Source organism: Thunnus thynnus, chromosome 17, assembly GCF_963924715.1.
Source record: "Thunnus thynnus chromosome 17, fThuThy2.1, whole genome shotgun sequence".
Classification (NCBI taxonomy): Eukaryota; Metazoa; Chordata; class Actinopteri; order Scombriformes; family Scombridae; genus Thunnus; species Thunnus thynnus.
The window spans coordinates 23,091,959-23,350,399 of record NC_089533.1 but is presented as its reverse complement, the minus strand read 5'-3'; the positions used below and the strand labels follow the sequence as shown (position 1 = coordinate 23,350,399).

Below are 258,441 nucleotides of genomic sequence, written 5' to 3'. Positions count from 1 at the left end.
TCCATGGTAGAAGACTCAGGAAGACCCCACTTCTAAGAGGGAGACACAAAAAAGCCAGACTGGAAAAAACATGTTGACAAGCAACAGTCCTTCTTGGAGAATGTGCTTTGGACAGATGAAACAAAATGAGAGGTTTTTGGTAAATCACATCAGCCCTATGTTTACAGAAGAAAAAATGACGCCTTTAAAGAAAAGAACACCAGGCCTACAATGAAACATGGAGGTTCAGTGATGTTTTGGGGTTTCTTTGCTGCCTCAGGCACTGGGTGCCTTGAATCTGTGCAGGGTACAATGAAATCAAAGGCTATCAAGGCATTTTGGAGTGAAACAGTGTCAGAAAGCTGTGTCTCAGTTGCAGATCATGGGTCTTCCAGCAGGATAATGACCCCAAACATATATCAAAAAACACCCGAGAGTGGATGAGAAGAAAACGTTGGAGCATTCTGAAATGGCCTGCTATGAGTCCTGATCTGAATCCCATTGAACATCCGTAGAAAGAGCTGAAACTTGCAGTTGGGAGACGACACCCATCAAACCTAAGAGAACTGGAGCAGGTTGCTCAAGAAGAATGGGCTGAACTACCTGCAGAGAAGTGTAGAAACCTTATTCAGAGTTACAGAAAGTACTTGACTGCAGTTATTACCTCCAAAGGCTGTGCTACAAAATATTAAGTTATGGGTATTAACAGCTGATTCAATATGTGGATAATTCCTGTTTTATAAATTAGCTGAGCTACTTCACAGTCTCACCATGTACCCCTGGAAACTGCCAGAGTACCTCTGGGGTGCTTTTTTTAAATCTGTGATCTTCTGATCTTAGTTTTCCAACACTCTCCTCAGAAGTTACTGGTTGACCCTGACACACTCACATCCTCCTTTCCCTCACGTGATTTTATTAGCATGTAGGAGCACATACCACGACACCTGAACAAACATGGGGGGGGGGGGGGGTATCATGTATTCGAATCTGCTATGTGGGTGATTCTCATGCCTCAGCTGAGTTTTGGATGAACAGTCCCCCCGGCATGATTCTCCCTGTCGACCCGTTTTCCTGTGTCAGTGTGTGTTTATACAGTTGTGGTTGTGATTATTTCAGGATTAATTGGCAGTTTTCCCTCGAAGTATTCTCCATTTAGATCTATTTGTGCAACTTGCCTAAAAGATTAGACATGAGCCTTGTGGGTTACAGGATATACAGTATTAGGAAGCTGGAATGTTTTTGCTGCTGAGTTTCACATTGAAACTTTACCTTTCAGCTCTCAGTGTGGAATAAATCTGTCTTGTCCTTCACAAAATTATGGAAACTAACAAGGACAAGAGGCTTTCTCACTTGATAAAACTCAACAATTCCCTCCACCGCTGTAGGCTTTTATTGTTCCATCCCCTTTTCAACACAGTGTCAGTCTTATCCTCTTTTCAAGGGCCAATGTGATGACACCAAATGTAACTTATCCCAAGAAGTAGGTTATTCACAGAGCTGCACTGCCTGTCCACAAGCCACAATGACAACCAGGCCATCCAGAAGTGTAGCACTGTGCTGGCAGGTAGCATTTTCAGTGGATGATTGCTAGCCAAACGCACACACGCAAGTTCGTGTCTGAAACATTTAATGTCGAAACCAGAAAATTTTCTTTCTCCTCAGATTGCTCCTGCATACAAGCATGACTCACACAACGGAGCCCCCCGCCTTCCCACCCACCCACCTGTGTTTGAGGAGCAGAAGCCAAAAACGTGCTTAACTGTTTCTGGGAGAACCTGATTTAACCTTCAGCTGTGAGGACACTGTTTGTTTTGAGCAGAAGCAATGAATGTGACTGAGATGTGGCTGAAAGCATACTGGAAGAACTAGAAATTGTTTACAGAGGCTGGGGTGAGGAGGTGGAGATATGTGCATAATGAGAGTAAGAAAGCATATCAGTTGTTGTAGAGGGGTGTGTTCTGCTCTCTGGTTCCTCTGGTGAATAAAAAACAGTGACTCTTCTTTATGCTTGGGGCAGTATTAATGCTTTTTTCTCTCAACTGATACTTCAGGAATGTCTCTCCCTCTGCAGTGTCAATCATAACAGGCTGAAAGAGAGGATAGGGGGGTTGGTGTGTGTCTGAGTGTGTGTGTGTGTGTGTGTGTTTTGGGACAGGAGCCCACACAGTAATCACCAAGCGTCTCATGGGGAAGTATTGAAAACTTCACAGCCGGTCACCCAGAGACCCACTTTTAGCAGAGGCCTAAAAATTCCTTGTCAGTTCTTATTAAATGCACCCCAATGTACAGTGGGGTTAGAGGCGGGTGGGTTCACTCTCTGAAAAAAGCACTGGAGAGAAAATGTGCCTTGTACATTACTCTGGTGTTAAGTAGTTTGATCTTCAGAATATTTTAAACATAGTGTTTGTTTCTTCCTTTCATTCTCCTCCAGGTCTGTTCAGTTTTTCTGTGCCTTTTTTTTCTTGCTGGCAACAGTGTGACAACTTTGGCCTTCATTTCCATCTGCAGCCTCTGTGATGCAGATCTTCAACACTGAGGTGAAGGAGATAACTGCAGTCCTGTAATTATTGACTGGATGACAGACACAGACCCAGTGTTTTGTGTTCGCCGTGAGGATTTCTCACGTGGTCAGTTCCACTACTCCTGTGGCTTTGTTTATGCGTCTCATATGTTTCTTTGAAATAGCAATTGTTTGTGCACATTTATCAGCGTCGGAGTAACACTGAAGGTCAGTCAGTCATGATAAAATGGACTTTGTCAATAAAGGCTATCCGGGGTGAGTGGTGGGGAGCAGGGGGATGCCATGTTATCTGCATGTATAACCTTTTCTGTGATATTGACAGGGTCAATGCATTTACTTACTATGACCAACCTGATATTTCCCTTGAAGAGCTTTAGCTCCTTCTTTCTTTTAAACCAATACCAGTGTTTCATTACCTACCATGTGACACATCTGGACTATTTAACTCTTTTCAGTTACAAAATATCTCTGAGGTATATTCTTGAACTATACGGTCTTTCTGCTTGGTTCAAGGTTGTTGTTTTTACATTTTATCTCTTTAGATGTACTTTATCTCTGCACCTCCTCTGATGTAAATCTCTTTGTAAACTATGCTATAGACCTCTAACAGTTTCAGACTTTGAACCTGGAATCACATGCTGATATATTTTTTATGAGAGGTGGCAACCCTCAGTTCAGGAAATGGAGATAAGAAGATAAAAGCTGGACTGATATGACCTATTTATTAGTTTTTTAACAGAGGGTTTTTATCACTGGTCAATTAGCTAATTGTGTACTCCTTACCAGTTTGATCAAAGAAATCTAAGGAAATGAATGTTACATGTAACAAAGTCAGTAAATCTATTGATGCAGTTATACCAGCACCATATGAAATTACCACTTAATATGTATGTGTGTGTGTTGAACGGGTCATTTTGTCATATTCAAGTATGGACATCTGCCAGTAAAGTAAAGGCTCACTGCCAATCTTACAGATTTATTTCGTGCATAGTCATGGCTGCTGTGTGTGCAGGACACATTTTGGACTTCAAACCATCTGACCAGGGACGGTTTATTTACTTGGATAAAATGTTGACATCCCCAGTTTGATTTTGTAACAATATTCAGCATGAGTTAAGGTTAAGCTAAGAGAATCAGAGCTATCATTAGAAGAGAAAAGGTGGGAATGAGTCTAGGGTCCCACAACCAAATGGGACTCATACCACTAGTATTAAATTTATAATAGCAGGGGTCTCAGGGCAGTGTTCCCCTCAACTCCCAGCCACACCCCTGTTAAACATGTACTGTTGCAAGGTTAGAGTCAGCCTCCAGGCAATGAAACTAATGTATCCAAATACTATATGGGCATGTGCGCCTGTCTCTCCTTCATCTCTCTGAAAGGGTTAAACTCATAGTCAAAACCATCTCCATATAGAGCTCCGCCCCCCGATTGTTGAGGCTGTGTGCCTCAAAAATCACACCACTCCAAATCCCGCCTACCCCTCCTGGGCCCCTGCGGGCCCCACCCACCCATGGACCACATTGAAATGGGTCTGATGTTGTTGCCAAACATTACAGTGTGCGGAGCATCCTTCCGCAGATCTTCCAGCAGCAGCAGCAGCAGCAGCAGCAGCACCAGCATCTCAGCTCAGAGCGCAAGTAAGGAGGCAACACGAGGCTTTACTACAACCTTTGCAGGGAAAGTGCCAAACAGCAGTCACATTCACTGACACTGTTGTAATAAGCCACATCAGAGTCTGCAATTAGATGTATCTTCCAGTGCGGCTGGAAAACATGGGACGGCCGTGTTACGCGTCACTGGTGTTTCTCATCTGCTCCCTTGTTCAGACAAGTAAGTTCAAATTTCCTGCATTACATCCTGAGATATTAATTAATTAGCTCTATTTTTGATTCAAGAAAATATAAAACTGTGTTGTGCTTCAATTTTACGTTGTTTCATAAAGTATATATATACAAAAAACAATATAAATATGATTTTGGCCAACTATTCAGTGTGTATGGGTTTAAATTGCCCACTCCTCTGACAGCACCGGATGCAAGGTGATGGGGGGAGGGCGCAATTATTCGCAGAATGTAGGTCAAATCTCTATCCCACTCTCTCTTTCTCTCACAATGTATATTCGGGACAAAAAAAAAAGGTTTGACGTCGACTCAACATCACACTTTTCCATAATTCAACCGTCATTAGCCTCAATCTATCAGTCATCAAACGGTAGAAGCTTTAGTTGTGCTTTTCATCACTATTATTCTTGCCTGTATGTTTTGCGCTTTTAATTTACTGGCGCTCAGCTCGCAGCAGGTTCTGCAGCCAATGAGGTTTCAGGAGTGTGAATACTGTGTGTGTGTGTGTGTGTGTGTGTGTGTGTGTGTGTGTGTGTGTGTGTGTGTGTGTGTGTGTGTGTAAAGATGTCAAGCAGGGTTTCTGAAAGCCGGTTTTTGAAGCTGTTGCCATTCATAATGTGGGAATGGGCGCCACTTGCATTTTCACTGTGGAGAATCCATCATAGGAGAATTTAGATGAATCAGATTTTTGTAATCAGTATTGCAGGTGCACTTATTCTCACTCACATGCCACAGTATGATTCCTACATGATGCAACACCAAGCCTGTTTGCAAGAAGCTTTTTTCCTTTTACCTTAAACGCCCCCATTCTCTGTTAAATGAATGGTGTCCCTCCAATACAAACAGACATTGTCTTGAGACAGCATTCCTCAGTTTTGGGTCACACACTCAGACGTGAAGTCACTCATTGTCAGACCTGTTCCCCAGTACGTTAGTTCTGGGAAAAGGTGTATGATGAAACATGTTGGAACTGGCCATCACCAGTCAAAGATATGTGTCGTAATGCAACTTTATCTGTCCCCCATGTTGTGAAATGTTGTGAATATCCGTTGTTGTCTCTCACTCATGTTAGGACAAAGAATCTTTATTTTTGTCACGTTGAGGAGACAAGAAAGAAAATGCATTTATGTCCTTTTCCAAGTCAGAGTGACACCTAATAGAGATATGATTCTAAAATTAAAATAGAGTATGAACAGTTTCCTCTTTCTGCTTACCTCATGGTCGATCAATTAAACACACCAGACGTCAGAGAATTGGCAACAAACATAAGCACATTTGTAATTTTCCCAACGCTGGTTTGTACACAATCAATAGCCCAGGCATTCGGTTCAGTTTGTATTTCAAGGTCTGAACTTTAAGCCCATTAAGTAAATAGCCAGCATGAACTTGGGTTTGGGTTACGTGCCATCGGTTTCAGGTAATTAGATGATGTTGGTCTCCACTTTCTCTCTCATACACTTAGGGAAAAGGAAAGTTTGAAATCTATCTTAAAGTTAATATATTCATTTTCTTTTGTATTACCCACAAGGAAATCCCTTTCATAAAACCAGATTTGTCATCATAAAACTTACTATCTTTATGGCAAGACTGCCCCCGCAAAAGGGCAATACCACAAAGCCTTTCACATGGAGTCATAAAGAAATGATTGACTTAGCGTTCAGTTGTAGACTTACTTTACAGCTTTAAAACAGAAGTAACTGTTTGCAATTAGAGTCATATAAATTATTACAACAGTGACAGAAAAACATTTCTGCAACTTGCAGCAGCTTGAGGAAATAAAGCCACTCCTTGTTAAACTACTGTTTAACCATCAACCATGACCAATGGCAACAGATGTTTAACTTCACCCAGAAGCTTTTATGATTTACTGTACTGTAAGACATTCATAACAATAAATAATGTATTTTAACATCCAAATTACTTATACATAAATATTTAATTAGCATTTTTTCTAATTGGTAAAAAGCAAATCTTATTGTAGCAATGAGTATGCCAAATGCATAGCTGCTGGTGGCGTTACTGTGGAACGCCTCCCTCTGGCCCTTGTTGGGAACAGGTGGCCATCCAGGGTTTAGAGCCCCCAGGGCTAGAGGGAGGAATCCCTCATGGCCTCTATCAAGCACCTTTTCATAAAGTGCTGTCTTTCTGATGTACAGTCTAATTGGTTCTTCCAGTTCAGTGGCTTCATCGGGTCCATTAAAGATGGGGGTTGGGAGAGCGACACTGTGCCCTCAGCAAATGAACTCCTTTCAAATGTGGAGTGTTTGGGCCATAAACACTGTAAAGTGTGATCTCTATTGTGATTATGAACTTCCTCCTGCTGATAGTGATAAATACAAGCTGAACTGCTTACATAGGTCTATTTGACTTGGTGTTAACCATTTATCTGCCCTATTTAAACAAGTAGCAACATGCCAGTGTGTGTTTGGTCATGTGTGTGTTGTAGCAGAATATATACCTCAAAGCCACGTGCTCCTCTGGCAGCAAATTTATCACCATCTGTGCTGAACACATACTGTGGCCCCAACAACACAGCTGTAATGGAACCCAACATTTTTAACAAAACACAGACTATCAAGTGAGCTAAGACCAACTTTCTTTGGATTACTGGTGTTTTGTGAAGTGAGGCAATGTTGTATCTGCTCTGAAAAAAATAAAGTCTGTATGTGTGTGGACCAAAAATATTTTTTTTGTATGGCTCTATGGATGGTAGTGTCAATCTGTTGGTCTGTAGGTTGGTCCACCACTTTGTCATCGACTGAAATATCTCAACAAGTATTGAATGGATTCCCAGGAAATTCTGTACAGACATTCACATTCTCCAGAGGATTAATTGACTTTGCTGACCCCTTGACTTTTCCACCACCCACCAGCAGGTTTGCTGGATTGGCACAAAATTTTTGTACAGATGTTCATGGTTCCAAATGATGATGCGTACTGACTTTGGTGATCCCGACTCCCTGTCGTGCCATATTATATTATATTCCCATTAGCCTCAGCTACACTGTATTTAGTGCTAGTTAGCAAATGTTAGCATGCTAACATGCTAAACTAAGACAGTGGTTCTCAAAGTGGGGTTCGGGGACCCCCAGATGTCCTTGAGGGGGTTCCAAGGGATCCCTAGCAAAAAGGGGAATCATTTATTTTCACTATAATTCTATCCATAAGTAACACAATGACAGAATGTATGACTATTTTGGTCATGGGTTTCATACACTTTCTGCAATTGAACATCTAATCAAATGGGGGACTGTGGTCTAATTTATGTCAGTTTAGGGGTCCTTGACATGAAAACGTTTGAGAATCACTTAAGAACTAAAATGATCAGCATGGTAAAGATTATACCTGTTAAACATCAGCATGTTGCCATGTTTACATTAGCATTTAGCCCAAAGAACCACTGTGCCTAAGTATAGCCTTGCAGAGCTGCCGAGCTGTAGACTCTTGTTTAATAGTGGTCTGTAGAATTATTATTCTGTGACTTCTCTTCTTTTCATTTGCTGCCATGTCTGTGTTTATGGGGAGTCTTCTTGTAATGGCCCTTGATAGATGATAACTAAAACAACGGCCCTTTTAGCTGAACTGTGTGTTTATATCTGTCTGTCGTAGATGCATTGACAACATGTGGAACCACGCAGTTCCAGTGTGGGAACGGGAGATGCATCACGGTCAGATGGGTGTGTGATGGCACAGATGACTGCGGAGATGGCACAGATGAACTTCCTGGTACTTGCTGTGAGTATCACATGTTTTAACATGAGGATTGACTTGTTATTGCTTTGCATACATACTTGTAGATCCCACAATACCTCAGTCTGATGATTATAGAGTTTCAGTCATTGTTTTTGTGTATTTCACTTCCAGTGGCTAAAACGTGCAGACCGACAGAGTTCAGTTGTTCGGACCGCCTTAACCATTGTATACCGAGCAGTTGGCGCTGTGATGGAAAAGCTGACTGTGAGAATGGAGCTGATGAAGAGAGCTGTGGTGAGTTGACATGCAGTGTTGGAGTTACCTTCAGGCTGCAAAAAGCCACACATCTGTCATACCTCAATCATATGTTACTCTCAGATTTTAAATGGACTGCATTTATATATACGGACTGCCTTTCAATAGTGCCTTTCTAGTCTTATCAACCACTCAAAGTGCTTCACAACACATGTCAACATTCACCCATTCATACACTGATGGCAGAGGCTGCCATACAAGTTACCAACCTGCTTATCAGGAGTGATACAATGTTTCTACATATTAATTCACCCACTTGCACACCAATGGCACATCAGGATTCGGGGTTCAGTATCTTGCCCAAGAACACTTTGACATGCGGCCTGGAGGAGCCACGGTTCGAACCACAAACCTTCTGATAAGTGGACAACCCGCTCTACCTCCTGAGCCACCACTGCCCCAGTGCTCAGTGCTTCCTTTTCTCATTTGCATCCCCTTCCTTGCTCTAATGTTTTCCTGGTGTTTCATTGCTCTGATCTCCCTGTCACATCTTCTCTCTCTTAGCGCCCAAGCAGTGCACAGACACAGAGTTCCACTGCAGGAATGGCCAATGCGTGTCAAGCTCATTCGTGTGCGATGATGAGGCAGACTGTGATGACGGCAGTGATGAGGCCTCTTGCCCACCTGTTACCTGCAACTCTGCGTCCTTCCAGTGCAACAACACTGTTTGCGTTCCTCGCCTGTGGTCCTGCGACGGTGACGCCGACTGCCCTGACGGCTCGGACGAGTGGCCCCAGAACTGTGGTTCAACGGGACATGCCTCTTCTACCACCCACCGCTGCTCAGCCCTGGAGTTCCGCTGTGGCAGCGGAGAGTGCATCCATAGCAGCTGGAAGTGTGACGGAGGAGCCGACTGCCTCGATCGATCAGACGAAGCTGACTGTGGTGAGTGTGACTGCAAAATTCTTCTTGCCCTGTTGGTTACATGCATGGCATCTTTTTCAAAGCCTGATTTCAAGCTATCAACTCTTGGATTCATTCCAAATTTCTGCTTGTTGCATCCCTCCAGCTCATCCCACCTGCCGCCCTGATGAGTTTGAATGCGGTGATGGCACTTGTATCCATGGAAGCCGCCAGTGCAACCATCAATATGACTGCAGGGACATGAGTGATGAAATTGGATGTGTCAATGGTAGGAAGCTCCTCCCTGCCCTTCCTCAGTAAAACCTCCAGTCTGTATCTATAACTGAACCACTGTTGAGCTTGCTGTTACCTGATCCTCGTCTTTTATTTACATGTCTCACATGCAGCAACCCACTGTGAGGGCCCCACCAGGTTTAAGTGCCGCAGTGGGGAGTGTATTAGCATGGAGAAGGTGTGTGACAAGCGGCGTGATTGCAGGGATTGGTCAGATGAGCCTCTTAGGGAATGTGGTGAGTACAGAGGCCCTCATTCATAACTGTCTGCTTAATTACTACTTTTCTGTATTTAATGAGGGTGTCTGCAGCTTTAGAATACTGGTTATGTCCTCAGAAAAAAATACTGTAGTGAACCTTTTCTTCCTCCTTCTGCAGGCTCCAATGAGTGCCTGTACAACAACGGTGGCTGCTCTCATATCTGCAATGACCTTAAGATTGGCTACGAGTGCTTGTGTCCCACTGGATACAGCCTGGTTAACGAGAAACGCTGTGAAGGTGCAAAATCCCAAATATGCACAACAGAGCAGTTATAGTCAGAAATAGTCAAACATCCATGTGCTTTTTTAGGTTTTGTCACACCATCCAGTTGGTTTCATTTGCCTCAAACTGACATGTTGTTGTGTTCTGCTCTTCTTTGAATCAGATATTGATGAGTGTGCCAACCCAGACACCTGCAGCCAGATCTGCATCAACCAGATAGGCAGTTACAAATGCGAATGTGAGGAGGGTTACCAAGTTGACCCAGCAACTAAAGCCTGCAAGGCCATTGGTAAATATCAGCTGTGTTCCTTCCAGAGTGTTTGCTGAGTGTTTATTGATGTTGAATGTATTTTTTTTGTTATACTTTAGACTTTTGTGAAGATAGCGACTTTAACTCTGTGTCTACTTTGATTTTGTAGGTACAGTAGCCTACCTTTTATTCACCAACTGCCATGAAGTCAGAAAGATGACTTTGGACAAAAGTGAGTACACCAGAGTTATCCCCCGTCTAAAGAACGTTGTGGCCCTGGACATGAACATGGCCACCAAAGAGATATACTGGTCAGACATCTCCAAAAAGAAGATCTACAGGTGAGCAAGGTGTCCAGAGTAACAATCAGAATGAAACTAGTCTTTTTGCTTCATTTACTTGATGCCAGTTTTTCACTTTCAATCCAGAGCTCAGATGGACACGGCAGAAGACTCCACTCAGCACAGCGTAGTGATCGGTAGTGACATCGATGCTCCCGAGGGCATTGCTTTCGACTGGATCCATGGTAACCTGTACTGGACTGACAGTGTCCGCAGCACCATCTCCGTGGTAACTGCTAACGGTAGCCGTCGCAAAACTCTCTTCCAGCAAGGCTTATCTAAACCCCGCGCTATTGTGGTCGACCCCCACAGCAAGTAAGCCTAACAAACTGATGAAAGTACAGTAATGCCCTCATCCTTACTGGACTGTCTGTTGATTTCAGTACTTTTAGTTACAATTATTTTCACAAAACATATCTTTGTCCTCCCAGCTTCATGTACTGGACTGACTGGGGGAATCCTGCTAAGATTGAGAAGGCAGGTCTAAATGGAGCAGACCGCACCGCTCTGATCACTGACAACATTGTGTGGCCTAATGGAATTACACTTGGTAAACTCCAGCATTCATGTTTCAAGTTGCTTTTTTATCCATTCATGTGTGCTAATGGTCACTCTAGACTGACCTGTGGCCCCTCCTCCTCCCTTGCCTCCTCCCCAGACCTGTTGAACCAGCGGCTCTACTGGGTGGACTCTAAGCTGCACACCCTCTCCAGTATCGACGTGCAGGGCGGTGGTCGACGCACCCTTATCATTGACGAACACCATCTGGGTCACCCGCTGGGACTCACCGTGTTTGAGGTGGATATTTACAACCTGATAAACTCTGTTACACATAAACCCAGAGCCTGTCAAACACAACATCCCATAAACTCCTCACTGCACGTGTAAACTGTAAACTTCTGACAAAAGTCTTTTCTTCTCCTTTTATTTTCTCTGTGTACTTCTAGGAAAGACTTTTCTGGACAGATGTCAGTAACAATGCTATCCTGAGTGCAAACAGGGTGACTGGTGAAGACATCACACCTTTGGCAGAGCACCTATCATCACCAGAAGACATTATTCTCTACCATAACCTAAAACAGCCTGCTGGTAAGTGAGGTCTTAGAATTTGGAATTTGCACATTTTACACATTAATTAAATTGCTTAATAATGCTTTTTGTAAATTATTTAATTTCATTTTCAACAACCCTAAAAGTTTCATGAGTCAGTCCCAACCCATAATAGTCCAAGTACTGTTTTAGAAGCGTGACAAGACCGTATTGTTTGTCTGTATTGGTATTGGCTTCCAAAAATGTAAAGAAGTTGAAATCAACTAAAATTCCTTTCCATCACAGGCAGAGATTGGTGCCAAGTGTCCAATGGTGGCTGTGAATTCTTGTGCCTGGCAGCTCCTCAAGTGGGCAGGCATCCCCCCAAATATACATGCGCCTGCCCAGATAACATGATGCTAGCGAGGGATATGAGGAGATGTGTACCTGGTATGTAAATTTTTAATGTGGTATGATGTCAAGGAGTAAATTATAAAATTGTAGTGGAATTATTTTGGTCTTTTAAACTTTTCTTACTCTCACTCCTCCTCATCTGTTATTTGTACTCCACCAGCTGTGCCAACACCTGCAGCACCCATTCATCCTGAAGTTACACCTACCGCCCCACCTACCACCCCACCTACCACACCACCTACCACACCACCTACCAACCCACCATTACCAGCCATGACCACACCCAGACCTCAGGTCCGCACCACCACAGTGCCAATTGTAATCACCAGCACTGTGGCCAAGACAGTGCCACGCACCACCAAGCCTCCAGTCCGGACCACCACACCTGAACCTAGGATCCCTTCACCCCAGCCGGCGAAGCCAAAATTCCCCCAGACCACCACAGAGGCTCCAGTCATGACTCCAGGTAAGCTTTTGCATTTACTGTTATGTTAAAGTCAAATTGCGTAGACAATTTACATTCCTTTGTAGGCTCTTCAAGATATTTATACTGAACTGAAACCAGTGGTTGTTTTGGAATCAGTCTAAAAATGTACAGTATGCTTTGAGAAATTAGCAGTCAGTAATGTAAAGTATGTACTCTGCAAATGACATGCAATAGATATAGTGCAGGTCGGGTTTCATGTATCATTAATTGTGTTTTCTTTTCCTTCAGATATCCAACATGAATTCACAGCAGCTATACCCAAGACTGCCTCCACCACCCCAATAGCTTTGTATATCATCTTACCTCTAGGTGAGTTGCTTTGGTAGCTTATGCCAAGGCGTTGTCTTCACAAAAAGTACTAATTATTTGAGATGACAACAGCTCCAACCATCATGCCTAATCTCTCTCTGGATCTCTCTCTCTTGTGTAGCGATCCTATGTATAGTGGCTGTCGGTGGCGTGCTGCTATGGAGGAACTACAGGCTGAAGAACACTAACACAATCCACTTTGACAACCCTGTCTATCAGAAAACCACTGAAGACCAAGTGCATATTTGGAGGAACCACAGCAGCGATGGTTACACCTACCCAAAAGTGAGTCTAAGAGTCTACTAATCTGATTATATGGAGACAACTGAGATGAACAAATTGCATGACAAAAAAGTTTTCAATTCTTGTCATCTTGTTTTTATAAAATAATACACTCTATTTTAATAATCACACACGGGCTACAGTATATTTTATCCACAAATGTTATATCTGACATGCTTTTTATTTGCTGTCTTATCAGAGACAAGTTGTAAGCTTGGATGAAGAGGCGGACAATCCAGCCTTCACAGAAAACTGAAAAAGGTTGGGCAGAGTGGAGAGAAGAGCCTCAGTGATAAGCTACCTTAGACGTCCTTTTGTATTTTTTTACCTCACATAGCACAAAGATATGGAAGTCAAAGCCAGCATCAGACAAGCTTGAACCACTATATCCTCACAGACGGACAAGTGCTCTACAGTGGAAAAACCAGGGTGAAACATTTTTGTTTTGGTGCACTTTTTTTCCATGGAGTTAACAACTGACAATCCATTCCTCACCAAATCATACCAAATTATCAGATGTTGGATCCCTAAATATAATGTTTTTTTTACTCTTTATCCGAACTGGGATGCTGATGGTACAACTGGAGAACTCTGTCATTGTTAAAGCCACATAATGTCTTCCTTCTCATCCATCAGTTTAACTGAGCTCATTTAATGCAATATATAATTGTGAATTCCCTCTCATTCATGTTAGATAGAATTCAGAAATAAGGTGTAAATATCATTTTTTAATTATTTTTGTCTGCCATTAGAAAGTGACAAGCTGTTGATGGAACATTATCATATCTTGCACTATTTCTAGTTTAAAGGAATAGTTTTGCATTTTTGGAAATACATGTAGGCCTAGAATTAGATGAGAAGTTTGATACCACTCAGCTTTAACTATGAAGCTAGATCAAGAAGGTGATAAGCTTAGCTTAGCATAAAGCCTGGAAGCAGGGGGAGACAGTTAGCCTGGTTCTGTCCAAAAAGTAAAAAATATGCCTACTGGAACCTCTAAAGCTCACTAATTAACATGTTAACTAATTAACTAATAAACACAAACAGAAATTTGGGGAATTTACAGGGAGTTACATGCTAAGGCTATTTCTTGGTGACTAGCGGCCAGACGCAGTGACTTTCTGGAATAGTTACACAACTCCACTCCCCATGAAACCACAACATGTCTTTTCAACGTTTTTGTGTATGGATTAATCATATGAGATATAAAGAATTAATTAGTGAGCTTTAGAGATGATGGATGGATTTTGTTACCTTTTAGAAAGAGCCAGGCTAGCTATTTTCCTGTTTACAATCTTTATGCTAAGCTAAGCTATTGGCCTACAGCTCAGACATGAAAGTGGATTCAATCTTCTCATCTAACTCTTGGCAACAAAGGCAATAGATGTATTTCCCAATATGTCTAACTGCTCATTTGACTCTTTTTTTTTCATTGAACAGAAGAAAATCTGAACCTGAGGTTTTATCCCAAGACAAACACTAACACTAGAGCTGAGAAGGAATGTATGTAATGAATTCAGTGAGTGCCAGTTTAACCAGTGTGACCTCAAACAGTCTTTACATTATGTCAGTGTGTAATTACTTGGAGTTTTACATCAGCCATTGCCATCATAGTAGTGGAGCGAAAATATCATCCAAAGGGACCTAAAGTCACTACTGTAACTAACCTCAAAGAAAACACACAGCACACTGTATTTGTGCCTTGAGTATTATACTCTGTGATAGCCTTCAGATTTCACATATCACCAATATATCTTTTGAGCTTACCAGCTGGTTACAATGTCCTCCAGCAGCCATCTGTTACATGCCTCTTCAGCTCAATCCTTCTGATTTGTGATTGGCCGTCTGTGTTTTTAGAGCCCTCCTTAAATTTTCCTTCCCTATGTTCCTCTCAGGAGGACCTGTGCATTCCTCAAAGACAAAATAGCTTTGATGAAACCACGTGTGACCGATGGGGCCGTGCCTAATGCTCTGTGCCATGACACATATATATTTACATCCTCCCTCAGGACGAGAACTTCACCTTGCCTTATTCCAGCATTCCTGACAGAAGAAAACCATGTGCCCTATCATGGTTTTAAAAACACAGTTGTCCGTGGCTGCTTGAGCTCATGTTCTGTTGTGATTTTTGACAAAAATGTGCCTTTTTAATGACATGTTTTGTTCAAAAGTCCACGTTGGTGCTATTGAACTCAGTGGATTTGTATAAAATATATGTTTGCCTGTTTACAAAGAATTGTTTAAGGGATGTGGCAGTGTTACATGCAGGTGAGGTTACACAACAACAAAGATGTTATTGTGATGTGGGTAAATGACCGTCGTGAGGCTTTTAGGTAGAGAAACAAATTCATAAGTGCTAGTGAAGCTGTACATAAAGAAGAAGTCATTTCACATTCACAGACTAATAGTGCAGTTTAAGTGTGTGTAAATATAATGTTCATAAATGTAAATATTTGTTCTTATCTGTTTTTTGGTAATGATGTGAGTGTTTTAGCCTGTGTTGTAAACTTTAAACATTTGCTGTACATAAATAAATGCTTCTATTTATTATAGAATCACTTCACTCTGGAATCAGTTTTTTAAGACTCATCGTGTGCCTGAATTAACTTTGATGCAATTCTTTGCAGTCATAGCAGACTCTTGACTTTGGTGTTGAACTAATGCTTGCGTTGAACTCTTTCCCCACATTCTGCTTTCCAAGTGATGCAACAGCAGTAACTCAATACAGACAAGACAAATAGAAAATACAGAGATACAGACAAGCAATATGACAGCTGACAGATTGTTAGACTAGAAAATGCTCAGCAGAAATGTGTGCATGAAAGTAACACAGATAAATACAGTAATAGCAGAAGTAGTAGCAGAAATAAGGTGAAATAATTATGTGAAATATGTGTGAGGATATGCCAAATTATGTGAAATATGCTCTTGTGATACCTTAAACCAGTGACTTTTTGTTTGTTCAATACAACTGTCAATGATCAAGCTGGTCAAGCTTACATTTGTACAAGAGTGACAGAGGGCATTACTTTACTTTTACCTTCATTCAACTAGTTATTCATTATCTTTAGCTTAACATTTCACCTCTTTATTCATTACTCTTCGTTAGCTATTTCAATGTTTATCCATGACTTTGGCTATCTATCTATCTATCTATCTATCTATCTATCTATCTATCTATCTATCTATCTATCTATCTATCTATCTATCTAGCTCTTCAAGTGTCCTCAAGTGTTTAAACTGTTTATCCATTACTTTTAGCTGTTTTCAACTTTTTACTTTTAGCTTACTATTTTCACCTGTACTTTTTGCTATCATTATACTTTTAGATAATTATATAAGGTCCAAATCCAATTAATTAATTCATTAACTAATTTATTCATTACTTTAGCCAGGTACTTTTATCTAACTATTTAAATAGTTTCCCCATTTAGCTTTTAGCTCATTTCAAATGCTCAACAATTGCTTCAACCTCTTTACTTTCACCTATTTCATTTACCTACTGTTTGTTGTAAATTCACTTAAAGGACCAATGTGTAGGCATCCAGCGGTAAGGTTGCAGATTGCAAACAACTGAATACCCCTCCCCCTCAAGCGTGTAGGAGAACCTACAGTGGTCATGAAACTCACGAAAAACGTGAAAGGCCCTCTCTTGAGCCAGTGTTTGTTTTGTACGTTCTGGGCTACTGTAGAAACTTGGTGGTGCAACATGGCGGGCTCTGTGGAAGAGGACCTGCACCCTACATAGATATAAAGAGCTCATTCTAAGGTAACAAAAACACAACGATTCTTATTTTCAGGTGATTATACACTATTTAAAACATACTTATGAATATTATATTCCATTTACATTCCATTTCTGGCAATTGATCCCCCTAAATCCTACATACTGGTCCTTTAAGATCAACATCACACCAATTTGTAATCATATTCGGCTCTCTATTCTCTTCTTTAACACAAATCAAATCACAATTTTTCTGCTTTAAACAATGCAACAGTTTACATGTGTTAGAAACTGGGTGTTTATTTCAGCTGAGCTTTTCTATTAATTTTAATTTAGCAAAACTCACTTTAATTTAGCAAAACTCAAAAGTAGGCGACTACATGAGACATATGGTCTTGATTTTATTTGTCAATTTTTGAGAAATGTCTTACCTAAATATTATTGCCACATCTTTCCTTTATTGCAACATAGTACACAGCTGAAAGCTATCTTCTATATTACTTTCATACTTGCTGTGGTTTTATCACGTGGGGCTGAAATGCTGGTTAAGGTATGAGAAAGATGAATGGTTTTGAAAAATGTACAGCAGCATATTCCACAGTTTAACAGCTTTGGTATGCAGACGTGGCTGAAAACGTGAAGTGGGTTTTTTCCCCCTCTTTTTTTCAGAGGGCTGGCTGTGCCTCTATAGCTCTTCTATGAAAAACAATATACTTTCCCTGGAAGTCAATACGTCACAGCGAAAGGCAAAACCCTGTAGTTTCTCAGAAATTCTCCAACACACAACCAATCACAAGTCGGAAAAATAACAACACTGTGTGTGTGAAAGTCTCCAGTGTTTCCCCTGGGATGACTGCTTTGGGGGTTGGCGGCGGGGGGTGCGGAGGCGGGGAGGAAGGAGGTGGGGTGCAGGAATGAGAGCTGGAAAGGTTTTTACAAAGTTTATATGTTGTCAATACAGTGTGAACACATTAATAAGTACCCCTCACAATGTGGTAATATTTAACATTGTAACATAGTAAATTGTCAGGTGATTTTTATAAACCAACAGAGCAGAGACAGAGAGGTTTCCATGACTCCACACACAGCTTGGTAGACTTCATAAGCAGTTTGTAATGTGTTTATTCATGTTGTCCTTCACACAAAAACAATAATTTGCACTTTGAAAGATGTAATAAGTTGTTGTCTTGTAGACAGGGAAAATAATAATGATACACTGTGTTTTTTTCAGTCATCGAAATGCTTCGCAGCTTTAAGAGCAAGCCACAATAACACGTCAGAGAAGAGGAGGGAAACAAGCAGCTCTGTGACCCTGCTGATCTGCGGTCAAACCCACCAGTAGGCATGTCACGTGCAGAGTTCAAGGCTGGGGAAGAATGGAAGAACTAACACAAGCAAGGGAAAAGATGCAGTGATACATCTATAAACATGTGGGTAAACATACAGATGAGAAAACAAGCAGCTCAAGCTGACTTTCTGATTTCCCACTGGTAGAAAATGATGATTAGTAACTATATTCAACATCAGGAATCAGCATCAACCTTTCCTGACCTGTCTCTCATTTCATCATGAACAATACCTCACACTGGCAAAAAACAGTTCTCCAGACTCCCAATCCTGCGATACAGTTTGTTTTTGCTGGCAGAAAATCTCTGTTTTTCAAAGAAAGGTTTCATCCGATCCCTTGACATATTAATCATTAATCTAACCACAAAAGGTCATGTACAGCTGGCTGGATCATTCCAGTAACTTCTACGGATCACTGGAATAAACACCGCTGAAGTCATGGAATGTTTTTCACTCACCACATATGTTTTTGACTTTAAAAGAAAACCTAAATATCCAGTTTAGTAAAGACTGTTCTCTCTGACTGCAGCGCATTTGAACTTATATACTTTTCAGGTGTATGACTCAACTTGATTCAGAGACACATTTATAGTTAAGTATAGGGATCATGTTCAGATTTTGATGCATATAGGTATTTTGTGTTATACAATTATATGTTCATTAATCATACATAACATTACACATACATATATGCAGTATTTACTGTGATGAAATTTCTGATCATCTTCCAATAAATTTCACCTGATGTTTAAGACATGTGATCTCCCACAGGGTAATGATATGTAAACAAAACCCGGCAGCCAGGTGCCCAGTCCATGCATCATTGACCTTTGCTCAGACTATGTTTTGTTGGAGAGAGACCAGGACTGGCCAACAGACAACAGCTTGACCAATTACTCCTATAGTCATTATATTTGATACATAAGGAGATATTATCTCCTCTTAAAGTTTTGTCCCCTCAGAACACCCCCTAGTTTCTATTGATATATTTTTTATAATTGTGTGGGGCATTTTATGCATTTATCAGACAGGAAGTGAGAGGAGTGAGACATAGAATGACATGCAAAAATATAAAATCGATGCACAAGACAAAAATTTAAGTATATACTAAAATTCTCAAAGCTCAGCTTGTGTTTCTTCAGTATCCTGCTGCAATGATATCGAATTGGCTTTTTGTCCAGCATTTTTAAGGTTTGTCCATGGACTCTTGTGATTTAATGGGTGTTTGTTCAGCCTGCCCACATATGTAACACACATGTGTGGAAAGGGCCATAGCATGCATAAATATCTTGGCTGCATCCATAAAGACAGTTTTAAATTTACCTAAAATTTTAATTATTTGTTTCTTAAGATTGAGATTTTGGTCCATAAAATGACAAAGATACTTAACTTCAGTAACTATATCAGACATTTCACCCTTGATGAGAATGTCAAAATGAGGGGGCTGTGTATTGGTTTTGGGGGAAAAAACAGACCTTTTGTTTGCCAACATTCAAACTAAGGCATGTTTGATCAAGCCATTGTGTGATCCTTTCCTTAGCATTTGTTAGCTTTAGAGCAGCTAGTTCTGTTGTTTTTGCATGTGTGTATGCAACACTGGCATTGACATTTGCAATTCTAACCTGTGACACTGTTGTGGGAGATAATTAATATAGGCTAAATAGTAGGGGACCTAGTGCTGATCCTACACCTAATTGCACACTTTTTATTACTGGAAAGTGCATCATTAACTTTAACAAACAGCATTTTGTTAGATAAACATGAGGTCAGCCATGCCAGTACTTTTGATGAAAAATTCAATTTAGAGAGCTTAGAAACAAGAATGCCATGACTGACTTTATCAGCTTTATGCAAATCTAAAAATACAGCACCTACTACTCCTCCTTTATCATGCCTTTACTCTTTTGGGTTTAAAGTAGCTGTTTTGGTGGAATGATGAAGCCAAACTGCATATGATGTAAACAAAAATTGTTGTTGTAAGATAAGATGATTAATAGGAATGAGAACTTTCTCTTGTTGAAAGTAGGCTTCTTGCAGTATGCTTATAGGTCTATAGTTACTGTCTACAGCAATGCTAGTGCCTTTGTGAGGCTGTATTTATGCACAACTGTGCTTTCAGCTAAACGCTGATGCTAGCATGGCTAGCAACATGCTCACAATGAGAGTGCTAAAACGCTGATTTAGCAGGTGTTTAACATGTTTACCATCTTATTTTAGGGTCTTGGCATGCTAACATTTGCTAACTAGCACTAAACAGAAAATAAAGTTAAAGATCTCCTCCAGACATGTTTTAAGATGTATGTAAAATACTCTACTTTGAATAATGATTTGTGTCTGTCTGTGTCCACAAAAAATCCATAAAATTACATCTACTCGTTCTCCCTCATTAAAAATTCCAGAAGATCTGAATATGCAAATATATTTCATTTCGTAATGAAGCTTCAAGTTTCCACATCACAGTTGTGTCAATAGAATATTGGACCAGGATTGGCTTCAAAATATTTGTGATGTCACAAGTCATGCTCATAGGCCCATCTCTTAAAATCAGATTTTCAATGAGCTCAGAGAAACTTTCTACTTTCAGCAGATTAATATGAAAACAGCCCTCTAGTATCAAACTCTGCACATACATCATTCTGCACAGTGAAGCTCAAACATTAAACTGTAGGAACAAGAAGAACAACACATTTTTGAGTGGAGGGGAACTTTAAAGAAGAAAAATCTAATCCAAGTGCAAAGATATTGGAAAGTAAAATAAAAATACTAAATAAACTTTACTAAGAGAATCGAGAGGATTGTCATCCAACTGTAGACCCTTTTCACAGTAGATATTTTGACTTATCAAAGCAGGAAAAGCACAGGTGGAATAATTAATGAAGGCTGCATCCCATTTAGGTGATCCAGTTACAGGTATGCAGGTAGGTAAAGGCTCAGGTATTACTCGTCATGTTCACTCACTAACATGACTTACTGGGACAATTAATGGAATGGAGCAATCGTTAATGTTATTATTTACTTGTGTGCTTTTTCTGCTTTGAAAGGTCAAAATGTCTGCTTTGAAAAGGGTCTTCTATCAATTTCTTATCCGAACTATGGACAAACATACTAATGTGTTCTTAAATGGATTGATATTAAAGTATTTACACATATTTTCTGCAACTTGTGGGATTTTTACATTTTAAAAAAGCCCTTTTATGTTTCCCACAACAGTAACTTAGAGGGAGAGAACAGGGTTTATGGGATGTATCTGTGTGTGTTTAAACTCACAATCATATTTTGCAATTTTCTGTTTCATCCTATGTCATACACTCAGAGCTGTATGGGGATGATCAATATTCAGTGTAAGCCTCACTGAAGTCCCTGAGTGAGGTCAAACCTTTGTGTTTATCTGGTGCGATGTATGAATACTGTGTCAGGGGTCCTTGTCAAATATTGTTGCTGTCATGAATCATATCTGAGGCTTGTCAGTCCATTCAGATTCATTTTGGACACTCTTCCAACACATCTTGATGATTTGTTTTTATTTACAAGGGTCAGTCTGAATGTGAGCCATTGGCCCCAGAAAACCAGGGGAGAGAATTATGGAAAATAACACAACAGAAATATAAAGAAATATTATTTTTCATCGCTGTGGCTGACTGATCTGCAGTGCCTGTATGCATGAATCAGAAATCAGATATAGGATGGCCTTTTGGAGTAGGTAAATACATTTTATAGTACATCAAGTAAATTGACATTTTGATGTGTCCTGTGTTGTGTGTTAATGATTGGATGGGACCTGACGTCATGCTGCTTTGCCTCATACGTCACACAACCTCGCCCCCTCAGGTTTGCCCACATCCTCTCCAATAATCTGCGGGAAGGCAAACATCCTGTGAGATGAGTGATTCTGCAAACAGACTCACTTTACTAATCAGCAACATATTTACCTTTTGTGGAATGTTAGTTACGCATTAAGTGTCAGTGATGATCTCTAAGAGAGAGCTTAACCATCACTCTGTCAGGCTGACGTTTTAAGGTAAATGTACAACGTGTGAAGGCAACTCAGTGTAGGGGAAGTTCACGAGCAACTTAACTGATAGTGAAATATTTTTGAATACACTATAGTTGGTACATTAACTCATTGTAAATGCAAATAATAATATAGAATTATGAAAGCACTGGATGTTTACATAGCAAAAACTAGAGTTCTTCCACATTTCTGGATGAATTTCTGTTAGCCATTATTTTAAAGATATTAAAAGATGTAGGTAAGCTTTCTTCTTTAGACAGCTTGGCTTTTCTCTTTTGTGAGCTGACATTTATATTTATTTGACTATTTCTGTTATAATAAATAACAATAAATACTAGAATATCTAAAAACACACAACTAATAAATGTGATCAAGATTTTAATCTGAAATAGACACAAAATTAAATTATTTATAAAATGTTGGCAAATGAATCGAACAAGTATAGACAGAATTATTATGAACTATTATAATTATTACATTCTTTATTTATTTTACAAAACTACAGTATGTTTACATATCAAATTTCTATGTTTTAAGAAACTATTGCTTTTTTTCACACTGTTTCTAAGAGAAAGACAGTTAAAAAGTGGTAAGTTTGTGAATTAAGAATTTTCCCAGTGAAGTAAAGAAACTGACACATATTTTAGACATGTGTCTCTGACATAGTAAATAACATCTTTGAAACTGGTGTGTTGATGAAACATGAGACTTTAAATCAGATTAAAGTTGGTGTGAGCGCGCCCCCTAGAGGACGTGTATGACACGTGCACCGGAAACCACGTGGTTTAGCTTTTCACATGCGTGTGTAGCAGCTGTGATGACTTCTCTCTGTTAGTGTTTTGTTTTAACAATAACGTAAAGCGATTTAGTACAGCGACAACATGACCGGCAAATCAGAATTGAAGATAAACTCTCAGTTTGCACAGAGATATGATAAATACCGACAGAAAGAAGAGCTGCAGAGGCGTAAGTGTGACTGCTAACTAGCTATTGATGGCTAAACTATCCCGGTAGCAATACAACGTGGGGAAGTGTAGCAAGCTTTGAGTTGTTTTTGTACGCTGTGTTATTTGTGTAATATATTTTGTGTGTGTCCTGTGTTGTTGTGCAGTGAAGGACCGATACGGAGACCGAGCTGATGAGAGTGAATCAGAGTCGTCTGAGTCCAGCTCTGATGACAGTGAAGTGGTTAGCATCGCTGTTTTCTTCTCTTTACACCTGTGGTTCTCTAACTTTTTCACGAGACCCCCTAAAGAACCCAAGAACCCCTAAACTGACACAAACTAGACCACGGATTGCTTTTAATGTTTTAATACATTAAGTGTATGAAACCCATGATCAAAATAGTCATACCATTCTGTCATTGTCTTACTCATGGATGGAATTATAGTGAAAATAAATTATTCCCCTTTTGCTGGGGACCCCCTGGGTCACCGGACCCCACTTTGAGAACGACTGGTTTACTCACTCATCACATCACAAGCAGTCAGCCTATCTTTAATTCTCCCCACAGGAACTGGACCCTGAAGTTGAAAGGGATTTTTACAGAACGTTGTCACTGCTGAAGAAGAAAGACCCGAAGATCTATCAGCCTGATGCAAAGTTCTACTCAGAAGGTGATTGATCAGTTCATTTAAGTCTTGCACAGCCTCAAGGACATCTTTTTTTGTTAACAAATGATCTAAACCTCTCAGTTTCAGATGCATCCACTAGTGACGCGAAGCCTTCAACCTCAAAGTCGGCACTAAAGCCCATGTATCTGAAGGATTATGAACGTAAAGTCATACTGGAAAAGGAAGGGTGAGTGAGCTACTGATTTGCGACCGTTCACAGTATTTAACCGCACCACAATCAGGATTTCTTGGGCTGAATTTCTGTGGTTCAAATTATGAAATCATCCTTAGAGTGAAACAAGTTTTGGTGCTGCCTCTCTTACTAAGGAGGTAAAGCACTTGATCAGCTTTCTTGACTTCACTTGATATCACTCCAATCATTGCAGATATTTAGGAGAACTCCAGATGTATAAACGATGCCTACGCACAAAAAACACGCATACAACCACAAACAGCAACGTTACATTTCAGTCCCCTTGCTGAAAGTAAGGATAGGAAGCTTTATAAATCACTCTGTCCTACTGTGATGTAGGAGGGTTTTTAGTCCTAGGTGAAGTCCTGAAATGCCTGATGAATACTTTTTTATTTCACAGCAAATATGAAGATGATGATGACAGCGATGATGAAGAGGAGGCTGCCAAGAGAAGAGAGGTGAGCCGTGTTACCAAATATCTTGTTAGCTCTGAAATGTGGCAGTTTTTTAATCATGATTGTTTTTGTTTTTTTTAAAAAGAGAGCTGCGTCTCCTAGCTACATTCAGGAGCAGAGGGAGCTGAAAGAAAGGTAAGGCTCCAACAGTCGTAAGGTGTCCAGCAGAATTACGTGAAGAATATTTAAGAAAACTACAACCTCTTTTTTCAGCTTCCGTAAGTTCATCCAGGACAGTGACGACGACGACGACGATAATGAGCGCAGTGAGAAAGCAGGAGTATCCCAGCTGTTGACCAGGAGGATCAAAACACAGGAAGAGAAGGTCAGGTTGGACAAACGTGCAGGAAGCTGCTCCTTATCTTGTACAAAAGCATCACAGATATATGAATTAACTTCTCTGCGACTATATTTGTTTGTAGGATAAAGAAGAGGCAGACTATGTGGAGTGGCTGAGAGGCCAGGCTGATCTTGATGGACCCGAGGAGGTGAAGGACATGGTGAGTACGTGTAATAGATGGGAAAGAAGTGAAATGGATTTGGTGAGAGTGTTATTTTTGGGTTTGAGTTTAACTTGCTTAATAACGAGGCTGGTTTGTGTTGAGACAGAAGTACCTACGAGACTACTGGAACGACCCAGAGTTGGACGACAAGGAGTGTTTCCTGAGAGATTATGTCCTAAACAAGGGTTACCTAGACGACGACGATGAACGGTATGTTGCTATCTGTCTGAGCTGTGAAGTGAAGGAAACACAACACATTCAGGTTCTCGTACAATAATAAATGTTCCTGATGCGTTAAGGATCCCCACCTATGACGAGGTGGTCCAGGATGATGTGGAGGATTCTGAGGAGGAAGGGGAGACTTTCTTGGAGCGGCAGGATGACTTTGAGCGAAGCTACAACTTCCGCTTTGAAGAGCCCGACGCTCAGCAGATCAAGACCTACCCCCGCAACATCGCCACCTCTGTGCGCTCCAAAGATGACCGCAGAAAACGCAAGAGGGAGGAAGTAAAAGAGAGGAAGGAAAAGGTGTGTGCGTAAAAAAGCCAGTGATCCTCTGCTCCTCAGTGACGAATCATAATATGCCTTCTTTCATTAGCTAATATAAACCAACCTTTCTCTCTGCTCTTCCTTTGCTCTCTTTCCCACAACTATTTCAGGAGAAAGAGCAGAAACGAGAGCAGCTGAAGCAGCTGAAGAACCTGAAGCGGAACGAGATTATGGAGAAGCTAAAGAGGCTTCAGGAGCTGACTGGCAACCAGGAGCTCGCCTTTAGTCAGGCCGACCTGGAGGGAGACTTTGATCCAAGTCAACACGACCAGCTCATGCAGGTTGGTTCTCACACTCCTACAAAGACTTGGATACATACGACACACAAACAGCTCTGAAGGATTGTCTCAGTTTGTCTGTTAGTATTAGGGCGCCTGCTTAATTGATGGAGAGAGCGCTGTCAACATTTTCATATACTGCCATGAACAGTGAGTCTTTCTTCACTTTCTGTTTTTTTTAAACTCCAGATTCTTCCTTAATTTAAGCACTGTGTGCACACATATCATGTTCAACAACTCTTGCCACTCACATTGAAAAATATAAGCTATGATATATACTTTTTTGGCTACTGACTGTTCGCTCACTATTGAGTGTCTGTTATATAAGGAGAAGTAATTTAGAGGATTTCAATGAATCATGTTATTGTTGTAAACTGTGCTGTGTGACAATGGAAAACTTGACAGACATAGCAACAGTAACTAGGGGGGGCGGGGCTTGATCAACTGTCAAATATTACCAGAAGGAAGGCTGTCAATTTCCAGCTCACACAGGTGTGTTGTGTTTGGATAATTAGACTTCTCAGGAAAGTGTGTGCCTGAGCAGGTCAGTTTGTCTGGAAGGCATGTTGGGTTAATGTTGTTTCCTCCAACCTTGATCCTCCAACCTCCCTGTTAGTTGACAAAGACCCTCCTGGTGGAAACGTTTACCCGGAGAACTCCTCTGATAACTGAAGTCGGTTGATTAAACGCACTCTTTGCTTTCACTGCAAGACTCCCAGCTCACACAGGTGTACTGTGTTTGGCTAATTAGTGCTTGTGCTCAGCAGATGCTACAGTTCAGCTGTTGGAGCAGCTTCCTCTTAATTGAGAGGTTCAGTTTAAACCCATCTCCAGCCAACATGCATGATATTACTACCACTGTGCTTTACTGAGAGAGCACTCTCAAATGTTCCTTTTCTAGGTACATTGTAACTCATCAGCAACATTTGGCTCTGTTTTTTTTTCTATTTGCAGAAATTCTTTGGAGATGAGTACTACGGAGAGGATGAAGACGAAAAGCCTCAGTTTGAGGATGATGACGAACTGGAGGGTAAGCCTGGGTTTACTTGACATTAGCTGAAGCAGCAGTGTTGAACTTTGCACATTTATTTGAAAGCAGCAGTAATCACATCCCCCTTAAAACATTTAACTCAACACTTTGTTGAAGTTTTTAAGGAATCATGTAGCACCGCAACTAACAATTATTTTCATTATTGATTCATCTGTCTATTATAATCTTGATTAATAGATTAGTTGTTTGGTCAATAAAATGTCAGAAAATGGTGAAAAACATCCATGACCGTTTGCCAAAGCCCAAGGTGACGTCCTCAAATGTCTTGTTTTGTCCACAACAGTCCACAACCCACAAGATATTTAGTTTACTGTCATAGAGGACTAAAGAAACCAGAAAATACTCACGTTTGAGAAGCTGGAACCAGAGAATGTTTTTCTAAAAAAATGACTCAAAATGATTAATTGATTATTAAAATAGTTGGTGATTAATTTAATAGTTGGCAACTAATTAATTGTTGCAGCTCTAGAATCTAGACTAGTGTGTTTGGGAATGTCTACAGAAAAGGCTAATGTATCATACTGTCTGAAGATATAATCTATGGTTTCGTGTGTGTGTGCAACAGAGCACTGGAACTGGGACACATGGACAGGAGAGGAACAAGAGGGGGAAGGTGGTGAAGAGGAAGAAGGGTATGACATAGAGGACCAGCACTGTGAAGACGCAGACTTCATCGTGAGTCTACCTGTTTTTACAGAAAGCATTATTTCATCCTGTCAGCTGGTCACCTGTATGGTGCAGAGATCAGCTGGGCAGCTTCTTTTGTTGCTCTGGTAAAGAGAAACTGACTCACCAGAGGTCATCCTGTTGAAATAGATGGACGCAGACTACGACCCCAACCAGCAAACTGCCTCCAAGAAGAAGAAGAAAAAGGAGAGGAAGATGATGAAGAGAGAAGATATGCCACAAATGGGCAAAAAGAAAAAGAAGTCTCACTTTGCAGAGGTCATCACCAAAGACAAGCCTGTGTTTGATCCTAGTAAGTGACTGTAAACTTCCTGTCATTGAAACATAACTAGACTGGGTCTCCCAACACTCAGTAATTTGTTTGGTAGATATGGCAGAAATATAGTTTAACATTAATTATACATTTATCTAATTAATGGCTATCTGTATTTCAGAGGAGAAAAGCTTTGAGCAGTACTTGGATGAGTACTATAAACTGGACTATGAGGACATCATTGACGACCTTCCATGCAGGTTTCGTTACAGGCAGGTTCTGTCCAACGACTTCGGCCTGTCCACTGAGGAGGTGAGAAAAGCAGCACTTCAACTCCGAGTAACTGACTGTTCGCTAAAACCCCGCCCTCCTTGTTACTGCTACGTCACACTTTCTGTTGTCGCTCGGTACATGCAGTTTGCAGTGACAGCGGGAAGATTTATCACTCAGAATTTGTAGTAACTTTGAGACAAAAGGGTCCTTGATTCCAGAGAGGTAGACAAAATCAGATTTTATCACCTGTAGCTCCATGGATTACCTGAAAAGGCTGCTTCTTGTAATGCTTTCTAGATCAATTTAGTCCTACGATTATAAGTATGATAAGGAAAAATGTAAGTGTAACTGTCTTTTAAAATCTAACATAACCCTGTTTAGCTCCTTCAATTACACTTGTCTGTATTTTCAAATGTGTCTCTTCACTTTTAGCGTTATGAGAGTAAAGGCTCTTAGAATGAGGACTAACCAATTTGTTTGGCAAATGTAATACTATCCTGAGTAAGGTTGCTGGATTAACTTCCCCAAATCCAATCGAGCAGGACAGAGCCCCTAAAATTAGCCTAAACTTTGATAGCATCAAGGATCAGCTTGCATACAGTGGATGTGCTGGTAGTGAGTGACACTTTTTTTTTTTTTTTTAATATAAACTTAACCTGTAATCTCAAAGTAATGTAGTTAGCTAATGATGTGCTCCTTGGTAATACTCGGCTGTTACTGTAGGTTGTATGTTAGCAGGGCATGCTAATGACAACATCTTGCATTAGAGCAGATAAACACACGGTTTAATCCATTTCTGACACTTTTGCTGTTTTGGTTTTTGAAGGCTAGAAAAAGACGCCACCCGCTAAACTCTTTAAATACAGAGAAGTACAGCCTCAAATACACCGTCAACATGTGAAGAAATGCTAAGCTATGATTAGACAATCACTGTTTGGGGGAGGGGTTTAGTGAACAGTCAGTTGTTTAAAACAGAAGAATGAATATTATGTAGGCTGATGGATGACTGTTAGTAATGCTGCAGTGATGAGCCTGGAGGTGAATGATCTGGTATTGCTTCCCTCCGGGGAAAGCTCTGACCAGGGAATGATCTCAACTTAATCTTCTCTCTGAGCAGACCACACAGTGAAAAATGAATGTCCAATATTCAAAGAGGATGATACAAAAACTTGCCAAATGTATAACCTGAAAGACATGATTAATTGATTTGAACTAATGAAATATTCTGGTTGGTTCTTCAGATTTTAAAAGCTGATGACAAGGAGCTGAACCGATGGTGCTCTCTGAAGAAGACATGCATGTTCAGGTACTGACTCTGTCCTCCATGTTTAAGTGTTGTGACTGTTGTGTTTCTTTCAGGTCATTTACCACACTTGCATAACTTATTTGTTCTCAGGTCTGACAAGGAAGAGATGTGTGACTTGAAGAACTATCAGATCAAGGCACAGAATGAAAAGAAAAAGAGAGAGATCCTAAACTCTGTATATTCTGAGTGAGTTTAACACAACACACATACAAGTCGGACATACCTTTGATTAATCCACCTTTTCTGTAGAAAATGTTATGTAACAAATGTTTATCTGAACTTTTAATCTACAGAGAAGATAAAGAGGCGGCAGAGGGTAAAACCAAGATGGGGAAGAAGCGAAGAGATCGTATAAAGAACGCCGAGAAGCAAGGCAGAGGAGCAGAGGAAGGAGACGCTGCCTCCGACATGGACTCTACGGATGAGACTCTCGCTCAAGCTCTTAGAGAGGCAGGAGACGGCGTGGAAGAAGAGGAGGAGGAGGAGGAGATTCTGATCCCCAAGAAAAAGATGAAACGGGAAGAGGAACCCCAGATGGTGGTTCCCGCTGAAGAAGCGGCAGATAAAACTGATGAGGTGAAAATCAGGACTGAAAGGCCAAAATGGTCCAAGAAGAAGCACAAGCATTCAGGTGGACGCCTCACATCAGGGGTGAAAATAGGTGGCCGGGAGTTCAGTAGACAGAGACTGAAGGCCTATGGTCTGAACCCCAAGAGACTGTTCTTCAGACAGCTCGGCAGAGAGAAACGAAAAGCACAGGAGAAGAAAGAGAAGCAGAAAAACAAGGAGTGATAACTGCTAAGAGAACTGTTGACAGCATAATTCTTTCTTTTTTTTCCTTTTTTTTAAAATGGTCTAGGAATTTAAAAACATTGAGAATTTTGTTCTTTTCCACTGTTTTATGAACTCACATTGACCTTTTTTGATCAACTGAGGAAAAAATTTAAAATGGCTACAAATATACTATTGAGTATACAGTTAATCAGATTATAGCCTCTATCGGGAATTGAACCTATTTCTCTTACTGCATTTAGATTGCATACATATGGACTTCACAAACTGTAATAAACATGCTGTTAAAATTTGATCCTTGTTCATGATGACATTTCTGCCAAAGTTTGTTAAAGTAAAAAGATGCTTGATATGTTAAAATGTTGCTCTTTCATAATTCTATCAAGTAGGCCTATTTCCTAGTTTTAACCCTCATCTGCAGGCATCTTGGCTGATGTGCTTTTCCACAGTTGATTCAAAGAAATGTTTGACTCATACATGAATTGGATACTCCCTGGTTTGAACCAGGCGGATGAAAGCAATAGACTGGAGCAGTACATACTAACATGTGGTGGGCTAGATAGAATTTATATCAGTGATCACTGACAGATTAAAGCACTTCACATTTGGAGCTCCTCTCATGACCCTGCTAAAGCCTCCATTAGTTTCTGTGTAACAACACATGAATATGAATGGATAAACACAGCATCCTGAAAGTTAATTCTACCTGCATGTCTGGGCCTCCCTAAACTATTTACTATTTTGGTGTTAGTGTGGTTAGATGCCCAACTACATACTGAAGTCAAATAGATCAAATCAAATAAATTGACAATGTTTTTGGGGACATTTTCCCCCCTCTCCCCCTACCATATAAGTGGATGTTAGAACAAAATAGATATTGAATATGGATGGAAAACAAAAAGAACGGAGACAAATACAAGAAAACCTGTTTGAGCTTTTCTTTTCTTTATTCATTTAGGAAAACTGGGATATACATTATATATATATATATATATATACTGTGTATATATATTATGTGGTATTTGAGTTGAGCGCTACATGAACCGTCGCTCAATGACCACTCACTCCTGTACGCTAGGTGGCGGTAAATACGTGAAATCCGCCAATGACCACAGAAGAAGGTTGCCAACCGCTGTTAAAAACCAAGAAGAAGAAGAACGGAAGAGGCGCGCGCTCTGGGTGGAAATTTGAATTACGAAAAGTGTACGGTATGTTGTTTTATGCTCGACTTTTACCAATAAATAGCTTATTTCTTTTATAAGCATTACTCTTAACTTGTTAGATATAGAGTCGATAATATTCCTGTTAACGTGTGTTGTGTGTCGGTATCATTTTTATCATAGTTTAGCAGACATCAATTTAGAAGAACCAACGTTTACACTGCGTCTATAAGTCGTTGTAAACAAAACCGCGTACTCGTACGTATTTTAGCAATACAATTGTGTTTCTCTTAACTTTAAGAGGAAAATATTACCTTTCACTCTTTGCTCGGCTGCATTTATTTGAAGCTAAAGATACTTTTTTTTTTTTACCAGATGTTATGAAACAAGAATATTACGATGCCTTAGTTCGGTTCAAACTACAGTAGTAGAGTAACGTTAAGTATCCATCAGGAAGTCAACTCACAGAAAGCACTTTTTATATTTAAGTAACGTTACTACAAAGAACAGTTTGTTGCTTGAGTAATTTTGTAGTTTAGCAAAATTGTGAATAAATTGAGGGACCTTTATTTGTTATTGAATACTATTACACTGTGACTGTTTTATATATTATATTGAAGGAATTAATCTGGTTATTTCCTCCACTACTGGACAAGCAGACATTTTGGTTATTTATTGTTGTTGATAATGATAATGTGATACCTACAATATTTTCAGTTAAATTTCTTCTGTGTCTTCTATGTGTTCTCTAGCTGCCAGTGTCACCACAATGGCTCAAGGTCACAAATTTCAAGACTTGAAGGAGATGGGGGAGGCGTTGGTGGACTACATCAACAGCAGCCAACCTGACAAACTGAGACAAGTGATAGATGAACACCAGACCCTTTTTGATCAACACATAGAAACAAAAAAGATTGTGACGCAGATTTTAAAAGGCAAGCTTACACACAACGTGAAAATTAATGGGGTTTGCATTCTCACTTCTCTTCTGTGATCTTCAGATGACTGAATTATGATCTTACCATAATAACTGACCATCATGACACAAGCAGACACCCATTAATACACTCAAAGCTTTTAGTAACTGTCACTGCTACAAGATTAGGCTTTTCTTCTGTAGTGTGTTGTGATTACAGTCAATGTGTATCCATCGTTCTTTTCTAAATTACAATATTTCTAGTCTTATCTTCATCCTCAATGTCCTCCCAATCACTTACCATCTTGTCATCTCTATCATTGGCCTTCAATCCCAGATGTGGCTCAGATTGAAGAGAGTGCAGGCCAGAGGCTGCTGGACATGGAGGAGCAGAAGAAGCAAAGGGAGATGGAGCTCCAGAGTCTGGAGGACCAGTTGAGGCAGTGCACAGCCAAGAGCCAGATCACTGACTCAGAATTACAGTATCTTTTATATGTCTGTGTTTGGATGGTGTGAAGACTATGATTTAGAGCTGCAACGATCAATTGATCAGTCGACAGGCAGAAAATTAATCTGTAACTATTTTCATCATTGAATAATTGTTTGAATTTTTTTTTTAAGCGAGTATGCCAAAATTTGCTTGTTTTAGCTTCTCAGATGTGAAGATTTAATGCTTTTCTTTGTCATTCATTATAGTAAACTTGTTATCTATGGTTGTTCAGACAAAATAAGACATTTAAAGACGTCACCTTTGACTCCGGGTTGTTATAACAGGCATTTTTCACTTTTTTCTGGCATTTTATTGCCAAAACGATCAATCAAATAATCAAGATTATTATGCACTTACAAAAAATCATTCACATGCCAGTAATTGCATTAAATTTTTCCCCATAAATCTCCCCAGTAGTTTTGATCTCAAAAATGACTGAATTTGTACAAAATATTTTCTGTGTGATTTTAGCCATTATAGTCCTAAGGTAAATAAATCAAGACTATTAACATGACCACAAAAAAGTATCTTCACCAAATCTTTTCAGTCTAATTTATGAATGCATTGAACATTTTGTCCGTTAGCATCCTTAACCCTCCTCCAGGTTCCTGCAGAGAGAGTTGGAGAATCTGAGAAACACTGAACACGAGCTCGAGACTCTTCAGAACGAAGTGGATGAAGACACCACTGAGATCATCCCTTCAGCAGTGTGAGTCTCACATATTCAGTAATGAAATGTCTTCATTATTGCTACTTTCAGTCACATAAAATGAAAATGACAGTCCTTTTGATTTTGGTGTCTTACCTTTCCATCTCTGGATCCCATGAAAAAATACAAACGTTTTTTCCCTTCTGTTGACTGTGTTACTTACACTCAGAAAAATATTGTCTTTAAAATTGTCTGTTGGGAGAGGTGTGTAGGGACACTGTACAATAGAGTAATGTAATAGATACTGAATGTTGTAACAATTTCCTCTACCTGTGTTTTTATTTCTAAGTAATTTTTTTGTTTATGTTTATAGATGTCACAAACAAAAAGATGAGTGACATTATTTTTCAGTGAATGGGATTGTTCGCATTTTGTCACCCTGTGACAATAGCTGTGTTGTAAGTAGTTTGATGTATTTTCTGATTTGTATTAATTTTTTAATATATCCTAAACAGATATGTCGCTCAGGTGTACTACCTGATAACCAAGATCAAGTGGGAATATGATACAGAGCCCCGCACTTTGAAAGGAGGTACAGTTTTGTTTTCTGTTGTTATTGTGTGTGTGGAGGGGGTGTTAATATGTCCTCAGTTTGTCAGTGGTTGTTTTCTCCTCTTGCAGTGCATTACGGTGCAGACTTGGCCACTCCCATCAACATCGACACCTCTATGCAGTCTCGGAGTGACGTAAGCGACCAGCTGTGGGGCTTCGTCAGTCCTAAATGGTAGAGGAAGTGTGGTGGTGTCAGAAATGTTGTGTCTATGATTTCTGTCTGTCTGTTTATTGTTTTCCTTTCTTCTATACATTTATATTGTTTAATAAATTAAATTTCTCTGACCTTTTGGTTCAGTGGTCTTTCTCTTAATGTTTTTCAGCAACATGGATCCATCGGAACATCTTGTTGTTAGACAAGGCTGAGTCGGGTGTTGGCCACTAGGTGTCACTGCGAAGTTATTACGTTTTGTAAAAGCTGGCACAGACTCTGATGAGAAATTGCTGAGAGACAGACTCCTTTATGCATTTTTATTTATTTTTTGTTATGACAACCGAGCCATCATTAAGACAACTGAAAAAAACTCCATTCACTGAGGAAGACAGTGAGATGTGGTTGAAAGTTCTAGACGAAGTTTGTAGCTGGACTAGTCAGAAAAATGTATTAAAAATGAGTCAGAGCAAGATCGGCTCACATGCAGATGAGTTTTAGGACATTTTAATCTTTAGTACAATTTGCTGTTGATAATGAATGAATGTTGTTAATAACATTTAGTTTTGTTGTGGCGTTATTCTGTTATTGATGTCTTTAGAAATCAGCTTGTGCCAGTACGTTACTGTCTTAGGCATCTGAAAGTGAAACTACCATGTCAAACAATTAAATTAATTTCTCTAATTTGTCAAAAGAGGCCTTATCAGTGGTTGAGGAAGTATTCTGATCCTTTGTGTAAAATAAAAATAGCAATACAATTTTACAATACTCCATTACAACTTGTATTCAAAATGTTAGTAAGGTGTAAGTGAAAGTAAAGACATATGATCAGCAAAATGTACTTAGTATTAAATGTAAAAGTACACACTGTGCAGCAGAATGGCTCCTCAGTGTTAAATTATATATTATAATATTAGATTATTATCACTGATACATTAATGTAAGCAGCAATTTAATGTTGCATCTGGTTGAGATGCAGCTAATTTTAACTATATTAATATATTATTTAGATATTCATTTAGATTAACTACTCAATGATATAACTATATTATTGAGTAGTTAATCTAAAACAATTTATTACATTTTATAAGCCAAGGATGGAGTTTGCATATAAAATATTTGTGAAGTCAGATAAATGCAGTGGAGTAAAAAGTATATTTCTCCCTGAAATATAGTGAAGTAGAAGTATAAATAACTTAAGTACAAGCAATTGAATAAATATACTTAACACTGCGTAATATTGCATAGTTGTTATTATGCTTCCCTGTCTCTCTCTCCCTTGCTCTTTCTTTCTCTCCTAACCCAAATGGTCAAGGCAGATGGCTGCCCACCTACAGCCCAGTTCTGCTTGAGGTTTCTTCCTGTTAAAGGGGAGTTTTTCCTTGCTGTTGTTTCCTAGTGCTTGCTCATGGGGGAATTGTTGAGTCTCTGTAAAGTAAAGAGTACGGTCTAGACCTGCTCTATGTAAAAAGTGCCCTGAGATAACTTCTGTTATGATTCGGCGCTTTATAAATAAAATTGAATTGAATTAATAATGACGAATGAGCAAAAAAGTGGCAGAATATATCACTACTAAGAACAACATACTTGAAACTTCTATTCAGGCAGAATGCGCATTTTCCACACTGTTTCTGCACTGCTCAACATGCCTGTTATATTATGGCTTACCCCGTTAGGCCCACTTTACCAAGAAATGAAACTTCCTCCTTCTTTGAAAAGGTATCGATGCCACAAATGTATACAACTGCAACATGGTGAGTGGTTTAGAGTGCGTAGGGTGACATACAGCATTAAGAATGCTCATTCTCACTTCTACCATCACTTGCGAGAACCACCACCAATATGTGGTTTCCTTACGGCAAACAGCTTGAACAAGACTTGTTTCTGCAGCTTTATTTCTACTTCCACCACAGGCACATGTCATTAAGTGGTTAACAGGTGGTTTGCATGGAGCTGGGGTCTTGCAAGTTAAAGTTATCTATTCGTCTTTATTTATGCTTAAGTTTCAGTTTGTGCTGATCAGTGTTTATGACACTGTACAGTAACACTCACACTACATTCACTGTTAAAGCTTAACTTGGTATCGACTTCTGTATTGTTAAGACTAACTCAGGATATGGTCATTTATGATATAACTTGAGATAGGCCTTATAGTGTCAGTGTTGCACGTCAACCTGAATTTGTGTATGCATTTGGGGCACAAAAAAAAGATGTCAATTTTATAATATTGAACTAAAGAGTCTGTGTTTGCAGAGCACTTTGTTTCAAGCCAGCAACCAAGTCTTTAAGATAAATTCACAATTTTTTTGTCTCAATATGTGGAATATATAACATATCTTCAAAGTGTTTAATGTAATTTACATCATTTGGATTTTCTTCTTTCTCAGTATGTGCTGTCCTGTAGTTTATCATATTGTGTATTATATGTAATAGTGAGTGCTACATGTAAACATTTAGTCAAGCAGTAAGACACGGGAAGGATGTCGATCAGTGAGAGATCTTAAACTGTCTAGACATTAACCAATCAATAAAATAACCATTCTGACAACTGGATCAGGTGACTCATTCTCAGAGTAAAGAATATACCAACCTAAATGTAAACAATCATTCACATCTGTTTATTCAGTGCACATATAAAACTGACATAACTTAAGTGAGGTTTTTACAATACAAAATGCATTTCTGATAAGTCCAGAAAAGGCTATATATATATTTACAAGGTATAATAAAAATCAGTAAATAGATTTATTTTCTCTTTACATTTATGTACAAGATCAAAATTGTTAAAACGTCAATTTTTGTTCCACTGTTACCACAATGAAATTCCCCTGAACACTGAAGCCCACATACTTTGTTATACAGGCTCTGACAGATTTCTTTCATGTGGGACAAGATTATATCTGCTCTTTCGCTAGAAATCTATCATTTCATGGTTTTAAGATGAACTTTCTCCAACAAAAAAGTTCTTAAGTCTCTTGTTTTTGTCCACATGCTTTAGCATATCACAGGGATATTCCAGTCCCTTAAATCAAACCTCCACTGTCAGCTTTATTGCTTTTAGTCATTCATCAAATGCTGCTACATATGTTGAAAGGACCTCCAAAGCTGCAAACCAACCAGCACAACCCTCCATATGACGTCTTCAGTGCGTCTCCAGGCCGCTGAGCCTCTGATCTTGGTCGAGGGGGACCTCTACCCAACGTTGCTGCTGACCAAAACTCAGATGGCAGAAATTACATGGTTTTGGCAGCAGAACTTGGGTGTGGATGCTCCATGTTTGTAACAACATATCATTATATGCTACACAGGAGGGAGAGGAGATAAGGATAAATCTCATGCTTGGGCTTGAGCCCCAGTCTATAAGATGTACAGCATAATTGGCTGTATTTATATGAAACATATGCACACAGTTGAACTCTTTGATTTCATCTTATGTGCAAAAGCAAACACTGAAATGATTAAATTGCATTTCTCCAAAAGGAATATCCTCTGACAAATACTGGCCTTGGAGAGGCAAAAGCGCCATTTTTCAAACATAATGCTAGTTTTTCACAAGAAACTTCAACTATTAAGGCTTGGACATTTCTGTTTGTCATCATTACATTATTACACAAAATATGAACAGACAATTGAAAAAGATAATAATTCACCAAAAAGGTCTTTCTACCAGTTTGGACACCTATCACATACATTGAGCTTATTGTATTCATGAGGATTAATACCAAAACCGTGGCAGAGTGCAACAGAAAACTTCACTCCTGTCATACATGTTTGCTCGACTGAAGCACATGTGCGACTCAGTTTAGAGAGAATCAGCCTCGACGTATCAGTGGTCCAGTTCTTAGTCTGCTCTCAGTGCAAAGTCAGAGTGGGCCCCTGTATCATGTCTTAGACATCCTGGGGTAGATGACTTTAATAGTAGAGGGCGTAAAGTTCCCGGAGGATACTGTTGTCTCCACTCCCTCCAGTCTGTGAGAGGCTGCATCAGTCTTACTGGTGCTGCACTCCAAGAAGGGCATCCCAATCTTCTTCATGTGTCCATCTTTTGTCAGAAGGCAGTGTCTGCAGAGAAGCCTGAGGATGGCCCTCCTCATGTCCTTGCTGGTCAGGGTGTAGATGATAGGGTTAAGAAGGGAGTTGAACATAGCGATGCCCAAGAAGTAGTCTGCCTTAAAGAGCACTTCGCAGGTTTTGGCTTTACAGAAGAAGTCCAGCAGTAGGAGGATGAAGAGGGGCAGCCAACATGCGATGAAGACCCCAAGAACTATGGTGACTGTCTTCAGCAGGGCCATGTATTTCTGGGACTTGCGGTAAAGGCCTTTTCGGTGTGGATTTGAACCGAGGCGCTGGGTGTTGGACTTGACAATGCGGAAGATGCGGACATACAGCACCACGATGGACATGAGGATGGCACTGAAGATGGTGATGCAGAAGAGGATGTAACTCTTGGCGTAGAGCGGCAGGACTGTGGAGCACTGCTCCAGCCGTCCCATGCAATTCCAGCCTAGGACAGGCAGGACGCCCAGGAACACCGACAACACCCAACTCGCTCCGATCAGAGCAAACATCCGCCCCTGTTTGTCCCCCTGGTACGGCTTCATCCTCACCATGGTAACATGACGCTCAATAGCGATGGCCAGTAAACTGATGACGGAGGCAGCCAGCATGATGAACACACCCCCCTCCCTCAGGAACCACAGCACTGGGGTCATGTTTAATGTGTTGGCTCCGGATGTTATGAGGTTTACCATGTAGGTGAAACCTGCGAGCAGGTCAGAGAGAGTCAAGTTGCCCAATAAATAGTACATTGGCAGATGGAATTTCTTGTTCTTCCAGATAGCCAGAAGCACCACAGCATTTTCTAAAACAATCAGCAAGCAGACCAGCAGAAAAGCTATGGCCTCTGGTTTGAGTCCTTCCTTGTACTTGTTCTCCTTCAGCTTTCCTGTGTAGTTGTAGTGCTCAATGATGACTGCATTGCTCTGGTACTCACGAAACATCTCACGAAGCAGATTTCCTGTTGAGGGGGACGTTGGGATCGCAGATGGAGCTACACCAGTATAGGTAGCATGGAAAGTCTCTGTTGCCATTTTAGGTATTTTCCAGAGGAAGAAAGTGTCTTTTCTTCACCTTTTCTGATACGTTTTGAAATTAGATCCACAGATTAGGTGTCATAAAGTCCTTTGGTTGTGCATTCTTTCTTCTTGGTTTGGAATTGAAGACGTGAGAAGACAGAAGTTGTCAGTTCTTATATGCAGGGGAAAAAGTGTTCCCTTTGATGCTATCAAATAGGATTTCCTGTGGTTTGAGAATTTTCCTTCAAAAATCAAAATTTTTCATTGCCCCAGCTGCACACTAGGAGGCGACGAGAGCCAGCCTGCATGAAAAAAGAAGTAAAGAAAAATTAGTATTGATGACAGAAAATAAACATTATCATTAAAGTCAGGAAATAGACTATTACATACGTTTAGAGACTCTCGCATGTTCAGAATTCATGGATAATTACAGATAATAGCGATCATATCAATAGGACTAATAACAAATAATGAGGGGAAAGCCTCAAATACGGGAAATGACCACTTGCAGCAGAACTTTAAAAAGTTTGTATTCGATGGGAATAAAAATGAGAAAACACTTTAAATGTCTAGATTCAAATTAACCTTTTAGTTGAACGTTTTTTCTTAATTCATTAATATTGGTGGAAGAGTTTTTTCTGCAAGTGATGATTTAAACCCACACTACATTTGCAAACTATGAGACACAACAGCTAGAAACCGACAGATTATATATGTTTGTGTACAATTAATGCGTAAATACACATAGAAGCTGTGCGTAAATACGCGTCTATTTAAGTATACAAACCGGCAACTCTAATTCGTATTAATAATTAGGTTGAGCTTACTGGTTTACTTCTTTAGTCACATAAATAGACAGTTTTAAAAATGTCGGTATATCGTCAAAACTACCCCAAACTATCCATACTATACGGATACTACAAGAGTTAAAAACGACCACTTTTAAAGTCACTCTAAACGCATTACTGAGCAGCACGGGCACACTTTACGCTCCGATAGGTATATTATCGTAGCAACGCGGTAAAAACGTAACTTTTAAAAAACGTTTTCACGCACCTGTAAAAAACGTTGAAATATCCAGTAAAACTTTCGTAGTAGCAGAAGTTATCCCACGGCCGGAGGAGGAGAGGCTCTGTCGATCAGCACGCACCACAGCGACATGTGTGGGAGCGAAGCAGGACAGGACTCAACGTGTAGTGGGTTGGTCTATAATGTTTTTGCCCTTCAACGATTTTCCTCCCTCCCCGCCTGACCTCTTGAGTTTTTTTTTTCCCCCCTCAGGAGGAATTAAAGTTCGATGCCAGATTACGTGTTTCTGTTTGTTGTTGCAACGGAGAGAAAGAAAGTGAGATGTTCGGTTTATCAGTTTGCCCGCAGGTACACTCAGGCTACTGTAGAATGCTTTTCCTGCTAGTCTGTTTGTATTTGATGTGCAGTATATCATTACAGCTCCATGTTGCTCTTCAGGTTTGTCAGATTATGAGGGAAAAAAAACAACCTCTCTCTCTCTCTCTGTCTATCACTCTCCCACGGTTAATAAAAGAGACACATCACTCTGATGTGAACTCAAAACTAAAACATCAAGTTAATCTGTCAGTGGATAAATAGTGACAGTGGTGCAGCTGGACTTGTTTTCCAGTCCTGAAATCCCAGATTTCAGAAAATAACTTCCTCCCATATGAGCTTCATAAAGTTCACACATCAATACTCACTTTTTTTTGCACACATGTCATTTTTAAGTCTTTTTCTTAACTTGCTTTCACTACTTAAGTCTCTGGATTGATATTATTTGTCTTCCTTATAAATTGCTTTGTATTTTGCTGTGCTAAAGAAATTAAGATGATGAATACTGATTGCTGTAAATGAGTTTAGTCACCTTCTATATCTCATTGCAGTCTGTCCCTAAACTCACTATCACAATAGCAAACACAGCTGGAGAGATCCACAGCACAACACAAACAGTTGTATCCTCAAACCCATTATTTCAGCCTCAGATAACTATCAGCTTCAGATCTTTGGGTTTTGGACTGTTGGTGGGACAAAAAAAAAGACATTTGAAGACATTTTCTTGGACTCAGGGAAATTGTGATTGTATTCCTTAACTATTTTTTTGACATTTTGTAGACTAAATTATTTATCTTAAGCTTAAACTTAGTAACAGATTAATCAATAATTAGAATCATTAGTCGCAGTCCTAGCTTCTCCACTTCAATCAGTGTCATCAGTTGTGTTACATTGAATAACGTCACCCGGCCCCATGATTAAAGGCAGGACAAAAAGTAAGTTGTAGTAAAGTCCCACAGGATACATCAATATTCATATTTGAATAAATAAATGACATTAATCTATTATTCGCTGTTATATAGTTGGAACATTTCCAACCTATTCCACCAAACAATTATCAGTTTGGTTGAATATGAGTATAACCTCAGTCCTACTGATGTGTCCTTGATTGGACACTGGTAGAATGATGAGGAAATTACACAAGATGATGGTGAGTGAGTGAAGGCCGGAGTGAACCTTCTCTAAACAGGAAACTGCCTCATTGTGCCTAGAAAGGAGAGGGATATCCTTGAGAAAAACACAGATGAAGTCACTGGTCAGAAGTGACACATAGAGGAGGGGGAGGGGGGTCTGTGACTATAGTGTGACGTACAACACTTCAGAGCAAATAATTGACAACTGACTCATTTCCTCACCACGTATTGATGGAACATTTTACAAAAAATGTTGCCTGGTGGTCCCCTAATTTTAGTCGTTTTCTTTTTTCCCCGCCTTAACAGGATTGTTCTTATTTTAGCTTTGCCTGTTGAGCCTGGCAGCTCCTCTAACCACACCTGCCTGTCTGGGATCTCAGTCTTCATCCCCTTTAGGTGATTTCCAGTTGGTGTCTCCCTGCTTGTAGATACTCCTTAACTCATCTTCCTCTGCTCCCTGAGGCCCACCCAAGTGATAACCAGGTTGAAATGCTCTTCACGAGCCTTGTCAGCAGAGGGGCAGTTAACACCCTGCAGTGACACTGTGACAAGCTCTCAGTGTGCTGCCTCTGATTAGTTAACACACAAAGACATGAGAGCAGGACTCCCTGCTCTGTCTTTTTTTTTTTTTCCCACAGTAGTGATCTACTCTGTCACTGCTTCTTCCCCCTCAGGCCACAAGCAAACTTTTAGCACAGAATGACCAGTCCGAACCCACTGAGTCGTCTCACTGCCTGGGGGGCTCTCTCTATACAGCATGTTCTGTCCAACACTCCTGGCTCAGGGTGATTTTTCCTGTGACGTTAATGCGCTTGCAGAAAGGAAGTCAGTCAGTCCTGCTTTTGTCATGAGAGCCCGCTTTAGATTTACTGTTGTTTGTGCGGAGAACGGTGTTGTCTCCTTTACTTGCTAATTGTCTGGCTGCTGTCTGACAGTGACTAATGAGATGTTTGAGCAAATAATCCTAAAGTGACAGTTTCTTTTTTCCCTTATTGGAAGAAGGTCACAGGTCATGTACTTCTTCACCCGATGTTGTTGCTTCTGAGAGTGTGTTTGGGTTCAATTCACACATACTGAAAACACTTTTTTTTTTAAAACTCAAGCAGCAAATACTAAAAACCCGTTGCAGTTCTCTGCTCTGAGGTGTTACTGGTATCTTATTTGATGCAAAATTACACCTCAAAGTGAGATTCTCACCTCTTGCTAACAGTCGAAAACACACAGCCTCAATGTTTAGTGTTATTTTCCAGTAACAATGGAAAGCATTCACACCTTTGTAATTCAAACAATTAATGCTTTTTGGACTTTTGAATGTAGAGTCAGGGTGTGCTATAAGTTGCATGCTTACATGTGCTGGTTGCTTAGTAGAGTTACCCGTGTTTCATGTGGAACAAACCTTGCTAACTGGCTCCAGGTAACTATGTAGCACGCAAACATGAGAATGGTATCAATCTTCTCATCTAACTCTATGCAAGAAAGCAAATAAGCGTGTTTCTCAAAATGTCAAACTATTCCTTTAACTTTTTAGCTGTGACAGAAGGTCAGTTTTCATTTTGAAAGTGTTGAGTTTGATGTCCTTCTGGACAGTAAAGGTTGAATTGAGTTTTGTTTTTTTATGCTTCTGCTGTGTGTTTGTCAGAGACAGACGTGATCCTGGATGATAAGAAAAAAAGATACAACCAAGTCCAGTGGGAAAAAAAACAAAGAAAAAGGGAAAACACAGGAATTTATATATAAACTCAAATGTAATGTCCAGTGCTGTAGTGGCTGCCAGAGATTTATGGGAATCCTAGAAATAGCCTTTGTCCAGCTTTTCTGCCACTCTGTTTCATGTGCAGCTGTGCCGGCCCGTGACCTCAGCTCCAGCTCCTAATAAGGGGAAATGGGAAGAACATGTTGGATATGTTTTTTTTCCATTGCATGCATGCTGTCCAGACAAGCTACCTGACTCTCCCCTCCAGACTCCAGTCTCCAGCTGCTCTATCAGCATGTCTGCTGTCCCTTCTTTTCTTATCCTTAGTGTCTCACAGTCAAAGCATTCAAATTCAGATCAGATTGCATCTACAACCTTAAACTCAAACGCACACATATCTCAGCACAGCCACAGCACGGTTTACTTGACCATTTCTTCTGCTTCTCATTTAATTGTGTTCTCTCAATCATGCAAACAGATGCAAAATCTTAAAAAAAAAAAAAAAAAAAGGCCTCCGACTGTTGTAAAAAGTGACATTTACATACAGTGTGCTTTATGTAGTGGCTCTGTGGAATGTGTAAATTCTTTCACCAGAGCTGACTGTCTAAAAGTGTTTTGCTCTAATCCAGGCCTCATGTTTTTACAAGAAGAACACAATTGAAGTTTTTCGTCTGTGTTGAAGCCAAATGGTCTTTATAGAGAGTCTGCACAGTAAAATGCATTCATTTATTTCCCTGATTTTAAACAAAGATTTTTTATTAAAAAATTTTTTTTATTTCCAAGTAGATATTTTTCATAGGGAGTCTGGAGGCGGAAAAAGCTTTGTTGGTTGAAGTTGCTAAAGTCAGTGGGGATTTTCTGGTACAAATAAACACAGGAAGAGGCTGCCATTCGGGACCATTTTGATTAGACATAAACCGAGCATATGTGAATGTCAGTTGTGTCTATATGCAAACACAAACATCCTCATTTCCTATGTAAACCTCAGCCGGTTCTGACTCGCAGGCTGGCAAGTTGCTCTGTTTGAGCTCAGGCCCCAGCCGCGCATTTTCCATACTGCAGATAAATTATTGTTTAGTCATTTTCTGCTTATTCATGACTTGACTCAGCACACTTACAGATGTGTTTATTAAAATTTATGAAGGATTTACTGAAATTGAATCCCGCATGCTATGCAGAGCTGTGTTTTAGGTTGACCACCGAGCTTTTTGAGCCTTCACAGAGAGGAAATCAACTTTGTATTTATTATTAAAGGAAGATTGCTCAGTCAGCATTGTTGGCTGCATTGTGTTCTGCCTCATTAGTCAAATAGCTCCTGGCTCTCCTGTTTGTTTGAATTTTCATTTAACGGCTTTAGTCACATTGTCACTGGCATGGCATAACAGTCTTTGTATTTAGTTTGAATGACTAGTTCAACATTTTGGGAAACATGCTTATTCACTTTTGTGCTGAGAGTTAAATCCTCTTGTCAAACTATTCCTTTAAATTCAGCTCGTTTCATGCTTCTCATGTTTTACCATGCATATCATGGAATAAAAAAAACAAACTGTAAATCAATATTCAGCAGATCATAGTGTGTCGGTGACGACAGCTACGGTCTCCCTTTCTTCTACAAACCATGAAGGCTTTGTTTCATTTCATGTTGGGGATCTTCAAACGTCCACATTCCCACATTTTTAACGTTTAACCTTCCACCCTTTACCCTCTCCCTGTCCCACATTCTCTGATAAACCCCTAAAAGGCATAAGGTCACCCTTGATAAAGAGGCATTCTTTCCTAACAGGGTTTCTCTGTGGAAGTAGAAACTTTTAAAGTCCAGTTTAGGTGATTTTCATGTTTTCAAATGAGATATGATCAGATGTTGGTCTCAAAACCAAACTGGGTGTTAAGTCAAAAATGTATGATGGTCAGTCTGAAACATGTCCTTATTCCTAAAAGGTTGACATTTGAGAGTTACAAGTTTTCACAGAGACTGTCATTTACAATTCATTGGCTGCTGTGCAGAGGTCACTGACTGACTTGCTCATGCTTTAATACGTATATTTTTTTCCACAATTAGCTGTTAGGGGTGTGAGATCTGAATGGTTTATGAAAGCACGTTTTGTTCATACAGCAGCGGTTTGGGATGAGTTCATCTTGGAGGACAGAATGGAAGAAAGAGCTTTCCCACATCGGGGAAAGGGAAAGGGGAGAAGTGGGTGGGCAGGGATGTGTGACGGGCTGCATGGTGGGGGTGAGTCATGAGAATTAGTAACTGGCCTGTGTGAGATTTATTCAAACTTCTTCAATTACGGACATGCTAACAGCCCACCAGAGCTCTCAGTCGGGGGGCAGATTCTCGGAAGAGCTCCCTTCCACACAGAGGAGGTGTAGGCATGCTTTATGGGGGCGGCATGATCCAGAATACAGTCATGAACAGCTTCTTTTGTGTGATGACGATGTTGGGGAAATTCAGCATCCCTTTCTGGGACAGATCATTGGTATCTGTTTGGGTTTCAGGTACTTGCTGATACAAGTTAAAAACGACCAAACATGGGATTTATAACGCTGAAGATGTCCTACATGTGGCTGTAGTGACATGTGCTGTTTATTAAAACGCCAAAACCACATTTGATGGGTTTTATTTGCTGCTTTTCCCAATACAAAGTACTTCCACCAGGGTGTTAGTCAGTGAATGAAAGCCTGCATGGCTGCATATAAAGGAAGCCAGGCAGCAAACAGGTAGGAACAGATTAGTAATACAATGGCCAATCTAATAGGCTATGTATTCAGGAAATGTCACGGATATTAGCCAGACGGAAGGATTATAAATGAGTCTCTCACTGACATAGCAAATGATGTAAAAGTGATTTTAGGGTACTTAGCATGGTGGTTAAAAATACCCTCTTACAACACTCCATTGTCTCCGTTCAATAGCTTTACCTTTCAGCATCCACTCCCACCAGCCTATCGCCACACACACATCTCTATTCACCAAACTATTGTATAAATGTTTCACCTCCAATGAAAATAAGGCTATAAATTTCTCAGGCCAGACTCCAGAGGCCTACTTCCTATCAGGAAGGCTTTTCAATGTAAAACGCAGCAAAACACAAGGAAGCTGATAAGGTAACAGGCATGGCCACACTGGTTAGCCAGTCCTCTATAGACTGATTACAACTGATTACACTTAATCGTTCTCTCATTCTTTTTCCCTAACACAGTGGTTCCAAAATTTTTTGGCATGTGACCCCTTAAAATGATGATGGGTCTATTTGCGACCCCTCATCACAAGTTGCATATATACTATGTGTCTACAAGGTTTGACCAGTTCAACCAAAGAGTGATTACTCCCAGATTAGTGCATTTGAATACTTTTTGGAGGCCTGAATTGGTCAAATTATTCATTAAAATTGTGAGAAAAAAGCAAAGATTAGAAGAAAGTCTGAAAAAATGAACATACTTTTGAGTTCAGAGTGCATTCTAGACCTCAGACACAGCAACAATCTCACCTCCATTTAGTGGCTGTTCTTGAAATGTTGAAACTTCCATGACAAATGAGCCAACTTCATCTACTGATAAACATCCTGTGAAATGATCAAAAGCTCCAGAGCAGCTGCTAAATGGACCATGAGGTGAGATGGTTTTGTCAAACTTAATTATCTGTAGCAGAAAAATGTTTTCTTTTTTCTTGTTCTCCTGTCCTGTTAATTATCTAATGAATCCTCAGATTTATCTTGTGATCCCTTGGTGGTCTTGGCTGTAACTGAACTGTCAATACTGGTGATTTCACAGTAAGCTAGCTTTTGTAGCACAACCTAACTTTATATGAGACGTTGTTTTGAAGATTAAATGTATCCAAAGAAAGAATTAATAGTTTGATTAATTTTGGTTAAAGGAATACAATTTTAGGAAATACAAGATTGATGCCACTCTCATGTCTGTACAATAAGCCAATTGTTTTTTTCCTAGTATGTTGAAGTCATGACCCTCCCTGCTCTGCCTCTGATTGGCTATTACTCGTTGCCTTTGTTGGTTAGGTAGGTTAGGTTAGGGATGAGGAGTGAGATTGGTTAGGGTTAGGGTAAGAATATCACGGTAAGCCAATCAGAGGCAGAGTAGGGTGCGTCATGACTTTGCCATCCTGGGAAAAAAAAATATTGCCTAAGGTAAATATGAAGCTACCATTAGCAGCCATTTAGCTTAGTATAACAACTGGAAACAGGAAACAGCTAGCCTGACCAAAAGTTGTCTGGCACCAAACCCCTTGTAAAATGGCAAATTGTCAATATTACTTTAATTTTTACACAGATTAAACAACAAGATATAAAGTGTTAATTAGTAGAGGAGCTGCTAGACAAATGTTACCTTTGGACAGAGCCAGGTTTAGCTAGCTGTTTCTCCCGTTTCCAGTCACTGTGCTAAGCTAAGCTAACTGGCTGCTAGCTCCAGCTAACTGTCTAGCATACAAACATGAGAGTGGTATCAATATTCTCATCTAGGCCTAAATCTAGGCTTTAAATTGTCTTAATCTTACAGTGACAATTTATGCAGAGGCTGTTCCTTGCTTGTCTGCATGAGAGTGTCTATGGGATCTTACATGACAATGTGATGAAATCATTTCCTGTGGCCATTTATAATGTATTTTGAGATTCCTCAGAACTCCACATCATGTAAATAAAAACAGATACTAGACGTTTCAATAGGCCACTTGAATATTTTTAGCTTCTTAGAATTACATTATATCTGTTTACTTGGCGCTGTTTGCCTAATGCTGTGGTGAAAGCAATTCATGGTAATTTATTACCGTATATGTGATAGAATTATTATGAACTTCTTTACACATCTATTCTATTACAGTGCAGGCAGATAAGCATTTTTTATTACTACATGACAATCATTCAGTGTAATAAATCAGATTAGGAAAATTGCTCTTTTAACTTGTTGGACATAAAAAAGACCTCCCAAGAAGACGTTCTGTAATGTAACAAGAACAAAGAAATACTACGAAACGAGTATGACTTCATGTAGACACCATAAAGTCCGACTTCCTCCCATCGTCCGTGCTTATATTTGAGGCACATTTTGTGAAGTAAATATAAGGTGTACATTGTTCCATAGTGGTTCCAAAAAAAGCCAAGCAGAAACCCTTCATTACGAGCGTGCTCGTGTGGTGTGGGCCCATATGGGGGAATCCAGCAGGCTGTTTGGCTCACCCAGACCATCACAGAGGCCAGGCCGGGTATGTTTCACTGATCCTGTACTTAACTGAAACCTACGGTATTGTTATTCCCTCTCTGGTTTCACGAATGCCAGTCATAAAAAGACAAGAAAGAAAGGAAACACTGGCCCATCCGGAGGCACTTTGGATGGATTGAAAATGTTTTCAACGTTTTACTTTAGTGCGTTAAAAGTCAGTCCAGTCACTGTAATAAGGAAGAGATAAGGATGATTTTTTAATTAATGGGTTTTAGTTGGGCCTCTCTCTCTCTCTGGTCGCAGGATCAGCAATCATTTTTAGCTGTGTGCGTGTAGTTGCTTTGCCTCTCCCCTTCCTATGTCATTTCCTGTGCCTGGAGCTAAAAATGTGTGTGAAAGTATTACCGCAATACAATAACCTGGTGCAGACTACCAGCAGAACAGGTCATCTGTCTTTGGCACTCATAGAGTCGATAAACCCATAGCTACAGGAAGTGAATTGCTCAACATTTTGTAGTTTCTTGTGTTTTTATTGGCTGACACATGTCCAACCTCTGGAACCTATTAAAACCAGCTTATCCTGGCATGCACGCACACACACACACACAAACACACGCACACACACACACACAAACACACGCACACACACCCACACATACACATACACACACACATAATTATAAAGTCTGCATGCTCACACGATCACACATACTGTATACACGTACCAAAACACACCATGTGTCACAATGTGAAAGCTGAGTTATTGAACTTGTCTGCGGGCTGCACACATGATTCGTACTCCAGTGTGATTTAGTTGCAGCAGCAGGCGTTCGTCTGTGCTCTTGACGTCACACTGATCTGTAGAACACCCAACACAAATTGCACACACTTGTACATCCTTACATGCACACACTCATGAGGCTGATCTCACTGCTAATTCTGCTGATTCGTACGAAGAGGAAAAGACCCATTGTGCTTATGGTACATATGACTCAGATACAGACTCTGTAAACAATGCAGGTTAGAAAATATTTTTCTATGTGAAACCATGACTCAAAACATGTGAAAGATGACGCTTAACCAAATGATTTACAATAACCTTACTCAAGCCTATAGAGTCTGATGATATTCAGTATTATATCCTTTTATGGAAGGATGAAAACCAACAATGAATTGATCCTACTAACAATTATTGTCTGTGCTGCTAAAGCCTGAAATATCTTATTCCCCTGTGCTATAGAATGTCATTGTTGTCCAAAAACTATTAAAACACATCAATGAGCTACATTGTTTCAGTGGATGACATGATCCTTCGTTACCGTGAAAACAATCCCACATACACCGTCCTGCTGTGGGAATTACTCACTAGAGCACCAAATGTGTATAAATCCGTGACTGACAATAGTGTCCAAAAAATGCACCATTTACTTTTGTTTGAGTACTGTTTCCCAGAACTACAGTATCCCAGCTGTCGTAGGAATTTACTGAGGCTGTTTCTTAAAATTACACATTATATTTGTGACCTGTTCGTAAAGATTTATGTTTTCAGGTGGTACGAATGCATTTGGGCCTGAGAGCCACAGTCACGGTAGAGAGGTTTGGAAGGAAGCGAGAGACATGTTGCCTCATGGGATTTGTTGACTATGAAAAGAGCTATAAAATATCCTTTAAAATGACCAAATCAAAAATAGTTGCTCAAATACAGAGTTGGTTTGTTTAAACTGTAGACTGTAAAAAAAAAAAAAAAAGCAAAATCATTTAAACCTGCTATAACAGATTTTTCTGGCCACTTGGGGACAAGCTGTGAACACAACGTTGACAAAAACCACCTTGTAAAGTTAATATGCTTAACTCGTTAGCAAACTGTTTCCTATTTACACATCCAGCAGACATGGATCGACATTAATTTGGAGTTGTGTTTCTGGCCGCCTGATGAATATTAGTCCAATATTTTACGCTGATGAGAGCAGTGAGAGTGAATCAAAACAGTAAATTAGTGGCCGTAAAACCAAAACAATGAGCTAAAGGACAATATAAAGCTCAGTATAGTTGAGGGGAACTGCGGAGTTGGGTGGGTTCATCACCACGAGTGACCTCTTTCTCATTACACATTTGATCCATTATTATAAATAATACTGATTATAACTGCTTTAAAGTTGAAAATGATATCGTATGTGGTTTTTGAAGAATTTTACTGTCACTGTTTCGAACATACTGTACATACAGTAGGTATGGAGGAAAAAAAAAGAAACAGTTGTGGGACCCCAGTTGCCGTCAATGATCGCATGTTTCTGTGCCTCTCGGCAGTATAACAGTGACGGGGCCCAGCACATGGCGACCAGGGGACCCCAGCACCCTGCTGTCTTGAGTGCCGGCTGTGTTACCGTGGGCTGTGAAGTTATGCGAGGTATTCCACTGTAAAACCAAACCAGGACACAAGGAGTATATTCTTTCCAGCCAAATATCTGCCCCTTGGGGCTGAGTAACTGTAGCCTTGCATGAGAACACTTGCAGCTTCGCACCTCAGCCTCAGCTCTCTGTTCCCAGAGAGCCGAAACTCTCCAAAACCCACCTCATCTGGGCGCTTTGACAGAGAAGAGTCACCGCTCCAAGCAATCATACTGTGTTACATTTTTTGTTGATATTGCTTGGAAATTGGCATCTTTCTGCATAGTCTCATAGTGTTTATTTTGATGAGCTGTCTAAAGGGAAGGGAGAGCTGTGTCATTGCAGGAGAAGGTAATTTATTTGAACACATGGTTGCTGTTACTATTATCATGATCAGCCTTTGAGATTCCTGCTTCTTTGGTCTGATCTTTGGAAGCGGCTCCGGTGTCCGTCTTGTATCAATTCAAACCAATTATCCCCCAATCCCTTTCCCACTGTCCTCTCTCCCTTGCCGCTGTGAGTCACATGTTTATGCATGATTCTCTTACCAGTTTTAGGCAGATGCTGCCCTTAATCACTATAAACAGATCATTGCGGTGTTCAAGTTGAAAGGGATTTAAAGATCAGATGGGAAGGTTTTTGTTTTAAATACGAGGTTTTATTGGAAAGCTTATGAGGGAGATGATTGAGCAGAGGAGGAAGGATGGGAAGCTGGGTTTTAGTTCTGTTTGGATACCAGCGGTTTTAATGAGATGATCCTGCTTCCAGCCAGCTCAGTCAGAGCGCCTGCTGCCATGTGTGTGTTGTTAGGATTTAAGTATTCTGGTCAATAACAGAAAGAGCAGCGTCTGGACGGCACATGTAGCTTCTCCTGGAGAAAATTTGCCCACTCTGTGGAGGCAATATATACTGAGGGGTGATAGTCATGAAGTACACAGGTCATTGGTCATGATTCTCCCAAGACTCACAGTCCCACAAGCAGATTTTGTTCCCCAGTGAGCCCTTCCTCTCTATCCAGCTTTATAAATATATGACCCACTTATTTTGCATCCTCCAGAGACTATATATCCCTGTCACATTATTATAGTATATGTGGTAGGAAATTAGAGGCTTGGTAATTAATCAGTATGACTGAGTGGTTAAAGATACTGTAGGTGAGAGAGTGTTGTTAGGCCAACATCTTTCAAATGCACCCAATATTTTTAGGGAAAAACATAGTTTTCTATTCTGAGCACAGTTTCATAGTACTTTGTGTTTACAGAATAGGTTCAGATCTGAAAACATTACTCTCATGCCAAAAATACATTGAGCGGGTGGATGCTTATGCCTTCCTATCATCCCCTGACTTTTCATCAAGCGCCACCGTCAGGTCAGAATTGTCCAGCACTTTGGTTTATGACCAAATACCTGCAAAACTGCATTATCATCAGCCTCAGTTGTACCACACCTGCTAAACAACAGCAGAATTCTTATTGTGCACATGTTAGCATGTTGATGTTAGCATTTAGGCCATTTTTTTTGCCTCAAAGAGCTGCTAGAGTGGCTGTAGACTTTTGATATTATTTTTACATTTGTAAATGTTGCAAATGTTGTCATTCTTGCATTTTTTAAAATGTTTTCTGGCAAAAAAAACCCCAAACTAGATAGAGACTGAAGTCACGACGTTACATGTTCTGCCTACATATGCAGCTCCTTCTTGCGGAATATCTAGAAGATTACTGATTGGGTGAGGTAGGAAACCACACATTACTGTTTGGTTTTCCTTTTGTGAGCTGGTGTAAATAAATAAAGTGTGTAATTTGAGGTTAAGGTTTCTGATTTCCTGCTGTACGCCAAACATTGATGTAGAAGTGATGCAGTTTGATGCACCTGTTTTTAAATGGCTCTGCTGGAGAAAAACTCTCTCTTCCTCTTTAGCTGTAGAACACCATAAACCCCTCCGGTGAGGGATGAGGAAACAGTGAAGCAGCTACTGCTACAACTACTGGTCTGACACCTGTGAAACATTTTGGGAGGTTTTCATGTCACATCTTGGGAAACTGTGGCAGAGGGAGTCTGAGGGTGGCGCGGTTTTGTTATTTGTGGTTGTAAACTTTGCTTTTTTGTGTATTTCAGTGGAAGGAAATGCAGAAAACACACATGCACACCACAGGTTTGCTAATGGTTTTTTCAGAGAAAAAAGGGTCCTCCTCCTTTTCGTATCACACATTTTTTCACCTTCACACATAAATCCTCTCATGAAACTTCTTGAAACCTTTACCGGGGAAAACCACATGCAATTCAATGTTTTGAATCTCATTTTCATTGTGCATTTCATTCCCTTCTTTTAGACAAATACCAAATTCTCATTCCTTCAATCATGGTGTCCTTCACCATAAGACGCTGCTTCGTAAGTAAGACAGCGGTCTCAAAGAAAAGAGAGGAAAACCAAAGCATCTGATTCATGTTGTGGAGCTTTAATGACCCCACATCACATAGAAACCTGTATACACACACATACACACACACTTTTTGGGCCCAGCCAGACTCCATTAATTGCTACTGAGTCACAAACTGGTGTCGCTGCCGGAGCAGTGAGCACAGACAATAGCACAGTGACAAATATTGGACTGGCACACCTGTGAGATGAAAAGGCTGAGAGCAATGTGAATCAGGCCACTGACAGAAAACAAAGAGAGGATTTGTTTTTTTTTTTGACTTCCAGCTTGTCTTTGTGCCGGTAAAAAAAGGGAGAGTATTTCGATGAAGGGTGAAATATTTGCACCGTGCAGCAGCTGTGGCTGGCCATGCTACACTGTACAAACCAGACCAGGCCTACAGGCAACCCTTCTTGCTCTGGTTTTTCCCCAGACCACAGATTTCTATCAGCTTGCATCCTCCATGTGGTTTACCACCCCTGGCCGTTCAAATAGGTCAGTGTGCCCTTGCAGCGCCAAATAAACCTTTCACTTTCTGACCCCCACGTGCTTGACCACAGAGGAAAACAAAGAACAGAGAGAAAACAAGTAGTCATGAGTATCACCAATGTAGGGGTGCTTACGGATGTAGTTCTTAGCAGATGAGTCAGGACAAGAAAAGATCAAGAAATAATTCAACATCCACAGCAATACATTTGTATGAAATGTTTTATTTCATGCATTATCTCTATAGCTTTACAGATAATAGCATGGCCTGAGACAGAAATTAGGAACTGCAGCAGATGACATTCTTTATCCTTCCATAATACTCTTTAAAATAATGCATGTGCATCCTTTAGAATTGTTTCACTGCAGTGTATGTATTCTATGTAAGAACTGATGTGTGTAAGTGCTGTTTGCAAACTGTTTAGCTCAGTGACTCACTAAAACTAATCTAACTTCCTAGAGCCCTTCTACTGTCTCTGGGTGGAGTAGGTGTTTGCACATTTCAAAACACATTATCACACTTTAGTTTGCACTTGTACTCTCAGTTGCACTCAAATGTGTGAATGCCTTTTGCCTGCAGCCATCTAAGACGTTCGAAAAAGAAACAAAAGATAATTAAGTTTCGAGATAATGAAACTTAATTAATGACGAACTATGATTTTTTCTTAAGAAAGTTAAATGAAATATTTTAATGATTGTAAAATCTACACAGACCCTTTTAGGTTTTGAGGTGCTGGTGGTAATCTTGTAGCTAAACCTTCAGCAACTGTATGAAGTGAGGGTCATCTCAAAGGCACAGACTATTGTTTCGGACCCTCAACATCCTTTTCATGTTGACTTCCAGATGCTTCCATCAGGGCGGAGGTTTAGTGCCTCTAAAGGTAGCACTAATAGATACAGATAGTCCTTTCTTCCATCTGCTTTTGGTCTCTAAAACAAACTATAACACCAGTCATTGTGTCTTTTTTTCCCATGACTCATGGTGACAGTGTAGGAGATATGGATCTTGTGCTGTGCTGTGTATGATGAATTGTATGTATTTGTGTTGGACTACTGTCTGTAACACAAACTGCCCCTCGAGAACATTCAAGTTTTTTGAATCTTGAATATTAAAACCAGCACTTTTTTTTCTGCACTTCCCTTTGCTGCCTCTTTTAGATACTTACTATGTCAATGTGTGCTCTGACAAACCCGTTTGAATGTTTAAAAAAGTAAAAAACACCTTTCCCTTTTGGTTCCTGTATAATTGTGTTAGATATGTAAGCCTGAATATCAGCATGTAATATGACCAGAATGTAGGGTTTCATATCTTTGCTGACCTGTGAATGTTAATGTTTAAGGGTTAACAAACACTCAGCGTTATCCAGTCAAAGTTTCCTGTTATTTCTCCCATTTGATGCATTTCCTTCATGTTTGGGCTCTTTCACATGAAATCCCATTTCCTGCAGACAACAGTAAATGTACTGCATGATCTTAAGTGAACTGTTTTGTCTGCAAAACAGTGACTCTTACGGTATCTGAGAAAAAAGCACAACATGTCAGATGCAATAAAATCACAGATATAAGAACAATTTACCGGAGCTGTTATGTATACAAGTATGAAAGTTAACTGATTTCCTAAGAGAATTCACACCTCTAGACTCGAATGAGGAGCAACCAAAGGTGTTACTATTAATGCTCACATGGTAGAGAGAGAGAGAATTGAGCAGACACAACTCACTTCAGCTCTTAAAGAAAATACAAACCAAGTCAGAGAGAACAGAAAAGAAGAAGACAGGAACAAACAACAACTGTGTTGGGGGGATGGGCAGCCCAGAAGACTACAAAAAACAGGTAATTAAACAAGAAGCTAAAATAACGGACTAGCCAACAAGCTAACTGGCCTGCAAACAACAACAACAACAACAACAAAAGAAAGTTTGATGCAATTTTGGCAAATATTCTTATTCACTGGAGTTAGATGAGAGAACTGATATCACTTTCCTGTCTGTACGGTACTATGAAGCTACAGCCAGCAGCCGCTTAGCTTAGCTTAGCATAACACAAAGCTGAAACAGGGGGAAATGGCTAACATGGCTCTGTCCATTTCAGGCAGAAAAAGGTTAAGAGAACTCCTCCATGTTTTTCAGATTGCCATAAAAACTATTTAAAGGTGCAGTGTGTAGAATTTAGTGGCATCTAGTGAAATGGACTTTGCAGAAATTGAATATAATATTCATAAATATGTTTTAATTACTGTATAATCACCTGAAAATTGGAATCATGTTTTCGTCACCTTACAATGAGCCCTTTATATCTACATAGAGAGCAGGTCCTCTTCCATGGAGCTCACCATGTTGCACCCGCCATTTTTCTACAGTAGCCCCACATGGACAAACCCAACACTGACTGTAGAGAGGACCTTTCACAGTCACCGTAGGTTCTCCTTATTGACTGTATAAAAGATGGACATCATGACAGCTCCCCATGGATGTATAAAGAGAACTGGATACATCGTCGGATGTGGGGCCCCGTTCATTCCTATGAAAGTTGCTCAGTGGCACATGAAGCCAAAAGAGTTTGACTTCCACGTATAAAATTACCTGGATCTTCCGGGACCATTGGGCCCATAGAGCCAGTGCAGTAGTGGCTTTCGCCGGCCGAGCCGGCTACTTCTGGTTTAGCCCTCCGGCTAACTTGAATGGGGATGAAACAATTCAATCGTGCGGCTTTTTTAGGCTCTCGAAATTCGATCGGACTGAATGAATCAAATTCTGATAGTGAGACAAGTCATTTCACAGGGGTTGTGATGCTCAAAATAATTTATCTGCTGATTTAGAGAAGTCATGCAAGTCATGCAAGTCATGAATGTATCAAAAGAGCTGCGTAGGGTTCTGCTGCTCAGCATTGCAGTCAATTTTCCCCATAGACCACCATTGTAAAAGAGAGGTCTGTAAAACTATTGATAGGACACCTCAGACTGCAAACAATGTCAGTTATGACTTTTTCTATTATCAATGTTTGATCCATGGAGGTTTTATATTTTAAAAATCTGTGACATCATCAATGTAAAGTCTGTGGGCTGAGCGGGATATCGGGGCCAGCAGGGGACACACCACTGCGCATATTCAGTGGGCCACACAATGCGGAAGCAAACTCAGAAGCTAGAAACCTTTTTTAATGTATGCGCCCACGCGAGAAATTGTTATTGGACTGAATGGGCGCCATTTTTGGTCCGGTATCCAGCTCTTATAATACATCCATGCTGCAGACTCTGGTTCCATATGACGTCACACAAGCAAGATGGCAGCGAAACAAGATATTTTGGCTTCACTTTTGCATAGTGTTAGGAAGTGGAGACATGTTGTCCATATTCAAATATAGTCAGTGGTTCTCCTACATGCTTGGAGGGGGGGTGGAAGTGGGAGTGGGAGAGGGAGGGGGTATTCACTTTGTTGCAATCTGCAACAAGACAGACAGAAAGAAGAGCACAGTGCTTGAACATCTTTCTTTTCATATCCTCATGAAAAATTAAAATGAAAAAATGAAAAGCTTTGTAAACACCTCTGCTTCTTGTCACATTCTCTTTCATTGTCACTACAGGAGCCTGCATGTCTTTTTTCATTGTGTGGGAGAATTCCAGTGTTGAAGCTACAAGCGAGGTTTTCCTGGCCCTGCATGTTTGCCTCGTGAGGGAATGGAGATGTTAATAGTATACCCCTGCTGTCGCTGCGCTCCACTCTGAGGTGTGTGGGTGGGTGTGTCTGTTTTTTTCCCATGACTTCACTGTTTTCAATGGCTGTTATACTGTTTTGAAGGGCTGTCCACAGCTAGACAACAAGTTGCATCACTGGAGGGCATTTGGCTTTACTTCAAGACTATATATAGCACAGGGGTGATTAATGGATATTTGAATGTTGTTTACTTGTGGAAGATTTACTATGCAGGAATGAAACTAAATAAGAATAGGCTACTAATAACTGTGGAGGCATTTTGTGTGATTTAAGGGTATTTCACTGTTAGCTCAAAGTAGTTTCCATATTTAATGCAAATGTTATGCCTGTATGTACATTCTCTCAGCTGGCATCCATTCTTACACATGAAGATGCCACTTAACCTCACACTAGTTTTCTTTACTGTGAATATCTTTGGATTTCTCTCAGCCACCACAAATTCAAACCTTTTCTTTCCTGCTCTATCAACTGGCCTGTGTTGAAAGCAGTAGCAGCAGCAGCAGACAGTAATGGGTGGTTAACCACAAAAGGGTTCTCACTTTGCAAAAGATTGCAGTAAAGCAGTGGACCTTAGAATTACCCACCCTGCACAACATGGCTCAAAAATAATCATTCTTCTCAGAGAGCCCAGTTTTCTCTCTTCTCTCTTCTCCACCCACGCCTCCTTTTCCTACGTCCTTTAACTTTAACTCTCTGCTGTTCAGGCCGCTCCAAAATGTTCAGCCAATGACCAGAAAACACTACTCAGCTTGGAATTTTGGACATTGTCCACTGGGATTCTAATGAAATACAAAGGAAGTGGTAACACTTCTTGCAAAGCATTTTCACAGGAAGTCATTATTTACTAGTTTCGTGCTGTCTGTGAAGGGCTGGAATGTCGTGGGTGTCGCTTGACCCGCCAGATTTCAGTGCTGATACATTTGATCCCCAAAAATCCCCTCATGAAGGAAACTGACATCCAGCATTGTTTAGAGGTTTCTGTTTCTCTCTTTGTCTGTCTGTATTATGTCTTGCTTGTGCTCCTTTCATAAGAACATGTGAATGTTTTACCCTCTACAAAGACAACTGGTTGAGCAAACACCAGCAATCACAGGTTTAACCTCTGAATCCCCTTAAACAATGTTAAAATTCCCTATCTCAGCTCAGTGTTTGTTGTTTTGCCCAAAGTCACTCGAATAGCAATTAACACTGCATTGTCTCAACAAGTGATATCACCAAAATGCCCTGTGTGTCTAGACAAAGAGATACAGCTATCTAAATTACTACCTGATTTCTTGTAGAGCAGAGAGTGGGATTCCTGAGCCCATTGTTCAGAGCACAGTCCAAGGCCTTGATGTGGGCTCTGGGAGCAGATAAAATGCCTGCAGAAGGATGTGTGTTTGCTCATTATTGAGAATAGTTCAGGAAACACATGGTCAAACTAACCACTGATGAGCCTTCTTCATTTCCTCTGATTGCACAGGAAATAGGGCAGGTACATACCGTAATCTGCTGGCCATGCCCACAGATCTGTGAGGGAATATAACGCGTAAAGCTTTAAAATCATGAAAACTAATCAGAGCTTTGACTCACTTGTGTACATGTAGAAGCCACGTAGCCACTTGGTCAGTGTAAACAGTCTGCAAATCTGCAGCCTGAGGTCAAAAAGGAGCAAGAAGAGCTCTCAATAAGCTCATAAACAGTCAGTGTGCCAGTTTAATTTCAGTTAATGTCGAAACAACAGATGACAGTACTATTGGGAAACTGGCTTCGACTGCTCATTTGTATGGCGCAGTCCGACTCTGACAATTTGTTTATTTAAGTCACCTTTGGAACAGTGGGACATCCCAAAGAGAGAGGACATTATTTTCAAGGCACAAAGAATATGGGCTGAACAAAGAACAAAACAGTTTATTTCTTCACCCTCAGCTATGTGTCCTCTACTATTTTTATCACTGCTTGTTGTCTCGGCCTCAAGGGATCAATGTGACTGATGACTACACAGCCTGAGCTGGTCCTGCGACATGTGTAGTCAGTAACAATTGATGACAGTTTTCGGGAGTCAGCCAGACAACAAGACTCCAATTTACTGAAACAGATCATAAGTAATTTAAAGGAAAACTACTGATTATTCCAACTTGTGTTTTTATTTCTGTAGCCCCAGCTATTGGCCAACAAACACAAGTGGTCAGAAAAAAATCCAAATGAGTCAAATTTATCTGGAAAATAACACGTGGTGAACAGTAAAATTACTGTCCCATGCCTGATTTCCTGCTTTAACTTTTATCAGTGTGTGCACATTTTATCAATGTGTTGTGCACATTCATGGTTTTCCTGTGAAAATGATGGGTTATTACTTTCAGACACACTTTCAGTTTTACCTCCAAAAGTAAAAGTAAAGCAGTAAAAGTTTACTGCAACTAAACCCAAGTTGTAGTAAAGCCTAGTCTTCCTTTAATATTTAAAACAAATTTGGTATTATTCTGAATGGATGTTACTGAGTATTGAGTGAGAGTGAATGGTGACATGGGGGAGGTCGCCAAGATGAAATGACTTGCAGCTTTTTCAGACCAAAAGAGCATAAAATTACATATATTGATGCAAATCTATGGACTGTTTTGAACTGATATCAAAATATACTCAAGCCTGGATACATTGGATGCACTTACCACCTGTGCAAGGCTATGTGTAAGTTATATATTTGTACTATATTGGTTTGTTAACTGGACCACAATGCAAAAGTATCATGCCAGAGAATTATAATAGCAGTATGCAACATTTAGGTGATCGATAATAGGAGTGCAAGGATTTCTATAACATGTTTACAATAGATAATGGAAGCATTGTCACATGGCTGTTGTCTATAGTTTTATTCATTGAGTAGTATGTATGTCTTTTTTAATCTTTCTCGTGGCACATGCTAGATGATGCAGACACATATATTGATCATTATATTGAATAGATATGGCTGCTAGGATTAGCAGAAGAAAGTGATCCCCACACTTTCACCTCCAAAATGAAATAGAAAAAGCAGCAGCCTTCAGAAAAGGGGAGTAAAAAAAAAGACTGGTTGCCCTTGCACTCATTAACATACCCCTCCCCACACAGTCCCTTATCATTACTAGTCATCAAACATTCATATCCTCACATTGTCCCAGAGGAAAGCTGACCTCCCAGCTGTAGATATAAACTCGATCCAACCCTCATGTTCCCCTCCTCCCTCTAAGAAAAAAGGACCATAGGGTGAAAGGGCAGAAACACTGCACCCACAAGAAAACACATTTCTCTCTTATTTCTGTGTTACAAGTTGACTCGAAGATCCTCCCAAGTATCTAAAATAGGAATAAATGTCCTCCTCAGCATCTTCTTCTCTTCCTAACCTCTAGCCTTTGCACACTCTTTTCCTCAGATTTGAGATGCAGCTGTGGCCTTCTGTGACGTCTGGAGGTTAGCGGAAGGGTTGTTGGGTCGGGCGAAGGCACAGACGGGGGGTGTTTGGATAGGCACAGGGCCAGGTCTGGGGAAAATACTGTTCAGCACGAGGGAGACTGAATAAGAGACTGCAACTGTTTTCTTTCACTAACAGTATACTTTTACTTGGTCCGTTTGTCTTCTTTGCTCTCCTGGCAGAAAATTAAAAAACATGTCCTCGTTCACCTCTGGAGTCTGAGCCCTGAGAAATCCCTCATCACTGCTCTTATTGATGGTCGTTATTGTCCACGCATGACCCTGCCAAAAAAGTGTCATCATCATTCACCAAGTGTTTATGACCAAAATCTTTTTCTTTTTTTTCTTTTTTTGAGATATGAGCCTTAGTTTATAAGCTAAAAGCTCTGATTTACCTCAAATTTAGTTACATAATATCAATATATTTTCCCAGCACAGCATGTGTTACTTTACTATGTACTTTTTTATTGCTGTGGTGGAGGTGCTTGCAATCATTCACATTCCTGATGCTTGAGTCTTAATAAAAAGTGTTTGCACGTGTGTGTGGAAGGGTAGTATTGTGTTATTACTTCCTAAATAATGTCTTCAAATGTAAGAGGCCTGGAGGAAAATGCACCATCTCCTTACCTCTCTATCCTTGTGAAGGCATTTCGTCTTCCTTTTTAAAGATATGCAAGAACACAAACATACATTATCCCCAGCTGACCTAACCACAGCAAGCACCAGCAGCAGTGTCACCGACAGTCTCACAGTCATCTGGTATAATCAGGTCATTTCCTCTCAACAGCTGATATATCTGCCACAGATGTGCCTCATGCCCTACTGTTATCATGTGTAAACCCTCACACCTCTTCAGGTTGACAGTTTTATAATATGATGTTTCAAGCTCCTGTACTGATGTAGAATTTATTACCACACATGGTCTGATGATAGAAGATTGGCTCTATCTAGTCCTGAGAAGTTGATGCATTTGAAATACTCACCACAATATGCCAGCAAAATTTTCATCCAAACATTTTTATTTTCATTAGTTTTATGTGTGATATAAGATGATTTTCACAACAAGTTTTTACTTTTTATTTAAAGATGCTTAAAAGGGAACATTTCCTTGTGACATACACATTGTGAATGAATACAAATAAACAAACAGGCTGTTAGAAATGAGGCTCCCAACCTTTTTCAGATGAACTCAAGCACCCTTTAGTCAAAACCACCCAGCATGTTCCAATTTTAAGGTGGGTGTTTTGTAACTATTCATCATATAAATGTGAATGTTGTTACAGTAAAATTTTCATACAGTCGAACTGTCAGTGTTTGGGTTGGTTTGGTCAGGTTTGCATGGACATTTTAACAATTCATCCATTACTTTTAGCTTCTCACCACTGATGTCATCACTATATACATATATATATATATATATATATATATATATATATATATATATATATATATATATATGTATAGCTATCTATTTCAACCATCCATTACTTTCAACTTTCTCACTGTATACTTTTACTCTTAGCTATTTCAGCTATTTATTCATTACTTTTAGCTAACTTCTTTGCTCCCTTGCTAACTAGTTTTCATTCACTTTCAATTGCAGTTACAGTAATGTTGTTTTTTTTTTTTTAATTAGTATAGCTATACTATAAATTAATATAGCTATTCGAGAATCTTTCTATGTATCCCTGTCAACTGTGGAAATGCCCCCAGGGGTCCACACACCCCTGGTTGGGAATCATTGTGTTAAAATAGTAAGATCACTAGAGCTGTCATGAGCATCTAGGCTTTAGGCTTCCCTGATACACTGTAAACCTGTTTTCTGCATTTTTTGCAGGAGATACTAAACAGAGCATGTGATTCCTGATAAGATAAACTAAATGCAAACAAGTCATGTTTCTCCTTGGGCCTCTGGCTCCTCACTATCACTTCTTCTGTCTTATGTCATAGTTAATCACAGGTCTTATAACATGACTAGAGATACTAGCCTCACACTCGTAGTTTGGTAAATATGGGGATTATATTCTTAAATAAACTGTACTTGATTAATGCCGTTGCTCAGTTAAAGCCTCAGAGATTACTGGGGCCTGTCTACAGGGGAAACAAAGAGATATCGGCACACAGAGAACAAGAAACAGAGCACTGGTCTGAATGGCGTCAAAGCATGAAGTCTGTACTCTTAGTGGCTTTTTTTTCTCTAAGTGATGTAACACCTCACTTTGTGTTTGAATTCCCATCATTTCTGTTATGATGTTAACAGGTTTCGTTTCCTCCTCAAAAACTGACCATAAATACCTCCAACTCAACCCAACAAATTGCATTAGCAGCTGATGCCTGCGGGACGTTATTACAACATGCTGTGGGAATTTGTGTGTGCAAGAATCTCTGCAACATGACATTAGAGATTCAACCCCAGTGGCAGTGTTATAACCTCCTGAACAAGCGCATTGAAGCAGAGCAGACTGGCTATTCAGGGGTAACAGGCTGGACGGCAGTGACCTGGAGTCCCTGCGAATTTACTCCTAAAAATAATTTCAGGTAAAATTATTACACACAATAACATCAATAATGGCTTGAAGCTTGCTTGTATTTTGAGCTGATTAAACAGAAACATGAGCATGTATGAGCAACGTGAGTTGAGGTTTGACCCAGATTGCTGTTTCAGCTTCAGTCATACATTGATTTCCAGCCACAATTCTCATAGTCAGAAGACAGACAGCATGCCCTGTGGTTTTTGTCTGAGGGTGGCATGACTGACACATAATCTTGCTTGCTGCCTCTGAAGTTTGTGTTATATTGTTTTTTGTTTCGTTCTCTTTACGTGCACAGGAACCTGTTTTTGTCTGGTTGCTGTGTGTGTGATTGAAAAACAGGCCAAGATAAACAAGCATAGTTTGCTAAGGAATGTGTATCTACATGCTACAGATCTACCTGAAATGCAAAAATGCAGGATATATATTCTAATACATTATGCATCATCATCATTCCATATTATGGCCTCGTTTAGTGTCTTTCCCAGACTGCCAAGTGGGAGGAATGTTTTCTGAAGTGTTTTTTTAAGTGTTTAGTTTAGTTTCTGAAGAGTATTTAGTGTTTCCAATGATGTTTTACAGTTCTGTTGAACAGTGGGAGTCTGGGAACTGCTGTGGCAGGAATGTTTGGACTGACAGTGGGGTGTGTGTTTGAATATATTTCAGATGTAACCAGACCTGACTTGGTTTTCACCATTTTCAGAAGTGGGCAAAGTGGCAAATATTTTTTTTAAAATTTTTTTATTTGTGCATTAAAAGTGGAAAAACATCACAAATCCCCTTCTCTACTAAAATATGCGTTTATATTTTTTAAACAAACCTCAAACCTCAGCAAAGGTTGCTTTTATGCCAACAATAATTTCAAGAATAAGTGTATGTTTCTTTCAAATGTAGCGTAGAAAATTGAAATTATTCTTTAATTGCAGGATACACTACATGCTGCACATGTTATTAATAAAGGAGAAGCTAAAACAACATTGAGATTTCTTGAAAGATTCTTCCTTGCCATCAACTTCTTGGATTCTACTGGTGCCAATATAAAGTCAGTATAATGTTACGTCAGTATCATGATAAACAAAATGATTAATTTGGTCAGTTAGCTAGTTAAAGATTGATAATTCGGTTAGTTTCCTGTGCAGTGGAAAACAAACACAGCATCAGACAAAAGTCCTTTGTCCATCTTTAAAAGATTCAATTATGGTCTTTTTAAAGCTGCAATAATACATTTTTGGTCACTTTGGGGCAGCAAAATAAGCTTAAAACACAACACAAAGTTCTTGTCATGAACATGTTAGCTAACAGTTGCTCATTTACACATCCACTCGTGTTCCTGGCCACCCAAAGAATGTAAGTCCAATATCCACTCTCCTTTAGCTCTGTTTTAGGTCTCCACCAACTCCTGATGGAAATATCTGGCTCTTTAGCTGCTAAATGTTCCATCGTGTTCACCAGCTAGTCGCCAAATTTTTGTCTTCCGTTTGGCGATGAGTAGGTATGTACAGTGGGTTTTTAGAGCTGCTTCAGATGGAAACTAAGTTGATAAGAGCAGTAAGAGTGAACCAAAACGGTAAATCTGTGGGCTGGAAAATCAAAACATGAGTTAAAAGACATTAAAACACTCTGTAAAGCTGAGGGGAATTGCAGAGTTGGGTTATGATTCTCAGTGGCTTCATCACTACGAGCGACCTGTTTCACATGACAGTCACAAATACCATTGTTAATATAGAAATAAAAGTTAAATTTAGTTTAGTTATTCTTTCAGACATTCCTTGTGTGTCCATGGTGATTGCCAGACAAACAAAACAACAAAAGACATTACCGTTTAAAAGACAGACATCAAACAGCACAGTGCTCCATAAAACCATGCAGTATAAGACCTCACCACAACATCACCAACAATCAAAATCAAGTCAGTGCAGCTTTAATGGTCTTTAAATAACCCAGCACATTTATCCAGCCGGAATTTTCTTTTTAATGTGCTATTGATCTGACTATTGTAGATGGCCTCGGTTAAGAGGATTTAGTGTCCTGCGGTGATGCTATCATGCCTGGAGGTGAAAACCCCCTACATTTACTATGGTAATGCACTCTTACTGCAGGGGGTGAATCAGTCCCTGTGAGCTAAACAGAAACCCTGCGACCACAAACTAATGTTTGAAGCTCCCATAGAGAGAAACACTGTTTCACTGAGCACATTTGAAACCCTCACGAGTGTACGTGATACACAAAGTAATAAAAAATCTTTTGTACTATAATATCAGTCGAGATTTGTTTTGTTGGTCCAGTGTGTTCTTAGTCCTTACTGTACGGCTCTGAATGCTGTCTTGGAAATGTTGTTAGACTGAACCGTTCATTCGGGTGGAAGCATCAGACCGCCAAGTGCAGACAGTGGGACCACAGAGTTGTTTGCCAGTCATTGTGCTGCTATTGAGCACAGTCTCTCTGCTCATCCAGTATTGTTTTAACTCTCTTTAAAGCTTAATGATCCCAAACCTCAAACTTTCAGCACAACGGAATCCACTGTGTGCAACCCAATGGCGATTTTATTATTGTTTTTTGTTTTTCTTGCTCTTTCAAATGGTTCCCTTCCTTCACACAGTGCCCCGGCTAAACAAGGCCCCAGGCTGTTTGCTTTACGGTGGTGCCTTCCTTTCTGAGTTTCTTAATGTTGTGGGTGGGAAACAGGGAAGGGGAGACGGCGGGAAAAAGAACCAGAGGAAGAGAAGAAAATAGGGTATAAAGAAGTGGGAGCAAGAGGAAGAGATGATGCCAAAGAAAGCTCTCAAGACATATTGCTTGTGTCACCACTTGGCCTCTCTCGGTCTCTTTTATTTATCTGCTGCAGTTTGGAAAGCTTAAGGGAAGTGAGCCCAAATCCTTAAAAGTTTGCCTCGACCCTGCATCAGTGTCACTGGTTCATCGCTTTTGATTACTTCCATGAGTCCAGATGGAGGACAGTGACGAGAGCATGTTAACTGTCTGTGTCACGGTGAGGAGGAGAGAGTGAAGGATTGGGCCAGGAGGCCCAGGGCTCCGATAAGCTCTCCTTTATGAGAAATGTGGATTTCTGCCGGGGGCTGCGGAGTGCCTGAGGGGGCCTGTGAACTCAACCACTCCTCTGCGGACACTCAAGAGGGGTTGTGTGAAATGGGTACCTCCCTCTCCCGTGGTTGTGCGTGGGAGGCAGGTCACGGACCCACCCTCCCCATTAAGAGCACGAGCTGAAGGGGGAAAATAACAGGGTGAACTAGCCCGAGGGTAACACTGTAGTGCCACCCTCTAATCACAGTTGCCTCACTCACATATGGACAAAAAAAGTATATACTGTACATGCTTGTACAATGAAATACACACACACACACACACACACACACACACACACACACGGTATGTACAGTACACATTGAAAACACATGCTGGCACATCAGAGTCGTGCATAGAGTTTGTGTGCCACTGACGCAATTTAAAGGAAATGTCTGACATTTTGGGCAATTTGCTTATCTTGTCAAGAGTTAGATTAGAAGATTGATACCACGCTCATGTCTCAGAGTGGTATTGATCTTCTCAACTAACTCTCAGCAAGAGAGCTATTAACTTATTTCCTAAAATGTAAAACGATTCCTTTAATGTGGTGTAAAAGTGCACACATACAGTTCTATTGAGTCCATGTACACACGCACACATACATTCCTGCAAACCTCACTGGTTGAATTTGTACCATTTTTAACAACACATCCTTCAAAACTGAGGGACAGAGAGAGACAGAGTGCGGACCTTTAAATACACCACTGGGATTGAAACATCACTTATGTCATTGAACTGTGGTCAGAGAAAATATTTTTGATTGACAGAGGTGATTTATAGCCACTCAGACTTCAAACAGATTTGGTTTATTTGAACTTGTAGCCTGTTTTACTTCCCTTTCACATGACTCTTCTCATAAAGTCAGTGGCTTAAAAAGATGGAAAAAAAGACCTTCTGGCTTTTCACAAAGCTCGAGTTGCACAAAAGAAAGAATTCAGTAGAAAAGAGGTAGATCCCATCTAGCTGGTGCAGCGTGTGAGGGATTTTGGTATCGTGTGATTGAGGCTTTGCTGCCAAGCACAGAAGGGGCAGAAGGCTAAGAGCACACATTTTCTTTGGTTATGTTTCCGTGTGTGTATGGCTGCATGCATTGTGTATGTGTTTGAAAGAGTGTGTATCTTATCACATTGTGAGGACAGATGAAATAGAGTTGGTTTTGTTTGAACAGTGTAGCTTGGATTGATTTGTAACTTTCTTCACGTACACACTACTTTGTAAAAACATTTTACTCCGTGACCACTTGAACAGGCCCAACAGTTTCACACATTGTGTGCATCATCGTCTCCTTTGAGATGATTTATTTCTGCTCAGGTCCTGTCTGACATCTTTATTGTCAACATTTGGTCCAACTGTTAACATGAACATTTTCTTTTTCTTCCTCAGGGCTCAAACTTCCAAAGATACATATCATCATGAGGTCAGTGGTAAAATGACTTCAGTGTTTGTGTGCTGGTGTGTGTCTACATGAATATGTGTGTCAGTGTGTAAGTCCAACTTGATCAGATCAGACCAGAGTGAGGTCCAGACTGTCTGCGGGAATCCTCCTCTGAACTGTAGGGAAGATTTATGGGTACCAGAGGTGCCTGGGGATGATCGCTTCATTCAATGTCTTCATTGTGCTGTGAACACGTGTGCTGTGGTATTGGGTAAAGGAGGTATATGGGGCGATACTCAATCCCCTTTCTAAAGGGATTAAAAGGGCAAACCAGACACATGCGCACATAAGCTTATAGAGCGCATAAAACAAACAATAAAATACCCTCACACATTAGAAGTATGCTCCTATTTGCTCTCAGGATTGTTCTGAATATTAAGCTTCAAAGATTTCAGCATCTACTGAGTTAAGAGATGTGGGTCAATTGTTTCTTAAATGAATGACTCAATCAATCAATCAATGATGAATGACAATGAATGTTTCTATAACTCTATTTTGATAAAAACCAAAGACCGAATAGTTTTAATGTAACACACAGGCTATACTTATAAACAGTGGTAGTTTGAGCTAAATGCTAATGTCAGTATGCTAACTCACTCACCATCTTAGTTTAGCACAAAGCTGCTGACTGATGGGAATGTCAGTTATTTAAGTATTAGAAAAATTGAAATGTAAACCTCAGGGGGTCACCAAAGTTATTACAATTCATCCTCTGGGAACCATGAATGAACAAATTTCATGGCAATCCATAATTGTTAATATATTTCCATCTGGACTGAAAGAAGAGCAGACCAACATTGCCTTCCCTAGATCTATGCTGCACACATGACTAAAAAATAGGCTGAAATCTGCAAAAATTGTCTAAAATCTGCATTGGGTGGCAGAGTTGGGTGTCCTCGAGTTATTATTAATGATTCTCTCACATTGCACAGTCACTTGTGTTGATGGAAAAATGTTAATATCAAAAATGTCACTTAATGCAGGTTTTAAGTGATATGTTACAACATAGATGCAATAAATTGAAACAATGCAACCAATCAAATTGTGGAATCACTTTAAGTTGAATCCAATTTTGGTGATTTGGACTTTTTTTTGTTTTGTTGTTGTTGTTGTTGTTGTTGTTGTTTGTTTTTTGGGTTTTTTTGATAAATTGAAGGGTAAGTATGCCTTTGTTGGTTTCGAAAATCCTCCGGCTTCTTAGGCTAAATAAACCATTTAAAACCCATTGGATTATCTGAAAAATACATTGTCACAAAGCTGAAAACAGAGCTGTTTGTATAAGTGTGTGAAAAAATCACATTTTGGAGATAAATGCTAAGCTGGCATTAGCTTAAGCATTAATGACATGGCTGGCAAACAGGATTGCCAAAATAAACTACAATAAAGTACACCTTTACCATAAGCTTTTCTTTTCATCTACCACCCAGTAAAATGTCTGTACTTATGTGTTGTGACAGTAAGGTTGGATTAAGGAAGAATCATTTCTTTGCACTACAGTCCTCACCCCTTCTCTTACAAACCGTCTTGACACTCTAGTGTGAAACTGTCAAGTAAAGCCAGAAATAATAAAGATTTTATCTTTAAAAAAGTAGAAATCTGTTTGACTGCCAGATGTTTTCACATCTTGGATGGCAAAGACACCAAAGATAAGGCGCTTCCCTTTCATTCCTGTTTTTCTTGGCTCATCAGTTAGTTGGACAGACAATAATAAGTTTGGACACTGGAGCCTTTGGGACATGCACTCTTCATAATTGGCATATCTTTGGTCATTTTCATAGCCAAGTTCACCATTTTTCCCACACACACACAAATGAAAGGCATTCCAGCTCTAAAGCCTACATTCAATGAGCTGTCATGGCTGGTCATAAATCGTTCTCTCGTCAGCTGGAGACAGTTAGAAATATTTCTGAGGTAGACAATGTTAAGCAATTATGCCAACATGCAGGGCTTGTCAAAACTTGTCTGCCCTTTGTTACAGTTACTTAGTAAGAATACAGTGTGAATAATGGGTAAATATTTATCTGGGTTGCTAATTTAACATCAAGGAAAGACTTTTTTAAAGTTTTTCTGTTTACCTTTATAGGTCGTAAGAATCTCATGACTCCAGCAGTTAGAGCTGTCAACTGTTCGTGCCAACGCATGTGTGTTTATGTGTGCCTACATGACTGAATGCACGATTACATGCAGGTTTGTGTGGGGGGCTGAGTGAGCATGTGACCTGGATTTCCCATCATGACACACTCATCCCCAGGAAAGAGAAAGGGAAGCTGCTGTTGGTTTATCAGCATATATATCCATCATTGATCATCAGTACTGTGACACACTGTAACCACCCCAAACACACATTGAGTGATTTCTTGGCAAACACATTGCTCCAGCCAGCTGTGGTAAAAGTTCACCTGCTGTTTACAGAGTACAGTTTTCCTCTGTGGGTCATTAAATTGTCCCTGAATTCACATGCTAAAACAGATTTTTAAAAACAATGGCATTTAAAGTCAGATGGTAACATTGGAAAACTTTGTTACTAAGTGTTATTTCAGCATAATTGACCATTCAATAAATCTGTATTACTCTTTAAATACTCTATTTAAATTTGGATGTATAATGTACTACACATTATACATTCATTCGTAGGGTTACAGGAATTGCAAAAAAAGAAAGTCATGTTTACAACTAACACATCCACTGTGTAGTATTTTCACACTGTGTGGAAGTCAATCCAGGATGCATCAGGGTGTAGGTTAATGTTAGTGGCTTTATCCTGCTCTATTGGATTCAAGTAAATTAACCCTCCAACAACCCCATCCAAACACACTATGTTACAGAGTCCAAACACACTCATCCTAAAAGCCAATTGTCTTCTAATGTTAAAAGTTAAATATACTGTTTTAAAAATGATATACCATTTTAAAATACAAACAATAAAGCAGAAATATATCGTAATAAATCTTGCTTGTCCACGTATGCAACTAAACAAGGTTAACAATCTATTAGCCTTAACATTTTTCCTTATCATACTTAAAACTTAAGATTAATATACTAGCCTCAGTCTTTTAGCACAATATCATCTTTGTAGCCATCAAGTTTATATGTAAGACCCCTTCACTGGGTTCTCACTGGAAACATTAAAAGTCAGACACAGTGTTTTCAACCAACTCATTAAAGCTAAGGTTAGCTTAATTAGCAAATGATAGCTAGCTGCAGCTGATAAACTCTGCTAATGACAGCTGTCATTTCAGCTGATTGCTAGAAATGGGAAGTCTGTTTTTGTCTACTTCTGTCTGGGACCAATTGTTTGTAATTACTTTGATTTTCAAGGGGTAAATATGCTACCATCATCAACAGCTTAGTGAACATCAATTGCTAATTGCTAATTGAGAACACTGTACAGTTACTAACATTAGTCTTTCAACAAGATGTCACAAGGCTCAATGACAGATATGGAGCAATATGGGTCAGGCTGCATGAGTTGCATCTGACATTGTCCATGTAATATGCACCTTCTGCCATGACAGATAATTTGGTGCATTATATCTGGGTTACAAAAGGTGCATCACAAAATGAAAAACCAGAAGCACCAGCTATCTGTCATCCTGCACCACCTACGCATTTCCAGAACAAACAGCCTCATTCCTAAGAAAATAACATTAGCTTTGAAAAAACAGTAGAGTGGCACGTAAGACAGATTTCAACACATATGACACTATTTATCTATCCATATTCCACCTTTGTTTGTCTGGCTGCACTGCTGCTGTTCGAGGATGATGATGGGTGGCAACAGAGTTTGGGACAGTGGGCCTCCACAACATGTGGAAGAGACCAGGTGGGGTTTGCTGATGGCATGCCAGTGCAGGAATGTATCTGTCAGCATTGCACTTGTCCAGTGGGAATCACCCCTGAAATGTGGTAGTGTCACAGCTGAAGGTGTCAGGATCAGTTGGCCAAGTGGAACTGGTGTGTGCGTATTTGTGTGTAAAACTTGAGCAAATGCATGTGTGAAACTATTTCTGCAAGATTTTCCTGAAGCATAAACCTGCAGCATGTATAGTGTATCAGTCTGAGTGTGTATGCAGACAGTGATTATGAGAATGTGAGGGTTGGTTTTAGAGATAAAGACATAATTATGATTAAAATGGGTCACTTTCCAAGTAGCCTTATTATTATTATTAGATTATTCTAACAGAAAAATACTTAAAATAAATTAAATTGAATACTATATCTGATGTTTCTTACTTCCCAGTGTGCTTATGTGTCTCCCAGTCAGAGCAGTGTTGATAGATTATGAAGGGGCCTGTGTTGGGAGGCAACCAGGCTTTCAGTACAGCAGCCTGACCTCTAAATACACACCAGAGCACCCAAGGGTCGTGACCCCCAGTGTGTCCGGGGACCAGTTGCTGTGTGGGGCCTCTTTGCTCACGAGAGAGCAGGGGGGGTCAAAGCATGTGACCGAACCACTTGCTTCAGATGTCATGGAATAATTTACTGTGGTGCTTTTATGTTGCACCAACAGGTCTGACAAATATTACACCTCCTTCTTAAGAGAGAGAGAGAGAGAGAGAGAGAGAGAGTGTAAATACCTAAAATAATACATAAAATTAATAATTAAAATGAAGCATATAATATGAGCATTTCGAGTTCTACTCTGAAAACATTTGTAGGTGTCCGCTTTATTTTTTCTATCTTTCTCACAGCTGTTTGGAAATTGAGCACTGAGTTTGTGGAGAACTTTGGCCGTCCAGAGTTGCAGTCTAAGCATCTTGCAGTTATGTCTTTTAGGGATTGCCAAAACCAGGTGGTCTGTTCCCACTGACCTCTGAGATTTCTTACATCCAGACTTTGGAAAGCCTCATGAAAGAAAGAGTGTGGCTGCAGCCCTGCAGGGTATGTTTATACACTGGATAGGGGAGTATCACTGCCCAGATTCACTTCCATCTGCCCACTCATATCACAGAACCGTGCTACTGAGATCTTGTCATTTGTTTCTTCCTTCAGGTCTAAACAAACTGTCTTCATACCAGATGCATATTTCTGTGAAATGCTTCTGTGTCCCTTTTGGACAAGCTGTAACATGCTGTCAAAGCGAAGCCAGTCAAAGTGATGATAGTGAAAGATAAGCATCCCATCTGAGGCTGCAGGAGGGAGAAAACAGGATGTGAGAATGTTTTGTCATTGCGACCACATCGCTGCTAAAATCGTGTCATCTCATCTCTCTACATCAACCACTCCGGCCTGTAAAGCCAAGAAGACAAGACAAGCCTAGCAAACACACACTCGTAACTTCTCATTACAGCCTGCAGTTTAATAGCTCGCTCTCTGCTGTACACTGTCGCTGCAGCCAGCAGCTCTGACCCCTGACAATCAGTCAACATGGTACACGCTGAGCTTTAAAACACAACATCTACATTCCTTCCATCCTCAGGCCTCGTCTGACAGCAGCTCAGGGGCGAACACGACACTGCAGACAAACCGCTGCTGTCACTCTCAATAGAAAATAATGCTGGAAAATTCAGCCATGTGTTCCACAGGCATTTGGCGTGGTATAGTAGTTTTCGTGTCAAGGCGTGCAGAAAAATACTCACTGAGGTCAGCAGAGCACTGATGCATTCTGACACTCTGACCAAAGTGCACTGTGTTAGTGTGTCGTACATGGAGTTCAGTTCACTTGACAGCAAGATGATGTCCGAGAGAAATTCTACACCAAAAATCCCATATTAGACATTTAAAGTACTCAAGTGTACATAAAAGACAGTTCTGGTGTCAGCTCAGTTTCAAAAGCTTGTCAATTGATGTGATTAAAAGTTTCTCGGAGAGCCAGAAAATCTTTATTTTTGGTGTAAGAGGTCCCTCTAGTGGTAGTGTGAAGGAATTCTTAAAAATTCTCTAAATCAGTAAAACTAACATTCACCAGAGGTAGGAGAGATTTAGTTGAGCTCTAAGCACACAATACTTGAGAATCATAAGTATAAATTATATTCCAATTTCATCTTTAACAAGTTAATTAGTATTTTGTGATCAACATCTTGCTGTCAAATTGTGCCCTTACACAAACATTAACATGATAACTTCATTATCAAAATAACATTGTATTTCTAGCCAAAGTATTTGGCATATCAACATATTCATGATTTGAACTGTTCAAGTTCAGTTTTTATCAATGGCCATAATTATATAAACATAGGCTACAGTTTCCCTATAAAACTGTCTAATCACTTTAATGAAATAATCTGATTATTAATCATCAACTCAATGTATAATAGATACAGTATGTTTTTTAGTTTCAACCCAGAATTGCTCCTCACCTTAATGATCATGAGCTCAGGCCTCATGATTTAAATGTTCCTGCCAGTAAATTGTTTAGCTGCAGCTGTAAACCAGTCAAATCCTGGCGTGTCTCATCTCATTATAACACTAAATAAACACTAAATACAATTATTTTTACAGTTTGATAGCGCCTTAGTTCTTTTACCATCTGTTATTTCTCACAAAAGCGCGTTATTTTTTTAAATGATTTTAGCAGAGGTGGACCACCTGGTCTATAAAACACCGCCCTAAACCCTAAACTTGTAAAATGAATGAATATTCAGCCAAATACCAGACTAATCTAATTAAAATTGTTGAGAAATGTTGTTAGCAGTGTGTATTCAGGTCAACTCTCCAGAAACAAACACTCAACAAACTACTCAGTGCTGTTTCATTCAATGTACAAGTTACACTTTACTTTAAGCCTCAATATTTAGAATTTATAAGCATTATAGAAACATTTAATAGATGGTTTATAACACACTGTAATGTAGTTATAAGTGTTCAATGTACAGTATTTGTCAGCAATTATAACTTCTCCTATGAAGATGTGTTTTATATTATTGCAACTGTATTTTACTACATTGTCATTCTTTATCTGTTTATACAGCAGCATCACTTATGGGTGTCTGTAGGACGAGTTATAGTTTTTGATAAATACATTAATAAACACTTATCTGCTTAATAACTACATTAAAGTGTGTTATATACCATTTATTAACAGTTTATAAATGCCAGGGGGACTTATAGATCACAGTTGATTTAACTTCACAGATGAAATAGTTTGTCAGACTTTTACCAAACAAAACTATTATGCTAAAGTGCTGTTGTATCCATTCATTTTAAACTGTTAAAACTCTTAAATGTCACCTAAACTTTGGGAAATCAAAAAAGAAAACAAACAAAATAAGTTTGAAATACAGCTGTATGAGTTTGAACAATGTACACATTTAAAGCAAGTTTGTAAAGACTGACATGATGCAGGGTCTGACACTGTTAAGAGTTAAATCCAAACACACTCAGTTGCCGTGTATATTAGGTACACCTAGCTAAACTGCCGTGCAATAAATATTACCTCCATTAAAGTTATAATGTTCAGTTTGTACTGAGACTGTTTTAGAGAGGTGCTGAATGTTTTCAAGACTGCTTTTGAATTGTGTTGTGTTAGTTATTCCTGATATTCTTGGTTTTACAGTAGATGCGACGCTTTAATGGAGACGTTTCACTTTTACACCACAAGATGTCGCCATAGCGGCTCAAAGTCTGCACGTGCAGCTGTCCTCTGATTGATGGGCCTTAAAATACAGATGTGCCATTCATCATAAACGGGTCCACACAATGCAACACAACAATGACTGAGCAAAGTAGTTACAGACAAGAAGAGTACAGTGAGAAGATGAGAACAGGTTGCATCACTTTGTATGTTATGGGGTCGTTTGTCAGCCCATAAATATTGTGTTAATGACCAGTTCAGCTCATGAAATTTACACATGTATCCTCCTTTAAACTCTCCCTCTCTCTCTCTCTCTCTCTCTCTCTCTCTCTCGTTCTGTATGCGTGTGTGTGTGTGCGTGTGCGCGCGCTCTTACTTATCCTACTTTCGGGGACACATTCCAGTTCATTGGGGACGGCTTGTCCAATTGGGGACAAAAACCATGTCCCTTATTGGCAAAAAGCTGATTCTTGGGTCATTAGTTAAGGTTAGGGTTAGATTAAGGTTAGGGTAAGATTCAAGGTTAGGCAAGTAGTGGTTATGGTTAGGGTTAGGGTCTCCAGGAAATGAATGCAAGTCTATGTAATGTCCCCAAAAGTGACCTAAGTAAACATGTGGGTGTGCGTGCATGTGTGCGTGTGCGTGTGTTTTGTGTCTGGCTTTGTTTCATGCAGTTATGATTCATGATACCTTAAATTACACGTTATATTATTGTCCACTGCACTGCCAGGATTTTAAGGGAATCAAGATGAGAGGGAGGGGCGTGGGGGGGGCATTATGTGAAAACAACCTCAGCTCTTTGAAGCGGGTTCAACCTCTCCCAATGAAAAACACGCTCAGCTTTTTATCACCCTCTGAATCATGCGAACAGCTTCAGGTTTTCACTGAGATAAGAAAACATTTCAACTGAAGTAGCTTCATCTTGCCCTGTTTCATGACGTGGACGGATGTAGGTTCATTTATCCAGAATGATCCAGTGAGATCTCCCAGCCCTGTTTGATTCCTGCCAAATGATGTTATTACACCAAGCGCACTCTCCCACTTCTTCATCTGCGATACAAAACAAATAAGATCTCTACAATGGTCGTTTTTGTTAGATATACAGATTTGTTATTGCTAAAGAGTGTGTGCACTGTGTCTTCTGGGTAAAAGAAAAAAGCTCTATTGATTCCAACGTTTCTATAGTTCTTTATAAAAAGAAAAGACGAAAAACACCTTACAGTGGGCCCCAAATTTAATGTTGCATATCTTTTATGGCGACGGTTCTTACAAAATTACCAGAAATAAAAATTGGAGGGCGTATCTGTAAATTTCACATCAATGCCAGCTGCACGTGTGCTGGACAGTTTGGTGCATTACCTCCTTAGTTTATCAGCTCTAAAAATGTCCCTGCAGCTGTTTGTCCCCAGAAAAGACTCCAACACGTTTTGCTTCCAAAGTTTTAGTGTCAGCTTATCTTGGAGCTGTATCGCCTATAGTGGCATACCTTCAGCTTTTGCAGTGATTTGACGCTCCTGCTTTCTCCTTATTGGAACCACACAACGCGCGCGGGCCTGTTTCCAATCTGAAGACATGCGTGATGAATTTTGGGAAATCATCTGCAGCTTTGCTGGTACCGTATAGCCCACCCAGTCCGGACCCAGTCCCCCTTCTGCCCCGAGGTATCAATACGATTAGAGGCAGGAAATGTGGGAATCCCCAACATAGGGCTCCATCATTAAACACAAACAACCAGAGGCCTCCCAACAATACCAAAAGCGCCCTCCTCTCCTGACTTCTCTTTTATGTCTGAGCAAGTGAAAATCTATTACTTTCATCCCAATATTACCATTCTGCTTTCAGTTGCCCATTATTAAAGAAGATAATCTGGCGGGCTTTGATAGGTTTGCACTCAAATGGAGAACAGAGAGTGTAGAGTTTCTGCCGCAGAAATCTCAGGTTATGCAGACTGCAGATCAAATATTTCTGCTCAATTTCACAGATGGAGATATTTATCAATATTTCTCTAAGTCTGTCGCAGGAAAGCGAAAGTCTGAGTGTAAGTTTAGGAAAAAAAAGGCACCCAGTCTACTTCTTATCTGTTTATTCAAAGAAGCCTTCGGGCAGCAAATTATTATTTTCGGAGCAACACAAAATCAGTCATTCCAGTTTTATCCCCTGTTGTAGGCCTACGTCTGAAAACGTGTAATTGTGTGCCAAGTTTGTGCGTCAAGTGCGGCTGCAAAAGCCTTGGAGGGAGATTAAGATTTAAGTCCCTGCCTCACGTAGAGAAGTGTTGGTGGATTTTCCCCCTCAGTCTTTAAATTCATGATAGTGATCTGATGTCCCCAAAGAGTCTATCAGCTTATTCGGAAGTAAGAATATGTATTTATCTTGCTTTCATTATCACTTTGCAGTTTTAGATGACTTCTCTCTTTCTCTGTTGCTGTATACAGACTTTACCTCCTTGTTTTTGGGTTGATGTAAAACAAAAAAAATCCTCTAAAAAATGACGGGCTCTCAGAAAAAAAGTCTGGTTTTTACATATATATATATTTTTCTCACGTTGTAACAGGATCAAACCTCTTTTAGGGACGAAAAACATAAATATTTAAATCATTTTTGGGAAATAACAATAATACTTTATAGCTCAGGAGCGGCCTAAAAAAAAAAATATGAATCAGATTTGCTCAAATTAGTATCATACAACTTTATTTTATTCATATATATTATCTAATTTACCATTTTGGATGCGACACTGAAATAGACATCTGAGAAAAACTTTTTATTCCCCCTCTAAAAATAGTCTTCTTGTGATTTCCTGCTCGTTAGGATGTTTTCACTGAGTTGATCTCTAATGTCCGCGTCGCCTTGGCACTGATGGGCTGATGATGAGAGTGCGCTGCTGGCTGGTATAGGCCTACTTGGTACCCTTTGCGTCGTTTTCATTGGTCAGGATCCTTTTCCTCATGCCTCAGCGTGACATCACATCCACCCGACCCGCAGGAAAGCAGCAGAGATTACAGATGATGCTGGACATCTCAGAGGACGCACGCACTTTTTACGCTTTATGCACACGGCCAAACGCTCAAAGCGCTCTTTTGCGCTTACATGCACTAAAATAAAGGATATCAGCGCGGATGCTTTGCGGTTTGGAGAGGCTGAGAGTTTTATGAAGTAGGAGGAGGATTGTGCTCGGATTTGTACGCTCACTTTTTTTTGTGAATGGAGATGAGTCGTGCGTAAAAATCTGCTTTCAAGAGAGGAGCTGTCACTCTCCCACCTGTTGGCAGGTGGTGTTGGCTTTAACCGCGGACATCTACTATGGCATTGGGCTTGGAAATAATGGAGGATATTGTTATCGACGTAGTAGGGGAAGGACTCAAAGATAACGGAGAGGAGCGACTCTTACCTCTGGATGAGTCTCAGAGCGAGCAGGACCGCAACACGGAGACTTTGTCAACCAGCAGCGAGAGTAAAGACCGGGACACATACAGCCCTGCACCGGCGTGTCCCCCTACTGCTAAAACCAAAGGTCCCGCGTCGGTGAAGCCTCCATACTCATACATCGCTCTGATAACGATGGCCATATTGCAGAGTCCAAAGAAACGTCTCACTCTCAGCGAGATATGTGACTTTATCAGCCAACGCTTCGTTTATTACCGGGAGAAATTCCCCGCCTGGCAGAACTCTATCAGACACAATCTGTCGCTTAATGACTGCTTTGTAAAGATGCCCAGAGAGCCTGGAAACCCCGGGAAGGGCAACTACTGGACGCTGGATCCCAACTCCTCAGACATGTTTGAGAATGGGAGTTTTCTGCGCCGGAGGAAGCGATTCAAGCGGCAGCACTTTCGCTTCGACCCACTCAAGGAGCAGCACCTGGAGCCCAGCGGACTGCACGGCTTCCCCCACGGTGCCTACGGGCTCGGGACGGCGGCTCTGCAGCTGCCCAGTCTGGAGATTTACCCCTACATCCATCACCATGCGCACTCGGCGTGCGCCCCCGCCACCATCCCACCTGTCAGCAGCATCCTGCCGGCTCTCTCCAGCTTCTTCTCTCGCAGCGCCCTCACAGCCAAGGCTTTCCTTCAGTCGCAGCCCGGCATGGAAGCCTTCTCCCCGGCTCAATGTACTGCTTACTCCTCTCCTCTGACCTCCAGCGCAGCCTACGCGTCCCACGCGCTTTTCCACCCTGCTGCGTCTCCGCACTTCCTCAGTTTACATCAGGAGTATCAGAAATTACAGACTCAGCGTGGCACCGTCGACCTGGCCAAACACATCAACATTGCTAACAATGAATAATTAGTAGCCTACGTTACACCGGACTTGTGTTTTCTCAGGTAACAGAGACGATTTAAGCAGAAGCTCAAAAAATCTCCAGCGATGGAAATCGGATGGATTTGTTTTAAAAGAATGTTGTAGATATGTTAGAAACTATCCCCCCTTCCTTCATTTTCTGTATGGCGAAAAATCTTTTAGCAGGCGCCTTTTTTTTTAATTTGATCATGAATTATCATCTTTTGTTTGAATATTTAATTGACGAGTTTCCTTTACTTTTTCCTGGAAAGAAATAAAAGTGAATATTTAAACCGTGCGTTCAGTTGTATTTTGTATAGATCCATATGATGTTATGAAGCTTTTTATTTATAATGATGGATGATCTAGGAAACACAAGATTTAGGTTTAAAGATACAGACACCGTTTGTGTTTATATGCCATATGTTAACTTGTTTTTAATTTCACTATCTGGGTTTTGACTATTGATGCGCTGATTTAATATTAGGCCCTAAATCATATTAATAAAAACATAGTCTAAAAAAACCTAATAAAACATACGCAACCTTTATTCAAACGTGCTGCATTGCTTCACTAACAGTCAAGAGAAAGAGCCAAAGAATTAAAAACGATTAAAATAAGAGAATAGCAGTCTTTTAGGCCTAATATAGCTGCAGCATTGTAAAAATGTGCTTCACTTCACATAAAATAATCGATAAAATAAAATAGAAAGAGATTAGGAACATATGTTTGTCGGTATTTTTTTTTTTAGCGTAGAGAGGAATTTGCATAATTATCAATGACAGATGCTGTGTCAGTTATTTAATATAGTGAAACAATAAAAGATAAATTGCCAAAAAGTATCTTGTAAAATAACATATTTCATGCGTAAAAAAAAACTGACAGAATCTGGTGTTGGATAGATTCTGGTGCGTCAAGGTCAAAGTCAGCTTGGATGCTCCAGTATTAATATTTACATTAACGCATGAAACTATGATGAAACTGAAAGAATGAAAAAAAAAAAAACCTTCTGATAGTTCAACAGGGCATCTGCCAGCAGCTGATGAATTTTAGACTTAAGATTAAAGGGGTCGTGCAGCTCTAAAACGCAAACGCCTGTCAGGTGTGTGTAAGTGTGTGTTCGTGGTGTAACGATGAACATATAGATGCCTATAATTGCCTTATTTTGCAGGGCCACACACACACACACACACACACACACACACACACACTTGTCCTTGTGCCTGTTCCCGAGAGAAAATCTGTACAACACATTTTCATGTCAATTATAAACCCGCTTTCTGCTCGTTTACCCCGCAAATGTTCCCACAAAGGAGGCTTTTTATGATATCACTTATTTTTTTTATTATAACAGAGGACGCTCACTCGAAAATATTTTAGTTCTATATTTTTTAGGTCGTATTTAAAAGACTTTTGAATAGATAACATTACCTAATTTAAATATTTAATTACCTGAAATAAGTTTGATCTTATGTTGTGAATTGATGCAACAATCATAAATTATATTTCTTCATTTTCAAGAAGTGATCCAACTGCTCGGTTTGTGTTTCATAATAATAAAAAAGATATATTTGCTGGTCAGAATTTGTCAATACTCACTGGAAGCAACATTTTCCAGAAAAATCAAAACTGTCCAACATCTAACAGGTTATTTCTTCTTTTTTTTTTACCATGCAACGTCTACATTTTCTGGTGTTTAAAAAGCTGAATCAAATTCAACATAATACTCCATAATCTATAATCTAAACCTAAAACAAATAAACCAATCTTTTGTGTTTGAGCAGATATAATGTGATTAAAGCAGAGCACACACACAAGAGAAATCAGTAAATACATAATCTATCCAAAAAACTACTTTCCACTCATTTCTTCATGCTGCTAATTCAAATGATCTGATTTATTTTTCCTTTCTTTTTCATTTCAGCCCACAGTCCACACAGCACTGCTTTACGGTGGTAATGACAGTAGTAAAATAATTCTAGGTTTCAGAGCATGGAAGTATTTATTTAATTCTATTCTGAGTCTGGTTTAGATGGATTACCATACTGAAGCTCTTGGACTGGGCTGATGGATCACACCGCACGCTCAACGTTAGTCCTTTAGCAGACTTTGGCACCCAGTGAGAGCCTGAAACAAATAAAAAGATTGTTACCTGATGGTGAGCTGTTAAGTTGCCCACTTCTGAAAGAAGAGCTCATCGAGTCTCTTCCCTTTTTCTTTGCTCTATTCGGGAAATCTTTACAGACTCACCCAGTCTTGATGCTTAGGTTTAATTCAATCTGTTTTTGAGGTTGGTGGGATTTTTCTTTTCTTTTTTTCTTATTGGTCATAACCAAATGTCTAATATTTGTACTGTTAATCGTAAACAGTGCAGGAAAAACTGTGGTTAAACTTATCCAACATAAGATTCATATCACACACCGCAGCACTTCTGCTATTACAACTATCTGATTGGAAATACAGAGAAATAGACAGTTTTCATTTAGACTCTGGGCTTTTCTTGTATCAATTTAGCTTGTCAAAACCAAATATGAAGTTATTGAGGGTGTCACTCATGAAAAGTGAAGAAAAGAAAGAAAAGAAAGGCTTGTATGTGCCTGTATGTCATTTCTACAGCAGGCAATAAGCCATGATGCACCTTTAGATCCTTTAGATTTGGTGCAGTTTAATATGCTTGAACATCGTGGTCGGATATGACTTCAACATTAAAAAGCATCAGAAGGAGACATCTTTGTCACCACTAATGAGCTTGTTCTCAGTGGGAAGCCTGGAGAAGAGAAACTGAAGAAGAGAAACACTGTCGCAGCGATTGATTGCCAGCCAGGGAGGGAGTCCGGGTTGTTTTTTAGGGGGGAGAGAAGCTGGTGCACCTGATAAAATAAGCAAGGCACCCTAGGCTCGTGTGTGTGTGTGTGTGTATGTGTATGTGGGTGTATGTGTGTGACTGCACATCAGTTTTCCATACTGAAGGAGGTGAAACTTGCCAGTGCACTGCTTTAAGTCTTTTTACTTTCCTTTTTCCTTTGTGCGTCATTGAGTGTGACATGGTTTATTAAATCTTCACTTGTAATACAAGTAAAAGCTTCTTTTTAATGATTAATGATTTTTTCCATCATAGCTTCTTTACAACTCTGTCACCTCAAAGTTCACTTTAAAATGCAATATAATCTGCAAAGTTAATCAGAATGTGACACAGGGGCATTATGTTTTAAATCGAATATAACTTTACTAAATGTCACATTAACATGATTCATCACATAAGTGGACGTGATGAATGTGCGTTTATGTGACAACCTGTCAGTGGTGAGCGCCGTGTTACACCACTGCAGCGTTTCTGCTCAGTTCCACGTGGATTATCAGTCCCGACTTATCATAACTCATATCTCCCCTCTGATGTGGAGCTCATTTCTCTGGGAAAAGTGAGTCGATTCAGTCAGAACTCCATTCATGCCTAACAGTGCCGCTGTACCATGCTTTCATTCTCCACTTACAAACGCCAAGCCAAACAGGCAAGATAAACTCATTGGTAGAGCACCCCGCCTCGTTGCCTTCCCTCCTTCTGCTTCCACAGCCAAGGACCCAAAATCCTCGTAGGGAGAGTGGTGCATTCTGGGATAACCCCTGCAAGTTCAGTCAGGACAGGAAAAACAATATGTTGTTCCAGAGGGTTTGAAATGCATCATTTGGAATAAATTCCCCTCAAATATTTTCCCTGCCTTATAGCCTGCTGTTTTTTTTTTTTAATATGAGTTTTGAGGCCGAACTGAACAGCTGATTGCCAGAGACTGATTTGTGTTTGCTTTAGTATTTCAAGAGGGTAATTTGTGCTGCTATAGGATCAGTTTGGTGGACATAAAGGCGTAGGTGTTGTGGTTTTTCAGTTATCATTAGTAAATCTCGCACCTTTCTGCTGAGGTGGATCGCAGCTGAAGTTTTCTCTCCTCTCACTTTAATGGCTGACTTCCACAGGCCTCACTCGCTCCTTGGCGTTCTGCTTTTCCTGGCAGGGCCAATCCCCGCTGCCCTGCTTCGGGGAGTTATTCAATTATAAATCTTCCACCCTTCTTTGCTGCGCCCCTACCCCTCACCCCTTCCCCACCTCCTCCCTCTCTCACCGGTCTATGTGTTACCCTGCCAAGCCCAGTAAAACACGTTGCTCCATTGGTGCACCCCTCTCCAGTCTCGTGCCCAAGAATTTATTATGCTCAGGGTGGTGAAGCAGAGTGCGGTGTGTTTTTGGAAAAGGGACCCCCCCTCAAGCCTCAGTGCCAACAGATGACAGTGACATATAGCAGGAAAGCCACCCAGAAGGAGAATGATCTCACACCTCAGCCACGCGCTCAGAGGGAGTGGGAGAAACTGGAGGGAGAGGAGAGATCTGCAGCTGGGGGTAGAGGGGACAATAAAGTCAAGATGAAAAGAGGCAGGGATGGAGAACGGAAAAGGTAGAAATAAAAAGCAAATGAGTAAATGATCTGATGATGCTGCTGCAAGAGGAGCTTCAGTAGGGAAACAGAAATATGTCTTTAAATACTTTAGGTTACTTGGTAAACTTGAACATTGTGTTTTAATATTTTCCAAATTAGCCCAAAAATGTTAAACCTCTTAGATATTCTATTCTTACCCTCAGACCGTGGCTTGCTTGTACCAGCCAAGCTCTGGAGGAAATGCACTGCTCCATTAGGCATCTTAAGAAAATCCGCAATTGCATTCAAGATTTTATAGCAGATAGATCCTCCTCTTTATATAACATCTGTTTCTCAAAAAGCCTATGATGCAGCCAATCTGTATTGCACTGGGTGGCATTTGAAGTTGACCCCCTCCCCCCACCATCCTTCTCTCTTACCGCATGGTGCCCTCCCGTTCCCCGGCTGGCGACCTCATGCCCTCGCCCTGCCCATGGAGCTTGGCATTACCCAGACTGGCATATGCACATGCCTGCACGGGCATTGGTGTGTGTGTGTGTGTGTGGTATTCGCAGCAGGTATAAAGCCTCCAACCAGCAGTTCCAGCAGACCTGCGGCCAAAGAGAAACGTTCACTTGCTCACCCTTTACAGGCCTGCGATCAAAGGCAGCGGGAGTGTGATGTCACCCACAGCAGCCCCTAAACCACTTATTGCACTAAATGAGAGCCATTAGCCACACAAACAAAGACTTAAAACTCTCTGTCATTTAATCAAAAGGGGAGCAGGAAGTACAATTAACATCTGGGCCAAGATGTGTCAGAGAGGGGTCAGGCTGTAACTGTGCAGGCTCTTATTACAGTTGTACAGTCTGAGGCCTGGCGGTGTAAGGCCTAATGAGAGTCAGTAACCCCAACCTGGCTGCGGCCCGCCCGCCCGCCCGCTCCGTCTGATCTCTGAGGAAGACAAAGTGGTCTGCCTTCCACACCAGGCATTGCCATGAAGAGCAGGGGGACGTTTGAAAACTGGCCAGGTAATAGCTGGAAACCTCCCTTGCTGCCTCCCCCTCTCTCTCTCTCTCCCCATTCTCTCTCCACCTCTCTCCCCCATTACATTTGGTTTTCTCCCCTCAATAACGTCTGCAGTGGCATATTACAACTTGGAAATGGATTTTAAAAGGGAGTAGAAAAAGGGGTGCCAGAATGGGAAAAACATGGATTGGCTCAATGGAGGCAGATTAAGTGGGCATGCCAAACCTCACGCTTTGTAAGAAACAAGAAAAAGACCCTTTTAACATTAATGCTCAGATTTAAGGACCAACCGCACAGTGGAGGGAAATCAAAAATCCCACACTCTGCGAGAAGAGAATGAAAATTCCAGGCGGTGGATTGTCACCTCATACGAATCGTTCTCTTGCCTTCAGTGTCATCAGAGTGAATAAGACTGGGTGCTGTGAGGCTGTTAGTGTCAGAGGATCATTGCTGCAGGTCTCTGTGTGCTCAGGGAACTGTAAAGCCAATTCATAGGCCTGCAAACATCCTGGAACAGCAACATAAATCCACTAATTCAAGCCTTTATGTTTGGTAATGGGTGTTGTGCCATACTATGTAGATGTGATATGATAGGATTGATTGCTCTGAAGATCACTGAGGCTGCTTTCTAGCACCGCCCTGCCACCCAAACTGTCGGCCAATGAGCCGTTCATCCCATGTTGCCTCTGTTGGTGGTCCCTGGTGTAAGCTATATTTTCCCCTCACTTCTCCCTCTCGCTCTCTTTTTTTATAGCTAACACAAAATTGTTCCTAATTCGCTGCTGCTAGAGGGGGGTAATTTGCGGCTTTTGGCTGAGTGTCGCAAGCCCCAAATTTGAAAAAGCTGCTGAGTTGAAGGCGCGGTAGGAACAACAGTAGGGAGAGTAGAGAGAGAGAGAGAAAGGGAGAGGGCCTAAATTCAATCAGTTGAATGCAGCAAAAGGAAAACAGCAAAAACATGATAAGTCTCAAAAGGCAGAAGACAGCAATGCAATAAAAACTGTTGGGTAACATAAGCCGTAGCCACCAATACTTATGGCTCATTTTAATGAAGTAATGGCAGTAATGTGTGCCCTTCTATTCCAAGTTAATACGATTTCTGTTCAGCCAATGAAAACATTGTTGTAATCAGACTATCTTGGCCAGAATAGCTCATATTTCATCTGTGTTTAGGTTGTCTTGTTGCCTCAAATTCTCTGATTTAAAAACTCTCCCAAGTGTTGCAAAAATGCAATTTGTAAAAGACAGATGGATATTCCTAAAGGCCATTTAATCATAAGCAGTAGACTGGTTTAGCAATTATCTCTCAGGTGGGACTCAGGGTGTGAGTGTCAATGGGTACTGTTCAAACTGGCTCACCGTACTTAATGGAGTACCCCAAGGTTCTATACTTGGCCCACTTTTATTTTGTGTTTACATTAGTAATTTAGGTGTTAATACGCATGGAACTAATACCCATTGTTAAGCAGATGATACAGTTTTTTATAACTGTGGATCCGTATTTAATTCAAACTTCTGCTGAGTGTAGAGAAAACTTGATATTGTTTTCTAATCCTAGAAGGAAGCCTGTAAACATTGAGGTTATTGTTACAACTCAGGGGAGCACCCCTGCTGTTTCCTGCTACAAATATCCAAGATTTTTAGTTTGATTAATGTTTTTCTTTTAAGCAGCATGTTGAAATCTTTGAGAAGGCTACCACCATTTTGCCACTTCTTAATTATGGTGATTTGTTGTATATGGGTGCATTTGCACATTGTCTCTGCACACTTATCATAGCATACAGATCACCGTCTGGATCATTTTAAAGCGACACACGAATCATTGTGCTATATATTCTGTCACCATCTCTGTCATCATCTCAGATTACAAGACATATTGTTGTCTGTCCCCAGCGTAAAGACATGGATGGGAAAGACAGCTTTCATGTTTTCTGCTCCACTTGAAAATTAAATGGATGAATCTGATTTCTCTGGCAATATTCGAGACCATTGTAAACTTTATGGTACAGCCAATGTTAAGTCTTATTTTAGTTTCATCATCCGTTTTGTCAGATTGTGTTATTTTTTCTCCAAATTTTTATGCTGCAGTCTTAGCCAGGTCTCCCTTGCAGATGTTTCTAGTCTCAATGGGATTTACCTGTTAAAATAAAAACTGAATAAAGGCTCAAGTTATTCTGACCTGCTGTCTACATGATGCAGCAAACAGGAAGTAACTGAGGGAGTATCTGCAGCTGAGGCAGTTGCTGATAGCTGTGTGCAGGAGAGTGTCTGGATCTCTCTTTACATACATGTTCCCGGAGTGAAGAGAGGGGGCTCAGAGATCCTCTGTGGCCTCGTCAACACAAGAGCCCTGAGAGGTGCTCATTCATTTTGATTAACAGAGCCTTCCTCACTCTCATCCCTTCCTTGGTGGTTCGTTCTCTCCTCCGGGGGAAAAGCCCACATGGATGTTTTTCTTTTTTTATCCCACATGGTTTTTCGCTTCCACAACAGCACGTCATTACCCGAGTGTTTAAACACTTAAGAACAGTTTAAAAAGGAGGGCGAGGAGGTGGTAGAGGAGGAGGAGGAGTGAAAAAACACTCGCGAGCAATGAACAGTTCTACATTAACTGTGTATCACTCAAGAGAGCTGTAAAGGCCGCCCCACAAGCGAAATGAAGTCAATAAATAAATGTGGCTGTTGTCAGATGTCTGGAACAGCTTGAGAGGGCTTCAGCGACAGGGCAGCCCACCATGTTTGAAATGAAGGGCGATAAGTTTGGGCGGCACCACCGAATTAGACGCTACAAGTTGCTGAGTGCCATTGACTAATGAGGGCAGGTTTGCTGCATGATAAATTCGAAAACGAAAGGAATGTTTGATCTGGATAAAACCACAGTTTGCTGAAAGTCACAATGCCTGCTCGGCTCCAAGTAGAGAGAACAGCATCATAACACAACACAGAGGAGGTTTATTATTTTATGCAGATCCCACATGAGCCGCCTCTGATAACAACGCTACTCCCCCAGAGGCCTGCTTTCACACAGCAGTCAATCAAAGAAGAAGTGACAACAAACAGCAGAAAGAGACACAAGCTGTCAGTGGACTGTGGAGGCCTGCTTTATTTCATGACTTCATTGGATTCAAATACTTCCCAAAACTTTTATTTGTTGCTGCTCGCTCTTCTTCCGCAGGTCGGCCCTGAAGGAACACCAGCAGAGAATACAAAACATGAAGAAAAGCAGTAGCAGCTGGATCAGTATTTTTTCAAGCAAAAGCAATTGATCAGTGAGAGTCCAGAGAGTCAAAAAGGGAGGAGGGGGACGGGGGGGGGAGCACGGTTCAGAGGAAGCTGCAGGTGTGGGGAAGAGAAAACACAATCACATCTCAAGTCAAACAAATGCGTCTCCGCTGATGGAGATGGATAGAGGGTTAGCATTCCAGTCCACCCTGGAGATCCCCGCTGCTTAGCCCCAGGTCCTCTATCTCACTGCGCCTGCTGCTGCTGGGCCAAACATCTGGAGAGAGAGAGAGAAAGGAAGTAAGAGAGAGGAGTGGAGGAGAGAAAGTTTGGTGGCGGTGACGGTGAAGCGAGGGATGAACTGAGGTCGGGGGGAGAGAGGTGAAAGAAGTTAAATGAACAGCCGTGTTTATCTTCGGCACTCCTGTGGAGGAGGGAGCCCACATAAGTGAGCTGGTGTCGGTGGGGGAAAGTTCACACCGGACCTCTTCATCTTCATCTGCTTCACCTCTTTTCTAACATTTTTCTAGCATTTTCCAGGCAGCTGAATGTCAGAGGCTGCGGTAAATGGGGCAACATTATGTCTAATCCTGCAGCCAACACTTTCACCTCTTCTATCAGTCTGCCATCCTTCAGAGAGCAGAAGCCTAAACTGACTGCTCCAGACTTTGCGCACTTATTTTTTTCCCTGCCTCCCTCTTTGTGTTTTCCCCAGGAGTCCTATAAAATCCTGCTCTGCTCTTGTTTTCTCTGCAAGTCAAGGGATGAGCTAGAGCTCATAAAGAGAAAACTCGAGGGCACACTGAGGTCCTGGGCTCTGTAAAACAGGCTGTGGCAGCAGCTCTGGTGGTGGTAGCGGCGGTGGAGAGGAATATAGAGTTATATTCACACACACTACACCTTGGGAGTATTTGATCCCTGTGAACACTGCACGGCCTGGGGAGGACACGCTCTGTAAATTTCCCTCCCGTGTGCTGTGTTCTCTGTAACGGCAGCCTGAGCTTGTAAAAAGAAAAAAGAAAAAACACACACATGACAGGTGCCAAAGTCAGGAATGTGAAAAACGTAAAAGATGAAATATTATCACAGTACTTGTTACTTCCCTACTTCTTTTGTGAGTGAATGTGTGTTTGTGTCAGTGTGTATCAGCATTTCTACAGGCGTGTGTGCATGCAGTTGCAGAGGGAGAATTCAGATCCTTCAATTAAGTAAGTTAAGTAGCGACACAACAATATAAAAATACTCCATTACAAGTAAAAGTATTGCATTAAAAATGTTACTTAAACATACATAAGTGTTACCAGCTAAATACTTAATATATCAATAGTAACAGCACTCAGTATATAGAAAATGGTCCCTGTGACTGTGTACTATTATATTATTAAATTATTACTAGACTACTTACTATTACTCTATTTTATATACTGTTCTCAAAATTTTTAGTCTGAAGTACTCACACAGCTTTGTCAGATGAACACCATCACTCATGTGTTCATTCCAAAAGTGTTCATTTGAATTGATTTTAAACTGGATGTTTTTAACACTATTGATTATATATAAGAAGTCATTGTTGCAATTTTTTCATACAAATGCTTATAAATAGAATAAAATAAAATAAAATAGAATAAAATGAAATAAAATAAAATAAAATAAAATAAAATAAAATAAAATAAAATAAAATAAAATGCTTAGTTTGGTTTGGTCAAGTTTGCATCCGTACGAATGGCAGAAGATGAAAGTTTTGATTCCATTACTTTTAGCAAACTATTTTAACAATTTGTTACTTTTACCTCTTTACCATTCATCCTCTGCTTAGCTTTTTCACCATTTATCCATTACTTGTAGCACTTTGTTGCAACTGTTTTATGTTGGGTTTTTTTTCAAATGAGTTGAAAAATGAAATGTAGCAGAGTAGATGTAGAAAGTAACATGAAATGGAAATAATCAAGAAAGGTCAATTTAATTAGAATTTGCACTTAGGTACAGTACTGGAGTAAATTTATTTATATTTCATTCCATCACTGCATGCATGTGTGTGCATGTGTAGACCATGCACATGTGTGTGAGTGTGTGTGTGTGCATGTGTGTGCGTGTGTGCGGGTGTGTGGGTGTGTGTGTGCGCGTGCATGCGTGTGTGCGTGTGTGTGGGTGTGTGGACAGTGCACATGTGAGTGTGTTTTTACTGCTGATGGCACAGTGGAGGATTTATTTAAACAGATGTGAACTCTCAGTGCCAGGGTGACCTCAGGTCCTACTTGGCTACACTGCAGCTGATCTCTCCGCCCTGGAAAAATAACACTCAGTTTAACAGACTGACCTGTGAAAGAAAAAGCTTGCAAACACCCTATGTAATAAGTCCAGGAATAAGGCCACATTTCCTCTCGCAGAGTAATTGAAACTCAGTGTAACCTTATCAGTGCATGCCTTACTGCAATATGGAGCGCATGTGTCAGGTTATGTCCTTGTCTCTTGTGAAATATCTCAGTTACAGTAACCAGACTTACAGTAAAACCAGAAGTTATATTCCTTTCACAGTCAGATATATAGCGCTGGATTTATACTCTCATTGACTGAAAATGGAGGGTTTTATACCAAATGCACTGCACATTAACAGCACCGAGCATGAGTTAGGGGAGTGCAGAGGTTGCTGACAAGAGCCATAAAGGGGGTAAATTTATGTGTCGAGTGATATAGGCGGGAGGTCAGAGCCAGAGTGAAGTGTGGAGGGTCGACAAGGATGAAGAGACAGCAATGTTTGGAGAGAGGACAGGAGAGAGCGATGCTAATTTATACCCCGGTAATTGGAAACAGCAGAGTCCTGCACCTGAACCGCATTCTCGGCCCTGTGGCCAGCGCCGGGGCCCGGTCAACGTGGGAGGGTGATGAGGGCCAGGGGGATGGAGAGATGGAAGGGATGGAGGTTAGAGGGTCACTGTCAATGGCAGCCTTGTTGTTTCTGTCCCTGTAGACAGGACAGAGTTTGGCGGGTGTGCGTGTTTATGTGGAGGTCTCAGGTCTAGATGTGCGTGTCTGAGCAGAATTAGTGTGTATGTTAGAGATTTTCATTTTCTGGGGGTCATGTTGTTGTGACAGTTCCACACTTACACACACACACACACACACACACCAGGCCGGAGCCAGAGTGAAGACCACCCTGCCTCAACAGAGAGAGAGGAAGGGGGGGATCAGCTTAATGTGTCATGGTTTCAATCTGACACGATCTAACATACGACATGGTTGGACTTCAGCAGTCTTAGCTTCCTAGTTAAATAAATATGACAGCCTCCTCAGATAATTACCGTGCTGTGACCATGTTGAGTCATAGCATCGGTTAATTATTAGACGGGCTGTGTGAATACGTGGGTTCATTTTTCAAATCTCCGCTGCTTGTGAGTTTCTGATGTCTGTAATATTTCAGTGAGTGATGGTGTATTCAGATGTTGGCTGTGACTGGGGTCTGGCATCGTGCTAAAACATGAAGTAATCTTGGAATTTAGATTGAAAAAACATTGACGTTGCTTGATGTGCTTCATATCTGCAGGATCTGTTTGCACTGCTGAGCCACGAGTCTTAGTGTTCAGGCCCGTTTAGGCCCTATTTTCCTAATACTGCTGTGTGTGCTATTGATAAAGCAAGCCATCAAGTCAGTGCTAAGTGACTGGCTGTCAGCAAAGACAGCCTTCCCTTATTATGCAGGATAAATAGAGCAAAGAACAGATAAATAGATATGTGCCCAAAAGCCAAATTCCTCATAAAAACAAAAGACTGGACTCAGACATATGGGGAGCATATTGGTGGCAGAGTTCTGATCACACGAGTTTCTTCTGAGCAGAGGAGAATACAACAAGATTTAGATGTGGTAGGAGGCTGTTTTGTTTCCCTTTTAAGGCGTGTCGGTTGTCTGCTCTGCTTGAGGATGCTGAGAAGAAAAACTTTTTTCTACTTCATCACTCCTAGTGATTGACATCTCGATAGTCTGCACACATGAATGAGTATGTGCAAGCCATTTGCAAATTATAGCACCAAACACGCAAGTCCTACACACTCTTCTACTGTAGTGGTTTACAGTGAGACTTTTGTCCTATGATACTGCTCTTTTTTTTTTCCACCTAGTATCTATTCTGAGGACTGAGCTCCAAGCGCACATCAAAGCCGACCACAATCTGCCTGTTTCTCTCACGATTTGTCTCTCACACACTCCTTCTGTCTCTCTGTCTCTCTCTCTGGCCCACACGCCTGTGCACAAACCATGCACAAACTAAAACACATTTGTGTAAGGATATGTTATGGGAGGGATTCAACATATTCTTTGATCACTGTTCATCTGACAGCACATCCTCTCCAAAATAGTGTTGAGAAACTTTTGTGATTTTATTTTTTTGACATTGAAATCCTTGATTTTAACATAGTTATCATATTTCTCTTTCTTTGACAGATTATATTATTTGAGCTTCAAAAAATGATGAGATAGCATAAGAGTCACTGCATGTAAAAAAGACCCACTCTCTGACACTACCTTATCATTTCCACATTGATTCCACTGCCCTCTCTGGGCCAAAGTAAAGCCACTGCAGCTGCACATCTTAATCTTATTTCTTCTCCATCCTGCCTGTCATGTTTACTTGATGTTTCCCTCTCTCCTCTCTGCTGCAGGATGCATGGTTTCAAAGGGACCACATAACAAATCAGAGGCCCATCCCTGTGCACCGATGGCCTGTCTCTCATTTCAGATGGAGATTGAAGGGCATGTCTACCCCTGGAGCGTCAGTGGAGATCAGGGGGCCTCAGTAGCACCCGCCGCCCCGGGGCCCCTGTGTTTCCACTGCGTGGGAGCTGGACCGTGACACACACCAAACGTCAAGCCCACCGCAAGTGCCTTTTCCTCGCGATCTGCTGTCTGATGCACGCAGTCATTAGAAAAAGCCCCGAAAACTTTGCCTGCATCCCCTGTTAGCTCAAGGTCGTGTGTGAGTCGAGTGTGTGTTTTGGGTTTGGCATCCTTTGAAAAGATATGACAATAACAAGCCCTTGAACAGGAGTTATTATGTGTTCGGCTGAGAGTAGGAGCTTGTGTTGCTGTGATGGAAGTTGGAAGCTTCCCAGTGTTGTTTTGAGGTGCTTTGGGTTTGTTAGTCATAGCTTACTGTAATGTGTCTCCTAAGATGCTCCTATTTAGAGATTGTTATGAGCGCCCGCCACTCTGAAGTGGTGTCACGGGTCAGCTCCTCTGGGTTTCCTGGCAGAGGATGTGTGGGCTTGTGAATCTGTGAAAACAACAGGGCAACAGAAGATCAATTCCAGGTTGACGGCACATACTGTATCTGAGCGAGACATGGCTCCAATCTTCCTGCTTGTCTGTCTCCAGCTCTGGTCTTTCTAGGCCTCCATTAAGCTCCTTCAGCTTTCATATGACACGGCGATACCCATCATAAGCTGCATGACAGCATATGGACCTGAGTGACATTTGATGTGTATGGCAGGAGTGAGTGCAGCTCCTCTTTGTGTCTCCCATTCATGTGGTGAGGGCAGGATTAAGACTTGATCCAATAGAGCAGAAGTGGAGAAGCACGAGCTCGGGTCAGATCTGCCTTGAATTAAGTCAGTGTTGCAGCAGGAATAATACAATCACCTCCCCCAAAACACTGTAATACTACTGAAGGGTAACGTGTGTGCATGTGTGTTTGTTTGTGTGTGTGTGTGTGTGTGTGTGTGTGCTGAGCTTGGCCTGTGCCGAGCCTGCGACCAAACCACAGGCTGGTGTCCCTTACAGAGAAGAGGGGTCTCTGTTGACGGTTCAAACACAGCCCACGGCCCCAGCTTCAAAAGGCCCCCAATCATCGCACCCACTTACAGCCAACGGCGCATGTCACTTAATGTGGACCACACTATTCATCAATTATGGTGAGCTCAAGGGCCATCCAACACCCGCACCACAGCTCCACAAGTAGTGAGTTGTCTTCTGTTCTGACTGAAACCCCCCATCACATCCCCCAAGAGTCCTCAAAGCCCATCTGTTGCAGGAGGTGTGGTAAGAGCTGTCATACAAACAGAACTCCGGCTTTCTCTCTTCTTTCATGCCCTGTTATCCTGCCACAACTCTCCAATCTCCTCATCCTCCTCCTCTGACTTTGTCTGGCCTCCTGCAGTGTCCTTTAAGCTTCATAAAAGCTCACTTCTTCCCCTTCCTCGTGTAATTGCCAGGAAACGTCCGACAGTAGGCTAATACACACGCCTGTAAGACACACACAAGTCCGCGACCTCACCCTCCTACTCACTGTTTATCTGTCCCTTGGCAAGCGAACTGAGTCAAACTGGAACTCATTTAATGTCATCTGATTCTGACATGTTGCCATGGGGTATTAGTTAAGCCCAAATGCCTTTCTGGTATCCAAGTGACAGAACGTATGTTAAGGTTGTAAGAGTGAAAATAAATGACATAAATGTGGCGACCATATTTAGAATTTCCTTTTAACACACAGATTACGGCAGGGGCGTGCAAACCTGAACCAGACCACACAAAATCATCAGAGTCTTTCTCCTCCTCCTCCTCCTCATCTTCGTCTTTCTCTCCAGTCTGTCCACGAGAGAACTTCCTCCTTCACATCTGGAGAGGGCTCAGGTCAGGTCGGCCCGGCGTGAGGGGATGAAGGGTGACTCTCATGCTGGCTGGATCACCCAGCGCACCTCTGCTTGAGTCGTTCCTCTACTATCCCCAAGAGCGGTTCAGCTGCTGGTACATGTGCGGCTGCTTCAGTATATGTGTGTGTGTATGTGAGTGTGTGTCCATCGGAGCCCTAACCTCAGCAGCTGTGTGTGATTTTGCATTCATGTTGTCGGAGGCTTCTTTCCTGTTGTGTTTTTTTTCCTATCTGTCCTGACACCTTGTTCCATGTGGTGGAGACACGTTCTGGTCAGATAATGGATGTGAGCTGCTTTATGTCAGCCTCAGTGCTTTAAAATCAGTATTTTCGCTCCATCTGTGACAAGGCAGATAATATACAGACACCATCCCTTTCAGTGTTTGAAACTTAAGAGAAAAGATACATTCATGTCTTTTTTTCTAAGAATAAATAAGGATGTTTTTTCACAAGTAAATCTGTAAGTGTATGTTATTTCTTCCAGTTTTTATTTGTTGTGGAGATACTTAAAATCAGTGATTCCCAACCAGGGGTACACCCAGTGGATGCTTCTGTAGTTGCCACGAGGTACATGGAAAGATTGTGGAGGAGTTCAACTCATTTGGGAAAAAAAATATATGTATACTGTATATATACAATCAAAAGCTTGGACACACTTTCTCATTCAAGTAAATGAGAAGGTGTGTCAGACTTTTGACCGGTACTCTGTAGAGGACTATGAGAAGTTCTTAAAGAATTTTGTTGAAAAGATAGAAAACATCAAAGCATCAGTTACTCCTGCAGGCTCACTTCTACCTTCGCCTGAGCCCTCCACCACACTGTTAGATGAGGTTACCCCCATTACCCTTAGGGATTTGGTCGACATTGTGGTAATCTCACTACTAGTAAATTTGATAGTCTTCCTTCCGAGTTGTTCAAGGTTTTTGCCCCTTGGCTTCTTAGCATTGTGAACAAGTCTCCTCTATCTGGCCTGGTCCCAGACTATTTAAATAGGCCTTAAGAAACCTGGTTTAGATCCAACACTCCCCCATAACTATCATCCTATATCCTTTGGTTTCAAAAATTGTTGAAAAGGTGGTTGTTAAGCAACTTTTAGAAATAATGGAAGGAAACAATATATTTGACAAATTCCAATCTGGCTTTAGAAAGAACCACAGTACAGAAACAGCCCTTCTCAGAGTAACAGATGACATCCTAATGAGTACCGACTCTGGTAATCTCACTATTCTCATTTTGCTGGACTTGAGTACAGCCTTCGATACAGTTGATCATACAATTCTACTCAGCAGACGCAGGAACTGAGTTAGCCTTAACTGGTTTTCACCTTACTCATCAAACAGAGTATTCAAAGTCCCAGTTGACAACTTTAGGTCATGAACTGCTCTCATGTCATGTGGGGTCCCACAGGGCTCAGTCCTTGGCCCTATTTTGTTTGCATCTGTTGTCCCTTGGCCATGTTATTCGCCATTTCACCCATGTGTTCTACCATTGTTACGCCGATGACTCCCAGTTGTATGTCTCGTTTAGTACCTGTAAATCGTAACAATCTGGATTCTCTGCACAGCTGCCTTGCTGGTATTAAGGACTGGATGGCTTCCAACTTTCTGCAGCTGAACACAGATAAGACTGAAGCTCTGGTTATTGGTCCTGATCATGTTTCTAACAGTGTCACCCCCCACCTTGGACCACTAATAACTAACACAACACACTCAGCTAGAAACTTGGGGGTTGTTTTTGATCAGTAACTCAACTTCACTTACATTAAAAGTCTTGTTAAAAGTCTTGTTCAATCCTGCTATCTACAAATCAGAAATATTGCCAAAGTCAAACCAATGCTTCCCAGAAACATAGTAACAACTTATCCACACCCTCATTTCCTCCCGCCTAGACCGCTGCAATTCATTATTTACTTGCTAAAACGATGCAGCATTTGCCCAACTACAGTTGGTGCAGAATGCAGCGGCAAGACTTCTTACAAACACTGGACGTAGGGAACACATCACTCCAGTTATGGTCGAATTGCACTGGCTCCCCATTCGTTACAGAGTTCAATTTAAGATTATATTGATTACTTTTAAATCCCTACATGGTCTGGCTCCACTTTACATTTCAGAACTCTTAACCCCTTATTCTGCACCGAGACCCCTCAGATCAGAGAACCAAATGTTAAAAGTTCCACAGTCCAGGCTTAAAACAAAGGGGGATCATGCTTTTGCTCCACTGTTTTAGCTCCAAGGCTGTGGAACAAACTGCCCTCAGTATCACATCAGCTGAGTCAGAGCCTCAGTTTAAAAAGCTTTTAAAAACCCACCTGTACAGACTGCCATTTGTGTAATATTTTTATAATGTCCATTCAAATGTTTTAATGATGTTCTTTTATATTTTGTTCTGTTGTACCATTTCTTGAAATCCCTGTTTTTATTGCATTTTCTCTGTATGATATTCTTTTTTGTTTGTTTGTTTAATTTCTCTATGTTTGCTATCTTTGCACCTATATTGTATTTTATTGTATTTTGTGAAGCACCTTGTAACTCTGGTTTTGAAAGGCGCTATAGAAATAAACTTATTTAATATTATTATTATTAGCCCACTGTATATATCCACATATGTGTTGCAATTGAGAGTGCATGAAAACTAGTTAACAACCTAGCAGAGAATTATAAACAGTTAGCTAAAAATAAATAAATAAATAAATAAAAAGATAGACTAAATAGTCCGCTGAAAGAATTGAATTAAGTGTCCAAATAGGGCTAAAAGTAAGAGATAAACTGTTGTGAAATAGCAAAAAAGCTGATAAACAGTTGAAATACTTAGCTAAAAAAATGTGTAAACAGTCATTTAGCTAAAGGCCTAATGGATAAACAGTTGAAATAGCTCAAAGTAATGGGTAAATGATTGAAAATGAAACAATTCATCTGTAATCAATCATGGTAAAAACATTTAAAAAATAATGGAAAAACAGTTGAAATATTTAGCTAAAAGTAATGGATAAATGGTTGAACAATCTAGTTTCTGCCACCAAGCTAGTAGTACAAATGTTAACCAAATCAACCAAAACACAGACTGTTCAATTGTATGAAAAAAAAAATATTGTAACAATGTTAGCTTTTATAATGTTAATAGAATTAAATGCAGTTTAAAATCAATTGAAATGACTGGTGTTGATGAGGGGGTTCTGACAGGACTGTAGGTACCTCTGAAAATAAAGATTTGGGGAACATACTTTAAATTTTCTCTCTTATATCCACGCCAAGTATTAAAAACGATTATACATTTGGCTAAGTTTTAAAATAAGTTATGCACTGTGATAATCAAATAAATTAAATGAATCCAAAAAAAGAAATTCATATTAAAAAATAATGCAATTAAACATCCTATCATTCTATTTCTTTTCTGTGACATTCTGGGTAATTTGTTGCATAAATCCATGTTGGACGCACACACTGGGACACAAACACACAGTCGGATGGGGCAAGCATTGCTTCATAAACAATTGCAGCCACACACGCTCACGCTAGGAAGGAACATGAAAACAGCACTAATGGGAAAAAGATGAGAGGGCTCACAGTGAGCACACCCAGAGAGAGGAGGAGAGAGCCGGCTGTTGGACACCGCTGTCTCAGCCCTGCTGGCACACATAAACAGCCCTGGGATCAGATGCAGAGATTGCTGCTGCCTGCATCACATCGTTAAGAAAGTCCACTTGAATTGCTAGATTTAATTTAATACATTTGATCTGCAGCGTTTGTGTGCTATTTTAGAAAGTGTCTCTCTAGTGCATCCCGTTCCGTTTCCCTTTGATTTTTACTTACACACCGTTTATTCCTGTGATTGTTGTATTTATAACTTAATATGTTGCTGCTCAATTTTCAGTTTTAATTTTAAAATAAAGCAGATCATTTGGTATTCAATGGTCAAATTTAGTTTTTTCAATGTATTCTTTTTTTAAATTGATATATATTTTTAAAAAGTATTGTAGACCACATCATTTACTTATTACATTATTAAAGAATATATATGTTGTTGGAGTTTTTCAGTCTATTTGTGAGTGTTTGGACCTCATTATTTTAGGGTTTTATATATTTTGTGTAAATCAATTCATCCAGAGCTGCTCTGCATTTTCAAACTCAAGTTATTATATTAGATTCATCAAATTCATTTACAAGTAAACAATTAATGTTGAATTATTTTTTGAGACTGTAAAGAAACAATCCAGGTCCAAAAACTGTCATTCTCACTCTTACGGAAAACAATGCGGAGCGTTTAATGGTAAAGCCTGATTTCCGCAGTGAGGGAACGGCCTTGCGCTGTTAAGGAAAAAGTGTGTCATCTTGTTTATTTTCCTATGGTTTGCTGTCTTTTCCAGCCCGTGGGGCGCGATGATAACAAAAAAATACTGCGGTGTCCACGTCTCACAGCAGACTGCCCCCAATCCAACCGGGGACCGCAAGGCCCTTACAACAACATTTTTGCTCTGAGGGAGAGGAGCAGAAGTTACAGCCTGTGTGTTAATGATGGCTCACTGGTGATTCCCTCACATGTTTGTTCAGATTTTGGCTTTGCTTATGCATACAGGCACAAATCAACTCTCCATCCCCCTCTTCCTCCCCCCCACCACCTCTCTCTCTCTCTCTCCCTCTTTCTCTCTCTCTCTCCTCCTCTGTCCTGGTGAGGTCTCATCTTCCACAACTGATATTGGCCACCGACGTCTTCACCCGGAGGGACACTCTGACACAGCCTTGATTTGTGATACTTTTTATATGATACTTTTGTGTCCCATAGTTGTGTCTTCCTGAAGAAATACATCTCCCTCCAAAGAAATCCTCATTAATTTTTCTTCATAATGCCAACTCCATCATTCCTCTCTCTGTCTTATCCGTGATGTGTATCCACTGAGACTGAATAATATTTGGACAGGTGTTCTCTTATATACATTCACTTCAAGGGGTCCAGTGTGCTATTTCATTGCAGTTTCATGAAGAGAAAAAGGCAGCGTATCCTGGCTGCTGGATTCTTAAACTGGTGCTGTATACTGTAGTATATACTGTATTAGTAATCCCCAACAATAAAAAACTGTTTAGCACCAATTTTCCTTTACTTTTAAAACCTTCTTTTTTCCTGTTTCAGACAACTGTAGTGTGGAGGCCACATCTGGAAGACAGATGTAGTCCCTAAGCTTGTTCTCTGCCTTTGACTCTCTCTCGCATTCGCTCCTTCTCACTCACTCTCTCTTTCTCGCGTCTTTTTCCCTCCCTCCCTCTCTTTTTGCGAAACATGAGAGCTGGGCTAATTCTCTCCCTCTCTCTCTCTTTCCCTCCCACCCCGGCCGGACCACCCACATTCGGAAACGCCTAGCTGTTCCTGGGGCAGAGCCTTCGGCAGTTTAGAGAGACACAGGGAGAGTGAACTAGAGAGAGAGAGAGATGTAAGGATGGGTTATGGCTGACGGTTTTAGCAGAGTATCAATTACATCAATGTCAAAGCCATAACCTGCCATTGTGTGAGGAGGAGAGAGTCTGGGAGACCATCACACTGCTTTGGTGCTCTGCTGAGGTTATGCAGCATGAATCCTGGCCTCACAGCTATCTATATCCACTCACTTCACTCTCCAGTGATTTGTTGTTGCTTACAATTATGTATCTTAGAAAATAAGTGCTTTCATGATTGGAGTCTGCCCTTGATTTACTGTGCGCTGGATATTCTGAAATTGGATAAAATAGTCCCTGTCTCGATCACACTCTATAAAAATGAATAACTTCAGATTCAAACATATAAGAGAAATAAAAATGACATGTACTTAAACAGCAGCTTTTATTTGCTTGGTAAGCAGGAAAAAAAGTATCTCTCAGTTCAACTGAAACATTTATACTTCTGCAATAAAAAGGTCAATGTCTCCACCATGTGGAGGTTTCTCAGTATTGCCTCTTAACAAAAGTGTTCTTTACCATCTGATGTGTCACTTTCTAAAAAGTCTAAAAAGGGTTCAACAGTTATAACTTATGACTTTTTAATGGTTAATGAATAATGTGTTGATTATTTATAGATCACTAATAAGCCACTACTTTTGGGTTGCCAGGTTGTGAAGAACAACTACTACTTGGCTGCAACAGAATGAAACCTTAAAGCAGCTATAATCGATATTTTTATAATAACACTGGATCAGTTGACTGCGTAATGTGAAAGGCCGCTCAGTTGAATGAACCCACAGAGAGTTATCATCTAAGTTACCCTCAGATCTAAAGTGTCTTTTATTGTAACTCATTGTTTTGGTTTTCCGACCCGCAACCTTGCTGTTTGGATTCATTCTCACAGCTCTCATGGTGTCATTTTCAGTCACAACAGGCAAAGTTTGTCATTGAAAAAACACTAAAAACAGACTGTGCACTAGTTGCCCGGAACCAAATGGCAGACAGACAAAGTTAGCGACTAGCTGGTGAACATAGTGAAGCATTTAGCAGCTAAAGAGACAGATATTTCCCTCGGGAGTTGGCGGAGACCAAAAGCAGAGCTAAAAGAGAGTGAATATTATACTTATATTCATCAGATGGACAGAAAGATGACTCCAAATGAATGATAATGTTGTTCCTTTTCTGCTGGATGTGTAAAAAAAGCAAGCGTTAGCTAGCGAGTTCACCATATCAGCTTAAATGGTGATAATATGTCAGTGTTGTGTTCTGCAGACATAACTCATTATTCTAGTGGAGGAAGACTTAAGACAGAGACAGAGTAAGTTTTAGTAGAGGAAGAAACACCAGCCAAAGGGATTTTTCAGACCTGGCAACCCAAATATTACTCTTATTAATGGCTTATTCCTGATTTACATATAGTAATTAATTAACCACTAATAAAGCCATTAGATAACACAGTTTTCGTCGTTAGAGAGTGGTTCCCATTCTGAAATAGAAAGTAAGTAGTGCTCAGTTAAGTATAAATAATAATATTTTGGTGTTAGCTGCTAAGCCACTAGCTCAGTAATACGTTGGTTTGGTGAACACAGTGGAGTGACTTTAAGGTGCAACTTAATGCATAATACATAATTATTTATTTTTCTGTGTTTTTCTTCTCCCCACCTCAGTAGCCACTGATCCCACAGTGGCCCCCACCATACCTCCAAACGGCCCTCCCACAAACAGGCCGACCAGAGCTCCCAGCAGGGCCTCCCTTCTCACAAACTTGGGCATCCACGTCATCCAACCTGTCAGCTTCTCCCACAAGCCCCAGAGGAAAGAAGGAGGACGGGAGGAAGAGACGCTGGCAGAAGGGAAAATACTATCTACATCCACATTCAAGTCATCTACGCTCCTCTCTGCCTCTTCCCGCACTCTCTCCATCTCTTCATCTGTCACGTTTTCCTCTGGGTGTGAGTCTGTGGGAGATGCCTGGTCGTCGAGCTGCTCTCCTCTCCTCTGTCTGACTATCTCTTCCTGTCTCGCTCTCACCCTCTCTTCTGCCTCCTGGTACAAAGGGCAGCTGAAGTGCTGTGTCCCGCTCTCTCTCACTGCCATCTCAACCTTCTCCAGCAGCTCCTCAACAGCTTTCCTCTCCTCTGGTTCCCCACTGCGGGTTTCCAAGGTGTGATATCGGTCGCCGCATCTTTCCACCAGGTCCTGGAGGTCCTTGCGCCACGTGACGAGGTATTGCTCCAGCTGCTCGTCCTCCTCCAGCTCCTCCATGTGGGTGAAGAGTATGATGGTGTTGCTGCTGACTGCAGAGGGGCCAAACAGTGTCTGCAGGACATCCAGCGCTTTGGCCTCTCCATCAGCTGGCTGGTTCACAGGGACACACAGCAGGAAGGCATGTGGCCCCGGGCTGGATAAGGCGATAAAGGAGGAGATGAACTTTCTTCTCTCCTCTGAGTCGCAGTCTGAGCTGAACCAGTCTGGACTGGAGACTACCACCACCTACGGAGAGGTGGCAGACACATAAAGAATAAACAACATTAAAATCACCGTTGAATACTGTACACACAAATATGAATACTCAAATATGCCAGGCTATCTGTTTCTTGGTGCTATGCTAAGCTGCTGATGGTAGCTTTATATTTACCTACAGTTATGAGAGTGGTATCGATCTTCTCATCTAACGCTCTGCAATGAAATAAATAGGTGTGTTTTCCAAAATGGTGAACTATTCCTTTAAGCTCAGACATCATGCAGATGTTTGAAAATGTCAAAGATCTGAAGAATATTGGTGGAAGGTCGATAAATGTATTTTTCAAGTTATTTTGATTTCAATCCTAGACTGTATATATTAGTTGATCCACTAATTAATCAATTCATAGTTTTGTCTATAAATGTCAAAACTATGAAAAATGCCTTGTTTTGTTTGATCAGCAGTCAAAAATCCAAAGATATTCAGGTTAATATCATGTATGATGCAGAAAAGCTGCAAATCATCACATTTAAGAAGCTGTAATTAGCAAATCATTGGCATTTTTGCTTAATAAATGACCAAAATTATTATTTGATTGTCAAAATGATGCCAATTCATTTTCTGTAGATCAACTGATCGCTGCAGCTCTACTTGTGTGTGCATGTCATTCCTCTCTTACCGTTTTATCTATATGTTGGTTTTTAAAATATTTTTTGTTAGAGATCTTTCTACTTGTTTCATATCAGTTGTGTGTTGCCTTTAGAACACTTGACTTTGCCTTATACTGCAAAAATTATACTTTTTAAAAATGATATTAAGATGCTTGCTGCCCTGAGCCATTGCAATCTGATATTGTTTGATGATGTTGTTGTTTGTGTTTGTGTGTGTGATTCATTCCTACCTGTCTGCCTGCAGCCTCTCCTCTGTGTTTGCTGCACTCTGGGGTAACAGGAGCGTCTGTGCCCTGCTCGGAGTCTTGCAGGCCCAGGATGGTGCAGACTGCTGAACGCGTTCCTGCCCCCGCCCGGCCCAGCACCACCAGCCTCAGCTCTGTTCAGCAGACACACAGCAGCAAATACACTGTACTTTGTTTATGTACAACACTGTGTGTGTAGTGAGTGTATACTGCTCATAGGCTATGTGATCTATTTCAGGATATGAATGATTACATCCTCTTTTACACGCCTTCATAAGTCACATCTGTTGTTTGTTTTGCGTGTAGTTTCTCTGTTGATGATCAGCTGGTGCAGCTGTGGTGTCATCATCCGGTGTAGTCACAACCACTTAAACATTTCCAAGTAGTGCCAGCGCCCTTAAACTGCCACTTCCTCTCATCTTAAATACGCCATGTATGCGCCGCACCCAAACTGACTTTTCTCCTGTTGTGCTCACAGATACAACAGCTGACATACGATATATGTAGAGAATCATCCAACCTACCTGACTGTGAATCAAACGCCGACATCTCTTCTTGTCTGGTGTCCTGCTCACTGCCGTATTTAGTGTTGAATCGGGAGTGAACACTTCCTCGTTCCTGCGGGCTGACTGGCCCTGCCTCTGACACTGGACTCAACTTAACTGACTTCAGCAGAGGTGAACACAGCTCCATCTGTTGTGGAGGCTGGTGCGTGCAAAATGAGTTCGCATTTTCTTATCATTCCAGCCCATTAGTGTTAGATATGAGGAGACCTGAGGAATATGTGACAGTTTGGAGGCAATTGAACTCAGATTTTCGGTGAGAACAGAGAAACTTTCCTCTTCGATGAACGTGAAAACAAACTCTGCACATAAATCATTCTGCATAGTTAAACTCAAACATCCAACTGGAGTAACAACAAGAAAAACACATTTTTGAATCGAGGGAGACTTTAACTATTCAGGCTATTTGGACAATCAAATACAGACCAATGCTAAAGTGGAAACAAATCTCTGTACATTAAGACATTTTATTGCATATTTCAATGCAGTGATGACTTCAATGGTTTAGCACATATAATAAAGCTCTATCTACACTATTACTTATTAAAATAAAAAAACAGGAGCTGAATTTGGAAACGGGTCGTATTTTATTGTTGCCATTTTGAAAATGTGCAGCTCTGACAGTGATTTTTCTGAACAGCTCTTGATTATGACAAGATTCCCTCGAAGGTTTTCTATCATTTTCGAAATTCTATGGTACAGTCAAAATCTAAATGCTGTATGCACAGTAAAATATCAAATGTATAAAACAGCAAGGCATGACAGTACTTTTGTTTTTTTACATGGTTTAAAGAAAAAAAAAATAAACCAATGACAAATATATTACGTTATGTTGATGATGAGCAGAAGACGATGACCTAAATGTTCCTGTACAAATCAGTAAAAAAACGCAGACATGTACAAGAGCAGTAAAACTGAACAGCTAAGCAAATGCACACATACATTCAGTAGAGCACATACAGGCGTTCACCCATTCACACGAAAACACACTGTACAGTAACAATAAACCTAAACTGACGTGCCAAGAAAGATTAACGTGTTCAGTAAAATGTTTCTTTTAAAAATATAACAATTAGAAAATTAAAAGAACAAGGTTTTTAAAAAAATACACTTTAAAAACATGTTGACACTAGAAATATTTTCAGATGCCAAAGCAGTGGCTTAAATTAAAGTCCAAGAGTCGTTCCTGTAAAGGACCATTACAGTCAAATCTGTTGACTTCTGTTGCCAAATCCAGACTGATCATCATGCTTCACTCACAGCCCGGGCATGATGTAGGCAATGTTGTCCAACGTATTCGACTGACATGGAAAGAGAGAAAACTCTGTTAGAAAGCTGCAATAAAAAGGATCAATGCAGAGTGTAAAACTCCTGAACGTATATAAAAATGGATCAGAAACCTTTGCATGACACTGTAAACACAGCTAATGACAATACAAAGAAATGGCATGAATTCAGCAGGTGGTGACTTTCGGTTGTGAAGTGAAGAAGGTATGAAACTGTAAACTCTCACACAACACTTATAAATGCAAATACTGTACCAGGACGTTTCGAGGACATCCGTTTAACTGCGGTATCTGTGCTGTGAGACATGTCAGCGGGCCCAGCGCACACAAGATGGAGTCAAGAAGTACAGACAAACTCCCGGACACCGCCACCATCCCCTGACACCAAAAAACACCATTTTTAAAAATGATTTTTCACTGCATATTAATGAAACATCTTCATATTACACTTCAAATAGAAGTGTAAAATGTCTGTTGTCTTTTATGTTTTAATCATTGTACTTGGGCTGCAAATGCGTGCATGCATGCATGAGGTAATTCACCTCTGTTTCCTGTAGCCGGTGACCAATCAGAGACAGGGAGTCTCCTAGTAGCTGCAGGTGAGCTGCTGCGTCGATGGGATCAACCTCTGGGACTCGAGCCGGGGACAGGGACATGGTGCCAGGCGCTCTGTTGGGTGACACCATCCCTGTTCCCACTCCAACAACTGTGATGAGGAAATGCGATTTAAAGACGACAGTAATGAGAATACTGAGATGATAAATCCTTATTAATTAGTTGTAAACTTCAAAGTTAGAGACGAATATACCTTTGCTTTTGGCCTCGCTGGAGCTCTTGTGTTTGACTGTAGTGGCCTCAGCTTTGTTCTGTTTGTGCTGCAGATACTGAGCCTTCTGCCTCCAAACCTGACAGAAAACAGCATGTTTAGCTCACCAACACAACTGCAAGCATAACAGTGTTATTGCATAGAATTGCAGAATCAATTGTAAATAAGGAAAAAAACTCACTAGTTTGTCTTTCTCAGGCATCGCCTTCCACACCTCTGCCAACTTTTTGCTTAGTTCACCAAAGACTGCAGATTAGACATACAAACATGTTGTTTACATGTGTTCTTTTAGGCTACATCCACACTGATACGTTTTCATTTTAAAACGCACAGCTTTTGCTACGTTAACACCGTGTGTTCACACTACTCCGGCTTTTTTGATCCCTTAAACCGGAGACTTTTGAAAAAGCTGCTGACCCTGTTTCAGTTTGAAAACTCTGGGATTGCATTTTAGTCTGGACGGGCAGAAACAGAATTTTGAAAACGATGATGCAGACACCCATATTCACTTCCTGATTGAAGCCACGACATATCCTTCCCTGATTCGTCATGCCCCTATCACGTGACCCTTTTCCGGAAGAAAACAAACGACATCAGCCTTGACTACCAGTGGTTAATACAACATGGATAACAAATGACAGCCGTTGTTGACCTTGTTGTCTATGCTAGCAGCTGTTGTGCAGTTAAATTCTGCATTTTATAATGCTGCTACTGCCTACATGCGCAGGAGGCAAGCTATTATTCAAGGGATTTGTGACAATTCCTGTGTCCAGCTGCATTATCAGCCTAATTTCAATTCCTGTTTACATCCGTACGCACATGCCCAGTGTCTGTGAATGTGATATGCGTTTTCAGGTGTGTTTGTATGGACGGAGATTATTTTGGATAGAATAAAATGAAAACGTATTAGTGTGGATGTAGTCTTATTTTAAAAGGACAACTAGTGTCATTACAAGGGAATAATACTGTCTGTCAGAATATGACCTACCTAGTCCTGGTTGTTCTGCGTTTATATTGACCCTGTACTCCTTACAGAACACCTGGTATGCTGTTGTTATGTTCTTCTTCTTGGGCTATGAGAGGATAAAGAAAAGAACCAATTTAAGCAAGAAACATTGAAGTACAATAGGAAAAAAGGACATTCAAAAGCAAAAAGCTGCTGTTAGCTGGCTGGTAAAATTAGTCAGTGTGAGTTTGCGTACAAAAAAAGGTTGACAGATGTTGGTCTCATGTGTTCGTATCTGCAGGTGGTTCAATAGGGTTGATAATTAATGCCAGTGACTCAACAATTACTTTTGGCGAGATTTCAGCAGAAATGCTCCATTTTGACAGTTTTGGAACTACAACTTCTCGACCAACGAGAAATATCAGTGATTAGTATCTCACCTTGTCTTTATTCCTCACATGCTTTTCCCTTTCTTTCTCCTCTTTCTTTTTCTTCTTCTCTGTCACTGCATCATTGGCTTGGTGGTGGTGTGGAGGGATAGGCGTGCCCATGGCGTACATTGGACCGACAGCACTGTGAGTGACAGTGGGATGGGAGTGGCTGTGACCTCTCGATGAGTCTGGAGATACGAGTCATATAAAGATAAAGCAAAGATAATGATGTTTGGGGTTAAAAGTAGAGCTGCGACGATTAGTCGATTCATCGACAGAAAATTCATCTGCACCTATTTTGATAATGAAGTAATTGCTAAAGTCCTTTTTAAAGCAAAAATGACAACATCTTGTTGGTTTCAGGTTCTCGAAGTCGAGTATTTGCTGCATTTCCTTGTCTTACATGACAGAAGATGGAATATCTTTGAGTTTTAGACTGTTTTGCTTTACAAAATAAGACATGATGATGTAAAAGTGGACTCTAGGAAATTTTTCACTGTTTTGATGTAATTGATCATGAAAATATCCATTAGTTGCAGCCCTAGTTAAAAGTCTGAGAATTGAAAATGTACATCAGACATGGAGGGATGTTTGACACATTCAGCTCAAAGTTCAGTTTGATCTGGGTTCAGTGCAGGACTTGCTCCTATTTTGGTAGCACTTGTTTTAAAACCGGTGACCCAAACGCTGCTAGATAGATGTAAAATGTTTAATTAAACTTTCAGTTTGATCTCTTATGACTACTACTCTCTTCTACCTCATAATATGCACATTAACTAAAACAGAAATGCATTATAAAAGGACAAAATATTTTCCAACAACACCATGCCCAGATTTAAAAACAAACAAACAGACATAGTAAAAAAATGAGTTCACCACAAACAAACAAACAAACAATACAGCAGAAGAGAAACACTCAGTTGCTGGGACAACTGTACTGTATTTTGTTCTTTAACAAATAATAAACTCACCTCCAAATCCTTTGCTGTGCTTCTTGTCCTTCCCACTCTTGTCCTTGTCTCTGTCTTTTTCTTTGTCCTTTTTCTTCTTGCTTTTCTTGCTCTTCTTCTTCTTTTTTGACAAGTGTGTGTATGAATCATCTATAACCAGTTCACCTGCCTCCAACTCTCCCCCAGACGAAGAGCTATCATCTCCCATCCCACCTCCATAATGACCTGTATAACAGAGAACACGGTGATAAATATCAATAAACAAAACAAAACAAGACAAAACAGAGTTCTGAATCATTCAAGAAGAACGGTATATTGAGACTAAATATCCCCTTGAACCTCAATTAGAGCTTTCTTACCTTCCACCTCCACCTCTTTCCCAACTACAGGCAGTGGATCTCGACTCTGCTGTACTTTCTTCTTGGGTGACTTGGAGAGCTGCATCCGGTCTCTATCCTTCTCTTTCTTTACACTTCCTTTGGATGAGTGAGGTGTGAAAGGGAAGCTCTCTCCTTCCTCTTTCTCCGGTGACATGATGAGCTTCATCTTCAGCCCGTCAGCCTCACGCAGCGTCAGGGGCTCCTCTTTGGGAGCGCCGCCGTGGAACAGAGACGACTTTGAGGAAGAGGAGGAGTGCTTCTTGGAGGAAGATGACGACGAAGATGCAGGCCGGGAGTGAGAGAAGGAACCTTTGCTTCCGCCGCTGCTGCTCTCACGCTTGCGGTCCTTGGAGGAGTGCGAAGAGAAGGAGGGGTAGGAGGGCTTCTTGTGCAAGTGGGGGTTGGGGTCCGAACCTGTGGCCAGAGGAGAGGTGATAGCCTGCAGGAGGCCCATTGCCGTATCTGTCGGATGGGAGGATGAGGGGGAAGAGAGAGGTGGGGAGCGGTCTGCAGACTTGTGTTTTTTCTTGTGGGGAGGTGGGCCTGAGCCATCGTGGTCTGATACAGATAAGAGAAAAGAAAAAAGTAAATACATTTAAAAAATCCTTTTTTATTAAAATACAAGATTATTACAGTATATCCACCGCTCACCTCTGTAATAGTAGTCATCACTGTGTTTCTTCTTTTTTTTGTGCGAGTCCCCTCCCAACATGAAAAGCTCTGAATCCTGATTTGGAAAGACACAATAGCTTTTCATTTACCAGTTCAAAGACACAGAAGCTCAAAACATTAAAATGTTCAATAACACCATAACTAGCTGCATATCTTACAAGCCTTCTGTCATAATAATCTATGAGGTTATTGTGCACATATAACTTACCTTGGGCCGTTTCTTAGAAGACTTGCGGACCTGAGCAGCGATCTCCTCTTCCTCCCTCAGCAGATCCTTGTACGACCTCCTCTTCTCTCTCTGGCTGCGACCAGCTACAAGGCCCCTGTCTCCCTCCATCCCCATATCTAAAACACATGGAATGAGTGTTACAATCCTCTTTTGGACACATATGATAAACATTTAATAGCCAATATGATGGATCTCATGTTCATGCAGGTTTGTAACAACTTATTGTGTTTTTGACTGCACTAAAATGCATATATTTGATAAGCATGTACAGTAGGACCACAGTAAATCTACACTACAGGCAGACATTACCCATTCCTCCTTTGCTCTTGATCTCCTCAAAAGCCATTGCTCCTCCTTTGTCAACACGTTTACTTGTCACAGGATGTCAGTGACAACATTAAGGCAGGATACTGACCTGTTAGGTGAACCCCAAGAAGGAAAATGTAAATGCAAGTTAAGGTATTTAATTTCTATCATCTACCACATCTATGCTAGCCAAAAAATGAGAATGAGAGCAGTTACACAATAACAAAGTGGGAAGCTTTGCCATTTTCTCTTCATTTTGTCACACTTAAGACATCAAAAAGGTATCTACACCTAACCAGTTCTTTGGTTGCTAAAACTGTTCCTAATTACACCTACACTGAGCACTCCAAGCAACACCAGAGCTGCAGGTAACCAGGACATGCTCAAAAGTGGAGAAGTGGGTCAGTGATTAGCCGCTACTTGAGGAAAAATACATTTTGCGTTATATTACAGTAATGCTCTAGTCCCTCACCTATAAAAGAGTACAAAAAAATTGATAGCAAAACAAATTCCCGCCTACTTTCGTAAAGATACACAAACACACCCCCTCTCCATTCACTTTGATTCCCTAGCTTCCCAACATTTCACCACTCGAGTCCGTCCTGGCCGAGTATGCTCTCATCTTGCCGGTGAAAGCGGCTAAGGACAGTCCGAGGCTTTCACCCACAGCTAGGCCGCGGTTGCCTTAAGTGGACCAAAAAAAACTATTGCAGACACGCATTCATACTCTGCTCATACACAAGGAGGTGAGGAAAGAATATGTTTATTAAACTTTACTACCTCTATGTGGATGTCCAATTTACGCGGGTCCGGTCGCCATCTTTTATTTTCGGCGAAACAACAATACGTGTCCGTGAAGAGGGAGGGACTTTGGTAAAGCAGCCAATCAGCGCAGAGGAAAGTAGCCATATTGAAAGTATATTCAGTTAAGATCTATACAATGTATCACACTATCCACAATGACAACTCATTTAATATATATGCTTATATTGAAATAACTATATCATATAACCATATAACATGCAACACGGCTGAGACTATGGAGGACCACGAATGTCACAGAAATAGTAATAAAGCATTTTGTTAATTAATAACGAATTGTATAATAAAAACAGAAATTATTTCTATAATATATTACTTGATTTTTTAATGGGCAATAAAAAGAGGCATTATAAAAAAGATACATAGCTAGACAGATAAAGAATTCAATGTATTTATTCAGATATATCCATCTTCCAACAACAGCCAAAATCCATTTTTACAGTACAGTTCACATCCAAAACATAACATGCAATACAAGAGAAAAAGGCAACGTGATACAAAGATGCTGTTGATAAGGAAACCAAAAAATACATGTGTGTAACATGTGAAACAGCGTAATCATTTAATAAGAAATGTGTCTAATAATCATCACAGAACTTAGCTAATAAAGGCAGGCAAAAAAGAGAACATGTCAGCAAACACACACAGCTGTGACTCACTCTGTCTCACACACGCGCACACACACACACACACACACACACACACACGCACAAAAATAGAGAGCCGAGGTCCAACCGCACTTCTGGGTCAGCTTCTGTTCCACTAGCTTCTTTTATTGTTTTCTTTCAAGAAAGCTTTAATGTGACACAGTCTTTTTTTTCTTCATATTCTGAGCTAAATGGGCATCTAGTAAAATTTGAGCATCTTGTCATTTTAGCCAAGATATAAATAATTTTGTTAGCGCTGGACAATAACAGATCCCATGAGTGAAAGCTGTAGTTGTTAAATGCTAGCAAAACCATAATTTTTGCCTTGGTCAAAATAACAAATGTTACTTTACTCCAGTACAGTAGTATTGTGGACAGACATTTAGTTTCAGTCCACTTTTGCTTGTCCGGTCATGGCTAGTGGAGAAGAGGCTCGCTTGAGAGGGAGCAGGACTTCAGCTCTCTATACACTTTATCTTCTACCTATCTCCCAAATTCTGTTTCTGTAGACTGAGTGATGTAAAACTGGCCAGTAAATCAGTCACTTCATCCACCTGAAAAAGCAAAAATAAATATAACCACGTGTGAGCTGGTGAGAGAAATATCTAAATAAATGCATGATAAATCATCAATACATGCATATCTAAAATCACACATCTCAGTTTAGTTACACCATAAATATAAGTTATTATGAATGTGAATCTGATAAGCATTCAGGACGTATTTAGGTCTCACCTGCTCTTTGGTGCGTGTGTGCTGCAACTGTGTCGAAATGTGCTCCAGCCTCTCTTTAGCTTCACTCTGGCCCATTAGGTTCAGGTATTCCCTCAGCATTTGAATAATCTGTAAGGGAAAGGTATAGTAACCTGCGTAAATCACCGGCATCAATTAAGGAAAGCAGATGCTTTTTCCTGTCAGGACCATCAAGATTTATCTGTACCAAAGCCCCAAGTCATGATTCAAGCTGGGCAAATTACTCATCCTCTACCTGTGTGACTTCCCCTCTCAGGGTTTCTAAGCTGCGTGAATCTCCCTCCTGCAGAATGTTCAGCTTGGAGCGAGCTAGATGCAGAGGGGTCCTGCCCGCTCTGTCCAGAGCATCCACACGGGCTCCTGTACAGAAACAAAAAGAACACAAATCTCTCAGTTACACAGACGTCATTTTAATCATTTTAATGAATACTCTATTATAAATGACTGAATATAAATCTAACGACATCACTCAGAATTTGTTGAAATATTGATATATTTATTTGTCCCAACCACACTGTAATGGTTACATTTTAAATATGCAGACATACATTTTGAAAGTGTAACGTACAAGCTGGCTACAGGCATTTATGTGGTTACAGTCTTACAACTGAACTATATTTGTTGAATGCACATTACTTTAGCTTGAGAATATCAGCCTCCATGAAAGTAGCCATGTATCGGTGGGAAAAGTACTAGGAATGTACAGCTGGGAATTATTGAAATTATATACCAGTGCCACAGAAAATCTCTGTTTCCCATTGGCTGGCAGGTGTCCAATTAAATCATATACTGGGACACTTATAAATAGCACTGGTGAACAATTTATTCTCCATTCTCAACCAGTGCTCATTAATAGTTAAACTGATTGACCTTCCATTTTTAAAAGACTAATAATGTTAGCAAAAATAGGTTTAAAATGGATGATGATTTATATGTTTTTCTTTTCGGTTTATGTTTATTAAGTGTTAAGCACTACAGCTATCTTCACATCCACCTTGTCCATTATTTTCCCATATCAGGACATCTTAGAGAACATTATTGTTCTTGTGTTATTATTACTAGTAGGAATTCAATGTTACTGTTTCTGCAAGAAGTGGTGTCAAAGTTCTTGGAAAAACAAACAGACAGTGTGTTATTGCACATATTTCATGGCAACTTATCTGTCTTACATACACCAACATTTATGTGAATTGTAATTTCAGAATGGCTGGAGTTGGTGCATTGAAACAGTTTAATGCACCTGTATGTACGTGGGCTAAAATTTGATTATTGTTCTAAAAATGTACGTAAACAAGGTTTCTAGCCAACCTGAGTAGATGCAAGAACATGCTGAAGCTCTGGGAACGACAAACCTTTGATTTATATCTTCCTACTTGAGTCTAAAATGTTCAAACAAAAAATCAAAACACAAGACTACACTTGCTGCTGAGAATACACTTGCTGTATTTTAAGTAGTTTAACAAGTGACCATTAAAATATGCAGGGCAATCCACCTGAGAAGCCTCTCCTTAATGCACACCTAGTTGTGCATTATATCTTACATAAGCGCCTTCATGGCAACAAAAACCACACTGAAGATTGTCCTGCATAGAAAATGTTTAAAAGAGAAACCCCAAATGTGAAACTGTGAGCAACATGCCCACACAAAGAATACAAAACCTCTACAGTGGTCTCACCTCCTCTGAGCAATGTGGTGATTACAGGCACGTGGTTGGTACAGGCCGCTGCAGAAACACAGGTTGAAATGGGCATATTGCAACATGAAATACATAAATAAAGCTGTTTAAAATGACTTGTTACATGCAAAAATATCACTAAAATGTTTATGTTACTCTGCAGTATATCTGTTCATTTTAACAAGAGCACGCCAAACGCAGCTGCACAGTTGTGTGTCACAATAAAACCAGTCATACGCCTTACTGACCACAGTGCTCTAGTTTTTACAGGTCACGGTTAATGTTCTTTCTTACCCAGATGGAGGGGGGTGTTCCCAAGACTGTCTCGCTGGTTGGGGTCAGCGCCGTAGCTCAGCAACAATTGCACTGCAAACATAAGGAAGCATATTCTTCATGATGATCTTGAAGGCCTTTATTAATATATTAAAATATTAATTCCTCTTGATAAACTGTCTTCATTACTTTTATCTTGTGTGGGAGTAAAACCACAGGGGCAGCTACAGAACCACAGAGAGTTGTTTAGTGTATTGATCAAGGACAAAACAGCAATACAACACTGTCATGTCATTCTAATAACCATCACCAACCTACCAATGCTCTCATTGCCATTGCAGGAAGAGAAATGGAGGGCTGTCCTTCCCTTGTCGTCTGCTGCACAGGGGTCTATGTCGTCTTGCAGGAGCTTTCGTACTGGAAGAACACAACTTTATTAGCAAAAAAAGAAAAACAGCCTTCCCTTACACTACTCTCAAGGCTTTTTCACTGTATCACTTCACTGTTCGTACCTGTGTCGATGTCATTGCTGTTTGCCGCTTCCCTCAGTCTTTTCGCAGCTGTGGAGATAAGACATTCAAAGTAAAAAGGTATGTAAATATTGCTTTATGATTGGATGAACAGGGTCAGATTGCACGGCCATCAGGGCAACAAACAAAGACTGCATTCAGAGGAACAGGTGGCTTTATGATTTCGGTTACAAATTACAACGTGTACGAATAGGAACAGGACTCTCTCTGCTCTCTGAAAGCTTTATTAAGGACTAATCACACATTTATCTGTGACTGATAAGGTATCCATGAAGGATTTGTAGTTCAGAGACTAATTATGAGGGGAAACTGTCAGAATATGAACAGTAAGTGAGAGTTAACAGATTAAACTAGATACCAGCTGGGAAGCTGGTTTTCATGACCACCTAAACGTCTTCTTCTGTTGTTATTTACTGTATTACACTGTGATACAAGGTGAGCCTTTACCTGTTTACCTGTTCAGTAATATTCAAATTACTGATATGTCTTATCTAGAGGACCATACCAGCGCCTTGTTTACATACTGTATGGAAGCTCAATACTCACATACAGAAAATATCGTCACATTATTGATACCGAGGCACTAAGTCAAAATATTATTACATATTAGCTTGTATTTTGTAGCTAAATGTCGTCTGACTCAACACCTATCTTCGTCTCTTGCTCTCTACACACACACTTTGTTTACATTTCAAATGAGCACACAGTGTAGCTATATTTGTCACATAAACTGTCCCTTACCATAAATATCTTTGCCAATAGGACCATGGTTCCGTGCAGCTCTGTGGTGCCGCCTGGCCCTGCTCCCCGTCATCTTCCCCAGCTTGCTCGCCACACCACCGGCGCCAACCTCAGCTCGCCCCGGCTCCCACAACAAGTGCAGGTACCTCAGCTCTTTGTCGTCTCTCTGTCCGACTCGACCCAACACCACCTTGCCTTCCCCAATCCCACTTATTCCGAACCCGACAGCGGTGCCCCCGTCGTCCATGCCGTCAACATTATTACCGCGATGCTCTCCGTCCTCCTCCTCCGCCTCCCGAGTTTCATCTTCGGGTCCAGGCTCCACCATGTACTCCCCCTCGGAACTGGAGCGGTCGTTATCCGAGGCTGTCGCAACGATTGGGCTCCACCCGTCCATACTTTATCGTGACATATGGGAGCAGTGTTTACACGAAACAAGGTCCTTACTGCTCCTGTCGAGGCAAAAAGGAAATAAAGCAGTCGCTAATATCAGGAGTCAACTTTGAATTTGGCATTTGCTCCGTCTGGTGCCATTGCACGGCGTGTCAACACAGAAACCCCCCCATTAAAGTCCTCCCATCCTGGCTAATTGTAAGTATTTTAATAATAGTGGATACCTTTCCTTCACAGCACCAAAATGTCCCCTATTTCACATTTTCCATTTCATCGAATAGCAGCAGTAGTAAAAGGCACACCCATTGTACGGTCACAGCTTCAGAGCAGTACCGACCAATCAGATTCCGTGTTGTTCATTTGCTCCCGTCCAATAGGATCAAGGCAAGCAGGCAGCCAATCACACGTGTAGCGTAAAATCCCTTCACAAAACATATTTGTGTGAGTAAAAACAGACAGCATTTCCTCTTCAATGTGTTTAATTTAATCAGGTAATATGTAAAATGTATAATGCATAATCATGTTGTAACACCCACCCTCCACCTTTATAGATTCACATACATAGACACACATCTGGATTCTTGTGATATGAAATGGCACATTATAGTGTATATCAATATTCTGTGAGGAATAATAATAATAAAAAGGGAGCTTTCGAGGAACTTGGTGACTCTCCAATGATAAGCAGCAGTTTGGGTCCCCAAGAGGTCGCACAATAATTCGCTGTGAGATGATTAATAGAAGAGGAAAACTACACACAAAGTTTTTTTTTTCAGACTTTCCTCGTATCTGCTTTTTTTTTCTTGTGAACTGCAGGATAGTTTTACTTCTTTAGGACCCATTAATGTAATGAAACTAAAGCAAGGAAAATCACTCTTTGGTTGAAACAGTACAGTGGTGACGAGGGGTTGCACAAGCCAAAAAGGTCAGGAACCACTGATTTGTAGGATGGTGTTCTGTCAAAATATTTGGTTTCATGGAGGGGATTATTATATGGGTGCTGGAGGTAGAAAGTCAGAGGGACCTAAATTGTGCCATAGGCATAGCTTTAACACACTTAGGTAAAACAATCAGAAGTCAAGTTTCAATCCTGAAGACATGGAGGCTCCAGCTTGTGCCAGGTAGTTAGAGAATGCGGTGTCAGCCCCTGATGTGTCCGCATCCTGCTCAGTAGGCATCAGTCCCGTGCCGAAGAAGTGCTGCCTCAGCTGACTGCTGTGAGCGACACCCTGCTGCTTCAAGTATCCTTGGCGGCAAAACAACGGCGGCTTGCGGTGGGTAAGGGAGAAGCGGAAACATGATTCTAAAAGACAAGAGAAAACACAGGAATGAGTCGCACCGCCGTCTGCTCGACAACCAGTGACATCACATCAGGTGTCGCCACCAGCTGTCACAGGAAAAAAAAAAAAACACCTGCTGTGACATCATTGATTGGAGGTGTGGCTTAGAAATGCAACATGCTTAAAAGTTTCATTTTTGATTTTCTGCAATTGTGATCCAGTGTGAATTTAACCTTCAAGATGCAACTTCCCACACTACTACTAAAGAATATATCAGATAGCAAACTAATGGACAGTGTCTTTAATTTCTTGGTCCACATTTTTATTTTGGCTGCATTTTTCTGTTTGTCTGTCTGTTTTTAAAAGCCTTACACATGCATGGTCATCCCCACTGGTGTTTTCACTTATTTTGCCTATTCAGACCTCTTCTCGGGATTGTGTGGGAGTACAGACGCCCCTGACTTGTCTTCTAGTTAGTTGCACAACTTTACTATTGGCACAAGCATGTGCAGTTTGATGACCTTGCATAATTTCCAGAGGTGTAATCAGCCTGAATAAAGGGCACCTGTGTGGATGTGCAGGACAGTTAAACTATTTAAAATCTCAATTGTGAACATCTGGTTTCCATCAGTTTCTCTACTGACAGAAGCCACAGTTTACTAGACGATGCATCATCGCTACATTACATGTTGTATTTTCAGTGAGTGGCATGATTCTAGTGGGTCTTTTTCTGTATCTGTAGTGTCATTACTCTCTCCACCGACACCTGAACACATGATCGAGTCAATAAATATTCTCAACTTTATTCAACAGGTAGAAAATCACAAACACATTATATAAGTTAATATGCAGGTTAAAGGAAAGTGGCAAAAAAGTCAACTGCAACACCTCAGGCAGTCCACCACTACTGTACTGATGAACTGCAGACATGCCATGGTTGTAAATGTTTATATGAAATTAAACCATATATCAGCATGGCACGCTGTCCTCCATTTGTTGCTACCTGCCATGCAAAGGGGGCTCATTAAAAATGTGTTTATTTTATATATTACAAAACATAATAAATAGATTAAAAAATAATTAATTAAAACATTTTTGTGAAAGTAATATTTTTAAAATAGTATTTGTAGGGCAATACTATTTTATTGATTATTATGAGGGATAGTCTGCAGTTCTTATGTATTATGTCCCCATTTATTTACTCAGATTCAATAACAGTTTTTTTGAGCTGTGTTCATTGCATTGAGGACCCTGTTTACTGTAAAATATCTCTTTTTTTTTTTTTAAAGAAATCTGAGCATTTTTTGGTGAAAAACTGAGAATGAAAAGCCTTACATGTACAGTTTAAATCAATAAACATATTTAATGGGGCTAGGAGCAGATCAGCTGTCAACATGCTGCTTTACCTGCATAGAAGGCTCTGAGGTCAGTCTGGACACAGTGTTCCAGGAAGCGCCGCAGTGGCTGGATGTGTGATATGGGACTCTCCCATTCTGCAAGAAAGTCCTCAACCATGTGATGAATTGCCTTGGGCCTCGGTAAAGGCCAACCATGGGGACGGTGCTTCATTTCTTCCTCTGGGAAAAAAAATGTTTGTGTAAACCTTAATACAGAATTCATTACCTGTCAAAACTGCTGTGACTCTTTTCCTAAAATGTACTTTAACCCTCTAATGGCAGCAGGATTCTACTCACCAGTAGGAAGTGTATCATAGTAGTATAAAACCGGGTGGAGAAAGTGGGATTTCCAAGCTTTGGTCCAGTCTGTTACTGCCCTGCCACGACCCAGATAGTCGATCTTCTTCTTCCCGTACTGCATGACCAGAATCACCAGTCCATGGTTGGACACCTCATGGCCCGAGAGAGAGGAGAACTGAGGCAAGGCCTGGAGTGGAAACTCTTCCACGTATTCACAGTGAGAGCTTTGAGTCAAGAACAGAACAAAGGACCAAGATATGATGAGCATGAAAAGGATGTAACTGTAGCTTAGTAGATAAGATGTAATTTCCAGCATAATATAATAATATACATATAAGATAATTTTGTGATTTTATTCCTTTGAGGAGAATAATATGTAATGAGTACAGAGGAGGGATATTTATAAGATGAATAACCTGTTGTTACATTCATCTAATTACAAACAAATTGACTTTATCTTTGTGAATATCATCCATGTTATTATTACCTGTAACATCAAAATAATATCTGCTTACCCTCGGAGCAGTATAATGTCCCCAAGTATCTCAAACATTTGGTACGGCCCAGAGGCCTCGCCGACCCGCTTCAGAATCCAGGACTGCAGTTGTGTTGTCAATAGCTTTGTAGATGGCCACAGGTTGCTATGGTAACGATGTTCAAGTACACGATGTACAGCTCGCACTGTGGCAGAAGATCCAAACAGTTCAATTAGACATCACATTGATTTTTGGTAGAACTGGCACATATTTGATGCAGCAAAGAGGAAGTGACATATTTGAATGCACAACGGGGTGCCCAATTGATCTAAATTCCAATTGTGACACATTTTTGTACTATAACCACATTGTGTTGGAATCAGACTACATAGACCAAGATGTGCTGTACACGAATGAAGGACAGGGCCTTTTTTTAAACAAAAAACAAGCTTGAAATGCTCGAAATGTCACAAAATTACAAATATCTGTAGGACTTTCACCTGTATAACGGAACCCATGGATGAACCCGCCAGCAGATGAGCGGTAGTCTCTGGAGTGGGCAGCAGTTCCCAGTACAAACAAACCCGGGGTGTCTTGACCTTCATACCAGGGTGTCACTGCTGGCAACCTCCCTCTCGCATTCGCACTGTTCGGTGGGCAGGCAGAGCTAGGAAGATTAAAGAAAAAAACAACTTAATATTGTCAAAAAAACAGCACTTTTAATACATAGCAATATAAGAGAGTGTGCTTGTTAACAGGACAGTATATTAATGCATGTATATTCACACAATATAGTAAGATTACCATGTTACATGAATGTACCTACCTGTCAAATATGCTGAAGTTGAATCGGAATCCAAGGCATCGAATTACTCGGTCGTAGGGCTTTCGCATGGAGAAGTTGTCAATGTGATACCCCGGCAGTTCTTCTGCTGTCACATCAGAGCCGTTCTTTTCTTTCTGGTTTTGTATGTACTTATTTAAAGTCACATACAACTGTCCCTTCTTCTCTTTGCTGTGTTGTTTTCTGCCTTTTCTCCTGCTGCCTTTCTCCTTGCGTTGAGCGATAACTATTTTCTCCAGGTGTGCTTCCACTAACCCGTCAAGGGACTTCAGCTGGTATGTGTCTATCAGCTCATTATTCACAGCTCTGACAAAACAAAAACAATAGGTCAATTTACATTCATGATACTTAAAAGCTCCAATGCAGAACAGTTGGTGAAGGTGATATATGCAAAGGATTAATGCAGAACAGTTCATTCCTAACCAGGGATACTTCTACAGTTGCCAGGAGCTACCTGGGAAAAAATTGAAATTATGATTTGATTTTAAAAATAGATCCACATATTTAGTATGCTATAACACCTGAACACTACATGTTGTACCTGAGAGTGTATTAACGCTAGTTAGCAAGTGAGCAGAGGAGTCTGAACAGTTAGCTAAAAGTAATGTATAAATCACTTAAATAGAGTTACAAGTGATGGATAAAAAGTTGTACCTTAAAATAAAAGCTTAACAGATGAGATAGTTAGCTAAAAGTAATAGATAAATGGTTGCAAATGAAAAAAATCAAATAAAAGTATGAATCCAAACTTGACTAAACCAATCTGCACACTGACAGGTCAATTGCATGAAAAATGATTGCAACAAAATCCACTTTAATAAAGTTAATAATGTTAAACAACATTCGGTTTAAAATGAATTAAAATGAACATGTGGAACATGCTGGATTGTGTTGATAGGGCCGTTGGGGTTCGTCTGAAAAATGAGGTTGGAAACCAGTGATGTAGAATTACAGCAAAATTATAGAGGTAGAAGAGATAAGTAATGAAGTAATCAAATCCTTAGCTTTACCTGAGATCTCCCACATAATGTGTTTGCCAAGCCAGTCGAACAGGGCTGCGACTGACCATGTGGACATGACTTGCTCTTCCCAGGATGCTCTGGGCTGTTTCAAAAGCAGAGTTCCCCTTGCCCAGAATAAGGACAACCTGATCCTTATAGTCCTCAGGGTTAGTGGAGATGGACTCATAGCCCTCAACCAGGTCAGAACCGACAAACTCTACCTCCTGAGGAACCCACAAACCTGTGGCTACCAGAAGGACACTGAGGGAGAGAGGACACCACCACAACATAATGTGATCCACAATCCCTCAAAGTTGTCTTTCACATGTGAATTTTTCATCTCACGTTGAGTATAATGCAAAATACCTGCATTTGTAGTCCGTCGCATGTTGATCAGTCAGGACGTAAGTCCTGCTGGTGGCTGACTGCACTACCCTGATCCTTCCAACATCCACACCATACCGGACCCTCAGCCCGAGCTCCTTCACAAACATGGACAGGTAGACTGGGAAGGCATCAGCTGGTGGGTAAAACTCACTGCTGACTCGCTTGAACAGGAGGTCGGGTTTATCACTCAGCAGCGAGTTCCAATCGTGGCGCAAGTTGAACTCTCGGTTCTGCCTTCCTGTGTGGATCTTGTTAATGCTAATGAGCTTCCTGTGCCTGGGATATCTCCACACAGAACAGAGAAGGCATGTGTCAAATGTGATTCAGGGCAGGAGGATAGTCGAGTACAATTTTCTTGTGCTGCATTTCCATTTCCCCGTTATGGTTCAAGCTCCACTGCCCACCATATGAGAAGCTTTGACAACTTACTTGTTAAAGAAGCTGCCTGGTCCTGAGTTCCTCTCCAGGATGATGTAGTCTCTTTTAGCCTTGGAAAGGAAGTGTCCCATCTGCAGTCCTGCAGGCCCAGCTCCAAGCACACAGTAATCATAGTGATGGGTGCTGTTGTGATGGTGGTCATCAACAGAGCATTTAACAAGGCCAATCAGGATGAAGAGGATCAAACAAGGAAGGCTCGAATCCATAACCTGCTGGACGAGAGACAGCGCAGTACAAGTGTCTAAATAATGACAGGATAAAATCACACAATAAATCAATAATAACAATAAAATAGTGCAACAAATATAATTCACTGAACATTTATATGCAACACGTGCACTGAATTTGGCAAACAGCCCTTTATGTTTTCTGCCCTTGCAGCCTGGAACACCTTGCTGACAGATTTGCAGCTACATGAGCTGATCCCAATCACGGCATTTTAAAATGCAGTGAACGGTTTGGAGGCAAACTCAGGTGGAATTTGTAATTGCTTCCTTAGCTGGATCTGTTTCCTCCTGTCTGTCTTTTTAGGATTCTGTATGTTTGTTTTATGTGATTATAATGTTTGCTTATATGTTGTTTGAAAGACTGTATTGCTGCTATTTTAGCCAGGGCTCCCCCTTATAATCTCAATGAGACTCACCTGGTTAAATAAAGGTTTAATAATAAAAAAAATGGAACAATGTAGAACCATATAATCTCCTGCTAAGACATACAGAAAGGAGCTTTACATGTTTTTTTCATGCAAAAACTATGCCAAGCTTGCTATCAAATGGGTTTAAAGGTAGCCTGCATGGGTATTTGGGCCATTACAGGCAACTTTCCTTACATCCTGCACTCTGGAGCATATATATACAAATTCAACATTAAAGTATGATGACACCAAACTACATAGGTAGCTAATGAGATAAAGTAGCGACTCCAAATAGGTGTAAACATGCGAAGAAAGCGCAGCAGGCTCTTGATAGGAATCCCCCGGCTCTCCACGAACTCTCCAGCCGATGTTATGTCACTGTGTTGAGGATGCGGCGGCTGCCATAGCCCGCTGAAGCAGATGTGAGGTCGCCAACATGTAAACGTGGACACCTGCGTTACCTTTTATATGAGTCGATCCCTCGCGCGCGACATCTGTGGTTCAGCATGTAGCAAACCCGACGACACAGCTACATGTTTACTATCTTGCATTTTTAAAACGCCTTACATGAGTGTATGTGAACTCCCCTCTGAAAATCCACTAGCTCAACCCACTTCCCCTCAGGATGACAAAAAACCAATGGAGCGCTGCTTGCATAAAGGGGGCGTGATTAGAAAACAGCATAGAAAAGAGTAGAGTAGAATAGAATAGGAGAGTGTAGGCCTACTGCATAAAAGATGCCCTATATTATCTGTCCAATTTCCTGTGGGGGATGTGTGTGTGTGTGTGTCATATATTGCATGAACTTTAAGAGCCCTCCTCCGGGAAAGTTTGAAGACATAAAAATCCATCCATGAATATGCAAATATTTATTCATTTTTAAAGTTTAACTTCTGAACAAGATGCTTCTTTAAAAAGTGCATTTTTCATTATATGTGAACTGGAGGCTTAAAAATTGCATATTTAACCATGACTGGCTCCAAATTAGTTGTGATGTCACAAATCATTCAGATTTAAGGTGAACGTAGATAAACTTTCTGTTTTCCTCCATGAATGTGAAAACAGGCCTCTAGATATAAACTCACTCACTCAAAGATGACTTTGCATAGTGAAACTCAGACATTCAACTGGAGGAACAAGAAGAAAAACATAATTTTTCTTACGTTGCATTTTAAATGTAGGACTTTTACTTGTAATGGCAGATTTTTTAAATTGTTGCATTGGTACTTTTAGTGGAATAAAGGATCTGAGTACTTCCTCCACCAATGACATTTTATTTCACTTCAGTGGAATATCTTCCTGGCCATAACTATATAGCTTTACTCTCTTTCTCTCTGAGTTTAAAAAATATACGCTTTAACTGACACCATCTTTCAGTTTATACACTTGAACAAATGCACACATTTCTTTTAGGACTTTGACTTCAACGCAGCTGAATTTATCACTCACACTTATTTCAACAGTGCTTGAACTTTAACTGAATCTTCAACTTCCTTCTTTAATCTAAACAGATTCATCAGTTTCACTCGACACGTACACTGAAACACTCAGTACAGTACTCAGTACTTCCATTTTAACTGCCATTTACACTTTCAGTATTTGTAGTTTGCCACTTTCATGGTGAATGTATGTTACTATGTAACTAACTATTTTTAATGTATATTGATCTTTTTTTTTTATTGTTAACATATTTAATGTTTTTCTTTCTTATGTTTAATGTTTGTCTTATGTGTACAGCACCTTGAGTTAAAACCACAGTATGAAAAGTGCTATACAAAGTGAACTAATACTTAGTGTAATAGTTTCTCATTACATCATTTATATTTACTTTATGTTTTACTTTTAAAAAGTCCAAACTAACCTTTCTGCATTGTCTTCATTGTTGTAGATAGTTAATGACACATGACAGACCTGTTACTCAGAGTAGCCTGTATGCTCATTACATCATTTAAACGTATCTAATGTTTTACTTCAATCATTCAAACAAATAATATTCTTTCTGATAAAGACCTTTACTCACCCTCGTGTAGACGATATTTATGACCTTGAAGAAAGTAGTCATACCTGGAAGATCATTCAACGGTTCTTGTAGTTTTTGTTAAACTTTTTTCCAGGTGAGACAGGAATAAATATTTACTTACAAATACAACCTCCCATTAAGTGGTCTCCGCCTACAGCACAAGCCCTTCACATTCAGTAGTACGCCTGCAGACACACTTGTACTAATAAAGTATGTCTACAAATGGTCAAGAGGGCTGTTTATGTGTATCTGAATATTTGGGGTATTTTACATACTGACATTGTTTGACTATTTCATCTGTGATCACTGTGAAACAAAATGACGTATTTGGTGTATCTCTGTGCCACAAGTGTTATCAGTGGTGGAAGCAGTATTTAGATCCTTTATTTAAGTAAAAGCGGAAATACCACAGTATAAAAATAGTCCATTGTGAGTAAAAGTCCTGAATTCAAAATGTTACTTTAATAAAAGCAAAATGTACTTTAAAGTATGCTGAACGGTTCCTTTCAGGGTTTTTTTATTATTGCAGTATATTATATTATATTATTGGATATTACTACAGATTAATACAATATACTACTAGTTAATTTAATGGTAGAGAACTGCATCGCATTTTATAAGCTCATTATATTTTGTGATTAAACCGTTAATCTGTAAAGTAACTATTAACTGTCACATAGATGTAGTGGACTAAAAAGTGCAAATTTCCCCCTGAAAAGAAGTCAGGTTGAAGCATAAAGTCGTATAAAATGAAAATACTTAAGCAAAGTACAAGTAGTTCAAAATTGTAGTGAAGAACAGCTCTTACCTCTGAGGATTCTTTTACCAGAAAACCTGTCTTTAACTGAGCTTTTGATTTCTGCCTTATCATGTTTTCTGCAACTCATTCACACATTTGCTCTGTCATGTTAAGCCACAACAGCCTGAGTAATGTGAGTCAGCAGTCACACTTCCCTTTTGACTCAGCAGCTACAGCACATCATGCATGTATAAAAGAGGCAGGACGGAGCTGAGAGGCCACACTGGACTCTCAACTCAGAGGAAGTGACAACTGTCAAGCGGACATATTCCAAACAGCATAACCGTGAGAAGACTTTGATTCATCACAGGTAAATATAAACGCGTTATATACATGGTTACATGTGTTGTTATTCATATCAAATGTGTTTTATTAAACCAAATCAACCATTTCATACAGTCTGCAGAGATGGAGACCATGAAGAGCGCAAGGAAATATGACACAGAGGAACCGGGCAGGTATGTTTCCTCTGAGTTTTTAAAACACACATCTGCTTACTGGATATGATTTTACACTTTGAAAGTTCCGTCTTAATAATTGTGTCTTTTCTGTGTTGAATCAGTGATTTATCAGAGCAGATTAAAGCAGCCACTAAGGACACCCACATCAGAGCTGAAAACACAGAGCTCATGTTGAGTTATCAGAAGGGAGAGGTCACCCTGCTGCAGTACAAGGTAAGCTCTGTTCACTATCTGGCTTGACTTTAACACATTTGTGGTCATAAAGAAAGTCCTGAGCAGTGAATAATCCAGTTTATGCTTCTGTCAGGTCCTGCTGTGTTCCCTGTACGAGATCTACAAGGCACTAGAGGAGGAGCTGGACAGAAATTCTTCCCATCCAGCTGTTGCTCCGATATACTTCCCCCAGGAACTCGCTCGTTTGGAATCTCTGGAAAGAGATCTGGAGTACTTTTTCGGCTCAGAGTGGAGAAAGAGGGTGATTGTTCCCGCAGCCACTCAGAGATATGAACAGAGACTACGACAGGTGAGCGCAAGAGAAGACATTCACTCAATATTCAGGGTGGGACTGTTGTGAAATGATTTACTAATGTAAATGCGCTCTTTTACAGGTTGGCAGGGAGAACCCGGGGCTTTTGGTGGCCCACGCCTACACTCGCTATCTTGGTGATCTGTCAGGAGGACAAGTGCTGGGGAAAATTACCCAGAAATCTCTCGGGCTGAGCAGCAAAGAGGGGCTTTCGTTTTTCTCTTTCCCCGGTGTGACCAGCCCCAACCGCTTCAAGCAGCTGTACAGGAGCCGCATGAACAGCATCGAGCTGACGGAGGAGGAGAAGGCGAAGTTGCTGGAGGAGGCGGTTGCTTCCTTTGAGTTCAACATCCAGGTAGGGCTGCACAAAATCAAATATTGACCAAATACCTCGATATCAATATTGCAACAATATTGTAGGGATGACTATTGGTACTTTCACAAAATGTTTACACAATGAGTAGCCATCAGTAATGTGTATATAATGAGTAAGTGAGTAAAGATGAATAATAGAGCAGCCAGAACAGTCTGTTAAGGTCAGAAAATTACATCACTTTACTGTAATGCAGCCTTTAAAACCAGGAAAAGAACAATTCTGCCATATCATGATATCCAAAATCTAAAACGATATCTAGTCTCATATCCTGATATTGATATTATATTGATATATTGCCCAGCTTTACATCCAGGTTGAGAAATTGAGAAATTAAAGAGCAGATGTAAAGTCTGAATTACCTTCAGAGATGAACAATGTGGAGTCACATTTGGCAACAAAAGTGAAACTATTGAAAAGAGGAACCTGATCTGAGCAGAAACATGCAGAGCAAGCATGTTAAAGAACTTGCTGACTATTTTTCTGCCTTGCCCCCCTGCCCCAGGTTTTTGATGACTTACAGAAAATGCTGAGTGTCACAACAGAGACGGTGGACCAATCAAAGAACAACATCGTCAACTTCCCTTCTTCACCCATCATGCAGTTCACTGTGGGATTGTGTGTCGCACTGGCCACTATTGGAGTGGGAATCTACGCCGTGTAGTCTTTGCCAGCACTTGCAGTTGATATGCACAAACAGCACTTTACTCACATAACATAACGCAACAAATGAAGACTGAAATTTGTCTCATCCATTAACTAGAAAATCACAGCTGAAACGGTGATTTACTGAAATGTAATGTACTTGTCAAATGTAATTTGTATATATTTTATCAATCTTACATTAACATTGTCTTCATAACTCATCTTTTATGATTTTAGTGTCTGATAAAATTAGAATTTGAACAAGTCTACAGCCGAGCTCTCCATGGCTGTACTTTAGCGCAGTGGTGCGTCAAGCAGATGTCAGCATGCTAACAATGTTCAGAATCATAGTTTAGCACGTCATCATGATCATATTCTTCATACATGTTATCAATCTTTAATTTTGTCATCCTGATTCTCCTCATTTTCATTTTGCCATTTGCATCTGTTCTGTACAAACAGCATCTACTGCATTCTGTCCATCCTGAGAGAGAGAGAGATCCCTCTTCTGTTGCTCTTCCATCTTTTCTGTTTCTACTTATCCAATTTCAGGGTCTATGTTGTTAATATTGTAAAGCCTCTTGAGGTTAAACTGTGATACTGGACTATATAAATAAAACTGACTTGACATGCCAACATTTTACTAATTAGTAATAAACAAGCTGAGAATGATGTAATTGTAAGTTTTTCCAATGATTTGTTAATAAACTTAATTTCATGGATATCCATCCAGTAGTCATCATCATTATTCACTCAAAACCATGAATGTAAACCTGCTGGTGGTGCTGAAGGTAAAGTCAGGGGATCATTAAAGCATGGCTAAAAACTTGAAGTCTCAGTATGATTTCAAATACTTTAATTCTTTACAGAGCATGCAGACACTTGACATCACCTCTGTGTTGATAGAAAGCATCATTACCAGCTGAACAGTGACACCCTAAACATGTTTTCAAGTTTACTCCCTGATCCATGTAATCAGACAGTTGCTGCAATGAATCCAGATCCAACAGTTTCAAACAGGTTTCAGAAGAGATTAAGACGTCTACTTGCAAATACAGAAGAGCACGAATAGGAAAAAACTATTTACATCGAGAACAATATGGATATGTGTTAGAGCACAGTCTGCTCTACTTGACTCTGTAGAGCACTTTTCTCTGCATGCGGTGTTGAAGCTCTCCCCTCCTCAACATCAGGTGGAGGACTTTGAAGATGGCGTGCTCTGGATACTTCTGCAGAGAGGTGAACAGAAGAGATTATTCACAGGACTCCGAACAGAATGATCATTAAGTTGTTGAATTTCTTTTTAATCAAACAAGAGACTCGATTACTGGACTGAAACATGTACTCTTTTGTCTTTTTATTTTCTTTTAAATGTTTTATGCCAATGCAAAACATTACATTGCCTTTGTATGCTGTACAAACAACCTTGTCTTGTCTGATTGTCCACACAACAAATACTGTTAGTTGTGTTTATAAGTGGCTCCTGTGTTCCATTGAGTGAGAAATAAAACTGTTTCACTCCTCTGTTCTCTGAGTGAATCACCACACAGGTGACAAAAACATTGAATTCATTATAGTGTGTTCATTTATGTACAAAGACCATTTTTTCAGGCCTGTTTCAACATGCAATGAGAGTGAATGGAGAGAGGAAACAGTAACACAGGAGCGCTGACAGAGACTCAAGTCCAGGAAGCTATTTGGTTCCATATCTACCTGTTATTTTCTCTTTAAGAAGAAATCCAGATAGCCTAAAGCTGTGTGTGAGTGTTGTAATGTACTTTATGTGTCGTTGTCCTCTCTTATGATTTTCTCAGACTGACCTGTTTGGTGAAGTCTTGGATGATGCTGTGCTCGGACACCTGTGAGCCGATAGCGAAGCGTCTCTTCAGCTGCTTCTCAATGCGTGAGATCATTTCCTGATCCTCCTGAGTAGTGAAGCCCTCCACTCCTGCAAAAAAAAAAAAAATACACGGTTACTCTAACCATTTGAACAGTTTATGATTTATAACTATTAGCTGTTTATTCATTACTTTTAACAATTTAACCAGAACCTTTAGCTAACTGTTCTGTTCAGCTGCTACAGGTCATGTATGTAGTTTTACTTTACAATGCTCAAAGTCAAATACCACAGATGTTTATAAGTTCATGTAATAAAATAGAACACACACCTGACAGGCCGCCGGACAGCGCAGCGTCCAGTGTGGAAACCTGGAAGAGTCTGAGGGCCTCGTCAATCTCTTCCTCTCCAGCCACAGCCTGCAGCTTCATCTTGGCCAGAGACTCTGAGATACGCACAACAGCCTCCAGCTGCCTGAAAAAGCAGAAGCATTAATGATTACTCGAGAGCATCGAAAGCGGAGTAAAACATACATGTTCATCACTGATGTGAGATGTAAAAGATGAAAAGACGACATATAAATATACCTGACGGTGATGGGGATGGAGGGTCTTTTGTCAGTCTCTCTTTCATGCTCTCTTGCGCCGCTTCTCATCACCACGTATCTGTTTTTCAGCTTCTCCGCAGCTGCAGCAGACAGCCGAGGGCCACATTTACTGTAAGCAAACATTCAGAGATGAACTTAATGAGGGAAACAGGCACAATCGCTCAGATGAAGACTGATTCAGCTTTTGTGTCGTTAAAAGAAAAATCAGACTCACGTTCTGGCATAGGCGATGTATTTCTTAAAGGTGGCCAGTGGAATCTCGCCTTCAACACCCTCCGTCTGTGTCTGAGCACTCAGGTGAACATTCATCACGTGACGAGCCAGTGTCTACAAGCAGAGAAGTATAAACATTACATTTCAATATTAAAATGTTCGTGTTGCTTTTGGAGATTCAAAGCAGTAAACTTCCAGTCAAAAGCATCGGTCACACATCAGCCTCCTTACCATGTCTCTCTGCTGGTCATGCTGGTCTTTGATGATGAAGATCATGTCAAAACGGGACAAGATGGTGGGCATAAAGTCGATGTTGTCCTCTCCCTTGGTGTCATCCCAACGGCCGAACACGGAGTTGGCTGCAGCCAGCACTGAGCAGCGAGAGTTCAGGGTGGTGGTGATGCCAGCCTGGAAGAGTCAACATGTTAGTGAACCAAGTCAGTCCCTTCAGCAGAGTAAAGACAACAAGCTTCTAATCCACATAAACAGTTCTTACCTTGGCGATGGAGATAGTCTGTTGCTCCATGGCTTCATGGATGGCCACTCTGTCATCTTCTCTCATCTGAAGAACACAAGTACAGTTTAGTTTTTAATCTCAGAGCAGCTATGAAGTTAAATATACACAACTCCTGCTACTCAACTCTTCTTACCTTGTCAAACTCATCGATGCATACAACTCCGCCGTCAGCCAGCACCATGGCTCCTCCCTCCATGATGAATCCACGAGTGTTCGGGTCCCTCAACACAGAAGCAGTCAGACCAGCAGCACTGCTTCCCTTTCCTGAGGTATAAACCTGACGACACAAACATCACACCATTAATGATGAGGTCCAGTCCAGATATGACTCTGAATAAAAAAGGGAACTTTAATTATGTTATGATTTCTTCTAGAGCTGCGACAAAATCAATAAACAATGAATCAATTCAATTAATTGATTAGTTGATCTGCAGTCATTTCTTGATGTTTCATTGACTAAATGATTAACCGATTAAATCAAGAAAATAATCTGCAGATGAATCGATAATGAAAATAATTGCAGTTCTAATTTTTTCTGTTACATAAAGCTCAGGAGAACAGATAATTACCCCAATAGGTGAGCACCTCTCCACAAACTTGAGCAGCTGAGACTTGGCTGTACCAGGATCTCCCAGCATTAGCAGGTTGATGTCGCCCCTGCGAGTGAGACCATCCGGCAGCCTGGAGGACAAGAAACAAACAGCATTACTTGACATGCAGGGGAGAAGATTTACAGTAAACCTTACTGATGGATTGGAGTACTGAGTTTTCCATCTACATCCGGTGGCCTCACCTCTTCCTTGAACCTCCGAACAGCAGACAGGTGATGGCCTTTTTCAGATCGTCACTGCCGTAGATGGAGGGAGCTACGGAGCGTGCCAGAGAGCCGTAGATGTTAGGAGAAGCTGCCAGAGCTCTCAGTTCCTCCTCTTCCTGCGGAGAGACTGATCCAGTAGCACCACGACCTGGAAGAGACAAAGAAAATATGAGCATCTCACCAAGGCCTCTGATTCTCCTCCTACATGCTAGAATCACATTTATCAACACATGAGGGTCTCAGTGCAGAAATTCACCTGCTCCTTCTGTGTCAATCTGGATGCCGACCACTCGCAGGTAGGATGAACGGATGCCCACACCGGCGCTCTTCTCTTTGCCTTTGGTCTTTGTAGCAGCCATCTTCTTGATGGAGTAGATTCCCATGATGGTCACTCTGTTTCCTGGGACCACACGGTCACACAGATACCTGAGAGGAGGAAGAGGAGGAGAAACGCTGAGTTAGCAGTCCCTCATATTTCTCATAATGTAGAAGCACAGCAGCAGCAGTATGGTGCAAGTACTGTTGTAATGAAGAGATTAAATATAATGTTTCTTTAGCTTCTGTTCCTCACCTGTCACAGTAGAGCTGTAGGTGACGGGGCATTTCTCCGTGCGGCACAGCATCTGGAGACTCCTGCAGGCGGAGCGTCTGGAAGTCAACGCAAGTACAGCGGTCCGGGACAATGAAGTAGGGGTCCACGGGACACTTCACCCTTCCAGGATTCTCACTGAGAAAACACAACATATGTTGGATGTAATAAAAACCAATAACAAACAACATCTTTCCAATTGTCTGTGTGAGGAGGTCAAGTTGAAGCTGTAATTTTTATATACTATCTACAGTCATTCCTATTGTGTCACTGCTCCTAATGGTCATACTCACGTGTTGCACTTGCGTGGCAGAGCGTAACCCTGCAGGCCTGGAGGCAGAGGGATGTTGTTGATGACTGAGCGACAGCCGCGACACTGCAGACACACCTTGGTGGCCTTCGCCTTCACCGCTGTGGCTGAGATGATGATGCCGTGTACCTTCACCAGACGGGACACCTGCTCGGACTACAGGGGAGAGAAATGACAAAAATGTGATCAAATTGTCAGCGGTAACTATGACAATGTGAGACACAAAGAGGCGTGTAGGTATGTTTTACCTTGAGGTTGCGAATGGAAGCCTGATGCGCGTCACTCTTCAGCATGACCTGGATGTCCTGCACCGTCTCCTCCCCGACAGGCCGGGGGCGGGTCACTTCATCGGCTACTTCCTTTGCAGCTTCCTCCAGCTGGAAATGAGACCAAAATGTGAAGATGAGAATAATCGTGATAAACTGGACACAGAGAGACTTAAAGAAGGGGGTCAGTCGTCAGTGTACTGATGACCTACCAGTGGCAGGTTCTCCGTAGGCAGCTTGTAAAGACAGTCCGACAGATCCTCGTCAAAGCTGGCGAGGTCCTCCATCTCCACCTCTACCCAGTAATCCCCCAGGGTGTAGTGTCTCTTCAGCTCATCTCTGTAAAAACAAAAACATGCATGTCACTTAACAATAATCTATGTTATGCTAATAGACTGTTTGACAAAGATCTGAGTAGTACCACTGCATGCTTTTTAAAAAGGGAGTCACATTTTTCCAAGCTTGTAAAAACAAGCCACCATACAAATGTAAATTAGACAAAACTGCCTGATGACATGGAATTTGCTATTTACTACTCAGAGCATCTGAATGCCAGCTGTAAAACCCAGATTGCTGGCTGTTTTTAGCAGCAAGGGCAAAAATATCCTATAACATTTAGTCTCTAGTGTGAATTTAGCTCCTGGCAGCTGGATCCTACATTTCCCATAATGCAACTCAAAGCAGTTTCTCCTCAGAGCCTCCTTCATGCCCACTTCTTTCAAGCTCCACACTTGCAGTCGTTCTGTTAAAACTTCTCAAGTCTCACACCCAAACTTAGATGACCTCGATGACATCATCAGGGTTATATTCAGACTTTGATAGTTTCCTCCAGAGCTACAGAAGACATTATAATACTACACAGTACTACTCATCACAAGTTAACTGAGCTTTATGTGTAAAACAGGTGTTGGTTCACCCACTGGACATATAACCCATAGGTTATATAACTGTTATCCATCTTTTTTTGTTTTAGTTAATGAGATCCCCCCCCCTCACCTGCTCACCCCAATAACTTTCGTACAGTCCCTCATTATGATGTCCCTTTATCGTTTGTTTACACGTGCAGCCGGTAATGTCACCTGTATTTGTATGTGAAGCCGGTGCGGTCGGTCCCCTCTCTGAACTGCCGGAGGAATTCACGGAACCGTTTCTTGATCTGGACCCGCTTCTGTCCGCCTTCATCCACGCCGTGTCCCTCTCCTCCTCCGAAGCTGTCGCTGTAATACACTCCCGGGTCGTCAAAGCCAGACATGCTGAAGGACGTCGGTGAACAAAACGGCACAAATAAAGCTCGGGTCGGACACTAGTTTTTCTTGGTTAAAGGAAACACGCGATAGGTATCAACTGCCAGAGACAAAGCTGCTCAAGGTTTCCTTTCGCGGCAAAACTGAACTCCTTTCCGTCTCTTTCCCGCGAGTCGCTCCTAGCACCGCCCTCTCCTGTCCTCTCATTGGCTGCAAGGAAAAGGGACCTGTTGTTATTGGTCAAAGCGGCTCCGCGGTGGCGTGACTTCAATATAAGGGTGGGGCTTGTAAGCAGTGATGGCGCGAAAAAGACAAGAGAGGAGGAGGAAGAAACACCGAGGCATGTGTCACAAAGAAGCTTGGATGAATCTTCAAAGTGCAAACTGCAATCACATCTCACACATAAATACATTTACCATCCTAAATAATAAGTGTTCACGCTGTTCTTCAGGAGCTATCTGTCGTGACAGGATTTAGAGTGTAGTCAGTGTTCACAATGGAGATATAGTGACAGTAAAATAAAGGTCAACAAGGTCTGTATTTAAGGAATCATGTGACATTAATGAATGATGTTATGATTATCGATGACCAGTTAGACTGTCAAACAATATTCATCCATAATTTACAAAGCTTCCCTAAAAGACCAATACTTGTTTAAGGTTTTAACACATGAAAATTAAAGGTCCCCTCCAAACATGTTTTAAGACATAAAAATACTCTGCTTTGAATCATTTCTGTCTCATATGGATTTTCCAGAAGTTCAAATTTCATTGTTAGAAATTCTTAAAATGTCTTTCTTTCTGCTGTTCATCTTCCCTCACTGAAAGATACAGAATAAATGAATGTGCAAATATTTCTTGTTTGAAACTGGACACAATAGTCTCCTACTAAGTCAATTCTCAGTGTGTTGGCACTTACGTTTCAAGTTTCTGAACCAGATTTTGTTTAAGTTACATTCTGAACCAAAACTAGCTGTGATGTCACAAAATCATGCAGATTTAAGGTGCACGCAGAGAAAAGGTGAAAACAGTCTTCTAGTGTCAAACTGCACATTCATCATTCTGCACAGTGAAGCTCAAACATCCAAGTGAATAAGAAGAAGGACACATTTTTGAGCAGAGGGGGACTTTAATACTTTCCATCTTTCCATATTCAGCATTTGCAAATCTGTTCAGGAACAAGGCAAAGCAGCTCTCTCTCTGACAATGTGCGGGGTAACATCATATGAGCTTTGGCTGCCTAAACCTTAAAGCCACTTTCAAATTTCATGAATGTTGAGGAAAAAAAAAAAATATTTTCCCTAACTCCAAAAACACTTCCTCTCACTAATTAGCATAAACAAAGAGCCCCAGTTCTTTCACTGGTTTTGAAGGATGAGTTTAATTCTAATAAATGCTTATAATGCAAGGTTATATGACTAGATGTATTACTAAATTTAAGATTATCCTCACAATCATCAAAACTATAACCTGTAAATGAAGTGAAATGAGCCAAAATAAATGGACCATTGTCAACAGAAACAATGACTCAATAGAAACATTTTCTCCCTCATAAAAAATTGTTGGAAATATGGAATTAACAGCCCTTTTTCAGTACAAACATCTACACGTTAGCAAAAGTGCTTTATTCAGCCAAGCCAACACAAAGATAACATTAACCTCTGTTGACCTACAAATGTAACTAGTATTTCCATCAAAATCATTCATAGGTCTTGAGTAACAGGCAGCAAGATCTGCGAGGGCAAGCGGTTCGAGGCTCTTCAGTAATTCATACTGGTTGCTGAATCCTTCTGATTCCTGCTTATTTGTCCTTTTCAAGAAACGACTCCATGCTTTCTGCCTGTCTGGATGAAAGCGTTGATGCAGTGGTCGATGTCTTCGTCTGTGTGTGCGGCTGAAATCTGAACGCGGATTCTGGCTTTGCCCTTTGGTACGACGGGGTATGAGAATCCAATCACATACACGCCTGTGGAGGGAAGAGACGTGTTAAAAGAGCTTGAAAAAAATGTCTGTTCAAACAGCATCTGTCATCTACAAACAGAAATAACACAAGAAGACAGCTGTCAGGGGGTGGATTTGCTTTTTAGGTTGCAAAACACAATCTAACTCCTCAGAGATGCATCTTACTACCAAGTTTAAATGCAGTGTGGCTCATTCATATCAGGACACAATGTAAAGACAAGATGCGTGACAGGACTAGGTGCAAATGGGGCATTACTATCTCACCTAGCTTCAGCATGTCGTCAGCCATCAGAGAGGCCAGCCGTGCATCTCCGAGCATTACGGGACAGATAGGGTGAGCTGAGCCCGCAATGGTGAAGCCAGCCTGTGACATCTTGTTCCTGAACCTGAATGGACAGAACAAAAAAAAACAAAAAAAAAACATTATAGTCACAATCACAGAGGGTTATCAGTGTACATAATGTAGCTCTTATAGGGAGAAATTAAACACGTTCTTCAGTGATAGAAGGATGCCTCCTAATCCCTACAAACTTCAAGGAGGAAGAGGAGATAATGTCTGACCTTTGTGTAATCAGTCTAGTCAGTGCATACTGCAGTTTTATTGGCTGATAATCTCTTATTAGGTGCCTAAAAACAATACTTGCTATTATAAGCTCTACTGCAGGAGGAGTCCAGCATACAGTATACATATTTGTTTGTGGAGCTGCAGTCTGTTTGTGGTAAACTTGTTGCTTTTGGTGTCATTACACTGCATGCACCAATCCCATCATATTATGTAGTATGAAAACCACATTCAATAAAGTTTTGAAACATATGAACAGCAATATCTGTAAGTGTAAGATCTGATACAGTAGATATAAACAGAAGAGATAGGAATTTGCTGTTATATATATGCTTTGTCCAGTGAGTAGCTCATGCTTATATAATGTAAGCTGTATGTGGGCGTCACTGAACAAGGTTAAGAAACAAGATGGGAAACATGCAGTATTTATTCCCCCTACACGTTTAGAACAACACTGCTGCTAGTACAAATATAAACTCATCAGTTAATCTTCAAGAACAACACAAAGAGGTTTTTTTTTTACAGCTTTTCCTCCTCCTGGGTGTTTGCACTTTCATTTCCATAAGCACACTGTACATGACACAAGTAAACAATTGTATAAATTCAAATGATCAGCTTTTAAAGAGCTTTAAGACTTGACCACAACTTATTTCTGACGTTATTCCAAATGTTTTGAATAGGTGTGAAAAAGAACACAGACGTTCAAAAATGCAATTCCACTTTAAGGAAAAACATTGGACATGTTTACCCCCCTGACCATGCTGATAAGCTACTAGAGGCCGTCTCCTGACTCACACTAAAACCACAAAGGCAGATAGGCCCACCCCGCCTTTAGAACAAACGCACCTCATGGTTTTGGCCGCCATGCTCTGTGCAATCTCATTGGAGGCGAGCAGCAGCTCTACAGCCCGGGTGGCGCAGCCCACCACAGGAGGGGGGAGGGAGTTGGAAAACAGGTACGGTCGTGAGCGCTGCCTCAGCAGGTCAATGAGAGGCTTGGGCCCAACTGTGTAGCCACCTGAAAAAAACAAAAACATTCAAAAAGACTGAACAGTTACATTACATATTCTGTTTTAGTCACTTGTCAATATTTTTTATATTAACAAAAAAGAACAAGAAAAGGTCATAGTGAAAACAGAATTATATCACCACTCTGTTGTTTTGGTTTTATGGTCCCCAAATTCAAGTCTTGTTAACCACGTTTTCAGAATAAAAGCTCAAATAAAGCCACTGTATGCCAACTGCACCAAATAGCAGACAGACAAAGGTAGCAACTAGAAGGTGAAGAAAGTCTAGCAATCTACAGACCCACATGTTTTTCTCAGCAGTTGGAAGAGACCAAAGAAAGCTAAAAGAAGAGTGAATGTTGGACTTAGATTCAACAAATAGGCAGAAACACGACCCTGAATGAATGCTACTGTTGCTCTGTTTCTGCTGGATATGAAAACAGGCAACTGATGTTAACACGTGATCCATAACAACTTTATAAAATGATCATATGACAGATGTTGTGTTTGTTCCTCTGCCCCCAAGTGGCCAAAACATCAATTAATCAATGCAGCTTTAAAGCTAAAGATGCTCAGGGCAACAGCAATCTACAGGCAGAACTTGTGTGTTGTTGAAGTCATAGGTCAGATGGAGGGAGACGTACCGGCTGCTCCTCCCAGTGCTTTCCCCAAGGTGGAGTTTACAATGTGAACTCTGTCCATCACTCCCAGCAGCTCATCTGTTCCTCTGCAAAACACAGAGAGTAATATCATTAGTCCGTCTCCTCTTAATGCCAGTAAGACCTACAACTTGACATCACTGAAGAACCAAAGTGTGACATCTAGTGGCAGTATCAACAAATGACTGACACATGTTGCAGTCAGCAATTTTAACAGCGTTTGTCTGTTTTTCCTATGAACAAAATCACGTCATTACAATAATTTGAAAGTTGTTGCAATCACAAACTTCTACACATATGGTCTTAAACAAGTGGGGACATCATAAAACCTATATGAAGGCTGACAAGCATGTTCCTGTTTCTATTTTATTATGTCCTTTATCTCTGCTTCCTACTTACTAATTATTATTTTTAACCAAATCTCAGTATTTGTTTATTAAGATATGTTACTGTCATGACTGTTTTTGTCATTATAAATATTTGATGCCATTTTATTCGGTGTAATTTAAAGCATATCGAATACTTAGAAGTCTAAGAAGATGCACATTTTTAATGATGGGACAGACAACCGGCTGAAATGTTTTTCTACTGATAAACTACTATAAATAAAACACTGGCTAAATATCAAAAAAGACTGAAAAGAAATTAGTTTAGTCATTTTCTTAACACTTTTGCTTTATATCAACATCTTACCCACCTGCCCCGGTTCCCCAGGAAGCCTGTGGCGTGACATTCATCTATAAACACCATGGCTCCGTACTGTTCAGCCAGGTCACAGATTCCTTGTAAAGGAGCCACATCTCCATCCATCGAGAAGACTCCATCTGTCACTATCAGGCGCATACGAGATGACTGAGGAGGCAAAAACAGAGTCCTGATGATCGGTGGAGCGAATACTAATCACTAATCAATACTGTAACCCTTCCCTGACCCTGTCACCTCTGTTATATGGGTTTGATGCATCATGGAACTCAAATGGATTTAAAGACCCTCAAAATCTGATTTCACATCTTTAGTATTTCTCTATAATGTTAATAGTCATGACTAAAAAAGCAAAAATAGAAAAGCATCTTTGGCTTATTTATTAAGAGTTTAACACTCAAAATCTCATCTTCATCATGACTGTGTAGGTGTGGTGAGATCAGATTTGATTGACAGGAACCAAATAAATGGAGAGTTGCGAAATATAAAACCTAAAGCAACCAAATATAAAGACTTGAATATATAATTATTACTCTGGTAATGATGGAGAATATGACACACTAGTCAAATGTGAAGATTTTAACATTTCATCAGCAGCAGAAACATTTTAAAAAGCCACTTTTCTCTTCTCTACAGCACAGGAAGAAGTCCACACACCTGAGACTCTTTGAGTTTGATCTCCAGGTCACTGAGGTCCATGTGTTTGTAGCGCATCCTCTTTGCCCGACACAGACGGATCCCATCGATAATGGAGGCATGGTTTAGCTCGTCAGACAGCACCACGTCATCCGGGCCCAACAGAACCTGGTGTGAGAGTCATTTGATGTTTTATTGATCATAATAGGAAGATTATTTCTGTTCTTGTCACAGTGTACAACGTGACATACCTCAAACAACCCAGCATTAGCATCAAAACAGCTGGCGTAGAGGATGCAGTCCTCCCTCTCATGGAACTCTGCCAGCTTCTGCTCCAGATTTTTGTGTAGATCCTAAAAATCATAGAGTGAACACATGATACAGCTATATGTATTTATCCTTGCACTAACATGCTGATCAAGCGGTGTATTAATCTCCATACCTGTGTGCCACAGATGAATCTGACAGAGCTCAGTCCGGCGCCGTACGTCTTCAGAGCATCGATACCTGCCTGAATCACCTCTGGATGACTGGACAGACCGAGGTAGTTGTTGGCACAGAAATTCAACATACCTGAGGGAGAGAGTTTCATCAAGAACAGGAAACCTAAAGGTATTAAGGGTATTGCAAGTGAATACACTTTCAGTAATGCCATTGTTTGCCTTCAATAGAACTCTCTGTATGTATTTTTTGGCAAAAAGGCAGAAACAAAACAATAACGCCAACATTTCAGAACAAAGAGTGACAAAAAGACTGCGCTCCATTGAACACAGTCAGTTTCACACATGGGGGGTTAATGGGCCATTCATAAATCAGCAGAGTCAACCCCTGGCAAAGTTTAAACACTGCCTGGCTGCCTTGACAGAACAGCAAACAGAAGAGAGATTAGCTACACTTCTGTCAGCTACTGTGGCCATTTATAAAGAGTTATATTACAAATTAATAAGGATGTTTCCATTTCTTTGCCCATAGTTTAATATTTCCTTCTTATTTGCTTTGAAAGCCAAGTTTATAACGGCTTAATGTCAATGTTATGAGCTGTCTGTCATTGCAAAATTGTTTTGACTTTGGGCTTAGCTGTATTCTTTATTATTCTTTATTATTATATTATGTTTTCGTAATGTCATCTGTTGAATTTCTGGAAAGGTTATGCTAATAGCTGACATGACAATCTCCTCAGTTACTGGCTTGTGTCCTCACCTCATGTAAAGCTGCATGACTTTAGTTACAGTTTGAGTCAAGTTCAGCATCCAGATAACATCGTGACAGAGCGCCAACTAGAGAGACGGTACGTTTAAGGACAGGGTTTCACTGCTACTGTATCAGTATTTATATCCGGTGCTGTTACTATAAAACATTTCCACTCACTGCCACGACTGCCGTCCACGTTGATATGGGGTCCCTGCTTGGACGTGATGATCCTCTCCCCTTTCCACGTCCCCGCGGCTCGGATAGCATCGAGCTCGCCGTTCAGCACAGCTCTGGCTTCAGCGGCGGCGGCGTAGCTCCGACTCACAACCGAGGCCGAGGGCCGCAGGACGCCCCGAAGAGGCTTCACCAAACCCCGGGCAGCTTTTCCGAGAGACATGACGATGCCGCCGTGTGTTTACAGCAATTGTGAAACGTGCAGGAAAGCTGGAAAGTACAACAGGAGTCGAGGGGACGCACGTTACGTGACATGGGTCTGGGGCGTAGCGTGGCGGGCCAATCAGATGTCAGGACGGTTGGCAGGTGGCTTGTATTGTCCAATTAGATTCTAGATAGTATTTACTCGATTGCTCAGGCACTGTTGCAGCAATGTGTAGCTTTATATAAACTACTACAATGTGACTTTGCTTTATTTGATCAAAACCACGTCGCCTCGCATTTTTATACAAAGAAACATCGATATATAGTGTGTTACAAGTAGAAAAACATATGCCGGATGTTATTATTATCCTTTCACCAACTCTCTCTTACACACTGACCCTGTATACCCTCTGTGGCTCTTAAAATATGTTTGATGCATTCAGTTTAACTTAATATAATGATAGATGTGAATTCGGGATTAAACTAAACATGAAATATGCCCTACATGTAAATTGATAATATGTTAGTATATTTCTATAAGTATGTCTGCTCTATGAACATCTCTGATATATGAATTAAGTAAAACCTGCACAGTAATGTGTTTTCAGTATACTCATTAAACTGAAGGCAAGACACCCACAAGTAAAATCTACTTAACACCAGACAGGAATTAAACGACAGTAGGGCTTCACTGAGTCCCATACCTGCAAAGCCATGAATTGGATTATGCAGTATGACTTAAGAGACCTTAATGCAGTACACTTCAAGGTATGAATGAATGAGAACAGGCAGACTTCCAGTTAATAGTTTTAGTTTAATATATGACAGCAGTCTGCCATGACTTTCTGTTAAACTTCAAGTAAAACATCTTCACAAGGGGAATGTTGGATGTAAAAAACCTCATGTAGTTTCCTTCCACATCCTACAATAATAATAACAACATGGAAACAAGCATCAAACTATTATAGCAATAGCTGAGCTTCTCTTACATACAAGTTTACAGTGTTTGCTACTTTGACAGAGGTGTTTTCTGTAACCCACCATGATATTTGACATATACTGTATCACAGCAATATAATACATAATCTATGTTGCAAAAGTTGTTTTTCTGTAACTGTATCCTCTCTCTCCTTCAACAGCAGGAATGTAACCATATAAAATGTGCAAATATTTGCATTCCACAAATGGACAACTCCTCATAACAATGTCAAGTAAAAACCTCTGTCCTTCAGCAAATAACATTATTTTTTTATCAGTTAAAAAAAACAGTTTGCACCCAAGTAAAGAGCAGTATACACAGATATGACGTCTTTCCTCAAATACGGGTTTCGTTTCCCATGTCAGATGTGCCACTCAACCATTCATCAAAGAGAAATCTGCATCTTTCTGTTGATGGCGCAGGAGCTTCATGAGTATTGTTAGTTTGGCAGGTTTATGTGTAGATTAAGACCCGGAGTGGTTGGTATCCTGTGTGGAGGCTCGGAGAGATGGCAGGCGCTCAGCTGCTTTTGCTCTTCCTGCTAGAAACCTGTCAAACTCTGCAGAGGAAGAGACACAGGATTAGATAACACTTAATTAATTATCTAAAGGAAAATATGAACATAAATAAATAAGAAAAAATAGTAGATAAGACAATAAGTTACAACCTAGACTTCTACCGGTTCTGTGGACTGTAATTCAGACATCTGTGAGCCATTCATGTTAAAGTGAAAAACCCTGAACTGATGAATTACCACAATTAGCTAATTTTGTTCTGTTACACAATAAATAAATATATGGACACAGTCATTCTGGAGTAGAGATTTTAAAAAGGCATATCTGTGTAGGGTTTCTGTGCTGAATTGGTCTGACTGGAGTAGTTAAATGCTTTTAATACACAGTATTGACGCTTCTAGTGCCACCTAGGGGTCAAATGCAAAAAATATTTTGTGGCAGAAACACTAACTGATATATGACATGTTATGAGACTGATGGGTAGAAATTGAGAACAAAGTAGTTTAAAATGTGTTCAGCTCCATGTTTAGCCAGTCGATTCAGTGCTAAATTAATTCAAAAACAATTTTCCCTTTTAAAAGTTAAAGTGCCCAGTGTAGACTAGCATTATAACAAGCTTCAAAGCAAATATCCATTGGACTTAGCATCAAACAACTCCTAAGACGCGGCAGGTGTAGACAAATGACAGATATAATACTGGATGATAAAACCTGCACATTTTAAAAAGGAAGTAAACTGATCCTCACCTTCACTGGTCACACCATCAGAGTCTTCAAAGTCATCATACTGTGTGACAAACAGAAAAGCCATATTTTATTTTACATACATAGACACAACTTGAAGGACAAATATAGTTTAAGGATATTTCTACATATTTTGCCATCAAGAGGACTGTGTTCAAAACTCAAAATTATTTGACTGTCTTGATAGTGCAGCTTGATGTCGCTTCATTTTAAGATGAATCAGAAAACAGGTTCTCTACTGCTTTCAGATCACACTAGAGGGAGCACAAGATCAGGCTTTTACCACTTCAGCTAGAAAACAAGCTTCATGGATTTAACTTGTTGGAAATTTAACATCAACTCCCTAAAACCAACCACTTTTCATAGGTGCAGTTGTTTGCTTTCTGCGCATATTTTAAATAGCTTAGACTGTTTTGTTTGTTGCTGTCTATTTTGACATATCTTTCTTATGCAATTTATTTTACAAGGAAACAACCTGCAAAAATCCCTACATATATTACCTGTAACTGCCACAAGGAAATGTAGTGAATATTTTTGCTATTAATCATTTGGTCTATAAAAATGGTGAAAGATGCTAATCACAATTTCCTTAAGCTCAAAGTGACATTTTCACTTGTCTTGCTTTGTCTGACTGACAGTCCAAAGCTCCAAAATATTCAGTTTATGATCACATAATAGACAGAAAAGCAGCAAATCCTCTTTTTTGGGAGGCTGAAACCAGAGAAAGTTTGGCATTTTTGGTTAAAAAAATTACTTAAAATAGTTAAAATAGTTGTTAATCGATTAATCGTCTAATCATTTCAGCTCTATGTGGTAGTTTGGTTGTTCAGAAGATGCAGTATCACAGTACTGTAACTGAACAAAGTCAAGCTAATGAAATAAAAAACAATTCAGCTATTACCACAATAATATGCAAGTAGAACTGAATTAGTGAAGCTGGACAGTGGATAAAGTGTTGAAATTAACCAAAATTATCCCTTACAATTTAAGAGCGCAGCATGTTGGAAGACTAGACAAGGTTAATGTGCAGATAAATGTTCAATAAAACCAAATAACACTTTAATTATATTTATTTAATTAGAGTAAATTTGGTAATCCTGCCGCTCACCTCATCATCCAGCGCTAGCCATTTCTCTATATCATCCATTACATTGGACTGGTTGATAGGAATCTAAGAGAGACAGAAGAGCAACCAGGGTGGTCAGTGGAGTAAAATATGAACCAGGGGTTAAACTCCATGAACATTTAACAAAGCTACCAAACCACCAAAAAAAGGAAAAACACAAAAGAACAACCACATGTCGGTAAGCAAAGCATTAAATGAAGTGAACTACAGGAATGACAAGAATGTAGCACATCAGGACAGTGCAAACCAACACTTGTCATGCTCTTTTGTGGGCGTGGGCACCAGTGTAAAAATATCTTATTGTCTTTTCCTCACCGAACGGCATGCAAACCACTGTTTTATATGATACCTGAGCCACCACACCCAAAAATTGATCCAAAACAAAAGCAATCCAGACCACAGCAAAGGTAAATGACAAAAAAAAAAACAAGAGACAGAGGGTGTGAAGGGGTGAATCAGTGTAAAACCAAGACACAGACCCACCATTCCCCTTTTTATCATCCAATCTAACTTTGGTGAGGAGCTGCGGGAGGAGGCTGGGCTATCATCCTTCGTGCACAGACAGAAAGTCATTTTAGGTGCAAAACAGTTACTGAGACAAAGCAACACATTTTTTCAACTGAGGAACAGCTGGGTTAAGAGATTCTCAGCTGTTTCATAACTGAAACTGTACATAATCAAGTTTCTTAAACTAAATAAGCGATTTCTACACTTCTTTTTCTAGTAGTCCCTAAGGTCACAGATAAGAAAAGATAGGAAGACAGGATAAATCGTGTGACTAAACCTATTAAACCATGTAAAAAGCTGAATAACGTGGCATCTTTGCCTACCGTTCCAGTGATTTGTAGTCTGCCGTCCTGGGCTCGAGCCAGGCCGTCCACTTCACTCTGCTCACTGAAACACACGATTGGTAGCTTGGTTAGCTGCCATGTAAGCTAATAATTCAGGTTAACACTCGGTGAAACACTGGCACGTATCTTTAAAAAGGAATTAGACAAAATGAGCTGGAATTAAACTCACAAAAGATCAACATCCCTGCAAATGCTGTTATTGGAAAAGAGCTGGAGTTCATGACTGCTCTGTGAGGTTGTAATTACGGTTACAGACTTTGCTTTGTTTCTCACACAGCGTTCATTTTGCAGTATACGACTTGTGTTTACTTTGTACGTCTTTGAGGTCACAGAACTAGGATTATGTTTTCTCTGTACCTTGGTCTTTGTTGAGTTGAGATATTTCTTTTCTGTAATAATGTGTCCAAGTCATCTGCTTCACTTGTGCCTGTAAGAAGAACAGCAACACATAAGAAAGAGCATAGAATAAGTATATGTGGAGGATAACTGACCGTTCACTAGATGATCATATAATATAGCAGCCTAATCTCTTATAAATTTTAAAAAAAGAAAATGAAAACGTCATCTATTCTTCTGCTCTTGCATGTTTGATGTGCACATCGCTTCAACATGTGGAGAAATCCAAGCTAAGCTATGATTGGACGATCGCTGTTCGGTGTAGTGGCTTACCGAACAGTCCGTCATATAATTAATTTATTAATAAACACACATCGATTAATAAAAACATTTTAAGATTCAATAAGTACTTACTAAGTCTTGCCATCTGACCGGACAAACTGTCAGCTTTTGATTGGCTGAGCGGACTGTCACCGGCGATGGATGCGATCTCTGATTGGCTGCCAGACTCCGCTGTGAGATTGAGGTCTGCGAGGTTGACGTATGAGTGGCTCTGAGAGACAAAGAACAATAAATTGAGAGTCAATGATGCAACCGTTTCGTAAAATTAAGAGTGTTGTGCTGCGAAGTAAGAATAGCCGCCATGTTCTTTACCTTCTGTGTCGTGTTTTGACCGTTTGTTATTCGTCTTTCAAACCTGAGAGCAGCAGAACAAAATTATATCATCTTTGAATACAGAAATACACCTGTTCCTCATATAATAACTTAATATAATGATAATAAATGTAGTGAACCTGCTGTAGCGAGTGAAGGCGGTGTTCATCTCGTCGTTAGTCGCCAACAACTCTTCAATCAGCTTCTCCTCGCTGAGTCTGGGGACGATCTTCACTATCCTGTCTTGCATTTCCTTACATACTGTGTATAACTGCTAATGACACAATCAGACAAAGAATGTGTGGGTGGGAGGGTTGTGGTGGGTAGGGGGGGGGGTTTGTGGTGGGACGGGACAGATGCAACACAAAAAATGTATAAAGTACGAGATCAGTTAGGGGTTAACGCAACATGAAAGGATGGAAACAGAGAGAGTGTAAAATACTTCACACCAAAACAACCTGACTCTGTTTGTTTTTACCTCCAGCAGCTCCATGTCTGCCTGTTTTACCGTGACGGGATCCAGCTGACTCATCATGTCTGACATCATAGTCAGGTTGCTCCGCACCACTCCCAGCTCTGCCTTAAGCTTTGTTACCTGGAGTGTAAACAGTATTGACTCAATATATACAGTTGCGATAACTTGTTGCAAAGGCGAATGTTGATTTCATAAGTGAGGTGTGAGAAAGTATTTCAGCCGCCATGTAAAAAGATAAGTGATTAATGGGACTAAGCTATTCAAATAATAAAATTTCCCTCTCTAGTGCAGCAGGGCTTATCACCTGGTTGGGAGTGAGGGCTTCGGTTCCCTCTAGGGCCTGTTTTAGCTCACAGGTCAGGGGTGGGACGAGTGGTTTGGAAGACAGGAGCACAGCAGGAAGAGTAGTGACAGCAGGCCTATTCTCAGGCAAAGTCTGGTGAGCGAGGCACAGAAATGACCCGAAAAGAAAAGTGACCATAGATGATAGATAGCACCCAAGTATCAGGAGTAAAACAAAGTGCACCCAGACATGTTTGTACCTTTTTGGGAGCTTGGACGGGTGAGTAGCCGTCAAGCTCTGTCATGGGGAACTCAAGTCCTTTCCTTCGCAGGTCTTCGTACACTGACACCACACCCGTCAGGTCGGGTGAGCTGCGGAATGCATCAGCCCACGCCTAGACGAAAGAAAACAACACAAATTATTACCAGGAGGCAGAGCAAGGTGACAACGCCAAGACTCTTAATTATTTTTGTTCCATGCCGCCACACCTCACCTGTATTATGCTGAGCACTCTGTCATGCAGGATCAAAGGAGGGTTGTTCCTCGGGATGATCGCCCGCACCAGAACCCCCTCGATAAAATCCCGCGTTGTCACCAGGATGTGAAACCTGTAGCCGCAGTTCTTCACACACGTCTCCAGGACCTCACATCACAAGGAGACATGGAGAATAAGAGAGAGTAGATGGCAAAAGGTTGTATTATACAACTCAAACCACGTCTGATATCTGACAACACTCACAGTGAGCGTCAGCATGACCTCCTTAAAGTTCTTGTTCCCCACAATTCTTTTCTTTACGGCTCTGATTGCATCTCTGGGTCTGGAATTAGAGAATTTCCAAAGGTTAGAGGCATGCAGCGTCCAGAGCTTGTTCCTGATGCCGACAGATAACAGGCACTCATGCACACACACCCTTCCTCTGAGCTGTTGATCACATCACAGATTTCCATGTTGAGTGCCCAGTCGTCGGACGGCAGGCTGGAGTTGGTCGCACGCTCTGTAAAAGTGAGGAGGAATATGACACTGCTGAATAGTATGAAACTGCCAAGTGCTGATGAAGTATTCAGATTCTTTACTTAAGTAAAAGTACCATTAAACAATGGAAAAATACTCATTACAAGTTTAAATCCTGCATTCAAAATCCTACACTACTGGTTTTAACTACTTTATATATACTGGTATGAGTTAGTATAGTCCAGTGGTTCCCAACCTGAGGGTCAAGCCCCTTTGAAGGGTCACAAGATAAATCTGAGGGGTCATGAGGGGTAGAAAAATGGGGTAGAAAAATAAAAAAAACTGGACTGAATCTTTGAGTTTTTTATATTGGATTAATTGATCTCTTTAGGCCTCAAATAATTGTTTGAGGGATGTTTCAAGGGTAAATCTCTCTAATTTGGTGGAACTGCTAACAAGTCATAGACATCTGAAACGTGACGAGGGGCCCTAACCAGACGTTATACAGACATGTAAAATCCTAATTTAAAAGGTACTTGACAAGTAACTATTTCTGTCAAATAAATGGAAATCAACATTTCCCTCTGACATGTTGTGTAGAAGTACCTCACAACTGTATTTAAGTACAAATCTTTCCACCACTGGAAGTGAATGATGTAGTAATTACAGTTCAATTAGAAATGTATCTAGCTCGCCTTTAGGGTTATTGATAAGATGATTTTGTCATTCATTTATGCTTAGTCCATGTTTCTCACATTATAATAATAATTTAATCTTGAACAACACTTTACAGTAGCTACAGTTAAGTGTATTTTCCAACTACCTCTGCCAAACAAATAAAAAAATCAATCCACAAACTCATTTCCTTGCTTTAATGACTAACTATCATTTTCCATCAGTCAATGAAACACATGTGGCTGCAGCAGAATAAAGGCTGCATGTAATTTGGGTCAGGAGGATGTCGGTCACTTTTAGTCCCACCCGGCTGTAAACTGACACGATGACAACCAATCAACTTGAGCCTCTCAGCGTCTTTATCCCGCCTCTGCCAAATCATTGATGAGCGGATGCGTCAATCAAAGCATAAGCCGTTGCTCCTCTGTCAGTGTGAATAAATGTAACTTAAACTCATTATGTTAACGTGTTGACATTATAAACCTGTTAGCTCGTGCAATAAAACATTTTACAATGAAAACGGAAGAGCAGCTCGACAGAAATGTGAATACTGGCGGTTAACGACTCCAGTAAATATGACTGAGCATGAATGCACCATTTGGTTATTACAATGTAACGATGGGTGATGGTAATAAAACAGCTTACCGATCCGCTGCCCCACCGGCGTGCTGAACGGATTCCCCATTAAAAACTCCATGATGAGGGCGGTGAGGGCCCAGCAAAGCACCGACGTCCCCGGTACCGAGACGTCTGCACCAACCAGCGGCTCGCTCCTGCAGACTGCTGCTGCTGCTGCTGCTCACACAACAAAGTGGGGCACTAGTTGAACTGCGTCACGCTTTAAAGGGAAAGCAGCATACAGTCATCAGATGGCCGGTGTAATATTGATCATAACTGCGCCACACACAGGCATGTTTTATGTCTGCACTCACCGCTGAGAAGTGCTCCGAGGAAGTCTTTCCTGTCTTTATATTAGCTGTTCTAATAATAACACTGCTACATTTCCAGATGATGTGGCCTAACAGTATATAAGGGGAATGTCATCTGTTACTATGAAGACTGAGGAAACATACAGTAGCCTGTGTATGCTGCAATATACATATTAGGGTATATAAGATAAGATAAGATATACTTTATTGTTACTGCATCACAAAACATGATAAAAACATTGATAAAAACATCAATAAAAACCACTACAGCTAATTCTTACTTATGTATTTCATATAAGTAAGTAGGCTATGTATAAACAAAACAGGATGGCAACAGAAAATGTACTTTACTTGTACATTACATTCATTTGACAATTTCAAAGGGATACTCCAGATTTAGCATTGCACTTCTGTACAGTACGGGGATCATGGATCCATGAAAATAATGATCAAAATCCAAGCAGCAGAGGTTGAGATATCCTCACTATACACTGTATATGGGCCAATTGCTCCAAAAATGCTGGAGCCCATAATCCCATATTGCAACTCTATAGTGTCTTTCATCTAAGCTAATTAACCCTGATGACATGATCTGGTTACAGTATTTTTTTTAACAAATCCATGGAGGACATTATATAACTGCCTTCACAGGCTGAGTGCACTGAACTTCATGTGTAAAATCTATGGAGTGCACCTTTAATACTGGAAGTATATTTATATATTCTGTTAAATATACATGCACTTACTTTCTTGTTTAGAGAAAAGTCCAAATAGAAAATTAAAAGAGATTAAATTGAAAACTGACACAGCAGCCAGTCAGCCTTGCCTGACTTACAGCCCGCCTCTGGAGAGCTGAAGCTGATTGGCCGAGGAGAAGAAGAAAAATGATTACTGTTTAATAAACAATCCTGTGAGGGTTGTATGAGTTGAATTCATAAACTGTCCAGCAAATAACTCACTGAATTAGTTTAACTCACTTTGCCTAATGTGTGAACACACACTTCAAAGAATCAACCTGTTCAGTCACTGAATTAATATCATTTAATCACACATGGACTCATGGATAAGAAGTTGAAAATGTCAAGTAAAGTAATGATATTTGTAAGATGAAATTTTTTTAAAATATGTTTGTGTTATGAATTTCTTTGTGTTTAATTTATTTGGAGAATATGATGAGATAAGGCACTTTGTTGGAAAATTCTGTGAACAGCTTTGGTTTTCACTAAGATGTTTTTTTTTTAGGATGTATTTGAGAAATGTCAGTTTTGGAATTTACAAGAGAGAAAATTAGATGATTTGTGTTTGTGTATAAAGACTACTAGATTTTTTTTATTAGTTTGGGTAGATTTTAGATTGTGCTATTCTGCTAATTGAAACTACTGGAAATGGTACATGAATAGAGAAATTCTCCTGCTCCTTCCTGTCATACAGTGCAAGTCTAGCGGACAGAAAATATGGACCGTCCTCCTGCACTCTCCTCTTGCAGTGCCCAAGCCTCATTCTCAACACATCCGTGTGTCTAATTTAGGAAAAAACAGCATTTCTTAGGATGCCTCTCAGTAGGCCATGTGTAAAGCACAGACAAACGGCAGTTGTATGATTTGTAATGGTTGGATGCCACTAGAAGCCATGTATGAGCTACATGCTGGGAACTGATTTTTCACCTTACATGTTGATGGATGGGAATTAAAGCTCATGGCTGCAACACAAAGCCTGTCTATGTCTATTAAAATCCACTTTGCATTTCCTGGGATCATCTTTGCAAAGATGGTGTCAGTGGTGGAGTGTAACAAAATACATTTACCTCAGCACACTTTCTCTGCTACTTATACTCTACTACATTTATCTGAAAGCTGTAGGCAAAAGTTACTTTGCAGATTAAGACTTTAAATTCCAAACATCTGATCAGTTATGTGCTCGTATTAACAGATGAGTTTAACAGGAAGGACCGTTTCAAATATATGTATATATTTAATATATAAACAAATTATAATTATTGATCCTCTGGCACTGCAGTTTTAAGGTTAAAGTCCTTAAATATTGTCATTTGATATTAATTTAGATCAGGATCGGTTAACAGCGCAGGCTGTTAACAAAACAGCCTGTGTGAAAGGAACAAAAATGAGGGGAAACCGCCTCCTTGTAGTAGGCAACTTAATTTTTGGCAATTATCATAATGCTGAATGTCTAATTAGCCTTTCTGACAGCAATTACATTAGTATTATATTAATATTGAACAATGAAATATTGAGGAAAAGGTTTTATACTCAGGGGTAACGCTAGCTGGTTAGCTAGCTGGTTAGCTAGCCAGCACTGTTGATTTAACGTTAAGTAAAGAAAGCTGCTGTTTTTACTGACACTCTTGACTTTTTGCAAAAACTCTCCTCATTCATCCCCTGGACATTAGGAGATTTCAGTGCTGCAAATTTGTTTTGACAAAAACAATAATTTAACTACCGATATTAGCAAAGGACAACAAGCTAACACTAATGTTAATTACTTGTGGGTTATAGTTGAAACCTGTGATGCTATATAAGCTCTAAGAAATGAAAACTGTCATCCAAGTCATATTGTTTTATGGTGTGAGATGAGAGTGGTTATTCATACGCTCACGCTGCGGTTAACACGACCGCAATTTGCAGATAGAAGACGACTTGCACAGCCGCAGCTGGGCGGCTCTACGAGCTCCACTTAGCCTAAACAGAGAGCGGTGTCTGTGTGAAGCAGACAGAGTTAGGTATGAATAAAAACATACAGAAAAGCGACTTTTGTACCATATTAAGGCTGATTAAAAACTAGTTTTAGGAGCTGGAACTGGGGGGAGCAGCTTGGGGGGGGGGGGCAAGCTGGGTATCACCCTCCCATCCAGGTCTTCATTTCATCACTGCCCATGTTTGTTTATATGAAGCTTGTGGTCTTTTATTGTAATTTGACCTCACTGCATGTGAAAACAGAGTTATTACAGTTATAAGCAGAATTTATTTTTAAATATTTGGCATGAGGAAAAAAGGTTAATATTGCGTATAGTTTAATGCATTTATTGAAAGGTTTGATTTACAACGCTCTTACATATTAAGTCCAGGCAAAGTTGAAAAAATAAAAACATTGTCTACAATATAAATGCACAACTATGAGATTATCTTTGTGACTGAAAGCATGATTTGTTCTCTTGCGGCAATAATAATCAAAATTCAATCAGTATCTTTGCTTTTGTGCTTCATGCTAGACAGACACAGGTGTCTTACACTCATTACTTTAAATAAAAAACAGTATTGGTGTATTGATAGAAAAATACAAGGATTATAAGGACAACATAAGCCTCTTTCACCATAGGTTCCAATTGCAGCCATTTTAAAACTGGACCCATGAGGTAAGATGGCTGCCATATTGTTCCATCTCAGAACAGTCATTATGACACATCAAAGGTTCTATATCTTTGTGACATATTTATGGCATCACAATACAATGGAATGTGGAATGTTGGAACTTTCAGTAAGCAGAGAGACTTTTCATTGCGGTGATTGATCTCACACAAGACAGTCAGACTTCAGTAGCTCCAGTAGCGTCCGAAAGAAAGACATAAACTGTTCCTTTCTGTTGAAGAACAAAGTTCAGTGTTAGAAAACTGAATTTTCAGTGCATCTGCAGTTAACAGCTTGCATTGCCTGTTTCACCTTCAACAAAAAGTTGACAAGTTGACATTCAGTATCATGGGACCTCAGCAACAGCTAACAGCAGTAAGTATTTCTTTTTTTTTTTTTTTTAAAACAACGCTCTATATTATTTTAAGTATTTAACATCTCATAAAAAATCACGGACACAGTTTGAGTTGAAAGTCAGAGTCTTCCTCTGCTATTTTGTTAGTTGTACAACAGGTGTTACACTGAAATCCATAAGCAGTTGCTGTAGAGAGTCATTTATGGACAAAACACTGATTAGCTGATCGAACACTGAGAGGTTAACTGTTAGCGTTTGTGTATAAGTCTGTCAAACATACCTATATATTGCTGAGCATCAGTTTTCTTCTATCAAAAACTGTGACTCTATCTAAAAATGGGGCCACAATTGTTTTTGTAACGCTAACTTATAATCAGTAGGCTATGTATAACATATCTAAATGCTGGGCCTTGGGAAACAGCTAACATCTAGATTGGGTCACAGAATTTGAGGGGTCACAGATTATGGTGTAACACGTCCTGTGCCCTTATCCCAATTTACATATTGATAGTTTCATTTTGATTTTATCAACTGAATACTAACTAAATCCAAAGATTTGTATTTTCAGATTTTGTAACAGCTACATTCATGCTTTCATTATCTCACCTACTTAATAAACGGAAAACTTTTTATTTCATACTTAATATTTAAAATTTGCTGTCACTCATTTGATTCCAATGCTACAGCAAGACTTAATAAACTACTATATTACATTGAGTTATTATATATTATAAATACTGCCTCTAAATGTTAAAAAAGAACAAGGAAGGTAGATCATACAGTATGTCCCCAATTTGAACATCTTTGCACTGGCTACTACTTGATGTTGGAAAAGATTTCAAGATGTTTCTGATTACGTAGACCCTTTAGATCATATGACTTTTATGTCCTCATTTACAGTCTTTTACTTTCAACTCTTGCCTAAAATAGAAATAATAATCATGATTTTGAATTCTGTCTTCCATCCTTGTTCAGTCCCAGAAATCAGCCCAAATGAACTCAGTGGCACAGTTCTCAAACAGTGGTCTGCTCCAGGCCACTTATGCCCTGAGATTCATTCAGAGACAGCTGGTGGAGCTGGCCATGGACTGTGACGACACGGTCCAGAATGGTCTGGTCAGCCTCCAATACCTAGTGCAGCTGCAAAATAAACTGGAGAAACTCCTCCATGAGGTAGGTGTTTTTTTGAAAAACTGATTCTAAGAAACATACACATCCCTTTGTTTGTAGTGCATACTTTTTGTATTTAGTTTATTCATTTATTACAGAGCTTTTGTCTCTTTTGTATGTTTGATTTAGACCCGCTCAGTTTGCAGTCCTCCTCTCAGAAAACCAGTAGAGAGTGATTTTGAAACCATCAAGCGGGTCAGCTGTGGCGGCTTTGGGTGAGTAAGACTTCTTTATGTTCTAACCGACTCTTTGGACACTACAGAGTCCAGTCAAAGCAGAAAAGAAACTGTAACGAGGATGTCATACCGTAGAATTTTTTTGTGCTTACATTAAGAATTTTCCCGGACAGTTTCTTGTCAAATCAGAGCTGATGTTCAGTAGTAGAAGCTGCTCATGTTTCCTTTTCCCTCTTGTGCAGGTCTGTAAACCTTGTGCGCCACACACTCAGCGGTGAAGCTTTTGCCATGAAAATAATAAAATGGCAGAACTTCACCAGAAAATCCGACATCCGGCAGGTGTTGGCAGAGCGAGACATCCTCACCTTCACCGAGAGTCCCTACGTTGTCTCGTTGTTTTGTTCACTTGACACACAGAGGGACGTCCGCATGGTGATGGAATATGTAGCAGGTAAGGAGGTTGATTTGGATGGATTGTGCATGCTCACATATACAAGTGATATGTTTGTTTAGAGAGGGATAGAGCAGATAAATGAGCTTTAAACTGACTTTCCTCTATTATCTATGGACCTAAACATCGTATCTAACCTCTTTTTATCTCCTCCTGTCCTTTTAGGTGGGGATTGTGCCTCCCTGCTAGAAGACTGGAAACGTTTTCCTGTGGATATGGCCAGGATGTACATCGCGGAGACCACCATGGCTTTGGAGTATATCCACAGTTACGGCATCCTCCACAGGGACCTCAAACCCAGCAAGTGAGTCATCAATCTGTCCCATTAAACAACATTTACAACATCTAATTGGCTGTTCGCTAAACAAAGTCCTCTTTGTTACTCTTGCCTGTCAAGCTTGCTGTTCATAGATAAATCACTTAAGATTTATTATACGTTTTGAAACTTTACTGGCTGAAATGACAACTGCCACTGACAGATTTAAACGTCTGTAGCTAACTAGCTACAGACAGGACAGGGCAGAGCTGATCATGCTACACTGACAGCTTATAGTAGTTAGTAGTTAGTTGATGATGTGCTCTTTAGTTTTGGAAGTTAATGCAGTGAAGAAGTAACAATTGGATATAACAGTAGACTGTAAACTAGTTAGTTTGTTAAAACGCACATTACTTGACAGACCTGACGTGCATAGTTACAGTTGCTAACTATGATTGGAGCAGAATTCCCAGAAAATTAATCTCAGGTTCGTGTTTTGGGATTGGTGTTAAATCTAACATGAGATATTTTTCTGCTTTCTTCCACTGTAGTTTGTTGATCAGTTCCACGGGTCATATTAAGATGACTGACTTTGGACTGGCAAAGATCGGTCCAGTGCAAATGACAGGAGACCTCCAAATGGAACCTGTCGAGAGAATCGTCCGTGAGTTCACTGACAAAGAGGTTAGTTTCTTCTCTTTCTTCTGTGCTTATTTTAGCTCAAACCTGGATCGTTGTATTTATCATTTTCTGATTCCTACCTTCAGGTAGCGGGCACCGCAATCTACATTGCTCCAGAAACCATCCTGAAGCGAGGCTATGGAAAGCCTGTAGACTGGTGGGCCTTGGGCATCATTTTGTATGAGTTCCTGGTGGGTGAACCTCCTTTTAATGGGGACACATTCAATGACCTCTTTAACCAGGTGGTCGACGGTAAGAATCTTTACTTCAGTTCATTGTTATCTTTTCATCACATGCACCCTTTCTACACATTTGTCATGCTAGCAAATCTAAATGAATCTTTCTTTATTTTAAAAGATGATTAAAAATGTGCATTATCCTACTTTGTGATTTTCATAAAAATCTTGCAAAATGTAGCTTTAATTTTTTGTTTCTTTTAGATTTGGTATATTAATCCTTAACTTGTAAGATTGTTTTCATTCAGTGGCTTTGTGGTGATGTAATTAAAGTTTTTAATTCTGTTATTGGATCACTGATATGCTTTTTTCCTCAGACGATATCAGCTGGCCGGAGGGGGAGAAAGCCCCGCCCACTGACGCCCGGGACCTCATCAGCCTTCTCCTGCGAAAGAACGCTATTATTCGGCTGGGTACAGGTTAGTGGCAGATTTACTAATGATGAGGATGTGGATAGAGACAAGATGGGAAACAGATAAACTGATGGGAGAACAACCTGGTGGGCTCCAGGTGGTTTCCAGACATACAGTACCTTACAGCACTAATGAAATGCCACCACAGTGACTGAGCACAAATAGATTTGTTTTTTTAAATTTTGTAAGCTAGCATCACATCTTTACCTTCCTCAAAGTTCCTCCCTGTTTTCATTCCTGTTTGTCTCTTCGTCAGCCAGCAGAATATATCAAAAACATAGGCCATGAGCACATTTCAGTAAAATTGCATTAAGTTGGATCTTGAATGAAGAAATAAGGAGTTTTAGTTCAGATTCAGATTCAAGAATGACACAAATTGATTTCTAAACATTGAAAAATACAGCATTGTTTTGCTATTTTGTCATTAACTGTTGTACATGTGGTACATGCATCTCATGATCTTCTACCACCAAAGTTCAGTCTGTGGCTACGATATGCAGAACTGTGATAGTTTATCTTACACACGGTGGGAAAATCCTACACAGTGGATGTGCTATTGTGAACGGGGCTTCTTTTAAAGTATCCTGTAGCCTCAGAAAATGTATTTACAATAGGTAATGATTTGCTCCTTGGCCTTAGGTATTAACGTGAAGTAACAATCGGTTACCACTGTAGGCAGTAAACTAGTTAGCTGGACATGCTAACGATTACAGCTCATGTTAAAGCAGTCACACTGATTAAAGCCGTTCCTTCTCTCGTATTTTTGATTTTGGGAAGACTAAAAGTGTCCAGAGACGGGGTCAGGTACAGCTCTTAGGCCAGGCCCAAGATGTGTCGATATACAACGCAAATGTCTGTTTGTCTCACTTGTTTTCCAGGAGGAGCCGTTGAGGTGAAGGCGCATCCATTTTTCCAGGGTCTGGACTGGAACAACCTCCTAAGTCAGGAGCCTCTATTTGTCCCCGACCTGAAGACTGAGGAGGACACCAGCTACTTTGACTGTAGGTGCCAACACACACCTTAACAATCCTAGATTCATGTCTGACAGACTTTTACTATTTTAGTGCTCATGGACAAACATTAGAGGGTTTCCAGTTTGTTTTTGGGTAGCAACCTGCTTTTTCAGTGATGCCTGGTGGGAATTTCACTTAGGATAAATATCACGTCTGCCTTTTTTTCATGACTTAATACATGTTGCTTGTTGCTGTGATCCCTACAGCCCGTTCAGACTTGTGCAGCGATGATGAACATAGCGATGATGAATCACCTGTGGAACTCCCAGACTTCTGCTCTGTTGCCTTCCGCTTCAGAAAGGTACAGTTTTTATCCAGCTGCCAACCTCCACTGCTGTTTGAGACTGTCTGAACCCATTAAATCCATTTCTCACTGTGAAATACAAACTTCATGTAAACAACTTACAGGATAATTATCTACAGCACAGAACAAAAAGGAGAAATGTTGACTTTGATGCTTTTCTTTTGAAACTTCAGGTTTACGGCAGCCCGATGCACGTGTCCATCTCCACCTTCAACCAGAGCCTGCTGCCAAGACTCAGCGAGGGGGAGGAGTCCAGCAGCGATGAAGAGGAGGAGTCTGAGTATGGCTATTATGAAGAGTCGTCGTCTGAGGAAGAGCTGAAGTTCAGTAGTGGTGAAGTGGAGTTTGAGTTCATATATAATGAAGAGGAGGAGTTTGAGAGCACTACTGATGAAGAGGAGGAGTTTGAGTATAGATATTATGAAGAGGAGTCATCTGAGGAAGAGCTGGAGTTCAGTAGTGGTGAAGTGGAGTTTGTGTACAGATATGATGAAGAGGAGGAGTTTGAGAGCACTACTGATGAAGAGGAGGAGTCTGAGTATGGCTATTATGAAGAGTCGTCGTCTGAGGAAGAGCTGGAGTTCAGTAGTGGTGAAGTGGTGTTTGAGTTCATATATAATGAAGAGGAGGAGTTTGAGAGCACTACTGATGAAGAGGAGGAGTCTGAGTATGGCTATTATGAAGAGTCGTCGTCTGAGGAAGAGCTGGAGTTCAGTAGTGGTGAAGTGGAGTTTGTGTACAGATATGATGAAGAGGAGGAGTTTGAGACCACTACTGATGATGAGGAGGAGTTTGAGGAAGAGCAGGAGTTCAGTAGTGATGAAGAGGAGTTTGAGGATGTTTATGAAGGCAACAAGTTTGATGAACTTAATGAGGAAGAGAAGTGGGATGAAGGTTTTGAGGAGGAGGAACTGGAGGATGTTTATGAAGGCAACAAGTTTAATGAACTTAATGAGGAAGAGAAGTGGGATGAAGGTTTTGAGGAGGAGGAACTGGAGGATTTTTATGAAGGCAACAAGTTTGATGAACTTAATGAGGAAGAGAAGTGGGATGAAGGTTTTGAGGAGGAGGAACTGGAGGATTTTTATGAAGGCAACAAGTTTGATGAACTTAATGAGGAAGAGAAGTGGGATGAAGGTTTTGAGGAGGAGGAACTGGAGGATTTTTATGAAGGCAACAAGTTTGATGAACTTAATGAGGAAGAGAAGTGGGATGAAGGTTTTGAGGAGGAGGAGAATGATGAGTTTGATGAGTTCAGTGAGGAGGAAGACTCTGAGAACATTCATGAAAAGGAGGGAAACAAGGATAAAGTTGATGAGGAAGAGGAGCAGCATCAACTTGCTCAACAAAACCAAGCCACACTGAGGAGGAGGAGGAGGAGGAGGAGGAGGAGGAGGGGAGGGAGAGGACGAAAGAAGGGGAGGAAGGGGAAGAAGAGATGGAGGGGCAAGGGGAGGTGAAAGAAGAGAAGATGGTGCAAGAGGAGGAGGAGGAAAAACAGAGGTTGCAGGAGGAGCAGAAGAGGAAAACCAAGAAGATGAGGTGGAGGAGAAAGGGGTATGAGGGTGGGAGGAAGAACAGGTTTTATGAACTTAATGGGGTGGGGGAAGGGGAGGAGGGGAGGGAAAAGAAGATGGGGGGGGGGGGGGGGGGGGGAGTTGCAGGAGGAGGAGAAAAACAGGAAAACCAAGAAGATGAGGTGGAGGAGGATGGGGCATGAGGGTGGGAGGAAGTTTATGAGGGCAACAACAAGTTTTATGAACTTAATGGGGTGGGGGAAGGGGAGGAGGGGGAAGAAGAGAGGATGGGGGGGGAGAGAAGTTGCAGGAGGAGGAGAAGAAGAACAGGAAAACTAAGGAGACAAACCATAGAACACTATCTCTTCACCATCACCCCACCGTTTCCATAGGATGGTTTCCCACCTGCAGCCCAGTGGTCTCCGTGGCAACAGCAGCTGCAGCAGCAGAGAAACACAGACCGGCTGCTGGACACAAAGTATGTACTTGTCTTGTTAGATCTTAGTGCTGAATTTGACACCATTGACCATCACATCCTATTACAGAGACTGAAACATTTAATTGGCATTAAAAGAAGTGCATTAAGCTGCTTTAAATCCTATTTATTCAATCAGTTAACTAAACTCCAAGCATGCCTTAAGGACATAAAGACCTGGATGACCTGCAATTTTCTGCTACTAAACTCAGACGAAGCTGAAGTTTTTGTGCTTGGTCCTAAAAACCTTAGAAACACATTATCTAATGATATAGCTGCTCTAGACGACATTACTCTGACCTCCAGCTCCACCGTGAGGAAGTTATCTTTGATCAAGACATGTCCTTTAACTAAAACAAATCTCGAGGACTGCCTTTTTTCATTTAAGTAACATTGCAAAAATCAGGCACATCCTGTCTCAAAAAGATGCAGAAAAACTAGTCCACACATCTGTTACTTCTAGGCTGGATTACTGTAATTCCTTATTATCAGGCTGCTCTAACAAGTCTCTAAAGACTGTCCAGCTGGTCCAGAATGCAGCTGCACGTCTACTGACAAAAACTAGGAAAAGAGATCATGTTTCTCCCATTTTAGCGTCTCTGCACTGGCTTCCTGTAAAATCCAGGATAGAGTTTAAAGCCCTTAATGGTCAGACACCATCATGTCTTAAAGAGCTCGTAGTACTGTATTAACCCACTAGAACACTGAGCTCCCAGAATGCAGACTTACTTGTGGTTCCTACAGTCTCACAGTGCTTTCTTGTCTCACAGGAAAATCCAGAGTCCAGGCTGTGGACATTGAGGGCCATGACTGCGGAGATGGTGCAGGGATGGTATTATTGCTATTATTATTACTGGTCATGTCTCCATTACTTTCATCATTATTATTGTTGTTATTATGCTTCTCTTTGTCCCCCTCTTCCTCCCTCTTTCTCTCTCAACCCAACCGGTCAAGGCAGATGGCCGCCCACCTAGAGCCCGGTTCTGCTCCAGGTTTCTTCCCGTTAAAGGGGAGTTTTTCCTTGCCGTTGTCGCCAAGCGCTTGCTCATGGGGGAATTGTTGGGTTTCTGTAAATTAAAGAGTACAGTCTAGACCTGCTCTTTTGTTATGATTTGGCCCAGAATTGAATTGAAAAAGTACTAAAGATCATCTTTTCATCCAGTCCGTTCTGCTTCAGGTCACTCTTTCTGTTTCTGTTTTTGTTTTGTTGTTTTATTTTCTTTTTATTTTCTTTCTTTTAATTTTCTTTTCCTTTGACTTTGAAAAAATAAAAAAAAATTAAAAAATACACAGCAGTTGTAAGCTTTTTGAACTGAACATAACAGTAAGACAGTAATTTAGGCTGAGTGTATGATGATGATGACGATGATAATTGTTATGATAAATGTAACAGTCTGATCGAGTGTGTGTTTTAAACAGTACGAGCAGCAACAGCAGCTCAATGAAGCAGTAAATTAAATGCACAACAAAACAATATCAGTGATGTGAAGCTGTGGCTCCTGCTGGAGGGGAGATCTCTCTCTCTGAGCTTTTACTCGTCTTCTCAGAGAGCTTCGGCTGTGTTGGGATCTGTTGATGTTGTTGGTCTGTAAAGATGTAAAAAATGCAGCTGTGTAACAACTTTCATCTGACTGTTTAATAACCAAGTTTCAAGAGTTTGTGAATCTCTCCTCATCACTGGGTAGAGACCTCCATGATCATCTACGGCCTGTAACGGAGCTGCAGTCAGGGAAAAAAACTTCTTACAAAACTGAAAACTCCCAGACACTTTCATCAAAATAACAAAATCACTGAAGCAAAAGTACGTCTGCTGCTGAATGGTAGTGTGTACAGAAGAGCAGTAATTTCAGGTAAAGTCTGTGACCAAAGATTTCCCTTCATATTTCCTCCAGTTAAATCAAGACTTCACTGCACTGTTGGCCTCTTTTACAAAAAACAGACATTTTCATAGGATCCATCATAAAACAACAACATGAAAAGTAAATTATTCAACACAATCTAATGTTCCATCTTTTACCATCTTTCACCTAATAAAACAAAGTAAATAAATCAGTATTTTTCCATAAAGGCCACAACATGAACACAAAATATTACAATAGCCCTGAAATAAACATTTGCTTTGCAAAGCAAAACTCCAGGATGTGTAGGATTGTTTAAGATTTATTTCTTTTCCTGTATTTTAACTCACTTAAAACCCTTAACTTAAATATCAGCATCCCTGTGTTAATGTAAACTGTGCACATGTTCTTGCTATTATCCTGTTATTTCATCAAGTTAGGATGTGTGGCAGGGAGGCTAACTCACGCTTTGCCATTGCTAGCAGCCAATGTGGATGTTAGAGCAAGGTGTGGTTCCTCTTCTAGTTTTTGGTTTTGAAAGAAATAACAGTTTTACGTTTTGTTTTGTTTTTTCATTTTTGAATTACAAATGAATTGCAGGTTATCCGATGATACCTGGACCTCTCTTCCCCCTGTGGCCTGTCTCTCTACATTTTCAACTGTCAAATAGAGGCAAAAATAATCTTTAAAAAATGCTCAGAATAACGGAAAGTTTGAACACCTACAGTTTGGTTGTTTTGTCAGCTGCTGCTTCTTAAGTCAAGAATGTACTGTCGTGCTGGAGAGAAAAATATATGTTTTTGGAAATTATTCATACTGATTCTGAGTTATGTGTGGTGTTCAGAAAAAAGACAGAATGAAAGTGGACAGATAGGATAGATCAGGACTTGGATAGGGAAGTCTATATGGATCACATTTTGGTGTGTCTGGTTCTCTGCCACATGGGTGCACTGTTGCATTTCACATTTGACCATAATCAGGATATAATGCCTGAACTCCAGGTTTACTGTGTGTCAACTGGTTTGTGCTTATTTAACTGAACGTTTGATTGGGACTACACCACACTAAAGCACATTATCAGCTGACATCATAAGGGCCTTAAGGTGGGCCCTGATTTTGAAGTCCTGTCTTGAAGAGGCTCCTTTTGTGAAATTCAATATTTCCTTATTGTGCTTATATGCTGTATATCTCCAAATGAATTTGTGTTAGATCAGATCACCACATAGTAACTCTGGGGGTAGATAATATTCCACTGTCTGAAGTTACAGACCTCAGAGTATTTATTTCCACGTCACACATAAATGATTCACTTCCAGACCATCTATAACAGGAACAAAACATAAGGATGAGTTAGTGAATGTCCACGAAATGACCATCTGTTTACTCACAGAAATGTATACTCTGACACTGGGGCGATACGTTTCTTGTGTTCGATCATGGCTATGATGTGAGTGACTCAGACACAGTGACTCACTGCCCAGTAAACAACAGAGATTATAGTTGTTACTCTCGCTGCTGATGCACAACCCACTCATCTGTTTACACCAGTGGAGATGATACAGTCCTGCCCATTACAGAAAACCATATGTGGCTTATGTGGGGGATCATAAAACAATAAAGATGCAGGTGGTGGCACAGATGGCATCATTTCCTTCAAGAAAATATGTTCATTTCATGTGAGGTTTTGCTCTAAGTGTTATCTAACCAGAGTTCATTGTTCAATCTTCCTGCAGAAATGAGAGTCAGCCAGGGGTCTTAACACTGTTTAAAACCTCCAGTTCACCTGCAGTTACATTTCTTTCACAATCTTCTGAGAAATGGTTTCATATTTATGCCGGGGTAAACGTACCTTTACTGTAAAGTAATCCTACAGTATGTTTGCAACCACTGTGCCCAACTTGTCTGTTTTACCTCAATGGTTGCTATGCTACTGTAGTAGTATGAAGACAATATGAAGACAGATATAATTACAGATACCTGGAATTAATTATTATTATTATTTAGAGGTATTACTAAGGATATATATAGTCATTTTAGTACATACGTTTATAGTAGCCATATTAACTCTTACCTTACAGAGAGAACTCAGACTGTTGTTACTGATTGTGCTCAGTCAAGCCCTCTTACCATCAGAAACGGGGTGCCACAGAGGTCTATCCTTGGTCCATTGCTAATCAATACTTCAATGTTCAATTTTTTGCAGATGATAACATTTTATATGCCCCAGGCTCCACCCCAGTCCAGGCCCTGACTCGTCTTCAGTCTGCCTTTGATGCTTTCCAAATATCACTCTTTAATCACAGACTAATTTTAGTACATGGTATCCTCCTCCTCCACCAGTGAGTATGACTATCCTGCCATTAAAACTCTAAATGGCACCCATATTACTCTTGCTGAGTCATACAAATACTTAGGGATTTGGCTGGATGGCAGACTATCATTAAAGATTCATATTCAACATTTGACTCAAAAATTAAAAATTAAACTAGGCTTCCTGTATAGAATTAAAGGCTGTCTGTCTTCTTCCAACTGTAAAACTACTGTGCGGTCAACCTTCATGTCTGTCCTTGACTATGGAGATATTCTGTATTGTCATGCTGCTCCATCAACACTTCAGCAGTTAAACCATGTGTATCGTAGTGCATTACACCTTATCCAAACTGGACTTTCTTACAGTCAAGAAGAAATAACCATCTCATGTTATTCATCTATAAAGCTTCCAAACTACCTCAAATCTCTTCTCTCATTTAAATCCAGCAACTACAGCACACGATCCAGTAACTACTTCACCTTATATATCCCTCACGTTTGCACTAATGTTGGCAGAACTGGTTTCAGTAACTACGCACCTTTTAAATGGAATGAACTGCAAACTGACCTCAAACTTGAGTCTAATATTCCCCTTGGACATGTTAAAGCCTTATTATCTGATGTTTTTTTATGATTCTTATATGTGTGTAGTTTTGTTGTTTCTGTCTGCTGATTGTGTTCTTGTCTTATTAATGTTTCTGGTTCTCAGGTCTCTCTTGGAAAAGAGATCTTAATCTCAATGAGACTGATTAAAAAAGATAAAAAAAAAACAATAAAAGACAATACATTTTACTATCAAATAATATAAACCTCTGCTCTGCAATAAATACTTCTTTCATGAATGTTTTCTCACCTCTATTGGCATTCTTGTTGGGGCACAGAAACATTGTTTTTATTTTGATTGGTTTATTTTGTCATAATAATATCGTGTTGTGTCTGCCTCGACGCTGGTGGGACCTGAGTGTGTTTATTGCCCTCTAGTGGTTACAGTGAGGAACTGCAATGCGAAATGAAACTCGTGGCTAACAAACAGTGCTAATATTATTAAAATCTTCATTAATATTATTATGCACAACTATTTTAAGAGAGATTATCACAAATAATATCAACACCAACACTGATTTTAACCGTGTTAATAAAAAATTCTGTTTTCTGGTGTGGACACCTACTAAAAACGCGTTACTTTTTTCCCACCTGCAATCTGCCTCTGACCCTGATACAATTACTCACTCTTCACGCCCAAACCTAACCAGAGACGACTCTGAACCTAATCAACGAAGGCAACAAATACTAGCCAATCAGAGACAGAGTAGGGCGGGTCTTCGTGGGCTGCGGGTGAGATTAAAATAATGCGCTAGAGATGCCAGCGTCAAGGCAGACATGATAGCATATAAACCTTTAAGGTGAATCCCTTCAAAGCTGACGCAATCACAGGAGAACTAAGAAATGATTAACAAATTATCATGGTTATAGTCTAAATCATACAGATATTTATGCAGATTATTGTTATTATTTTATTATTATATTTTCAGAGTTGTCAATAACAGTATTCCTAGTCATAGTATTCAACGGGCAACATAGGCAAATGTAAATTTTGTGCGGTTGAAATGTCACAGACACCAAATCATCACTGTCAATTTGACAGCAACGTCAACTGAGAACATAAATGGATTTCTTACAATTCAGAAGCTTGTTACTGTCTGACAAATCTTATTCCCTGCGTCCTTTGTTGTGAAAGAGTGGAGGACACTTTGATACCACTCATATGTTTTCAATATAATACAATGTAAAATAGATTTGAGTTTTAAACAGGGAATCTCAAGGATAAAAGCCCGTCTGGCCTCTGACTGAATCAGACTCACCGTGATAGGATTTTTTTTTCTTTTTCTGAGGAACCTTCTCATTGAATCATCAGTATTGATCCAATTTCTCACTATAACACCAGAACAACTTCCTAATTCTGCCCCTAAAAATCGATGATGGTCATGTGAGAGACAGTAATATAATGGAGTTTGAGTTTCATATTGCTCTAATAAACAGCACTTGTGAAAACTGCTATAGACACCTCACAGATTTCTCCCCAAGCTTCCTTCCTCTCCGCCACCTTTCTGCTTCATTGCCATCCCTCACTTCCCCCTTCCCTCCATCTCAACCTTTTATCACTCTATTTTCTTCATCACTCTATTTTCTTCCCTTTCACAGCTCTCAGTGGCTGACATGTACACACACAAAGATCTCTCATTTAATATCCCCGGAGTAAATGTCAGAGACAATTGCCAGGGGGACAAAATATAAACTGCTGGAGGGCAATGCAGCCTTACATGCACGGACCATAAATACCATAATTTGATTTGTCTGCTTCAAAACTGAGTCTGGGATTATTAAAACTTTTCAGAGGAAATGTAGAGTCAAAGCTGTAAAAAAAAAAAAAAAAAAAAAATTGGCGAAGCATGATATCACCTTTCCAGGGACTATTTAATGTCTCAGCCAACGCTGCATACAAGAACAAGCCGCTTTTTCACAAGCATCCAATTAGAGTGGGTTGGCAGTAACTTGTCTATATTCACACTATGTAGCTCCCTGATTAGTGTTCTCAGCCTGCAAATTAAATACAGTGGAGAGCGTTGCTTGCCTGTGCACAGGTCTGTTAATCTGCAACCAGCCGTGACGGCCCTTATCAGCTGCCATGAGAATGAAACCACAAAACAGACCACATTACTGAAAGAAAAGAGTCTCGGGCAAAAGCAGTTTGTGCAGTCTTTATAGTGAAATACAGCAGCACAGCATGCTCAGTTATCTACATTTATATGCACTGTCAGTGCTCCATTAAACAGACTTACAAACAGGCTATGTGTGTAACTGAATGTGTGTTTATTTTTGCCACAACATAAAAGAATAATGAAGAAAGCAAAAACATATGCACACCAAATTTAGCTTATATCTATCTTCACATGTGCATATTTTCTATCAAAAATGAGTATTGTTCAGACAAATTGCTCCATCAGGAACATTTAAATGACAATGTAAAGACAGTGGTCTTGCTATTGGATGCCAAACACATCCACGTCCACTGTATGAGTCATCTGTTACTGCGGTGTGTGTGTAAGTGTGTGTGTAAGTGTGTGTGTAAGGTGGAGGATGGCAGCTGAGATGAGGTATGTGGAACTGAAACCATCTGGTTTTCTCCTCACCACAGTGAACAATAATAACTCCCCCTCCTCATCACCATCATCACCACACACACACACACATACACACATACAATCCACCAGCTGATCCTGTTGTCATGGCAGTAACACACAAGATGGTGGCAGGATGCTCTGTGGAGTGAGTCGGGTATTTAAGTCCTGGCTTCCAGTTGTTTCTGGTGACAAGATGAGATATAGTTAAGCATTAAATTGGAAGTAAAACATCAGCTGATGTGGTCATAGCGCTTCTGGGAAATGAAAGACACCCATTTTTGAAGACAACGACCTATAAGTTCAAACAAAGCATCTGGTCTATAGAGTTTTTATTGTTCTGCTTTTATTGTAGAGGTACCTGAAAGCCTTGGAACAAAGCTCCCTGGAGACAAATTCTGAGGATCAGCTGGAGGAAAAGCTGCACAAACATCCCTAATTTGAAGGAAGAGCATCTCTACCACAGTATAGCTGCATGAACGTCATCTGTTGCCAAATTCACACTGCAACTGAGAAGGTCAGTGAAATATACGTGGGCAGAATAACCTCTTTGAACATGAACATGAACTTGAAATTAATTACTACACTTGTAAAATATTCTAATATTCCAACAAACATAGTGTGTACACCTGGAGGATATCTACAGAGAGCAAAGGAAAAACAGCAGCTGGGAAATGTGAGAATTATAATCATTCACGTTGCACAAAAATGATTTTATTCATAACACTCAGATGTCTCTGAGTTGTGTGTGTGTGAGAGAGATTTATTGCAAAACTAATTGCACTGCAAGCTACTACAATGTACCGTGTGTGCCTGTTAGTTAAAGACAAGAATGCAGCACTGAGAAAGTCTTTATTACAACAGCATTGCAAAGATGATCATTTCCATAATTGGTCACACAAAATGATACATCATACACATGATGATTTTTTAACATATGTGTGAAAATGCTTTGTACAAAACACACACTGTAAGGCAGAATACTTAATGACTAATTACATGCAGCTCAGACAAAGACTTTGGTTTAAGTTGTGGACTGAAGAGTAACTGAGCAGCAGCTGGCAAATCATTTCAATCACATGTACAATATTTGCAGTAGGAAAGCTTTCTGCATGATTTTGATGACCAGCAGAAAGCAACAAGGTTTTCTGCATTTTTACTTTATTCATAAAATTATCATATCGTGTCCTTAATATACTGCATCTCTTCTACATTTTAAGGCTTCTCTTAACCGGACCACATCTCAAGACTGATGATAATTCTAGATATCCTTCATGTAAATAGTGAAATGATGTGTAGTGTTGAAATGATTAGTGATTAAATCATTCAGCAGAAAATTAAACAACTATTTTGATGATGGATTAGTCATTTACAGTCTTTTATCAAGCAAAATTATCCAATCATTCTCCAAATGTGATGATTTGTTGCTTTTTTCTGGTTTATATTATTATAAATTGGCAAAGGAAGATTAGCAAGTGTAGTTTGTTCCGTGAGGGACGTCTACACTGTGTCTAATACACCACAAATGGATAATTGCACTGTCAGAGCAGCCGTTAAAATATGTAATTACCTTAATAGGACAGGAATCATTACTATATCTATAAGCCAGTTAGTTTCCCCACTGCAAGACATACAAACACTGTATTTCACAGTAGCAAATCACATAAAGTATAGCAATACACATCCTTTACATGATGGGCAGGAGCGTATATGAAGATGAATGCAGATCATCTTTCCTAATAAGGGAGACATACAATATACTCAAGAAAGCACTGGGGACGTGCACATATCCATCCATACGCGCACGCAAACACACACACACACACACACACACACACACACAAGCACACATTTTCAGGTAGAATCCTGTTTTCCTCTGGATGGTGTTTTACATGATGGAGCAGGTGAAGCCGCAGCAGTCTTTCAGTAGTGTAAGTCCAGTTTTAGTGAAAAATGGCGTTGACATCTGCTGTGATTTGGACGCCGCTTTTTGATCTTGCAAAGCACCTGATTGACAAGGAGACGTAACTGTAAACTCTTATTCACCACAGCTTGTTCACACAGGTGCATTTAGATCTAAAAATAATACTCACATCGCCATATGCGCATTGAAAGAGTTGTTGTGTAATTGACCATTTGCTAAATCCTTTGCTAAAGCAGACAAGCTTTGCTTTTCTCCACATGTTGAGGTGGTGTGCGTTAGGCTCTAATACGAGCAATACTCCATATATGAAGAGTTTGAAGGGTGGTGTCTTTTTATTACATTTTCAAAAATTGAAAATATAAGAACAAAAGTGTAAGCAATGTATCAGAAAGTGTTTCTATCTGCTCTAACTAGCTTACTACCTACAATGCCTTTGCCTTTTAGAAATATATCATGTATAGAGCTATCAAGTGTACAGCAGAGACCCTTTTACAGGTACTTGTTTTAAAACAAGTCAGCTTGAAACATTAAAAAGTCAGCTGAAGACAGTTTTCAGCTAACTCACTGAGTTTTAGGATTAGAGTTAGCTTAAACTAGCTAGCTACGTGTGATAAAATCTGCTAGTCGTCATTTCAGCTGACAAAATCCATGATTGTTGGCTAGAAATAAGAAACCTATTGTGTTTACTCTTCTGTGAAATCCAAGAACTGCTGTTTCAGAAATGACTGCAAATTCAATGGTAAATCTGCAACCGTTAATATTGTGCATTATGTGCCACACTAGAGTGGAAAGATAGACAGGTGTAGCATCAGGAACTAAGGGGGGCTTAATAGTCCCAAAAGTGTCTTTCTCTTCAACCAATAAAACAGGTGTAACTAGTAACATTAACGACAGCTCTGGTCTATTAAGTGTCTCATTACAGTGTGACAGTGAGCCAGCATGAACAACACCAGGACCCTGAAGGAGCTAAATGGAATTCAGCCATCGTTCATTTTATTATTCACACCTGTGCTTTTTGTTTGACATCAAAATGTCTTTCATGAAAAAGGCCTATATTGAAGGTTCAGCAGCAGAAAAAATGTTGTGCCCCTGACTCTTTGTGGCAAGTATGGACAGGAGGAACAATTACAGCAACCAATCAACCTTTCAATGGACATGTGAGTATTGTATTAAGACCTGAAAAAATGTGAGAATATCGTTTAACTTATGCTCTTATCTAGACCGACTTGTCAATCAGGGACTTTTGGTTGGAGCACACAGCTGATGCAAGGATTACACCTGAACTACCAGAAGCAGTATACCCACTGTCCCAACTGCCTGCATCCTTTTACATACAAATACAAATGTCATGAGTAGAGCTAAATGGTGACTACAAACATAACTACAATCCAATACTTGTTTTTGTTTTATTGGACGCAGGAACTGACAGCCTTGTGGTTAGACTCACCTTTTGTAGCCGAGGTCTTTGGAAATCTGGACTGTAAGAAGGCTGCCATTTCTCTGTCTTCCTCTCTTTCCCTGAGAAGAAGAATATTTCCTTATTTTTTATTTATTACATCTCGTTAAATGTCACTGGACAGCATTTGAGAGAAACCTGGGTTGGACTGACACGTCCTCAAGAAAAGGATTTTAATTAAATGTGCATGGTGTGCTACACACGATCATCTCCTCGTTCCATTTTCACATCCACATTGAATAATAAAGGAAGATGGTCTCTCAAATCCCTGCAGTCTTTCTGAGAACAATCAAAATGTCAATAATGTGAATTTTTTCACAAGAGACAAGGCCACATGTCTATTAGATCCTGTCACACGCCCAGTAGTATTGGACTTAAGTGGATTAGTGGTGATGAAGCATTGATAAATGATTGCTTTGTGAGGGGTCAACAGTCACGGTCAAACGACAAAAATGTAACATGTTAAAAGCTCATTGTTTAATTGTTGCAATGAGCTACATCAATCTGAAGATTTAAGCCTTTTAGAATTTGTCTTAATGAAAATCTATTGTCTTGTAAACAGACAGCGTTGTAATGTCTGCAGGGCCTGTGAGTCAGGAGAATACCACTTCATCAAAGTCATTTTCCATCAAGTGATTTAATAACCTCACCTCAGCCTCTCAAACTCCACATCATCAACGAGGAAGTCTCTAGTCTCCACCAGCTTGTTGATCTGCTGCAGCACCTCTTCTTCCCTCTCCCTGTCCTCCTTGGACTTGTCTTTGTCTGTTCAACAATCACATGACAAGCCATAAAATACAGCCCTCACTGAGTGTTAAAATGATAAATTATGACATTTTAGGATTTGTAAAACATTCATTACTATAGTTACAGTATACTTGCTGTGGATTCTTAGTTCTTATTTAAAAGAGTATCACTCTTGTCGTTAGATGTATTTCAATGAAAATACAGCAAATAAAAACAGTGTACACCTCCACCCAAAGCAAAATGTCTGCAGGTTTAACAACAGCTGGTGACAAACACTACACAGACAGGCAGTGACTCTTTTTTATTTTACCTGGAATTGAGACAAGTTTCTGCAGCTCTTTCTTCAGCCTTGTGATTTCTTTGCAGAGCTGAATGTCATCCATCCTACGTGGAAAGAAAGAAACAAAGGGAAAAACAGTCCCTCAAAAACCATGAATAGATATTTCACAGAAAAACAAGTTATTCTAAATTTAAAAAGCAGTTGTATTTCTACTGTCTCATAGTATTTTTATGGATAATTAGGACTAGAGAAGATGCACATCCACCACTTGATGAAGCAGAAACATACAGTATCAATAAAGACAGTCTGCACTATCAAACTGCCTGTGCTTTTATATTCAGGAGTTGGTATTTCAGTCAAAATCATTCACATTACTTTTATTGAGCATTGAGGACAACACAGCATCTCTATCTGTGTATTTTTCAGCAGGATCCTGTCATTCCAGTGTCTCAGAGATCCCTACAGGCAGCAGGAGAATATTCAGATGAATGTTTAAGTGGCGTCAGTTTGACAGACTGACACTGGTAGCTGTCAGTGATGAGCGTGATGACATACAACCTTTTGACTGCAACTGCTGTATGCAAGGCAGCCATAGAGTCAGAATTTCTACCCATATCACTGTCAACATGACATGGTGAAGTACAATTAAGTGGTCATTACTATAGCTTCATTTTTCAATAGGGAAAGCACAAAAGGCTTGTCATTCAAATCATTATCAGATTATCATTCAGATAAGAAAAGACCTGCACAGAGCTACTAATGCAAATAAAGACAGTATCTCATCGCGGGGCCTAAAAATGTAGAATGGACTTTGCATTACGGTAACAAAGTAATTTCCTTCATACCTTTACAAATGACAGCGTGAATGTGAAATTGTACGCGCTTATCAAAACAGAACAACACTGGACTCAGATGTTGGGCTCAGATGACTGTGAGATCCCTGATTTTATTAGCTGAAATAACGCCGCCACGCTGCCCTCTGTGGACGAATCACACCTGACAGTATCAGATCTCATTTCACTGTCTGACTCCGATGTGGATTTCAAAACATCGGGAGCCTGTCTGACGAGTGTTTGTGTGTGTGTGTGTGTGTGTGTGTTTGTGGAGAGGCTGCTATTACAGTGATGGCAAAAAGAGGAAAATGACTCTGATAGGAATAGGTACTCTGAGCTGTTGATTCAATAAAATGTGTTTCACTTAAGTGTACTTCAGCAGTTTATATTTCAGGATGACTCATATGCTGCCACCCAGGAGTGCAAATTTGTAAGTAGTCTTGTTCATGTTGCAGTTTGCCTAAAGGATGCTGCTGCATCAACCACCTATGGCAGCATTTCAGTGGTAAAAAACAAAAAATTTTTTTTGGAATTATGTGTATTTGCTTTCTAGCTAAGAGTTTAATAAGCGGATTGATACCACTCCTCTGTGGCATCGATCTCTCCTCAAGAAAGCAAATGTGTATTTCCCAACATTTCAAACCATTCAGGTCTTAAAACTGTTCAAATTCTACCTCAGGAATGTAAGAATAATTTGTTCACATTGTAGAGTTTTGTCGTTTTATCAAATCTCCCCATGATAGCTGACCTTCAATTACTGTCTGTATTGTAGTTTGTATCATTCATGTCAACACATGCACAGCAGGATCAGGTGTGATTGTGTATCACCTTTCACCTCCTGGATGAAAAGTCCGTGTTCAGAGAACATTGACGTAAGTGAAAACCTGATGTGAAACTGCTACATGTCATCATGAACCACAACACTTGCATGTGATTGTGGAGGTTCAGACTAGTCATTTTGAAAGCTTGCACAGCAATACCCCGAGCTAAAGTCATTATCTTGTACTTCTTCGATTCATCACATGGCTACATTATGCAGTGCTGGTGCCCCCCCACCTCCATCCTCATACATGTGGTCAAAATAATGAGGAAGGTCTCGACAGAAAAAGAGTGAAATAATTAAAAGCAAGGATGAGAGAGAAAGGAGAAAAGGGCATCTTTCTGGATCTGAAAAAAAAAAAACGGTGAATATGTGTGTGTGTGTGTGTGTGTGTGTGTTTGTGTGCTAGACCTTAAATAACACTGCTTTTTATGTTTTCTTCACACACTTTTTGCCATCATGCACATGGCTGCTCTCAGTCTCAGTGGCTGACAGTTGTGGTGCATCTTCTCTTATTCCTGAGGGACTGTCAGCAGTATCTCTGTGCATTCAGATCCCTGTACAGCAGAGCTTTACTGTACGTGTGGGTGCAGAGGACCGAGCAGTGGAACGTCACATGACAGAAGAGGAGCATGTATTATCCTCTTGGGTCTGATGCCATCAGTGTTTGTCAGTATGTGAAAAACTCCTCCTCAAATATTATCAGCTCCTCCCAAAACACCGTTTGGGAGCCATAAATCATTTTTAAAAAAGCCAGATAGAATCTGTAATAATGTGTTTGTCTACTTTTGAGATGCACTTAAGTGTTGAGGAAGCAGATCTTACATGTATCTCAGCTCTGATTCTCTCCGCACAAGGATGTCTCGTATCCGCTCAATTTTGAACAGCTCTCCTTCAATGTCCTCAATTGTAATTGAGGAGTCGGCCATCGAAATGACATCTTCAGCTGAAAGACAAACACATTCATTTGGGTCTGAAAACGGGATTATGAGATTTCACAGATACATTTTTTTTTTTTTTAAATTTGTAGACTTTTGACTGCCTTGTATAACAAACAAATAACAAAAGCACAAAGATTCAGTTCTTCCTGTACCAAATTTATTGTGAAAAATGTAAAGAAATCCATAAAGTGTGCAGTAGACTCCATTTAGATATCTAAGTGATTTCAGGTGAAAGTGAGGCTGTCACTTCCTCCTGTCATGTGACATCACTGCAGCTGTTTTACAAGAACCATCATTTTATCAATAAGCAGTGTTTGTAACATCATCTGTTTTTCTGTTTCTTGTAACATTTCAAAGTAACTCCATCATAATGTGGAAATTGCAAATAAAAAAACAAACTAATAAAAAAAACAATGTTATCCTCAGGAATCCTCATCAGAGCAAAGAGAAATGATCAAAGGCGAACAGCCTTCTTAAAGGATGGGTGATGGCATGTGAGCGGGGAGGTTACCAGGCTGAATATAAGCTCAGTCTACAGTATAATGAACTGCAGAGCAGCAGACATTTTGACATTTAATTGCAGGAAAAGCACAGATGTAAGTAATAACCTCGTTAACGACTTTTAAGTGGTCCAGTTCAGGGCTCTGGTGTTTTGCCTGTTGGCTCACTAGCACTACTTACCGAGCCATTTAAAGTCCAGATGAAACGGCATTACGAGAGTATTTAACTTCCGAATCGTGACATTTTTCTGAGTGAAACAGGACAGACAGGCGGGACTTTGGGAGGATTTTGATTTGAGAAGTGGACGTGTCATAGTGAATCTGAGCTCTGTACTGCTAAAAGTTGAAGATTGATTGATGGATAGATGTCATGATATTATATTGATTGAAATTAGTTGGTTCAAGCCTACGTAAGCACACGTCATATTTTGTTTTACAGAGAGAAAACATGATTGGAATTATCAGAAGACAAAGAAATTGATTTTTTTGGCATATAGTGTTAAATAGGTGCATAATATGACTGGCAATGTGATCTGAAAGAGTTTAAAAGGCATTTTTCAATTCATCTCGACATTAAAGGAACTGAACCATCATTAATTAAATTAGTGCCACCTGCGCTTTTGCTGCAATGTCAAGTTAAAATGTCTGCTGTTAAAAGGGTCTATTGTCTCTCCAGCAGCAGCAGCAGCAGCATTCTGTACACTCACTGGTCACAGACCAGTTAATTGCTTGTACAGAACAGATCGCAATTTCCAACAACAGGCAGAAAAAAACTCACATCAGTATACATTCTTACACAGTGGCATAATGATTTCATACAGTAGTTCAACATTCTGAGAAATACATTTATTTGCTTTCTGAGTTAGATGAGAAGATTGAAGAGGTATTGATACTCTCATCTAACTGTTGAGAAGTTAGTGAGTTAGTGTATTTCCCAAAATGAATTATTGCATACTAATTTATTGCATTCATTATGTTCAGTAAAGCACCTGTGTTGTTTATCAAGGCTCTCAAGAGACTCTCGACACTCGACAAACTTCCTAAATATGTAGAGTTAAACCCAAAACCGATGAAATTCTGAATGAAACGCTCCAATGATTCTGGTTCAGCTCTAAACATTAACGCTGTCCTGGATCAAATTCACCATCCTGCTATAATCTGATGTGAGCTCCTGTGATTCTTAGAGCATTTCAGCATCACTGAATAACTGCACTGCCCCCCCCCCCCCCCCCGCAGCCTCCTACTCCTCACCAGGAGCGATGAGTCATCCAGCAGCTCGGATTGGCTTTTAATTACCTGACCTTGTGTGAAAAGACATTACAATTATACCCATTGAATCACTGGGGATATGAGAGCTGCACAAACACACAACCTGCCAAACCTACGCAAGTATCTGGTGATTCCACAACTTCATCTTCATCTACATGTGTATTACAACACTCACATTAATTATCAGCAGGTGATTTAGTGTTTTGGCAGTGTTGAAACCGTCTGCATGTGTTCGTTCTGTTTGCGTTATTCTGCTCTAAGCCTTTCAACAGGCTCCAAGACATTTGTCAAAACTGTCCTTGGCTTTTATTTCACACTGTCACTCTTAATTATACTTCCTCTATATCAGGTTTGTGTGAATATACAGTTTTATTATTTACTGGCTGGGTATTAATTTCACTTGTTAAATGCCTGCATATCAGTTGGACAGAATACAGTAGTAGTAATAATGTCACACCCTCAAGACACTCAACCATGTGGTACATGTGCTGTATAATAGAAAACATTAGAATCAAATTAATTTGTATTTGTGTGTGTTCTTGTAACTAAATATTGCTTATGTGATATTATAGAGAAGAAGCTTGTGCAATTAGAATAACAGAGATTCAAGAACTGAGCCTTGAGGCATGCCAAAATTAAAATCTCACAAACTAAAGACACAAAGTGTCTCCATTAACTGTAACGTCTCTGCTTCCTGTGACATCATGTTGTTTTTAGACGTCATTCTCTTTGTGCGTCAAGGTTTCTCTAAATAACATTAAAACTGGCGTCAGTACGAAGGACAGCTTAACACTACAAATGTTCAATTCACTAAAATTTCTGCAAAAATGACACTGCATATTGCATACTTCTTATATTTTCTTTTTATGTCATTTTTATTTATAATATTATTCATTTGCATGAATGTTTGTTCTTTTTCATTTCATGGACTGACACTGCAATGAGTCTGAGTGGTCAGAATAACCTTAAAAATGTACTCACAGCGTTACATTTTTGGCCAACATGAATATAGTGAATCACCAAGAGGTATAATAATAATGAGTGTATATTTGTATAAGTTAAGTTAGATGAGCTGAGGAGAAATGAAGGATCAGTAATCCCTGTATCTTTATGTGAGTTAATACCCTGATATTAACACTAACGGGTCTAATTTCCTAACAGTGTCCTAGTGGTTTTCTGGGGATTAACTACTTGGTAATAATGATAGAAAAACAGAAATACTCAGAAAAAAGCTCAATTTAAATATTAAATATTCATAAATTTGTCACTTATTACTGGAACCCTTATTGCTTGCCTTTAGACAATTTTCACATATTTGTATATTCAGCTGACCTGCTGTGCAGTGATTAAATATTATTTTAACCTAGCAATGAATTGGAATTAATTAATCAGAACAATTGAACACTGTCTCTGATTGCATCAAATTACACAGATATTTTACAGGAATCTTCATGGAAACTATTTAGAAATTACAGACCAGAGCCGGTTGCTTTTTCTGACTTAATTTAATAAGGCATGAAAAGTAACATAATTAAATAAAATGATGCTAGTATTACAACTGTATTCCTGGCAGAATTGGAGACAATCAAAAGGCTACATGTAGATTGTATTGAAGAAAAGTCTTCACCTTCTCAACATATTGGAAATACTGGGGGTTACAGGTCTAAGCCCCCCGGTGGGAACTACAATCCTGCCTACAGCCCTGCTGACAGGTAACTTTAACATACTGACAGTGAGAATCTGCAGGGACCTGAAGCTTCAACGCTCTCTGCTGAAAGTTGGTGCTACATATGTAAAACACCCCCTTCTTCAGTAACACTATTAAATATACACCCAGTTAAATTTACACATAAACATCTGGCGTGGATGCCACTCAAAACTCACCTGGTTTCTCCGTCGCTGCGTCCACTTGGGTATTTTCCAAAGAACCGTATTGTTTAGATGATTTTCTTTCTTTTTCCATATTTCTTCAAAAATACTCTCCTTTTCAGACACACTGCACAGAAAATTTTAAACTGAAATGCTACCTGAAAATAAATATTACAACGTATTGACTGAGAGTCCGTGCAGCATTGTCGTTACATGTGATGGAGTAGAGGAGGAGCTGCCGGCAGATGCTGAATCAAACCTCACAGTGGTGGATCTCATCCTCAACACAGAGGACCTGATGCAGTGACCACCGCTCCGAGGCGCCACCTACTGACTGACACAGACTATAACACGCCCAGTGATAACTACATAAAGAGTGGGAAACGTGGAAAACATACATTTGAATCCATTAAGAGAAAGCTGTTGACTTCTCATGACTGAAATGTTTGGGATCAAATCAGTGGCAGAAAAATTTTGAGCTTATGAAACTAAGTTTGTAGTTGTAAATCATCTTGTGAAGCTCTGAAACACTGTATAAGAATCCAGGTTCGTGAATGTGGAAAAGGATTTTAAGTGTCGAAAAAAATTGTGTGTGCAGATAAAATGTGTGCATAACTTACATCAACAGCGGTTACACAAAGAGAAAAAAAGAAGTGCTTTTGTGAACATCTGAGTGCAGATTGAAAGCAAAAAAGTGCACATGAAATTCAGAAGTCAATCATTGTAAAATTTATTCAGTCTCTTTCCCCATATGCTACTTAATAAACAACATCACGGACAGAATGATTGAAATAACACACATCTGCCATTTTAATGGTCTGCTGCCCTCTACCCACTACAACAACACTCTCCACAGGAGAATTGAGCTTTCTTTCATCATGAATTTTACATCACGCCTGAGTTCAGCTGTTAACAACATACTGGGGATGACTTGATTTCATGCAGCCGAGCCCCCTTGAGGGGCCAGACAGATGTTAAAGGGGCGCAGCGTGCATCTGTTTGCATGCAGGAGCTGCCGTTGTACCGCAGGTAGCAGAGTCCCACACCTGGGAGAAGTGTTTATTCATTCATTCACTCCACAGCTGTGTGTAAACAGACAGTCAGACAATTCACACTACTGCCTGAGACTCAGAGGCGTATAAGATAAGAGTTTGTTATTCAAATGATATGACAGAGCAAGAACAATTTATGACACACAGACTCATTACTATTCCCATAAGGGGTGAGCAATGTGTGTTTAAAGCAGAGGGAGGTTCAGATCTGAGGATCTCTTTGTCGAATTATATGATTTGGATCTAAAGCAAACATTTACTTTGGCTGCTGGTTGCAGCTTCATGTGAAGTAAGTGACCGCAAGAATATTTATTTATTGCAAATATTCAAGAGGAGATAATGTTGGAGTCACACATCAACATTTTTCAGATTAATATTTTTAGATATTTGCAGCTATAAGAAGAGACATGATAAAAACATATTAGTTTACTCTTCACAGTATTTATGTCAGCAACAGCGTCAATCAAATTTAACATAAATGCACAGACCTGTTTTCCAAATAACTCAGTGAACCCTGATATTGACCACACTGAAACTTTGTGGGCAAAGGAAAATAATATTAATAACATCATGTCTACATATCTTTTGCATAATTAAGTAATAACTACAGGTTTGACATTTCTAACTTCATATGACTGAGTGAAAAGCATTATCTTGTTTCCTAACAGGTCAAATTAATCTATTGACACAAGGCATGTTTAGCACTAACTCAAATACAGATCAGACACAGCTATTCTGACACAGATTTAGCAAACACAGATGCCCTTTAAATGTTCTGCATACAGTACCAGTCAAAAGTTTAGAAACGTTTTCTCATTCAAGAGAATGGCAAGATGTGTCCAACAAACTTTTGACTGGTACTGTACATCTGCACATGCCTGCATAACACAACAATCTTACAGCTCAGTTCATTTTTGCAGAGGTCAATTTGAATGCGCTGCAGATAAATACACATAACTGAAGGCAGACTGGTTAATCATTTTATCAGGTCACACTGTTTAGAATCCAAAATAAGCAGTCAGTGGTGACTTAAGAGAAAGATAAACTGACTGTGGGTGTGGTGAAACAGGATGCCAGCGCGGTTTAGCCTCACCTTGTGCACACGTCTTGTATTTACACTCCCTGTGAGAGGATTCAGCGTTCCTATTGTTATCATGCATAAGCTGTTGAACTTGCCTGGTGGTACCGAGTCCTCCTTTTGCCCACCCATAATCCTGTTCCCTTGTTTGCTTTATGAAGAGTGACTGCTTATGCAAATGTTAATTTGTAAGGACTCAGGAGGCTCGGAGACGAATCCCCAAGTCCATCAGTGAGGCTGACACTTGCAGGCTGATAAAACACTAAGACAGATGGGATGCCACAACATTTAATTCTGATGCAAAAGTTGTAGTAATGAGAGTTAAAAGTCAGCATGCCCCTATCAGAGTGGGAAATCGATTATCCCGCTTTTATAAAGAGTGACATGTCTATAAGTGAGAGTGCAAACCTTCTGGGGAATAATAATTCCTGTGTCCACATTGATAGAAATTATTCTATGAAGTTAAATTCCCTCCATCAGCTGTAGTAAATGCTTTAATGCATCATTTCATGCTGAAACACTGTGGAGTTCAGTGGTTTATCCTCCTTCCATAGTTGTTATTGCTTTTGTCATCTTCCATTGCTTTATCCAGCCAGTCTCTCTCCTGTTCAGACTCAGAGTCGCTGGCTTCACTTACATCAGCTGCCAAAAGGCGAGAATAGTTAATCCTGCGCTGGCGAGGAGCTTTCCACTGGAGCAGAGGCAGGCACACGCACCACACCATTAGACCCACTGCGACTCCTCTGAACAGCCACTCCAGCCCAAACCTCTGGACCATGAATCCTCCAGCAAAGCTCCCCAGACCGCGTCCCAGCTCTAGAGAGAGTGTACTGTAGACCCTCCTCACACTCCTCTCAGCCCCCGGCGTGGCAACATTGTCGCACTGGACCTTCACAGCCCACCAGAGGGCTCCGCTGCTGAAACAGCTCAACAACTGAGCAGGCAGAGCAGCCCACGGTGCCCACAGGAAGGAGTAATAGAAGCACTGCAACCCCAGACATGCAGCCCCCACTGCGAGCACCCGTCCTGGGCTGAGGAGCTTGGACACTCGGCCCACCAGAAGAGGGAAGGCGGCCTGTGAGAGCAGCGCAAGGCCTAGAGACATCCCCATGTGCAGCTCACTGCTCCCACAACCCTGCATCTGCCACAGGAGGAAGTTATCCACGGCCGAGCCCGCCATCCCGACCAGGAGAGTGGTGATGGCGCAGAGCAGAGCGTGGGGGGAGGCACGCACCAGCTGCACAGCTTTGAGAAGCCCGTTGGCCTTGTCTCGCTTCTTGTTCAGGTGGAGAGGCAGGAAGGTCGCCACCGGCAGGGCCACAGCGGCCAGACCAGCGTAGCAGAAGACATGCATGGCGCTTCTGGGTATCTGACCTGCTATGATGAGACAGCTTAACTGGCTAACCAGCGACCCCACTCCTGCGACCCCACATGCTGCTCCCAGTAAACCCCAAACCCTGGTGCTGCTGTAGCGGTCCGAGGCATCCGCAAAATCTAGATATTCATACAGGCTGTCGTCTGCCGTCCACTCTAGAGGGGCTGATGCTAACTCCCACACGGACACAGTGATGAGTATCAAGAAGAAGAGTTTGTGTTCGATGTATATCACCTTCAAGCTGCTCATTAAGTCAAAATGATTCTCTTTCTCCTGCTTTGGTTGTTCCTTTGAACCTGATTTGATATTGGACCGCTTATTCCTCTGTAAAGCTGCCAGAGGGCTGGTGGTATGAAACACGACAGAGCTGCTGATCTTTGGCTCTCTGGGACTGTTGTCGACAACCACAGATAGATTCTTTTCTGACAACTGAGGATGAGATTTTTCCTTATCATGCTTGCTTGTCATAACAGGAGCAGATTCAGTATCACCAAGTGTCTTTGCAGGAAAAGTGACACCAGACTGAGAAACAGCACCTGTGTTGATTTTTGGGTGAGTTCCAGTCGATGATGTCGTGGGTCCAACGCTACTCGTGAGCAGGTGATCGGCCACACTTTGAGTTGGACTGCTACTCTGCTCAGACATGTTGCAGGTGCTGTCCTGTGTGTGCACATCTGTCGGGGGGATAAAAAGCAGAACCAGGGCGACTGCTGCCGAACACACCAGAGAGCCGTTTATCACCGCTCGTCTCTTGTTGTAGTGCTTGGAGAGCAGGCTCATCGCAGGGCACCACACCAGCGATATGAGGTGCTTGGTGCCCATGACGACGCCGGTCATCGCAGGAGTCAGGCCCAGCTGTTTGAAGCACAGGGTGAGGAAGGGGAGCAGGCATGCTTTGGCACAGGAGCACAGGAAGGTAAAGGTGCCGGCCAGAGCGAGGGCGCGCTTGATGTCTATCTGCTTGTTCCTCTTCATGATTGTCCTCCTGGGCAGCTCACAGTGTCTCCAAATAGGTTTCACATGGAGCAGCTGATTGGACAACGGCTGAGAGACACAGACATACAATGCAATGAACATTTGGTGTTAATGCTACTTAACAGAGCTCTTCTTTTTGACACCCTTCTTAAATAACCCTTCTTTCTCCACATCTGCAACCTGCTCTACCTACTCACAATGGAAATGTGGGGGTGTTAATTCAGTGGGAGACTTGTATGTCTTATATTTAATATTAGTTAATATTTTTAGCAGTTTCCACTACAGGAAAAATACAATAGACCTAAAACATTTGTTTCAGTTAACTTCAAGTGTCAATTACTAACCAGCACTTGATGATACAGGTAAATTAGATGTCAATTTGAAGTAAATTGTGAACTCCAAAAAGAAAATATCAACCCTATGTGACAAAACATAAATCCATAATTTCTATGCAATGCTTAATCCAATTTAATGTGTTACACAGACTCTGATAGTCCAAAAGTAAAACAGCATCTTTACAAAGGTGTCAGAGAAATGTTTAAAATGTAATTTTGCCAAAAGCGCTATAACACACAGTGTTAATTCCTGCTGTGAGCTGACTATCTAGTGGGAATTTTAATAATTGATTTTATAATTGATTTTCTGTTTGCTTGAAGACTCATCACTATGTTAACTATGCGTTATAATGTGCTCGTCATGTTCTGTTGTAGTGCACTGGCTTTATTTTATGTAAAACTGACACATACAACTACCATCTCTGTGAATCCTGAGCTTCAACAAAGGTACATATCACATTTGGTAAAAATAATAAATACCTTCTGTAAGTCAAAGGCATTGATTATGTTTTGTTTGGTGCTTTCTGCACTTAACATAGTGCTAATGAACAGACCCTGGTGATGCAGGAATCCCCAAAGCACCGCAGCTCATGTTATTTTAACTTATTCTTATTTGTGTCAGCACAGGTGACACACACATGCAAACTGTACAAATATGTTTCATTTTAAAATGAGCGTCCTCAGTGAAAACCTAGCGCAGTACTGTTCTGCAAAAACGATCAGATAAAGAAGGAACAAGGAACTGCTCGGTCAGTAATACCTGTCAGGCTGGATGCACCTGCTGCATATCAAGGTGTCCACTGCACTAGTCCACGTCACGTCAATTTTTTCAGATTAAAAAAAAAAAGAAAAAAGAGAGACAACGTTAAACATTTACCTTTTGACCTCTGCCCGGACAAAGTTTCTATACTTCTCTACTTGTCAATTCCCATCTCGGTTTTCTGCATTACATCAGCGATTTAGTCTCTTTATGTTTAGAGAGGAGCGCACCTGTCGCCGTCTGGACGGTGAAAGCGTTCAACTGTAAGTCCAAGTTTACACCTGGAGAGCAGTTTTCATGAGTACAGCGACCCATAGTGGTGTGGATGCCTCTCTGCGCCACAGAGAGCGAAAAAGCAACTCCCAGTAATTTCTTGACGTGTTGAAAAGCACATTTTAGCCATTTTGGAGAGTTTCTGGAGAGGTTTGACACACAAGGGGACGACATGCACTGCTTACACATGGCCCGGTAAAACTGTAGTACATTTACATATCAACCTTAAATTTGGTAGACTTGTGGATCATAGTGTAGGAGCCAGAAAATGTAACATTTAAAGAGTTTAAAACAATTCTTGTTTTAGAAAGTTCCTTGTAAAACAAAAGAATTTAAGTGTTTGTTTGTTTTTTAATCCCTCAAAAAGTGTATTCAATCTCCTACATTTTCATGGAGATTTATAAATTCAGTGATTTACACTTATATAGTTAATGGTATAACTGTGTTCATCATTGAAAGCCATTACAAATGTGTGTGTGATGTTTGCATGAGACGTTATTAAGGATTAAATAGAGAGATAAATTGACAGAAAAAAAATTTCAGGTGTGAGAGTGTGAGAGTGCAACAGGTGCAATGCTGATAAAGACCATGTTCAAGTCAACTTTCTCTGTGCAAGTAAGAGAATAATTCTTTTATATGAGAGAAACATATTCAGCTGAGGGTCAGTTTATTTACCAAATTTTTAAATTTGAGTGGAATCAGCTCACATCATGAATTCACGTCACATGGTTTTGATGCTTTAGTTCTCCCAATACAAACTTATAACTCTACATCTGTCTTTCTAATGAACTGAGCACCTCAGTGAACTCATCCTTTATAGGAATCATCCCAAGTAAACTGTAATTATAACAGATTGTGTTGTACAATAAGGGTAACACTTTATAATACAGATACAAAAGAACAAAATGAAAAATAATACACTGAATATTATGCAACATGACAGAGCATTGTGTACAGCAGTATGCAATGTCAGTACACATGAAATAGTCAGGTGATGTCCCTCAGTACGTCACACCAGTGAAGGTGTTGATGGGAAGTGACAGGACTTTGTTCAGATACTTGCTCAGCAGTGACTCTTGCTCGTTGCAGGACTGGATTCTGCATACTGGGTCCAAGCACGGGGAAATTTCTAATCTGTAACGGAGTGACATTAAAGTGTATTAAAATTTGCTTGAGGTGAAATAGAAAAAATGTAAAACAGAGATGCTGTATTGTCATAAATTACCGTTGAACATCAGTATATGTCCTGTGAGAGTCCTTGTCCAGACACACAGAGAGTGTTCGGTTCTCCATTGTCTTGATGCTGATGTTTCGGGTTTGGATCTTCTATGAAAAGGTGTAGAATATTTAACAACTTGTATAATAGATTTGGTAGATACGATATAGATAGATAAATGGTACAACAAATAATAATAACAATAATCATTTAAAAATGATCAAATTTGCTTATATTGTGTAGAAGTAAATAATTTCCTATTGTGTTGTATTTTGGGTTCATACTGTCAAAACTTACAGCAAGGTAATCCTCACCTAGGCAAAGTGAAAAAGATTATTCATATACTGTTTGTTTTTTCAAACCGATAGGAAGTAAGATAATCTTACAAATCTTTGAGGGCTTATTATTACACTGAATAAAGCTGTCAACAAAATATAAATACAAATCCATACAAAAGGCCAAAAGACCTGATGTTATAGCTGCCAGCTCTGATTTAATCACAACGCCACATGTCATGAGTGCCTCTCCTTTCACAACTTCTCGCTTGCTTAAAGAGATCTGACGAGGATGTAAAAATAAAGATAGCCTTAGTTAGCCCAAGTCCTAATGTTGATGATAATACTAAAGATGAAATATTACAATATTAATAATGTCTACTTATAAGAAGGACTGTACCTTTGTGTAACTGACTGAGATGACTGCCCCCAAAACTTCCACTGTTGACTTCTTTCGGCGTGCAGAGCGTTCCTCTGTCAAAGATAACACCTCACTTTACTATATGTAACTGTAATGTTAACACATTTATTTCAGTATCCACATACACACACACACACACACACACACACACACACACACACTCAAAAGAGAGAAAGAAATTCAGAAACATACTTGAAAATATTTCTTTATGGTGTCTGAACTCTGGGATGTCTGCCTCCAGACGGGACACAAACACTTCCTCCACCACGGAACTGGAGTGGGTCATCTAAACACATACTGTATTCAGTCAAACCAGGAACTACATGTGCAGCATCAGTAAATCATTTCCACAGTCACTTTGGCACCTCCAGACTACACTGCACTATGCACTGTGTTTTGCCCAGTAATGGAGAAGATATTTAAATTCTTTACTTAAAGGACCAGTGTGTAGGATTTAGTGGCATCTAGCAGTGAGGTTGCAGATTGCGACCAACTGAATACCCCTCCCCTTCCAAGCGTGTAGGAGAATCTACGGTGGCCACAAAAGTCAAAAACTCAAAAGGCGAAAGGCCCTCTCTAGACCCAGTGTTTGGTTTCTGGGCTACTGTAGAAACATGGCGGTGCAACATGGCAGGCACCGTGGAAGAGGATCTGCTCCCTATGTAGATATAAAGGGCTCATTCTAATGTCACAAAACACAACAATTCTTATTTTCAGGTGATTATACACTAATTAAAAACATACTTATGAATATTATATTCCATTTCTGTCAAGTCTGTTCTGCTAGAGGCCACTAAATTCTACACACTGCATTCATTCATTTGTTTGGCCACTAGGGGGCACCACTACAAGCTCAAAACTTTATTTACATCTGTGTATCACCTTATGAATTGGAGTTGTTAGGTGAATGTCTTAACAGAGTTGCATATTTACACATCCAGCAGACACAGAGCAACATTAGTATTCATTTGCAGTCGTGATTTTGTCCACCAGATGAATAGAAGTCCCATATTCACTCTCTTTTTTAGCTCTGGTTTGGTTGAGCTAGTTGCTAATTCTGTTAGTCTGACGTTTGATACTGGCCTGGTAATTCACAGTGAATTTATCTGAGCTTTTTAGATGAAAATAGCTGCCTGCTACTGCTGGAAAAAAGGGTGATGAGCGTGTTTTGATTTTCCAGCCCACAAACTGGGCTGGAAAATCAAAACAATTAGCTAAAAGAGGGTAAAAACCTCTGAAGAACTGAGGGAAACTGCAGAGTTAGGTTCATCACTACAGGCGGCCCCTTTCACATTATACATAGTCATTTGATCCATTGTTAATATAAAAAATATATTGATTGGCAGCTTTATGTAAAACTAGCAATAGGCCTACCTCAATAAATACCCCGTTACTCTACCTTTAACAAAATGTACTCCTAATCCTGTGATGTGGTGTTTCTACATCTTCTGTTGAAATATGTAAAGCCACCTTTGATATCTACTGCTGACATTTACATACATGTGACTTTTAATATCTACAGTATACAAATGAGAGCTGCACTGTACCTTAACAGAGTAGAGCGGCAGGTTAACTGGCTGGATCCCACAGCGAAGGTAGTAACACAGGCTGTCCAGTAGGAAGAGGTTACGCTCCGATGGCTTACAGTGATTAGAGTCCTGCAGCAGAGAGATCACAGAAGAAAGAAGGTATCAGCTGCTAGCATGGCTGTAGACTGTTGTTTTAATGCCTCATGTGGTTTTTTGCTATCTCTGCATCTCTTTCCTCCTTTAATCTCCAACATACACATCAACAACCTGCACACAGCTAATGAGATGTCATTTCTACAACGAGTTACCATTCCAGCAAGTTTGGGGATTGCGGCTCCCAGACTGTTGATGTTGCTGTCATACCAAGGGTCCACTTTTCCCAATAAGGAGGCGAGAGACAAACTGCCTTCCTGTTGATATGGGATGTCCTATGAGGAATAAGAGGTGTTGCAGGGTCATATAGAGTTTAATAAATTCACACTAAGCAGTTAGTGTTGCTTTGAGTGACTCACAGGTGAACTAAGTGAAGGCTCCACATCAGTAACTGGGATATAGTATAACTGTTGGTTCAGTTTCTTGGTCAAAATAAGATGTTTTGACTCTCTTTCTCTGTGGGGAAATGCAGGTAAACAATAAGTGAAAAGCTGAATGTACTAATTAAATTCACCTACACACAATGAAAATACAGAAAATGTTTGAGGAACATATAATATTTTGCTGTGGCACTATTTGGAAGAGAGTATTCATGAAAAACCATCCGCTCACCGGATGGATTGATAAGCCCTGGTGAGCCTTCCCAGCACCCGATCGTCCCCCATTACCACCACCCGTGCTGTGTGACTCCGCTCTTCTTTAAACACAGGAGAGTTTCCAAGAAACGCTTCTATCCTCTCCCTCATTAGGCTCAATTTATCTGCTGGCTTCATGCTCTTAAAGGCATTTCTCCGTGTGAATGCTGGAAAAGGATTTCTGTCTGTGGGTTGCTCTGTGCCATCAAAGTCATTCTCCTTTAGATCTCTCTCTATCCCGCTGTCTTCAGAGTGAACCAAGTCTCTTTTGTCCTTCTCTTCTTCATCAACACTGGAGTTAAGGGAGGAACCCAGGGCGAAGTTTGCCAGCAGATTCCCTTTAGGGAAGATACATTTAATGTGCATTTCAACTGCAGCAGCAGCCTTTGTGACATTTATTTAGTTGTGGAACTTGTATAAACAGAAACTTATGGTAGTGGAAATTTTTGTTTGTCTGCTGGACTCACATAGATCCTCTTCGTTGTCCCACAAGAGGAAGTTGATCTCTGGAAAGGGCATTGCAGTGTTGCACACAGAGCCATGATCTACCTCGGTTATTTCTGAGAAAACAGGGTAAATCCTGTCAAAATGTTCTTTCCTCTGCTCATACTCATAATGTGTGCTAGAACAGATGAAAAACACACACCTTCTTTAGAGGCAGTCAAAATGTCTCTGTAAATGTGTTGTAGTCTGTTCAGATAGTCTGCATGACCACCTGCTCTGTGCTTTATACTCTGCTCCACAGCTAGGACCACTTCCTGGAAATATTTCTCCACCATATGGTCCTCTATAGCCTGAAACACACAAAAAACACATGTCTGGGTGGCAAACGAAAATAAGGAAACACTGATAACAATACAAAAATGTGTGCATGTTGACCCGAAGTCTAAACAGTCATGCTAGCAGCTCTGAAAGGCTAATGCTTTGAGCTAAATGTTAAGCATGGTAATGGCAATGCCTACGATGTTTATTGGTATACTGTTTACCATGTTCACCATATGTCTTATTCGCTTTTTTGCCGAGAGTTAGATGAAAATATTGATGCCACTTTCATATTCATCTGTTAGATATATGATTAAACCGAGCAGGGAGTTTGCTGAGCTTAGCACAAAGCCTGGAAACAGCCTGGCTCTGTCCAGAGGTAACGAAATCTGCCTCTAAAGCTCATTCTGGGCTACTGTAGAAACATGGTGGGAAGAGGAACCACTCCCTATGTAGATATAAGGGGCGCTTCTTCTAAGATAACGAAAACACAACGATTCTTATTTTCAGGTGATTATACACTAATTAAAACATACTTATGAATATTATATTCCATTTCTACCGTGTCTGTTCCGCTAGATGCCACTAAATTCTACACACTGCACCTTCAATGCAAAATACAGTTGAGGCTGATGGGAATGTCATTAGTTTTGCAGGTATTTGGTCATGAAGCAAAGTATTGGACAAATAACAATTTGGACAAGATGGTGGCTCTAGACGAGAAGTAAGGGGATCACCAAAGGTACTACATTCATCCAGAAGAGGGCATGACTGTTTGTACCAAATGTAATGGCAATCCATCCAATAGTTGTTGAGACATTTCACTTAAAACTACAAATGGAAACCTGTTGGTGGTGCTAGATGAAAAGTCAGGGGATCACCAAAATCATTAGGCTTCATCCACTGGGGACCATGAATGTCTGTAGCAAATTTTAATGGCAAACTGTCCAATATTTTTAAGATATTTCAGTCTTTCTGTCCAAAGGCTTTGTCTAAAGCGTCTTCATAGACATTCCTACCCCAAGAGCCTGAACCAGTCTGGAGCTTTGGGATGCTGTCTCCAGCCCCGCCTGCAGCACACGTAGCACCAAATTTTTCTTCTGTGATAGTGTGTCCCTGAGCAGGCTGGACGCCTCCAAGTCTGCTATTACTGTTGCTTCCAGTGGAGCAGAAAACACAGCTGGGTCTGCAAGCACAAACACCCTGGAGGAAACCAGTAAATGGGGAAGCAGGAGACAATGATTGTAAGAAAAAAATGAGTTTATCCAGTGTTAAACTGCTTCAAAGTCACTCAAAGGATATATACTCACTTTTCCTGCAAAGTGAAAAGCTTATTCTTCAAGTTCTGCTCTGCAATGACTCTCCTCTGATATAAGGAGCCTGTTGAGAGAAGGACTGTCAATGTCAACAGTGTTTAGTGTATGCGAGGTATTGTTAGTATCTGATTTCAGCTGTCTGAAAATGTGTTCATTGATGCATAATACCTGGTGTGGTCATTTCCATCTTGATGCTCCTCAGAATGCTCAGGGCCACAGCAGCATAAGGCAACGGTAAGATCAGCAGTTTCATCAAACACTCGGATACTCTCTGATAAAGCTTGGTAGGAGTCACGGCACCTGACTGGAATACAGAAAAGCAAACCAGTAAGACAGAAAATACTAATAATATAATAATATAATTTAATAATTCAACTGTCTGTTGATCTACACACTATTTCTAACTGTAAAAAGCACTGTTTGACTTTACATGAACAATATCATATTATCAACTCAGTCACACAGGTGAGTCTTACCTGAATAACCACATAGTAGAGCATGTGCAGCACTGGGATGACATGCGTGTACGATTGTGTTTTATGGATCTGAATCAGTCATCAGACAAAATGTTACATTAAAACCAGCTTTTCATTAGCTTTTTCACCTTTTTTAAAAAGAGTTGAGTTGAGGGACAAACATTGCCTACCCTTTTTAGCATCTTTTCCAGCTCTTTGACCAGTATTTTGATCAGTAAGACGCTGCAGGATGGATGAGTCTCCATCTTCTTTTGAAGATTCCACCTTAGCATTCCTGCAGAGCAGACAGTCGTTTTCTATATATTTCGTTTTGCACAACACACAGCATGTCAGATGAAACAAGATTAGCCATTACTCTGAAGGCAGTCTAGTGTTGATTATTTCATTTTTTTCCTACAAATCCAACATTTTATCATTTTAATTGACACGAGTGACACCAGCTTGATGATATATGGAGATTTGACTTATTCTAAGACCCTTGAAACAGGCTGAAGCCACAAAAGTGTGTTGTTTTTAAAGGTTTTACAAAGTGCTACACCAGCTTATTCACTTTCTTGCCAAGAGTTAGATGAAAATATTGATGCCACTCTCATTTGTTTAACTGTAGGCTACAGCCAACAGGAAGTTAGCTTAGCTTAGCACAAAGACTGGAAACAGGAGGAAACAGCTAGCCTGGTGCAATCCAGAGACAAAACAAAACAAAATCCATGTAGCAGCACCTCTAAAACTCACTAATTACCACATTATATCTTGTTTACTTAACCCGTACAAAAAAGTTAGTGTAAAAACTTCAATTTGTGGTTTTATGGGGTGATGTTTCTTGGCTCTGAACAGTCACCAGGTAACCAGTGGAGTCTCCAAGAAGTTACTGCTCCCAGCAAAGAAATGGTTTAGAACACAAAGTAATCCCCTCGCAGAACAGTGAATCATCATTTTTACGTTTTGGTTTTTGTAAGATTTAATCGAATTAGATAAAATGTTGTAATTAGTGAACTTTAGAGGTGCTGGCAGGCACATTTTGCATTGCTTGGACAGAGCCAGGCAAGCTTTTTCCAGTCTTTATACTAAGTTAAGCTAACTGTGTACTGGTGGTAACTATACCAGACACACGAGAGGGGTACCAGTCTTCTCATCTAGCTAATTCACTGCCAGAAAGTGAATAAGATTATTTCCAAAAATGTCAAACCTTTTTTTGAAAGTACTGGTGCCAGTACTGGTAAATGTTACTTTTTTCTCCACAAAGATGACATGTTATAAATAATTAATTATATTATTGGTTGCATTCAAACTTTTTTGCCTTTAGGTGCCTTATTCAGTTGTTGCTACCTTTCTGGGAAGCACTACAGGCTGAACTCCACAGTTGAGGAGAGAGCCACATCAGCTAAAAATGAATATCAGTATCATCAACATTCCATTGTCATTGTTATTACATTCTGCCACTCCGAGGGTCCAAGCTTTAACCAGCAAAGCAAGTTTTTTTAATGGAACAATTTAAAATAATCTAAGGGGAAATGAAAGCACCTACCCGTGGTATCAACCATTGTGTGAATTTCAAGATAGTCACACTTTCAGCAACATGGGCTTCAACCATGAAAACAAAGAAAATCTGCCATATTCACTTTCAACAGATTTCAGTCTGTCATGCCTGATGTTGTTATCTCCTGTCAGTAAAAGTTCAAAGATGACCATGTTGCATTTGTCCTTAAAACTCTGAAATTAATTACTGAGGTTAAAACTTTTTTCTAGGGGCCCAAAAACTGACAAAACTTCATGTGAACAATGATTACAAACACAAACCATCTGCGCAAGTCTAAGATAGACAATAGAAACATCATCTGATACATTGTTGTGCTGTTTGCGATGAAGTGGAAATACACTATATTAAATGTTACTATGAACAACCAAACAACCACCCTAATGCAAATGAACTAAGTTACATTGTCTGCAATAATGCAGAACTTACCACCGCAGCTTCTGCTCTTGTAAATGTCTGAAGAGGAATTTGAAAATGAATGAAGATCATCTACTGCTGCTACATGTTAGCGGAATAACTCATTAATGGCAGGTATTACTTTGGTTTACTGTGTGAGACAGGGTGTGAATAACAGAGGAAGTCCAGAAAAGGCAGTCACTGTCTACATAGTGACAAAAAAAAGACAGAGCTGATTGCAATATGATTTTATTGCAGTCGTGTGACAAACTATATAAAAACATGACAAAATGTATATTTTCTGAAACATAAAAAAACAGGTTCTCAGTGCTATCAAGTCAAAATAAATAGCTTATTTTATTAAAGAAGGGTTTTACTCTGTTATACCTCAACAGAACGTACACAATAGTAATCAAGTAATCAGTATATCTCTGCACCACATTAAGTGTCCATCCTGTGTTACGTGCCTGTGTAAATGATATATCACTTCCATGGTTGAATGCAGTATGACCTGTGTCAGGGACATGAGGTGAAAGAGGTGATGGGAAGGCAGAGCAGAGAGCAGTAGGATGGGTGCAGAGGCTGGACTTGGCCTGGTGAGGTTTTGTAGCACCTCCAGTCTGAACTGCTTCCTGGTTTACAGCACAGAGACACCTCACACCTGCAGACAAGACAGAGCATCACTGCTACATGTGTGTCTGATTAATGCATGCAGAGGCTATGACTCACTTGTAACATTATAGATCTGAAGTGATGAGAGGTAACCAAGTACATTTATTCAAATACTGTGCTTAAGTACAATTTCAAGGTACTTGTACTTTACTTGAATATTTACATTTTGTGCCACTCTATACTTCCACTCTTCTACTCCACATTTCAGAGGGAAATACTTTTTACTATACTACATTTATCTGACAGCTGTGGTTTCTAGTTATGTTTCAAATAGGATTTTACTTGCAAAGCACTTGATAAACTCATAAAATACAACACATTGTCAGAGGTTAAAGCAGTGGCTCCCTACCTTTTTGGCTTATGACCCCTCACAAAAAAGCAGTGTGTAGTTAGGGCCTCTTGTCACATTTCAGCTGTCTATGGTTTGTTAGTAATTCCATCAAAGACAGATTCCCCATCTAAACTTCTCACATGGTTTCATATAGAGACTCAAAGAGGGTAAAATGACCCCATATTTCAAAAAAAGCAAAAATTCTTCTCTCCTCTCCTATTAATCATCTCATGACAACCCAGATTTATCTTGTGATCCTTTCATGGCCCGACCCCTAGATTGGGAATCATTGCACTACACTGTCTAACTACTGTACCTATTGATGAATCAGTCACAGGGCCATTTGTTCACAGAACCTTTACTTGAGACTTTATGGTACTTTTGTACATTTGCTGCTCATACTTCAGTACTTTGACCTAAGTCCAATTTTAAATGCAGGGCTTTTACTTGTAATGGAGTATTTTCACATTGTGGTATTGGTACTTTTAATTTGATTAAAATACCTCTTCCACCACTGGAAAAATGTAGGAGGAATATTTCCCTTTTTTAAAGTCTTTTGTGACTAGTCAGCAGTGATGCTTTGTTATACCTGGTGACACTTTGGATGAACTTCTTCTCATCCTGATCCAGACACACAGAAAAAGTTGTCCCATCATCTCCACCGTTCACCTGCACCTTGTCCACCTTCACCTCTGACATTGAGATGTGCTGACAGAGGGAAGTTGGAGAAAGAAGAAGTGTGAGGAAGGAGTATTTCAGAGGGAGGGGGTGTGTGAGATTGTGGTTAGTTTGAATGCGTAAAACCACCCTTCACCTGGTTGTAGCTCTTTTTAGACTTGGAGCACTGCCTCTTCAGGACTTCTGTCATCGTCAGCTGCAGACTTTCTACTCTTGAATCTAGACAAACAAGATTTGATTTGCTTAGAAACCACAATGTAGACAAAAGCAAACGTAAGACAAAAAAGGTCACAACAAAATTCAATTCAAATCTGGCACATGGTGAAAAAAATGTCACAAACCTAACTGCTCAGTTTTCCTGCAGGCTTTGTAAAGATTTATAGATGTGCAAACCATCTCTGTCTTGGTCCACTGGTTCCTCCCACTAACAGCCACCTGTAATCATACGTAGACACAGCAGATTTAAAAATAGCTTTGGCTGTGAACTTTTATATATGTGTTATTGTTTGTATAGCAGGAAATCTGTGGGTGTCAAAGCAGGAACAATACCTTGTTGTAGGCAACATTTAGTGTTAAAGGGACAGCCTCCCGTTCTTCATCAATTCCAAACCTTTTGCTTGCAGCACCTACAAAAAGAATAAAGAACACATCAGACTGTACATATGTTTGTGTGTGTGTGTGTGTGTGTGTGTGTGTGTGTAGGTGTGTGTACGTGTGTGTGTGGCGGCTGTCTGGTTACGTCTGTCAGAGTATGACTCACCCATAGCCTTAACAGCTCTGGTTCCAGCAGTGTGCCCGAGCTCCAGAGAGTGAATAAACACTTCCTTTCTCCTCTCTCCTCCAGCCAGGGTCAGCTGTGTGGCGGAAGAAAAAAATTAATTCTGTGAGCGAGTGAGAGTTTGATGCCAATATGATTTAGTTGATTTTCACTGTGTCCTTTCACATATGCATTTACTGGAGTGAGAGACTCTGTGTGTGTGTGTGTGTGTGTGTGTGTGTGTGGTGCTCCTCTGACCTCAGCCTGGTAGAGCTGCACCAGAACAGGCTGGTCCGCATTTCTGCAGTAATAAAGCACCAAATCGGCCAGCAGAGGAAGACGATCCATGCTGCCACTGCTCACTGAGACATCACTTTCCTTAGCCTGGGTCACAGGGAATACACTTATGAATTTACACATGAATGTCCGTGAATACAGCCTATAAACTATGACAACTATTTATGAGATGTATGATGTGTGGTAATATTGAATTACAGCAGCAGCATTGTGTGTCCAAGGCAAATTTCCCTCTGGGACTATAAAGTCTTTCTCTTAATCTTATCTTAAAAAGTATTCACCAATTTCTCCACCATCAGTCTGCACCAGCCGTTTAGTATTTCACCCCCATAAAGTTGGTGGACTTGTGAGAGACACATTAAATGAAAGAACAGTCTAAATTGATGCAGCAGAGGCCTAGATTATACGACTTTTAGTCCTTATTTCAAATCAAGCTTTAAATATGGATACTGGATCCTTCATTTCCCATAATGCAACTTGAAAGCCTCTTTTCACTCACTTGTCACTTGAGCTACTGTCTTGTCTTATTGTGTTGATGAACGGAACAGAGTGAGGCGGTGATACCAGTATGAAAGGTACCTGACAAAGGACGTCAGAGGACAGACTGAGCAGACTGAGGACGTTCCGCTCATACCAGGGATCCATCATGCCCAACATCTGGGCTATATCAGTTGTACTGTCCTCCTGTACACTGTCGGTAGACTCCTGTCAGAATGAGGGAATAAAAGGTATTAATACCTCAATCAATTAAATACATTAATAAAATTTCATGTCATTACAGTATGCTATTAGAATCTATGAAAACAATTCTGTGCATGGTAAGATATTACAGTATTATATGTAACACTATCTAATGATGATTTATAAAAGGTGTAACAGTAAGTTATAATGACTTTATTAAGAGTTAATACACCATTTGCTAAACATTTATAATCCATTAATTGAAAAACTTTTGGGTTGACCTAGAACTAGAAAAGTGCCCCACGTTTCTTAACAGCTTATTGAAACATGCAATGGACTTCTGTGAAAATCTTTGACCCTTATTATTAATGATTTATTAACATTACAACTGTAACTTTCTGATGGTTTATTAGAAAGTCAGACATCTGTTACTTACTTACTTATTATTAATGACTATTAATGACTCACAAGCCAGAGTCACAACCTGGCAACTCAAAAGTAATTCATGGCTTATAACTTATCTATAAAGAATTAGTAAATGTTTTATCAACATTTAATTATACATCTTATACAACCCTTATAAAGGGTGTCTCATTAGAAAGTGGTAATGTATTATCTATGCAAGTATATATTTACATATACAAGTAAAAGACTGACCACAGCTTTAGTTGAACTTCCTGCCGGACCCTCGGTTGGTGTGTGTGCTCCTCCTGGGCTTCCTGTAGTTTTCCTTTTGGTGGGAACAAAGTAAAACTGCAGTTTGCATTGCTTGGTGAGTCGGGGACGTTTACTCTCTTTCTGCTGTAGGTCTTTGTATGCTCTGGCCAGCCTGCCAACCTCTTTGTCACCTCCAAACACCACCACTCGCAACAGGGTGACCACCTCTGCCACATCACCCTCGTCGCAGCTTAGAATTGGCCTCCTGCGGATGCACACATGCTTCTGGGGGGAGAGAGGATCAAATGTAGATGCAGTGGGTGCCTGCAGAGGCCGAACCTGTCTGGACATGGACTTGTATTTGAGCTGTGGCCCAGTCCTTTGAAAGTCTTTGGCGTAATCATCATGGAAGCCCATGCTCTGGGCACGGCGGCAAATGTTAGGGCTGCGGGGAGCCTTGAAAAGTAAGGAGAAGCGCTCAACGCCTAAGAGGGACCTGGATTTCTTTTTGGGTTTCTTTCTAGGCTTTGGTTGGCTGTCCTGTCCTTCCGTTGTGTCCTCATGTCCCGTGTCCTCGCTGAAGTCGCTCTCTACACCGGATGAGCCAGACGGTGTAGAGACCACAGACCAGCTGGAGGACAGAGAGTGGCCAGAGAGCACAGAGTCCCTTGAAGAAGAGGATGTGGTGGAGATGCGGTGGTTTTGAAAGTCGTGATCTGCTTTGTTTCCCTCCACCTCGTCTTCCTCATCCACACTGGTGTCAATAATATTATTATCATCATCCTCTTCCATTGTTGTTTTGAGGAAACAGTCTGGAGGTGAATCCAGGTCATACTCTCTTGCGAGGATGTCATTCAGAATATCTGGATGAACATAAAGAGCTTAATTAGAGCAGAAAGACATGAGGATGTACATCAGGTAGAAAAGATGATAGGAGTGAAATTTAAGTGGAAAAAAAAGTTTGAATATATGTGTTGAGCTGTTCAAACTTGACTAATTACCAAAGTTGTCGTTTTCCCAGGAGCTTTTGTGACATTTGGGGAAGGGCAGCATGAAAGTCTCAACAGCTCCTAATGAGAGGAGGTGATGCGGAGGTTAAGGAAGCACTGCTGTTTGAGCTCAATCTTGAAAAACAGGTTTAGCAAACAAACTCTGTCCCAACAGGAAATAAGTTCTTTTCCTCATTACAACAGCCTGGACATGGGATTTAGAGTTTTAAGTTCAAAATCAACACTTCAGTCACTTATCTAGTTTGTTCTTGACATTTTATATTTGTATTTTCTCTCTTACCAGTGTCTGAGTGGCAGTCAGCAGAAGCAGGAACAGCAAGGCTTTCTCTGAGCCTCTCCATGCTGCGTTGTAGACCTTGTTTAGCTGTGCTGAGATCTGCTGTGGTGGCTGCCGTCTCCATGCTGTCAGTCATTACCTCCAGGAGCTGCTCCAGCTCTGCAGGCTGCTTTGCCTGGAGGAACAATGCAGGGTTTGTTTTAGGAAGAAACTAGGGAAGACGTTTGAGGAAGACACATTAAAAGAAAAAGAGGAATTGTGCATCGACAAAGAGGCACAGTGTTGGTTGATTACCTCCAGGGCAATGCGGAGCGCATGCAGGTCATATTTGGTGCCCAGCGCAGCCTGAAAGCCGTGCAGGATGAGGGTGACGGTGACGTCTCTGTTTGACTGCTGGGTGCTACTCAGCTGCTCGGAGACAGACTGGACCTCTGGAGGGACGTCCTCATCTGGGCTCAATAAAAGCACCGTCCTAGTGGAAGACACATACACCCACATCACTGGTAAAAATAACAGAAAGTTTTTCAAGCTTGTGTACATCCTGATTATATCTATATGTCTAGATCTAGTATGTCACCACTTAATGTTGAAATTAGACTGTATGTCAATCTGGAAGCAGAAACACAAGTTTGTTTAATGTTTTCTATTTACCTTTTTACTGGGAGCTGCACAATTATTTGTTTATTACGATAAAAACAGAATTGGAGATGAGAAAAAAATTGATCAGGATAAATATTTTTTTCTCAGTGAAGGAAGGAACTTACAAAGTTTTAGAGCTGGGAATCTCAGGGGGAAACCCCTGCTCAGTCCTCACCAGTCTTTGAAAGGAAATACCTAGAGCAAAAGTAGACAGATAGCTTAGTATATCTGTGCGGGTAAACATCGCCCCCATATGGACACAGTGATACATGAACAGTGTATAAACTACTTGAGCAACAACAAAACCTCCCTTTGTTGAAGGAAAGCGGTGAGGTGGCATTCAGCCTTTTTTCAGTGCTACCTGGTGCTCTGAGCTCCTGATGGATGATATTCAGCAGGCGTTTACTGGCAGAGCAGCATGGATCAGGCCAGGACAGGAAACCATGGAACAACAGGTAGGCCTCCTGCAGCACATTGCAGTCTGGAGCCACATAAGGAGCCTGCAAGAGTCAGAGAAGAAACAACTGACTTCCAAAATGAAACACATTTTATTGCGCAATTAATATCGAGAACTTCTCCCCAAAACTGAAAAAAAAAGAGTCTGTGCTCGTTCCTCTACTGATGATAAATGACACCCACTCACTTTTAGGAGGGTTGAAGAGAACAGGAGAGTCAGAGGCACCACCAGTTCATACTGGCACTTTTCTAGCACCTGTAAAAGATAAGAAAATGAATCCTGAACTGAAACACAATTTCATTCCTCATATTATATGGAAAATGATGTTGATCTTTCAGCTCTTTACCTCCTTTGTTTTCCTCAGAATTTTCTGCAGGAGGATGAGGAAGTTGTGGGGATCTCTCTTCACCAGTTCCTCTAAGCACCAGCGGCTTATACACAGCCCAGCTAGTCAGAGAGACAAAACAAACAACCTGCTTATTTCTCCTTTTAGGTTTCATTCTGATGAAAGGCAGTAAACACATTTGTAAAATACACATGAAAAGTTTCAGAAAAGTATTCAGTCAAGATGCTTATTGACAGCCATAGGATTACGTCACTCTCTCTTGTTGCGTAAGTTCTGAATGAAGCTGTTTCAGTAAATATTTCGAAACTGATCTTACATATAAACCAACATGATACTGTCTCATGCCGTCTGTCACTCTATCACTCCTTCATTCTGTGTGTCACTACTTTCAATTCCCATTTGACTCTATAAGATGAACAATATGTTCCCAAACAGTTTGCTAGTTGTGTGTTTTTATGATTAAATAGTTTACATTAAACAGGTTATATTCTGTTTTTATATTATATTGTTATGTGATGTAGCTTATATTCTGTCCTTTGACAGACTAAGAGGACCCAGTTTATGTTATCTGAATCCATATTTTGAGTATGGTTTTTATGTTACAGTTAAAAGCAAGTCTGGTGATTGGGTCTTACCATTCCAGAGTTGTTTGTCAGGGGTGTCAAGACCGAGGTCACACAGGCAGCGTTCAAGAACATGCTGGATACGATCCTCTGTGCATGAGGTCTGCTCCATCTTCTGCATCGTCTTCTGCAGGGGCATCACAACATCGATGGAAAAATACAGATGATAAACCGACAGGAAGGCCAAAAATAGAAGAAGAATTACACACTATTATTGTGTTCCGGTAAAACAATATATTATCTGTCCTCAGTAGTCCAAACTTCCTGTTAGTGCTGTTGCCAACACGTTATATTCATTATTCTTCCTTTTCAGAGAATCAAACGCAGTCAAGAGTAAAAGGCTCACTCGCACAAACTCAGATGCAAATACAAATGTCCACAGCAACAGTGTTAGTGCACAGCATAAAGACTGCCACTTCCTACCAAGACCAGTGACTCACAGACTGCATGAGTGGACCGGAGATGAGCTGGTCGAAAAAAGCAACCGCAACTTCTACTTTTTCATTCAAAAAATCAGCTGCTGACTCCAGATTTGGTATGACTCAAGCCTGGCATGGAAATGAATCTTACAGAAGGACAACTTCCTATTTGATCCTTTTTAGTTTTATTAGTATGTAAGTGTTTTAGAGTAATGAATGTAAATGACACTCAAGGTACAAAACCCAATCAAGTAGCGAAAACAGATTTTAACGCAGATTTTCTGGAATTAGGATCACATAATACCTGTGGTTAGGGTGCACACACATTTGACGGACAAACAACTAAAACCACACTGACCACACAATGAAATGGACATTTTTAGAAACAAAAACATTTCATTGGGGTAATTAAAGGCTTGAACCAGTAAGCACATTTTTCCAAGACAGGGCCTGCTCCAGTGTCTTTTGTCATTAATTTCAATAACTTTAAACTCATGCTCAGACTGCCATGATATATCCTTCTCAATTATAATATTGCTCCTGGGACTCCTCACTGTATTTGGCCTCCGGGATGTTGCATACGGAAGCTATAATTGTCCCCAGCTGTGGCAGATGTGTCACTGTGACCAGTGATGAATGTATGAAGTGGCACGACTGGAAAACTGGGGTCATCTGTGCCCATCAAAACAGGAAAGGGCCTTCCTGGAACCATTAACGCAATATAAATTAAAACTGATCCTTTCACAGATTTCTTTAGACAGGACAGGGGAAGAAACTGAAGAAACTGCAGCTACTCTAGTTAAAATATACTGCAAATTGAATAAAGAGTGTGCACAGTATTATGATAGAGCAGTGGTTTGTTTCGGATATAACCTCACAGCCATATCAGATGAACTCAAGTACTCCAACACCATCACACATGTTCAAATGTGTTCATTGCTAATTGAGCTAATTTTAAATTGGATGTTATTTAGCACTATGAATTATATGACCGTGGATATTGTTACAGTATTTTTTTCATGCAATTGAATTGAACTGTGGCTGACTGATAGATGTTTCAACTATTTATCCATTATTTTTTAGCTAACCACTTCAACCATTTATCCACTTAAATCTAACCATTTTGAATCATTTATCCATTATCTTAGCTAACCATTTCAACCACTCATCCATTACTTTAGCTAAACATTTGAACCATTTATCCATTATCTTAGTTAAACATTTCAACCATTTATCCTTTATCTTGGCTAACCATTTCAACCATTCATCCATTACCTTAGCTAACCATTTCAACCATTTATTCATTGCTGTTAGCTAACCATTTCAACCATTCATCCATTATCTTAGCTAAATATTTCAGCCTTTTATCCATTACCTTTAGTTAAATATTTCAGCCTTTTATCCATTACCTTTAGCTAACATTTAAACCTTTTATCCATTATTTAGCTATTTCAACTATTTACTCATCACTTTTAGCTAGTTATTTCAACTGTTTACCACTTAGCTATCTATTTCAACCATTTGCTTTCAGCTATTTCAGCCACTTTCAGCTGGCTTTCTAACTGGCTATAGGTGATGATATTTAACCAAGATTGTTGTATTAGTCTAATAGTCGATAAAGTTTGAACTCCCTACCTGTAAAACAAAAAATGACAACATATGTACAGTATATTAAACAATGAAGACAAGCATGAGGTCTGTATCTTATTGTGGCAGGGCAACACAGACAGTAGCTCTGTGCTTTGCAGTACCTGGCATATCTAGCTTCAACAAGCAAGCCTGTCAATTGTCTACTGAGGAAGCAGGTGTTTGCTCCATTGTATACAGTCAGGCTGTATTGTCCAACCCTGCCAATGCAGACTGTTAATGCCACAATGTTACAATACTGATCTCTGCAGGGACTTGTTGAAACATTAAGATTATTTTAAAGTAAGTGCTGCTTCAATTGCACATGTTAAAGAGGAGCAAAGAAGGAAAGACAAGGAAGGGGAATTAGAGGTGACATAGGCATGATGCTCAAAGTGGATGACATGCAGCTTCCCAAATGACTTTAAAGAGACCTTGGTCATACTCATTACCTTTGCTTTCAATTAAGCAAAAATGATACAACTGAGACTCTTTTCAATTCCTCAATAATCATTTAATACTTCACCAAACATGCTGTATGTTGTGTCAATAGTAAGTGCACTGACAACAGCTTTCAGCAGCTTTTAAAAGAAGGGGAACAGGAAATCTGCAGTGGTTGAAAAACACTTTGCAGTAACCGTATATCTGATGGAAGTGGTGAAACAGAGTCTTGTTCCTACTACAGAGATAATATATGAAATGGTAAAATATATGAAATGGCCTTTCTGTTTAACTTATAACAGGCTTTAGACATATAATACAGATGCATGGAACATACTGTAAATGAGTAGAAATATACAACAGAGGCAAAATAAAGAATTGATCAGCAGAGAGAGATATAAATCTTACCTATAGTTGCAATTATCAGTATCCTAGATCATCTCATATCAACCGCAGCGGAGGCACACCAGCAAGGGGAAACAATACAAAGACCACATCCTCCTGTGTTGGTGTTTTTCAAAAATAGACCCTCTAACTGCAGAGTCAAGAGAGCATGTGCTGCAAAACAGGAACTGAATGAGTCTTTATGCTGAGGTGCATGACATAAGACATTCTACTGATGTTGTAGGAGGAGTCTTTTATTTTACGAACCTCATTTGACACATTAGAGCTTGTTAGAACAATATGGCTTGTCTGGATTTGATAGTGCAGTGCAGAGAAATACTGAACTTAAGACGGAAATGATAAGCTACTTTTGCTCTGTTGAAATAGTTTGTTTCACCATTTTTCTTTCAAGATCATTTGAAAAAAAATATTGACCAATGACCTGAAGCAAAATATAACATACTAAATGTGTTTTGTATCCTAGGTGATACTGAAATGCTTTAGGGGTGTCAGAGTTTCAGTGGGAAACATTTATAGGGCAGTTAAGTCTATTACTGCTGTCATGCAACTTTGTACCCACATGTTGAATTCAACATTCTGCTTTCATGGAAAACAACACTCATGCTGAAGGAAATGCTGATATTTTGGCAGGTTTAACTTTTTTTTAAGAGATTTTATTTTTAAAAAATTGTTTTTTGGGACTAATAAGTTTACATTGATCAAATGTCAGTATCCTCAGGGATGCTTTTTTCCACAAAAAAGTTCAATTGCCTTGTTAGAAATTCTTATAATCACATTTCCTCCTTCTTCCTCATTGAAAAATACAGAATCTATGTATTATTCATTTCAAAAGCTTAGTCTGCTACTTCACTGAAAAGCCCATTTTCAGTGTACATACACATGGAGGTTGCACATTGGACCATGATTGGCCCTCTAGTGTCAAACTCTGCACATATATCATACACTCTGCACAGTGAAGTACAAACATCCAAGTTAAGCAAAACACATTTTGAGTGGAGAGGGGTGATTACGGTTGTTGCTAACACTACTTAATTTCACACACTTTTCAAATTGATCATCTGGGAAAAAACAACGCTTTAATCTGATTAACTATGTTTTTCTATGTTTCTGAGTTCTTCCAAATGAAAGGGTTGAAATAGTGTTTAGTGTATGCATCTGTTTGAGCAGAAGGACAATGTGCTCATCAGGAAATACATTTACTTCCCCCTGCAAATGCTGCACAATTACACACACAAAATTATTTTTTAAACAATTGTTGTAGGCCAGTTACTTGCAACCACCCTGGATATTTCCTCTTTGAGGTTACAAGACAGCAGTTGATTTCCTTTAAACACATCAGCTGATCATAAAGATATGGCTTGATGATTTATCTAAAAACCTGCAGTCAGTTGGGCAATTGATCATTATAATTTCTTTTTTATAACTCATCAGTGACACCAAATAATCTGCTGCATTTTACTATAAATAAATTTGTTGCTCTAGCTTTTTTGTATCTTCTAATCACAATGCATGCGCAACCCAGTGCATTTTTAACATGTAGTGCCAATAATCTACCGGAAGATGTCGCTACTCTCTCTCCCTCCGCAAAGACACCCAAAAGGCTCCATCTCCTCTCCTTTGAATGAGCGGACCCCCTTTTTTCTATTATAACAGAGAGGGAATGGGACAGACAGAGATAGAGGTGGGCAGAGGTGTGACTGAGTGGACAGACAGAGGCAGGGAGACTCAGAGCCAGCTGGGCATTTGCCATATTTTTTATTTTTATTTGGGAATTTCAAATAGGGGGGAGAAAAGCTGAACCATAGCAGTAGTTTTTCGTGCGTAAACGGGATAGATTGTTCTCCAAATTCTTAGGAGTTCTGCTACACTTTCAGACTGAGGAGTTTATTTCGAGGTAGTGTCCTGGGTGGAGTTTTCTTTGCCTCGTAAGAATTGTTCACACACATTTAGTAGCTATGTTACACGCTTCACTAGTGCGTCCAAGTTTTCCATCTCTCTCTCTGAGCATAATTTAAGTGTGTTATTGTTTTGTGCTTGTCTTTAATATTGCCAGTAATAATACGTTTTATTAATTCTGATTATTTTAATCGTCTTTTGTCTTCATTACATTTCAGCGCAAGAGTCACTGCGGTGCACGGATTACAATGCAAAGGATTTTGGAGGTTTGGGTCACCTTGGTGACAGTTTCTGCGCTGACCGAGGGGGTCTTTGGAGGATACGGGCTGAGCATGTTTGCTGCACAGTCCTCCCCTCCAGACCCGTGCTATGATGAGAACGGGAACCCTCGGAGATGCATCCCCGACTTCGTGAACTCAGCCTTTGGTAAGGACGTGCGCGTATCCAGCACCTGCGGCACCCCGGCCGCCAGGTACTGTGTGGTGACCGAGAAGGGAGAGGAGAGGACGAGGGACTGTCACACATGTGACGCCGGGGATCCCAAGAAGTCCCATCCACCTGCGTATTTAACAGACCTCAACAACCCTCACAACCTCACCTGCTGGCAGTCTGAAAACTACGTGCAGTATCCGCAGAACGTCACCCTCACCTTGACGCTGGGTAAAAAGTTTGAGGTCACCTATGTGAGCCTGCAGTTTTGCTCACCTAGACCTGAGTCCATGGCAATCTACAAGTCCATGGACTATGGCAAATCCTGGGTGCCGTTTCAGTTTTATTCCACTCAGTGCAAGAAAATGTACAACAGGCAGAATAAGGCGACAATTACCAAGCAGAACGAGCAAGAAGCCATCTGCACGGACTCCCACACAGACATGCACCCTTTGACAGGTGGGCTCATCGCCTTCAGCACGTTGGACGGCAGACCGTCGGCGCATGACTTCGACAACTCCCCGGTGCTGCAGGACTGGGTGACGGCCACCGACATCAAGGTGATCTTCAGCCGGCTTCACACTTTCGGAGACGAGAACGAGGACGACTCGGAGCTGGCCCGCGACTCCTACTTTTACGCCGTGTCGGACCTGCAGGTCGGAGGACGGTGCAAGTGCAACGGACACGCTTCAAAGTGTGTAAAGGACAGAGAGGGGAATCTGGTTTGTGAGTGCAAACACAACACGGCGGGACCGGAGTGTGACAGGTGCAAACCTTTCCACTATGACCGACCCTGGCAGCGCGCCACGGCCAGAGAAGCCAACGAGTGCGTCGGTAAGGCATCCCCTCTTTTGTCGTTTAACTGTGGAATAATTTTAGCATTTGAAATAAGTCTTTACTAATTATAATATTCGATTAATTTAATAGATGCTGTTAAAAGAAGTCATTTTTGCTGATCACATTTGTCCTGCCGTTACGCGCAAAAATTACGCACCAGCCAGTTGTTGATTCTCCCACGTGAATTTTATATTTACATATTTTTCTCACTGGGAATGAAACACAGAATTAAGTCTCCTCTGAATAGATATATTTCTTTAATTTTCAAATGTCTTTGGTCCAAAGAAATGTTTGTGCCGTAACCACAGGCCGAGATTAATAGGTGGTGACCTTAAATTAGAGTATAATTAAATTGATTGTGGTTAAATAAAACCTCAGAGAGAGGAAGGCCTCGTCTGTCAAGCGCGAGCTGAAATCTCATCACCTGAATGACAAAAATAAACATCCTGATTTTTAAATTCAAACAAGGGTTTAATTATATTTTAGGTTTATATTATACTATAAGGTATTTGATTGAATTACTTCTTAAATTAATCAATCTTTGTCAATCTCTGCTGGTAATATTAGAATTTATGTAATTCCAAAACAAAGTAAACTTGTGTTGAAACAAGCACAGAAAACATATGACTGGCAAAAAATATAACAAAATTAATTTGAATTTAGGCCTAAAAATTGCAAATAGTTTAAATAAATTGTTATATATTATCTTTATCATAATGGCACCAAAAAGATATTAAACCAAATACACAAAATCTTTTAAACAATGTACTTTATAGCGTCATATTTCCTGCCTGCTTAGAAAAATAAGAAATTTTAAGTGTTATTTCCCAAGCTGCTGACTGTATAATTCGCTCAATAACAACACTCTATGCACTTTGTAGACCCCAGATTTTTATCAACATCCTGACTAAATTCCCGAATAGAAAAAAAGGGCAGGAAGTCATTTCAACAAACAAGTGCGCCTGTCCGAATGCGTAATTGCGTTTTGACCGGTGTTTCCGACTGTAGTAGCGGTTTAATAGGAAGGAAACGTTGCAGCTGGAGAGATAGACTGCTGGGGCGTGTTGTGTTTCCATAAGCAGGTGCTATTACAGATTGGATGGGTGATTAAGGCGGTTTTATTGACATTTTTGGCACGTAGAGTATAAACTGCCACTTTAGAGCCTTTCAGGGAGGAGGACAAAGCGCGAGGTAATTTGAAGCCAGATCCAAGTTTTTATTCGGAGCGAGTGTATTAGCTGTGATGCTTATTTTCAACACAGCAAGGGTGGGGGGGTGAGGGGTGGGGGGCTTATATCAACAGCTCAAGCCCCCTGAGCTCCAGAGAACCAAACCTGGAAAAGTAACAAGTTCCGACAATGCCACGGTTTGCTCAACCAAACGGAACAAGTGAACAAGTTGTTCCCCTTGGCCTCCGCCTTTCGCCCCTGCAAAGCCAGCATGTGAGTGTATTTTACTAAAACAAAAGGTTGTCACTTGTGGCATCCATCTCGCTGTCAGTGGGAGGCCCCCCTTTCACCATCTCGCTTTTTGTGTGTGTGAGCGGTGTCATCAGATAAAACCAGACCGAGCTTGTCTCCCAAAGAGGAAATAATAAGGGTGGCCTGACACCTTAGCATGAAAGAAGACCCAGGGGAGGGGTTGTTTCCATTGAGCGGTGGGTCCATACGGTCTGGCAGTGGGGATGCAGAGTGGTTGGTGCTAATGATCTGTCTGGATTTCTCCTCTCTGCTATAAGACATGAAGATATTGAGAGAGGAGTGAGTGAGTAAGGTGTGGATATGGGAGAGTAGTTGGTTTCACTAGCTGGCCGCAGGCATCAAGGAAGTAAGACAGAGTCAATTTCCCATGGCTTTGCATGCAGGGTTGCCATCATTTTGTCAAGAGGCATTTGTGTTGGCAACAGCAACCTTCACATTCCTATCAGCTGTAACTGCATGACTTACAAATATGTTCATGAAACATGCAAACGAAAAGCTGTTTAACATGATGATGCATGATCACGTCTGACCTGTTGAGCCATAATCAGTTATATGAAGGAATGAATAAGGTTGAGAAACACACATATAGTGACACGTCAGGCCCTCCTGTCCCAGGCAGCTGCTTCATATTCTCTCCGTGTTCAGCGTAGCACTGACCCCTGACAGTCAGGCCCCCTCTCCTCTCCGGCCTGACTGATGGGCTGTGAAGGGAACTGTGGGAAACTTTTGCTTGCCAAGTGGGTTTTGAGGCGAGTTTAAAATGGTAGCCTCGGCTGCTCATACATGTAATTTTGCACTTGTTCAATTTCGACTTTGTTTTTGCTGTCGCCCTGCCATGCGATGTCCTGTTTTATAATAGCGGCGAGTCAGCTGGAGGTTAAATCGGTCTTGTTTCTTTAACACTTTTGATGTGCTTTCAGAGCGCAGCACCTCCTCATGCCTGTCCTTGCGGCCAGCGGGCTTTTATCTGGCCGTAGTGTAATGTGTATTTGATAAGAAAGACATTTTTAAAGAGAAACTTGTAATTTCAGCAAGCGATCTTGTCTTGTAGATTAGAAATCTGTGCATCTTTCATCATAAAGTCACTTGCTTTGCGCTCCGCTCAAAGTGTTTGGCATTTATTAAACCTACAGAGAAATGTTTGCAAGGAAGATCCGACATGTTTGCCACCCACAAGGTAGCTGAATTAGGATATGATTGTATCAATTGCCTACTGGCTCTCTTCCCAGTCTGTGCAGCACATACTCCAACAACTCTAAAAATAGAGAGAGTGCAGAATATAAAAATCTTTAAAGAACTCAGAGGTTCGGTAATAAATATGGTGGAAGAGATTTGAAAGCACAAACACATGGAGGCATTTTTAAAATCAGTACTATAGCCGCTTATAAGTCTTGTAATGAGTCTAGACACATGATCAGCCAAGGCAAGACTGCCTTTAGAAAACAGATTATTTTCCTTTTTATACTACAACCCACTTGCATGACAGCAGCTCAGAGAGAGAGGAAACACAGGCAGGAAGAAACCAGACCCTTATAGTACAAGACACCACATTTACGAAACCACTCCACATCTTACATCGACATTCCTGTTTGCTTTACAATTGAGCCATGATGTTGGTTTGAAGATGTAGGCCGACGGCGTCTCTGTGCCGGACTTTTCTTTGTCTGTGTTGCTGACTTTGACTACTGACACTGTTTTCTGCTGATGGTGAATGTGCCGCCCGCCTTCTCCTGGGTTGCCAGGTTGGTCCAAGCCAGGCCTGTTAACCATCTGGGTCTCATTTCAGCTCAGCAGCAGCAGCGCATGTGACGGCAGAGAGGAATTTCTGTAAAGCATGATGTCATAGATGTTCTTGTAATAGAAGTCGCGCTGTCTCGCTCGTTCTTTGGTGTACCGGTTCCTTCATTCTCGTCCCTCTCTCCTCCTGTTTCTCCCGTTTCTCGCTCTCCTTTGTCATTCTGTGGCCCGTCGCTGTGTGCCAATGCCAGAGGATAGAGGCAGCCATTTCCATTTAATTTGCAAGCCGAGACATATTTGAGGGTTTTGATTTTTCACATGAATTTAGTCAACAATAGCCGGAGGACACCACTATTTCTGGGGTTGTTTTTGTTGTGTTGACTTCTGTTTTGATGGGTTTCTGCATTTAAATACACCACCATCATATATTGTACAATACAGTATTGAAAACAGCCTGCGCGTGCAAAGTTTATGTGTCATAATGAGGAGTTATGATGAAGATGCTGCAAGGTGGTTTGGGATGAGACTGATTATGTTCAACAAAAAAGCCTCGGTTCAATCCCCTTGACAGCAAGACACTGAGTCCTCACCAGCTCAACAGGCTCTGATCTTTGGCCTCACTCTGGAAGGCAAAGAAAAAGTTCTTCATGGGGTTTAATAAAGCAGAACAGCCACATTCAGTAAAATCCAGTAGTAAACATATAAAGACTTTGGTCACGCAGGGGAAAAAACTCATCTGAGAGGAACATTTCCCTGAATGCGAGAAAACACAGAAATGAAAACAAATAAATGTGATTGTTAGCGTCTTGCTCTTGTTATGGGTTGTTTGTTTGGATCCCCACTAATGATTAACAGGGTAACAGTCATTTTCCACCATGGGTTCACAACAAGCTTAACAACATTACAAACTTCAGATGTGCAGTGCAAACAGTCTAAATAAAACCGGATCACAACACAAGATTACATGGAAATAGTAGTTGAAGTACTGAGGAAGAAAATAAGAATAAACAAAAAAATGTCAAAAAACAGATACTAGGTTAAAACAACCTGGAGTGGTTAATAGGAAACAGGTGTGTTGCAAGTTAGGAAACATTTAGGAACATTTTTGGCATTACGGTACAGCAGCATGGAAAGTCAGGCACCCTTGAAAATCCCATCAGGACCAGAGTGCCAGTTAGATGGACTGATGAGTCTCAGTCAACTAGAACATGTCAATTCTTGAGTACAGCTCAGGGGCACTGGGGTGGGAAATACAAATGGTTTGACCAATGGGAGTTCAGAGAAAGTAAATGCAGGTCAGGAGGTGGTCACCTTAGAGCCAAAATATATTAAACCAGTCAGTTAGTTTCAATCTGCAAAATCAAGTATAAAGCAGACTCATGCACTTATTCTTGTAAACATGAAAATTGTATGGAACTTTATCAGCCAGCTGACTCACTGAAACTATTAGGACTCGTATGACAGCCTCGTCTGGAGAAAAACTGACCAAAACAAGAAACAGCAAACCGGAGACGCATTTTATGGAAACTGTGACAGAAACCACTGTCACTCACAGAGGTTGAGGCAAATTTTGTTGTTACTAATGCTGGCCTTATACCAAACAACTTTTTAAGCAATTTCACAGTCACAGACAAATTTCCAATGTCAGAATAAAATCACAAGTGTTTTGCTAGATTTGTTTGTGGTGTGCTCCTGTCATCTCGATCGTTTGGTGTAAGGTGGTCATATAAAACATCAGTCCGAGTTGTATAAAGTATTTTTCATGTCTTGACGTTCCAATAAAATCAAACATGTTTGATATTACTTGAAGTTTTTAGTCTTGGCTCATGCAAATAGTTAAGATTAAATAATATGAACATTGTGAATAACCAATAGGTGCACTCTCTCCAGCACCAAACAGGAAGCAGCAAACCGGGTAGATAGCAAACAAGGTGGGGGCTCCTTGCCGTCCCTGTTCTGTCAACCAGGGTTGTGGCTTCTCTTTTTCTTTTTGGCTGTTTTTTTTAGAGCAAACCAATGCACACACAAGGGCAGATGTGGCCAAAAGCTTCTTTTGTTTCTGCTCCACAGTTTTTCTTCTTGTAAATTTCCACCAGAAGCAGGATGGGAAATAATCTCAAAAGGAATCAAGTTGTAGTCTTGCAAATAGTGACTATGCATAATCCCCAGTCTTTGCAAAATCAAGACATATTGTCTTTAGATGTGAGAGGACGTCAGACTTTAGTCTTTTAAAAGTCTTTTCAAACTCTTCAGTGTATGGTAGGCATTACTATTCTCCAAATCAGTCACAGTGAAACCGCTAAAGACTTTGTCTGTATGTGACATCACAGTATAGAGCTGGCTTCTCTGTTCCAGCTCATGTTCACAAAGTCACAAAGATGGTCTGAAATTTGTAAGAAAAATAATTTTATTTTGTTTTTGCATAGTTTTACAGGAAACTACAAATCAGCTTTTTTTGCATTACTGCTGACCATCTTCAAAGCACACAAACAATTTGATTTTACATAAAGATAAAGTTAGAGACCTTAACTATACTTCAGAAAATTAATTGACTTTATTACCAGTTTTGTATCTTGTGTATTCCTGTAGTTCCATGCACTGATTCATGGAGCTGATGTGAAGCTCCAACACCTGAGATTTTAATGCAAAAAACAACAAATTCAAATTACTTTTCAAAGTATTTATTCATTGTTTGTTTTGTCTCATATCTCATAATATGTGAGAAATGCCTTAGGGACTGTATGAAAATGATTAGGGTGGGGAGGGGAGTTTAACGTTATGTTTGACTTAAAAAAAAAAAAAGGCCACCCCCGATTTGAAAAATAATACAGCAGTACTGAATTGGTTCAAAGAGTTGAAGCACAAAGAATTTAAGATGGTGTACATCACTCTATGCCAAAACATGATAATGGAACAATAATGTTCATATAGCCACCAATCACACATTAAAAAATTGCAAATGTATTTCTTAATATAAAGCCGCTGAGCAAACATTTATTACTGACACAGAATGAATGAATTGGGCCCAATGTGTCATCCTTAACTTGAATTATATCATTGGCCAACTTATTATGACATATTTAAAATTTTTCCTTTTTGTGAATTTGGGAACGAATGTTGGTGGAGATAATGTTTTAATCATCCATAGTATTCAAGTGTATTGTGTGTTTCTCAAAACGAACATATTGCCCCTATGAGCTACCAGTTGATTAGGACTAAACATAAAAAAAAAAGATTGACCCACTTCCCATCATCAAGAAAAAACCTCCCACTTTTCTGACCTCTTTCCCCCCTAATAATTTTTAGACAGTCCCTTACACTTGCTCTTATAGACTCAGAGAAAACCCTCTTCTTTTTGTTTGTTTCAGTCACCATAACCTTAAAGGTGCGATATACGACAATTAGCCCCACTAGATGTCGCACTAGAGCAACAGCATCTCAGACCAAAACAAATGTGTGTGTTATTTACTCAATTACATATGAAAAAAAAATGAAAGTGGCATCTGAACACACGGCTCACGAAACTCAGATCAAATTGTCAAACTAGGCGGTGCTGATCAAATATGGACCAAGATTCTGTTACTATTGCCTATTTCTTGCCACACATGTTTTCAGATATATATTTTAGTGCACTCTTTACTTGTAATATGAGAACGTTTGTGACCCAGCATGTTGAAGACAGACGCGGGAGGACAGGGAGGGACTCACATGCACTAACATGCAGTCGGACTGGCTTCCAAGAGCTTGGATAACAACACACACAGAGGGAGTGTGACTTCATTCTCTGTTCAGGACGCCATTACTTCACTATAACTTCACATAGCAAATAGTTATTTGCTGACATCTAGTGGGGCTGAATGTCGTATATTGCACCTTTAACTGAGTGTTGGCTGCGTGGATGGTGGGAAATTAATCTTAAAACTTACAATATGTTTTGGAATAGTGTTAGGAATAATAAAAAAATATACACAATTTGCACAGTTAATGGGCTAAAACATGCACAAAGCACCATGCATTCCTTTAAAGACATGGAACAATGGACTTCACAGACCCCCTGGGTTCTCTGGCCCTCCTTCATAGTGAGAACAGCTTAAAAACATGACAACTAGACATGAGAGGGATTCAGTGTCTTGCATAATAACGCTTCAACATGAAGGATGTTACAGGGATTCTTGTCCAGTTGAGTATTGATTTCCTGACACGTTCCTTACATTTAAAAAGCCGTGCTAAAAAAATACATGTCTGTGCTTAAGAATTAGGTTGATGATCACATGCACTTGTCATTTTAGGACACATCCTACAACACTCTTTAATTTTGTCACGATGTCTCACAAATGGAGAACAATACTTCTAAAATTACTCTGTCCCCTCCAGTCTTTCTTACAACATAAGCCTGTGACTTTGGTAAGAGGTTTCTCTGTATACAACCAGACCATAAAACAAAGAGATGTATTTTGGGGATCTCAAAAAAAAAAAAATCTTATGCTCTGCTAGAATCCAGTGTCCTCTGGGTAAAGACTGCATGTTTTGAGGATTTTGTTTTGTTGAGCTCATAATTCAAGACAGACATGAGCCATTTGAGCCAGAAAGGTTTCACTCAGGCTTTTAAGAGCATACTGAAAAATCTTGTTCTGTTATGTTGTGGATGGCGGTTTGGAGAGGTGACTCAGTGTTTTGAGAGGAGTGCGTTAGCTTTGATTTAATATCCTTCATGCATGGACTGTTGGACATCGTAGTATGAATGTTGACCAGTATGGAACAGAATACAGTGAGTTTATTCGACACACAGATCATTTAACATTTGACTAAAACGTGAAAACTATCTGCTGACTTGAGACACACATGCTCTATGACATATTTTGTGTGCTGATTCCCTGATTGTGTCATCATTATTCACACAGTGAAAAGCAGAATTGACGCATGTTGTGTCATTACTAGGGATGTGGGTAAATTATTCAGAATTGAACTGATAATGACCTCTTAACACAGCAGAGTTTTAGGTTTAATATTCAGACATTCAACGAGGTTCTTCCTCAATATGTTTTCTTCAGATTTCTTCAGATGTGCAGTGCAGGATAACGCTTGACAGATGTTACAGGTGTTATTTTTACATCATGATCCAATATTGAAGCTTGGTATCTTGTGAACTTGACAGTAGAGTGAAACTGATGAGTTGAATTTAGGGACCGTCTTAAAAGTGCATGCAAAATGGCCAAGAGAGCTTTTCAGATTTTGTCAATAGCTTTCTCGATACTTTAAACCACCTTTATTTTCATGTGGGACTCGCATGTACAACTTCCATTTAAATTTAAAATGATGAACTTTGACCCAATGGCCTGTTTTTTGTAAGTAGCTTAGATTAGTCATTTTTAATCAGAGACACGTCAGACCAAACATGAATCCAACTGGTCCTTCTTCCGTTATAAACACAGCCCGTCATTAATCATGAAATATGGCCCATTGTTACCTTCCACTATTCATTTCCACCCAGACCATTAACAGTTACACAGCTTTTATTTAGACTCAGTTAAGTCTTACTTTTTTTTTTTTTTAATTGAGGTTCAAATACAAATCAAGTTTTGATTGTTGTTTGATTAATTTAGGTACATGGTTTAAATGTAATGTTATTTTCAATCTTTTTGAGCAGCTAAACTTATACATACAGTACATGTATGAGAAATGGGAAATGAAGGCAGTAAAAACATTGCAAGACAGAGAACTAAGCCAGTCATTTTTTATTCACTTTGGATCAAGTCACCACCCCTCTCTGGTATAAATCTGAATAAAGATACAAATACAGAATTTTTGTGACTTTAACAGATACGGATGGTAGCTCTGTGTTTCAGTGCTACTCACTGAAGCACTTATTTAGTGAGTTTGTGTGAACTGTGTCCTAAAATGCAATGCTGTTATTTGGGCTTCAGCTCTGTTTGTCTGTGCACACTTAAACACAACAGACAACACCGTATGATGCCATAAATGGATCCTGAATGGCTGGGACAGTTCAAATTGTTTGTTTTCCTGGCTGTTTATTTTTATCTGTTCATGGGGCTCCACATTGTTGCCTGTGCCAAGATGAAATGGATGCACATGTCTGTGCGTATGTGTGGATGCTCAACCCTTTGTGTCCACCGTCTGTCTACATGGAGCAGACGGGGGCTTCCAGGGTGGCATCAGGACCACCTAGTGCGTGCGCATCGAGCCCCTTTGAGGCGCTGAAGCCGGGCAGGCTGGGAATGATTAATGGGCCAGCGGAGTGACACGCTCCGCAGCTCCGCTTCAGACCCCCAGCCAGCTCCCCTGCTGCGCTGCCACCCGACACAGCCAGCTCAGTGACAGCACACAACACACGTCCTCAGTGTCACTTACCCAGCTTTACCCCCAGTGCCACTTACCCCTCTCCCCCCAAAAAGCATTAAGGAACTCTGCAGTGGAGGCATAGCTAAGCTCCTTTGGCTGGTACTATCCTCCCTGCTGCGCTGTCGACACAGGGGTCTTTTTACTAGAAGACAAAGACAACAACTGACAACTGGATCAATTATAGTAGAATAAAGTCTTGATCCCTATTAGCATGACATTTACAGTAGATCTGCTGGAAGAATCTTGCTGTTTTAGGTAAATAGTTAATAGTTTGGAGCCTTATGTGAGGTTTATTTTTATTCCACCCACCCGTGATAACTCACTAACATTATGTAAATCAAATGTGACTGCTGTTTAACCACCAACCAACCATCAGGAATGTCAGCTGCTAATTACCCCGCTCCTCTTTTCATTAACAGCCACTTATCTCCAGAACTCTTTAAAACAAACAACGTGCAGACATAATAAGCCCGCCTTGAGAAGGAAATGGAGTTGTTGGTTCCCGTTTCATATTTATTTTTCCATATAACTTCTGCGTGGGCCTCTCCAGTAGTCTCTGTTGCTCCATAATGGATTTCTACATCCCATTGTGCTCTGCCTCCATCTCTCACATACCCCAGTGACCAATTCTTCTCTGAGAGAGAATGAGGAACCACTTATTGGATTTGAGAGGATATCCAGCAGGATAGATAGAGGAGAAGGGAGCACGCTGGCTACCAGACATCGGTCCCTACATGACTATAAATATCCCAGGGTTCCACGTCTGCTCAAAGGAGGGAAAACCTGGGGATTCATCAATTGCAATCCTCCCTTTGCACACGGTGTGTTGGTGTGTATGTGATTGAGGCAGACTGGGAGCCCAGAATCATCCACAGGCAGGAGGATTAAGCAGCCTTCCAGTCTCCCATAACTCTCCCAGTCTGAGTGGGCATGTAGACAGAGCAGTCCGCCTGTTCACATCCTCTCCTCATCTCTTGTCCAGGTCACCACGGCTACTGTGGAGCAGATGGTTCACAACACCTTCACTCACACCAAACAGTAGAAAGTGACTTCCTTCCTCTCCCGGTCGACGGAGCTCTATCCTTGACGTACAGCATATCAGACGGTTTCCTCCCTTAAAACTTTGGGTGCTGAGTGTATGATGTAAACTCAGGCAAACAGCTCGTAGCATGCAGACATCTGTATATATGTGTGTGTGTTGTGTATGTGACATGTGGTTTATTTACACAGACAGTGAGGCTCAATTTCTCATGATAGCGAGTCAGAGATAACACGGTGTATCTGGTTCCCACTTTGGCAGGCAGCTGGGAAAAAGAATGACCTCAGAGCAGTGAGCCCAAAGACCATGTTAGATTACACTGTGATGTACAACAGCCCCGGAGTGCCTGGGCTCTGTTACAGCAGGTTTTTATGTTCTGGAGTGACAAGAACAGATCTGAAAATACCTAAACAATGGACCAGTTACACTGAGCAGAGGGTAGTAGAAGATACAGATGTAGCTGAAATGTTTGGCTAAATATGCATATTAAAAAACTGTATTATGAACATAGCCTTCCCATTACAATGATGTAGCATTGCACATCCATAAAGTTGGAGGACATGTGAGAGATAGATTAAAAGAAGAATAGCTAAATAGATGCAGCAGAGGCCATAATATCCTGACTTTCATGGCCCCTAAAACACTGGATCCTACAATTCCCACAATGCAACTGGATAGTGTCATTTGTTAGACCTCCCTCCCTGTTAACACCCACATCTTTCAAAATCTTGCCCCAGTTTGTAACACAGATTTGAAGTTTTTTGTGAATTTTAAGTCTTTCAAGTTTAAGTAAGCTTAAACTGAAATCCCCCGAATGACATCATCATTCATCATCATCAATGACATTGAACTTTGGAAAGTTCCCTTTGGAAACACAGAAGACATCATACAACTGGCTTCACCAGATGAGTAGTACTCCCCATGATGAGTAACCTGAGCTTGATGTGAATTAGTGAAGTGCCCCTTAAAAGCTGATAATTAGTCTGTAATGAATGAAAGTGAATGAGTGCTTTGATTGACAGCAGAGGCCACTCGTACAGGATGTGTTCATTAATCCAAGGCTCTGCATAGCATTTGTTTTACTCTTTAATCCTGTAGTTGAAGGTTCACCGGGTTCCTGCTAAGATCGCCAGGGGTTTGCGTGCTTCAGGAAGAACCAAGCCTTTTCCTTTTCAGCTCAATACTATGTCCTGGAAGCCACCTAGCAACCAGCACAAACTTTGGGATAAAAATGAGCGCAGTAGTAAGAAAATCTTTGCAATGTCCTCTCAATGTTTCCATAAAAACAATCATTAACTATTAATTCCCTAACTTTTTCCTTCCTATCTGGAGAGTATGTGACCATCGTGGTCAGTCTGTGCCATTTTTTCCTGAGGTGAGCTGGTGTTCTTCCGACGTCCTCTGTTTAGTCACATTATGAGCTGAACACCTGCTTTGATTTGTATAGAGAGAACGCACTATATTACTGCAAGTAATCCAGTGATACTTTAGTGATTACTCACATCTTTGAGACTGTAATGTTACTCACAAAAATTGAATCCTTATGTCCTTTGGTTTGCCTGCTTTCTTTCCATTTCCACCTACCTGAATATAAATTGGAAAAAAAAATGCACTTAAAAGTAGCTTTGCTTGTTGAGATATAGGGTTAATGTTGATGCAATCTCACACAGGAGGGATATTTTTGACATGGGGATGTGGCTTGTTATAAATAGGTCATTGGAGAAAAGAGGAGAAAAGCACAATAAACATGCCCAAGAACGATGGATTGTCACCTCAGCTTTATGATTTACAGCCTAGTGGCTTCCTGCCTCTCTCCCCTATTCCCTCTGCACGGGGAAACACAGCGGTGAACGCGCGTGCCGGAGTGTTAAAATAACCTTCCTGCTCTGTGGGGAAGATTTGGACCTCAATCTAACATCGTCCAGCAAAGTCCTGCAGCGACGTGGCCCTGTTTAGATGTTTAGTACAGGTTTAGTCTGGAGAACGTCCCTCCTGACCACAAGCTCAATCATGCTGCTTTCATGCTATGTCAGGTTTACTGTAAACAATTCAGGTCAGCCTCAAGGTAGTAATTACAGTAAGGATAGGTGGGTGATTTTTGAATGTCTCTCAAGTGCATCAACACTCAAACCAAAATTGTCTGAATTTATTCATCAGATACAACAAGGCATTTACAGTAATTTAGACAATTTGTTTCAAAGGGTGCACCAGAAAGAACCACCCACACATTTAATGTCATACCATTCTTTCCACCTACTAACCTTATTTGCCATGCTGAGTAAACTTGCATAAAGAGCTCCTGCATCCCATTTTAACAGCATGAAGACTTGTTAATGTCCATCCTGACCTCTAAATGTTGAAGTGAAAGACAATTATGTGGCTCTTGGCAGTGATATCTGCAGAGGAAATGGTTGTTATGTTCAATGTTATGAATGTATAGCAATCTCCTTAATTACTAGACGGGATAAATGAAAACGTTTGTAAAGAAATAGGTAGCTAATAACATGAGACATTGTGCATTTAGACTTTAAAACAGTGATTCCCCACCAGGGGCTGCATGAAAAGACTGTGGAGTAGCTACTACAAGCGAGCAGAGAAGTCTAAACAGTAAGCTAAAAGTAATGGATAAATGGTTGAAACAGATAGCATAAAGTAATGAATAAATAGTTCAAATAGTTAGCTAAAAGTAAGAGGTACATTGTGAAATAGCTGAGAGCAATGGATTTATGGTTCAAATTAGCTAAAAGTAACCTGTAAACAGTTGAAATAGTTAAAAGTAATGGAAAAATGGTTGAAATGCTAGCTAAAAGTAAACACTTAAAATAGAAAGAAACTGAATAAATGGTGAAAGAGAGATGCTGTTTCTGGAAGTGCTTTTCCATTATGTATTCCCATCTCAGGTTTTTCAACGATATACAAATGTTACTGAACATAAAAACATGGGACTCTCCTAGATAATGTAACAATCCTATAGGTTTATGTTAGAGTCAAATTGGGCATAGCTGATGGGTCTGAATACTACAATACCCATGAGCCATGGCCGCCTTTGCTATGGAGAGGAAGCCAGAGGGGTGAATCAGAGCAGTAGCAAATTCAAAACGCTTCATTGTTAAATTAATGAACAAAAACCTGATTTATGCAGATTTTATTGTCAGTTTTTTCAATACGTATCTTTTGCCTTCCATAAGTGGCGCACGTAAAGCAGAATTTTAAGCTCAGTGATTGGATGTTTCTTGTAAAAATGTGCCTAGTTTACCTCTCCCCCAGAGTTTTTACGTACACAGGCTTTTACATTCAACTTTTTATCAAAGAACCAGATATTTATTTTGTAATGCAGTTTTTCATCTGTTGTTTGGATGATTCAGTTGGGAGAGTTTCATGCAGGCTCAAGCTGTAGAAGTGCTCCAACTGTGAGTCATATAACATAATGCAACTTTTACTTCCTGAACAAGGACTGCCTGAAATAGCACCTCCCACTTTGCTACTCTAGAGCTAAAAGTAATGGATGGTTGAAGACGGTTAGTTTCTGCCACTTGTAGTACAAATGCAAAAATTGACCAAACCAACATGAACACTGACAATTTAAAAACAGTTCAAATGAACCTTTCTGGAACATGACAGGTGGTGATGAAGGGGCACCTGAGTTCATCTGACAGGGCTGTGAGGATATGACTGAAAAAAGAAAGGCTCGGACCAACTGCTTTAAAACACAGTTGTATCCATGCAATACACCTACCCACATGCAGCAAAACTTCCTTTTAGAAACAGAAAAGGGGGAACAGAATCTGCTTATCAAGCTTAATGACCGTGGACCTTTTCATCACCTTTCCCATAAACTTGAGGAAATAAACTTGGAGGAAGGAAAGGAGCAGCACTTCTGTCAGCCTGTTTCCACACCTACACTGTGGGAGCACTCCGGTCCATTCATGAAAATATACAAGGCATCAAACAAAAACACACAGATATATCAGAAATTAATAAGCCTTTATGAGTTTATTACTCAAGAGAATATTTTAACAACAGTCACAGCAGGCATGACGCAGTTGCATGTCTGTTCACACACACACAAACATAAGCACACACACTCAGAGTAAAAAGGAAGTATTCCCCAGTCAACGCCCTGAGCTCCTGCCAACCAGTGACAGCAGGATGTTCCTCCACCAATCCATCAGCTTTGTGCTTTAATTGGTCATTTTAAGTCCAGTCTTGTTTCCTCCAGTGGTCACTCAGGAAGCAAACCTCACATTTGATAAATTAACTTGTTTCAAGATTTGGCTAAATGTTGCATATAAACACAAGAACTCGGATGTGGGGAGGATCAGGTGTGAGAGAGATGCTGAGAACAGGCCTGGACATCAGAGGAAAAGCTAAATTAAAAAAAGCTCTAATAACAACACGAAAGTACATGCTCTCCCTTACACTCCCTTTTCCCCTCTTCTTTGTGCTATTCTTTCTCATTTTCTCATGGTATTGTTGCTTTATTACCAAGTTTACAGTATAGAAAGACAAGACAAATGGCCGATAGAAAACGGGTGACATGCAACAAAGGTCCCAGGCAAGTTTTTCAACTGGATTGATGCAATTACACGGCATACGTTCCAGCAAACTGAACCAGCAGTACGCCCACTCCCGCCTCTCCTGGACCGCTCCCAACCCTGCAACAAGAGGATAAATGGGCTGAGATATGCTGGCCATTATGCATTATTATTCATAAGAGAGGGTGTGTTGTCGTTGGCACCACCTAGCAGCGGCTGTTTAGAAAGAGGAGTGAATAACTCTGGTCATTACTGATTGCACAATTACACAATGTTGCTGCTACAAAATGTCAGGTCTTTTGTCTTATTTGTAAAAGGGGTCATGGTAGGCTCACATGCTGTGTTTCATTGTACTTACAGCACATGTAGTACACTGTGGCGGTATCTAATAAATATACAATCCAATATAACTCAGATACATGTTATTGTATGTGGTACTGAGCCTGTACAGTCAGTATGTAAATCAACCTGGCATCATTAAAGCCTACTGTTCTTGTTAGAGTTGTCACTAACAAGTCATTACCATGGCCCACACACATTATTACTAGCTAATCTTAAATTTCATTTTCTAATGGTGCATTGCGTGAGCTCATGTCACATTGCATTACCTAATGACATATACTGCACTGAGAAGGAGCTTGGAGTGCTACTTTGGCCAGGCTTACTTGGGTGGCTGTTTATGTTGAGGCAGTGCATTCCCCGTTCGCCAGGCAACCGAACGGTTTACGAGCAGTTACTCACACAAAAGCATGGGGCGGGCTGATTGCTCAGCTAATTGATCTCCACCAGAGATCACAGGGCTGCGCTCGTAAAGAAAGGGAACGCCTCCCATGACATCAGCGCATGCTGCCTGGCAAGACAAGGCGTGCAAGTCAGGGGAGCGACTTATTCCCACAGTGAGAGAGAAAGTCTGCAGAGAGTGTTTCATGGAAAGCACATACACACATAAACATACACTCATATATGCAACTATTAATCAAGAGTTATTTAGTCTTCTGCTACAGGACAAGAGAGGTTGGAGATTTTTAGAGTATTAGACCTCAGAGAAATAAAATAATATAAATATGAGCTGCAAAAGTTTGCAATGGCAGTGGACTCTTGAGGGAAGTTTCAAACAAAATGTTGATAATTCTTAATACCTGCAGGGGAATTCCATCAGAGGTCAGAGGTCAGACTTACCAAGCTCCAAGCGAGCTGATTGGTATTTATTGTCTTCCTCAAGGACACAGGAGTGATGTGACCCAAGATGAGAGCTTGAGCTCAGGTTATCCAGTCAAAGAGGTCTTCCTAAACACTCTGCCCCCTGATGCCCTCCTTATAAGAGACTAAATCATATGTGGAGGAATAATGAGTAAAGCACCATTGCATCATCTATATTTTATTTACCATTTTATTTTGTACTGGAGTTGCCATATCCTTGTTGTGGTTACAGGGATTAAGAAGAACTTAAAGTTTTCAGGTATCATTTCTGATCATTTCAACATGCAAATCAGTTTTCCTCTGAATTAGCCTGGCTCTGAGCAGATTTGTGAAATAAGGACATATTTCATTTGATCTTATCTTCTAAAAACATTTTTTATGTTTCTATTCAGCCTGGCTTCTGGTATCTGACATATGGCTGACGATAAGATCATTTTACACCTACGCTAAGGCTAAAAGTGGACAAACAGATTTTTACACAGATGTAGGAACGTGCTCAGGCTTGGGTGAAGTGGAAGACTGAGATGGCTTTAGATAGCCTTTCATCAAGGGGAAAACTCAATTCATTAGCTCAGCTTATACCTTTTCATTTCTTATCTGGTCTCGGGGCACAAAGTGCACTCTTGTGTGGTTTGGCAGCTCCTCAGAGGTGAAAGGTGAGCTGAGTGATGGGTCATTATGTTTCTCTGTGGGCTGTTATGGTACCAGAGCAGACACGACTCCCCACAGGGAACAGAGGTGTTGCTGCCAGATTGGCCATGATGGCATCATTAGACTGATAGCATCTGCCCTTATACAAGCAAGCAGATGCAGCTAAACTGCTCTGTTAGCCTCTGCCCCTGATGCCATTTCTGAAGCAGACAGCGATAATGGCTCTTGTCAGTTTTGCTTTGCTGTCACAGACTGTAAAAAAATCAATCTGATGTCACCTACAGATTTCTGAAAGGATGTTTTGAAACTTTAGATTTACCGTTTGCTACATCTGGTCAGTTGTTTCCGTTTTACATGAATAAGCCCAGGTTGACAAAATTGCATTGCCATCATGCTTGCCTATTAATTGCCAGACTTGTGATGAGTAATGTCCCAGAGTGACATGTCCGCTGGCTGACACCCTAAACCAGCCTGGGTGCTGCTAACTGGATCAGATTTTCAGCCCAAATCATCCCAAACTGATACAATCAACTTGAGTGGGTTGGCCACCTCGGTGTAGCCCGGAGACAACTGAATGTGATAGATTGAACATTTCAGCTTTGACATCTTTTGACATCGATTAAATATTAATTTTATTCTCTTCAGACACACATTTCTTGTGGAAAACATTTATTGACTATAGTGGCCTGAGTATCAGATATCGTATTATATTTGAGGACTATACATTTAAATATTCATTACATTAGATATTCTTTCTGATTGGAGATTGTACCGTTGTTACACTGGCTCCTATAGAGAGCGTTGCACTGTCCATTGTTTGTAGCCTTAATGTTGCTAGGCTAGTGAGTTTCTTATTCCATAATTATACTGAGTGTTTCTGACAGCTCCTGCAGCATATTTTTCTGCCATGAAAGAAAGAAATTCCCAATGATTGAAAACGGGTTGAAAGTGTCTGATGTTATGACTAAATCATCTGTCAAGCAGCCAAAAATTACCACTGGGACAGAATATGATGGACAGGAACTCTAGTCTGAAAAACGCTAATAGTCAGAGTAGATTATTGACCACGTGAGGTGTCTGACAGGATAGAGTGTGTGTTAGGATCTTGGGGAAACTTTATCAACAGGATTAGTCTGAAAGTGTCCGTATCTTCACCAACTCTTTCTCCAGATACAGGTGTACAGGTGTCACGAGCTGCTGTATAGTCACTTCAATACAGTCTGAGATTTTCGTGAAACCCACCATCTAGTGGCCATTAAAGGGGCTGCCTCTTAAAATGCTCTGGCTTTAACCTTCACTTGTTATTCACTTGCCACATCCACTCTACTGTATCTTTCCTCTGCTTTTGTCCTCAGTAATAACTATGAACTCTAACTGAGCAATACTGGCTAGTTTTGTTTAAAATATCTACATGCAACTATGTCAGCCATGCGTGATTGAAGCCTACGATTTTGCAACTCTTCATTCCTATGAAATTCATTCATTCCTAACGCAGCTTTTCATGATTACCTTCAACAGCGGAACTATTACTTGATGCTGCCCTTGCTTGGAATTGAAATCTGCATAATCTTGGCGCTCTGCAGCACATGGTTGCGTGCTCCTGTCCTAGAGGGACAACAGGAGCAATCTGAAGTAAACTGAATGGAATGATGTGATATAAATGTCTCGTCCACAAAGCTCTGGCATCAGTCCTGTTCAGCACTGAGGCAGGTGCACCAGAGTGAACCCAGTATTCTCCTTTTTCAAACATCCTCCTGCCTGTAATGTGTGTCTCATTAGAGCCACGTCACATATACTCACTCCTCATGTTCCCTTTCAGTTGTTTGTCTCAGCCATGCCATCTCCTCTTCTACTTGATCAAAGAGGGTCTTAAAATCATTCTTATGTTGGCATACTGTTTTGATGCTTTATTTGTTTATGTGACACCAAGGTGACGGGGTTTGCAATTGATGAAGCAGTCCTCAAGAGTCATTGCGTAAACCCGCTCCGTTTTGTGCGAGATAGAAATCTCCCTGTAACAGCTCCAATGGTTTTTCTTTCACTGTTTACATTTTTGCCTCAAGTGAAATCATCAAAAGCAGTCCGGAAACTTGTAAAAGTATTCATCATCTGGGGAGCTTGTCGGTCCTTTGTTGTTGTCCTCGCCCTCATCCAAATCACAGCTGCTGCAGTGATGTGTGATTGAAATATTTATTGTGGGAAACCTGCGTCGGGGGGAAGCAGCCTTGGAAGCAGCTGAGGGTGACGGATCATGGTACTTGCTTTTTATGTTTGTGCATTACCGAGTCAAACGTGCTTCTTCAGAAATTCCATGAATGTGTGTGACAGAAAAGCTTGTTTGTTAGAGTATTGGCTTCAATAAAGATTAGTCTTACAGCACCCTTTTAGAGTTTATGACGATGAAATACTAAACTTTCACAGCAGACATTTATGATTTATTTCCAGCCTTAGAGTATTATAACTATAGTGTGCCATGTATTTTTATGCAGTATGATGTGATCAGTGATGGTTTTATAATCCTAGAAAGTAACTACTTCCAGGGAATAAAGCATCACTTTGTCATGGATGGGTTTCAAGCTAGCCATGACTTCATCAATCAGAGCTCTATAAGAGTTTACCTTTCTGGTAACAGTTTAGATTACAGCTTGCAAATTAGAGTGCAGTTATTTAGTATATTAGTAGAGTATGTACCCAAAAGATATGTGTGGAAAAATGAGTTGATATTGCAATGAAATTAATTGTTATATCATTTATTTTAAAATTATGATACATTTACAAAATATATTCTTTAGGAAATAATAATGTTTTTAACTGTGGAGTACTTTTTATTGTTAATTTAGTGTACATCATTTTCGTACCTCTATAAAATAGTTCCGTGTATGTTTTTAAAATTATAATACTGGGGAAGAGAAATGTACTTTTGGGATGTTAGAAAACAACCTAGAGCAGCTTTTATGCCCTGTCATATGGCTACTGGTTGAGGTAAAAGATGTACACTATGACCATGACAAAACATTGAAAATGTGCAAGAAAGCTCCCTTATTATAGTGTGAGAGCTGTAAAATAAAGCCTTAGCTTAGTAGTTTCCTTATAGTATTTCAATCATACCTGATATTTACAGAATATCGACATTGTAAATCTAAAGCATTACCTGTTTTTTTAATACTGCAAAAAAAGGACATGATATTAATGAACTCTTTTGACACTTCGGTAACATCACCCACATATACTAGACAGGTGTTATGCAAGCATTGTATAATCTCTATATGCTGTGCAGTGAAACCTCAGAATCAGGTATATTTGATCCAACTTCAACAGCATATGTGTGTAAGAGCTCGGTCAAGATGTGTAGCGGAACAACTAAAAGCAAAATCTGCATCCCTTTGTAAAGAAACATGTGATACTGTCTAACACACAGGTACAGTTAGTTGCATGTATGTGTCTTTGAAATATCCAACCACTAAACCAACTGTTGTCATGAAAACACGGCGCTATAATCTGTTAAGTGTTGTCTTTTCTTCTGATCACAGGCTGCGATGAGAAGTGAACCCTGTTTGATGTGGTGTATGTCATCCGCTCATAATATGCGTGATTGTACAGGATTACACGCAGTGAGAGAGTAATTGGTCCTGCATAAACAACAGTTGAGCTGGAATTCAATCCTTGTCTGTCTCTGAAGAAGCGCTGCATTCTTCTCAATGCAGATCACACACAAACCTTGCACACACATGGTATGGTTAAACATCTGACACCTGTTGACAGGGTTGGTAAATTTCTGCCACTGCGGTGCCGCGTTCTTCAAACCATCCATAACCAAATTTCATCAGAGATCATCATGTACAGACGTGTGATTGTTTCTGAAGTGTGCTCTCCTCTGTAGACGGAGCGAAAAACCGCCTCCACCAAGCTGTGGGATGCGTAATTTCCACCCAATATGCACACCCACCACGGGCGCCTCCTTCGCTAAGCCTGATAGATGGCACTTGAACATAAATAGATTGGAATAGCATAGCTCTAAGTAGGCCCTCGAAACCAAATGAAAGCGGACCCAGAAAAGACACCTTGCTACGCTGGTTTGCAGTAACCATCCCTTCGAAAAACTCACTGCATATTTTGAATTTCAATGTTGTTTTTCACCAGAATACTAACATTTAAGCATTTTTGAGAGAGTAATTATATAGTAACGTATGTATTTTTGCACTCAGTGCTATTTTTCTGCTATTTATACTGTGTAACAATTATTTTGACTTTCCTTGGATTCCCTGTTGTTTTAGCCTCTAGTACTGTATTTTTTTGTCTCTTTCTTCACTGTTTTACCACTACTATTTATTCCAAACTGCTGCTACCAAAAACACATAATTTCCTGTGATCCAGATAAATTTACCTTCTGACACTGAGTTGGAGAAACACACATAGCAATGGTAACAGCTATCATGAGCTAGGTGTAAATTGAATTACTTTTGTGTCAGTTATCAGCAGAGAGAAACATGAAAATGTCAAACATTATTTGTTGTGTTTTGCAATACCATTCTAGGATTTCTTCTTATTATTAAAAAGAAGATATATAGGTAGAACTGAAATGAAATGTGGAAATTCTGGAAATTCAGACTCCATATACGTCTTTCAGTACTTATCTTCAATCTTTGAGCAGGTTTTTTTTATAAGTAGCACAATCTGTTGAATAACAAAACTAGAGTGTTACCTGTGCTCTGACTTTTCAACGGTACATGTATTTAGTTATTTAGCAAACATCTGACAGATGCTGCGAGCTGGCATCAGGAATCTGCTGCTCTAAACACGGCTTATCAGCGCTCAAGCTATTGTCACTGCTGGACAACTACTGCGGTGGCTGTGTGAGCAGAGCGGGGATGTGTGAATGAGATAGCACAGCGCTCATTAGAAGGGCCTGGGGACAGCTGTGGAGATAGCGTTTATTAATCTCATGACGCTGTCACACACATACAAAGCAGTATATTTTTACCTTTGAGAGAGACCAGTCTGCAAAGAGACAGATTCAGATGGAAATTCATGCAAAAGAATCATCATCTGTTTGTCTTTGCTAGATTGAAACACAAAGAATAAGATGGAAATTATGATGTATAGCCTGCTTTTGTTTTCTTTATCTCTGGCTGTCTTTTGAAAAGTAATTGTGTTCTTTGAAGTGAGGGCTGCAATGTTACAATATACACATCTGTCTGTAAATATTTTGGGAGATTAAAGTACAGTACCAGCATCGTCTTCCTTCAGCACCGAAACCTAAGAGCATTCCGACTCCTATTCATGAAAAAGGCCCCCTTGCATTTTCCCTCACACTTCCCTTAAGTGGAGATAACATCTGGGATAAGAAAGCAGTAAAGAGCAAGAGGGAAAGGGAGGAGGGAGCGTGTGTATGTGTGAGTTGTTCAAAGCTTAGTGTAGTGTGCAGTGTGTTCGATCAGCCCTGGGGAGGGAAGTGTGGGAGATAAGCCTGTGAAAGCTGCCAAACACCTCTGTGTGTCTGTGTGTGTGTGTGTGTGTGTCTGGGCCCCCCATTCAGAAAGGGTGTTTCTGAATCCCAACCACCTGCCAGCTCTGGTCGCTTATGGCAGGTGTGAGTCAGTTTGTACGTGATTCAGACCGCTGGTGATCGAGGAGCATATGTGACAGTCTTATCGTCTACATCTCCCTGTAATAACATTAAGACGGGCGCATTGATGGGGAGATTACCGAAATGTGAGCAACTGTGAGGCCTGCCCGTATGAATAGTACGTGCATGATTCAGCCAAATAATAGGAAAAAGTGACCTATAAGGGAAAACTTTACTTACAAGGAGTGAAAACTTCACTTAAAGAATATGGAGTCCCAAAGGGGTCAATATTGAATACATTTTTAAGTAATTATAAAATAAATAATCACATAAATAAATTGTGAAAAATATATCAATGAATGATAATTTGTAAAAATTATTTTGGACATTGTTAAAACTCAACTTATTATTATCAAATGTTTCATCATTCTTATTGTCATAATAATAAAGTTTTATTGGAGTTCATTATAATTTAATTATAGAGATATTGATTTCACAATAGCCATTTTCAAAGGTCAGTCAAAAGTGACTGTTTAAGTTTAATTTCACGCCACTGATGTAAATAAATATTGTAGACTACACACTGTGTTTGTGTCACAGTGAAAAGCGAGTGTTACAAGCATCAGTAAATTCAGAGTTAACTTGGCCGCATTTTGATTAGAAGATTTAAAGATGAATCCTCATTTAACTACTTGCTATAGTGAGATAAGTTAAAATACTTAAACACTATAGAAGATTTGGCTAATTTTTCATGGGCGCAACCCACATACTCAGCTCTGCTGCTCATCCCACAAATGTATGTTCCTTACAAATGTGGCACCATTTAAAAGGGAAATAAACAGGCTTTCCAACAATATAAGATTTATTGCCAAAAAGCATGTTACAACAAAGAAATAATCTACCAAACACAAATTTCCTTACTTTTTGTGCTAAGTTTATTTTACACTATTTATTTATATATATGATTATTTATTTCATAATGTTTTTTTTTACTTATTTGGTATTGTCACTTTGGTTTCTGTAAGAGTAAAGGCCTGAAATCATGTCAACACATCAATGCATGAGGATTATGAACTTTAGTCAGGGTCAATATTAACGAGTGAAAATAGCAATGGCAAAAAATCACAGTATACACCAGCCTTTCAGATGTGTGGGAGAGCGGAAGAAAGTTTTCCTGCCTGACATTACTACAGTTCAGAGGTTAAATTCGCAAGCAGGTGGCCAAGCGAAAATGAGCCTGAACCAGGACGTTTCTTTTAGAAGCTTCAGTATTCTCAAGCCAGACCAAAGCAAAGCCACGCCACCTGTTTCTATAACCTGTTGTGTGAATCTGACAAACTTATACCAGAGGACTGAGACTTTGTGATGTCTTTCAAGTAAATGCATTTTCTCATGAACTCCACTGACTGCATTTGGCACTGCACCACATTTTTAGAATGGAAGGTCTGTAAACATCGTGTGTTGAGTTCATCACTGTCAGATAACAAGCTCATATTTCCCAAAATGTCAGCTTTTCAGGAGCTAAGAAAAACAATGCTGTTTTTCAGCTTGATGACACTAAATTTGGTTTTATGAGTCCAAGGGTTTGGAGTTTCTCAACTGACAGGGGACTATGTAACCATGCAACTGGAATGAAAACATGAAATCAGCAAAACTGGTTTTCACATCACAACAGTGCCACATGGGATCGTTTAAAATTTACTAAACTGAGTATTGAATGTATTATTTCATTTCAAGCATTATGAGTGGCTGAGCTGCACAATGTCAATGTAGGAGTTGTTGTAAGAGTGTTCATCAGCTCTCTCCCTCTTTCTGTCTGCCCAGCCTGCCACTGTAACCTGCACGCTCGTCGCTGTCGTTTCAACATGGAGTTGTACAAACTGTCGGGCCGGAGGAGTGGTGGGGTCTGTCTCAACTGTCGCCATAACACAGCAGGACGTCATTGCCACTACTGCAAGGAGGGTTACTACAGGGACATGACGAAGTCCATCTCACACCGGAGAGCTTGCAAAGGTAACAGGACATGACAAACAGTGGATGTTATCTGTTCACAGTCACCAGTATTTTGTTAAATTAAAGAATCACCGTTCAATTCAACATTTTCCGCTAAGGTTAGTGTTGGGGGAATTGTTTTTATACACATACCATTCACATGCTCCGTTTCACACTTCAGGTATTAAAAGAATTCTTTCAAAAGTGTGGAGAAAAGTGCCCACCTGTCTTGGTGTCAGTGAACTGACCCGTGCAGCTCCCAAGCTATTTGGGGTTCTTTGTGGATCCCTGACAAGACAAACATAACAAACAGAACAGAGGTGTGAGCTGATCCACTGAACAGAGCAATGGAAACAACTCGCTAATCATGCCTCACCCCTATTCATACTTACACACATACAACACATACTCATGTGAATCGGCACAAACACACACACACACACACACACACGTACACACACACAGGTGTGAGCACATACGTCAGGTTTGAGACCAAGCTGTCAAGGATTAATGTGTAGTGAGACAAAATCTGAGCTCCTTCTGTCTCGCAGTATCTCGTGGAGGAAAGACAGGCTCATGAGGCCTTGAACAAACAAACTGCTGTCACTCAGTCACTCTGGATAAACACTCACAGACAAAATATCCCATAGATGCACAAAATACCTGTCTCTGTCTATGTGACAGAAACCAGCACACATATGTACGGACATGTACAGTATGCTTTCCTACAAACACTGACAAACAATGACGTTAATGTCTGAAATCTTCCTGATTATTTGTGTGTGTGCACAGTTTTTGCCCTAAATGTGATGTTTGATGATTGTTTTTTACGAAGGAAAAGTCTTTGATTGAGGGTTCAATGGTAAAAATGAACAAAAAACTTTAAAATGTTACTTCTTTTATGGCAGTTGCTTTTGCATGCATGCTGCTTTTATAGCAATATTACTGAATGCCATTGTCCATTTACATCCCAATCTCTTACCACATACTAATGACAAATGAGGGACTTTGGGTAGATGCACATATTGCGGTCTTCAGCCACATCCATTGCTGAGCTGTGACTGGCTGGTGACATGGTCTCAGGATGCCTATTCTCCCTCATCCTCCCTATCCTCGGGCTATTTGAACACAGGGACAGCAACATGATATTTCCGACTGCATGCCACAACAGTCCTCCCCTCTTAATTCACTCTGACTCACTCAGCTCACATGAAATGAAAGCAAAGGCACAAGCAGCGGGGCCTACAAAAGCGTTTTCAGAGTTTGTCTTTGGGTATTTTATGTCAAAAATGGTCAGAGATCCCTCTTAAACAGGGCACATGTGTCAGTGTTGTGCTGAACACAAGCCTGATGGATCATCTGTACTTAGCTCAAAAAATGACAAACGGTTCTTTGCAGCATTGTTTCACTCTGCCAGCCTAAACATTTTCACAAGTTATATTTGGGGAGTATTTGGGTTCAGGGGGGTGGGGCTGGGAGCAGGTCAGTGTAACAGAGGTTCTCACTTTGCCTAATGATGTAGCAACATCCATAGATCTCTGCAAAGTCTTTCCAAACAGCTGGATCAGTAACCCGAATACCTCAAGCCCTGCTCCCCATCCCTCCATATACCCAGCTCAGTGCTCTGGGATCAAACCCAAACAGCCTGATTACTGCCTTTCACCTCAGGTGACAAAAACAGGCTGATGTGACATCAGTTAGAAACCACTATATTTATTGTTCAAATCAGCCAACCATCCCACTCTGCTGTTGTTGGACAGGAAATACAGCGCTGCGCCAACACAGCCAGGGGGAAGTCTGCTTTCATTCCCCATTCCTTAACCCCCCCATCCTTTCCTCCCCAACACTCCACATCTCAACTAAATTTCCTCTCAACGATTTGCTTAATAGATGGAGCTTTAGTTTTGAAAAAAATGGCTCCTCTGCACTATACAACGCCTACATCTCCAGTGGCAGCATGGAATGCCTCATGCTTTATTTCCCAGATTAACAACTTCACCCCTCATCAAGCGCAGTGTAAACATGGCTCTTGGAGAACCACAGTGCACGCCCCCCGCCCCTAACAGTTTGTTTTTTTCCCCGTCCCCTCGTACGTTTGGCAGTCTAAGCCTTTAACTAGGCACAGCGAGTCCACAGAGATGAAGCTGGTACATGGTTCACTGCACCACACTCCCCCAAACCCCCTCAACAACCATTCAGCTCCACAGGCCCCCCACTACATGCTGAAATTAATTACTGTTTCCAGTTTGTAGTCACCCCCTGTAAAGGCAACAGGAGTGCAGTTCTGCGTTTGGGAGGGACTCTTGAGACTGTAGTCAAAATATGTCAATCTAGCTGTCATCACAAAGTCTGACATTATATTGCCCTATAAACCTTATTCAGTCTTTTAAATGTAGAGTAAAACTAAAACTGTATTTGCAGATTTGAGTAGTATGACATATTGAGAAATAGGCCTCTTGCTGAGAGTTAGATGAGAAGGTTGATACTACTGTCGGTAAATATGAAGGTACCACCAGCAGTCGGTTAGTTCAGTTTAGAATAAAGAAAGAAAAAAGGGAGAAACAGCTAGCTTAGTTAACTCAAAATGTAACCTCTAAGCTTCACTTATTAACATTTTATATCTTGTTTGCTCAATCTGAACAAAACTGAAAGTAAAAAATCACAAGTAGTGGTTTTATGGAGGGTTATGTGCCGGACCATGACTTTGAGCAGTATGCTAAGCTAAGCTAACAGCTGCTGGCTAGCTTTCTATGGAAAACTGAAGTTGTTATGTCATGTCCGGGCTAGCCTCTGTTCCACTAGCTTCTCTAACTCTAACTCTCATTCTACTTTTTTTTCAGCTGTCCTGAAAAAAAATCCTGAGGTTTACTGTCAGGTTTATCGTTTACTGTCCATATTATAAGCACTTGCTACTATTAGTTGAAACCTTTGTGATTTTAACAAAGTTACACAACGATGGAGGGGGGGTTGGGAGTTGATTGTGTCAACTATGCCACCTCGAGGAATTTCACCCCAAGGAAATTCTTGAGTGCAACTACTTTGGGACCCCAAAAAAGAAAGGTCACACGCTTGAAAACACTGGATTCCACATGATTCCAAAAAAACTGTTATAAATTTATTAATAATATTCTTTTTTTTTTTTTTTTAATAACAAGCAGGTCTTAAAACTTTAAAATACAAGTTAGCACCTGATCAAATTGGCAAAATCAAATCAAGCAGTATGGGGAGTGGAGGAAGCACAACAAATGCCACCACCATTGGCATAAAAAAAAAAAAAAAATGCACACACACCACACGCACACTGAGTTGACGCAACACAGGGAACCCAGTAGAATTCCTAGTGTCCTAAACGGACAGCTTCAGTTCACTCCCACTGAGGCAAGTGCGGACCGCTGCAGAGCCGAACGAGTTGCAGTGCAAAATAAAACAAAAAGCAAAAAACAAAAAAACATTAAAAGTAAAAACAATCTATATACATTAGAGACAAAACTGCTGAGACAGAACAGCAGTTGCGCCTGGGAGTTGGGGCCGGGAATTTGAAAAGGGCCACCCACTGTGGTGCACAGCCTGGCCCAAAAAGTACCTGTAAAGTGCATTAGACACTAACATTACCAACTGGGTAAGTAATGCCAACTCACGTTTACATACCAGTGGGCGAAGGCACAGCTTCTCAACAGCGGGAGGGTGACAGCCGCAAAGCTGCAGCTCAATCACTATCAACAGCAGATCAGAGACCAAAAAAAAGAAGAGTTACATTTAGCTGCCTAAAATTAGTAAGACAAGATTGAGCCAGCCTACCTCGACCAAGACAAAGTTGCGTTAAGAAGGGCTTTAAGCAAGGCTATATTACTCCAAGTCTGCAGCCAGGAGACAAGCAGACCACGTTTCGAAATAAAGGAGCAGAAGCAGATATAATGCCCATGGCAACGCTATGAACATGCAGCACAAGAAAACTGTAAAAATGCACACCTTGCAATTGCTGGGAGACCAGATCGCAAGGAAACACAGCAGACACGCCAATACGTCAAACTTTGAACATGCCAGCCAGCACGGAAACCAAGCTCCAGGAAGAGGCAGAGATGTCCATCCGGGGAGCAGATCATCTGCCTAGATATAGCGCTTAACAGTGCCGCCCAGTAATCAGGGCACAGATGAATCATTGATTCCAGCCCAATGACAATTTAGTGGGCTGAAAGAAAGCCACACATACAAAAAACTATAACTATCCTATGAAAGTTTACCTGCACTGCAGCAGAGATACTTGCATCATTGAACTTCCATATTCATAATATTTAAAACACTCTCTTCTACTTTAATTTGTCATTTTTTAGCTGTAAACTCTGCTTTCTAAAGTCATGTACACAGTCCGTCCTCACAAGAACAACGACAGTATAGCTCTAAAATTCAGGCCGACAAAAACAACCCATAGTTACATTTACGCCATCTAGCAGCCGTAGTAATTATGGGAAGTGACGCAGTTCAGATGACGTGACTATAAGGTGACTTGAATATTGATTTTGCCTTATTAGGAGGAGGCGGGTTAGGTGTTGGATAGCTTCAACCCTCTATTTAACGGATAGATAGTCGAGTAGTATCAATCTTGTAATCTAACTCTAGCAAGAAAGCGAAATAGCGTACTTCCCAAAATTGTCGCTTTAAAGTAGAGGCACAGAATGTGACTTATTAATGTTGGAGTTCATGTATTAAATTGTAGCTTTTAAAGCTTTTACAAATAAACATGCCCAAGAAAACACAATAGTTCATTTTTTTTAGATTTTTTTTCATTGTTTTTTGGTGTAAACACCATACAGTAGCAGCCAAGAGAAAACCTTATTGGCAGCAATGGTTAGACTGAATAAAACTCCATGATGTCATGGCTAATTTTTTATTGTAACTCCGTTATGTGATGATTATTTTATTGCATTTGTAGTTTCCATTAAACAGCCCTCCCTCATTTTTATGTAAAGAACAAAGTCGTGTCGAATTCTCAGGGGAAATGAACTGAATCCTTAAAAACTTTGATTTCACTTTAAAAAATACACATGGCAGAAACTTTTATGATACAAATCAAGAAGAACAAGTTAGACCCTTTAAAAAAAATTTAATAAGCATCTCGTTATATTCATGAAGCTTCATAAATTCCAACTAAAAGCAACTCCAACCTCTGCTGGACCACTTCAAGCAAATTTCAAATTACTCTGCTGGTACATAACACATGCAGGGCTAATAGGGAGGTTGGGCTTCCACTTCAAACACTGGCTTTATGGTGAACGTTTGGCAGAGCGCGCTCACACACAGAGAGCAAATTTCTCACATTTAACGTGCGATCCTCCCAACTAACAGCTTAAACAGACTTTGAAGTGCGTTCCATTCGCCCATTAATGGGAAACATTATTCAGGCAGTGTTTGCAAGGAACTCTTTGCCAAAAAGCTTTACATTGGAAACTCAATCTGAAGAGCACACAGTCTGTCTGATCTGAACGCTGCAGAGGACACAAAGCCCGCTCTCAAGAAGCTTAAAGACACGCACATGCCTAACACATACCCACGTACATTTACGTTCAAACATGTGCACAGTAGACAGACACTGTGCTGTGAGAGTGAAATACTACAATTAATCATGTTTTTTACTCTTCTGCGTGCTTTGAGAGCAGACCTAATGAAGAATCCTATAGTCATTATGGGTGGAGAGAAGCAGTGTAATTTGATTGAGGTTTTATGCTGGTGCAAGGCCCAGTTCCCCATCTGTGATGGTCTGGAAGGAAAACACAGTCTGCTCTAATGTGAATGATTTCTCACTAGGTTTTAGTGCTAAGATTACTTTTTATTGTATGGAATATGTAGAGTCAGCAGAGGACAGGCCAGAGACATACTGTAGTCATTTGAAAGCTGATATTTGTTTTGTAATAGCACTGGTCTTGTAAACCACTCATGCTTTCATTTTTCAAATCACAAGTTGTTTACTTGGGTACAATCTAGTTTGATGTTGGTGTGCTTTTTCCCCCTTTTTTTCCCTCCTTTCCCACCATAGCATGTGATTGCCATCCAGTTGGAGCAGCAGGGAAAACATGTAACCAGACAACAGGCCAATGCCCCTGCAAGGATGGAGTGACAGGAATCACCTGCAACCGCTGCGCCAAGGGCTACCAGCAGAGTCGCTCTCCCATCGCCCCCTGCATCAGTAAGGCTGACTTCTACCACCTTTCAACACGATTATTTTCATGATCTATCTATCTGATGATTAGTTTTCTGATTAATAGATAAATTGTTTAGCCTATGCAACGTCACAAAATTGGTAAAGAAATTCCCCATCGCAACTTCCCAGAGCCCAAGATGACATCTTCAGCAGTCCAAAATCCCAAATATATTAAGTTTGCAATGACATGTGACAAAGCAAAACAGCAAATCTTTGCATTCAAGAGGCATTTTTCTCTATTTTTGCTTGAAAAATGACTGAAACGATTAATCAATTATTAAAAACGGTTGCCATTCATTTTTCTGTGGATCAACTATTTGATTAATGGGGGATACTTTTCAGTTTATAAATTGTTAACTGACAACTTTATTAATGATTAACTAATAATTTATATGTGCTTTAACGATTAATAATATGCCATTCATAAGAAAATAAAAATTCCTTTGGTTGATTGACTAATCAGTTCACTAGATTCATTAATTAGCTCTTTCTCATCATGCATGAAGAGTGATGTAAATTCAAATATGAACATCTTCAACTGCAGACCTGACTGCTTATAATAAAGAGATTGAGACATGACACTTAATTAGTGACTTAATTACCTTCTAACAAGCCATCAGGTCTGCAGTAATGTTTAATGTTTTGTAAGTAAGTGTGTTAAGGCACAACTAAAAAGGCAGCGCTATGCAAATGGTTTTCTGACAATCCAAAGGTTTTTTTTTTTACTACCAATGTATGCAGCAATAATATATGAATTTATTAACTATTAATAAAATCATCAGTTGGAACTTAAAAACTCTTAATAAACTATAAAATGCAGCTTGCTAACAAGCAAAAAAAAAACAGTTATTTCAAAGTTGATCAAGCTCAGTTACTCATCCACACTAAGCCAAGTTAGTTCAGCCAAATCCTACAGTCCAAGATGTCTATAATCCATCAGCGATAGCAAATCCTGATGTGATGAAGATCCTGAAGAAGACCTGAAAAGGACAAGACAGGCTTGTTATGCATGAATTCATGGCTCACACTCATCTCATGTTATTTTTATACCCCTGTTCCATTATTTTGGATAGATATTTGGCTGTTTAAACCAGAGCCTGGATAAACAGACCATTACAGCTCGCCTAACATGGCCTTGTGTGCCTTCAACACTGTTAACGGTCCGTCTAGCAATAAATCCCCAGAATGAGTCCAAGGGAATGATGGCTGATATGTTTATTGGCTGTATCTGCTGCCTGCAGATTCCAGGCCCTCGGCAATAAACGCCAACGCCTCACAGAAACAGAGATGGGTCACTAGTAGCTGCTTTAGCTAGGAGCATCAAGTAGCTGGCTGGTATGAACAGATAAGATGTCTGGGAGGACATGTAGACACCAACAATTGTCCACTATGTTACTTGGGTTGACATTTCTGATAAAGTCATGTGTGGAAATTGGACAAGGTCTCTGTGGACCAAGAATCAGAGTGATACGTTTGGCCAGAGTCCACAACAATAATTTAAACCTGTGAACCTGCTGGAAAAGGATTTCTTTAATTTTGTTGGAAGGTAACAAATGTGGTGTAAAAGTTGGAGGAAATTGGGTTCTTGAAGAGTAGAATATATTTGGTTTCTCATATATTTTTTGAGATAATGTCTTTTGGTTTTAATGGTGTGATATTAAATTTTTGTGATATCTAACTCCCTGCCAGCTATGACTTTAACAAGACCAGCGGCCTTGGCTCTCTCTATCTACAACATACCACAATCAGGAGGGAGGAGAACATTAATAGGAAACTCACACTCTCGTTATACACTTTTAAGCACATCTGCGTGTCAAAATCAGCTGTCATTAACAAGACATCCCATTAAATCCGTTCCTAAGTGTATTTCATATATGCTCTCTGCTCTGAGGAGAATAACCAGGAAATTAAGCTCTGTATATTTCCTTTTAGATGTAAAATCACATAAGTTTTATTCTGTTTGCATTGTAATATAATGCCAATCTGAAATGTGTATCTATTCCTCTCTTTGTCAACAGAGATCCCAGTTGCATCTCCTACAGCAACTTACAGCAGCTATGAGGAGCCATCAGGTGAGTAAGACAGCAGTAAATATATAGGATTTTAGAACAATAAAACAACACCAAAACATCTCTTGGATTAAAGTCATATTTTCTACGACACCATCTGTTATTACTGTTTTAGTGTATTTTATTATGTTATTTATCATTTTTTTAATCGCTATGCAACTGAACAAAACCAACTGCTCCTTCCTGCATGTAATTATATGTATTTCTAGTTTTTCCATCAGTCGTCTACAACAACAACATAGTCTTACTCCTCAACCAAACACACGTCGGTGAGGTCTGCCACTGATGTAAACTCCAGATATTTTGTCAGTGCTCCCTGTGGCCTCATTGCCGGTATGCCCAGCAGCCTCCCCCGGGTTTCAGCCCTAATCTGATTACATGCTTCATTTGCAACAGTTTGTATTTCAATCAAGGCTGGCTGCGCAGGCAGTGAAGCCCTGCCCGACTGTATTGTTCATGTGCTCTGACAGGGGTCTCCATGTTGGAGTGCTGACATTAGACGATGTGTCACAGAGATATGCAGCTTTAATTTTTGGGGTGTGTCCTTTAATGCCTGATTAGGACGTCTATTCTTAAATGTACTTGATCAGGAGCAAACAGTCTCTGAACTTGTTGCCTTAGCTGTTTAGATATTTATTAAATGACAGTATGTTAATTAGTTTTACAATGATACGGGTTTAGCTGAATAGGCTGAGTCACTTCTAATCATCGATCAGTGTCTGACGAGAGTGGTGCCACTGACTTCATTGAGCTTTGTTGTGAGCCCAACTTCCTACTATAGTGACTGCCGAGGCTGTGTGGAGTTTGGATTCCTGTCAGAAACTCTGCACAGCCACCACCCTCCAAATTAGGAGCAGTGTGGTCCCCAGGGACCCCGCAGAATGAACGTGGCACTGCTGCAGTGACTCACAAAGGGGGCGTTTGTCCTCGCAGCAGGAGATTGGACCTTAATGAGAGTGGTGGATGTAATGGCCCAGACAGTGCAGTGATTGCGCTAAGGGGCTAATGGGCAACGTCAGCTATCAAAGGGAGGTATGATGATGGCCCCCAGGGGCCAGCGGGAGATAAAGAGGCCCCCCGCCCTCACCACTTCATTTACATGGAAATCAGGCATGCTCGATATGGACTCGTCAAATTCATTTACTTTGGGATTTCCCCTTTTCTTATTTCTCCCGCCACCCCAGAAAGCAGCTAGGCATTTCACCAGAAATGCTTTCTCTACATACATGAATTCGATCCTCATCCCACGTCCCAAACCGCTCTTTTTTTTTGAGAGAGAGAGAGAGAGGGAGGAGAGGGGCGTTTTTTTCTTCCTCCATCATTACCCAGGCAACCTCATTCACACAGAGTATAATGGGGAAGAAAGGGGAAGACTGGACAGAGGGCTGGAAGAAATAATGAAGTTTGTCCATATTCAGGCAAGCTGAAAGGTCCCCTCTCTCTCTCAACTGCCCCCTCCTTTTACTTCAGACTGCCCAGCCCAGCTTTCCCACCCCCCCAGAAAAGAGCACAAGGCTTATTGCTCTGGGAGAGGCAGAGTGGGGGTGGGAGGGGGGCAACACTAGGAGATGATCTGGTTCCAATTTGTGTCAGTCAGTGGAAAGTGGAGGGAACAAATGATTTCAATTTTCAGTTTGGCCTCTGGTCCCACCACCAGCTTCCTCATTACAAAAGGTACCTGGCACAGTGACAGCACGACAGCAGCGCCCATCGATAAAAGCCCTCTGGCATCCAAACCCAGGTACACATACACTGGTGTAAAAGGGATACCTCTGGACTCCTAAGACATTAATCATAAGTGTGTGAGCTTCTTTCTGGTTGCTGTTCCTCTCTGCAGCAAGCTCTTCTCTTCTTAAGGGGCCACAGGACATTTAGCCTCCGCCTGTGTTAGAGTATTCTCTTTCTTGCCTCATGTGGCTCAGATGCTCCTAAGGGTCCCTGCTAATTTTTTGTAGGTCAGTCGCTAATTTCCCCCTGTGACCTTCTTTTGTGCGGGGGCGACCTCTGGAGCCCTCAAAGCTCGTACAATGCATGCCAGGACACTGACGAGGGAGCAGGCTGGAGTGGAAAAGTTGTGAGGAGTATAGTAGGAGTGTGTTGACAGACACAGGAGGATCTGTGTAAGCTTTAATCCGTTTCACAGTGGCACATTAAAGGCATCTTTAAGACCCTAGGGGCGCAAACAATGTGACACAAGGGGCCACATGTAAAAATCCATCCAGCTGCAGTGTCTCCTGATGATACTAAAACACATTTTTTGGTGTTATAGGAAGCATTTCATGAAATTCACCATCCAGCGTTTACTCTGTCTTTCTCTTTTTCTTCTGTTCCCTAGATTGTGAATCTCACTGTAAAGCTTCCAAGGGAAAGATGAAGATCACCATGAAGAAGTACTGTAAAAAAGACTATGGTGAGTGAGTCTAATATGCAGGAATGTGTGCCGCTAGACGTCAGCCAGCAGTCAAGAGGTCAGATGTCTCAATTAATCAGATCCCAAGCAAGTCCAATCCACACCCTGGTCCTGCTCTCCGTGTTGTGGCGATGGCTTACTTACACAGCCTTAGGCCAACGTCTGCTAATACAAATTAATTTGAAAACATATCTTTTCTCTGTGTTGTGGGCTTCCATACACACTAAGCTGCTGTTTCCCATCGCCAGGTTTTCAAAGAGTCCCCGGAGTGGATAATTTTGACGTGTGGACAAGGAAAACTGAGCTTTTCAAGATGTATTACTGTCAGCCAACATTCTGTCAATTGCAATTGCTAATTTTGTATGCCAATATAGCTGATCTGATCACCCTGTACAGGTGTTATCGTTCACATGTCTTTCTTTTTCTGTTGTCAAGCAACCACATGAGTAGAAAATAGTGATTCAGATGGAGTGTCTTAATGCAGATGCCCAGAAATTACCGTTAGCTTGGGTCAGCTAGTTGAATGTCATTATTTAGTGCTTGTGCTAGAAATATAAAGATAGACCAGTCAAAACACAGATCACAAAAAAGAACAGAAGTAACAGAAAGGAGCCCTTCCCTGCTGGGACCAAACAGAGAATCGGGCCATATTTGTCAAAATGGTCTATAATTTTAGCCCCGCTCCGTACCAGACGTCAACTAGGCCTTTCTTATAGGAATAGCTTTACATTTAGGGTATACACTTATTGGCTTTTTTCAGGTGAGAAGATTGATACCACTCTCACACCTGTACGGTAAATATGTAGCTATAGCCAGCAGCTGGTTAGCTTAGCTTAGCACAACAGGGCGGAAACAGGGCAAAACAACTAGCCTGACTCTGTCCAAAGGTAAAAAAAAATCCACCTACTAGCACATCTAAAGCTCACTAATTAACATGATACATCCAGTTTGTTAAATCTCTATAAAACTTCTTGACTGGGAGCAGTGACTTCTGCTGATTGCCTGGCAACTGCTCCCATCCAAGAAAAAAAAAACAGAGATGTAACGTATTAATTAATGAGCTTTACAGGTGCTGGTAGGTGGATTTTTTTTTACCTTTGGACAGAGTCAGGCTAGCTGTTTCCAGTCTTTATGCTAAGCTAAGCTAACTGGCTGCTATTTACCATATTCTGTATATGTGAAAGTGGTATCAATCTTCTTGTCTAACTCTTGACAAGAAAGTGAATAAGTGTATTTCCTCAAATGTCAAATTATTCCTTTAACTGGTGTATAGGGGAGTAACATCAATTGGGTACTTTAAAATGGTGCTGACAACTTTTTGCTCAAAACAAAAACTTTCAGGAACCTGAAACCAATAAGTGATTAAGTGAACCATTAGATAGAGTTATAATGTGTAAATGCAAGTGGTGCTTAGACTTCTCTCGCCCCACAACACCTCTTCTCTGGCCAGTTGTAAAAGCGTCAAAGTGCGGATGTTTGAACTATAGTAAAAGTATGGTAGACTTGCACCCTGTAGACCCTGTAGAGGCTGTCGAAGAGGAACAGACCGCACAAGTATGGTGGATAACAACAGTTCATCCAGCCCAGTCAGCCTGAGGCTTTTGGCAAAACTTTCACGCATTTTAGAGCAAATCCCAAACTGATAAGAGAGGCCAAAACACACAGCAATCACATTATGTTGTCAATGAATCCACAGAACAAGTGGTCCAGCTGAAACACATCTAAAATTGTAGTGTTAGTTGGAAAAATATCACATTACTGGGTTTGAATCATATGTTAAAACATGGTACCACCAGAGTACACTGAAGACAGCTGTGCCTCACAAATTTAATTGCCACAACAACTTGAAACAAGAAGGAAATTTGACGTTTTTATGTTTTGATGATTGATGATATGAGTCCATTTTCCGTCCCACAACCAAAACCCACAGCAATGAAAGAGCATCATACCTGTAATTCCAACACAGGGGGATATGTGGATATAGCACATTGTACTATCCCACTGTGTAGCTCTATATTCATCCACATGGCAAATTTTCCACTCCACCCTTTGGATTTTCCACACCATTAATCATTGCAATTTAATGGTTTATCTGTTATCGGTGGATTCACATCTGTAAACCACAGAGACAGAAAAAAACTTTGAGGCAGATCCAGTGTTACATATGATATGCTCTCCTTCTCAGCCAAGTCTTTGCAAGTGTTATATCTTCTAAAAACACAATAAGAGTGTGCTTACTACATTTTTCTTCTCTCTAAAATGAGCTGTATAATCAGTAACTTTAAGAGTATCTCCCTTTTGTTGACCAGCATATCAGTCATTCCAATTACAGTGGACAGTTAATGTAAATTTGAGGATTATTTGTAATAAATGTTCATCACTATTAGCTCTGCTAGCACACATTCAGCTCCCCTGATGTTGATCTCATTCAGAGATGACTCAGTTGTCTTTCATTCAAAATCATCATCAGTCTGTCAGAAATAGATTTATATACTTTAAACAGCATCCAACTAAAAATTGGCTTAATATACTCAATTCCCCTTACAGTTGAGTAGATAGTAATTCAGGCCATTTGTTGCATTTTGCCAGGAAGCCAAATGCAGCCATTATTCATATTTCCATTGATTTAAATCTTAATCATCAGGGCTGAGACCAGCACTGCATCTATAAATCACTCAGGCTGATTCAAGCAAAGCAGGCGGTTCCTGTTGGTTTTCTCTGAAGTTCCACTGAAAAGTCTGGAAGCAGATGATTCTGCCTGAACCGCGCTGAGGCAGTATGGCAGACATCATCGCTTAGCATGCATTCCCTTTGCCTAATTCATTTCTCAGGCCTGTCGCCTTGCTTTTGTGGGGCTTCAGAGTCTCTCTCTGTTCTTCAGGGGGCCACAACCCCCATGTGTGAGTGGTGATGCAGGCCCCCGGGGGTCACGGGAAGGGGCCCTCTGTTTAAACACAGTTGTGCGCTCTGCCGGCACCGAGCATTCCTCAGGGCACAAACAGGTGGTAAATTAGGCAGACGGTGACGGATTGCCACCCCGGAGAGAAAGAAATATGTTTTGTTTATTCAATTTTTGTTTTTCATCACTGGCGTAGCTACGGAGACGGCGGACACAAAGGGATTATATTCTCGCCTGACACCCTCCTCTGCACACACGTACCCTCCCTCTCCCTGCCACCAGGAGAACAATGAATCAAAGGGCCGCTTGTTTACCGACGCTCCGGGATAGTGCTCAAAGGCAGGGCCTCCCAGCCTCCCCGGCCACCCCTCTGTGCTCACCCAAGGGTAACAGGTCCCTGATCATTCACTTAGCTGATAACCAGAGGGGACAGGGGCCTCAGTGCTGTAATTAAGCGAGCTCTAATTTCATTAGCCCTTGCTTTTTGGTGGCGTGCAGTGTCAAGCCGCAGCACACTGCCCAAAGAAGATAAACCCAGTGGGAAGTTTGGCTGTAATGGGAGGCTCAGTTGGCAGCTATTGTGCGAGCACAGGACCATCTCGCACTTATCTCTTCCTCTCACAAAACTGCTGCTTTTCTCCCTCACCGTCTGTCTCACCACACAGTGTCAGCATGCACTATTTTGTAATAGATTGTTTGACCCTGTGTGCCCAGTCTTTCTCTGCCGTCTATTTAGCTCAAACCAAGCGGCAGAAGGTGTGTGCGTGTGGATTTGTGTGTGTTTAAATACACTGCACAGACTGAGAACATACTTGAGAGAGAAAGAACGAGAGGCAGACACTGACAGAGAGACTGTGCCTGGATGCTGTAACTGAGTCTACTCCAGTGAGTTCATCACAGCAGCTCGTTAGAGGAGAGCGCTATCTCCGCTGGATTCTCACGCTGTGAAGTTGGATGGGGCTCTGGGAGCAGAACCCGGATAGCTCATGAGGTCGGAACATATCCCGATTCTCCTGGAACTTTTTCTGTGGCTGGGAAGACAAATAGTGGCCCCTCCTCCCCCCCCTCACACACCCTTTATGTGTCTGGATGAAGGAGAGGGCTGCAATGAATGGCAGGGCTGTGAGAGCTCGCTCTCCTCAGCCCAACAAACCTTCTTTCTTCTGAAATTGTGTGCAATTTGCTCACACCATGCACTGACACACACACACTCAAACACTCTATTCCTCCGGTTCATTCTTGGCAGTAATAGGTGAAGAGCGATGAACACTGAAAGTGATCAGCCAGAAATGTAAAGAAAAGACTAACTTACTCATAAGTGAAATGTTTTTCTTTATTTCAGGAAATACATTTCGGATATGTAATTACTGCGCATTTATTTCACAAGTCTTGAACAACCCCACAATTTGTACAACAAAATGTGAAATGAGTTGTAAATAGAAGATAAATAAATCTAAGAAATGCTACATGCATGTACAGATGATTGCTTGAGTGCATCTTGAGTGTTTCCCATCATCTAAACCAATCCTCTCCAGATTAGATTAATTCCCACAATTGCAAGTGAACCCCCACACACACTTAAACGTTAATAGCACATTCCTAGCTAAACCCACGATGTAAAGCACTTCACTTCAAGCACAGATTAGCTCCGGCGCTGTTGAGCTGTTTGCCTCTTGTTGCAATCAAAGTGATGAAGTAATAGTTGTTCTGTCAGACAGAGAATCCGTGCAGGGGAGCTCCTGCGAAGGGTGGTTTTACTAATTTCCTGGTATGAAAATACCTGCTGAAAGTGGTGTTCCAATAGTTGCCAGGTTCAGTTTGATGTAGCCCGAGGTTGTCAGTGTTCAGATGTTCAGACTCCAGCTTAACACCTGATAGACCAATTGTTTCAGAAGTTATATTGTTAGCAGATGTGGCATTTTTCAATAAAAATTCTCTTTTGGCCATTTATTTATTGCAAAATAGAACCCAGTATCCACCTCTTCCTCCTTAAACCCTTCTGAGGGAAGTGTTTCACTGCCCTTCACATGGAAGTGTGCTTTCAGATGTTCTCCGCCAGCAACCATTGTGCTCGCACAGGGACTGCTATGGCAACTATTGCTGTAATAGGAAGCATGCTCAGGAGGAGCACAACAAGGAAAGGTCACAGGTCAGGGATGAGGGGAGGGACTAGTGGCAGCAGTTTATACGGTGCAAAGTCAGTCATTTCTGGGTCATGTTTAAACAACAGCTTTTATCAGACCTATTATACAATGTTGAACTGCTGCTGCCTCAGACAGATGGGATTGCTTGTGCAAATGAAGGTGTTATAGTTTATGTCTGTGGTTACCAACCTTTTTTGTCTGATGTACCCTCGCAGCCTTGTCAGATGCATCCACGTACCCCTTCATCAACATTCTATTTTCCAAATATGTTCATTCAATTTAAATTGTAAACTGAATGTTATTTAACACCACATAAAAGTGGATATTGGTTTTTTTCATAGAATTGAACATTCAATGTTGAAATTGGATTAGTTTGCATTCATACTACTACAACTTGGAGTGTTAAAGTTTCAACCATTTATCCATTACTTTTAGCTAATTACTTCAACCATTTCCTTTACTTTTAGCTAACTATTACAGCATTTTAGCGAGATGCTTCAACTGTTATCCATTGCTTTTAGCTAAATGTTTCAACTGTTTATCTATTACTTTTAGCTAACTACTTTAAACATATATTCAATACTTTTAGCTGACTATTTTAACCTCCTTTCTCCATTACTTTTAGCTAACTGTTTAGACTTCTCTGTTTGCTTGCTAGCTAGTTTTTAAATACAAGTACCCCTGGTTAGTAATCACTGGTTTATGATATGAATCACTTATTCTTGTAGCTTATTTAACTCCGGCTTTTCTCTTCTCCACCACCAGCTGTCCAAGTGCACGTTCTAAAAGGGGACAAGGCAGGCGAGTGGTGGAAGTTCACCGTCAACATAATTTCTGTCTACAAACAAGGTGAGCACCGCATCCGCCGTGGGGACCAACTGCTGTGGGTGCGCGCCAAGGATGTGGCCTGCAAATGCCCTAAGATCAAACCCGGAAGGAAGTACCTGCTCCTGGGTACAGATGACGACTCCCCTGGGCAGAGCGGCGTGGTGGCGGACAAGGGGAGCCTCCTCATCCCTTGGAAAGACCTGTGGGGCCGCCGACTGAGGAAGTTCCAACAGCGTGACAAGAGGGGAAAGTGCTAAAAGTAGCTGGAGAGGAGAGAGAGAAAGAGAGAGTTATTGAGGGAGAGGTGGAGGCAAAATAACGTCCCCACCGGGATGAATGCAAGGAGGAGGAGAGGATGAATTAAAAAAAATAAACTGGAAGAATAAAAGATAGAGAGACACAGGTGAAAAGTAGGAGGGATGGGGGAATGACGGAGTGCTGCTGCTCTGAGTTGGAGCGAAGAGATTAGTGTTTTTTAGGAACTTTTGTGAAGGAGCTTATTCTACGGTTGTTCTGTTTCTGTTTGTCTTTCAAGGTTTGTTTTATGTGTAATTGCAGAGTTTGCACCTAATGTTACAGATATGTCACATCCTGACTATTTTACCCATGATGCCATTGTTTTTTAAAGTCCCTTGTTCAGTTGTTTAAAGGAGCAATGCATCTACTGTATCAGACTTTTGTATTTTCAGAGGATCTATTTCCACTGTGCTGTGTAAAGCATGATCAAGTTAATCGAAGACATTGCATGTTATTGAGGGATTCTACTCATGTATGATAAGTTGCTCTTATAACCTGCCAAACATTTGATAAACTTTTACCACAGCTGAAAGTGAAAAAATTGTGAAATTGTTCATAACTGTGGTATCAGAGTGAAAACAGGTGCCATTTTGTCTGAGAGCTCCCTGCTCATATGTGAGTGTTACCTCAGTGAAACAAACTGCCATAACGATCCTCTCCTCACTCTGTACAATGATCATACTTCTCATTACGAGCAAGTCTTTGCTCAGCGCTTATTGATATATCACCAGTATGTTGTAGTTGTGACCTCTGCAATGTAAAGTAACCATATGTGCATACATAGACATTATGTTTAGTAGATGATGCCATAGCATCAACTAGATGTAGAGTAGACATGTCAACCATGCACTTATTTTTACTAGTCAAAAGATTTAGAACATATGAGATATGTTCACATTTTTAGAGTGGCATCCAAAAAGAAAAAAAAAATCCCTTACTGTACCATATGATGCAAAAAAAGGTGTATAGTTCAAACCCTGCTTGCCCCACTGGACTGATTTTTCTGGTTGACCATAACAACCCTTTTCAAATTTGTCACAACTACAGAGAATTGAGTGTTTATTCTCTAATACAGGACTAAATGTAAGTTGGATGTCCCAAATATTTAGAGGCTGGTTTGCAAATGAGGTTGCAAATGAATGAAACTCATTTACAGCTGAGAGTCAAACCATCTCACTTCATTAAAAGAGAATATTGACCTATCAAGCAACCCTCATACCACTGACATAATGCATGCTCTCTATTTACTGTAGCTGACTGATAGCTAACAATGATTGTGAATTATGTACACATTTCATTTGTATACAGTACTCAATGTTGTGGGGAAAAATAACCTGTGGAGTGATAAAATATCACAGATGTTTATTGTACAGTGCATTTAGCACGCTGTGTCAAATGTTTCATCACCTCAAAGCAACTTTTTGAGGACTGGATTCCATTATCAAGACTTGGTACTCGACAAAAAGGCATGACCGATTGTCTACATGTTATATAGCTGTATAGTATTACTTTTTTTGTTGTTGTTGTTTTTTTTTTGTTAAACATTAACTAGCTCTATCTCCATGTGAACTTAACCAGAGTTTTAAATACTAGAGACTTAATAAATGGAAAGACAAATAAATGAATGTCAGACAAATTTCTTATGTTTACCTGAGTATGTGCACCCAGAGGATCTCTCACAGACTGAGAGAGAGAGACTATGACTGAGTTTACACATACACAAATACATACTATACACATGCAGGGCCACATCCAGATACACATGTACACACACACACACACACACACACACACACACACACACACACACACACACACACACACACATAAATACACGGGTACACCTCAGTACTCTGTGCATCATACTGTATGTATTTGAAAATTACAACATGCTTAAACAGTCTCTGCCAACGCATCTGTACTGACACATTTACATTTACATAGACTCATTTTGCAGGCATTTGCAGAAAAGGTACTTCCTACCAGACTTCTGCTCTCCATAAATATTATATCTGAATAATTATCTGCTTATGTTTATACATTGGCTTGTAAATGTTGTTTAGCAGTGTCCATTGCAAATGGTTGTGTAATGTCTTGTAATACTAATATATTATGTTTATCACAAATGAATATATTTAATGACACATGAATCAATGTGGCTTTTGTGGTTTTTATTTTTGGTCTTTTTTTTTTTTTACTTTGGTTACTTTTTTTGCATTGAATTGTAGATGGCTGTAATGAAAAGTATTAAGTGTTTGGCTATTGAACAGCCTGATAGAAATGAAAATTAATTCATCTGAAATAAAGCTGTGTTTTAAAAGAAATGAGGATGACCCCAGCTGAAATGACATTTTTAGTTCTTTCCTCCATCTATAATCAAAAAAACTTCATTCTTTTCATAAAATTGCAACACACCAGACATATGCAGTCAATTTTCAGCCAACAGTGCTTTTTACTCTCTTATTCAGTCAGTTTTAAATGTTACTTATACAATTTGGCTTGCAAAACAGAAAAAGCCAATAACATATGGAATTGTTAGACCTACTACAACATTATATTAACAATAATTACTTACAGGTTCCCACAAACATATACTGTAGGACATTTTCCCTGCAGAGATGCAAGAAATGTAACTGATAAACAACTTTTTTAAATACTAACATACATGTTATTGTAAATTCTACAGGAAAAAAAGCAGGACTTTTACTTTTAATGGAGCAGTATCCTAATGCAATGTTAATCTTGACACTTTCTTAACTTCAGCTGAAATGTGAATTCTTTCAAGGATGTTGTCAGTGTGACAGAAAACTTGTGAAGCCAATAGTTAAGCATTACAAGTAAACAAATAAAAACATTAGACGCTGCCAGAGAACTTCAACTATGTCCTGCAGCACTGATCATCATTTGTGTTGGATCCTGTGCCTTTATAAACTTCATAGACAATAAGGACTGGCTGTAAGATTGCTATAATGCAGGCATATTACTAAAAGGGGTGATATCACCAATGTGTCTAATCCAAACCGCAGATGTTATTGTTGTAGCCGGGAGGTTCTGGCATCAGTGGAGGCCCTTAACTTATTCCTACGGGAATTTTACACAAAAACACAAAATTCTGAACCTGCTCCAAACGAGAGTCCATCTGTCTTGGCTTGTGGACAGGGTATTGATATACTGCTCCTGCAATGCCCAGTGCAAAAATACTCCAAAGGGGCCAACCAATTATACAGTCACTGCTGAAAGCTTAAGCTGCGTTCTGCATTAATATAAGGCCACCACGATTACTGGCTGTAAAACCGCCCGCACTGTTGGTAAATGAAAAGAAACAGAGTGATCAAAGAGGTCAGTGCATGATCATCCCAGAGAAAAGACGTCTTATGTTTTGTTCTAATAGGTATGTTTAATGGGTCTTTTCAGGTTCTCTGGCTTCTCTGCCTGCAAGACATGAATAACTTCACTTCAGCTTATTAAGGCCCTCTGTTGCACAAGATTACTACAGGGCTGTGATTTCTCTCATGATTTGGGCGGGATGGGAGAGTTGAAAAGAGATCTGGGTGTGTGTGAACTTCCCTCTCAGTGTGCGCAAAGATGAAGCTGTAACAACAAACACGCAGACAGACATGAAAACGGCCATAGCTTTTTGGCATCAGGAGGACATTCACAGTGGACTGAATGCGAGGGGTCAGGTTTCCATCACGACTCTGCAGCAGCAACTCGGAACTTTCCGCACAGATGAATCCCCCTAAGTTGCACTGCTGCCATTGTCTCCCTGTTAACAGTGAGAGTACCCCTCGGAAAACAAAGCTCCGCTCTGGTCAGGCAGGGCGGTGCTGATGATGCGACAGGCTGAGGTTGTCCTGTTTGTTGGCTGGGTGGCCTTCTGCCCTTCAATTGTATGCTGTGCTGACAGCTGCCAGGAAATGGAAACAGCAAGTGGTTGAGTGACATGGCTTAACTCCCACAGCACATACAGTAGTCTATATGTCTGATTAGACAGGATGGAAAAAAAACATAATTTCTTTGTCAGATTGAGCCCATAAAAAACATGTGAATTCATTGCCCTTTCCTTTGTTCCTTGTTTTCCCCTAAAAGGTAAGCATACGTGTTATGAGACTGCTGTGGCCGTCTGCAAAGTTGAAACAACATCCCATCAGGGATTATGTGACTCTCTCTGCGTTTGGTTGCGTTTAATAATTCTGTAGGGACAAATCCAGTATGCTCCACGGTCCTTAGACCCAAATGGCCCCAAACCAGTAAACCAAACTTAGAAAGAAAAAGTTCGAAAGTATAGTTGATTTGTTAATATCCTTTCTCTTTGGAACAAAAATGCAATTCCTAGAACTTATTCCTTTATAGCAAAAGCCATAAATACAGAAATATATGGACAAATTACAATTAAATTAACCCAAAGGTCATCCATTGAGAAAAGTGACCACCATGTTGGGACAGGAAGCATCACAGGCAGCCTAATCCCATTCACAGACCCTCATCAACAAGCCTGATAGAGCATTCAGTAGGAGAGGAAAAACAGAAAGAGGGCGTATTCAAATTGTCCAATAACAATCTAATTAGCAAGTAATTACAGTGCATTAACAAGACATTCATTAACTTCAGCGTAAATGAACAATATTTTAATGACTATTATTGGTGTTTTATTGCGCATGGAGGGAGAAAACCAATTATTGAGATCGGCCCCAAATGAGTTTGAGTAGAGAGCTGAGAGGCCTGTGATACTTAAGTGGATTAGTTTGGATTTGGAGTTGTTTGAGAAGCAGGAGGAACACCGGAGAGGATCACAGAGACTGATATGCATCACCCAGCAAGCCATGGACCTTTAGTGCCACCATTTCTAATCTCTCTTCATAGAACAGCCCTGCACCTCAGGGGAAGTGACTGTTGGGGAAGGACTTCATTTAACTTTACTTTACAAGTGCCACCACCTTTTCGTTTTCGTTTTCGTTTTAGGCGCAAGAATTTAATCATTTCAATCAAGCTCAACAAGTCTGATTTTATGCATGAGATCTCCACAACCCCACTTTGAGCTGGAAAACTATATGCAATCATGGTCTTTTGTTTTTTCTGAAACCCACTTGGCCTTCTGCTCCTTCTTCTTAACCCTCCGTAAAACCAGAGCTACACCACAGATGCTGTTTTGTTTGCTCCTAAGCACCCAACTAAACAGAGAACAATAACACACTGTGTTTTCTCAGCTGACTAAATGTATTTCCAAGCCCTGTTTGATTCTCTTGAGAATGGGAAAACAATCATATGATTTTCAAATTCAGAGCAATTTCAGTTTTTAATTATGAAAATTGCCAAAACATATAAAATAAATCATCAATACTATGAAAATAAACCTCAGGAATTTGGCTTGACTTGAGTTTTTCGAGGAAAATATTTGACATAATGTGAGACACCAAGACGCTTCCCTTCTCCAACGCTGGATGCTTTCACTTGTCACCTATTTGACTGCAATCAATAAACACAACCAGGTGGCGTGCTGCATTTTCCACTCTCCCTCTTTTTTTAGCACAGACTTCCATCCTGCGACAGCCACTCTTTTGCTTCCCAGCCCTCATTCACAGTCAGGATGAAGCAGAATGGGGGAATGAGGCTCCACGAAACAAAGAACGAAGCACCTTTGGAGATGGAAGGAGGGCTTAAAGAGGTACTTGATATCAGCCCAGTGTGTGACCACTGCACACACACACATACATAGGCACACACAGGCAAAAACACACAAAAAAACATATATGTGCATGCACACACACACACACACACACACACACACACACACACACACAACTCCAAATATATTACACCCTCTGCATTTGACACTAACACCTTTAGTGCCCTCCCAACCCCCCACCCCTTCAATCACTTATTCACTCTCTCCCAAACTCCCTCTCCATTTCTCTCTTTCTCTTCAATGCACACGGTTCAAAAGCTGTATTTCTGGCTTACTAGATTGGAGCACAAAGGCTCTTCTTATGCATCCTGGTGAAGCCCCACTAGAGAGGCCTCGGTCCCATCCTGGATAGGAGAGCACACACAGACAGAGTTAGTCCTCTTTTTTTCTCATTACCATTTCCATACAGAATTAAGCCACTTGGCTTTTGGATGGTGTGTACTATATTTTCCATCCGCCCCACTCCCCTCCTGCATTCTCAAGGTTCAAGTTAAATGATTGGTAAGACAATCAGCTCATAAACTAGCTCTTTTTAATGTCTATTCACGCACACTGCCGGGTCCAGAGTATGCCAGAGTGGATGGATCTCATTGGAGTCTGCGCTGTGAGGAGAGTCCTTCAGCTGCCTCACAGTAGCACCCTGTTTTCACCCTCCAGGCTTTAACGGGGACACTAAACCAAGTTTAACAGACATTAAAAGCAATTTGATATGTTATATGCTATTGGAAAACAATTGTTCTGGAATTAAGGTTTATTTGTTATTCCTGATAATCTTTGGCGTCAGAATTTTTAATATGAATTAGAGCATCCCATTTTGTCACAAATACTATCAATAAAACATTCAGTAAGTTGGCTGTTTTCACTTAGATTTGTGTTTATTTATGTGAAAACTTAGGACTAATGTTCAAAGATGCGAAAATGATTCTTCTGTTTAGATATAAAATCTCTATTTCAACAGAAGAAATTAACAAAACAAAACACTGACACTCACTGATCCATCAGCTTATGTTTTTTATTGTGGACAGAAGAACAGAAGAAATGAGACAAAATATGGAAAAGGGACAGTGAGATGTGTGGAAATCTGGAATTTTCCTCCTCTTTGCTCGGCTCCCTTTCTCTCTTCCACCCTCCCTTCCTTCTCATCCGAATACATTAATATCTGAAAGTGTTGGCTCGGACCAAAAATACTCATTGACAAAACAAAGTCCAGAGTGACTTCAGGGTCTGGGATCTTCAAATAAACCCTGCCTGGGTGTCATGGGGACCAGGAAGTGGAATTAACTGCTATATTAGCTGACCTTCATCTTGTTGTTTGTCCCAACCTGCCTGGCTGGGCCCCGGGCTGGCCCGTAACCACGGTCTCCAGGCCCAACAATGCGGGCATTTCCCTCAGCGAAAAAACACAGGCCTCGGGGGTTTACTGAGCAAACAATATGAGCCCTGCCAAACACTCCTCGCTCCCACATTTCACAATCACTTCTTCTATCGCCATTTTTTCCTCTTTGCTCCTGCCCATCCATGGAGCTCTGAGAAGCTACCAGACAGTTCTGGGTCGAGTGTGAGACAGAAAATGTAGGAAAACAGAGCACTGACCTATGTTGAGATTTAGTGTTAGAAAAACCATTCAAATTGGAGGGGTAGACCTATAACTCTCAGGATGTCTTGCTTTAGTTTCCAGAGTAATTGGAAAACTTTTTTTCTCATAAACAACTATCAGAAAAGGTTCTCTCTTTACGATTTACACTTGACTCACTGGTCAAGACATCAGGAAATATTGAGGGGGTAGTACTGGGTCTGAAATATGAAGCCAATGCAGAAGTGCCTTAAACCTGCACTCTTTCTAATGGCTAGCAGGGGGCGACTCCACTGGCTGCAAAAAGACGTTTGATTATATGGAAGTCTATGAGAAAATTACCCTATTCCTCATTTGATTTATTATCTCAGTAAAAATTAAATGTAAATATTAAAGTCTTCTTCAATACAGCATGATTTCATTTTGTAAAATATGGTCCCATTTAGAGTAAAATAGACGATAAAGCAGCGTATGCTTTAGGGCATGGCTACCTTGTGATTGACAAGTCACTACCATGGTGATAGATAGAGGCGCATTGGTTACGTATCATAATCCCAAATTCTTTGGGTATAGGCGTAGGCCTCTAAGAGCTGTCACTATTTGACAGTGTGTTTTCAGTTCATGAAAGTTAATTGTAATATTTTAGTCGCCTAAAAAAGTCTTGTTCAGCATTCGGATGTACTAAAAGACCCTCTAAGGAGTCAGCTCTTCAGTTTTTCTGGTAAGTACATTTTGTTTTAAGCCTGTTTTTCGCTGGCCAAAATTAGCATCCCAATTAATATCACAGTTAACATGAATTACAGATGCACCTTTTTAACCAAGCTAGCTAGATAGGGCTAGCGTTAGGGTTAGCTCCACCCTCTAGTCCAGATATGATCACTTCTAGCTCCAAAACACCAAGATAGCAATGGCCAAAATGCCAAACTCGAGGCTTCAGAGCGGTAGTCCACAAACCAATGGGTGACATCACGGTGGCTACATCCACTTCTTTTATAGTCTATGGGAAATATTGATCAATATTCATACTTTAGGAAAACTTCCAGAACATGAGCAAATTCTCTTTACAGTAAATCATGTTTAATGAAAACGTCTTTATACACGGCAACTATATGACCAGAAACTGTCAAATTTCATTTCATCGCAGGTCTTGCTTTAAAGGTTTGGGTCTGCTTTCGCCATTAGCCAGCATGTTGTTCCATCCTACAGAACCTGACATAAAAGCAGAGTAAAAGTGAAGTGGTCCTGCGTTGCTAGTAAATCAGGCTCCTCGCTTGCTCAGATTAATACAGGAAGACATCAAACAGTCAGGAAACAGAACTGTTGTATAAAAACCAGTGGAGAGCTACAGTGCAGGAAAAAAATGCTCTTTTACTGCAAGGCCATGACTTTTCTGTATTTCCTGTGATTTAAAAAAAAAAAAAGCATGGTGTAGTGTATCAATTGGTCTCAGGGGAAGACAAATCTATGTCAACAGGAATAAAAAACATAGCTAGATAATAAAATATGATATTTCTGAGGTTTGTAAGGTTTATAGCCCAAACCCTTCCTCATAGGGTATTAAATATTGGACATAGACTGTCAGCAAGATGACAAATATCAGCGCTCAGGATCAAAGCAAGAAGAAGGAAATAGCACCTCCTGTTTAGAGACGAGGCCCGATGGTGCTGTTTGGTCAACTGTGTCTATGTGTTGCCTACCTGTGCGTGCTTGCATGCGTGTGTGTGATTCACAGAGGGTGGTTGGATTCAATCTTATTGTGGCATCAAAGTGGGGCGGCCATCAAAAGCCCAGCATCAACGCAGGGATCAAACACATCTCAGTCACAGCAATCATCCACAGGGTCACAGGAGGAGGACCGGGGTCAGACCGCCTGCCAGGAGGAAATCTTTTTACAGATACCTGGCCATACAGCGATCACACACACACACACACACATAGATTCACCTTCAGGATGTTGACCTTGGGCTTCTTGCTGTATGATTATAAGGATTATAATTTCAATATATTGTTGGATATTTTCAAAGAACGATCAACAGAGTTCCAGTCAATCAAGAAATATTTTAGTTTTGTGTTATCTATCAAATTTGCAATGTAAACCAGGTGTCATTTTTACACCTTTATTACATTTTTGTTCTGCAAAAGTGTTAAAATGTGTACCAGGCGGTGGGGTTGGATGGTTTGACCTAAAATCTATATCATGTTAAAGTCTGGCATTCATCACAATATAGCTGATTCTGATATCATAAATGTAAAAATAACATTCTTTTAACTAAATGTCATTCTCTATCTTGTGTTGTCTCAGTTCATAAGATCAGGTAAAGATTTTGGACTTCTGGCCTGGTTCTGCTTAGATGTCATTAGCCGGTGACCGTTGTTGGCTGCTATTCTAATTTTGTCAGAATTTTGTGGGATTTGGACAATTTATTTTTTTGAAAATTACAATATGAAAAACTTGTTAGATGCTAATTCAATACAGTTTATTGTCCAGCACAACCAGGCAGTGTTCAAATACATTTTTAGTGCTTCACCAGCTTGTTGTGCTACATATCACAAGTTCTTGACTTTGTACTGAAGTTCTCATAGAAATTGACAATGTAGTACAAAATCGAGATGTTGTGTAACAAGCTGGGGAAGCTCTGTAAATGGAACAGTGTTCCACGCATATGCAGTGGCGTCTGCTGTACAGGGAACTACTCTCCGGAGACTGAAAACACTGTTATTAGTCTTTGAAGCCATTTCTAAACAAATGACCATGACCATAATCTTTGTGGTGAAGAAACCAGTACAACAGTGTGGCTCACTGATGTGTTTTTAATAGATTTTGGACAACAACAGAGGTCTACAGCACAGAGGAATACAATATATCAGACTTTGGATACACACAATACTTGCAAGTAAGATGAGTTCATTGTTGGTTTGGGTCTGCAAATGAGATTTGTTCACAGTAAGAAAAATATAGAAAATCGCCAGCCAAACCCTTTAAGCATTGTGGGGCTTTGAGCATAATCCTAACGTCTGTATGCTCACAATGACAATCCTAACATGCTTACATTTAGCAGGCATAATACCATGTTCATCATCTTAATTTAGCGTTTTAGCATGTACTAAACATGAAGTACAGCTGAGGGTGACCAAATTTCATGTCAATCAACCCAATAGTTATAGATACATTTCACTCAAAACCACAAATGTGAAACTGAGGGTGGAGCTAGAGGAAGAAGTGGGATTTATGCTCTGGGGATGATGAATGTCCTCCATCCAAAAGTTTTTTAAAAAAAGATTACAGTCTGGACCAAAGTGGTAGACCAATCACCCAACAGATAGACTGACTACTGCCATCATTGTTCACTTATTCTCTCAGCTACAGCACTCAACAAGCACAACACTTTGGGGTCATCAGGTGGACCATTTCATTCAGGTCAGGCCCCTCCTGATCTTAATATAGGAGCTGGTGCATTTGTTGCACTGTGCAC

General features: G+C 40.4%; 19 protein-coding genes, 2 long non-coding RNA genes and 1 other non-coding gene across 34 annotated transcripts; 10 read left to right on the top strand and 12 right to left on the bottom strand.

Moving 5' to 3' along the window:
• Positions 1-4,059: 4,059 nt before the first annotated feature.
• ldlra (low density lipoprotein receptor a) lies at positions 4,060-15,644 on the top strand. Of its 2 annotated transcripts, XR_010924208.1 has the most exons (19): positions 4,060-4,331; positions 7,952-8,077; positions 8,207-8,329; positions 8,855-9,235; positions 9,360-9,482; positions 9,601-9,723; positions 9,865-9,984; positions 10,133-10,258; positions 10,389-10,560; positions 10,648-10,875; positions 10,992-11,110; positions 11,219-11,358; positions 11,508-11,649; positions 11,896-12,039; positions 12,164-12,469; positions 12,719-12,799; positions 12,921-13,084; positions 13,281-14,264; positions 14,389-15,644. XR_010924208.1 is itself a non-coding variant. In XM_067570290.1 (18 exons), the coding sequence occupies exons 1-18, from the start codon at positions 4,247-4,249 to the stop codon at positions 13,335-13,337; spliced, it is 2,760 nt and encodes a 919-aa protein (XP_067426391.1). In that variant the 5' UTR covers positions 4,060-4,246; the 3' UTR covers positions 13,338-15,644. The 2 variants fall into 2 exon arrangements, 1 of the variants encoding a protein (XP_067426391.1); XM_067570290.1 differs by having other exon boundaries at positions 13,281-15,644.
• Positions 15,645-22,933: 7,289 nt separating this feature from the next.
• On the top strand, positions 22,934-30,412 carry kri1 (KRI1 homolog). 2 transcript variants are annotated; one of them, XM_067570238.1, is made up of 18 exons: positions 22,934-23,130; positions 23,276-23,352; positions 23,678-23,780; positions 23,865-23,964; positions 24,371-24,428; positions 24,511-24,560; positions 24,639-24,750; positions 24,848-24,925; positions 25,035-25,138; positions 25,228-25,456; positions 25,588-25,758; positions 26,710-26,785; positions 27,372-27,481; positions 27,623-27,785; positions 27,928-28,058; positions 29,261-29,325; positions 29,416-29,511; positions 29,619-30,412. In XM_067570238.1, exons 1-18 carry the CDS (start codon positions 23,046-23,048, stop codon positions 30,115-30,117), a joined length of 2,307 nt encoding a protein of 768 aa, XP_067426339.1. In that variant the 5' UTR covers positions 22,934-23,045; the 3' UTR covers positions 30,118-30,412. The 2 variants fall into 2 exon arrangements, with proteins under 2 accessions (XP_067426339.1, XP_067426338.1); XM_067570237.1 differs by having other exon boundaries at positions 23,859-23,964.
• LOC137168709 (Z30 small nucleolar RNA) lies at positions 29,038-29,136 on the top strand. Its single transcript, XR_010924326.1, has one exon. It is a non-coding gene; the product is annotated as a Z30 small nucleolar RNA (small nucleolar RNA).
• Positions 30,413-31,193: 781 nt separating the features above from the next.
• Positions 31,194-34,229, top strand: spc24 (SPC24 component of NDC80 kinetochore complex). The gene is made up of 6 exons (XM_067570903.1): positions 31,194-31,325; positions 32,030-32,212; positions 32,531-32,675; positions 33,288-33,392; positions 33,848-33,924; positions 34,014-34,229. The coding sequence occupies exons 1-6, from the start codon at positions 31,223-31,225 to the stop codon at positions 34,118-34,120; spliced, it is 720 nt and encodes a 239-aa protein (XP_067427004.1). The 5' UTR covers positions 31,194-31,222; the 3' UTR covers positions 34,121-34,229.
• A 2,463-nt stretch (positions 34,230-36,692) lies between these two features.
• On the bottom strand, positions 36,693-40,385 carry s1pr5a (sphingosine-1-phosphate receptor 5a). Its single transcript, XM_067616428.1, has 2 exons — positions 40,227-40,385; positions 36,693-39,472 (listed from the first exon to the last, which is right to left on the bottom strand). The coding sequence occupies exon 2, from the start codon at positions 39,183-39,185 to the stop codon at positions 37,977-37,979; it is 1,209 nt and encodes a 402-aa protein (XP_067472529.1). The 5' UTR covers positions 39,186-39,472; positions 40,227-40,385; the 3' UTR covers positions 36,693-37,976.
• A 22,870-nt stretch (positions 40,386-63,255) lies between these two features.
• On the top strand, positions 63,256-95,530 carry LOC137168282 (uncharacterized). Its single transcript, XR_010924260.1, has 3 exons — positions 63,256-63,486; positions 67,947-67,980; positions 93,100-95,530. It is a non-coding gene; the product is annotated as an uncharacterized lncRNA (long non-coding RNA).
• Positions 78,266-80,051, top strand: foxd7 (forkhead box D7). Its single transcript, XM_067616070.1, has one exon. It carries the CDS (start codon positions 78,815-78,817, stop codon positions 79,793-79,795), a length of 981 nt encoding a protein of 326 aa, XP_067472171.1. The 5' UTR covers positions 78,266-78,814; the 3' UTR covers positions 79,796-80,051.
• Positions 95,531-100,881: 5,351 nt separating the features above from the next.
• Positions 100,882-104,580, bottom strand: si:dkeyp-69e1.8 (uncharacterized protein LOC100001340 homolog). The gene is made up of 3 exons (XM_067615913.1): positions 104,397-104,580; positions 103,858-104,006; positions 100,882-102,985 (listed from the first exon to the last, which is right to left on the bottom strand). Exons 1-3 carry the CDS (start codon positions 104,563-104,565, stop codon positions 102,122-102,124), a joined length of 1,182 nt encoding a protein of 393 aa, XP_067472014.1. The 5' UTR covers positions 104,566-104,580; the 3' UTR covers positions 100,882-102,121.
• Positions 104,581-104,999: 419 nt separating this feature from the next.
• On the bottom strand, positions 105,000-111,328 carry hmgxb4a (HMG box domain containing 4a). 4 transcript variants are annotated; one of them, XM_067615909.1, is made up of 13 exons: positions 111,242-111,328; positions 110,465-110,570; positions 110,135-110,271; positions 109,906-109,981; positions 109,234-109,812; positions 108,896-109,099; positions 107,934-108,112; positions 107,536-107,620; positions 106,729-106,793; positions 106,530-106,626; positions 106,264-106,427; positions 105,977-106,099; positions 105,000-105,736 (listed from the first exon to the last, which is right to left on the bottom strand). In XM_067615909.1, the coding sequence occupies exons 2-13, from the start codon at positions 110,499-110,501 to the stop codon at positions 105,692-105,694; spliced, it is 1,791 nt and encodes a 596-aa protein (XP_067472010.1). In that variant the 5' UTR covers positions 110,502-110,570; positions 111,242-111,328; the 3' UTR covers positions 105,000-105,691. The 4 variants fall into 4 exon arrangements, with proteins under 4 accessions (XP_067472010.1, XP_067472012.1, XP_067472011.1 ...); XM_067615911.1 differs by lacking the exon at positions 111,242-111,328 and adding an exon at positions 111,006-111,155; XM_067615910.1 differs by lacking the exon at positions 111,242-111,328 and adding an exon at positions 110,934-110,952.
• Positions 111,329-111,660: 332 nt separating this feature from the next.
• Positions 111,661-116,630, bottom strand: ankrd54 (ankyrin repeat domain 54). The gene is made up of 9 exons (XM_067615872.1): positions 116,521-116,630; positions 115,904-116,355; positions 115,145-115,192; positions 114,951-115,049; positions 114,654-114,725; positions 114,360-114,407; positions 112,919-113,043; positions 112,666-112,773; positions 111,661-112,484 (listed from the first exon to the last, which is right to left on the bottom strand). Exons 2-9 carry the CDS (start codon positions 116,298-116,300, stop codon positions 112,410-112,412), a joined length of 972 nt encoding a protein of 323 aa, XP_067471973.1. The 5' UTR covers positions 116,301-116,355; positions 116,521-116,630; the 3' UTR covers positions 111,661-112,409.
• A 127-nt stretch (positions 116,631-116,757) lies between these two features.
• On the bottom strand, positions 116,758-123,671 carry foxred2 (FAD-dependent oxidoreductase domain containing 2). 2 transcript variants are annotated; one of them, XM_067615871.1, is made up of 10 exons: positions 123,515-123,671; positions 122,411-122,631; positions 121,961-122,266; positions 121,604-121,855; positions 120,576-120,899; positions 120,250-120,416; positions 119,789-119,954; positions 119,271-119,497; positions 118,983-119,153; positions 116,758-117,599 (listed from the first exon to the last, which is right to left on the bottom strand). In XM_067615871.1, exons 2-10 carry the CDS (start codon positions 122,623-122,625, stop codon positions 117,367-117,369), a joined length of 2,061 nt encoding a protein of 686 aa, XP_067471972.1. In that variant the 5' UTR covers positions 122,626-122,631; positions 123,515-123,671; the 3' UTR covers positions 116,758-117,366. The 2 variants fall into 2 exon arrangements, with proteins under 2 accessions (XP_067471972.1, XP_067471971.1); XM_067615870.1 differs by having other exon boundaries at positions 122,411-122,628.
• Positions 123,672-126,053: 2,382 nt separating this feature from the next.
• Positions 126,054-128,605, top strand: hmox1a (heme oxygenase 1a). The gene is made up of 6 exons (XM_067571285.1): positions 126,054-126,182; positions 126,272-126,330; positions 126,435-126,546; positions 126,641-126,856; positions 126,942-127,214; positions 127,738-128,605. The coding sequence occupies exons 2-6, from the start codon at positions 126,281-126,283 to the stop codon at positions 127,894-127,896; spliced, it is 810 nt and encodes a 269-aa protein (XP_067427386.1). The 5' UTR covers positions 126,054-126,182; positions 126,272-126,280; the 3' UTR covers positions 127,897-128,605.
• Positions 128,606-128,716: 111 nt separating this feature from the next.
• Positions 128,717-134,439, bottom strand: mcm5 (minichromosome maintenance complex component 5). The gene is made up of 16 exons (XM_067571281.1): positions 134,113-134,439; positions 133,246-133,372; positions 133,016-133,144; positions 132,751-132,923; positions 132,440-132,595; positions 132,125-132,294; positions 131,845-132,016; positions 131,621-131,732; positions 131,185-131,328; positions 131,031-131,096; positions 130,766-130,942; positions 130,536-130,648; positions 130,302-130,430; positions 130,046-130,188; positions 129,698-129,825; positions 128,717-129,106 (listed from the first exon to the last, which is right to left on the bottom strand). Exons 1-16 carry the CDS (start codon positions 134,283-134,285, stop codon positions 129,005-129,007), a joined length of 2,214 nt encoding a protein of 737 aa, XP_067427382.1. The 5' UTR covers positions 134,286-134,439; the 3' UTR covers positions 128,717-129,004.
• Positions 134,440-135,862: 1,423 nt separating this feature from the next.
• gcat (glycine C-acetyltransferase) lies at positions 135,863-141,498 on the bottom strand. Its single transcript, XM_067571284.1, has 9 exons — positions 141,173-141,498; positions 140,247-140,377; positions 140,056-140,157; positions 139,826-139,972; positions 139,164-139,318; positions 138,452-138,534; positions 137,647-137,818; positions 136,503-136,624; positions 135,863-136,242 (listed from the first exon to the last, which is right to left on the bottom strand). Exons 1-9 carry the CDS (start codon positions 141,390-141,392, stop codon positions 136,091-136,093), a joined length of 1,284 nt encoding a protein of 427 aa, XP_067427385.1. The 5' UTR covers positions 141,393-141,498; the 3' UTR covers positions 135,863-136,090.
• Positions 141,499-142,167: 669 nt separating this feature from the next.
• On the bottom strand, positions 142,168-150,058 carry tom1 (target of myb1 membrane trafficking protein). Of its 2 annotated transcripts, XM_067571282.1 has the most exons (17): positions 149,895-150,055; positions 149,608-149,800; positions 148,246-148,330; positions 148,075-148,153; positions 147,829-147,978; positions 147,595-147,729; positions 147,357-147,488; positions 147,056-147,172; positions 146,718-146,851; positions 146,578-146,620; positions 146,338-146,476; positions 145,945-146,014; positions 145,567-145,630; positions 145,220-145,285; positions 144,719-144,781; positions 143,614-143,653; positions 142,168-142,911 (listed from the first exon to the last, which is right to left on the bottom strand). In XM_067571282.1, exons 2-17 carry the CDS (start codon positions 149,657-149,659, stop codon positions 142,817-142,819), a joined length of 1,464 nt encoding a protein of 487 aa, XP_067427383.1. In that variant the 5' UTR covers positions 149,660-149,800; positions 149,895-150,055; the 3' UTR covers positions 142,168-142,816. The 2 variants fall into 2 exon arrangements, with proteins under 2 accessions (XP_067427383.1, XP_067427384.1); XM_067571283.1 differs by lacking the exon at positions 147,357-147,488 and having other exon boundaries at positions 149,895-150,058.
• Positions 150,059-150,286: 228 nt separating this feature from the next.
• LOC137168116 (microtubule-associated serine/threonine-protein kinase 2-like) lies at positions 150,287-159,783 on the top strand. Its single transcript, XM_067570599.1, has 11 exons — positions 150,287-153,628; positions 154,584-154,781; positions 154,908-154,993; positions 155,197-155,405; positions 155,571-155,709; positions 156,213-156,345; positions 156,429-156,594; positions 156,896-156,997; positions 157,870-157,992; positions 158,211-158,305; positions 158,482-159,783. Exons 1-11 carry the CDS (start codon positions 153,602-153,604, stop codon positions 159,766-159,768), a joined length of 2,565 nt encoding a protein of 854 aa, XP_067426700.1. The 5' UTR covers positions 150,287-153,601; the 3' UTR covers positions 159,769-159,783.
• Positions 159,784-160,090: 307 nt separating this feature from the next.
• Positions 160,091-161,588, top strand: LOC137201316 (uncharacterized). The gene is made up of 2 exons (XR_010932162.1): positions 160,091-160,303; positions 161,071-161,588. It is a non-coding gene; the product is annotated as an uncharacterized lncRNA (long non-coding RNA).
• A 6,111-nt stretch (positions 161,589-167,699) lies between these two features.
• On the bottom strand, positions 167,700-178,537 carry zgc:171844 (uncharacterized protein LOC100151763 homolog). Its single transcript, XM_067616057.1, has 6 exons — positions 178,282-178,537; positions 174,513-174,633; positions 172,065-172,138; positions 171,658-171,772; positions 170,999-171,069; positions 167,700-169,634 (listed from the first exon to the last, which is right to left on the bottom strand). The coding sequence occupies exons 1-6, from the start codon at positions 178,358-178,360 to the stop codon at positions 169,516-169,518; spliced, it is 579 nt and encodes a 192-aa protein (XP_067472158.1). The 5' UTR covers positions 178,361-178,537; the 3' UTR covers positions 167,700-169,515.
• A 1,192-nt stretch (positions 178,538-179,729) lies between these two features.
• On the bottom strand, positions 179,730-184,137 carry mfsd6l (major facilitator superfamily domain containing 6-like). Of its 2 annotated transcripts, none has more exons than XM_067570521.1 (2): positions 183,959-184,137; positions 179,730-182,815 (listed from the first exon to the last, which is right to left on the bottom strand). In XM_067570521.1, exon 2 carries the CDS (start codon positions 182,744-182,746, stop codon positions 180,926-180,928), a length of 1,821 nt encoding a protein of 606 aa, XP_067426622.1. In that variant the 5' UTR covers positions 182,747-182,815; positions 183,959-184,137; the 3' UTR covers positions 179,730-180,925. The 2 variants fall into 2 exon arrangements, with proteins under 2 accessions (XP_067426622.1, XP_067426623.1); XM_067570522.1 differs by lacking the exon at positions 183,959-184,137 and adding an exon at positions 183,842-183,945.
• Positions 184,138-184,764: 627 nt separating this feature from the next.
• On the bottom strand, positions 184,765-191,572 carry pik3r6b (phosphoinositide-3-kinase, regulatory subunit 6b). 2 transcript variants are annotated; one of them, XM_067616219.1, is made up of 16 exons: positions 191,068-191,572; positions 190,898-190,966; positions 190,590-190,725; positions 190,416-190,485; positions 190,125-190,308; positions 188,990-189,137; positions 188,811-188,903; positions 188,321-188,681; positions 188,068-188,164; positions 187,864-187,983; positions 187,574-187,684; positions 186,219-186,312; positions 186,006-186,079; positions 185,798-185,888; positions 185,340-185,440; positions 185,146-185,248 (listed from the first exon to the last, which is right to left on the bottom strand). In XM_067616219.1, exons 1-15 carry the CDS (start codon positions 191,167-191,169, stop codon positions 185,349-185,351), a joined length of 1,842 nt encoding a protein of 613 aa, XP_067472320.1. In that variant the 5' UTR covers positions 191,170-191,572; the 3' UTR covers positions 185,146-185,248; positions 185,340-185,348. The 2 variants fall into 2 exon arrangements, with proteins under 2 accessions (XP_067472319.1, XP_067472320.1); XM_067616218.1 differs by lacking the exon at positions 185,798-185,888 and having other exon boundaries at positions 184,765-185,248.
• Positions 191,573-193,068: 1,496 nt separating this feature from the next.
• LOC137167985 (phosphoinositide 3-kinase regulatory subunit 5-like) lies at positions 193,069-203,315 on the bottom strand. 2 transcript variants are annotated; one of them, XM_067570374.1, is made up of 18 exons: positions 203,147-203,315; positions 200,265-200,379; positions 199,630-199,730; positions 199,470-199,538; positions 199,188-199,326; positions 198,952-199,021; positions 198,482-198,659; positions 198,191-198,362; positions 197,902-197,970; positions 196,901-197,763; positions 196,142-196,267; positions 195,524-195,649; positions 195,269-195,362; positions 195,058-195,134; positions 194,850-194,943; positions 194,645-194,727; positions 194,420-194,538; positions 193,069-193,488 (listed from the first exon to the last, which is right to left on the bottom strand). In XM_067570374.1, exons 2-18 carry the CDS (start codon positions 200,371-200,373, stop codon positions 193,344-193,346), a joined length of 2,634 nt encoding a protein of 877 aa, XP_067426475.1. In that variant the 5' UTR covers positions 200,374-200,379; positions 203,147-203,315; the 3' UTR covers positions 193,069-193,343. The 2 variants fall into 2 exon arrangements, with proteins under 2 accessions (XP_067426475.1, XP_067426476.1); XM_067570375.1 differs by lacking the exon at positions 203,147-203,315 and adding an exon at positions 201,226-201,543.
• Positions 203,316-204,651: 1,336 nt separating this feature from the next.
• ntn1b (netrin 1b) lies at positions 204,652-250,047 on the top strand. 3 transcript variants are annotated; one of them, XM_067570269.1, is made up of 7 exons: positions 204,652-205,037; positions 205,258-206,302; positions 230,699-230,887; positions 236,898-237,047; positions 239,081-239,134; positions 241,467-241,541; positions 247,350-250,047. In XM_067570269.1, exons 2-7 carry the CDS (start codon positions 205,288-205,290, stop codon positions 247,667-247,669), a joined length of 1,803 nt encoding a protein of 600 aa, XP_067426370.1. In that variant the 5' UTR covers positions 204,652-205,037; positions 205,258-205,287; the 3' UTR covers positions 247,670-250,047. The 3 variants fall into 3 exon arrangements, with proteins under 3 accessions (XP_067426370.1, XP_067426369.1, XP_067426367.1); XM_067570268.1 differs by having other exon boundaries at positions 204,653-205,068; XM_067570266.1 differs by having other exon boundaries at positions 204,653-205,158.
• Positions 250,048-258,441: the final 8,394 nt, after the last annotated feature.

Coding starts and splice junctions, on each gene's coding strand:
- ldlra (XM_067570290.1), top strand. CDS start 4,247: ATGTATCTTCCAGTGCGGCTGGAAAACATGGGACGGCCGTGTTACGCG. Junction 9,483..9,600: donor TGAAATTGGATGTGTCAATG/GTAGGAAGCTCC, acceptor TCTCACATGCAG/CAACCCACTGTGAGGGCCCC. Junction 12,470..12,718: donor GGCTCCAGTCATGACTCCAG/GTAAGCTTTTGC, acceptor CTTTTCCTTCAG/ATATCCAACATGAATTCACA.
- kri1 (XM_067570237.1), top strand. CDS start 23,046: ATGACCGGCAAATCAGAATTGAAGATAAACTCTCAGTTTGCACAGAGA. Junction 23,353..23,677: donor GCTCTGATGACAGTGAAGTG/GTTAGCATCGCT, acceptor TTCTCCCCACAG/GAACTGGACCCTGAAGTTGA. Junction 26,786..27,371: donor GGATGATGACGAACTGGAGG/GTAAGCCTGGGT, acceptor TGTGTGCAACAG/AGCACTGGAACTGGGACACA.
- spc24 (XM_067570903.1), top strand. CDS start 31,223: ATGACCACAGAAGAAGGTTGCCAACCGCTGTTAAAAACCAAGAAGAAG. Junction 32,213..32,530: donor TGTGACGCAGATTTTAAAAG/GCAAGCTTACAC, acceptor CTTCAATCCCAG/ATGTGGCTCAGATTGAAGAG. Junction 33,393..33,847: donor GAGATCATCCCTTCAGCAGT/GTGAGTCTCACA, acceptor TATCCTAAACAG/ATATGTCGCTCAGGTGTACT.
- s1pr5a (XM_067616428.1), bottom strand. CDS start 39,185: ATGGCAACAGAGACTTTCCATGCTACCTATACTGGTGTAGCTCCATCT.
- foxd7 (XM_067616070.1), top strand. CDS start 78,815: ATGGCATTGGGCTTGGAAATAATGGAGGATATTGTTATCGACGTAGTA.
- si:dkeyp-69e1.8 (XM_067615913.1), bottom strand. CDS start 104,565: ATGGAGCTGTGTTCACCTCTGCTGAAGTCAGTTAAGTTGAGTCCAGTG. Junction 104,007..104,396: donor GGCGTTTGATTCACAGTCAG/GTAGGTTGGATG, acceptor TCTGCTGAACAG/AGCTGAGGCTGGTGGTGCTG. Junction 102,986..103,857: donor GAGAGGCTGCAGGCAGACAG/GTAGGAATGAAT, acceptor ACCTCTCCGTAG/GTGGTGGTAGTCTCCAGTCC.
- hmgxb4a (XM_067615909.1), bottom strand. CDS start 110,501: ATGGCTTTTGAGGAGATCAAGAGCAAAGGAGGAATGG. Junction 109,982..110,134: donor CTTCTAAGAAACGGCCCAAG/GTAAGTTATATG, acceptor TTTCCAAATCAG/GATTCAGAGCTTTTCATGTT. Junction 106,627..106,728: donor TGCCTGAGAAAGACAAACTA/GTGAGTTTTTTT, acceptor GTTTTCTGTCAG/GTTTGGAGGCAGAAGGCTCA.
- ankrd54 (XM_067615872.1), bottom strand. CDS start 116,300: ATGGACGGGTGGAGCCCAATCGTTGCGACAGCCTCGGATAACGACCGC. Junction 114,408..114,653: donor GAACACCCCCCTCCATCTGG/GTAAGAAAGAAC, acceptor GTGTTTCTGCAG/CGGCCTGTACCAACCACGTG. Junction 113,044..114,359: donor CACCACATTGCTCAGAGGAG/GTGAGACCACTG, acceptor GTTTCTGTACAG/GAGCCCGTGTGGATGCTCTG.
- foxred2 (XM_067615871.1), bottom strand. CDS start 122,625: ATGGATTCGAGCCTTCCTTGTTTGATCCTCTTCATCCTGATTGGCCTT. Junction 120,900..121,603: donor CATTATGTGGGAGATCTCAG/GTAAAGCTAAGG, acceptor TTGTTTTGTCAG/AGCTGTGAATAATGAGCTGA. Junction 119,498..119,788: donor GACATTATACTGCTCCGAGG/GTAAGCAGATAT, acceptor CTTGACTCAAAG/CTCTCACTGTGAATACGTGG.
- hmox1a (XM_067571285.1), top strand. CDS start 126,281: ATGGAGACCATGAAGAGCGCAAGGAAATATGACACAGAGGAACCGGGC. Junction 126,547..126,640: donor TCACCCTGCTGCAGTACAAG/GTAAGCTCTGTT, acceptor TGCTTCTGTCAG/GTCCTGCTGTGTTCCCTGTA. Junction 127,215..127,737: donor CCTTTGAGTTCAACATCCAG/GTAGGGCTGCAC, acceptor CCCCTGCCCCAG/GTTTTTGATGACTTACAGAA.
- mcm5 (XM_067571281.1), bottom strand. CDS start 134,285: ATGTCTGGCTTTGACGACCCGGGAGTGTATTACAGCGACAGCTTCGGA. Junction 131,733..131,844: donor TTCGGAGGTTCAAGGAAGAG/GTGAGGCCACCG, acceptor CTTGTCCTCCAG/GCTGCCGGATGGTCTCACTC. Junction 130,649..130,765: donor ATGACCAGCAGAGAGACATG/GTAAGGAGGCTG, acceptor CTCTGCTTGTAG/ACACTGGCTCGTCACGTGAT.
- gcat (XM_067571284.1), bottom strand. CDS start 141,392: ATGTCTCTCGGAAAAGCTGCCCGGGGTTTGGTGAAGCCTCTTCGGGGC. Junction 140,378..141,172: donor CGTGGACGGCAGTCGTGGCA/GTGAGTGGAAAT, acceptor TCTCTCCCTCAG/GTATGTTGAATTTCTGTGCC. Junction 136,625..137,646: donor ATGGCGGCCAAAACCATGAG/GTGCGTTTGTTC, acceptor CTGTCCATTCAG/GTTCAGGAACAAGATGTCAC.
- tom1 (XM_067571282.1), bottom strand. CDS start 149,659: ATGGAGTTTTTAATGGGGAATCCGTTCAGCACGCCGGTGGGGCAGCGG. Junction 147,979..148,074: donor AGGTCATGCTGACGCTCACT/GTGAGTGTTGTC, acceptor TTGTGATGTGAG/GTCCTGGAGACGTGTGTGAA. Junction 144,782..145,219: donor GGATGATAAAAAGGGGAATG/GTGGGTCTGTGT, acceptor TGTCTCTCTTAG/ATTCCTATCAACCAGTCCAA.
- LOC137168116 (XM_067570599.1), top strand. CDS start 153,602: ATGGGACCTCAGCAACAGCTAACAGCA. Junction 155,710..156,212: donor AGGGACCTCAAACCCAGCAA/GTGAGTCATCAA, acceptor CTTCCACTGTAG/TTTGTTGATCAGTTCCACGG. Junction 157,993..158,210: donor GGACACCAGCTACTTTGACT/GTAGGTGCCAAC, acceptor TGATCCCTACAG/CCCGTTCAGACTTGTGCAGC.
- zgc:171844 (XM_067616057.1), bottom strand. CDS start 178,360: ATGGAAAAAGAAAGAAAATCATCTAAACAATACGGTTCTTTGGAAAAT. Junction 171,773..172,064: donor GAAACTTGTCTCAATTCCAG/GTAAAATAAAAA, acceptor ATTGTTGAACAG/ACAAAGACAAGTCCAAGGAG. Junction 171,070..171,657: donor GTGGAGTTTGAGAGGCTGAG/GTGAGGTTATTA, acceptor TCTTCTTCTCAG/GGAAAGAGAGGAAGACAGAG.
- mfsd6l (XM_067570521.1), bottom strand. CDS start 182,746: ATGAAGAGGAACAAGCAGATAGACATCAAGCGCGCCCTCGCTCTGGCC.
- pik3r6b (XM_067616218.1), bottom strand. CDS start 191,169: ATGCTAAGGTGGAATCTTCAAAAGAAGATGGAGACTCATCCATCCTGC. Junction 190,486..190,589: donor GATGGAAATGACCACACCAG/GTATTATGCATC, acceptor TTCTCTCAACAG/GCTCCTTATATCAGAGGAGA. Junction 188,904..188,989: donor TTTGACTGCCTCTAAAGAAG/GTGTGTGTTTTT, acceptor CTGTTTTCTCAG/AAATAACCGAGGTAGATCAT.
- LOC137167985 (XM_067570374.1), bottom strand. CDS start 200,373: ATGCAGAAGATGGAGCAGACCTCATGCACAGAGGATCGTATCCAGCAT. Junction 199,022..199,187: donor TCAGGAGCTCAGAGCACCAG/GTAGCACTGAAA, acceptor CTTTTGCTCTAG/GTATTTCCTTTCAAAGACTG. Junction 196,268..196,900: donor GAAGTTCAACTAAAGCTGTG/GTCAGTCTTTTA, acceptor TCATTCTGACAG/GAGTCTACCGACAGTGTACA.
- ntn1b (XM_067570269.1), top strand. CDS start 205,288: ATGCAAAGGATTTTGGAGGTTTGGGTCACCTTGGTGACAGTTTCTGCG. Junction 206,303..230,698: donor AGAAGCCAACGAGTGCGTCG/GTAAGGCATCCC, acceptor CTGTCTGCCCAG/CCTGCCACTGTAACCTGCAC. Junction 237,048..239,080: donor TCCCATCGCCCCCTGCATCA/GTAAGGCTGACT, acceptor CTTTGTCAACAG/AGATCCCAGTTGCATCTCCT.